The 243,793-nt window shown below is 42.6% G+C and overlaps 3 protein-coding genes, 2 long non-coding RNA genes and 1 other non-coding gene across 6 annotated transcripts; 4 read left to right on the forward strand and 2 right to left on the reverse strand.

The window, feature by feature from the left end:
* Window positions 1-24,097: 24,097 nt before the first annotated feature.
* On the reverse strand, window positions 24,098-190,302 carry UBAC2 (UBA domain containing 2). The gene is made up of 9 exons (XM_045811013.2): window positions 190,145-190,302; window positions 161,581-161,708; window positions 159,010-159,129; window positions 158,377-158,486; window positions 87,853-87,976; window positions 83,550-83,597; window positions 64,972-65,214; window positions 38,071-38,193; window positions 24,098-25,297 (listed from the first exon to the last, which is right to left on the reverse strand). The coding sequence occupies exons 1-9, from the start codon at window positions 190,173-190,175 to the stop codon at window positions 25,190-25,192; spliced, it is 1,035 nt and encodes a 344-aa protein (XP_045666969.1). The 5' UTR covers window positions 190,176-190,302; the 3' UTR covers window positions 24,098-25,189.
* On the forward strand, window positions 96,806-111,606 carry GPR183 (G protein-coupled receptor 183). Its single transcript, XM_045811009.2, has 2 exons — window positions 96,806-96,890; window positions 109,238-111,606. The coding sequence occupies exon 2, from the start codon at window positions 109,268-109,270 to the stop codon at window positions 110,339-110,341; it is 1,074 nt and encodes a 357-aa protein (XP_045666965.1). The 5' UTR covers window positions 96,806-96,890; window positions 109,238-109,267; the 3' UTR covers window positions 110,342-111,606.
* On the reverse strand, window positions 136,454-136,560 carry LOC123801185 (U6 spliceosomal RNA). Its single transcript, XR_006782143.1, has one exon. It is a non-coding gene; the product is annotated as a U6 spliceosomal RNA (small nuclear RNA).
* On the forward strand, window positions 148,462-152,862 carry GPR18 (G protein-coupled receptor 18). The gene is made up of 2 exons (XM_045811011.2): window positions 148,462-148,694; window positions 151,462-152,862. The coding sequence occupies exon 2, from the start codon at window positions 151,496-151,498 to the stop codon at window positions 152,489-152,491; it is 996 nt and encodes a 331-aa protein (XP_045666967.2). The 5' UTR covers window positions 148,462-148,694; window positions 151,462-151,495; the 3' UTR covers window positions 152,492-152,862.
* Window positions 190,303-190,358: 56 nt separating the features above from the next.
* On the forward strand, window positions 190,359-208,861 carry LOC123801076 (uncharacterized). Its single transcript, XR_015725902.1, has 5 exons — window positions 190,359-191,359; window positions 191,464-191,568; window positions 193,008-193,102; window positions 203,307-203,442; window positions 204,025-208,861. It is a non-coding gene; the product is annotated as an uncharacterized LOC123801076 (long non-coding RNA).
* A 46-nt stretch (window positions 208,862-208,907) lies between these two features.
* On the forward strand, window positions 208,908-234,438 carry LOC123801126 (uncharacterized). The gene is made up of 7 exons (XR_015725903.1): window positions 208,908-211,674; window positions 215,413-215,585; window positions 219,218-219,338; window positions 222,846-223,044; window positions 225,387-225,436; window positions 231,847-232,125; window positions 233,293-234,438. It is a non-coding gene; the product is annotated as an uncharacterized LOC123801126 (long non-coding RNA).
* The last annotated feature ends 9,355 nt before the right edge of the window (window positions 234,439-243,793 follow it).

The raw sequence follows: 243,793 nt of genomic DNA on the forward strand, positions 1-243,793 counted from the left end.
AGCCAGGGACCCCACAGATAAGTCTTTATTAACTGATATAGACTATAATTTTGAAGTAATGATGAGCATAAAACATATTTTGAGGTACCTGATTGATCGGTAATGGGCTGTGGAAAGATCCATGATTTCGATCAGTGACGTGGTCGTGGGTGCGCTCCACACCCCTGTGGCCTGCTGCCCATGGATGTAATGGCTGTGCCGTGTTACAGTCAGAACTGGTGAAAATAGAGCTGTCGCTGTTTTCCCATCCGGTCTCACAGACCCCCTGAGCTCCGGCCCCCATGGACAGGATAATGTCTCCGGAACCTTCCACTCTAGCAGCCCATTTGGTTGACAGAGCCGGTGCAGGACGACTTGGAACACGCCTCCACCAGAAAGCCCTGGAGAACAGCCCAAAGACCACGGGAAAGCCAGCGTACCGTGCTGGCGATAAGCACAGGATGGGGTGCAGAAAGGGGGGGGCCTGGGGGCTGCTGCTCACCCCCCGCAGACAAGCAGGAGAGGGGCTCACTTCGTCAGAGATCAGCCAGATTCCAGGCCAAGGGCAGGCGGGGCGGTTGGCCCACGCATTTGTAGCGGCCCAGTGGGGGCCCACCGCACACTTGCCTGCTTCCCGTGCCCACACCGAGACCCAGAATGCGCCCCCCAGGTATGCCTCCGTGGCAGAAGGATTCCTTAGGGTCGAAGGCAGTTAAGAAATAGAAGAAACAGAAGAAAAATGCTCCCTGCCCTCCCCTCCTCTGTCTGCAATGGACATAAATTTCCATTTATAAAGGGGTTTCTCTCTCATACCAGGGAGAGATCTGCTCCTTGACTGCAGCCCACAGAGAGGGCTCCGAACTCCCTGAACAGGCCTTATCTTCCATTGTTTCTCTATGCATTTCCCCCCACCCCCCTTCCTCTGTCTTGTCAGTCTCCACAATGCATCGCTGTTTGTGAAAATGCTATGTAAACTCAGGCCTAACCCCTTCTTTGGGTCCTGGTTAGTGTCTGATGAAGGCTCCCATGCCGGGTACACTTATGACATCAGATAAAATGTGTAGGCCTCCTCTGTGAGTCTGTCTTTTGTGAGGTTAATCGGCAGGGCCCAGCCGCTCAGCCCGGGAGGGTGGAGGACGTGGTTTTGGTCCCCTGCTCCTGCCGGAGCTCAGCGCCCCATGCCTGCTCCAAGCTGGCCCTCAGCACAGGCTTACTGAATGAATCCTGCCTGGGCAGAGCGTGGGGGTGTTCTGTACTGTCTTTCCCTTCTTGGGTTTTCTAGGTCCTTCTAATAGGAGAATCCTAAATGTCTGGAGGACACGGAGGAAGGTTCCTCTAGGGTTCGTGATCTGCGTGTAAGTCAGGAACTCTGGAAACTGCATTAGCTCTTCCTTCTGGGGGTGGTGGGAGGAAGTTTCTGGTGGAAGTTTCTGGTAAGATAGGGCTCCTTTACGTAAGTTCTCTCTGACAGATCAGAAGATGTGGGGATGTGTTTTGGGGCCCAGTCTACAAACGGGAAAAACTGGGTCTCATGGCCTTTGTCAGTAGGAGGTCAGGTTGGGAAGTGTGTTGACCCACATTTTAGACTGGGGGAAACCGAGGTATGTGGAAGGTCATGCTGGAGCCTCAGGGATCTGGGAGCGAACGCCTCAGGCTGGGCTGGAGAGCCAGCTGCTGACAGAGGGGGCTTCATGGGCTGTTCAGGGAAAGCCTAGCACAACGCACACGCTGACGTCCCTGAGGGGACCCCTTAGGAGTGAGGCATGGTTGCAATCACACCATAGGTTTGATGCCTCATTTATTAGACAGCTGTGTGGTAAGGAAAACTGTTCTCTGGAAATGGGAGGAAGGAAAGAGGGGTGCCCCTGGAGAATATCCTGGTGGCCGCTGTCCCTGGGAGTGCTGCCTCGGAGGGCTGCACATTCGGCTTTCGGGCCCCCTTGCAGCATCTTGCCAGGATCACAAGACCCAGGAAGTCCCGACAAGGCCACGGCTCCCCTCCACTTTCCCACACGGAGCCTGAGAGTGTTGGGGTCCCCAGACGGCCCTTCTTGCTTTTCCCAGCTCATCTGCTCCCAGTCAGGAGGGAGAATGGTGGCTGCTTTTGAACTTCCTGACTCTGGTGGCTTGATAGTCACATACACGGCTTAAATCCCAGCCTGTGGGGGGCACAGAAAGGAAACTGGCTTCCCAGAGCCACTCTCTGCCAGCCCCCCCCCGCCCCGCCCCCTTCTCAGTAGCTCAGCAGGGAGCCTTGTGGCTGAGCTGTGCAGGGAGATCACCTTGGCTGATAGCCTTGGGTTTTGTTTTTTCCTTTCTTACTTCTTTTTCAGCAGGGCTGGCTGACGGGAGCTAGAGCGTGGAGTCTAGTGCGGTGATCTGATTCAATTCTGCCGAGAGGAGAGCGCGCCTCTGGGCTGTTGGGAAGGCAGCGGGCCCCTGGACAAGGCCCTGCTGGGCTCCCTGTGCACTGTCCTTGGCAAGAAGGTAAGTTGATCAGAGGTGAGTCTTCCCAGGGCACGAGAAAGGTGCTGGGCTCTGAGAGAAGGGCTTGGATTGTAGCTGCTCCTTTCCAGCTCTTCCTGCTCTGTGGTCAATAGGGCCAGCATCCCTCTGGACCCCAGCTCACCAGTGGGACCCCTGTTATTTCTCATCTGAACAGAAGGGCAGCTCAGGCCAGAAGGAACGAAGGCCAGCGTCACCTTCACGCCACTGATAAGACTGAGCTGCCTCCACTGGGTCAGACATGGGAGTGACCCTTTGGAAGCCCTTGATAATGCTTCTCTACATGGTTGTGCTAATCGATAATCCCTTAACAGGGGTACATCTTGCACTTGACAATCACTGCTTGGTGAATCTCGAAAGGCAAGTACACTTGTGGGAGGGAAATACGTTAATAACTTCATATTAGGGTACAAATGACCAGAATTAGGTCATTTCCTAAGAGTGGATAGGGTGGGGCTGGGGGGAGTGGGGTGCGTGCTTTGTGCCTGTGGGGGAGAACCCATGAGTGCGGATGACGGGCACAGAGAGGGGCCAAGGAGCACACCTTTGGGCAGGTGTGGGCCAAAGTCCATGGAGCACAGAGTCTGCACCACTCTGGCGATGGTTAGCTAGTGCCCACTTGTGGGGCCAAGGAGTTCATGCTGAGGTTTGCATCAAAATCAGTAAGCAAGGGGGCAGGACCGACCAGCAGGGAGGGCAGGCAGGCAGGTCCAAGGGGTTAGGGCCTGAAAGCATGCCCCTCTTTTGATGGCTCCTATTTTGGGTCTGATCTCTTTAGACTTACAGCAGTGACAGCACCCGCCCTCCCCTCCTGGGGGCATGGATGTGACTTCCCTGGGTTGCCCCTAGGAAGGGAGACCACAGGGCCTCCAGCAGGACCCAGTGTCCAGAGCACTTGTTTTATGCCAAATACCACAGTAAGAAGAAGACTAGCAGAGGCCCACGGGGGCCTGCGGGTCCTGGAGTTGCAGAGGTCTAACTGAGGAGTGTCAGTCACTGTGAGAAGGGTACCATCGAATGCTCTGGAAGCACTGTGGGAGGAGGGGCTTGTGAATTCTGCAGAGGCTGGGAGGTTTCCGGGAGGAGGTGGCACTTACGGGGCCTCGAAGGGGAGGGAAGTGGGTACCCTCAGCTAGGAAGCCAGCAGGTGCAGGGTGAGCCCCCAGGCCTGTGTTGATGTGCCCTGGGGAAGAGGCCGGGAATATCAGGAAGCAGAGACAGTTGCCATGGGAGGGGGACTCTGCAGGAGCCAGTCCCTTCCCTGCACCCTGTAAGTCCCAAACCAACTGGGAAAGGGACACACATGTTCCAAATGCATCCAAGAGCAGCTCTTTGACTAGAAAAGGTGCTTTTCGATGGTGAGTCGACCTGTGGCTGGGACCCTCCTCAATGAAACTGGCCCCTTGAGATGGCTCCCCTTGCCCTGCTCAGACTCTTGCACCCGCTGGGGGCACACAGCGGCCCCTCCCCACAGCCCCCGCCTCGCCCAGCCTGGCCTGATGACTGAATTGTTCAGGGAGGGAATGGAAGGAAGAAAGGAAAGAGGAGCCTGCCTTGTGGAGTGGTGCCGGCAAGACTCCTGGAGAGTGCTGGGCTCCGTTTCCTCCTTGGAGGTTCTTCCTGCAAAGGGCGGCGATTCCTGGGGGCACAGCCTTTGCTTGCCCACTCCCGGGGTTGCCCGGGTCATGCCTCCCCGCGGTGTGCGTGAGTGTGAGTGACGGAGCATGTGTGTGAGAGACTGAGTGTGTGCACGAGCACGAGAGAATGGGAGTGAGAGATGTAAGCGCATTAGTTTGTGTGAGTGAACATGTGTGCGTGTTGAAGAGAGTGAGCGCGAGTGTGTGCGCCTGTGCGTGCGTGAGGGTGAGAGAGCGAGAGACAGAGAATGCAGGGCCAGGGGGCAGGAGGATAGGAGGAGCGCCCTGCCCACTCGCCTGCTGGGCTTCAGAGCGCAGGCGCAGGTTCGGAGGCTCAGAGCGCAGGTGCAGGCGCAGGTGCAGGCGCAGGTGCGCAAGCTCAGGCGCGGGCTACCTCTCGAAGGGCAGGCGGGAGGCCATCTTGGGGGCTGTTTTTTCAAAGTCGCCGGGAAGATTTAAATCTCTGGGCTCAGAGAATCCGAGTCAAGGGCTTCCGATGGACTATAGCCAGAGCCCCAGGAGGAGCGGGAGGCATGAAAGGAGCGGCTTCTTTCTCTATAGAGTCCATCCTTAACTGTTGAGCTGGGCCACGTGCTGCAGAGACCCTTCCTGCCTGTTCCTCATACTTGTTGGCCCTGCATGTTCCCCTCTCTTCCCTGCAAGCAGCTCAGGGACTAGAGGTGTGAACAGGTGAGGCTCTGCCCTCAAACCCAAACCTTGGCAAAGATGGCTTCTCCAGTGTGATCCAAGAGGCTCACCTCTTTTTATGCACCTAAGGCTTGAGTGCTGAAAAAACAGCTCTTTCCTGAGTCCAATTTGTAGAAAGAAAGAACACAGAACAAAGTAGCAGAAGGGGAATTGCGTGGGTTTTGACATTTATGATTGTACCGGTGATTTATCCAAACAGTAGAAAGAAAAGTCTAAAGAACGCTAGTAATGGCTTCTTTTTTTAGTAGTTTTTCACCTGCATGCCTTATCTTTCCAACCAGAGGATAATGTTCAAGTAATAGAAACTTGATTCTTTTGTGTCTTCTGAATATAACCAAAAGCTGGCATAGCACTTGGGAATTTCTTGATAAAATGAGAAATATGTTTTAATTCATTTTTTTAGGGAGCCTATATCATCCATCTTTCTATCTGCTATCCTCTTGCAATCCAGCCAGCCAGGCTTGTGAGGTTCAGAGGGCTTCTCCGTGCTTCTCTCTCTACCTTTCAGCCTGACTTCTCCCACTTTCCATTCGGATGGAGGCCCTTTCTCCATGTGCAGGGACTGGATGGAGCTTTCCTTGCCTGGGGTAAAATGAGGCACAATCTACAGCAGGCTCCCTGCCAGCCAGCCCCAAATTGATAAAGGAGGGGACAGCTGTGTCCTGGCTCAAGTGAGATTCGGGGGCTCATGGAGCTGGTGCCCTTCAACACTGCATCTGACCACAGATGCCCAGCATTCTCCACCCAGGTCTCTGATCCTGGTTCCACGAGCTACCGTGGTCCTTGGGCAAACTACATGCCCTCTGCAAGCTTCATGCTCACGTGTGCACCGTGGGCACGATCCCTCAGGCCCCACCTGCTGCGCGGGGGGCTTTGGGGAGACCTGCCCCAGCCCTTCTCCTTACAGTCACAGTGTGGAAATGAAAAGTTAAAGGATGATCAGAATGCAGATAGGAATGGATGTGTGCACAACAAAGGCAAGGCTCAGCAGATCGGGGAAGATGAATTGGAAATAGGAAATCATTAACACTTTTGACAGACAATCCGATAGAAAAGGGGACAAAATATTCATATAGGCACCTCATAAGGAAGATATAAAGTGGCCGGTAAACAACTGAGAAGGTGTTCCACATCAGTCGTCATTAGGGAAATACTAACTAAAACCACAAGAAGATACCCCTACGTACCCACCAAAATGGTTAGCCTGATAAAGGCTGCCCATGCCAAGTGTTGGAGGGTATGGGGGCCGCGGGAACTCCCATACACTTCTCGGAGTATGAAGAGCAGCGACTTTGACAACTATTTGCCAAGCCCTGCTAAAAGCAACCATGCGCGGAACCGTGACTCACCAGCTCTATACTCCTAAGTACATACTCTGCAGAATGTAGGTATGTGTTTCGCCAAAGACGTTTGAAAGAACAGGCAGAGGGGAATTTTATATGATGTCCCCAGACTGAAGAGAGTGGACGGATTAAACAGGCGGTGGTGCATTCATACAAGGGACTATCTTAATAGCAATGAGAGCAGAGCGGCGGCAACCACACCCAACAATATGGGTGAATCCCACCAGCTAACGTTGACCCCAAAAGGCCATACATGTAAGAATACACATATCTGTACTGTGTGATTTCATTGGTTTAAAGTTCAGGAGCAGGGGGCACCTGGGTGGCTCCGTCGGTTGAGCGTCTGCCTTTGGCTTGGGTCATGATCCCAGAGTCGTGGAATCAAGCCCCGCGTTGGGCTCCCTGCTCAGTGGGGAGCCTGCTTCTCCCTCTATTCCTCCCCCCTGCTTGTGCTATCTCTGTCTCTCCGTCTCTCCCTCTCTGTCAAAAAAACACTTTGGAAGCAGACACAACTGAGTTGTGATTTTAGAAGTTAGGACAGTGGTTACGCTGGAGGGGAGACAGAGGTGGGAGGGCACGAAGGCGAGCTTCCGGGGGGCTGGGGAGCTGTGTTTCCCAATCTGGGTGCTGATCCCATGGATGTGTTCACTTCGTGGAAATTGTCAAGCTGTACTTTTATGATTTGTGCACACTTTTGCATGTACGTGTTGGGATTTTTAAATGGTGCACATTCTTTGACGGTCCTCCTCTCGAGAGGCGGGAGCTGTGTCCCTTTCTCTTGATTCTGGGTGGGCTTGTGACTCACTTGTAACCGATGGGAGGTGGTGGAAGGGATGAGGCCAGATCAGAAAAGGTGTTTTGGAATAGAGCGTATTGATAGAAACACTGAGGTGCAGCGAGGCCGACAGTTTGGGAGGTGATTGCCATTGATAAGTGTAGCTTGTTCCTCATAGATCCGGAGCGAAGGGGGCAGGCCACATTGCAGGGGCCACACGGGGGGCGGGGGGGCGGGGGGGAGTACCAGGGTCAGTCGGGAGACAGAGGGAGGCAGAAAGTGGGCAAGAACTGTCACTGTGGTTTCTGTAGGAAAAAAACCACGTGAGACAGGGAAGGCAGACTTACGATGGGTTACTTTGAATCTTCCAGGTGGCTCTGGGACACTGGGGCTGCCCCGTGTTGCCCGGCACCTGGCTCTGTGGGTGACTAGGGCAGGTGGGCAGGTGCAGAGCGGCCCTGAGCCTGAGAGCCCCATAAAAGAGGCAGCTGGTGTGGGACCCTGGATTGGTTGGTTTGGTTTGAATAGCACACACAAGGACTCAGCTGACCCAGGAAGAGGCAGCCCAGCAGGGTCCGCAAGCCCCACCATAGGAAAGTGTCAGAATACAGAAAATGACAGAACTTCTACCTAAGTGTCTGGTAGGTAACACTTTCCTTTCAAGCCTGGAGCTGCTGGGAAAGAAACCAAGTTACGTCCGGGCTGCTAGGCTGTGAGGAAGACTCACGAGGAGCCCAAGTGCGGGTTCTTCCGTTGACACCCCTGGATGAGGTTCCAGCCAAAAGCCAGCCCCAATTGCCACTCATCTGAGTGAGGTCCCCCCAGATGGTCCTAGCCTCTGCCAGCTGCTGACCTTTCCCAGTGGAGGCTCCCCACACCAAGGAGCAGAGAAAAGCCATTCCTACTGCGTTCCGGTCAAAACCTGCGTGTGAACATAATACAGTGTGTTTTCAGCTGCTGCATTTTGGGGGGTAATTTGTTACCCAGCAGTAGTACCTGGAATACCAAGTTACACTTCAGCGAAAAGTCTGCTCAAGAAGAGAGACCTTTTTCATGTGTATGTTGCTTCAGCACATTAGTATTAGTACAGAGGCAATATTACATTTTCTTTTGTATGTGTGTGTGTGTGTCCCCAAGGACCTCAGTGACACGGCCTCCAGCACGGCTGACCCAAGCAGACTCCTGCCTTCCTCACCCCCCCCCCCCTGGGCAGTCAGCATGACCCTCTCTGTTCTCTCCAGCCCCTTTTGGTCTTCGGCGCCCTGGGAAACGTCCTCGCCCTGTGCCTGGCCTGTCACAGGGCAAGAAGATCAACTCAAAGGGGTCCCCCTGGCCCGCCCGGCAGTGCCTGACCTCCTGCTCTCCCTGGCCCTGCCCGGAAGGGTCACCTGTCACGTGCTGGACTACAGCTGGCCTCTCGGTGAAGGACTCTGCAGGCTGACGGTGCTCCTTCTCTCACACCTACGGGGGTCTGCCTCAGGGCGTGTGTGAGCCCGGACCGCCACCTGGCTGTGGTCGGCGCCCACCAGCGCCCACGGCTCCGCAAGGCCAGCCGGGCGCGGCTCGTCTGTGTGGCTCCCCGGGCCTTGGCCCTGCCGCAGACGGCGCCCCTGCGCTTCCTCCCCATGACCAAGTGGGTGGCGGGCACGCTGACCTGCATGGAGTATGACAGCGTCGAGGGAATCCCCAGGCTGCCCCACGGGGTCCTGGCGGCCTGTGCTTCTGTGGGCCGGTGGGGATCATACTATTTTGTTACCTGAAGATCACCTTGAAGCTGTGCGGGACAGCCCGGAGAGCCTGCCTGCTCACCCTGGTGGCCCTGGTGGCCGTGGTGGCAGTGGTTGTCGGCTTCAGCCCCTACCACCTCAACATCAGCCGGTTCATGCTGAGAGAGACGCTCCGCCCGCCGTCCTGCCCGGAGCAGGGGGCTTTCAGGCTGTCCCTTCAGCTCACCGTGCCCCTCATGAACGCGAACTGGCATTGACCCCATCACTTATGTCTTCGCATCGACACGGTACAGGAGATGGCTCCTCGGCATTTTAAAACTCGGGGCGTCTGCATCCTCCTCCTGCCAGGGAAGGGCTTCCTCGGAAACGCCGAGTCATCAACCAGCCTGGAGCCTTAGTGCCCTTGGAAGGGAATGAGGTCTGATAGGTCATGGGCTTTAAGACTGTATCTCCAGTGAGGGGTCCAGGATTGGAGTCTGAGGCGTAGAGTAATTTGAGGGGTGGGTTCTTGAAGAAAAAGAGTATAAAGACAAAATTAGGTGCAGAGTCTTGGATGGTGAGGGGCCCCGAAGCTTGAGCTTGCTAGCTTCACGACGAAGCACTTCTAATGTATCACAATAAATACTACGGGAGCTCCCCGGCCTCTGAAGGGGTTTGTGCTGTTTCTTTCTGGAAAAAGAGAATTTGCCTAGTAAAGGCTGAAAAGACCAAAAGAACCAGGTTTCAAGTTTGGGGAGGCAAAAATGTTGTAAAGGGCAAAAGACCCTTCCCTCCGAGAAAAAGTCTGTAGAAGCTCGAAGTTAACATTTACAAAAATGCCAAGGTTTTCCTGCAACGGTCAGAAAACACTGGGGACGCACCCCAGTTCCAAACCTCGAGGTGGGGGCCAGAGAGGGAGTGATGGCAGGGGGTGGGGAGGCCCACTTCTGCAGAGCCCACCTCCCCCAGTCACCTGTGCACCAACCCAGCACTTATCAAAGGGCATGGCCGTGGCAGGAGGGGGCCTGGCCAGCCAGCAGGGTGGTGAGGCGCAGACCAGAGCCACCTGGTAGCCGGAAGGCCTCCTCCTTGGAGAAGCGCCAGGCACGCAGGGCTGCGCAGACCTGTCTGACTCCGGACATTACAAATCCTTCTTCCCATTCTCTCCAGCGCTTCTCATAACCTGTCCACCCTGCACGCCAGGCGTCTCAGCTCCAAAGCTGGTCGGTCGGTTTGCTAGAGCCCATGGGAGCAGGAAGGACAAGTCACAAACAGAGGGCATTTGGGAATAAAACAGGATCAGGAAAGAGGACCAGGGTTGTGAGATCGGGGCGGAAGCGACAACATGGGGGGGGGGGCGGGGGGAGACGGAACCGAGCGGAGCGGCACCTTTGGTTTGCAACACCAGCCACAGATGGACAGGGGTGGCTTGCTTTTCAGACGTGGTGCTGATGCGTGTGATTTACGAAGAGGGACATCTGGGTTCTGAGGGCTGAACTTGCCAGGGACGCTCCAAGGCTGGGCTTCGAGTGTGGAATCCTGAGCTCAGGGAGCCAGGAGGGAAAGGTGTCCCGCTGAGGACTCACGGCCACGCCTGAGCCTCATTTTCCTGTCTATAACCACTGGGACTGTGGTACATGTCACATGGGGTTACTGTTGGCATGGGGGGAGGTCCACGAATCAACACATGTGTCAGTCCTTTAAAACTAAAGGAATGATTTAAAATGAAAACGGACTGTGGTCACTGAAGTTTTCTAAGTGGGCCAGCACAACTCATCTCGTGGGGATATACATCTCATTTTTACTGGGACTAGAAGGTTCCAAAGCCCAAGCCACATCCTAGCCCCTAGGGCAGTGGTTCTCCAAGTGTGGTCTCTGGACAGGCATCACCTCGAGAATTATTAGAAATGTATGTTCTCGGGGTGCCCGGGTGACTCAGTCAGTTGTGTCTGACTCTCGATTTCGGCTCCAGTCATGATCTCAGGGTCATGAGATCAAGCCCCGAGTCAGGCGGGGCTCAGTGGGGAGCCTGCTTCTTCCTCTCCCTCTGCCTCCCCAATCCCCAACCAGTTCATGCACATACGCACTCTCTCTCTCAAACAAAGAAATAAATCTTAAAAAAAAAAAAAAAAGGAATGCATATTCTTGGGCCCCACCCCAGACCTGCTGAACCAGCCCCCTCTGCCGCAGGGGCCCAGCACTCTCTGTTTGAACAAGGCCTCTGGGCAATCCTATTGCTTGCTCAAGTGTGAGAACCTCTGTCCCCCCCAGGAGACTGTGGGCAGCTTCTCTCTTACCCACGGTTACAAAGGACCATCAACTGGGTAGATTAAAACAGAAACTTATCTTTGCACATTTCTAGAGGCTAAAAGTCCAAAATCAAGGTGTTGATAGGGCTGGTTCCTTCTGGAGCCATGAGGGAGACTCTGTTCCAGCCTCTCCCCCGCTGCTGGGGGTTTGCTGGCGATCTTTGGGGTTCCTTAGCTTATAAAGCATCACCTGATCTCTGCCTCCACGTTCACGTGGCATTTCTGGTGTGTCTCTGTCTTCACATGGCATCTTCTTCTTTTCACCAGCCATCTTGAATCAGGCCCACCTTAATGACCCCGTCTTAATTTAATCACACCTGTAAAGAACCTGCTTTCAATTACAGTCACGTTCACAGGTACTGGGATTTGGGACTTCTTCCTATCTTGTGGGGGCGGACAAAATTCAACCTATATCACCCACCCATTTTGGACACCCCTGTTTCCCGACTCTTCTGCGTCCCTCTCCATCCCTCAACTCTCCCCAGCTCTGAACCCCTACACTGCCTCAGAGCCCCACTGTGAAGGTGAGGCTTGGAGGAAGGGATAAGAGGGGGTCGGTCTGTTTTAAACCCTCGTTGGTTAAAAAGAAGTTTAACAGTGATGGTTTATTTCCTGGGCCCTATCGAAATAACCCCACGTCACAACAGAAGCCTCAGAGTGATCCTCACCCTTCCTGTGGGAGATCAGTCCAGAGGATGCTATGCGGCCCAGGGCAGCCCTGTAGGTCGGGGCTCTGTGATGAAGTCCCCGAGACCCATTCCCTGGGGGTGATCAAAGGGTCCCCAACCAGCAGAGGTGTGCAGGGCATTCTACCACTGGGTGGAGGGTTTCATGACGACTTCTAGGAATCCTAATCCCTTGACATTTTAAGGGGGAAGAGCCGAGAGTTTCAGAAATCAAGCTGGTAGACACTCAAATGTTCCTACGGGCTCTCGGCTTTCTCCAGAAAGCACATTTTCACTGAGAATCACATTTCCTTGGCATTGCTGCACACCACAAGTCAACCACTGTCCAGCTTTCACTACAGTTTTCTTTCTCACTTCACCAAGTGACTGCGTAGGGACAGGCCCAGAGACTGAGAAGCTCCTCTGGCGTGTGAGGCCTGCGGGCAGCAGGCCCAGGGCCGGGTCGTGTCACCCTCACAGACCCCAACCCTGCGGCGCACGGGTCAGATCACACCTCAGGCCACATGATCCCTCATGACATGGAGGTCCTGGTTCCTCTGTAATTGTTGAAATCTTGAAAGTCTTGGGGCGCCTGGGTGGATCCGTCGGTTAAGGCTCCAACTCTCGATTTCAGCTCCAGCGATGATCTCGGGGTTGTTTCTCTCCTTCTCCTTCTGCCCCTCCCTGCCCTTTACCCTCTCTCCCTCAAATCAATCAATCAATCAATCAATCAATCAATCCTTTGAAAAAAATCTTGAAAGTCTTGTTTTCTAATGCCAAAGGTCGACACCACATTTCTTGGCCCACATTCTTTGATTCCAAGAAGCCCAGCACGTGTTTGTAGCCCGGCAATGGGATAGGCAGTGGGAGGTGGTCTGTCCTAGGGGAAACGAGGAACCTTCTGTGTGTTTGCTAATGCCTGATATTATTCCTTTTGGGAGGTTGCACAGAAGGGGTAAAGAGCTAGAAACTTTGCCAGCAATTCAGTCCCAGTTGCAGCGGCCCCTGGCTGAGAGCTTATGCTAAGGATATAATAGAAAACATGTTTGTGAGGCCCGCGGGCTTTAGCGTGGACGGCAGAGCACCAGCAGTTGGGAACGCCCGTCTTGCTCGGGGTGGAACGCCGCCCTCCCCGAAACCGGCTCCGAGGAGCGGCCGGGAGTGCCTGGTCTGCTTAGTGCAGAAGCTGCCCCATCCGAAACCTGATTGCTCCTGACCGTAGCCCCCGGGGTCCATAGAAACATGTTTAAGAATAGGCTTCGCTTGCTTAACGTCACATCGTTGACTCCCGTGACCTTCACCGTGCTGCACTACCAGTCACTGAAGACTTCCTGAGAAATCATGAACTTCGAAGGACTGCGCTCATTCACCCACAATGTGGTACAGACCACGAGACTCCCTTTGATTACCCTTGATTGTCTTTGATTGTTTATCGCCAATAAATACGCAAGGCTGTAGCTGCTCGGGCGATTGCACTCTTTGCGGTTGTGCCCTGGTCCCCGTTTCTTTCACAGCTAACCTGTCTGTGGCTCATCCTTCTTCGAATTGCCTAGCTCCGCGGCACCCAGTAAACACCCAGCTGCTGAATCCACGAGGGATGGTTGTCCCAACCGTGGGAGGCGTCTCAGAGAGACGATGGAGAGGCTGGGGAAGGGCAGGCTGGGGACACCCCACTCCTGCAGGAATTCTCCATTTTGTCTCTGGGCCACTACTCCTCTTCATCAATTAGTACACGTGTCAAGCGTTATCTAGGCTCTGGGGACGCAGGGGGGAGAAATGGAGACACAGCCCGTAAACCTCATAGTGTGTGACACACAGGGCGTCCGACAATGACAGGAGCATGTGTTCAGTGTCACGTGGAGACTGTTATAGACTATGGGAGAAGAGCCTGGGGAGGCGGTCTGGGAGGGCTCCCAGGGTTGGGGTTGGAAGACTGGATTGACGGCAGGGTCATTCCCGATAGCAAATATGGGATAAGATGTAGTTTGGGGGTGGGAGGAGGTGGGCAGGCATGAAGGTGTCCAGTATGAAGCAGGACATATGAGGCCTGAAGCCAAGGAGAGAGATTTAGGGGGAGGGTACCGATTTGGGAGGGAGGACATTCCCAAGGACGACATTCCCAGAGAGGGTTGAGGGAGCCTGTTGTGCAGTGTCGGCTTTATTATATTATTCAGGCTGGGTGGGGCTACCAGACCAGGAGACGCTTGCCATTGAAAAGTTAGTTGCTTACAGTTCCCAAGAAGAGGGGGCACCCACACCCAGAAGCACCAGGTGGGTCAGCAGTCAGAGGGAGCGACGGGAAACGTAGCAGGAGCCTCCCTGGGGTTTCCACAGGAAAGGCAAGGCACAGTAAGCAGACTTGGGCCAGGCTAGCTTGAAGCCTCTCACTGGGCTCTGGGGTCCAGGAGCCGGCTCCCGGGGCCTGTTCCAGAGTCCTGGCGTGATCAGGGCAGGGGGATGTGCCAGCCCGATAAAGGTGGGCTCTGGACTAGTTGGTTTGCATTTGAAAAGTGCACTCCTGAGAGTTTTTATCGTCAGCAGGAACTGGTTAACCCTGGGAGGGGCGGTCCCTCCAGCTCAGCAAGGACCTGGACGCCAATGTGCGAAATGCGGGAAATACAGAGGCCTAGCAAAGCCCCATGAGGAACACCCACAGTGGGAGAGGGGGGCAGCTGAGAAATCCACAGGGGAGACTGAGAAGTGGCGGGAAAACCAGGGCGATGTTACAAAAGCCGAGGGAGGTGAGGGAACAAGGAGGAAGTGACTAGCAGCCTAAGGAGGGGCCTTGCATCTGGCAAAACACTGGCCAGGGAGGACGGAAGCCAGACGTCAGCAAGCTGAGGAGACAGGGTCAGCAGATGTCCAAACATGTCTCAAGAGATTGATCTTTAAGGATGAATCAGAAGAGGGGAAGGAAGGAGACAAATGGAGAAGACTCTCTGGTGAAGTACACTGTTTCATTTTATTTATTTATTTTTAAAGTAGGCTCCTCACCCAGCGTGGAGCCCAACGTGGGGCTTGAACTCACAACCCTGAGATCAAGACCTGAGCTGAAATCAAGCGTCATATACCTAACTGATGGAGTCACCCAGGCGCCCTGAAGTTCGCCATTTTAAAATAAAACTGTTTTTTAAGAGGAGAGAAGGACAGGAGATTCAGAGGCACGTGCACAGATGGACAGGTTCCTAGGTTCATGGGAACGTTTCTTGACTAAGGTCAGCCAGGGCAGTCACAGGAAATTATATATGTCAGAATCTTTAGTATTCATTTTCAAAATCAGATGATAGACTATTATTAGTATCATAATACATGAAGACTATTCCGCAAACACCCTATTGAATGGTTTAGGAAGCAGGCCCACATTGTCATGGCGCCCTTGGCCCCCACCCCTCAAGGCGGACGAAACGGGGCAGGAGGTGCTCTCTGGGGCAAGAAGGCTGCCCCCAGGCACACAGCTGACGGGGTCTGCAGGTCATGCCTGGAGAGCTGGTGTCTCTCACATACCTGGCTGCCTCTCCAGCGTATTCCTTGGCCCAGTTACCCCTGGGCTGGGAAGTGATGGCGGCCCTAGTTGCCCGTCTCAGAGGTCAGTCCGCAGCAGAAGCGTCCTTCATTCTGTCCTCAAGGGATTTGTTACGGGATGCTTTGTGTCCCACCAAAATTCATGTGGAGTCCTAACCCCCAGTACCTCTGAACGGCACTGCCTTTGGAGACAGGCTTTAAAATGAGGTCGTTGCATGGGTCCTCATCCAGTAGACGGGTGTCCTTCTAAGGAGAGATTGGGACCCACGAACACACAGAAGCAAGACCACGTGAAGACACAGATGGTGGCCGGCCACCTTCAAGCCAAGGCCTCAGAAGAAACCCCTCTTGTCCACCTCTTGGTCTCAGACTCCCAGCCTCCAGAATGCTGAGGAAATAAACCTCTGTTGTTGAGCCTGTGGTTGTGTCTTCTAGGGCGGGTGACAGGCGGGCGGCTGGAGCTGTGGGCGGAGCAGGTGTGCCCCGGTGTTCCGGGCCCACGGTCCCACACACGGTACAGTTTCGCTATGCTTTTTCACCCTAGGTCAAGTCGCTGACCCAAATTTATCGAGGTGCTTTCATGTAAAGCCCCCACGCATCCTACGGCCTGAAGATGATTTTTCCGTCTTGCTGACTGCCCTCCTGTGTCAAACACTTCTGCAGAATCTGCTAATCTTATCTCTTGTTTTATCCCAGGGCTCATCTTTCCTATTCACAGAGGGTTCTGGTATGTGTGTGGGGATGTGACTGAGAAGGGGAACAGTAACCACAGTCCTCCCGTAGCCTCTGATGTCACCTCCCCGGGCACAGCCGGTGGAACCAGCCAGCTCGGACGGTGGAGGAGGGGACAGGTCAAGTACCTGAACAGGTCAACACCTTCCTTGGGAAGCGCTGTCTTGAGAGCTCTGCCTGTCACCCGCAGCCCTTGGGAGCATGCCCATCACAGGCAGGTGGGGACGAAGGGGACGCTTCCGACGGGGCCCTCACAAGAGGTGGGGTCCAGGCCTGCTGGGCCCCAAGCAGCCTCAGTGAGTCACGGGCGGCAGAACCTGGTTTCTGGAACCTGGTTTCATGTGCCCACGGAGGATATTAGTCAAGGCGATCGCTGACGTGCCTCCAGCTCTGAGGGCTGTGTGATTTCTGCGTGCCAGACTTAAGGCTGGTAAGTGAAGCCCCATTTTCCGTGAGCGTGTGGGTTTTGCCATGTATCTGCCTTAGTATATCTTCAGCGGCTTTTCTCTGGGTTCCATGGGGGTGGCTTGACTTTGGTTGCCTGTTGGGGTCTGGCTGGTGTCCACTCCCTCATGGAGAAGAACAGGGGCTGGTGCGGGGCCTGGCGCCCACCACGCTGGGGACTGAGACCCGAGAAGAGAGGGGCAGAGCCGGGGAAGCAAGACAGGGATAGGGGCTCAGCGGCTAACAAGTCAGCTACTGTGTGGCCCCCAGGGGAGTTCTCCCCTCTAGCTCCCCTGTCCCGGTGTGAAGCAGGGCAGCTGGGAGACCAGGCGCCCTTGGAGTTCCTGGCGTGCTGCTCCCCATTTCTCAAACTCAGTGAGCTCAGAGGTGGGGGGTATCTAAGAAGCAGAATAAGAAATTGAGGGGCAGAGGCCCCTCAATGTCCTTAATGCTGCCCTTTGGGGGACCCCTTTGGTGAGTCTCCCAATCCGAATGACTCTCTGCACTCTTCTGGGCGCTTGTAGCTTCCCCACTTAGCTAGCTCAGGACAGTGCGGGCTGAGGGTCCCCCGCACCGCACGCGAACTGGTGCCGGTTGGCCTCTCCTCACCCCGTGTTCTTCTGTCCCCACCAGTGGCGTGCCGCGTTCCCCAGAGAGACAGCTGCCTTTGTTCCCAAAGCTTCTCATGTCAGTTGGTAGTGGAATCAAATAATTTAAGTAATTCTTGTGTAAACTGATGAAGTACAGAGGTGAAAAGAAGGAGCTGTTTTTATAAGAGCTACGTGGAGAGCTTTAGAAAGTTTGGTGGAGGCAAATTGCTGACGAAACCAAACAGGCTGTCGGAATAGGTGTGAGTGTGACAGTTATGTTAGAAAAATGTAAAAATCCGGGATGAAATGCGCTCTGATTGCGTCGCCGAGTTCGTGCTAGCTGTGGTAGAGACCCAAACTGGGACTCGTAAGCAGTGCAGTACGGGCGTGGAGGATGAGAGATACAGTTTCTAATCAGTACAACCATAGACAGGGGTTGTTTTTTTTAATTTCAATTTTTTAATTTTTTATTTTTGTGAGAGAGAGCAAGAGAGCGTGTGCATGTACTGGGGGAGGGGCAGAGAGAGAGAAGCAGGCTCCCCGCTGAGCAGGGAGCTCAATGCAGGACTCGATCCCAGGACCCCCCCCCCATCATGACCTGAGCCAACGACAGACGCTTAACCAACCGAACCACCCAGGCGCCCCGTACAACTATAATTAAAAAAAAAAAAGTCCTTAGCTACATCAATACCAGAAGATTGGTGAATTAATTACATTGACATGCTTTAACGTAAAATATTTAATCTGTGGGTGCTACAGACATATACGTGTATATTCCCATATAGGTTCCGCCGTTCACTCCACGTTCCGGTTTACAGAGTAACTACCAGTCCCCAGCTTAAGACGGGAGCGCTTCTGGCCTGTGCCATTTGTATTAAAAATGGTGGCCGTTCCCATTAGAGGGTAGAAATTTCATTTTCTTTCATTCCATTTCATTTATTTTGTGTGTGTGTAAATTAAACAATATATTCATTTTTTAAAAAGATTTTAAGTAATCTCTATATCCAGCATGGGGCTCAAACTTAACACCCCTGAGATCAAGAGCCTTGTGCTCAACCAACTGAGCCACCAGGCATCCCTAGAGACTGGGGGTTAATCCTGCGAACTCACTCTCACTCGCCGTCATTTGATGCCTGGGGCATGGGAGGGAAGCTTGGGTGGAGCTCGTAGCACAGCCCTTGCTCCGCGGGGGGGGGGGGGGGGGGGGGAGGGGGCTGAGGAGGGTTCTTTTAGCCCTTGGTGCTTGGAGGCCCCCAGCAGAAACTCACCTGCATTCGGAGAGTCTCTGGTCAGCGGTCAGGTGCACAGGAACAGGCTAGCGGTCAGGTGCTGGGCCTGTGGGAAATGCTGGCTCCCGATCTGTCAGGGGCTGGCTACCGGCCCCGGCCCCAGACGCCGGCAGGCCCCGGAACCAGCCCCTCCGGTAGGCCCGGCAGATAGATCTGTAGCCGGCACCTCCTGAGGCAGATGCTCTGGACCCCGTGCGCCTGGGCGGGGAGAGCACGTGAGGACTGGGTGGGTTAATTTCCACCCAAAGCACACGTGCAGGCCAGATATCACCATCCGGCCGGAGTCTGGGTCTGCGGCTCTTTGAGGGTATCTGCCAGCTTTGGACAGGAGGGCTAAGGTTTGGGACCACGCAGGAATCTCCAGAAAGCATCGGAATCCGAGGGTGAGTCCTGAGGAAATGCTGTGCTCTGCCCCCCGCCCCCCTCGCCCCAGCAACGGCCGGGCCAGAAGGGTCTCCACGCAGAGGAAGGGGGTGGTATGAGAAGTTCCCCTGGGTTCTCACACCTGTAGGCTGCAGTCACATTCCACCGGTGGGGCCCTGGGGTGCTCCAATGTCGGGGGTGCGCTAAGCCTCCGGGTCTGAACTTCTGGAAGAAGTCTGCAAGCCCTTAAGAGGGATGCAAGATTTCTTTGGAGGCTTTCAGCTTTTTATTGAAAACTTCCTAATACAAAGCCGTACACAGAGCATCTATGTAAGAGATTAGAAACGGCAGCAAAACAGACCCTCTGCATGCCCCAAGCCCTCTCTACATCCTTCCTCGGCCTCAGAATAATTATATCCTCAAATTGGTTTTTATCATTTTGGAGTGCTTTTGAACTATGAATGTAGAAAGTTCACCAATATTTAAGATGGTCCCTCCTGCCGACAATCAGGACTAAGAGGCTGGGCAGGCACGTGGTTTACGTGTTGCTCTGTTCACATTCAGGCCGTCTCTTCCCAGATGGACGGAGGGTCGGCCACGGCGCGCCCACTCTGCCCAGTGGGCAGGCTCTTCCAGGGATTTGCCTGACTTTACAAAGTAAGTTCATTCCCGCCTTCGAACAACAGGTCCACACGGCCACAGGAGACGCGGACATCACATTCATCTTTGTACAGATTTAAACACACCACGGCCCCCACCTGCTAAGGAGGCAACACAGCCGCCACAGGCTTTGGCGTGCAAAGACTTCGCCTATTCTGGAAAGACCTCTGGGACCCTCGCAGCTTTATGCATATGCAAGACTGAGGTTAGCGCATAGGGACAGAACTAAGGGCTTTACAAAATCTGCACAGACGGTGCTAGGCCGGGGAGTTTTAGATACAATGCAGTGCTCCTGGCGAACATCATTACATAATCTCACAGTAAAGCCTCCATACGGACAGCTGTTAAGACAGCAAAAGAGCAAAACTGATCAGGTTTCCCCTGTGAATAAATGTAAGACAGGAAAGTCAGCCAACCGGGCTTGGGGGCTGGCTTCCCCCACCGGGGGGCACAGCACATCTCTGAAGGGGCAGGGGGACCAGAAGAGGAGCAAGGAGCTGGGACTCCCCTCTCCCATCACAACACAGGCCCTCACCCTTGTGTATGTACCCTGCCCCCTCCTGATACCTCCTTCCCTTTACGGCCTCGCCTAGCGAGAGATCCCCTGACACCCGCCATCTCTGCACTTCGCCGAGGTGCTAAATGCAGAATAAGGCTCTAGGGGCCAGCACCCCCGGGAACACACAGCCTCTTGTAAAGATCCCAAAGGCATTAACCCAGTCTGCGGCTTGGGTTCCACCTGCCACCTTTGAAGACGGGGCTTGTCCTCAATGCGAGTTTAACCTCAGGGGGAGACATTGCATCGCCCCTACCAACGCTCTTGGAAGGTTGCAGGGACTGCATCCTGAACTTGTGCCATGTGAGGAGAGCACCTGTGGCTCCGCAGAAGGTCGTGGGCATGGGGGAGAGCTGAGTGGAGGAGAGCTGGGTGGGGGAGAGGTAGGTGGGGGAGAGGTAGGTGGGGAAGAGCTGGGTGGGGGAGAGGGCCACCCCCAGGCTGCCAGTCCCTGGACACCCACCCTTGTCCTCCCACAAGTACAAGAATGCCTGGGGGACCCTGGGTGGGGTAGAGCTGGGTGGGAGAGAGGTAGGTGGGGGAGAGCTGGGTGGGGGAGAGCCGGGTGGGGGAGAGGGCCACCCCCAGGCTGCCAGTCCCTGGACACCCACTCTTGTCCTCCCACAAGTACAAGAATGCCTGGGGGAACTTGGGTGGGGGAGAGCTGGGTGGGGGAGAGGTAGGTGGGGGAGAGCTGGGTGGACGCACTTTCAGCATGTGCTACAGTTTGGAAGGACAACTCCGGCACCATGGAGGAATCCTGGCCTCAGGCAATGAGAGGGCTCTTCCTCATCTGCAGACGTTTGCCCTTTCTGTGCAGACAGCAGGGCAGCAGGACCAGGAGAGGAGCTCAGGGGGGCCTGCGGCCTGGTCACTGCTGAGGGGAGCAGGGTAGGACTCAGGCAATCAGGACGGATCCGAGGGGACAGTCTGGAGGTTGAGTAGAAGGACCTTTCCTTCTCTCCTCCAGCGGCCCCAGCAGGTTGCCAGGAGGCTGAATTCCCCAGTAGGATGCCAGAGCCTGGGGCTAAAGCAGCCAAGGGAGAGATGCTGACTTTTGGGGGGGCGGGTGGCCCAATGCCAGGGGCTGCCCTGGGAAGGGGCTGAGGGCTGGAGCACAGGCTTGGCCCGCAGGACAGGAAGGCTGCTTTTAGCCTCAAGCCCGTGCTGCCCCTGTCCCTGCTCCGGGAGCTTTCTGACCCTACCTCCTCACCTGTAAAATGTGAGCTCGGAACAGATGAATGCTTCCTTCCAGTACGACCATCCTAGGAGCCCGGGAACTGCCTGAAGTTAAGATGCCACACTCTGGGCAAGGATCAGCTTTGCTTGTGGAAGCCTTGTCAGGGGGGTGCTAACACATCTGGGTGAAGTCAGACCAAGTGGGGTTAGTACACGCCTGGGCGCAGACGGTGGGGGGGTTCTCTTCACGGTGAACTACTGGAGGTTACTGGGTCACCCTGCAAACTGTTCGTTGCTTCTCTTTTTGCAGAAGCCAAGCGGAGGCCCTGAGATATCTGGGTCTGGCCACTGGGGGACACCCCCCTGCCCGGCCCTGGAGCAATCCCAGGGTCAGGCAGACATTCTTGTACTTGTGGGAGGACAAGGGTGGGTGTCCGGGGACTGGCAGCCTGGGGGTAGCCTCCACGTCAGCCCCCAGGGCTGCTCAGAACACAAAGGGCACAGGTGTGGGTCAGCCTGAAGGCACTAGGAGGGGCGGTGCACTGGAGTTCATTTCTGGGACCGCCTGAATTTCCGTCTAAATATCTCAGGGCTCTGGAATTCCCACGCATCCGTCCGGGGCTCGGCAGACCAAAATATTGCAGGGAATAAATGCGAGGGGCCGATACAGAGTCTTTGTGTTTCACAAGCCTTTATCCTCTCTCCTCGAGCTCCCAGACCCACCTTGGACCCCTCATCCTCACTTCCTTCTTTATTAAGAAGCCAGAAACTACCACTTGAACTTCAACTTCGCTCCAAGTTTACGACTCGCCTAGCTTCCTTCCTTGTCTCCTTTCTCTGGTTCTGGAGGAGAGAACGTCCTTCCTGGTTCCCAAGGCCAACCCCTCCTCACTGTCCTGATCACACCCTTTCTGGGCCTAGAGCTCAGGGTCTCTCATCACCAGCTTGGTTGCCTTGACCTACAGACTGACCCAGGAACAGTCCCCCTGTCCCCTTCCTTCCCCACATTTCCTGGACCAGGGCACACAGCCGACCCCTGCTCTCCTTCCTATCCTATGTTCCGGCTCTTGTCCTCCCAAACCTGCCATTGCTGAGCTGACACTACCTCTCCCCCTGCCCTTGTCCTGTAGCATCAGCATCCTGACCCCCTCCTAGATATTCTCACCTCCTCTTCATTCCCCTCCTCCACTAGAAATGCTGGAAATTAAGCCTCTTCTTTCCTGTCTCCATATTCTGTCACCTACGTTCCTCTGTGATCCCCACAGCAGGACTCCCAATCTAGGTGTCTAATTCCTGCCTCTTTTCAGATCCATTTCCCCCTCTGGTGATCACTCCCCCCAGCACCCCCATATCCCACCTCCCCTAGACCCAAACCAGGTGCACCCCTCCCCCAACCTCTGCCTGAAATCCCACCTCTGTCCTGTCGAGGTACCACCACTTGGCCATTGGGGCTTCTCCGTCAGATACAACCATAGCCAGCAGGTTAGCAAATTCACATGATTCCGTGTAAGACGGCATTTTCAGAGCTAAAACCGTAGCCTGAGCCAGAAAGCCAATTGACATTCTTGGCCTGTCCCTTTACAAATGTCCTACAGGGGTTAGGGGATTAGCCTTGATTCTCACAAATGAAACACCACTTCAGCTTACCTGAGTAAAATAAAACTCAAGTGCATGGTGTAGACCCCTTTCTTTCCACTTAAGAGCTACTGCTGCACGAACCTGAACTTGGGGACTCAGGAAAAATTCTAGACGGTACCGGAACATGTGCGTCACAGTTTTATGCTCAATTTTATGCTCCCTGATTTTTTTTTCCTTTCCTTTCTAATCCGAAGCTCAGTCTAGGTTTATGAATCAGGACTTCAGAGGCAGACTTTCCTTAATATGGGAAAAGGGGAAACGGGGGTGGGGGGAGGGGTTGACCATAGACTACTTTTTCCTTCTTCCTCTTCTCTTTTCACAGTCTGGAATCTGCTGGCTTGAAAATTAGGCCCGGTCTCTTACTGTTCACACCAAGTCCAAAGTCTGCAAGATCTTTTCTAGACTTTAGGAAACCAAACCTAATGGCTCGCTGATGCCCCCCTCTGGCATGCGTCACTACGCATTGAACACAGAAGGTTTCTCTTCAGGGGTCCCATCAGCCTGCAGGATTTCTGGGGGTCTTGACCACAGGGGGTTGTTTTCGGATATCCAAGCTCCTGCAGTCGCTGGCTGCAGGAAGAGCAGCGGGCCAGGGACGGGAGCTCATGAGGTCCAGAGAATGTGCCCAAGGCTGAAGAGTTAGAGGTGCGTGTGGGGTTGCACAGTGGTCTGGATTGGGATGGTCTGGAGGGTGGCAGCTGACAAAGGTGGCAAAAGGCCTGGCAGTTGTGTGCAAAGGATGGGCAGCTGGAGGCTGGAAGTCGGGAATAACAGGCTCCTTCAGCAGGATGAGGTTCCCTGGGACAGGATCCCATCTGGGAGAGAACCCTGACCCAGAAAGCAAACCGGAACTGCAGGCTGCTTAGTTCCTTCTGACTGAGGCCGCATGCTGGGATCCTTGAAGTGGGGCTGTCTGCTCCCCATCCTCTGGGAGACGAGCACCGAGAAGCCTCTGCCTCTGGTTTGGTTTGACTTTGCTCAGTGCTGTTTGAGAGAAGGAACACAGGAGATGGTGGATCTCCGGACACGGGGCTGGAGGGTCAGAGGGTGGGTCCAGACTGGCTCAGAGGTTCATACTTGGAATGCAGCTCAGTGCACTCAGCCGGTCTTGTACGAGCCACTGGCCTGTGAACGCAGCTGGGGACGCTCTGCTCATCGACCACTGTCCTAAGACCCTGATGTGGGGAGACTCAGATCAAGTCAGGGCCTGTGCCTTGGGACCAGCTGAGCTCCCAGAAAGTCATCTCAACCCCTATTCTGAGCAGCCCGAGGGCCCCAACAGGCCTAAGGATGGGGCCTCATGGGGCCAGTCTTACAGGAACAAAGGGACTTTCCTCACTTCCAAAAAAAAAGCACCTGAATCTTCTGAAGAAAGAGGAGCATTGGTTAAAAAAAAAAAAAAAAATCATTAAAAATTTTTTGTTGGTAAATTATACAGCCTAGAACAAAGTTTTATTAGTTTTATTTAGGTAAGTCTAATAAAAAAATACCACAAAGTAAAACACATTAAAAACTTTATTATAAGTATTACACTTGTCCAAATTTGCATCAATTTGATACATTTCTGCTCCTTTTGCAGAACACAAGAGTCACATAATTGCCTTTGATCTTAACAGCCCCCCTGCTGTAAATCCCTTTCCGCGGCCCACCTCGGCCTCGCTCCTTCCCGTGCCTCACTCTGATGGCCCCAAAGTCCAGAGCACTGGCCCTCACTGGGCCCACCATCGAGCATGTGGGCCGGGCCCCCACACCGCTCCAGGGAACCCCCGGGGCTCTCTGTCCTGTTTTCACCCCCAGCCTGAGAGGCGAACGGTACATATTCTGAGTAAAAGGAACCCCAGTTAAGTTTCACAGAGTATTCCAGAACCCTGCATCAGTACTTGATTATCAGTATTTTCTGTAATGGAAGTGAGGAGGGGAGTTAGGAAGATTCCCTGGACTGACATGGGCTGGAACCGTGTGGGGTGGATTTGCTTCTGTTTCTCTCTCCTCACTCAGGCCTGGCCAAGCCTGAGTGCAGCAGATCGGTACTGCTCGCCCCTAGGAGAGGTGAACACCAAGCGGCCACTGGGGTTTGAAAGCAAATTTGAGGAAAAAAACAGTGATGAGAAAAGTCCGTAAGGAGTATTTTGCCAGCTTTTTCCTGAATAACATTCCTCCTTCCCGTCATGGCATTCATGATCAGACATAACGTAGGCTGACACGGTACAGTGAGCAGAGTAATATTACAAGAGCAGTACCTTCCCATCGGGGGTGCTAGTCAGTTGCCTACAGAAATCTGCAGTTTGAATGCATTTTAAACACATCAGGAACGAGTGATGATTCTTCAAACTCAGGAAAATGCCCCATAAAAAAATAAAGATAGAAAATACATGCTGATTTAATGGCAAACTTATTTTCGAGACTTTTTTTTAACGGTAATGGCCGTGGAATTAAGGGAGGGGCGGCGGGGACCACCGTCTGCCCAGGAGAGCACGGGAGAACATCCACCCGGGAGGGCTTTGGGGCCCCGGGCTGCCCCGGCGGCGGGGCCGCGCCCACTGTGGGTGGGCAGCCGCCCGGCCCGGCTCCGGCAGCCGCCCAGGACCCTCAGTGCTGCAGCAGGAAGTTGGTTGCCACGTTCAGGTCGTTGTTGGAAGCTCTCAGGGCTTCCAGAGCATCACCCCGGGAAAACCCCATCTCCATGAGCCGGGCAACCTGAAAACAGAAACAAAACCAGGAACCTGATGAGGCTGGGGACTTGGCTACTAACCCACCGGCCCCCAAAATGGTCCTCATGAGAGTTTTGGAGGAAAGGTTTTTGAAGAAAAAAACGTAATTTTCATGTTAGCGTGAAATCTGATTTTTAAAAAATTCTGAACGGGCAAGACATTTTGAAGTGCTTAACATCTAGCTAATAAGTACAATCATCTCTTTTAATCCTCATCTTAGAGACAAGGAACGAGCACCCAAGGGTCGAGCTATCTGCAGGACGAGCAGAGGGGGGACGAGCCCACGGGGAGCCGCCCGGAAAGCCGGTCCACACAAGCAGCCCTGCGCTCACACGACCTCAGCACCAAATCCCATTCCTGCAAGCAACTTCCCAAGTCACGTTTCCTTGCGCATGCGAACGATCGCTTAATTGAGGATTATATCTGACGTGGGCAGACAGCTGTGAGAAAACCGTGTGCAGGCTCTTGGAATCGCCCAGCCAGAGAAGGTCCTCTGGATGCCCAAACCCCGTTAACCTTTCACGTGAGTTGCAGCAGTTGCGGGGGTGGGGGGTGGGGGGGGTGGGGGGGTGCTCTCTGGGCAGCAGCAGAGAATGCACGCACAAAGGGGGTGAGGCCTGGGGCAGAAGCCAGGAAGGAGGTAGCTAAAGTCACCAAGCGTAGGGAGGATGAGGCTTGCATTTTCTTGACCACAAATCCTGAATCTGTGAATACAGGTTTCCTGTACTTTCACGTACAATTTCCAATGAAGTGGGCAGTGCCACTAAAGTGTATTTGTAACCTCTTTTCCCACTTAAAAATGTATTATAAAAATATTTATGACCCCAAACTAGCCCAAAGAATCTATTCCTTGTACTTATGCTGAAACATACATTTGCAATAATATATAATGAAAAACGACACAAACTGTTGGGATTTTCACCACATGTGGGTTCAAGAGGCTTTTGTGGACTGAGGACTTAGTCACCATTTCTAATCTCTCCTGCAGAACATGATGCGCTCAGTGCGAAGTGGAAAGAAAGAGCCTGACACTGCCCTCCTTCCCCTGCTAGGGGAGTCGGGGTATGTGTGAGCAGGGCTGGGAGAGCAGGGCGTGCCCCCCCCCCCCCCCGCAGTGAGGAGGAGAGGGAGGAAGGAGGTGCAGAGCCAGGCAGCGGCAGGGGAGGAGGCCGGAGTCACTTCTCCGCACTGCCCACGCTGCCAGAGCCCTCGTCCCTCAAGGAGCCTTAGGGAGAGAGGCTAGTCCTGCGGAGAGGACGCAGACAGGCAGGGGGCACTTCTCAGAAGCTGGGTTCTAGCTGGAGTCTTTCAAACTGAGGCTGTGATCCCTCATTAGTGCGTCATGAACGCTCAGTGGGTTAAGATTAGCATTAAAAAATGCATGTAGTGAGGGTCTTTCTTCCATAAAACTTCATTTCAGTTCTCCATATTCACACACATGTATGCTGCGTGCCGTGTTTCTTACTGTGGGCTGTGGTCAGAGACACTTGACAGCTGTTTTCTAAAGGAACGGTCGGGGCCTGGGAAAAGGGCCGCCGGTGAGCGAGCGAGAGGCATGGCCCTCACAGGAGACTTGAGGTGCCGTAGGCCATGGGCAGCTCCACGCCCCGGGCTGATGGACAGTGTGGACAGAATGGCAGGAATCTTCTGCTTTCGTTTCCTGCTCGAGGGAAGAACCACCTTCCCCAGAATATCACAAACACTCCCCACTTACTGCCAAGATGGAAAGTTCTTCCTCAATCAAAGAAGAGTCTGCCTCTCACTGGTTGCATCCGTGGTACTTCAAAGGTCCTAATTTTGCCCTTTGAAATAACAGAAAACCACCCTATTCCCTTTTCTGCGTGAAGCACTTCGAATGTCTGAAGGCTGGGCCCTTCTCCCCCTCTTGATTTCTCTGGGCCAGCACCCCCACTCCCGGTCTGGCCCAGGCCCTGCGGAACCCTCCCCCGCCTTCGTTGGTGGTGCTTCCTCCGTTGGCCTGTTTAGCTCCTCTTCACCCGTTGGCGCTGGGGGCACCTGACCCTTTCCCATTCTCCCAGACTGGAAGGAACCCCAGAGAAGTTCTCTGTCCTGTGCTCGCCATAGTTGTGACTTCTCCCTGTGGTTGTAGGGAGGACTGCTCCCTGCCACTGTGTTGTAAGCCTTCTGAGACTACGGGAATAAGGGCCGTGGCTGCTCTACTCATTCCTGCGCTCAGGGCCCGACGCTTTCTAGCGCAGTGCTCCTGTCAGTGCTCGCCCGGGGCCGCCGGCCTGGGATGGCGACCTTCAGCGCAGCGGGGGAGTGCGTCTGCGGTGTGCACGCACGTGTGTCCGTGCGTGTGCCCGTGCTCCCCGTGTGCCACCACATCATACTGGTGTGGCCAGTTACGCCGGGGCCTGCTAAAAACACTCAGGTATTTTCACCTGAAATGCTCTCAAGCTGGGCTTCTCAAGTCCCACCCAGTAAGGTTGTATTTGTTCTTCTGGGGTTAGGAGCGCACACTCTGTTAAATGCCCTCTGGTCATTTCCCAGACAACCAAAACTAATTTCAGTTTAAATTCTGTTGTCTCCTACGTTACTCAGCTCCCTCAGAACTGTACCATCCCCAAAGCTGATCTGCAAACTTCCACAAGGTGACTCAAGTTATAACTGATGACAACGTCAAGCAGGCAAAATCAAAGATAGGGCCCAGAACTCACTAGAGACCTCCCTTTCTCCTTGAGTGGCTAACCAACATTTTTTAAAGAGATTTTTAACCAGTTAAAACCCATTTCGTATTATTTCTATCCTTCCACATGTCACCAATGTATCCCTTCCAGTGACAAGATGCAGTCAGATGTCTTGATGACATCCTGTGTTAGTAGGAGCAGGATGGTGCCTATAGACCACAACACTCTTCTTAACACTCAAGTCATCTGTGTGATCATCTATTTTAGGCTCTGGCAGACATGAAACATCACTTTTGCCATTTGATTATCAGAATCCACACTTTCCTCCTTCCTGGGGGGGGGGGGCTTCAGACTGAATATGACTCGCCTTGCTTTCTCTACCCCTGGGCAGCATGCTCGGGGAGATGGGCACCAGGACTTGGGCTGGACGCACGTCCAATCCAGGCAATCCTATGTTGTTCCCTGGACTGAAATAAGCTTTAATGATGTTTACTCCAGTGACATACGGTTAAGAACCACCATCTTTAGTGGAGTTAATGAAGCCTGGTGGGGAGGTGGGCAGCTCCACTGCCTTCTCTCTGTTAGCCACGAACACAGCACCACCACCCAGCACTGTGGCCATTCTTCATGACTTCAAGCAGTGGCAAACGCGACATTCGTGGTCAGCACTCCATCACTTTTAGTAGTTACTTCAAGCAGCGCTAAAGAGGCTGCTTCTTGGTACCTGGCCACCAGCAATATATCTACTTGTCTGACAAATCGTGATTCACAACCTGGAGCTGACAGCGTGTGAGCCAGAGCCACGCAGGGAGCAGCTGAGGGTGGTAGGCCACAGCTTCCAGCGGGTCCGTGAGTCTTCTGTGCACGGACTCTGTGGCTTGGAGTCCAGAAGGTGCTGATGACGGGCTGGCCACACGGGCCACCACGGCAGAGCAGCAGCGCCGACTGCACTGCAGGCAGGCTCAGAGCTTGCCCGCCCCAGAGGGGACCCCTCAGGTCTGCGATGGCCCCGCTGAGGCTCAGGGTCCGTAAGCGAAGTTGGCGTGAAGAGAAAAGCTTTCTTTGCTGTGAGGCCTCCCCTGAGCTTGTTCGCTCTTGGAAATGAATGACCGCACGTGCACCGTCGCTGGTTTTGACAGCTGGACCGGCCTCCTCACGGGTCTTTGCCAAAGAGCATGCTGGCTGTAGGCAGAAGCTGGTAGTGGCTGGCCGTGCGTCCTCTGACGGCCGGCAATCGTGCCCCTTTTGCTAAAGCTGGCTTCAGAGCTTTCTGCGTTTCTTAGGGGTCAGAAGACAAGTGTGACTGGAGAATTTTCCCGGCTGAATGACCTTGTACTTTAACCAGATGAAGAAACTTACAAAGTAGAGATCATGTTAACAGTTCTTTTTTAAAAAAACTGAACAATTACACTAAGAAAGTGTATCTGTAGGTTTCTCCTAGTGTCCCAAACAGTAAACACCCAAGGGAAAATGAAATTGTATGCTTGGGCTTAGGAATGTGGATAATAACCAGCCAGAAACGACAAGAAGCAGAGGGCCAGGGAACGAGGATCCCGGGCTCGCCGTGTTGCCACAGCGTGGGGATGAGACATGTGTGTGAAGGGCCCAGCCTGCTAAACGGTGCCTGACAGGTTCTCAGTGTGCACTGCCCCGTGATAATTCTCATCCCACCCAAGACTGACTGGCCCCAGTGCGTGGCGCCTTCCCCTTCTGACCCTCTTGGCCTCAGTTCAGAGGTTCCCACAATCTGACAAAACCACCCTCGGGTTTTGTTTTCAGCATTCACTTTAACTGCTTTCACTTTACTCGTTTTATATCTTTTGTTGGTCAAAGAACTGATGTGTCTTTTACAACAATCAAACGCACGCTTGTTTGCAGGGAGCCCCGGCTAGCAGGGGGCAGCTGGAAGGAGAGTCTCTGGGCGGGAGAGTCAGCCCCCGAACCCCTGGTCACTGCCGTCAAGGGAGAGGCCTGTGCTATTCCCCTGATGCTGGGGCCCTGGGGAAACCCTGGCTCCTGGCGAAGTTCACCCCCACGTACACCTCCCGCCATAGCTAAACACAGCCACACTTAAACACAAACGCAAGAATGATTTTTGTTACACATTTCTAGTGATTAAACGGCACACAGAAGAACTGGCCAAGAAAACTAATGTGGTGAGCCCAAGTCAAGTAAAAAAGACAGGAAAAATCTTAAAAGGTAAGCATAAAATTCTAACAAAAGCCTACATTATGTGTGACTCGTAGAAAACCTTACTTTATATTTGTATAAATCCTAGCAAATGTTCAATTCTGATGATTGTATAAATCATGGTATTTACAAATACTCAGTCTACCTCCTTCCCCATCCAAAGCATATGTATTAGCCACAAAACACACTAAATCACACTGAAAACCCAATTTGTTTCCTCTACAGACTGCTTCCTGTCTTTCTAGTTCAGCTATTAGAACATCCAAGGGAAGAGAAAATGTCAGTGTAGATATTTCTAGGTCTTGACTAGATAAAAATACAAAAATACACCCTGATCAGTTTAAATCAAGTTGTGCCCGTACAGCAGAGTCATTAATTCAACGCATATTCACAGACTCTCAGCGGCTCCTTGTGAGGGTCCGTGCAAAGTGCCCGCGGTGAACTGGGTTTGGTGACTCGAGTGTTGCCCATCTTCCCCAGCAAACGGCGAGCTCCACGGGGGCTGGGACCACGCCTGCTGTGCGTCCCCCCCTAACACAGAACCACAGAGGTGCCCAGAGGTGGTTAGAGAGGGCATTTCAGTTTAGCGATGTGAGTTCTTTAAGGAACTGACTGCCAATAAACAGCCTGGGGCTGAAGTGATAAAGCTGGTAAAACCCGGAGGCCACAGCAGAAGGGAATGTGGCCACAGACACAAGCAGGTGTGCACCTGGTGTCAAGGTCAGGCTGGGCCTGGCTAGGTTCCCAGTAGTCTGTCTGTTCGGGAAACTTAAAAAATGTCCCATAGAATTTTCTGGAAAGCATTCCATTCAACATCCCTTCTCCATTTTGGAGCATAGTAGTACCCTCCTTCTGCTTGTGCCTCACCAGGAGGCTTCTATCCAAAACTCACCACAGAACATCAGAATAGACTTCACCTAGGTTTCTAGTCTAAACACCTAAATAATCCTTTTCTCTAATTTCTTTAAAAAAATAGGTGTAGTTGGGTTAACATCCAGAGAGTGTGTTATGATTTCCTGCCTTCCACAATGCTCATTCACAGAAATGAACGGTACCCGAATGGAACACCCCCATACCTGTTTTCTGTAGCTGAAGGCCTGACTTTCTAGAGGCAAGGTTCAACGTAAGGGACAGCAAGGAGAGGCCGGCACTGGAATTCTAGCCTCAGTGCATGGAAGGTCCCCCAGCACCTTGAACTCCGCCTCCAGTGGGCCAGCGGAGTGCGGGAACTAGACCAGGAGCAGGCAGTGCAGGAGTGCTCGCCAGGCAAATGAGGCCCATTTGGGAAAAATGGGTTTTTCCCATAATATGCTTTCTAAAGAGAGACCCTGCTGAAGAAGAAAAGAAACCTACAGAGATGGAGATAAATCCATAATGGTTTTCCTTTCCTTTAAAAAAATCCTCCACGATTGGGACATGTGTGCCTACTAGCTCAAGACCATTCTTACTCAAGGGAATAAATGAAACCCTACTTTAGCCTTCTATCTGCAATTCAACTACTTTTTGACACCAGTGAAATAGGACATTCATTCCAATGAAACGTATGGCGATTCCTCTCAGTGAAATACTCGTCTGCTGTTTTGTTCAAGTAGGACTGTGGTTTTCTTTAACTTCCCTTTAGCTAAGGGTGTCAAAAACAAATGGTTTTGGGGGTTCTTACTTCCCAAATTTTGACACTTGCAGGAAGTGATGCCCACCTGAAAGATGCCCAACCCAATGCCATGCTGGCTTGTCCATTCGTGGGGGGCAACTGCCCAGGGCCATGTGCACACTCTGCTGGGAGGTGCACCCCAAGAGAACTCACGGGAGACATGGCTCGCCCTTCCCTCCCCTTCCCTGTAACGATCACGTGACCTCTTGGCCACTCTGCCGCAAGAGCACGGTCAGTTCAGCATCAGTGCACCTCTCTTCCATTGTCACCTGCCCACTCCCCTCCTCCTCAGAAGTGCTGAACCCCTTGGATCACAGCTGTTGGCTGAGTGACTGTATGCTCTTGCCCGTCTACAGACCCCTCAGAGGCCCCTTAGTTTTGCATTTCTGCTTTGTTCCGACTTTGGTACTGAGGAGGCCCTCATGACAGACTTGATGAGCTCCGCTGCTTGTATCTTTTAAAATACCCAGCAGCAGTAGGCACCCCCAAAAGTTGGTTAATTATTCGACTGCCACACAATATTTCATTCTAACGCATTTAGCTTTGGTATTCTCTTAGAAAACGTGTTTCTAATCTGGGCGTTCAGATGGAAAAGTCTGACGTACCACCACTCTCTAACACATCTGTAAGTGGAAACAAGTGTTTTCTGACCACACCTTCACATCCAGCCCTGCTCTAACCACTGCTGGGCACCCTGTGTGTGTCAGGCTCCGTGTCACGTGCAAAACAGGAAGAGCTGGTACCAGCCCTCACGAAGCTCACCATCCACCGGGGAGAACAGACAAAACTCGAGTCACTGCTGGACCAATTCCCCAATCGCTGCGATTATAAACACACGGAGCAGAAGTACAAAGTGTACCCCGAATAAATAACATGTTAGCAAGGGGATTGTTTGTGTCAGGTTGCGTATTTGGAGTTGAGGCGGGTTTTTACCGTGACAGTGGTGAAGATTCCTGAGATGGGAAGAGAGAAGAGAACCTCACTAAGATTAAGATTTATCTCAGGCTAAATGCACTTGGCTATTTATCAGCTAAGACTGAAGCATCTCCTGTGCTGAAAGCCATTCACTCTCTCCTTGGGCCGATGACTATTTCAGAGGACAGGAATGGAACCGCATGACAGGTCTCATGTATTATAAACGTACTACGTGGTTGTGTGTCTCCTCATAAGCACTTGAAAGCACATCTCCTGGGCAGGCATGGAAGAAGTCACATACGTCATTACGGTTACAGTATGCTCCTTCCTCCATGTGTAGTCCACCCTCCGGGAAACCCATGACGTAACTCCCCGTTTAGGATCCTGCCGCGGTTCCTTAATGCCTGTAACACAGAAGTGGAAGTTCACACCACTGCTGGGGAGCCTGCCTGGCCCCTCAGGTCATCCTCCGCTCCAGCCACACGCACCTGTGCTTCCCCAAACGCAGGGCGCCTCTCGCCACACGCTGATACACGCCGCTGCCCCCACACTCGGCGCTGGCAGTCCTTTCTTCGTTCCATGGCCCTGGGACACTTGTGCAGAGTTGACTAGAGCTGTCTCCAGGCCTGTCTCCCCACCCCGGGCTCTGCACCACTTGAGGGCAGGAAATGATGCCTTATTTATCTCTGTATTTCGGGAACCTAGCCCAGTGGCCGGCCTGGTGCAGAGCAGACAGGTGGTAATTCTTGGCTGATGAGGAGGAAAAGTGGTGTGACTGGAAGGGGGAACACTGAAATCCGTAACAGTTTACCTTCCCTCTGTTGAGCCCTAGCTTGGTTTAGTTCCGTTTAATTTCCTGGCCTGATTTTACTTGTGTATCCCATTAAGAAAAAACTGAAGAGTCGTTTTCTAAGATTGGGAGGGTTCGAGAAAGACAAACTTGGTGAGTTTTTTCCTACTTTGATTAAAAAAAAAAATAGGACGCTAACAGGACAAAATTTCATTGTCACTTCGAGTATAGGTGTAATATGAGAATCACTGGTTAAAAAGAAAAAAAGACACGGAATAATATATATACTTATTTTTTAAATAGTAGACATTTGAGCACATTTTATTAAAAAGAGTTCTGATAGGGTGGTGCTTGGTTTCGACAGATTCTTAAAAGGGGCTAGGACGGCATCTTCAAAGGCCAATGAACTGGCAAAGGTGTTGTGAGTCGACTCAGTGAAAAACAGTAAAAGTAGGTTGGGAAGAAATAAAAATCCAGAAACAACAATAGCAAAAAGCAGAAAAAGTGGCAAAATTCTTCCATGGCTATATGTCTATTACTAGATTTAATAAGAGATGCACAGTCTTTCTTAAAATATTCCTTGCTTTCCTATCTTAAAGGACTCACTAAAATTCCTCAAGTATTTTTTTACATCAGAAAAACCTCAATCATTTTTATTGTTCTTGGTTCAAAAAATTATTGTTTTGTAATGCAATGAATAGCATGACTCTGATACTTAAATAAAGAAGATAACAGCACATTTAACTGAAGAATTAAGCATAAAGAGGTCTTGTTCATTCAAGTTATTTGACTACTTACTAACAAATATTATTTTATTTATTTATTTATTTATTTATTTAATTTTTTTAAAAAAAGATTTTATTTATTTATTTGACAGAGACAGAGACAGCCAGCAAGAGAGGGAACACAAGCAGGGGGAGTGGGAGAGGGAGAAGCAGGCTCCCAGCGGAGGAGCCTGATGTGGGGCTCGATCCTAGAACGCTGGGATCACGCCCTGAGCCAAAGGCAGACCTTTAACGACTGCGCCACCCAGGCGCCCCTAACAATTATTATTTTAGATAGTGTCTAGCCTCAACAAACTAACCAAGAGATTATATATGTTAACTATACATTTCTAAATGTAACTGTAAACATCCTGAGGGCAAGAACACTTTTTTTCTCTTCTGCAGTTTGGCTAACTGATCACAAGAGCTGCCGAGAGCCCACGGCAAACAACGCCCAGGGAAGGCTCTATGTTTTAATGAAACCACAGTCTGTAATGGCCATGTTCAGGGTCATCAAGAAACACAAGAAACAAGGTTTAGAAAATCAGTGAATAAGGAAGCGTATGTTAAAAATAGCCTCTGATGTATTTACATCTCTTCGTACCAGAGCAAGGAAGTAAATGCTGTTGAAACGGACACTGACAACGTGTTAACCTGTTACCATTCTGGGAAGATGAAGGAAAATGATTCATTAAAGCACCCTGAAGACTTCAGTTACACACATTGTTCTTATTGCCGTGTTTTGACACTTGTGTTTCAAAGCGCCAACACTAAGAACCGCCTCACCTATCCTTAACGGCTGCTCTGTGAGGAGTGTGACTTGTGGTTCTAGCAAGTAAACAGTAATAGAACAGAACTCTACTTCTTTTTACCTGAATTGGAGAGCATTAGCTTAGTTTTTTAATCTGTTACCATAGATATCTTACAAAAGGCTGAGTTATTGGGCTTTATTTTCATATCTTTGGGGATACCATTTTTCTAGAAATTCTTTAATGGAGGTGGAAGAGAACTGACTCCTTCCTCCACCTCTCAGTCCTGAGGAGCTACTAAAACGATCAGTCTGAGTGAGAAGTTGTAAGAGGAAAAGCTGGATCAATTCATCAGGCACATTCAACTAGCTTCTTTCCAAGGTGTTTATGGTGGCCTAATGCAGGGTGGCAGTGGGAGCCCCGCCAGACTGGGTGCCCTGGGTCTGAGGGACCTTTATGTACTCTGGGGACAGGGAAGGTGACAGCCTGGCTGGTGTGACCAGCTATGAAATGCCGCCCTTGATTTGTTTGATGAGAAGAAAGCAACATATGCAGAAGGACATTTCAAAGTGTTGTTACTGCAATGCTCGGAACTTTACACAGATGTTTTTAACTTTCTGGTTTCAAATAATTTCAAACTTACAGAATAAGTTTCAAGAACAATACCAAGAACTCAGTTTCTCTTCATCCAGATCACCATTACTTTGCCCCTGCTGCTTTCTGTCTACACACACTCTCTCTCTTATTCTTTTCTGAAACAGGTGAGATGAAGTCGCATACACCATGTCCCTTTACCCCTTAGTACTTCAGTATGTGTACTTTTTAACAAGAATATTCTTTCCTAACCACAGTCCATAGAGATACCAAGTCCTTGACACTTAACATTAATATAAAACTATGATCTAATCCATAGTCCAGCTGCACCAACTGACTCTAACATGTCGGTTCACCAACGTTTTCTGGTACAGAGCAGAGTCCAGGGTCACGCCCGACAAGTCATTAATGTGCCTCCTTAGTCTCTAATCTGGAACAGCTTGTGACCTCCATATTGTTGAAGAAAATGGGTCATGTATTTTATATTATGTCCCTCCAATTGGGTTTATCTGATTTTTCTTTATGATCAAAGTTATGGATTTTTGCCCCACATGCCTCTTTGGTCCATTACTGCTATTCTGATTCTGATAGCTTGGTTAAGCTGGTGTCCAATTTCCCCATTGTACAGTTAACTGTTTTCCCTTGATAATTAATAAGCAACTTGTGGGGAGATACTTTGAGATTACAGAAACAGCCCGTTCTTCTTCATGTATTGATGATTTATATCTAAATTGATTTTTGCTCTGATAGTTGCAAAATTATGATTTTCTAATACCATCCATCATTCCTTATTTATTACTTTATATTCCTTTTCCTTTGTAGATATATACACATATATATATACACATATACGTATGTATGTATACATACATCTCCTAATATCAGTATGAACTCATGGATTACCCCCTGTCCAGTGGATTATATTAAGTACTGTCCTTATTTATTTAAAGCATTTATTTTTTTTTTAGAGAGAGAGAGAGAGAGCGTGTGCGCATGTGTGTGTGTGGGAGGGGCAGACTCTGTGCTGAGCGCAAAGCCTGACACGGGGCTCGATCTCACAACCCTAGGATCATGACCTGAACCGATATCAAAAGTTGCTTAATTGACTGTACCAGCTAGGTGCCCCGTCCTTATTTATTTTGATACCCAAATATTATGTTCCCCAATTTGGTCAGTGGGACCCCCTCAAGCTGGCTCTGGTGTCCTTGGGGCCTGCTCTCTTAGTTATGGAGCACTTCCTTAAGTCCTTGTATGGTGGTCCAGGGTCGTCTTGTTCCTTCACAACCCTGGGCCTGTGACCAAACATTTCATTTCTCTAAAGAGGCTCATTTCTGGGGCGCCTGGGTAGCGCAGTCGTTAAGCGTCTGCCTTCGGCTCAGGGAGTGATCCCGGCGTTCCGGGATGGAGCCCCACATTGGGCTCCTCCGCTGGGAGCCTGCTTCTTCCTCTCCCACTCCCCCTGCTTGTGTTCCCTCTCTCGCTGGCTGTCTCTCTGTCACATAAATAAATAAAATCTTAAAAAAAAAAAAAAAAAGAGGCTCATTTCTGTCAGTGGACCAACAGAAACTAGAAACTAGATCTGGGCAATAGGTGTGGTTAGTGCTACTGGGATGCCATTGCTTCTGACTGCTTCAGGCTGACAGAGCTAAGACACATGTATGTACACACACACACACACACACACACACACACACACACTTATTAAATCATGAGTTTAAGCTGATACCTCTAATTCCAATCCAACCCCACAGGGTTCTTCCTTGCTCTCCCCTGTTCTGAATTTGTATTTTCCTTCTTCCACAGTAAGATCAACCTATTTTCTCATTTGCTCAAATCTACAATACATACAACTTAATTTCAGAATTGCTGTGCTCATACTACTGTGAACAGAAACCTAGAAAAAGCTTAAGATTTCTCTGCAATTCTTTTTTTTCTTTAGACTGTGGGTATATTATGTTCAAAAGTTACTAAAATTAATTTTTCCCTCTCTCCTATGATTATGTTATTCATTTAAAATACAGTTGGAGCAGTTTTAGTTTATGGTTGTCCCTATTGTTGATTTGCTTTTTGAATATGTAAAACATTAACCTGATTCCTAAGTCAAAACCATACAAAAGCTATACCCAGAGAGGCTCCACTCCCTCCCCGTCCTTGTCTTGTTCTCTCCAAGCCCTTATACAGAACAAATGTCAGTAGCTCCCTGTATATATAAAGTATTATAGATTTCAAAATAAGTGACCACAATTTTTTTTTTTTTTCAAATCATGCCTTCCTCAAACTTGTGAGACCCCCAGCAGCCAATAAAGGCCCAATTGTCTATCACTGTTACCAGCAGCAGGTTAACCATCATCAAAAGCTCTGTATTTATATGCTTGATTTCTTTCAAGTGTTGTTCAGCAAAACTGCTTCCAGGCTGAAACCCAGGTTTAGGAGAAGTACCAGTGCTACTGATTACCTGCTCCTCAGAAACCTCGAGAGGGGGAGATGCTTGCTGTTCAGACCGCCGACCATCCTGATAGTTTATATTTCGTCGCTGACGTAAAGGAGGGAAAAGACGATTCCAGTTGATCATTCCTCCCTAAAAACAGACCAATACACAGTGATCAAACACAGAAGGAGAACCATCTTTATGCTTGGAAGGGCTTTCTCTTGCAATGAAGTCACATCCATAGATTGGGAAATGGTATATTGATCTGCTGAATGCAAGCATTCCAAACTCCAGAGTATCACACCCCCTCAACCAACAGGATGAACTCAACAGCCTGTGGGAGGAGCCCAGAGAGAAAGAAGGTTAATGGTTCTGCCAGAGTTATTTGTGCAACTTGGCTCTGGACAGCAACAGAGGAGGCACACAGACATTCCTAACTTCAGCCCCACTGACCCCGTCCCACCTTCTCTGGCCCCTGAGGAGCTCAGGACTCTGCCGGATGGGACAGGGAAGACGACACAGAGAGAGGGCTAATTCACTGCTGGCAACCAGGAGCCTCTACGGCCGCTCTTTACAATGCTCCTCCTCCCATGCCTCTCCTTCGCCCTTTCTTCCTTCTTCTTTTATTGAAGTAAATTCTGAGCATGCTTACTGGAGGGAGTCTGCAGGCTTGAGGGACAGGGAGAGCATACGAAGACAAACCCACACACAGGGACAAGAGGTATGGAAGTAAGGATCAGAACTGGCCTCTTGAGTGGCTCTATGGATGACTCAGATTGATGGAAAAGTCATTTCTTGCTTCTTCTATGTCATCAGTGAAGAAAAAAGCCACCATGTGAAGAAAAATGTGCATGTGCACAGCATGATGTTTCTAAAAAATTCATGTTTTTAGCTATCTGCCAATATTTTAGTTTATCAATTTAAACCTATTTCTAGATTTAGGAAAATTACAGATTAAGACAACATGAAAATTTTCCTACTATAAACATCTAAAAATGCTAAACAAAAAAATATTTCACATGCACAGCTGAACATAAAAGGGAGAAATGGAGGTCCCAAGGTGCCAGAAACAAGCGCTGGAAAACCTGAACAGTAACAAGGGTGGGGGTCAAAGGTAAGCACATCCTTCTAACCTAGAACCATTTGGTTTTATCACCTATTTGGGTTCAGGCGATGAGGCCTCGGGTATGAAAGAGGTAGTGACTCTGAGCTCATTACCTACATAAAACCACAACCCTCAAATGGCAACACCCTCAGTGAAAGAGAAGATGAGAAAAAAACAAATCCAAAAGGTGAGCTGAGGGAGAGGGCAGGAATCTTGGCCTGCCTGAGAATTAAGAAATGAGAAATCTGAGGTTGAAGTTACACAAATATGTGTTTTAAGAACCTATCAAAAATTACATAAGAACTGGTTCTGGGATAGAGTTGGGTATACCCGAGAAGCCAAGCAGAAGATGTAAAATGACTCCTGAGGACCACCCCCTACCCTGGGATTACATGGAATTTACAGATAAAACTCCAATTGGGAAGCACTTAGAATACAATATTCAAAACTTATGAGGAAAAAACCCATCATAAGAGTCAGTATGCATAATAAATAGGAGGATTAGATCCCCAAGAACTTAAATTTTTAAGATTTTATTTGAGAGAAAGAGAAAGAGAGAGAGCATGTGCAAGCCTACGAGCAGGGGAAGGGCAGAGGGAGAAGCAGGCTCCCTGCTGAGCAGAGAGCCTGACATGGGGCTCAATCCCAGGGCCCTGGGATCATGACCTCAGCCGAAGGCAGATGTTTAATTGACTGACTCACCGAGGCGGCCCCCAAACTTATATTTATAACAACCTGAAAACGACTATAATTTCAGAAGTTTTGAAATGACTAAGATACAGAAGGAAGACTTCAAAAAAAGTAAGGTATTATTTAAAAAAAGATTTGAAAAAATTAGGGAAATTAAAAAGAGAGACATTATACAAAATTGTTTTAGATACTGGTAGAAATTCAAATGTGCTAGTGATCATAATAAATATACGTGGACAACTCCACTTTGAAATGTCTCCTACCCACCTCCAACAACAAGCCTGAAACATCTATAGAAACACAGGCAACTGGATGGAAAAAGAAATATCAGAGAAGTACTAACAGAAGAAAGCTATGTCATATCACTATATTCATGTCAAATAAATTAGACCTCAAGGGCAAAACAGGCATTACTGGAGATAAAATCACTCTGATGCATCAGTATTATTATTTTTAAAATATTTTATTTATTGATTTGACAGAGAGAGAGAGAGAGAAAGAGAGAGTGAGTGGCCGGGAGGAGCAGAGGGAGAAGGACAAGCAGACTTCATGCTGAGTGCAGAGCCCAACATGGGGCTCAATACCACAACCCGAGACCATAGACCTGAGCCAAAATCAAGAGTCAGACGCCCAACTGACTGAGCCACCCAGGTGCCCCACATCAGAATTATTTAAAAGAACTAACAGAGGAGAGGAAACATCCAGACATATACTTAATAGCATCTACTGATAGATCAGGCAGACAAAAAATAATACAGAACCTAAATAGCAAGTTTGTATAAGTGGGTGTATATAGCTTGTACTCAGTATATAGAGAATATACATTTTTTATTATACATATTTATGAAAAGTGACTGTGTACTAAGTCCTGTATGAAATGTCCACAAACACCAAAACAGACTGTATTTTCTGACCACAATGCAAATAAATGTGAAATCAATTATCAAAATTACAGTTAATACAAAACAAACAAAAATTAACACTGGAAATAAAAAATGGAAAAAATCATAATGGATATTAGAATATAACTAAAAGTGGATAAAATTGAGGGGCTCCTCGGTGGTGCAGCTGGTTAAGCATCTGACTCTTGCTTTTGGCTCAGGTCATGGTTTCAGGGTCTTGAGACTGAGCCCCACATCAGGCTCCACGCTCAGCATGGAGTCTGCTTGAGATTCTCTCTCTCCCCTTCTCCCTCTGCCCTGCCCTCCACTCGTGTGTGCATGTTCGCTCTCTCTCTCTCTCTCAAATAAATAAAATCTTTTTAAAAAAGTGAATAAAATTGAGATTATTACTTATCAAAGCTGGTGGGATAGAATTAAACAGTTGATAGAATTTTAAAATATTGAGCTTAAAGAAAATGAAGACTGACAAAGAGTTAAGTATATTCAAGAAGTTAGATAAAGTAATAATAATCTAAAGAAATTAGAAAGAATGAGAGCAGATGCTAGTTGAGAAAGCTGGGAGCAGATGTTAATAAAGTGGAAAATAAAGACATAATCCAACGTTGGCTGTTTTTTTTTTTTTTTAAAGATTTTATTTATGTTAGAGAGAGGAAGAGAGAGTGCAAGAGAGAGAGAGCACGAGCGATGGGGAGGAGCTGAGCACAGAGCCCAATGTGGGGCTTGATCCCACGACCCTGAGATCGTAACCTGAGCCGAAATCAAGAGCCAGGCCCTTAACCGACTGAGCCACCCAGGCACCCTGAATGTTGGTTGTTTGAAAAGTCAAGTAAAATGGAAAAACTGGCAACCTTGATGAGAAGACAAAGAAAGGACCATAAATAGTATTAGGAATAATACAAGAGATATCATGGCAGACATTAAAAAAACATAATACTTTATTCATACCAATAGCTTTGATGAAATAGATTACTTTCTAGGAAAAATATAACTTACTAAAACTGACTCAAGAAGAAACAAAAATTGGTAATCATTTTTGAAAACCGTTCAGGAGCATCTACTAAAGCTGAACACACATGCTACCTCAGCAACTCTGCTCCTAGACAACAGAGATGCAAATGCACGTCCACCAAAAGGCATGGATTTGAACGTTCTCCGTGGCATCATTTGTAACAGGAAGAGACTGAAAACTACCCAAATGTGCACTAAGTGAAATGGATAAATTATGGTGTAATCACATAATATAAAATTGTACAGCAGTTAAAATGAACAAACTACAATTATATGTAGCAATGTAAATGAATCTCTCAAATATAATGTTAAATAAAGCACAAGAAAGTACATTTATATAAGTAATGTTTATTTCTATGTATACTTCCATATAAAGCTACAAAAAGAGAAAAGTGGACTAATTTTAGCCATTAATGTAATTGAAATAATACTAAAAAAAAATCTTCCCACCAAAAATCTATAGGTGAAGTCTACGTAACTTTTAAGGACACACTATCTTATAGACATTGTTCTTGAAAAGAGAAAAAGAGGGAAAGCTCCCCACCTAATTTTTTGAGGCTATATAACATTGTTTTCAATTTCCAAAACCAGGCAAGGCCATTACAAAAAAGAAAAATTGTAAGACAATTTGTTTTCCATTTGTGGACAGATATAATAATTCTAAATAAAATACTAGTAAACTCAAGCCAACAATGATTAAAAAATAATCATCTTGTCTGAAATAATGTACTATATTAGGATTTATCCCAGAAATCTCAGAAAATACAGTAATGTAATTCACACATTAACAGACTGAATGCCTATTACCACCTCTTGCATTCAATACAAGTCATAGGATGATGAGGCCCAAACTAACTATGAAAGAAAATGCAGAATGATGAAAAGAAAAACAAAACTGCCATAATTTACACACGATAACTGTCTACTTAGAAAATGAGAATAAGAGAGTACAAGACACAAAGGTATCAGTAACAGTCCTCTATCGTGATCATTTCGAAAATGCAAGTATAAAAAATAACTATTTACAAACAGAAATAAAAACTACTTAAGTACTTAGGAATTAAATCTAACAAAAGATGTGCAAGTACTCTATGGAGAAAATGTGGAGAGCAAAGGTAAAAGATATTTTAAGTAAACTTCCTTACAACTTATGGTCCACTGACAAAGCTTGGGGCAGGCAGAGTGACCTTCCTCCAGGAACTCAACTGCCTCAATGTCAATACTTTGCTAGAAGCAAAAGGCAACCTTAACTTGACATCAGCCCCACCTCCAGTATCCTGTAAGTCTTCCTTAGTATATAAAAATTCCTTTGAAAATTTCCTTTATCTTCCTCCCCCCCGCTGCTGCCACCGCCCCACCAAGATATATGTTAGCAATCATCCTCCAAACATATGGCCCACTGATATCCACCTGGCAGGTCTCGTGACTAAGGTTTTACTAGACAATAGTAAATGACCCTCCAGGTCCTGGAAACCTTGCTTCCCAATTCCTTAGACATTTCTGCTATCCCTAAGCCCCTCCCAATTTGAAAGTATATAACCGGTCCCTCCTCACAACCCCAGTGCAGCTCTTTCTGCCCATAGGTCCTGTCCCTGTGCTTTAAGAAAACCATCTTTTTTGCACCAAAGACATCTCATTTCTTTCTTGACCCTTTGCTCCCAGGCAGACCCCAACATTTCACATCAATAAACTCGACTGAAGGATACTGGAAGACCTAAGTGAAGAGACTCCACACAGTCCTGCCTGCAAAGACTCAACACTGTGGTCTGCTCAGGCGCTGTCGATTTCATCGGCAGCAAAGACCACTGGCTGGCTCATATCCATATTCCCTTTTCTTTAAAAATAGGGTTTTCTGTGTGTGTGTGAAACGTGGTTCCTACATTTCTCAGCTCCAGCCACATGGACTCGGTTCTGTCAACAGTACTATGTAAAGAGAGGAGCGAACGGGATTTCTGGAAGACCTGAGAGGCGGGGATGCGCTCTTCCTGAACGGTTGCTACTGCTTCCTGGAGTTCAAGCAGCCACTGGGGGCAGGGAGGTGGAAGCCCTGTGCCGAGGACAGAGTAGCAGCCAGAGGAAAGGAGCCTGGCCCCGCAACGTCATGCCCCTGCCTCACCAGGCCAGGCCTGTCAATGTCAGCACTTCTTCCACATGAGAAACAAACTTCTGCCTTTAAAAACTTTGTTATTTTGTGTTTTCTGTCATATGGAGCTAAACCTATTCCTAACTGCTATAGACTCAAAATTCAAAAGTGTGTGGGTGTGTTTTGGTGATACTAGACAACGTCAAGTTGAATTAAGGGTCAAAACTAAACACGAATATTTTGAAGAAGTATAATAAGGGAGGATTTTTCACTACCAGCACCAGTCCTAATGGACCTACTATTAGAGACAGGAGAGAGTGTCTGGGAATTAGAAGTAAACACTGGCACTTGGCCTATGATAAAGCAGACATTACAAGTCAGCAGGAACAGGACACGCCATTTAATGAACAGCAGTAGGACAACTGGCTGTATGGAAAAAGAGAAAACTAGACCTTTACTTCACTATATACAAAAATCAGTTTATTTTTAAAAAATAAAAAGATCTAGATGACACAAAGAAATGGAAAAACATTCCATGCTCATGGATTGGAAGAACAAATATTGTTAAAATGTCTATACTACCCAAAGCAGTCCACAGATTTAATGCAATCTCCAAACTACCAACAGCATTTTTCACAGAACTAGACCAACCAACCCTAAAATTTGTATGGAACCACAAAAGACCCCGAATAACCAAAGCAATCTTGAAAAATAAAACAAAAACAAAAATGGAGTTATCATAAAGTTGTAGTAAGCAAAGCAGTATGGGACTGGCACAAAAACAGACACATAGGTCAATGGAACACAATAGAAAGACCAGAAAGGAATCCAAAATTATGTGGTCAATTAATCTTTGCAAAGGAGGAAAGAATATACAATGGAAAAAAGACAATCTCTTCAACAAATGGTGTTGGGAAAACTGGACAGCTACATGCAAAAGAATGAAACTGGACCACTTTCATATGCCATACACAAAAATAAACTCAAAATGGATTAAAGACCCAAATGTGTGACCTGAAACCACAAAAATCCTAGAAGAGAGCACAGGCAATAACTTCTCTAACATTGGCTGTAGTTACATTTTCTAGATATGTCTCCTGAAGCAAGGGAAATAAAAGCAAAAATAAACTATCAGGACTACATTAAAAAAAAAAAAGCTTCAGCACAGTGAAGGAAGCAATCAACAGAACTAAAAAACAGCCTACTGAATGGAAGAAGATATTTGCAAATGATATTTCTGATATAAGGGTTAGTATCCAAAATACATAAAGAACTTATGCAACTCAATACCAAAAAACAATCCAATTAAAAAATGGGCAGAAGACATGAACAGACATTTCTCCAAAGAAGACATATAGATGACCAACAGACACATGGAAAGATGTTCAACATCACTCTTCATCAGGGAAATGCAAATCAGAACTACAATGAGGTATGACCTCTTATCTGTCAGAATGGCTAGAATCAAAAACACAAGAAACAAGTGTTGGAAAGGATGTGGAGAAAAAGGAACCTTCGTGCACTGTTGGTAGGAATGCAAACTGGTGCAGCCACTGTGGAAAATAGTATGGAGATTCCTCAAAAAGTTAAAAACAGTACTACCCTACAATTCAGTAATCACACTGCTGGGTATTTACCCAAAAAATACAAAAACACTAACTCGAAGGGATACATGAACCTCTATATTTATAGCAGCATTATTTAGAATAGCCAAATTATGGAGACAGCCCCAGTGTCCACTGATAGATGACGTGGGGTGTGTGTATAAATAAATGGAGTATCATTCAGCCATAAAAAAGAATGAAATCTTGCCATTTGCAACAACATGGATGAAGCTAGAGGGGATAGTCTTTTTTTTTTTAAGATTTGATTGATTGATTGATTTATCTGACAGGGAGAGAGATAGCGAGTGTGCCAGCACAAGCAGGGGGAGTGGCAGGTAGAGGGAGGGAGCCCGATGCAGAGCACAATCCCAGGACTCTGGGATCATGACCTGAGCCAAAGGCAGACGCTTAACCGACTGAGCCACCCAGGTGCTCCTAGACAGTATAATGTTAAGTGAAATAAGTCAGTCAGAGAAAGACAAATACCATATGATTTCACTTACCTGTGGAATTTAAGAAACAAAAGAAACTAGCAAAGGAAAAAAAAAAAGACACAGAGATAAATCAAGAAACAGACTTTTAACTATAGCGAACAAACTGATGGTTACCAGAGGGGAGGTGGGGGATGGGTGAAATAGGTGAAGGAGATTAAGAGTACACTTATCCTGATGAGCACTGAGTTATGCAGAGAATTGCTAAATCACTATATCGTGCACCTGAAACTAATATAACATTGAATGTTAACTACACTGGAATTAAAATAAAAACTTGAAGGAAGGAACTTAAAGATTTAAATGTGGAAATCTAAACTGTTAAAAACTTTAGAAGATGGGGTGCCTGGCTGCCTCAGTCAGTGGAGAATGCTATTTTTGATCTTGGGGTTGTGAGTTCGAGCCCCACACTGGGTATAGAGATTACTTAAAAAAAACTCCACTATTAAATTTTAGAAGAAATAAAGAAAACTCTTTAGAAGAAATAAAGACTATTCTTTATGTCTCTGAGATAGAAAAGAATTTCTAAAACAAAAATATAAAGAATATATAAAGAATCAATGAGAACAAAAATAAATGACCTGAGAGAAGTGAATAATGTATAATGAGCCTTCAACAACATGGGTTTGAACTGCGCAGATCCACCGATACACAATGTTTGGATAAACGCATTATAGTTTATGGTATTGGTGGGCTTCCAGGCAACAACAGGCTATTAGTGACTAAGTTTTGGGGTGTCAAAAGTTACACATGGATTTTTCACTGTGCTGGGGATCAGCGCTAATCCCCACGTGTTCAAGGGTCAACTGTATACAAGCAGACAATTTACACACGAGGGAACCTGGAGTCAATACACATAAGAAAAGATGTTTGACTCACTAGGATTAGGAAATGCCAATTAAAAGAGCAATAAGTTATTTCTTACCCCAAGACTGGCAAACATTAAATGTCTAACAATACCAAGTACGGGGAAGGTGTGAAGGGAATGGGGACTCTGTATTGTCAGTGAGAGTGTAACTCGGCACAAACGGTTTGGACAGCAGCATGTCCAGACTGAGGAAAGCGGAGGGTGTTCCATGACCCAGCAATTCCACTTCCAGGCAGCTACAGGTGCCTAACGTGGCATTTATGAGGATGTTCTATGAAGCACTGATTATAATATCAAGTAAGAAAATGTACAAAATGGAACTGTCCCGAAGTAGGGAAATAAATTAACAATGGTTCTATTCTATAAAGGACTGTTATATGAGCAGCTGGGATAAAGGAACTAGATCTACCGAATACATCTCCAAAATACAATGTTGAATGAACACAGGATGTTATATGAGAATATGAATATATAATACAATTTACACAAATTTAAAAATACTCAGAACAACAGTACACTATTTAAATGATTTTATGGCTATATACTGGTGGTGATTTTGCCCCCTAGGAGGTATCTGAAAATGTCCAGAGGCACTCTTGGTAGGGTGCGGGAGGCGGGGACAGGATGGTGGTGGTGCTGCGTGCAGGGAACAGGGACGCTGCTAAGCACCCTACAATGGATAAGACAGACCCCACCACAAAGAACGGTCTGGACCAAAATGTCCGTAGTGCCTAAGCTGAGGAACTCTAACACGAAAACACATGCTAAAGATACAAACACACGTAGGGTTAGACACCACCCACCAGCTGCAGGACAGTGGGAAGGGCAATGAGCCTTTGGCTGAAACTGTAACATTTTATTTCTTTAAGGGGAGTGAGAGTGGAAGAGCACGGAAAGCAAAACCAAACCCCAATCCCTCTGCTCCTATGATGGCAAAAAAGTGCTTAAAAAGCAGAAAGTTACAGGAGCTCTAGGCTCTAGGATGTTTTGACACTAATCTGCTCTCGATGCAAGTGAACGATGAGCCTCTACAAACAGGAAACACTTCCTTCACTTTGTCTTCTTCAAAAGCAGTAACCACATATTTAAAAGAGGAAAAAGGAAACAGCTTGCATTTTGAACCATTTTATGACATGTTATTAGTTGTAAAGAGATCTTCAAATGAAATAAAATTTCTTATGAAAATTTAAAAATGACTAATTTTCCAGTCAAGAACTGTAAACGTTCATAACATTTTATCAAGTGGACGCCCCACGGACTAGAACCCTACCTCTAAAGGACAGGAGGAAGAGGCAGTGTCGACCCTGAGAAGTTGTCTACACTGAGAAGCTAGGTCGGAGGAGCTCCCTAGTGGCTCTCTGTGGGCAGCTCCCAAGGGAGGGTACAAGCAAGGCGCACATGGAGCCCATCATCTCCTCCAGGGAAGGCAAGACATCGAGAAATGGAAGAAATCAGGAGGCAAGGTGGACTGTGATTAAGAAGGAAGCTGAGCAGCACTAGTTCAAGGGCTCGGCAGGTTCAGAGTGGGCACCACCAACCGCAGCCCACGTACGGGCGTATTCAGAGGGGATGGGGGCTTAACTGAACTTTAAAGGACGAGGATGATCTCAGTGACGGAGAGGAGAACCAGACACTTTTGTCAGCCTGTTCAAAGAATAGGCTTATACTCACTTCAAGAGGCAAGGCAGGGAGTGCTAAGGAGTCATGACAGAGGAGCCAACAGGCAGAGCAAGCTGAGCGACCGAGAGCAGTCCCTAGAGCCAAATGACCCGGCTTCACATCCCAGCTCTGCCACTTCCAGTGTGACCTCAGGCCTTAGTTTTAGAAAAATTTCTCTGAGCCTGTTCTCTCATCTACAAGAAGAGAATAATAACTACATTTACTTCATAAGGATATTATGAGAAATAAATGAGTTAATACATGGAAAGCATTTAAAAGAGCCTAAAAACTTCTAAAAGCTTATTATATATATATATTAGCTATTATTCCCACCTAATCTTTGCATTATGCCTTACAATGTTACTTCTTGTCTTCCCAGTTCGACTGTGGGACCCTGCAGGGCTGTGATGGGGTGCGAAGGGGGCTCCCCACATACTCCCTCGTCTCCCTCAGCGGCCAGCACAGCTCGAGGCTCAGTGCAGCCTGAATGCATTCCCCAGCAAGGAGGTGTTTTGTCAAAGAGCAAAATCAAGAACAATTACGGAGTGGACATCGTGAATGTGATGGTTTAGAACAACTGAAATTCTTTCCGGAAGCGTCATTTTATTTTCAAAAGGTTGGTCGCTCAAAACAACGCATGCTTTATTCTCAGTCTCTGGTGATCTGAAAGGCCTTATCCATGTGCTAGGTTCTGAAGTGTAAAACAAGTGGCAGGGCCACCTCTACTCTACTGTCTGTGGTTGCCCGGGGACCACGTCGGGAAGAGTCAGAGGGAGGGTGTCGGTTCAGCGGGACAGTGGTGAGACTGTGTAGTGATGTCTGCCTGAGGAACAGAGGAAGTGAGGCGGCACCCATACAAGGAATTACTAACCCTCTACAGACCAAGACTTTCCAATATTCTCCACGTCATGGCACATACAGAAGATATATCTGCATGACACTGAGGACAGACCGCCAAAGCTGCCTGCAAGCAGTGGCCCTGTGGGCTGAGGGGATCAATATTGCAGCCCATCTGTGACCATGACGCAGTGGTTGGGAAGTTCTACCACAGACCCTCAGGAAATACCTATACATTAATGTGAGCAATTTACAATGGGGACAACCTACCATGAAGTTCAAAGGCAGAAAAGACTAGTTTGTCTTAGTAGCACTAGTTAAGGTAAAATCAACATAATTATCTGGTGTCTACTAAGGCACCTGGTAGTACCTCAGGCAATGAAGCTAGAAAGAGAAGTAAGGTGACGGCCTGCCTTCTAGAAGCTCAGTTTTGTTTTCTAACCATTAGTTTTTTCCTTGTCCTTCTAGGGTACCAATAACATCCTTTGCTTGATCCAAAGGAACCACCTCAGCTCTCTGTGAGAAACCCCGGAGACGCCGGGCCTACGACCATTCCCTACTCCGCTCTGGTGGCATCCCACTTTCTCGGTCTTTCTAGCTCTCTGGTCATGCCCTCCCAGTGCCCCTCAGAGTTGTCTTCTACTCCTCTCTGTGAAATTTCAGGGTCCCTTAGGTTCTGTACGGGATTCTCTTCTTTTCCATGTCCTGTCCCCAGCTGCTCAGGCATTCCTACGGCTTTAGTCACCATGCATGTGGTGGAAACTCCTAAACCCCTACCTCCCAGTGCTGCACCCCAGTGCTACATATCTGCTTCCTAGACCCTTCCACTTGGATGTTCCAGAGACACCTAAAATGGAACATGTCTCAAACAAATTCATCTTCAATCCCATGTCTCTGCCTGTGTCCCCAATCCTGGGAAATGACATCAAAACCCACCCACTTGCATAAGCTAGACCACTAGGATCTGTCAACAGTAACGCCCCAATGTCTGTGAATCTCTATCCACTTCTCTCCATCCCACTCTCACTGCCCTATTTTCAGACCTGCATCAAGGGTGAGGTGGCTTCAGAGTGAGTTTCCTAAGATACAAATCTCACCATGTTGCTCTTCTACTTACAAACCCTTCAATGGCTCCCCAGTCTTTCCATTAATCTTAAAATATTTACTAACTCATTAATAACAATCACAAACTCATCATTTGCTAAGATAATATATTTTTACAAAAAAATAACAATGTTTCCAAAACATGTTTTCTATGAGGGCTGATACATTCTTTAAGGACTTGAAAAAGAGTCCCTTCAGAAGAACGTCACTGTTTTCTCTTGTTGCAAATCTTTTAGTAGTCTGACTTAACAGAAGATAGTTGGATTCTCGTATTTGCTTTTGTATTCAGTTCTGTTGTTTGTTACTTTGGCCTTTGAAGTATATAAACAAAATCTAGCCACAAACAATAGAGTTAGTAAACGAAGAGTCTTCTCAAATAATTGTAGATACTCTTCTTTGATACTACTCAGCAAGTCCCCACTGCTTTTGGGGTATAGTTGGAATTTCCTACCATGGTTTAACAGCCTTCTGTCCACCACTCCAACGGTCTTTCTCCACCTTCACATTCTAGACTCCTGCCCGGGAGCCTGCCCTAATCCCCCAAATGTTCCTCTCCTGTGCTCAGCTCTCGTACTTTCTGAGGACGGCAAATGATACGTTACACTGCGGGTGTGTGTTGATTGGTGGGAATCTCATGCAGGCCACATGCTCCACGAGGGCTGAGACTGTCTGTCTTGTCTGTGCTCGTAGATTCAGTCTCATCTGTGAGTACTTAAGGAATATTCGCTGAATGAATCAATGAATGGACACACACAAAGACAAGCATATTGCTGAGTTAGGGTCGATGGGATTTTCTTTCGCAAAGGCCTCCAGTTAGTTGTTACAGGGGACCTTAGTAGGCTAATAAGGAAGGTTTGGATGGAAGGGATGGGAGGGGCTGAAGCAAGGCACCTCAGAGAACAAAGCTCGTGGAGGATTCACTGAGGACAAGAGGCACGCTCTTCCTGGGACACGGGAACCAGCAGTTACAAAGGATCATTGCGGGGAGACTGTGGGGCCTGCCAGGGAAGCCACATGCTACCTCCTCACAGAAGAGAACACTTGCGGGTCATCACACGGCTTCCAGGTGCTTTGTGGAAGCCGCAGCTTGCACTGGAAGTAGGAGCGTGCTTCCTTTGTTTCCCTTCTATGTGCAGCGCACTACACGGGGCCAGGTAAAGTGGGGGTGACACAGGAGGGATTAACTTCCCACAGCCCCAAAAGAGCTCAGCAGGGATGACAAAACAAAGGAGCAAGTGAAACCTAACAAGAGGCGATGAAGACGCGGCCTGTGACTGAGGGTGCAGTGAGGCCACCTCAGCAGACTTACAGCTACTAACATGCGCCACTCCTGTGCGGGAAGACACAGCACCAGAGGCTGCTGCCGTCGGGAAAGCTTCTTGACAAAACTCGGAAAAAAGAAAAGCAACGCTGCCCCCCCCCGCCCCAACACAAGCAAACTAGCAATCCACTCATCCCCTGGATAAAGGAGGGGCGGGTAAATGGCGAGGCCCCGAGTAAACGAACAGCGGAAGCGCCCGGAGCCAGAGCGCAGGCCCGTCACGAAGGGCTACGCCCTTGCACCTGTCCCGTGTTAGCGTGTCTTTCTGGGCTGCCGGGCAGCAAGCAGTCCTAGCAGGTGCTGGGAGAAAATAATAAGCTAGAGGGAGACTCAATGAGCACTTGAACAAAATCCCAGGCTACTTTCACAGCTCTCGGTTTCACTTTTTCTTTGTGGTTTATGCTACCGACCAGTTTTGGGGGCTCAGATACTTCATTTCATACCATTCTTCTCAGCAAAACTGAGAGCACTTTCCACAGCAGTAAGATCAGGAGACAAAACACATTGTTTTGCTCTGTTTTGAAAGCCCCTGGCTTGGAAGGCAGAAGTTCCCGACAGTCCTGCTGCTCTCTGCCACGTCTCTTCTTCCTTTCTTGCTCCGGTCAGCAGAGCTCCGGAGGCCACGGCCTCACTCCATTCCAGCCTCGGCTTGGGAAGACCAGGTCCAGGGATGCCGGCCTAGGGCCTGAGCTGGGGTGTCAGTGAGGGGAGGGGCACAGAAGGACCCAGAGAGTCTGCCATCAGGAGGCTCTGTGACGGCCTAGGATGCAGCCCAATGGCTAGGCTACCACTGCAAGGAGCACTGTAACAGGTGCAAGCCAACGGACGTGCACCCCGAGTCTCATGTGCTCTATGTGGTGACATTTCTCTCGGGAGGCCCTAGGCTCCTACCATAGCCACTCTTACTTCTCCTTAGACATGGGTACAATTTTAATGACAGTTTCTACTTGAGCTGCAAACTCAAGAGACGGGTTCTCCCTTGGCTGCAACAAAGCACGGTCCCCAGTAAATTCCCGCTGGGGGAGCCACAGTGCGGTGGGGGAAAAGGACTCTGGAAAAAGAGCAGCAGGATTCAGATTCAGCTTCGTTATTTGCCCTGGTGACAGGCTCTGCTGCCCGCCCTTCAGGGCACGATGATGAAGCGTGGTGCTGGGAACGCATGCTGAGCCACAGAGCGCTCATGTCTGTCACTGTTTTGCAAAGTTGGCTGACCGACCCCTCTCTTTGAATGGCGACTTTTTGCTCCAGGGGAAGTCAGGATCATAGATGTCCCCAGCTTTTTGGGGTGGGGTGGTTTTGGTTCTGATGGAGCACGGGAACGCTCAAGCTTCTCTGTGAAGAGGAGATGGTGCTCAGGGGTGGTGTGAGGGAGACAACACACTCCCCCAGACCCAGCCTCAGGCTGGGGACATTGGTGGAGGAAGAGGACACCTCTTGTTCTAAAGCTTTTTTCCTTAGTTTTATTTACATGTTCGTGACCACTGAACCCAAGTTATGGTAGGGATGGCACAGGGTAAGGATTTCAGTGCAGCTTCCTTGAAAACAGGAATACAAGCATCTTTCGGTATGGAAATGATTGATTTCTGCATTCTATCTTTTGTTTTCCCCTTCTTTGCCTGCCAAAGTTCTGGTCATTTTTTTCCTCTTTAACTTCAGCTCTATACAAAAATTATTAAGCAAAAGTCAAAAAATCAGTTCTGGTGCTTGTTACCATAAGTGTTTCAATAGCACAGGTGAAACTCGTCATTAAAACTGAGATTGGGGCGCCTGGTGGTTTAGTTAAGTGTCTGACTCTTGATTTAGGTTCAGGTCATGATCTCAGGGTTGTGAGATCGAGCTCTGCGCTGGGCTCTGTGCTGGGTGTGGAGCCTGCTTAGGATTCTCTGTCTCCCACTCCCTCTGCCCTCCCCTCCTCCCTCTCTAAAAAGAAATGAGACTGGGTATTACTCAAGATTTCCCCTCTCTTTACATCTCCCCCTGCAGAGAGGCCAATCATTTTCAGGTCTTCAGTGATCACATCTCACCCCCTTACTTGTCCTCCAACCAGCAGAGTGCCTGGGTGGGCGGTGATCTTCGCTTCTGATGTTAGGTTAGCATCCAGAAAGCTTGGTGACTCTTGGCTCAACTCTCTCCTTTGTACATCAAACCCAGCCAAGTCTCAAGTACACTGAGTTTTCCTTTGAAGGGGGTGTGCCACTTTTTAAATCCAACAGCCTCTTGGATGACATCACTGCCACCAACACCATCCCTGTCCAATATGCGCAGCCCTGCAGGTGACTGACATCACTGCCACCAATGCTGCCCCTCTTCAATCCATACCAGGTGAAACTTCCTTATAAGTCCTTTCCACAGTGCCCCTGCCTCCACGGAAAATCTTACTGCGTCATACCTAGGTTACTGTCCTGTTTGAAGGTCCTCCAAAACCAGACCCATTCTAAATTATTTCTTCCTCTCCCCTGCATGTTCCTTCCACTCACTGTGTCCCTCATGACAGTGTCTGCTCAAAGTGTGCCTGTCCCTAAAATGCCGTCCCCTGTTCCCTCTCACTGTCCTCCCAGTTAGTACAGGAACTGGCTCTTGTCTTGTATCTGTAATTGGCTTCTTGACAATCCAAATCGTTACTGCTCGCTCTCTCTCTCTCTCTGCTGAACTTCTAGAGAACTCAGTCAAGTTGCTGACTTCAGAGAACATTAACACCGACTCCAGGTTTCCCTATGTGTAAAATGGGAAGCTGGTCTTGACGATCCTTAAACTAGTTATGAGTTGACCCCTGCTATTCAATATATTAAAGAATATCTTGAACCAAGCAGTTATCTCTCAAAATCAGCCCAATGGCCACCAGCCAGAGCTGCTGTGGGAGGGATTCCCAGGCAGACACTGGTCTAGGGGACCTCCATTTTATATTCTCCTGCACTATTCCTCAGTGTTACTGCACTGATCAAGGACCTCTATGAGCTCCTTGAGCAACCACACCTCCTAGAACTGCAGAGTGGACAGTCCCCCAGTGAGGAAGGTTGGTGCCGAGAAATGAAGTGCTGCGCGTGGCCACTCTCAGCCCAAAGCCCATGCTCTGAGCCACAAACCATGCCTGCTTCTCGCAGTCCGCCCCCCTGCCCGGGAATCCAGGCTCAACATGCATGCATAAATCTCTATCACTTTAAAAAGAATGATTTTTCAAAATCTCAGTATCGCTAATCTGTATTATAATCTCGGACAAGAGTCATTACTCACCGCTCTGGAAATTCCTGGGCTCCTCCTGCATTATTCACAAAACCACATCTGTTAACCACAGAATCAGGGTGCAGCCTGGAGTGGGTTCCATGAAATTCAAGCCTTCACAAGATGATCAGAAGATTTTGCCTGAGAAACTCCTGGGTACCCCAATGATCTTTCCTGTACTAGAATAATTTTCTGGTTTTGAAAACCCATAGGGATGGCTTTTTGGAGGGAGAAAAATTTGTAAAATGATTATGAGGATGATTTTTCTAAAATACCCCTGTTTAACATTATGTCTACTTTTGGGCACATCTCTAAATTCATTTGTGGTTTTAAAAAGTGATTAATAAGAGATAAGTTATGAAAAGGACTAGGATCGCTTATAACTTCTCTCTCTCCAAAATACTGAGTACGTCATCATGAGATTGTACCACACTCTTCTTTCTCATGAAGACACCAAGGCAGAATGGAAAATAGAAATGATTTTCTCGAGGTCACTTAATGAGTCAGTCTTGGAAAGGGATTAGAATTTAAATTGATCCTATCTTTCTCTTCTGAATTTCTGTCCAAAAGGTCAGTCTGATCAACTAGAAGAGTACTAGAACCGTGACGGCTTCTGCAAGGAGGTACAGATCGAGATAAACAGCTTAGCTTTAATTTCACTTGAAAATAGAGTTCTTGCACCTAATTTTCATTTAATTTGCAGATTTTTATCAACTAAGCACTAGTAACTTATTCCGCACCTGATACTATACACTTCACACTCATAAAAGAACTAGCTCTAACTGATTAGAGATTGCTTTGTTGACAAGGCAGCACAGCAACTGGGCGAGAATGATTTTTAAATCAAACTGCACCAAAAAGTGAAAGACCAAAGCTAAAAAGGAAAAGTGCTGAGAAGTGTGCTGAATGCCACGTGCCATCTTTAAGGCTGCCTGGGTTCATCCAGGCTGAGAACTTGCCCCTCTGGATTCACAGTGGACTCCTTTGCTGCATGCACGTGCACACACACACACACACACACACACACACACACACAAAGGTACAGGTATCTAGTTTGCAGGGCTCCACTCAGAATGTATTTCCTGCACAAGCTATTTCTTAGTCCCCAGTGGATAGGCTGGGTGCGTCTCCTAGAAGAGCACTCATGACATTTTACTGTAATCTTGTTCTACTCTCAGCTCAGGGAGAGGAAGGATCATGCTATGCTGTCTTGTTCATTGTGATGCTCCCCAGAGCTTGGCTGGACATTAGATATATTTTGTGGAAAGTAAGTGTTAATGGAAATTGTAGTGCTGGTGAGACCAAGAGGTGAGTTAAGAAGCTTAGCAGAGGCCTAGCCAGGTGAAGGGGCAATGACAGAAACTCATTCGATGGGATAGCACACGCTAGCACAAAGGTCTACTAGGTGGGTCCCGCTGTTTAAACACATCAAGGAATAATCATGCATACTGCAACATGGATAAGTGGGCCACAAAGGACCAGACAGTGTATGCTTCCATTATAAGAACAGTCCAGAACAGGCAAATCTAGAAAGAACACATTAGCGACTGCCTAGGGCTAGGGGTATGGGGAGATTGAGGAGTGAGCACTGCAGGGCACAGTTTCTTTTTGGGGTAATAAAAATGGTCTAAAAGTGAATGTGCTGATGGTTGTACAACTCTGTCCATATATTAGAAATCACTGAATACTTGTATACTTTAAAGAGATAAATTGTAAGGTATGTGAATTCTATCTTAATAAAGTTATTAAAAACTTAAAAAACACATGGAGAACTTGAGAGCACTTTTAATAAACTAAAAATATTTTATTAAATTCAAAATACTTGATTAATGATAGGAACACTCATGATTTGCAAGGCAGATATGACTCATAATAATGTATATGTTAGGTGTTACCTGACAACTGTCGCTGGGGTAGATAGAGAAACAATTTTCACAGCCACAAAGTGTAACTAAGAGGGTGAGAGAATACAGCTAGCTTAGCTCAACTGAACACTGCAAAAATAACTGAAATGCACCTATAAATAATGGTGAGCTGCTGTGGGCAGCAACACCTTCTTTCCTTGTGGGCCAAACAGACGGCTTATTACTGAAAACAGAGGTGATAATCACCCAGGAAGCACTGGGAAGCCCAAAGAAGTGAAGAGGCAATCAAGAAATTAGCCCCAACAGCCTCCATCGCGTTCCTGACAAAACTCCCACTTGGCTTACACCGAGCATGGTGCCTCCACAATGGGCTTCACCTAAACTCTGCTTCCAAGGGAAACGGAAATTTTTCCAGAAGTACCCTCTGGAAAGTTCGATCACCAAGTCTGCATTGTGGCATATAATGGCATTAACATCATCAGCCAACAGAGAACATGGCGGACACACAACTAACAAGATGATTGGAACCCAGAGAGAATTAAGACTTCTTGGTAAAACTTCGCTTAGAAAGCTGCTGGCTACATAATCTTCTAGAGCAGCGGGCTGGCAAAGTTCTTTTTATCAAAGGTCAGATAGTGAATGTTTGAGGCGCTGAAGACCAAGAGGCAAAACTGAAGATCCTCTGTAGGTACTTATAGAACCACCAGAAACGCAAAAACCATTCTTAGCTTTGGGTTTGGCCCATGGGCCACGGCCTACTGACCCTTGTTCTAAAGGCTACAAGTTTTTAAGAGTAGTAACTATCAGGTTAGCTCCTATATCAGAACTCCCTCTCAAACATCCTGAGAACCAGAAAACTGATGTGCAATGAGATCATAACTAATACCTGATAGGTTATTCTGGTGTATAAAGTAATTCTATATAAATTCTTTTATCCTCATGACAACACTATTAGGTAGATTGTGTACAGATCTCCTGTCAACCCAGGGTTGATCCCTTAACTGCAAATTCCTCGCTCCTTCATTTACATTCTGCTGCTTTTCTATTGCGAGCACCTGGGTTTCTTCCACCATGACTGGCAGAGAGGCCCCTACAAGCCGAGAAGCTGTGGAGACGCACGCAGCAACCCCATTCAAATGTTCATGACTGCGGGGAATTTCAGTGGCTCCCCTGGAGGTATGAACGTACAGACACTCTGCAACGCTTGACTGTGGCCATTTACTGTCATCCCGTGAAGGAGTGCTGTCTCGCCACCACGAATATCCTGAAAACACGGAGTCCCCATCACCTCCCCCACTGGTCCTCTTCCTCCAGGGTCACCTTTTCCACTCATCACTCAGATTACGGCCAAAATAATCCTTCTTAAAAACAAACCTAACCTGCTCTCCTGCTTACAAGGCTTGACTCATGACATCTTGCAGAACAAAAGGAAAAACAACTCTTCATGTGGCTGAAGACCCGCTCTGTCCGGGCCTCTGCACTCTCCCCGGCCTCTTCCTTTGGGAAACCTGAGCTCAGGCAAAGGCAATTACTTGTCGCTCCCACAGCTGTTTTGAGCCCCTCTGCGTTTTCTCCCAAGGCTCCCTAGGCCTGAAACACCTACCTGAATGCTGGCATCTTCAAGGTCCCCCTCAGCCACAGAGGGGGATTGGGACTCTGGTTTTGCTGCACACGAACTCCAGCAGAGACCCAGCACCTGCTACTGACTTGTTTCTCCTCCCCCAGTGGGCTGCAAATCTCTTGAGGGCCAGAGCAGTGTCCTTGGTCCCTCAGTAGGACCAAAAGAGACAAAAATAAGTAAAACACAGTTTGTGCTCCTGGCCTTCAAGAGCTCACATACTATTCGATGAATGAATAAAGCACAAACCTGTGAAAGTTATGTAATGGCCCCGAGTGGAAAAATGGTCTGCAGCTGCAAGTACCCAGATGACTGAGCTGGGCCCAGCCGTGCAGCCAGCGACTCCGTCGGGGGAGAGGCGCGGAGCCATCACGCAGCTAACGCCCTGCCCCACATGAATGCCCAGAGGAGTGGGAGGGCCACGGGCGTGCAGGGCGAGGAGAACCAGAAGGAAGGACTGGGGCTTTACCCTGCAGTAAACTCAGTGATTGTCACTATGAGTCCTTGAGACAATCGTCCAGGGGCTTTTCGGCAGTAAGTCCCAAGGCCATGTCCAGAAAGATCACATCACGGTGCCTGATGAACCTCAGGACGCTGCACGCTGACCCTGTCGGTGCTCTGGCCTCAAGCTCTAGAGGAAGCAAGGTCTACAGTCGTCCCACTGTTCACGGTCCTTCAGAGCCATGGAATCTGTATACACCGCGGAGCTTCTAAAAATGTCTGCGGGAGTACAGCCTCACGGTTAACTCTAAGGAACGTAGCGGGTTCTGGAATGGCGCCAGTTGCTCAGAAGTGATGCGTGTGTCCCCACTTCCAGTCCACGTGCGGCTCCTCCATGTGGCATCCCCACGGAGACCCCTTGCAAAAGTGAACTGATTCTTGCTGAGTCTAGTGGTTTTTTCCTCCTTAAGATCTCTGCTTGGCTTTTAATTTGGGGGGTGGGACCTGAATCTGAACACCCATTCTCCCTCAAGCATTCTGTTCTCCCTGGCTGCTGAACTTTACGGTTTTCTCCTTACCTCCCTGGAACTGCTTCCTTCCTCCTCTTTGTGCTTTGGAAACGTGGGTCTCAGGGCATCTTTAATGGTTTGCTTCATACTTGTCCTCCCAGAGGAGGTATTTGTAATGGTCACCCAGGCCTGACTATTCACCTGTATTCAGATGGCCTCAGTATATTAGTTCTGTAAATATTTATTGTTCATATATTTAATCAATTCCCCAAATATGTGAGTTCCTATCCTGTGTCAAGCATTACTCACATACTGGAGATACAAAGAAAAAAGTCTCCACCCACCCCGAGACACACTACTGGTGGAGACAGGGAAGTAAATCGGGGTGAGGCGCCTGATCGTGGTGAGCACCGTGAAAGAGACCCCAGGGGCTGTGGGAGTACGGAGAGGATCAAGGCTGGCCGGGAGGCTGCAACAGGCTTCCCAGAGGAGGCGATATTTGAAAGGAACACTGAAGAGTGAACAGGAATTAGGCAAGCAAACCCTGTGTGTGCTGGGGTGGGGAAGTCTGTTGCAGGCAGAGCACAGGGCAGAAGTGAGGGCAAGAGGTGAGAAACACTGGGGCGCTGATACACTCCAACTAGCTGAGCGAGCTTAGCCGAAGGCTGCACGTGGGGCCGGGCGAAGACACGTGGCTAAGACGCAGGAAGGGCTCCGGGTAATGAGTGTTAACTACCTTGAAAGCCGCGAAGGGCTTCTGAAGAAGTGTGGTGGAGTGAAACAGTCAGATTTGTGCCGTCAAAGAGATTACTCTGGGGGATGACTCGTTGGGCCGGGAGGGGAGACGGAGTTGTGGCATTACTCCAGGCGCTAAGTGATGATGAGCTAAGGCAGTGGGATGAGGACAGGGGATGGTAGCGATGGCGGCTTTCTACCCGCCAGGTAAAGCCAAGACGTTCTGGCTTGGCTCTTTGGGCAGGTGATGGTGCTCTTCATTCAGGGAGGGAGTGAGGAGGAGAAGCCAATTTAGCAAAGAAATGGAAGACTTCATGTGCCCATAGTGCGTGCAGGTGGAGATGTCTGGTAGGCAGGGGATGTTTGGGTCTGGAGCCCAGGAGAGAGGGAGTCCAGTCCGTAATCCAGATCTGGCTGCTGGAGCTGACGGCGGGGTGAACGGCAGGGACTGGGGGTCACCTGCTAGGATGACAGAGCCTTGAGAAACAACAGGGAGCGAGTGGAGACGTGCTCAATAAGGACAATGCCCTGATCCCGGCCACAGCGCTCACAGAGCTGAGAGCTGGATTTAAAGATCATCTATCTCACTCCTCCTCCCTGCTCTCTCCTTTTGCCCTTCCACTGTACACACTGCAATGAGACAGATTTTTCTAGAACACTGTCCTGCCTTTACTACCAGCTAAATCACATTTCACAGCCTCCTATATCAAAACCCAAATCTGCTGTCAGGTTTAAACACTCCTCCCTCTATTACAGGTGCAGCATGATTTCCCCAGCTCTCACTCGCACCCAGCCCTGCCTCAGCTGGGGTGGGGGTGGGGGGTGGAATCCTCCTCAAGGTCTTTCTTTCCGGGCCTCTTTATCACCTCCATGCCTGCACCACTCCTGCTGGTCCTCTGCTTGGGGATAATCTGCCTCATCTCAGCCCAGCCAATCCTGCCCGTCCTCCTAGGCCCTGAAACCACACAGTATCAGGCCACACTGACAGCACTCTTCTTGGCTATCTTATGCCCTGGGTGCTCATGCCAACGTTTCGTTGTTCCCGGATGTTATCTAATTCAAGTATATCTGCCCAAGCTCCCTGAAGTTGACTGCAGAATCATTAGGGGAAAAGACATGTTTTTCACTTCTCTTGTGCCCACAGAGTACCCACCAGCCTCGTTCAGAGAGTCTCAAATAACAACTGACTGTGACCCCAGAGCCAAGTGAGGACCACAGGTGAGTGGGTGACGGAGTGCACTAAGCAGCTGCCAGGTGGGGAGGTGAACTATGACAGCACAAGGCAAAAGAAATATAAAGGAATACAATGAAGCAAGACTTGAGCACTATATTGGAATGCTTATCTACCAGAAACATCTACTGCAGAAGAGGGAGACAGAATGACTCAGCCAACTGACATCAGCCAGCCTCTATCACCAGCCACCCCAGTGCTGGCACAGCAACAGAATGGCCATGATGGCAGGGATGGAGGCTCTGCATGGGCCCCACTCTCTGGGCTGGACTAGCTACTGACAGTAACAGGGACCAATGCTAAGCCCTCACACACCACCATCCCTCAAAGAGAAGCAACAGTCAGCACAAGACAGACTATGCTGCCCTTTTCACTCTGGAAGGGACAGTGTTAGGAACTGAAAGCTGCCCACCCCCAAATTCACAGGTTGAAGTCCCTGCCCCCAATGTGACTAGCTTTGGAGATGGGGCCTTTAAGGAGGTAATTAAGGTTAAGCGAGATCATAAGGGTGGGACCCTAATCCAAGAGGACTGGTGTCCTTATAAGAAGAGACACCAAGAGCACGCACACTCTGGGAAAGGGCCGTGTGAGGACAGAATGAGAAGGGTGTCATCTGCAAGCCAGGGAGAGTCCTCTCCAAAAACCAACCCTGCTGGCACCTTGATCTTGGACTTCTAGCCTCCAGGACAGTAAGAAAAGAATTTCCTGTTGTTCAGACCACCTAGTCTGATACTCTGCTGTGGCAGCCTGAGCTGACTACAAGGGCAGCAGTTCGCCTTCACTGGAACTGACACACCTTCTGGTTCTAGGTCTGTTCTGTCAGCCAGCACCACCATCTGTGGGTTTACAGAAGTTTGGTCTACTGACCAGGGTTCCAGCTAACGTCGCATCAGATCACGAGGTCACTTACAACAGTGCGCACGGGATGCACCGACCTTCTCACCTATCACACGACCTGGGGGCTGCCCGCTCGCCAGACCAATGAGACAGCCGGATAAACGAGCGAGAGAAATGCCAGTTTGGAGTGGATCCCCCGCAAGGATGGCACTGTGGCTCCAGCATGCAGTACAAACCCTAAATCAACAACCATTATCCGGGAGCTGTGTCCCCAGCAGGGAGAACACAAAGGTCTTGGAAATAAGAGGTAGGAGGGGAAGTGGCCTTAATGACCCTCTCACCCAGTGACCCACTTGGGAATCTGGGCTTCCTGTCCCTGAAACTAGATTCCATGGGTTTAGAGAGCTCGCCTCTGAGGAGGGTAACACTTCCCTCAGGGACAAAGTAAGGAGGCCATTACATTTTAAGTTACAGCTGTTGCCCAGTCATTTTGGGCCCTCGTGCCAAAAGAGCAGCAGGCCAGGAAAGAAATTGTTATCATGGCAGGATTAAGTAACCGTAATCCTCAGGAAAAGGTACAGCTAGGGGGACAAAAAGTAGGAGGGAAAAATCATGTGTGGCACTAGGGCGTCTCCTGGTACTCACAAGCCCCAGGTTTTACGGTAAATGGACAAGGGCAGCAGACAGCCTGAGAGAGGCACAGTGATGGGGGGGCTCAGACCTCACAGGGATGAGGCTCTGTGTCACTTCACCACGTGTGTCTTCCAGCCAACGGTGGAATGGAAAGTAGAAGAGGGAGATGACCAGTGTGGCCTGGAGACCAGCTTGAGCAGAAGGGGATCAAGTATGTCCTGCTAACCTTCCTCTTAGAGGTCTCTCCTAGGAAAAGAGTGTCACCGGAATCTAGGAGGAGCTGCTCCAAGAACTTACGTAACCAAGAAGATGCAAGCAGCATGAGGGCTGCTTTGGCCTGCTGCCCAGATCTCCAAACTCCCCAGGACTGAAGTGCTCCATCTTCCTGCTGAGGGGGGCTGCTGGCAGCTGACCGTTCTCCAAGGACAGCCCCTCTGTGGATGGGGTGCATCTAAGGACAGTCAGCCAGTCGGCCCGAGACCGGCAATCTGCACCCAGTGACTGGCTGGTGGAGTTTCAAGTTTCCGCTCCTTGGCCAAAAGTGGTGCAATCTGGAAGGGCTCTCCTCAGCTCCACAGCTGTCAGACTGGCTCAGACCCTCTTCATAACTGTTGTTCAGCCTCCCTGTGTCCTTCACCTCCACTCCCCTGCGAGATCCTGATCCCGACAGTGTTCCCTGAGAAATTTCATGCATGCGAACGTGCCTGTGGATGCCAAACTGAGTGATACAACTTCTCTGGCTTGCTCACAAGCATGCAATCCGCAGCTATCTAATGGGGAGTCCCAGGTATTCCGAAGGCACCTCAGTCGATATATTCCCCCCAGATCTGCTCTTTTGCTATTGGTGAAATGGTGCTGTCATCAATCTATCCCATTATCTAAGCCAGAAAGTTCAGCATCATACCCTATTTCTTTCTCTCCCTCACAGCTCTGCCCATTCTACCCGGAAAATATTTATACTCACCATGACTTTACTTTTTGGACACTGGTCATTCTGAGTTCTTATACTTTTCATTCTTCCTTCTCCTTCCTTGAAGAATTCAGCTCCTCCTCTTGCTACATACAAGGCTTCGCCTATAGCTTATGTTCATCTTGGATGTAATTCTCTTAAAGAACTCACTTAGCACCTAGTCAACCCTATAAAGTTGACTCCATGATCTACACCTCCAGCTCTGACCTGAGAGAGAGGTCTGTCCTCCACGTTTCACTATATTCACAGGTATCTTAGTTGTACGTTCCAGAGTCATCTCAAGTTCAAATACATCTGTAGGGAACAACCTATGCTTCTCTTTGTCACCTGTAGACTCAGCCATTAATAAGGGACCCCTTCTTCCACCACAGATATAAACTGTGGGACCCACATCTCCAGTGGGACACCTGGGATGCCACACCTGCTTTCACTTCTCCAGACCACCGGGAGGCCTACAGACCTAATCCTCACACCCAGTGAAGGCAGGAGATAGGGAGATGGCACGAGAGAACAGTTTTGTCTCACATACCCCAGAGGGTAGAGAAGATAAAGAAATGAAGAGCCCAGTGTGCTGGATCGTGGAGTGCCAGAGCAGGGTCAGGCAGAAGGTTCTGGCTGACATACAGTGACCCTGAAAGACAAGTGTGCTATTGGAGTGTTTGAATACAGCAGTTTTGATAGATAAATGTACATATTTCCTGATATTGATGACAAGGCTAAGAAAACACAGCATTTGATTCACTGGCTATTCCCCTGAAACTTTCTTACCTTCTTATTTTCTCCATTTCAACCAAGGAAAATCGAGAAGTTTTACATCTGCTCTTCACTCCAGAGCACATGATAATAAGCATTTTAACAGGAAGACACTGTGGCTTTTACAAGATTATAAGAACAGATAAATATCACATCTTGTTAACTAGGTTGGTGTTTCTCTAAGAAATAATGTTTATCTAATAGAAGTAGAACAAGAATGTCCAGTTTGACCAGTCTTTCAGCGGCAAATTTTTTTTTACTTAAAAAAAAAAACAACTAAGAAAAGCCACTATCAGAGACCTACATCCTATCTGGAAACGTCAAATTATCCACACTGCAATGCACAGGAGTAAAACATACTCTTGGCCACACGGACAGCCGTGGTGGCCAAGTGTGCTGAGGCCATGAGTGTTTCTGCATTTTGAATTACTATTCTGTTGCTTACCTGCTGTCTCTGTCGTCTCACTTGTGCAAACTGAGAGAGCATCAGCTGCCGGTCAAGCAGCTCCATCCTTTGCTGTCTCTGGATGTCGACTGTGGCCCCCATCCCAATCCTGGCTTCGGCAGTGGGTTCTGGAGACGAGAAGATGGGCTCAAGTGTCCAAGAAAAGAAATTTGCCATCCATATGGGAACGCAGAGCACCTGGTGAAGTCGGAACAATTTGCTGTTGTAGCAGATGCCTGATGCCTGCAAGAAGAAAGTCCAACGGGACTGTTTCACCGTAACCACGTTCAAGAACATGTTAACGCAGAAATCAAGAATCACAAAATACTTCAGATGGCATTTTCCTTCATTTTAGCAATGCTGGGTGATAACCCAAACTCCTACCAAGCTGCACGGTACTAAGCAGTACAAAGCAACAAAAATTTTATTTATTCAATAGTAAACAAATTTGTTTTTATAAAGCTAGAAGAGACAGCAAAATTCTAACCACTTCGCACTCAAAGTACTGGCAAAATATTTAAAAAACAATATTTTCTTTAACAAAAAAAAAAAGCCATACAAGATCTGATTATAAAAACACTTTCACGCTGTACTAACTCTGTGGTTACTTATTGGCAGATGGCCATCAGAGAGAAATACTGGCAGAAAACAACTTTAATGGCCAATAATGCAATCTAGCCATATAATAAATTTATCAGAAAATAAAGACAGTCTATAATTTAGTGTTCTAATACATTTTTCAAGTACTGATTTTTCTAGTTTTAAAATCCTTGCCAACAGTAATTTACAATTCTATTCACAAACACACCTATTTTTCATCTTTAAGGTAATTTATATGGTGACAGATATCTAAAGACTGGTTTTCTAGGTTAAAATGAGTATGGCTATTCCTTCGCAAAAAAAAAAAACACTTTAATTTTGTGAATTTGATTCTTTGGATAAATTATTCATGCCAAATTAGAACATATTTGACAATGTGCTAATAGGAGAAAAGTACACTTTAATGTTTTAATAAAATTTAAATCAATTAATTAGGTAAGAATTTGTTGAGCACGCAGTATACCCCGAGCACTGTTGCAGACAGCTAAAGGACAGTGGAAGACAAGATCAACAAGGCCCTACTCTTGTAGAGGTAACAGTGGTCAGTTTGGAGAATACGGAGTGAATGAGCAAACACATAAAACAATTCCAGGTAAGTTCTGTGAAGGAAACAAAATAAAGTGGCCTGGAGCAGGGACCATTTGTAGGTCAGGAGTCAGGGAAGCTTTGGAGGAAGTGACATTTGAGCAAAGCTCTTCAGGATCATGGGACGCCAGCGATTTGAAGACTCAGGAAGAACATTTCAGGCAGTGCAAACAACAAATGTGATGGAGCGGTGGGCTCGGGAACATCTAGTAGAGATCTTAGTGGGATACCCAGTGGGCAGATATATAGAGAACTGCAACTCAAGGGAAAACTTAGCAGAGGTAAGGATCTGGGGGCCAGGGGCACTGATGGCAGTGAAAGCAATGGGACTAGATAACAGCAAGGGCGCAGGACGAACAACAGAAGGGAGAAGAGAACTTACGATTCAACCCAGCAACATTCTGTGCGTGGACGGATTGGGAGAAGCCAGTGAAGTCATCTGGCAGCGCTGCCAGGGACAGGAGGAAAAGGCTTAGCATCAGCGAAGAGCACAGAACAGTGTCTCAGGCTGGGAACAGCCAGTGTGAACCATGCAGCTCTGTGTTCAACCAGGCCAGAGAGGAAAATGACCATCAGATCTGTCAACATGGAGGCCTTTGATGACCTTAATGAGAACAGTTTCGGTGCAGTGGTAGGAGCGAAAGACAGACTGGAACAGAGGAAAGAGTGAATGTAGAGGAGTTCTGGCTTCAAATCATTTCTATGCCACTTCTCTCAAAAATGGGACAGAAGAACAAAGAAAATGAAAAGAGAAACAAATTCCACATTCAATGACATTAGAAAGCATCTGTAATCCTGAACCACACTAACAAAATGGAAAACATGCTGAATAATTAGAAATCACTTGGCGCAGGGGAAGAAAGGTAAATCCAAGTGCTGGCAAGGTCTCCAAGAGCTCAGACGGACTCAGGGATTAGGCACCAGGGTCTGTGGAAGGCAGGAGTGATGCGGAACACTAGTTACCTCCGTAGGAAGCAACCCCAATTCCTGCCCAAGCCCAGCGTAGCCCATACCCACCGTCTCCCCTCCACAGGGAGACGGTAAAAGCTCTGCAGGGTGTGAATCAAAGACACTTCTGAAGTGTCCTCCCAGGTGAGGCCTGGGGCTCTGCTGGTGAGATTCCACGCAGAGAAGAGAGGCCGTCAGTGTAGGTCTCATAGAACTTCCAGAAGAAGACAAAGGAGGGACTATGGAGACAGTGGGACTGTATTTCAAGAGATAAGAGTTTTCCAGAATTAATACAGAAAACAAATCCCAGACTGAAAATGCAAGAGTCCCAAGAAGGATAACAAAATGAAGTTTATATCTAGATGCACTGTAGTGAAACAAAGAAAGAAGCCCTTAAAAGTTACCAGAGATAAAACAGACCTCCTAGAAAAGAAAAGCAATTAACTATCTGCAGAACAGCAAACTTTTAAAAAGAAAATTTTAAAACTATAAAAAAAAAGCACATTAAAAAAATCCTAGTAGTAAAGGCATCACATCCATGAATGGGAAGATGTGAAACTATTAATATACAAATTTTCACCAAATTAAGATACAAATTCAATATAATTCAAAATAAAATCTTAACAGCTTTTTGTTGTTGTTGTTGGAACTTAAATGGCAACTCTGAAATGCATTTGGAATATTTAAAGTTTAAGTTTTAAAAACATAATGTTGGGAGAAAGAAGCCAGACCAAAAATGCACACATTGTATGATTCCATTTTTGTAAGTGGATTGATCTGAACTATCTATCATCTATCTATCTATCTATCTATCTATCTATCTATCTATCTATCTATCTATCTATCTCAAGTGGGAAAACCACGGAACGAAGCATGAGGGTGATGACAGTCTGTCCTGGGAGAGTAGTCAGGGAAGGGAGGGGCGCGAAGAGGCTGGCAGTACTCTGCCCTGCGTGGCGTTTCATGGGTGTGTTCACTTTATAGTGACTTGTTTGGTTTCATGACATTTATAGTTTATGAACACTTGGGTGTGTTATATATATACAATAAAAAATTTTAAAATAAAAAAATAAAGGATCCAGAATAGCCAAAGTAATTTTAAAGTAACATCATAAGGCTTATCAGATTTCAGGATATGATATAAAGTTTGAGTAATTAAAATCGTGTGGTCTTTATGTAGAGCTACTCAAATCGACCTGAAGAACAAGCGCATAGGAAGAGGCTCTGGAGGACGAAGGCACATGGTGCACAGCGGAAATGGTAAATCAGAGGGAGCTCTGCGTCAGAATAAAGACAGAACACACCCCCTCTTCCCAACACCATGTGTAAACTCCCAACAGATTAAGGAAATAATTTACTGAACTTGAAATCTTCCTGCACAAAATACAGAAGGCACATCTTTTTGACACTGAGCTGGGAAGGATTTTTAAATAAGGACCAGAAAGCACAAACTTTAAAAGAAAACATACATTTACTTTACAATTTAAAAGCTACAAGTATGCCAAAAATTACTGTAAGTGAAGTCAAAGGACAAGTAAGAGCCTAGAGAAGGTCCTTAGAATTCTTGCAGTCAACAAAGGTAGTATTCAAAATACATAAGGAAACTATAAATTTATCACAGAAAGGCAATCAACCCAACTTAAAACACAGGTGAAAAGGCAATTTCAGAAGAGGAAATTCAAAAGGACAACAAACACATAAAAAGATGTTTATTTTCACTTGTTTTTAGGGAAATGCAATATTAAATATAATAATTTAAAAAATGGAAAAATGTGGGATCAAGTTTTGGTAAGGATGAGAACGGAGAACCCTCACAGTCCTGAGGGAAAGTAAAGTGGTACAAGCTCTCGGGAGAGAGCCATTCGACAATACCTAAGCAGAGCTGAAGCCATGCTTTTGGGAATATTCAACTGCAGTGCTGTATGTAACAGCTAGGAAATGGAAACAAAGTGTCCCCAGGACCGGAATGGCTAAGGGCTGGCTCACTCATCCAAGGGAACACTAAACAGCAGTTAAAATTACCTTGGTGTACATGTGTTAAGGTATTTTTAAATGTATCATACACTAGATCCATCTTTTTACAAGATTCCCAAACATAAGAGAATAGCATATACTATTTATGGGCAGAAACTTATGTAAGTACAGAACCATGGAGCATGGTTTTTTTCTACAGCAGGATAGGGGAAACAAAAAAAAAGCACTATCTTTGTGTGTGTATAATTTTTTTTTTTAACAAAGAAAGAGAAAGGAAGTAATTATGGCAAAAACATATAATGGATTGGAGGCAAGGAATTAGAAATTTCTTTTCTGAAGATCTGGGTAGGAAGGAAAACAGAAAATGGAGCTGTATTGTATTGGTTTTGCTTAAGACAGAATGTTATTATACACATAACAAAATATGAAAATAATTGATCAAAATAGAACTGTAAGATTTGAATTAAGTAAAAATATTAAAATTTTTGGTTTTTAGTTTCAAAGTCTCAACCATGATTGTGAATTTGTCCACTTCTCCCTTTAGTTCCCTTTTAACTTCTGGTATGTAGTCGGAAACTGTTATTAGGCACGCATACACTTATAATTGACCCTTTCATCATAACAGAGTATCCCTCTTTGTTTTAGAATTACTCATGCAGAAATCTATTTTGTCTGATAGTAATGTGGCCATTTCAGCTTTCTGTTTCCATGATGTTTCTTTATTTTTTGCCTTTCAACTTTTTGTGTGTGTCTGTGTTTAAAGTGTGTCTTATAGATAGCATATAGCAGTTTCTTGCTTTTAATTCCACATTGACAATCTCCACCTTTTGATTAGAGTGTTTAGCTCTTCAGACTTAATGGGCTTACTTTGTCATAGGTGGATTTTGCTATTTGGTTTCCATTTCTCTCATCTGTTTTTTTGTTCTTTGTTCCTCCTTTCCTATTTTCTTTTGTGTCAAGCCACTAGTTTTAGTATTTAATTTTGTTTACTGGGTTTTGTTTTTAGCAATACTTCACTGCATTTTTTTCATGTGTTTGCTCTAGGGATTACAATATTCATCTTTAAATTACCACATGTGTTTAGAGTTAATACTGAATTATTTCAAGTAAATTGTAGGAAACTTGCAAGAATACAGTCCCACTTAACATCACCCCGATCTAATGCTACTTTATATATTATACCGATATACTTATAAACCTAGCAATATGGTGTTATTTTTGCTTTATGTAATCATATGTCTTTTAAAGAAATTAGGAAAAAATAATGAAAATGCGTATTTGTTGCCTCCACTTAGGGAGTTCACAATTTAGCAGGGGTTCTTAATTTGGAGGGTGGGGGAGTAGGTCATAGGTTCATTCAAGGAATTGATGAAAGCTAAAGATTTTCACACTTCTGCCTATGTCTACTCCTGTCCCACTGTCATGTATACACTCACCAAAATCACGTATTCAGTTTTAGAAGGGCCAACCTGTGAACAATTAGGATAATTTATAACCCCAGTAATAAACAAATATACTACTGCAAATTCTGGAAGGGATAAAATAGGACTTTTGTGCTCATTTGCTTGAATTTCATCCTAAGGGTTTGATTCCGATTTGAGTGTATGCTTTGGAAGAGGAAAAACTGTGGTTGGTTTGATGGGTTTGACTTCTGCATCTGGAACAGTGCCTGGTACATAGTAAGGACCCATTAAGTCTTTGCTGGGAAGATGGCAATGAATAAATGTTCTAAAAAAAAAGACATTATTTTAGATTCTTTTAAGGGAAACTGGGAAGTTGCCAACAGACACATTTTTGGTGGTAGGTTTATACTTTCCTATATGACACAAAGGTAGAGTTTACCTATCTATGCCTCTGGTACACCAGCATGACCTCAAGTTGTCAACTAACTAAAGTGCTATTCATAAATGTTAGGTATTCATAAAGGATTGAAATATGAAGAGCTTAAACAGTTTAGTCCTATAAATATTTGATAATCGTCACCTTATTCTATGACAAGATGGGATAACAATGACTGCATTAAATTCTCCGAGTTATACACCTCATATACCACCAAGAGCTTTGAGAGAGTATCTCTTATTATTATGCTACCTTACATTCATACACTACTTTTAACTTTAATTTTCATTATCTCAGAAACCTTTCATGTATTGGGACTTCTGAATGAGAGTTTTCTCGAAACCCCCAGTTCATGAAAAAAGAGGCTTTAAAAATAGACCATATGCTCAGATTTGCATGTCAAGAGGCCAGGGGAAACATTAAGGGAGGGCCTCCGGTTGGCCCTCAAGCGGGAAGCCCAAGGTCAAGCTGACAGGCCCAATTACAAGGGACAAAGCAGTAGCAGCACTGGTCTTGGGAAGGCCAGGAGTGAGATCCAGGATGACCAGATACAGTGAAACGGAACAAGGGGCATGTGTCTGAGGAGGCCAGCTAGAGCCAGGATCAGAGCATTCAAGCGGCAGGAATCAGGAATTAGGAAAAGAAACCCAGAGGTTAGGAGGCCAGAGAAAAATCTAGGCCACATGCAGTTGAAAACCTACCCCAAAGAGCTATGCCACAGCCCTGGGTTAGTGCTAGGAGCTCCCCATAAGCCAACAGAAGCTGTTACCTCATAAATCTGAGAATGTAAAACAACAGGAAATTGTTTTCTTTAGGCCATTAATAAACATGGACGTCAGTTACACACTTATTCTGATTTTTCAGATTATTAGTCCTTTTCAAAAGGAAATCATGAAATCATATTCATTGGGCAAATAAAGAATTTAATTTGCTGGGCAGAAAACAGGTGAAACCCTCTTGCTTATAGAGAGTAAACCTCAAGTGTCCTCTGGTCCTGCTTAGTATTAGCATGTAACCACAGCAGACAAAGGTGAGAAACCATGACTGGGCAATGACACCCAGGTGTTTGATGATCTCTTTTAGCAGGCAAGTCTGGGTGAACAAACACCTTGCACAGTGAACTGCACTGCTGGGGTCCTGGAGACGATGGTCCCAACACTCAGAAATCTATCACCTAACAGGACAACAGGATAAACACAAGGAGCTGCTCTCCTGGGGAGAAAGAGTTGCCTCTGCAAGACAGGGACAAGCCAAGGGAACAAACATCCCTTTGCACCTAGACCTCATCATACAGACTTCATATGTACTCAAGTCCTGAGGCAACCACACTGAGGCTATTCATCCAACGTTTATTCTTTCAACATATTCTTACTTAACATTTATTATGTGCCAGGCTGTGTTCTAAATGCTGGGATACAGCAGGGAGCAAAACAAAGAAAATTCTTGCTCTTAACAGATCTTACATTTACATATTCCATTTCTTCACCAAAAATGCTAAAGAAGGAAAGAAGAAACTTTGGAATTTATTTATGTACGTATGTATGTATGTATGTATGTATGTATTTACGCAGAGAATATGTATGCAAATTAGAGATGCCTAAAGTTACTTCTGCCATTTGTGATTAATTATGAAATTAATTATGAAATTATGAAGTGATTATTCTTTTCATAACAGAATCATGTGGCTTTAGCACTTATCGAAAGAGTCTTGCCATCTTGTTCTTTGTCAAGTGCAAAAATGATTCAGATGAATTTCCTATAGCTCTCATCTTTTACTATCATCTTGAAATATCTAACTAAAGCCCTGGATATCCTGATTCTTGGGAGGTTACACTGGAATAAGGACAGAATTAATTAGGCTGATCACTACCTTAGGAGGCTGCAATAAACTTTTCCTTTTGGAAAATCATGTATCAGGATTATCAGGTTAAATGTGTAAAGCAGAAAACCACAAATAACAATGGCTTAAATACAACAGAAATTTATTCTCCCTCATGTTATAAAAGCTCTAACCATCTTTAGCTGCATTCCAGGCAGCAGAGGGGAGAAAATGAGGAAGGACAGAAGGACAGAAGGACAAAAGGCTACTTTGAGGAGCCTTCCCAGAAGTCCCACCAATATATGGATTTATAGCTCACGGGACAGGATGCCAGGATTTAGTGTGATGGCTATACCCTAGATGCAAAGGAAGTATGATATTTCAGGTGGAGGCACTCCTGCCCCAAATAAGATGAAGGTTCTGCTACTAAGGAAAAGATACATGAGGAGAAAAATAGAGTCTCTAGCACATGGAAAAAGCCTTAATCAGGTGTGTAAATGTAAATACCTTTTAGTATTCCTTTTAACAAGGAGACGAACCCCCTTTAAAATTATATGCACTTCAATAAACTGATTCAAGAAACTAAAATTAAAGAGAAAATAGGCTTATATTGAAACTTGTTTCTTACATTGGTCTAAAAATAATAAATTAAAAATGAGTGTGAAGATGTAGAACGATTTATGCACTTATAGACTCAAAGGTGAAAACCTCACTGCTTTTTTAGGTAAGGACAAGACAAGGATATCCATTCACCACCTGTATTTAACATTGTATTAGAGGTCTTAGCTATGATGTAAGGAAAAAAAAATAGGCACAGAATAGAAAGAAGTAAAACATATAAACAAAATATATTTCCTGAGGACATGATCATGCATGTAATAAACCCTAAGGAATCCACAAAAAAGCTGCCAAAAATTATAAACAAAGATAGCAAAATTGCAGGACACAATAGCAATATACATAAATCAACTGCATTTCTATATACCAGCAACAAACAATTGGGATAAAAATTATAAAAACAACTCCATTTAAAATACTATCAAAACCCACAAATACTGAGGAATATATTTAATAAAAGAAATGCAAGGCCTATACACTGAAAATTTAAAAACTGTAAAGGGGAATTAAAAGATTTGCTAAATAAATGTGGAAATATACCATGTTCATGGATTGGAAGACCTGATATTATTAAAATGCTTATATTAGTTATCTATTACTGGATAAAAAATTACTCAAAACCCAGTGGCTTAAAACAATAAGCACTGGTTATACACACAGTTTATAAGGATCAGAAATCTGAGAGCAGCTTCGTTGGGTGGCTGTGGTTCAAGGTCTCTCACCAGGCCGCAGTCAAGATGTCAGCCTACCTGTGCTCATCTGAAGTTTGACTGGACTAGATGAACTAGAGGATCAGTTTCCAAGGTAGCTCAAAAACACAACTGGCAAGTTAGTGCTGACACACTGCCATGTGACCTCTCCATATCTCTGCTTCACTATCCTTGAGACATGGCAGCTGGTTTCCCCCAGAACAAATGACCTGAGAGGGAGCAAGATGGGACCATCTGTGTCTTTTATGATCTGCTCTTTGGAGTCACACACCATTATTTCTGCCATAGTGAATTGCTAAGGATAGCCCACGCTCTAGGAGGGGAAATTAAACTCCATTTCTTGAATTATAAAAGGATTTGTGGGCACATTTTTAAATTATCACAATGGCAATTCTCCCCAATTGATCTACAGTTTCAGTGCAATCCCAAATAAAATCTTAACTGATTTTTGTTTTGAAGAAATTATAAGCTGATTTAAAAATGCATATGGAAAGTCAATGTTCCAAAAATAGCTAAGCCTGTTTTGAAAAAAAGAACAATGTTGGAAGACTTACATTACCTGATTTCAACTTAACATAAAGCAAAAGTACTCAAGACAATATGTTACTGGCGTAAGGACAGACATATAAATCACTGGGATACAACAGAAAGCCAGGAAATACACCCACACTAGTCAGCTGACTTTCAACAAAGGTGCCAAGGTAATGAAAAGAGCACTGAGTCTCTTCAACAAATGATGGAATGATGCTAGATATCTGTATGAAAGAAAATAAATCTCAACCTTTACCTCACAAGAATTATTCAGATGGGATCCTGGATGTAAATCTAATAGCAAAAACTACTACATTCTAGAAGAAAATACAGAATAAAATCTTTGTGGCATTGGATTAGCAAAGATTTCTTAAATAAGACATCAACAGCAGAACCTATTTTAAAAATTGAGAACTGAATTAATCAAGATTAAAAGCTTTTGTTCATTGAAAGACATAGTTGAGAAAACAAAGAGGCAAGCCATAGACTGGGATAAAATTTTTACAAAATATATCCAACAAAGAGCTTATGTCCAGAATATAAAAATAATTCTTTTAACTCAATTATAAGACAAATGTAACCCAATGAAAAAGTGTGTAAAATATCTGAACAAATACCTCACAAAGGAAGCTATACAAATGTCCAGTAGGCACAAGAAAAGATGTTTGAACCACTAGGTATTACAGAAATGCAAATTAAAGCCACAAGGTATTACTACATGCCAACTAGAATGACTAAAGTTAAAACAACTGACAAGGCCAAGTGTAAGGAAGGATGGAACTCATGTATTGATGGTGGAAATGGAAAATGGTACAGTCACTTGGTAGAATCATACTATATTATTTTATAATGTTAAACATACATCAATCATATAACCCAGCAATTCTCCTCCTAGGTATTCACCAGAGAGAAGTAGAAACCTATCTATGTCCACTGTGTTCATTGTTGAATTTTATTGTATATAAATAACACTTTACTAAATAAAAGGAATAAAAGAAGTTTTCCTAAGAAAGTGAATGTGAAGATCTAGAAAGATCTAGACATCTCCAGATACATAAAAATCTTTTTTTTTCTATTTTATAAGAGGAAGGACTTTAGCAGACTAAAAACAATCTTTAGTAACAAAAACTTCTAGTGTCTTGAAAATTTCTCAGCTAACATGAGAACTTTTTGATAATATGCTATGCCATTGTTTATAATTAATAAATTCAAAATCACATGCATTGATTTACCATAGTCCTTTCCCACAGATTATCATCAAGATAGAAGAGAAATATCAACACAATCAGTCCCAAAGATGAAGGAACATTGGATGCTTCTATTAAAAAAAACACACACACCAAAAAACAGTTTAAAGAGATAACCAAAACTGACTGAAGACCTTCCATCTCTTGATAGAAAAACAACATGAAGACCCTGTGGGAAAATGCTCTGTGCTGCAACCGTCATGATAATCTACCAGTGATCATCTAAAATTTAAAAGTATGGGTGTTTTCTTGGTAACCTTGTCCTTATCTTCCTCTTTGACCAGCAGCACTGTTGAACAAGGTTAATGTATTTTAAATCATCCTTTAAACTTTTTCAAAGCCATTTTTAATTTCATTTTCTTATACATGATAATGCCAGAAACAAGGCAATGAACTGTTTGTTGAAAGGTGGGGACTGAGCTGCACTTTTCATCCATTATATGGAGAACCAGTTAAATATCTTGTTCCTAGAAGAGCAAATATAGCTATATGCTGGATTCTTCACATCAGGAGGTTAGTAGAGTCTGTCAATGGGATAACGTTTTCTTGGATATTGGTCAGCCCACAAAATTCATAACAAAGGCTACAGAAAGTTGAGATGTGCCTTTTGGTACCTCTGGGTACTTTTAAAATTTCTTCATATCCAGGATCTCCCTCCAGAATCCTGTCTGCACTGATGATGAACAGGGCCTCATCTTAGTGGTGTAGTCAAGGGAAGATCTGAGAATAGCTTTGTATGTGTCTTGTGGTTGAAAGAGACATGGATGAGCACCTTGAAAGGTACAGTGAGAGGCAATGGACCCATGGACTGGGACCAGAACACCTGGCCTTTGGTCCTGTGACATCATATATCAGTTGTACAATCTGAACTTCAGCCGCCCCATCTCTGAAATCTTTAAAATGGGAAGCCCAGTTTCTCTACCACAGTAGAGATTGTGTCAAGAACCTAGTAAGGCAGTACACACTGAAAGCACCCTGACAATCACAAAGTATTACAGTGTTTTATAGCACAGAAATTATTTTGTGAATTTTGTGAATAGTGAATTTTGAAATTCTGTAATTATTTATAGGATATAGATAAAATATCAGACATTGTGCTACGCACTGGGGAAGATAAAGAATAGTGTATAATTCCTAAATTCAAAGACAGGGCTGACTCAGAAAAAGCTTCAGAGTCAGGACTTAAATAAGTAAGATTTTGCTAGGAAAAGAAGAGATCTAATGGTGAAAGAAGGGATATAGTTGGAAGAAACGGCACGTGGTTATACAAAGCTACCTCTTAAGAGCATAAACACTAAAGCTAGAAGACCTGCATTTGAATTGTCTTCATTCCTTACTAGCTTGTATTCTTAGCAAATTACTTAATCCTCTGTGCCTTGGTTTCATCTATAAAATGAGGATAATAGTCATCAGGTTTTTATAAATGCTAATTAAGATCATATTTATAAAGTGCTTAGAAAAGAGCTGTATTAGTCTGCTTTCTCTAGGCTATTCTATGGTAACAAATGATCCTGAATTTCAGCAGCTTACAGCATTCTCATTCATCTTACATGTTGGCCATAGCCATGCTCCATGTGTCTCCTTCATTCCGAGGTCTGGGCTGAAGAAGTAGCTTCTATCTGGCACATGCTTTTCTCACGGCAAAGGGAACAGAGGAACGGTGGAATCGTGCGGCGGCTCTTAAAACTTCTGCTTGAGAAGCATTCATCATTTCTGCTCATGTTTTAGTGGCTAATGTACGTCACAGAGTAAAGCGTGATGGTAACAGATCACACAGAGGCCCTATAGGGAGGCCCCAGGAGAGAGGGGCAGCAAATATTCTGAACAAACAAAAATATTTGTTTGAACAAATAATATCATCTACCACAAGTACATGGTACATAGTAACTGCCACATGTTTGTTAAAGAAAAATTAGTGACTGGACAATGGCACAGATCCTGAGACAGGACAAGGTGTTCAGAAAGAGTCAAACTTAGTGTCTCTGAAGTATATGGTACATAGGGATTAGATTGGTACATGAGGAGGCCAAATTCTGAAAGCCTTTGAAAAGAGGCTAGGGGAGCGTCTGGGTGGCTTGGTCCATTAAGCGTCTGTCTTCAGCCTCCAGGGATTGAGCCCCACATCAGGCTCCCTACTCAGCAGGGAGTCTGTTTCTCCCTCTCCCTCTGCCCTTCCCCCTGCTCATGTTCTTTCTCTCTCTCTTTCAAATAAATAAATAAAATCATTAAAAAAATGAAAAGATGCTAGGTTTTCACCTATAGGTAAAAGATGAGTTGCAGCAATAAAAATTTTATACCTGTATCTTATAGGGTACTTCTGTGACAGCTTTATCAAGATACTGTAAATAATAATTTCATTTATTCTGCACGGAACATGGAAAAATTAAAGTCTACTGGTCACTCCCTCCCTGTGGATACCTGTCTAACAGGACATTCGTACTGTCAGCCCTGGACTGAGTTACAACTGTCATGCCATGGCAGAGGACAGCAGGTTTCTTTCAGTAGGTCGTGGCTACCTGTGGTCGGGATGGAGGATGGGGGCAGAGAGAGGACAGGAAGGAGAGGGGGCTAAGAGGGAAGGAACGAATGAGAGAGAGAAAATGTGTGTGTGTGATGTGAAATGGACTAATAGGCACTCCATTTGGTGTCGGAATTATAAACGCCACATTGACTATAAGAAGGTGAAAGCACCCTCTACATCTGGATGTTTCCTGGGAAGTCACTGCTGTCTTTCCACTACTATGAGTGGCCTTCCACAAGCCCAGCCAACCTCACAGCTCCAACCAGCCTTGACTTCCTTCCATCACATCTGTCATTTCAATGAACTGATGGAACTAATCTTAATCCCTAAAGTTCAACTGAAAACCTCAGGCATCAGATGAGTTATCTGACCCACTCTACTGTACCGTTCTTTGGTCAATCCAGAGAAGAAACATAAGAGAAGAAAAAAAAGGAAAAGGAAGCATGGAGGGAAGAAAAAGACATGAAAAGCAGGGGAAGGACCAGAGGACCCAACATATCATTCTTCACCACAGAGCAGTCAGGGCTCTAAAACTTAGTCCACACAAGTTTGGATTTCCACAGATTATGCAAGCTCCATAAGCTTCCCCCGTACTGTTACACCATGACTTGGAAAGCCAACCAACACATGGTTCTGTTCGATGCTTTGTCTTTTACAGCTATCATAAGACAATATTTTATATTTTTTCCTTAAAACTACTGTGGATGGAAGAGAAAAAAGCAACCATAGCCCACACATGAGGCATCCTGACTCCTACAAGATTGCTCACTTTTCCCTTCCTCTTTTTTGATTTACAAACCCTAATAAAACTCCTGTAATTTCAGACCGTCGTGAAGTTTTTTGTTTAAAAAGCTTTAAAGATCCCCACTGCCTACAGAAAAAAATACAAACTCAAACCACATTCAGACTCCTAAATAATCTGGTGTCAATCTATGTTTCTAATCTTGTTATTGGGTAGGACAGATTTTTTTTTTTTTTACATTAAGGTTGCTTGATCACGAGATAATCAAAGTCTGATATATTCTACAGAACAGGGAATGAATGCAGGAAATGGGTAGGCTGTGAAGGGGAGTTCAAGGCAAGAAGCCTGGAGTCTGAGAAATACAGGCCTGTCTGTTAACTCACCCCCAAACAGATTGAAAGAAGACCAAAAGATGATAAATATGTGAACTGTAAAAAGAAAATTGGCAAAAGCATGCTCTTTCTGTTTTAATCATTCCAGAATCAGCTCAGGCCTGAGACTTCAACTTTTGAGAATTAGGGTACATCCCAGCGGTAATGATTCACTACTATGATTCATAAAATGGCAGAAAATGAAGAAGTGCAGGGATATGGAGAGCCCAAAGGCTCTCTGCAGAACCACAAAAAGAACTTAAATACAGTTCAGTAAGTAAGCAACACATTCTTTATGGAAAAGAAGTATTAATGTGTAAGAAGATGAGAGAACTTGTGACTATGTGAAGAGTGCCCCCGATTTTTGAAGGTCTCTTACCAAAGACACTGAGAAGAACAGTCACACACAATAATGAGAGGATAGCAGAAGCAGACAGATATGAACATCTTTGAAGTTCATGCTTAATTGAGACATTTCCCTTGGCTGCTGTCGCCAAGCGTTCCAATTACAATTTTCCAATCTTTCATGGAAACAGTTGTATTTTAAATATTAAATGGTGGTATTAAAAACCAGAATTGCCAAAGGAAGAAGGACACAACATAAAACACATATCAGTGATACATGTGAGTAATCTCAAAGGACTCTTTAAGTAAACCTGAATGCCCCTTACCTTTCTGGCAGCAGGTAGACTCACAGATCATGAAATGGAACTCAAGAGGGACAGCGGTCCCAGGCAACTAACTTAGTGTTGCCCCTGGTAAACTAAACACCTTCCCCCTCTCAATCCAGGAAAAAAATTTAGTCCTCATTCTTCTCTGACATAACTGAACAGAAAGTGGGCTCCTATCCAGTAAGTACTGTCCTGACTATAATCTATAACCTCTCTCCTTTCAATCAGTGAGGTATTTTATTATTTTTTAAAAATATTTTATTTATTTGAGAGAGAGAGTGACAGAGTACAAGCAGTGGTGGTGGGGAGCACGGGGAGCAGAGGGCGAAGCAGACTCCTTGCTGAGGAGGGAGCCAGATGTGGGACTCGATCCCAGGACCCTGGGATCATGACCTGAGCCGAAGGCAGATGCTTAACTGACTGAGCCACTCAGGTGCCCTAATCAGTGAGGTTATTTTAAAGTTATATATTCAGAAACATTTATAATCATGGAAGAATAAGTGACACAAGGAGAGATAAAAACTAGCTTAACCAAAATAAATCCACCACTAACTAAATAAAATAAATCCAAAGTTGGCAGCTTTCCAGAAAAGCATGAGTAAAGTTGGTGGTTTCTATGACAGCAGATACACATGACTTATGTTTTACACAAATGTCTTTTTTTAAAAAGCTCTTTCTCTTAAAAAACACGTAATTGCCAGATTGAAATAAAATCACTTCCTTAACACACGCAGTATGTCAGGAGAACTATTGGTTTCAGTGCTGAAACGTGAGATTTCATTAGCAGGTTTCCTAACATTCTCCCAGAACACTGAATACCATCTGTGCATTTCTTTTTGATAGTAAGAATTTTTATTTTCTTTTTAGTATTTTATTTAGCATTAAAAAAAAGGGAAGTCACTTGATATACATGGGGAGAGGAGAAGTCACGTTGAGCAACAGACATCTGGGACAAGCTGTGGCTTTGTGGATCTCAACTCTGATTCTATAATCAGTAGTGTGTAAACTGAACATTCACAAATAATTTTAATATCCTTCTTTATAATTATCCTTATCTAAAGTGTACTATATTAAATATTACATAAAAACATGGTTTTCTGGAAAAGTCAGAAATAAAATATTCATTAAGTTCAAAACAAGTACCAACATCATTGTATAACATAAAGGAAAACTGGCTGTGATTATCACTGATATTAATCATTGTAAGTAAATATAGTATCATCTAATTATGATAGAATAATAATAACCAAACTGATATGAAGATTTATTAGATTTGTGTTCATAGTAGGTCAACATTGGCTGAATTAATTACTGTAAAAAGTGAAATTTCAATTGGCTCAGAGGAATTCATTAATAAGGGGATTATTTAAATGCTAAACTCTGGGAATTATATTCCAAATACTGTGCAATTCTACTTACACTTCTTAAGGGATTTTTATGTTAAAAATTCGTTATTGGGGTGCCTGGGTGGCTCAGTCAGTTAAACATCTGACTCTTGATTTCCGCTCAGGTCATGATCTCAAGGTTGTGAGATCGGGTCCCGTGTTGGGTTCCATGCTGGGCGTGGAGCCTGCTTAAGATTCTCTCTCTCCCTCTCTCTCTGCCCTACCCCCATCCCTCTCTAAAAAACAAAACAAAACTGTTACACTTCTGATTCTTAAAAAAAAATTCAACAATTCCATATATATCACCCAGTGCTCATCATGACAAGACAACTGAAACTAATATAATACTGTATGTTACTTATACTGGAATTAAAATAAAAACTTAATTTAAAAAAAAGCAAAAAAAAATTTAAACAAGCACCTACCTGTTAAGCATGTGTACTGAAAAATACTCTGACCACAACATGCATATTTTAGATTTTAAAAAAACTACAAAGAGATGAAAAAGTACAGCCTCCAATTCTAGAGCACTGAATGTCACAAAATGAAACTTTCTAAGGTGATGGGAAGCACTTACTTTAAAACCAGGAGACTGAAAACAAGAGAAATAAAATGGAATGACTTAAAGCAAATGTCACATAATGATTATTAAAGAAGGGTTTGGATAATAAGACCCAATCAATCAATAGTAACCTAATACAGTGAAATAGAATTATAGTCTGGTACTTCTCAAATTCTTGAATCTTTAGGAAAACATCCAAAACGGGGCTCAAGACCATTCACTGCTAAGGGAAACAAAATGCATCATGAAAGAAACAGACTGTCACGCTGCTCTCATTATGAAAGCAATGAGCTATCTATTTACTGTTTGCAGCTGGTGAAATAGCTGTTAATCAAGCTGGCAGCTCAAGTGGGAAGAGATTAGGCTGGGGAGAGCCTGGCGACAGTGCCGCACAGACTCGGTCTGACCCCACACAGTCACCAAGTAACGACAAAGTCTTAGGAACACCAAGTGGCTTGGATGGTTGGAAGACCACATAATGTAGGTCAGCTCTGTGGTTCTAAAGGCCAATCAGGTATCTGATCAGAACGTGGGCCGGCAGCCTGGAGAACGAAGGACCAAGTTGTATATGAAAAGAATGAACACAGAAAAGAAATCATACAGAGCATATAAAGGAAGGAGAGAAGAGAGCAGGCCTAAACTAATGACACAAGGGCCCCAATCCCACCCACCACGAAATCGTGGTAACTCACTTACAGTGTCTGCAGGGGAGGGCACATTATTTCCAAACCCTTCCCCTGCGAGGTTATACATACCACCATGAATCCCTTCTGCAATTTTCTTAGTCTTTCCCAAGGAAAAAATTAAAACTATATTCCATACACACTGATTATATACTTATTTTTATATAAATTTGGGAGTGCAAATTTAAGTCATAAATGAAAAATAAAGCTCAACTTCATGTTCTAGATTTCTTTTTAAATATCTCATACACTCATTAGAGTTTAACACAAATGCTTAATAAAATAAAATAATTAAGTTAAATTTAAAAGAGCAGCAGGGGGATGGGTGGGCTAAAGACATTCTAGCACACGCGTGAGGATGACGCCCAGCCCTTCAGCTCACGCCTGCTGCCTTCCCTGGCCACACACCTGACTTTCCATTTCGCCTTATCTTTCCCTTGCACGACAATGTCTCTTTACAAAACAAATAGAACATCTCTTGTTATTTTTAGTAAATTCAACTTCATTTTTTGGTCATTTTTTTCCTACTATGAGTTCGACTATTAATTTTTAAAAACACAAACAAGAAACTCAGCTAAAGCTTTCATCAAAATTACCTTGAAAACAGACAAACTGGCCCCTTTGCATTAATAAGGGAGCAGCATGGAGATGGAACTGACATGGTTAAAAGAAAGTTGGAGACAACTGAATGTGACCCAAACCCAAACATGACATTTTTCTTAAAGTTCCTTCAGAAAAGAGAGAGAGTAGGGGGAGGGGAAATCACACTTACAAGTCCACTTATGGCTACAATCCAGATGTAGGAACCAGAGGTGAAAAGCTATAAAAGAAAAAAAAGGCAACTAAAAATGAAATTCAACTGCCAGTCAGAGCATACTTTTATTTTATATAACTACAGTGATAACCATTGAAGTACTAATCATGTATCTCTTAATGTAAACAAGTAGAAAATTAATAAATATCAATTCTGTCAGCCAAAAGAAAATAATATATTATTTTTTTCTTTTTTTAACCAAGCTCTCAGCCTTTCCATAGCCAAAGACAGACTGGTTGAACCTGGCCCACTCCCGTCAAAGAAAAATAAGTGAAATTCAAGCATATTCTTCTTTACAAATGGACGTTAATTGATTTAAACAAAGTAAAATATCACATACAAAGAAATTATTACAATCAACAACATACAAAATATGCAGTCACCGTCCCATGCTTGGTGTTGAGTAATGACAAGTAATAGTAGTCTACATAATTCTCTCATTTTAATTTCTCATCACTGTGACTCTAAATTTAGATGAGCAGACTTCTGCAAGCATACAGGGCCATGTCCAATGCTACTCTGCTTAACTGTTGTTACTCTCATTCCAGTTTACTCAGAGAAGTTCACTAACTCAGTTACTTAGCAAACTAAATAATGATACCAAAGTTAATTAATGCAGAAGTAATCAGAATTAGGTTTCATAAAATCTCTCCCTTTGTTTTCTAAATCATTTACATATGAGAATTGTGCTTAGGGTAAAAAAAAAAAAAGTTGTAAGACATTCAAAGTGTTGCTGAAAGAAAGAAAAGATCTAGAGCCTACTGTTTGTTCATATTTAGATCTTCAGATTGGAAGTATAAGGACTTCTGCTCCTAGAGAAAGAAGCAGAACCAGAGGTTAACTGCAGATACTATGCTAGATGAAAACCTCAAAGATCTGCACATTTATCAGGGATACATAAAAAAAGATCCATAAAAAGAAGGCAGATATAGAAGTAAGAGATGACAAAGCACAGGCAAAAAAGGAGGTTGACGAATTTTGTTCTTAGTGCTACCTCATGTAGAAAGGAGCACTGGTTGCAAATTTAAATTTAATCCCTTGATCTAAAATTTAATCCTTTTTAAAGAAGATGTGGTATATATAAATACAATGGAATATTACTCAGCTGTCAAAAAATGAAATCTTTAGGTCTGTGATTCATCAGTCTTACACAATACACAGCGCTCACCATAGCACATACCCTCCCCAGTGTCCATCCCCCAGCCACTCCATCCCTCCCACCCCCTCCACTCCAGCAACCCTCAGTTTGTTTCCTGAGATTAAGAGTCTCTTATGGTTTGTCTCCCTCTCTGGTTTCAGTCTTGTTTCATTTTTTCCTCTCTTCCCCTATGATCCTCTGCCTTGTTTCTCAAATTCCATATATCAGTGAGATCATATGATAACTGTCTTTCTCTGATTGACTTATTTCACTTAGCCTAATACCCTCTAGTTCCATCCAGGTCGTTACAAATGGCAAGATTTCATTTTTTGATGGCTGCATAATATTCCACTGTATATATATAACCACATCTTCTTCATTCATTCATCTGTCGATGGACATCTGGGCTCGTTCCATAGTTCCGCAATTGTGGACATTGCTGCTATAAACATTGGGGTGCAGGCATCCCTTCGGATCACTACATTTGTATCTTTGGGTAAATACCTAGTAGTGCAATTGCTGGGTTGTAGGGTAGCTCTATTTTCAACTTTTTTGAGGAACCTCCATACTGTCTTCCAGAGTGGCTGCACCAGCTCACATTCCTACCAACAGTGTAGGAGGGTTCCCCTTTCTCCGCATCCTCGCCAACATCTGTTGTTTCCTTACTTGTTAATTTTAGCCATTCTGACTGGTGTGAGTCAGGTGGTATCTCATTGTGGTTTTGACTTGTATTTCCCTGATGCTGAGGGATGTGGAGCATTTTTTCATGTGTCTGTTGGCCATTTGGATGTCTTCTTTGCAGAAATGTCTGCTCATGTCTTCTGCCCATTTCTTGATTGGATTATTTGTTCCTTAAGTGTTGAGTTTGATAAGTTCTTTACAGATTTTGGATACTAGCCCTTTATCTGATATGTCATTTGCAGAAAAATGAGATCTTGCCGTCTGCAAAGACATGGATGGAACTAGAGGGTATTATACTAAGCAAAATAAATCAATCACGGAAAGATAATTATATGATTTCACTCATATGTGGAATTTAAGAAACAAAACAGAGGAGCATAAAGAAGGGAGGGGAAAAATAAAACAAGACATAATCGGAGAGGGAGACAAACCATAAGAAACTATTAACCACAGGAAACAAACTGAGGGTTGCTGGAGTGTAGGGAGGTAGGGAGATGGGAATAAAGGGTGATAGGCATTAAGGAGGGCACGCAATGTAATGAGCACTGGGTGTTACATACAACTGATGAATCACTGAACTCTACCTCTGAAACTAATAAGACACTGTATGTTAATTAATTGAATTTAAATTAAAAAATCAATCCTTTTATCTAGCACGGATGCTTGTTGAGCATAAATGACTCTGAAAATAACAAGGATGAGAATTATGTGGAAAAATATTTTTCCGTAGTCTTATTCTAAAAATATAAGGAATAATAAAATAGGTAACACTTTCTTTTTTGTTGTTTTGTTTTTGTTTGTTTTCAGCTAACACTTTCATAACACTTACTATATGCCAAGCAGTGATCTTAACACTCTTCATATACTGAACTTATGGAATCCTCCTAAATCCCCTACAAAGTAAGTTCTATCATGAACTCTATTTTAACCATGAAAACTGAGAGGTTAAGCAATTTGCTCAATATCAGAGAGCTGGTGGGTGATGGAGCTGGGAGTGTACCCAAGTTGTCTGGCTCCACAGCCCAGTGCTCATGACCTCCATGCTTCCTACACAAGTATAAGAACATATAATTAATTTCATCAATAAAAAATTATTTATTATTATTATTTATTGAGTGTAGTGTCACAAATGAAGCTCTGTGCCTCACCCACTTTATAACTCCCGTGCTGTGTGGACGCGAGGGCACTCCGACCGTTTGCTAGGTGGTTTGATACCAAGACTGTTAAGAGTTCTTACTGTTTGATTTAAATTGAAAAAGGTTATGTTCACCAATATCCAGTGCCATTGACCTCTCTCTGCTGAGTTCCAGGCCAAGTGACAGAAGATACATGATTTTCATTTTCTACCTGTAATACTCATCACTTTCCTTTCACTCTCAGAGCTTTTGATGTGAACTTTTATTCTACTGTTTCCTGTGGTACCATGTGTAGCTTGGCCTTTTGATCCACTGTCAATACTCATAACATTCCTTATCCCACACATATCAAACCGGATACTAGTGTCTCTGTCAAATGCTCTCCTCCCTCCCCTTTTAACCTTTGGTATTTCCTCCAACTTGTCTAGTGTGCTGTCAGGTGTTATCAATGGCTCATCTGGGGTGGGTGTTTCCTCGCCACTTTTACAACTGTTTCTCATGAAATGTTTATTCTTCATCTCTCAACCTGCATGCCATTAACTCTCCCTTATCCTTCCTAGTGTTCATATCACCTAATAGCCCCTTTCTGCAGTGTAGTCTTATTACTAGGATTTGCTGAGGCATGTTTACTTTTTTAAAAGATGTTGCAGCAGAAGGCTGAAGCTACAGTAGAAGAGTTCTCTGGACGAGGGGCAGGACACCCAAGTTCTAGTTCTAGCATGGCGCCCATTCGTTTGGGGCTTGGGTCAAGTTATGGAAGGCCTCTGAGCCTCATGTTGACCCTATAGTTCCTTCCAGCTCTAAAGTTACCGAGCTTTAGAGGATGAAAAGTGTTGTTGTATTAATTATGACATAGGAATTCAGTGGAGTATCGTGGAAAGTCTTTGGTGCCAAGTGGATTTTGGTTTGATTACTTGCTCTGGTAGTTATTTGCTTTGTTACTTTTTTTTTTTTGACAGTGATTTTCCACTTTCTACCTTTCAACTGTTCTCATTTGTTTCCACTTCATACTGTGATTTTTAAAAAGTACTTACACGGAATTGCACAATGCAATTAAAATATTTTCCACTGATACAAATTACAGTGAAAGCTCTTATCAGATTTCTAAAGACTATGAAAGTATTCTAGTACTTTATATACCTTGATGTTCTTGTTCTGTAACACTTCCTTTCAATATTTGATATAGATCATAAAGCCAAACTTATGGGGGAAAAAACCCATTGTTTTCAAGGAGATCAAATGAGAAAAAGAGCCCCCCAAAAAAGATCTGGTTAAAGAAATGTGAACATAAAAATGCATACTGTACCTGTAGTCCCAATATATAAATCAATGTCTTGTTTGTGATGGACAACGGGCCCAGAATTTGTGCCACTTGGATTCTTGGTATGGAGCAGTAAAATGGTACAAATAGAGCAAACACAGGTGCCAGGCTATGCAAACAAATTAAAAAAAAATCATTGTACTATCATACGCAATTTAAAATACCAACAGTAAATATATATTTGAAGTAACACTGCTTACAATTATTTCTGCCTGAAAGCGTGGTCTCAGATATATAAGTTGGTTTCCAATTTGCATCACATTGGAAATAATTTGTACTTCTAGATAACATTTTTATGAAAACTCAAATTATCTAATACTATTGACTCTCCTAGAACTACAGCAAAGTGGTTCAGCATCTACTGATTGTCAGGCATTGGGAGAAAATTTAAAGTTGCTGCTACGTTTTCTTTCCATGAATGTCTTACATCTAATGAAAACGACTGTAACAAAAACAGCAAACATCATTAACCATGGTCACATCTCTAAGGCTCATCTCACACTGTCCAATTTTATCACCGTAGCATTTGACACCCTTACCACTCCTGCCTTCCCTTCCTCAAACCTCTTCCTCCCCCATTTTAAAACCTGTTCTTGCTGGTCCCTCAGATTTCTCCTGCCACTCTTCTTCTACCCTCTCCAGGGCTCCACTATAGGCTCTTCTTCTTGCTCCTTGCATCATCACAAACCCTTCTCCGGCATTGATTATGAAATTGAAGTAAGTTCCCAAACTGTCTGCCTGTCCCTCCCCTTGGTTATGAAACTCAATTTGATACCTTCAACTTGACATACCCAAAAGTCACAAGTGTCTCTCTAAAGTCTTGTTTCTTTCAAATCCATCTCTTAACACTGTTGACACACAAAACACAACTCTGATCATGTCACACGCCCATTTAAAACCCATCCTTCCACAGGCTCCCAGTATCCAGAGAGGAAATGTAAATATTAGCATGAAATAGCAAAGCTTTCCAATTCTTTCTTATTAGTGTAGTTTCCCACACCTGTCTTTCTCTCCCTTCCCCTGACCTGGCCCCTCCCCCAACCTTAACCCCCTGAGACGCTCCCTGGGCACATTAGGCTCTTTTAACTATTCACTGACACAAGTTATTCTTCCAACCTAAATGTCCTTCCCACTTTTCTGCTTAGGAAATACCTACGGTGTATGACAGCTCAGTTCTGTCCCACAGGGATTACTCCAGCTCCTCTGGGTGGCCAGAAGCTCCCTACTTTGCCCTAAAGCCACCACAGTCTCACTGATGCGGTGAACCAGTGAGTCACCTGGGCACGGTGAGCGAGGCGGTAGTCCAGATACAGGAGCTCCGTCTACATCTCTGAGTAAGGAGGGGTCTCTAATCTCAAGAGAGCAGCTCCAGGACTGCACACTCACATTCCTGCCACAACGAGGCAGGCATCAGGAACGAGGAGGATGGCCTGGACACACACTTGCACCAATTCTTCATTAGACACTTGGCTTCATGACTCAATCTATCTTTCATTTTCCTTTTTTTTTTTTTTTTGGTGAATGGCACCAGTACATCTTTACCATAAGAAAAATGCAAGATATGTTCTTACTACCATTTTTGTGGAAACACAAGATCCTCTTGTGCCAAGTTTTCCCTCCTTTGATAGAGATCGTGTTATTAAAAAATCACTCACTGTCCTCTCAATTCTGCTTCTAAAAACAAAACAAAAGCAAACACACACTGCAAGTGTGAAAAATGCCAGCAGCATCAACAGGCATCTGTAAGAATGCAGCAAATACTAGAACAGGGAAAACTCCCACTGGCGAACACCTAAGTGCCAGACACTGGGTAAGGACTGGAGACACAGCTGTGCAAGATGCAATCTTCTTCAGTCTTGCAAGAAGGATGACAGGGCCAGTGCGGCCGAGGTACGTACGCAGCACGGTGGCTCGGTCTCAACTACCTCACTCACCTGGCCCTACCACAGCACGGAAGGAAATGCATGGGCCACAGTGCTTGGCACAGCATGGGAGCTCATTTAATTGGTGGCAATAAAATAATCCTTATTCTTGAAGAGTTTATGATCAGATTTTTTTTTTTCCAAAATGGGATAGTACTTATGAGTAGAACCTAGGGGCTATAATTCTAATCTTTTTTGTTATTTATTTTTAATTGAAGTAGAATTAACAATATAGTGTTAAATTAATTTCAGGTGTATAATTTATTGATTCAACACTTTGTACATTACTCAGTGCTCATTACAATAAATGTACTCTTGTTTTTTCTGGGGTTAGGGTTAGAATTGGGGTTAAGGTATATGCTTGGTATCGTACCATTCAGAGACCTCTCCAGAGGATTAGGGTTAGTGTTAGTATTAGGGATAGGGTTAGGGACAGGGGTTAGGGGTTAGGGGTGAGGGTATGTGCCTGATATCCTGCAGTTCAGAGACCTCTCCAGAGAATAAAACCCCAGACTTCTGCTGGGGTGAGAAAAGACATGGTATCCATCCACCCAGCTGTAGCAAGGAGGGGATTTGGGGCTGTAAATACTCTTTAAATAGATATTCAATTGATCCTTCTGTTTTCATGTCTACCTTCATACCCATTTTCAGAAATACTACCAATTCAGTGCTTCTCCAGGATAACTAGGTCGCTTCTCGGTTTTTCTTATGGTTTGTTCTGGAAGTCACTTTCTCAGCTCAGTGGGGGGTGGGGGGGGTGGGGGCGGTGTTTAGGGTGTGCCTGGTATCCTGCAGTTTGGAGACCTCTCCAGAGGCTTATGGTTAGGGTTCATGTTAGGGTTAAGGTCAGGGGTTAGAGGTTAGTGGTTAGCGCTGTGCCTAGTATCCTGCACTCCAGACCACTCCAGAGAATAAAACCCCAGACTTCTGCTGGGGTGAGAAGGGACATGGCAACCATCTACTGATCTGAGGCAAGGAGGCAATTTGGTGCTCTAAATACTCTTTAAATAGATATTCGATTGGTTCTTCCATTTTTTTTTAATTTTATTTATTTATTCGACAGAGACAGAGACAGCCAGCGAGAGAGGGAACACAAGCAGGGGGAGTGGGAGAGGAAGAAGCAGGCTCACAGCGGAAAAGCCTGACGTGGGGCCCGATCCCATAATGCCGGGATCACGCCCTGAGCCGAAGGCAGACGCTCAACCGCTGTGCCACCCAGGCGCCCCTGGTTCTTCCATTTTTATCTCTACCTTCACACCCAGTAAATGTACTCTTAATCCTCTTACCTATTTCACCCATCCCTACACCCACCACCCCTGCAACAACCACGTTTATTCTCTGCATTTGAGAGTCTCTTTTTCCAACATCTGTCCATCGATCATCTGAAAGTCATTTCTTTTTTTTTCCACTTAAAATATCTTTATTTAATCTTCATTTTTGAATGATGATTTTGGTAATTTATTGTTTTTTAATTTTTAAGTTTTTTTTTATTATGTTCAGTTAGATGTTGGAAAATATCATGTACAGGTTGCAAGCATTATCTATTTCATAATAGTAGTTGATTAAATTTGCTTTTAGAAGTAAAAAAAGTCTCTTTTTTCATTGGTCTTTTGTTTTCTTTGTTCATTTTTGTTCATTGTTTCTTTAATTCTGCATATAAGTAAAATCATACGGTATTTGTCTTTCTCTGACTTATTTCACTTAGCATTTTACCCTCTAGGTCCATCCATGTCGTTGCAAATGGTAAGAGCACATTCTTTTTTCATGGCTAATATTCCTCTGTGTGTGTGTATGCAACATCTTTATCCATTCATCTATCAGTGGACTCTTGGGTTGCTTCTCTATCTTGGCTATTACAAATACTTCTGCAATAAATATAAGGGGTGCATTTATCTTTTTGAATTAGTGTTCTCCTTTTCTTTGGGTAAGTATCCAGCAGTGGAATTAACAGATCATAGTAATTCTATTTTTAATTTTTTAGGGAACCTCCATACTGCTTTCCACAGTGGCTGCACCAATTTGCATTCCCACCACAGTGCACAAAGATTCTTTTTTTTTTTTTCCACATCCTTGCCAACACTTGTTATTTCTTTTCTTTTTGATTGTAGTCATTCTGACAGACGTAAGATGATATCTCATTGTGGTTTTGATTTGTATGTCCCTGACGACGGAGTATCTTTTCATGTGTCTGTTGGCTATCTGGCAGTCTTCTTTGGAAAAATGTCTGTTCAGATCCTCTGTCCATTTTTTAATCAAATTATTTGTGGGTTTTTTGGTGTTGTGCTATAGAAGTTCTTTATATTTTTTGGATATTAACCCCTTATCAGATAAATCATTTGCAATATCTTCTCCCATTCAGTAGGCTGCCTTGTTGCTTTGTTGATGGTTTCCTTCAGTATGCAAAAGCTCTTTATTTTGGTATAGTCCCAACAGTTTATTTTTGATTTGTTTCCCTTGCCTGAAGAGACACATCCTAGAAAAATGTTTCTATAGCCGATGTCAAAGAGATTACTGCCTATGTCTTCTTCTAGGAGTTTCATAGTTTCAGGTCTACATATAGGTCTAATGGATTTTGAGCTTATTTCTATGATCACATTTTAACTAACTATAAGGTTTTAAAAAGTCTCCCATTAGAGGGGCACCTGGGTGGCTCAGTCAGTTGACCCTCCAACTTGTAATTTCAGCTCAGATTGTGGTCTCATGGGTTGTGAGATCGAGCCCTACATAGGGCTCCGTGCTCAGAGGGGAGTCTGCTTGAGATTCTTTCCCTCTGCCCCGCCTTGCACCCATCTCTCAAATAAATAAATAAATCTTTTTTAAAAAGTCTCCCAAGAGACTTTTGACATGTGTCAGAAAGCACAATATTTTACCTGACATTGCATCCCTGATACCCATGTAAATCTTTACACATAATTTGATTATGTGTAATCAATATTTGATTATAAAAACTGACAAAGCAATTTTAAGAACAGAGAGTTATTTAAACTGCCATTCTATGGATAAAGAAGATGTGGTGTGTACACACACACACACAATGGAATATTACTCAGCCATCAAAAAATGACATCTTGCCATTTGCAAGGACGTGGATGGAACTAGAGGGTATTAAGCTAAACAAAGTAAGTCAATCACAGAAAGATTCGTGTGGTTTCATTCATATGTGGGATTTTAGAAACAAAACAGAGGAGCATAGGGGAAGAGAGGGAAAAATAAAATAAGATGAAATCAGAGAGGGAGACAAATCATAAGAGATTCTTAATCTCAGGAAATAAACTGAAGGTTACTGGAAGGGAGGGAGGTGGGGAGATGGGGTAACTGGGTAATGGACATTAAGGAGGGCACGTGCTGTAATGAGCACTGGGTGTTACACACAACTGATGAATCACTGTACCTCTGAAACTAATAATACATTATACATTAATTGAATTTGGATAAAAAAATAAACTGCCATTCTAAATACTACACAAAAGAACTGTTTAGTTCCATTTCAACTTATCAAAACTCAAACAAAGTTGATTAATTAGCTGTGTATTCTTTCCATTAAAAAGTTCAAGTTGGTCACTCCTGGGCTTAAAATCCTCTGCGGAGTCCCCACCCTAGAGTAAAAGCCAAAGTCTTTACAAAGACCTATAAGGCCCTGCATCCTGGACCCTGAACTTGGTCTTCTACTACGTTGCCACTCCCTCTTGCTGCTCCCTCCACGCTGCACCAGCGTGTGTCTCACTCCAGCCCCAGCAGGAGTGCCTCAGGGCACGTGTGGTGCCCCAGGGCACGTGCATCTCCTCGCCACCTTCCCAGAGACATGTGCACCTCACACCCTTCTGGTCTTTGCTCACATAGCTCCTTCTTGGAGAAGCCCTCCTTGGCCGCCTCATTCCAAAGTGCAGCTCCTGTCCTACCTCACTGACCCATCCCCACTCTGAATTCTGTTTCCTTTCCCCACAGCACCTATAACCTCCTAATCTACTACATGACTTACTTATCCTCTATTTCTCTGACTAGAGGGAAACTCCACGGAGCCTGGGATTTCTGTGGGTTTTGTTCGCTGCTTTATCACCGCTCTCTAAAACTGTACCTGGCACAGAAGAGTTGCTTAAAAAATATTTGCTGAGGGGCGCCTGGGTGGCACAGCGGTTAAGCGTCTGCCTCCGGCTCGGGGCGTGATCCCAGCGTTACGGGATCGAGCCCCACGTCAGGCTCCTCCCCTATGAGCCTGCTTCTTCCTCTCCCACTCCCCCTGCTTGTGTTCCCTCTCTCGCTGGCTGTCTCTATCTCTGTCAAATAAATAAATAAAAATCTTTAAAAAAAAATATTTGCTGAATAAATGAATTTCTCTTTAAAATGGTAAACTACACAGAATTTGCCTTTTGTTTAAAAATGTGTCTTACTTCATTATCTTTAATGGGATTAAAACATATAGTTTCATACACATACTCAAAATATGGCCTGCTGGTCTCCTGGTAATAATAAGAAAACTCTGTTTTGGTTGCACTTGAGAGATCTCACCACAGAACATGTTCTTTGAGGTACTTAATTTATAGAAGTTCTTCTGTTTACATGTAGCAACAACACAGTGTAAAGGGTGATGTTACAATAGAGAATCTGAGGCCATGTTCCTGTTTGAGGTTACATTTCAATGTAAACCAAGAAAATACTGATAGGAATTTTAATGACCACAGTTCATGTCTTACATACCAATAAAAGAAGTTGAAAAATTCCTTAGAAGTTATTAATCACTATATAGTTTTAAGCAATGACTAAGTACTAGACCACATATACCCATAATACAAAAGCGCACATTTCAGACCATGAACATACAGGTTGTTTTGTAGAAATTTCCGTTGCTATTTCTATACACACAGACTTCACAAAATATCATGTTATTAGTCACTGACCAGTTTTTCTCTTCTCCTTATTTTATGATACAACATCTGTTCTGTATATTGTCAACAATAATTCAGTTCGACTCTTCTCACACTGTGACTACCCAACTTCTGGAAGCCCTACCTGGCTTAAGCATACGAAGCGCAAGTACAGAAAAGAGGAAAACAGGTTCTTTCCTTCCTTCCACTAATGTCACTAATATTTATTGAGTATCTACTATGTACTCACAACTTACCTGATAGGATAAAATACTAGAAAACACTCAGGTCACAAATGTCCATCTTATCTCTTCTACAGAAAGGACGTTGACTGTACTTTTACAGTACAACAAAAGAAATCCTGGTAACTTTCAAAGCCAAGAAAAATAAGGTTTGTGGGCTCATACAACGATTACACACTATACCCCACAGCATCTCACAGGACAATCACCCCATTGCCTTTTCTTCACATACTCGAACACTCTAATACCAAACAGGGCAGATCCAGTTTGCTAGAACATTCACTTTAACTAGGTAAGTTCTTCATTATATAACAATGTTTCACTTAATAAAAACTATTTCAAAAATTAAAAACCAAAACACGCCATGAGGATGTCCTTTCAACAAATTGAGAAGCTTCTCAACAGTGTCTTCTTCAAATATGCTTCAATCCAAGTTTTAAACAAACTAATTCTAGAATATTTTGTCATATTTATCCAGAAAATCATAAAATCTCTTTATTTCCCCCTCAGAATTTTTGCACTAGGAAATATCGTGGCGATCATTTACTTTAATACCTTTATTTTATAGACAGTGAGGTGGAGGCCCAAAGAATTGGGTAAGTTGTTACTCTTCTAACAGTGTTCCTTCATAGATCCTCAGTCTTTTAGAGTTTAAAAGAACTGAGTACACTTCTAGATGGAATGATACCACTGAGGTGCTGAAGCCCCTCGGCCATTTTGACAGATCCTGGACTGGAAGGTCTGAAGTCAGAGTTACAAACTCCTACCAAAATGATTCAATTCTCTCTGTATCATCCCTCAAAATAATCAACCAGTTTATGTAGGCACCTAAATAAGAAACAACCTATTCTATTTTTTTTATGATCTAACTTTTGGGAACCACCTGCATATTTTGGTTTGAAAGCTGTCTCCAGTAACTTCCTCATACTGGCCTTCCTTTCATTCTCTGGAGTCAGGAAGATCAACATATGCAACCCAAATGCTTTTCTATGAGACAGCTTTCAAATGCACGAGACATCCCTGCCAAGCCTAAACAGTCTCAGTTTATTCTATCATTTCTCCTAAAACCTGGGATCCAGACCCCTCACCAGCCCAGTCACACTGGTCATCTATGCTCTTCGTAAAATGCAGCTCCCAGAGCTGACTGGGGATGGCCAGATCAGTCCTGGGTAAGTGTAAATATCACCTCTCTCGTTCGGGCCAGTATATTTCTATTCACTTAGCTTACATATAAGTTGCATTTTGATAGCTCTGTTACAAAGTTGGTTTAAACTGAGCCAACCAGAACTATAAGGTGAACGGCACAGTTCTCCATCCTATGCACAGACACATGTAAGATGTTCCCCTCCAACTCTTCCCCTGTCATTCATGTGTCCGTGCAGTCACAGATTCTGCCAGCTGGCCTCCTGCCTGAAAACACTGACGAGTCCTTGTACAATGCAAACGAACACTGTTCTCCCACTCACCGCAGAAACCTTTGCTTCTTTCTCATAAGCTGTTAAGATACAGAATGAGTCAACTACTCTCTGCATCGAGTTTCCAGGTAGACAGAATTACCACAGTTGACTTTTTTCTCTTTAAAACATTTAAAAATTCATACTTTTACACAGAATCTGGATACAAAATCATTAGTGATTGTCATTTTTTTTTTTTTCTGGTTAAGGTTTATTGCTTTAGTCTTCCTCTCAAAGGATTTTTTTAATACTTAAATCTTTATTAAAAAACTTGTGAAGTTCCACAGACATGACCAAGGGGTTTTTGGATAATTATTCAAAAAAAAATCACTAACAGAAAAATTTCACTTCCCACTTAAAAAAAATAGTACACACGCATACATGACCGCTCTGCTCAGTCACAGGGCAAGAGGGGAAAAAAAAAAAAAAAACCACCAGCATAAAAGCGCGCTGCATAATCTCTCCTAACATGCCGAAGTAACCTACGTCAGTTGGGCAGATACTGAGTGCCACTGCACGGAGGCCCCGACCAGGCACTGAGAGGTAAGTACTGCATATTCTGTTTTTTTTAAACAAAGTCTTCTGTAAAACTTTAGAGGCCTAATTAAGGTATAAAGGAATAGAACCTACTCAACGCAACTATAAATATTTCTAACAAAAATTGTATCATTAACATAGTCTAGACTCTCTGATGACTGGCAGTTCTAATTAGCTAATATTGAGGTAGGTGAAAACAATGGATCGTGCCAGAAATCTATGCCAAAAAATAGGGTTTACTTTGTAATTCTGTGTGAACTCATTATTGCAAAAAACACTATCCAGTAAAAATCAGTAAATAATGCCAATATTTCAGGGTACTTTAGAATGAAGGGAAAAGAACAAATTTATTTTAAAATGGAGTATCCCTACACTTAAATGCATGTGTATACAAATTATTCAGCACAATTTAAAATAAAAGGGTTATTAAATTCTACTCTTTGACCACGTATCTATGTACATAAAGGTCTTTTCTATACTTCTACTACTTCTATACTTTCTAGTACTTCTCTGGATAGAATCCCAGTACTAGAATTCCTCGGGCAAAGGGTATAAATGTTTTTAAAGTTTTATATATAAATTGATGTTTTTTGGTTTACAAAAACATTTTAGCAATTAACCCTCCCACCAGTGACAATCTGGGCTTCACTCTTCTCAGCCAACCTGCGTATTTTAATTCTAAATATAAACTGTTAATTTGATAAGTGAAAAATGAATCCGTTGCTTGCTTTATATTTATTTAATGATCACTAAAGCTAAACATGTCTATTTTTCCTAGAATTTCCACGTGCCTAAAAAAATGTCAAAAACAATGAAGTACATGCAGTGATTTGCAATATTTATGTCCAGGTTGGGAATGGAAGTAATAGAAATTCTTGGCAAAAACATAAGCTGTGAGCAGACTTCCTCTAAAGGAAGGTGTGTCTGGGGGTCCTGAGGGGACTCGCTCCAAGTGCAGTACAGTGCAGTGGTTCAGAGCATGGGCTCTGCAGTCAGGCTTGAACCTGGGCTCCATTATTTCTAAGCTGTGTGGCCTTGGGCAGTCTCTGACTTCAGTTGCTTCATTTGTACAACGGGGAGTAATAATACAGCCTAGTCCTTGTCACACTGGCCGTCATATAGTAAGTGCTAGAAAACTGCTATCTGTATTCTCCTCTCCCTCTACCCATTAAACTACCAAAGGATGAATACAGTAGGCAAAGTCTCCTTGTCCTATCATTTTGCGAGAATTATTATTCTTAAACTAATTTGCAGATCTTTACAGAATATATACATAAAGACTGAGTCTGGGGAGGGTAAACATGTCGCTGTGCTCACCGTCTACACTCTGCATCTGCTAATACTTCAGTGCGTGCTTTCTCTCTGGGACTTAATAGTACTTTTGGGACATAACACCGTAAAGAGCACACTGTGGCACAAAGCCTCCTCACTCACCGGCTCGCCAGCTACCATGTGGTGGTGGGGGGGTGGTAATGCCTCTTATAAATTACTTTCAACTGGCTTCCAAGAGCTTATTAGTAACATGACCAGTCATTTACTGGAACAGATACTACCTCAGATCACTATATGACTTTCCTTCACTTAAGTAATCCACAGGCATTTACTAGGTATCTACTGTAGGATGGCTCTGAAACACTCTATGGGAAAAGAGTTATAACAGAGAAAGCCATCATCCTTAAAAAGTGTGCATTTAAAAGAAAGAGCTTCCCATCCTGCAGAGCAGTTTACAAAGGATGCTTCTCTCCCTGCCATGGGTAAGGGCTTACTGCAGTGTTCAAGGCCACAGAGTATGGAGTGTGCTGAGGGTGTGTAAGCCCCTCCAGCCCATGTAATTCCTCAGCTTTCCAAGAAGTCTGTAAAGCACAGGGCTTCAATGTCAGATGAGATAATGCATGTGAAAATCATCTGAAAACTGCAGAATTAACAAAGATCCTTGTGGTATCTTGAAAACTCAAAGAATAAAAATATTTTGTTAAATGTCTACAAATACAGGGCATCTGGGTGGCTCAGTCAGTTTAGTGTCTGTCTTAGGCTCAGGTCATGATCCTGGCATCAAGCCCCACATCCGGCTCCTTGCTCAGCAGGGAGCCTGTTCCTCCCTCTGGCTTGTGCTCTCACTCTTTCTCGCTCTCTTTCTCAAATAAATCTTTTTTAAAAAATTGTTTACAAATACCTAAAAAGTAGTATAAAGATAAAGTTAATAGCATAAAAACTATCCTAGAGAGTGCGTGGGTGGCTCAGTTGGTTAAGCATCTGCCTTAGGCTCAGGTCATGATCCCAGGGTCCTGGGATCGGGCTGCATCAGGCTCCCTGCTCAGCGTGGAATCTGCTTATCCCTCTCTCCCCACCCCCCACCCCCGCTGCTTGTGCGCTCTCGCTTTGTCTCTCCCTCTCTCAAATAAATAACTAAAATCTTAAAAAAAAAATTAAAAAAATAAAGATTAAAAAAAATAAAAGCTATTCTAGGTATTCACCATCTTCTTTTAGTCCAAATTGTTTTATGGAAATATTGTTAAAAATAGTAAAATCTAAATTCACTTGTAAAATAAAATCTTTACTTGTTTTAAAATATGTTACAAATAAATTAATGAATACTTTCATTTAAAAATCAACATATTTCCTTCCCCCCCTCCCTCCTTCCATCTCCCCAGCTCTCCTCTTCTCTCTAGTTCAGACAGGATGAGTTGGTACATGTTAAAGTTTAGAAAAGTCTTCCTATTTTTACTTGTTTTCTAGCAATAATACCAGATCATGTTGGAAACAGGAGATAGGGATAAAACACACATTGCACTGAATGTGATTTCTGGAGCCAAACCGTCAGGATTGAACCCTGACACTTAACAGCTGTGTCTTTAGGCACATGAAAGTGCTCTGGGCCTCAGTTTCACCACTGGATATGGGTTTGTGAAAGTTCTGTGATGATTCAGTGAGTGAATACACATAGAGTGCCCAGAATGGTGCCTGGAAGACCGTCTGCACTTAATGATATTGGTTACTATTACTAATCAAGAACTCTGATGAAGTACCTCTAAGGATCAAGAAAGCTGGGACTCTGCTATTCTTTAATGGGTAGTTATCGTGCCTCAGTCCTGGGTCAGCTGGAGATATACAAAATTAACACCGCTCCCACTCACGGGACTTCACCGGCTAGTGGGAAGCAGAAACAGAAACTCAACAATACTGACGCTAGTACAGAGCACAGTGCCTTCACAAGGGTACTCCACACTGTCTTTCTTGGGGATGCTGGCAAGGAAGCAGGAGAGGATAAAATCAGGGAAGCTTCCAGAACAGCTGGGTTTGAACTAGGTCTTGAAGGAAAGTAGGAGCTCAGGATATAGGACAAAGAAGGAAGAGTGCCAGAAAGGCACAGAGCTGTGAGGGAACACAGGACATCAAAAAACTGCAAATAATTCAGTAAGTCTGGAGCCAAGGCATCAGAGGGAGAAAATGGCCAGGGAGCCAGCTGAAGAGGGAAGCAGAGCCCAGTCAGAAGGAAATCATGTGTCCCGACTGAGAGCTTTCCATCTGCCCGGGGTTCAATGGGCCGCACTTGAAAGGCATTGTGAAAGCTGAAGCCGGAGCTCCAAGGAGTAGCAAGGGTGGCCTGAAGGCAGGTAGCGGGAGTGGTAAAAGGACAGGCAGATGGACAGACAGACACACGGTGCAGAGGAAAGGTCAAGTGCAGGAGAGAGTCAGGAGGTTGAAGGCACAGGAACCACTGACGGGAGGTGGCGGGTGAAGCAGGGCACGGAGTCCTGGACATCTCTGTGACGCCTAACTTAGTACCCAGACCGAGGGAGGACCCCGAGCAAATGACCCAACCTCTGGAATTCTGTTTATCCACAAAATAAGGACACTTAATGTTTCTGACTAATTTCCATGAGATAAGAGACAAACAACAAAACCTGAAACTCCCTTGAACTTTAAGGAGAAAAGGCACGTATGATTTCTAGAAACATTCTGAACTCAGAGAATAAAGATCTCAGATCTTCGCTATAAAATCTTTTTATATTACCTAGTGATCGTACTTAAAGGTCAGATCAAGCCACATGGAAACATGGTATTTGTCTTCCTCACACTGAAATGACTATTACAGTGGGATTCTTTTTTCTTACAGTTTCTACACATTACGTTGTATAACCCTAGTCCTTTGTATTACCACCTCCTTTGTCTTCACGTTTGATAACTTTCACACCATCCTAGCCAGTGCTAAAGCTGCCAAACGCCACACAAAGAAAATCAGTGAAAGGTGAAAGAAAAATAGCTAGGATATGTGAAACCCCAAATGTGCAAGTGGGCGCTTACTCCAATAATTCGAATGTCAGGCCCCTTTCCCATCAATTCCAACATACGTATTTATGGAAGGTGAAGTGTCTTCTTTAGTGCCCATTAGGTGAGGACACCCCAGACACACACAAAGGAAACTACAGACTGGAGAACACTGTTGTTGCTTTCTGTGTTCAAGAAGTTCTCTGCACCCTGTCCTGTAAATGACCCTCTGCAGACTTACTGAGAGGTGGTCAGAGCCAGCCTCGGCCGTGGGGTCAGCAGCAGCGTCACACTTCCACAAGCCAGAAAAAGCGAGCTCCCCAGGAGGCAGGGCAGGGAGGTCCCCTCATACAGACCGACCACAGACAACTCGACTCTGAACACAGACACTCTGGCATGTGTGAGGCTCTATCCTGAGAAAGTGCAGGTGGCTGCCAGCATGTCTCCTTCTGGGAAAATGTTTCCTAGATCCTTCCAAAAGTGAATCTTGACCACAGTCACAGCTATCAAAATAGGACTCAAAGCTGGCTGGAAAACAAAAAAATGACCTGCTGGTGTAGACAGATTTATTCACGGAGTTAACTGGGGCACGCACTGACTATGAAGAGCAGCGGAGCAGCAGCTTCCTGGAACCGACCATCTGACTTTGCCAACGAAGTGACAAGAGGCTGGTCGCAGCCTGTGCCCTGGGTTTCTGTCCCACAGGCAAGAATTCATGTTTCCCACCTGCCTGCTTAACAGGCAAATGGCCCACACAACTGCTCAAGTGAAGGCTTTTTAGTCAACTAAAAAGGAGGTGGAAAAAAATCACTAGGTGAGTGCGAGGCCACGACATGTGTGACACTGGACCACACTCAGACGTCCCTGTTTGCTCAGTCAAGAACAAGGAGGCTTTGGCGAGTAACTGACAAGTGTTCAGAAGACCAGGCAGCCAGAGGAAGAAGCAAGGTCTCTTTCTGCCATGAAGTCTGTTTATTCTCAAGGGCACTGCTCAGCCGCCCCGGCCTCCGATCCTGATCCATCTGTGCTTGTCCGGTTCCTCCGTAGACCGAATCCCTGTGGTTCCACAGAACCCAAGCTCTCACTGCATTCTCCTTTCTCAAAGATTTCATTTTTCCCCATTCCACAAACTTTCCCTCAACCTTACCTCTCCTCAACAAAGGACAGTGTATCAAGAGAAATCAGAGAATCAGATCAATCAACACTCATCATTTAACAATACACAAATAAAATTCCTATCTGTGGGTCCACACTCTTGTGCCTCTTCTGGTTGTTTTGAAAGCATGGTCCTGGAGCTTCCTCTTTGGTGCATGCCACTGTGGGCACTCTGAGTCACATCATCTTGATGTGTAAACACGGTCTTGAGCAGACTTGGCCTTACGGAGAAGTCACCTCCTGTTGCTTATCATTTCACATGACTTGAACCAAGCAATTCGTTGCTAAGGCCTGAATTTGAACAAAATTACTAATAATTTAGCTCTTTTTCATTTAAGGTTGTTGATTGGTTATTAAGTGAATAAATTATTAGGGGTAAAGGTGACATTTCAGGAATCTTAAAGCAAAAACTAAAAGCCAGTACTCAAGTTCATACTAAATCTTTGAATACAGTGGTTTGATTCTGTTTCTGCCCCAAATAAAAGCTAAGAAAATAATTATCCGGGCAAGTTGGTACCAGGGTATATATTTCCAGAGGACGTATTACATTAGAGCTCAGATAATTTTCTTAAATACTAATAGATGAGTTTTGGGGGGAGCCTCTTATTTTCTTCCTTTCTGTAGCTAGAAAGATCTTGTCAGCTCATGTCAACATGTCCGGTTATGCAAAAATGAGATGATAATGTCTTAAAAAACGTTAGCTACTCTAGTAGCAATGAAATCAACTCTAGACACACACAGACCCACTTCCGAAAACAAGTAAAAATACAGCGGAGGGTATTTTGCTGTGGAAGAGTTTGCTGTTTTACATATGTTAGAATAGTAGCAGAGTTAGCAATATTGCATGGCAGAGACAAAACTGGGACAGACCCCTCTGCTTCACCACACATGGCAACAGACAGCTGCCAGGGTGGCCGCAGTTACTTCACTTTCAGGAGGGAAGGGGGTTCCTCAGGCGGAACCCGGGGCAGAACCTGCCCCATACTACGCAGCCCACTCACTCACTGTGCCCTCAGGGCAAAGGTTTCAAGCCTCATTTACGTCCCTCAGAGTGTGGGGCATTAAGGACAGTTTAGCGACCACACATACCTTTCCATTAGAAAGCATTATGAGGAAATTATAATTATTATAGATACAAGTATTCTAAGGAAAAAAGATTCAAAACAAACATTCCTTTGTGCTTTTCTCTAGGCAGTAAAGTGACAAGACACAGTACTCCCAAGTACAATGCAGTATATCTATACTAATAACATGTCAGAAGCTGTTGTTTAACGAGTATAAAAATGGAAGACACTTCCAGGGAGCCTGGCTGGCTCAAGCCGTAGAGCATGTGACTCTTGATCTCGAGGTCATGAGTTCAAGCTCCATGTTGGGCGTGGAGCTTACTTAAAAAAAAAAAAAAAAAAAAAGATGAACTTATTTTTTTTTAAAAAGTAAAATAATTAAAATGTATTCAGGAATAAATAAAGGAAGAAAAGGAGGAAGGGAAGGTGGGAGGAAGTTAGTTACACCTGAAAAAAATGATTAAAAGAGCAATTTGCAATCCAAAGGTTGATAAGGAGTACTGTAATCCAAAGAGCATACCAGAAGCCTGGTATGTGTGAGAAGGAGCCCTACCAAGAACAGTGAGATAATGCCTCATTAGACAAGAGCACATTCCCAACATCATACATTCATCCTTCAGTTTCAGGCCCTCCCATACTGAAAGATATCATCTCAATATTTCCAGGACCTAGCATATGAAAACACTAAAAACAACTTTTGCTGAATAAAAGAATGGAGTAAGTCAAGGTTCAGGAAAATAATCTGGAATCCTCAAATGATTAAAGGAAGGTATAAAATAATACCTCTGAGGGAAGATGATAATAAATGGGGATCGATTCATATAAGAATCGGATAACAACGGTCAAGTACATGAAAGGATTTTTCTCTCACTTTAGAGAAGATAAAATTGACTAAAATTATGGCACTGATAGCATAGGATGGATATAATCAAGAACTAAGGTAATATGCTAGTGTCACTGACTAATAATCAACTTTCGAGAGGTCACCAAACACCCAAATGACCGGATTTCAAGACGGCCTTGATTCATCTCTACCAAAGATCATTTCTGAGCCGTCCCATTCACATGCCCACATCGTGCAGGTGTCTTCCTCTGACTGACTCAGGATGAGGGTGGGTAGTAAGAGGCCCCTCAAGAACCCCTGTGGGGTTCGACGCTGTCCTGGAAGTGGGAACTCCACTGTCGTTAGGAAGAATCATTCCCCTGCTCTGGAGTGGTTGGGCCACACTGTTCCCGGGCTGTTTATTTACAGGGAAGGATGTTTCTTAAAGCCGAGACCACTGCAAAGCCACAAACTCTCAGTTCTTCAAGGGCAGTATGAGCTGCCCCTGCCAAGGACTGGACACAGTGGGGGACGTGAAGCCCGATCACCAGGGAGAAGGATCCAGCCTGACCTTTTAACCGCTACGACACTCAGTTTCCTCACATGGCAAGTAGGTAGGTGACAGCAGTACTCAGCCCACAGGATCGCTGTGAGTGTTCTTTCAGATAGGGCTTAAAGGTAGGCACCTAATAAAAATGAACGCATCAATCTGAGTAAAGAGCACTGAAGGACTACCTTTGAAATGTATATCAGAAGACAAGGTTTTCGTAAGACGAACAGAACTAAAAAAAATTTTTTTTCTCAGATTATTTACCTATTTCCTCATTTCATAGTCAATTCATGTTCAGTATTAAAAATTTTAAAGTATATGGATAAAACTCAAAAATGACTTGTACAAAATTACATTTTGGCATATATATCTGTGCAGATGTGTGTGTACATAATTGCTTTTCCTTCCCCCCAAAGTGGTATGTCGTGTGATCTGCTTTCCTTACTTAACATTATTCCCTGTCGAGAAATAGGCATCCACACTGCCATTTCCAGTGGCTGCAGAGTATTCCACTGTATGGCTACACCATAAGATATGTAACCAATCCCCTGATGACGGACATTTGGTTTGCTTGCAAATTTCACCTTTGTAATTAACATTGTTAAATATTCTTGAACATCAAATGTTCTGCAACCCCTGACATTTCTGGCTCTCCTGGTTGCCATACTTCATTCAGGAAGAAGTTGGATGCACATTTACAACATGGCAAGCAAGCAATGGCACATTCTTCTCTGAGTCCGACATTAATGTAACTTTCCTAATCTCTACAGTAATATTTACTCATATGGAGAATTTCTACCCCAGTATGTAGTTTTAAACGCATTTCCCAAATCTGTCGGGAAATACTCAAAATAAAATAAACATGCTGAGATTTTCAGAAAAAAAATTTTCACAGAAAGTACAAAAATAAAAGAAGTTCTTGCTACCTGTTCCTAAGTTACAACCCTTGTCTGGGATTTTCACCTCTCTGTGTCTAGTCTCAGTTCTTGAAAAGTTACTTCTCACACAAAGACTTTCTCAACTAAGTGGATAAAGGTTTTTCTATTTTCATTCCACAATTGCAATTCCCATGATTTCAAGAATCACTCTGTTTTTTCCTGCACAAAAGGAAAGTCCATATTTACTGGGTTTTTGTTTTGTTTTCAATCTTATTAATTTCTGCAATTATCTTTATCATTTTCTTCTACTTTCCTTGGGTAAACAATTCTCTTCTAGCTTCCTGAACTGTATGTTTATCTATTTTCAATCTTTTTAAAAAATAAACGCTTTCACAAGCACATAGAGTTGTTGAGTCACTATGCTGTACACCTGAAACTCATGTAACATGTGTTAACTATACTCAAAAATCTGCAAATAAAATAAATGCATTCAGGGCTCTGCATCTGAGACCAACACTTCAGCTGCATCCCATAGTTTGGCATAGAGTACTTTTGTCATTTTGTTCTAAGTACTTCAAAATTCCCACTGTGATTTCTTAACCCATGAGTCTCTTAGAAGCATATTTTTTTAGATTCCAAATGTATCCTTTATCTTTCTATTGTTAATTTCTAATTTAGTTGCCCCGTAGGCACTGGCATATTAGCTGCTAGGTTAACAGTTTTCTGAATGTTCTGAGGTCCTCTGATGACCTTGTACACAGTCAAATTTGCAAAAATGCTCGTGTACCTTCAGCACAAATTCTGCAAAGTCACATTGGGTAAATCTTTCAAGTCTCTAACCTCTTTTTTATCTGGCATATTCTAATAAAGATGTGCTAAAATCTCCCATTACGGTTGTGGATTTGCCAATTTGTCCTTTAAATTTTGCTGTTACATGCATAATTCAAGATCTTTATGTCCTTTGTGAACTGCTCTTTTTAACTTCTGCTGTGACCCTCTTCATCTCTCTTGATATTGAATTTGCCTTGAAGTCTATTTTTTCTGATGTTAGTATTGCTACTTTGGCTTTCCACTGGTTGGGATTTGACTGATCTGTGTTTTCTCATGCCTTTATTTTCAACCTTTCTGAGTCACTTTTTCAGCTGTGTCTCTTCTAAGCGGCATACAGTTGGGTTGTTTTTTTTTTTTTTACACAAATCCAAACTGATAGTCTCTTTTAACAGGTGAGTTCAATCCATTTAAATTTCTTTCTCATAATCTCCTTTCCCATCTTTTCTTGTTTAACAGAAAGTACCACTTTCATTCTTGTTCGCTTTTCTTTAGGTTGTATTTCCATATTTTAACAATTAACCTATCAACCCTGTATGTAATGCACACCTATAACATTATAACCTCATCCCCTGACAACCCCCACTGTCTGTTAGTTTCACAGTTTGAGTGTTAGAACTAAGTTAGCAGTCAGAGGAGTCGTCGGTGCTTTGATATGGCTAGGGACAGAGTCTTTTTCTTTTAATGTAAACCATCATTGCTAGATATATTGAAATCTTCCCTTAATTTTGATGACTTTCAGATGAGATCTGTGCACAGAGACAGTCCTATCGGAATATCATTTTTCTTCTAAAAATAACTTCACAGAAGTTTTTGTTCTGCTCTTCCGAAGTTTTATCAAAGCTCAGCCCCATATAAGGAGTTTTATCGTGGTTTTCCACTTTTTAACGTAGGACTTGAAATTCCATCTTAACATTATTTATCACAAGAAAATAATTGGAAATAATCCAAATATTCATCAAGGGCGTAGCTAAGCAAATTATGCATTAACACACTGGAATACTGTAGAAATACCCAATGTCTATATGAGATTGACATATGACAAATACTCAGGTTACACTGATCCATGAACATCTAAGTGGATAAAGCAAACACAAGACACCACGTGTGCGATGCTTACTAGCCTGCGAAATGTAGGAATGTACGCTGCATCCGTCAGTGCAGTACTTGGGGAATGATCTACTGCAGAATTAATCTTAACCTTTCCCCCTGAAACAGCTTAAGTTTTTTTCTTTCTTTTTCGTCGTTTTTGTCGTGGTTGTCGTGGTTACCATCTTCTTCTTTTTTAAAAGAAAACCTAACTTTCAGTTCCTAACAAGGCCTTAGCTTGTTTCTCATACTTTTTAGGTTAACACAAATCAGATCACTGTGGTAAATTCATATTTCACTAAATAAATGTGTGACTGATTTCATTTCCTGGCAGTGATACGCATTTGGCCAAAAAAAAAATTCCAACTGAAATTCAATTTAAAAGCAAAGTTCTACATCCATCTGAGATGTGGGGTGCTGCACACAATTTTGTTCTTAACCAGACAATGATTCAGGAAAAAAAGGGGGGAAATTTCTGCCTAAAAAGTTAGTGCATCCCCTCTTATCACAAAAATACATTTGCTCTATTTAGATGGTTTTGTTTCCTTTGCCAGGGCTTTGCCAAAAATCACTAAATTATGAGTAAAAATGCAAATCTGATTCTTTGTTCTTGTTACTATATATGTAAACATAGTACATATCACAGATTCTTTTTCTTTTTTGGGGGGGTACTTCTTAATAATCCCCTTTATCTATTTCACTTATACTCCCCACCTACTTCTCCTTTGGTGACTACCAGTTTGTTCTCTGTATTTATGGTTCTGTTTCTGATTTTTTTGTTTGTCTTGCTTTTTTAGACTCCACATGGAGAAATCATATGGTATTTATCTTTCTCTGACTTACTTCACTTAGCATAATGCCCACTAGATCCACCCATGTTGTTGCAAATGGCAAGATCTCATTCTTTTTATGGCTAATATTCTTGTGCGAGTGTGTGTGTGTGTGTGTGTGTGTGTGTGTGTAGTATCTATTCACCTATCAGACGACACTTAGGCTGCTTCCATATCTTGGCTATTGTAAATAACACTAATATAAACACAGGGGTACATATATCTTTTTGAATTCATGTTTTCATCCTCTTTGGGTAAATTCCCATTAGTGGAATTACTGGATCATATGGTAATTCTATTTTTAACTTTTTGAGAAACCTCCATACTATTTTCCACAGCGGCTGTGCCAGTTTGCATTCCCACCAACAGTGCACAAAGGGTTCCCTTTCCTCAAGTACTGATCCTCATCAGTACTTGCCATTTCTTGTCTTTTTGATACTAGCCATTCCAACCAGTGTGAGGTGATACCTCACTGTGGTTTTGATTTGCATTTCCCTGATGATTAGTGAGACTGAGCATCTTTTCATGTGTCTGTTGGCCATTTGTAGGTCTTCTTTGGAAAAATGTTTGTTCAGGTCCTCTGCTCATTCTTAATCAGATTATTTTTGCTTTGAGTCATGTAAGTTCCTCATATATTTTGGATACTAACCCCATATTGGATATACCATTTGCAAATACCTTCTCCCATTCACTAGGGTGCCCTTCTAAGGTTTTGTTGATGGTTTCTTTTACTGTGCAACACTTCATAGATTTTTAAAAAACTATATAAATCTTAAAATTTTAGAAGTTAGGTCTATAAAGGGCAGTTTATATTGCTTTTAGTTAAATCTGCTTTTAATTAAAAGTACTCTCCTTGGTTCTTCCTAGAGACTGTGAACACCACTGTTGGATACAAAAATGGACAACAATTTTACTACAGCCTCTGCGGCTTCGCAGGGAAACGACTGTGATCTCTATGCACACCGCGGCACAGCCAGGATACTAATGCCTCTGCATTACAGCATTGTCTTCATTATTGGGCTTGTAGGAAACGTGCTAGCCTTGGTTGTCATTATTCAAAACAGGAAAAAAATCAACTCTACCACCCTCTATTCAACAAACTTGGTGATTTCTGATATACTTTTTACCACTGCTCTGCCTACACGGATAGCCTACTACGCACTGGGCTTTGACTGGAGAATCGGCGAGGCCTTGTGCAGGATAACTGCTCTGGTGTTTTACATCAATACATACGCAGGTGTGAACTTCATGACCTGCTTGAGCATTGACCGGTTCTTTGCTGTGGTGCACCCTCTGCGGTACAATAAGATGAAAAGAATTAAATATGCCAAAGGCATTTGCATAGGGGTCTGGATTCTAGTATTTGCTCAAACACTCCCACTACTCATAAAACCCATGTCAAAGCAGGAGGAAGAAAGGACTACATGCATGGAATATCCAAACTTTGAAGAAACAAAATTTCTTCCCTGGATCCTGCTTGGTGCATGTTTCATAGGATATGTGCTTCCTCTCCTGATCATTCTCATCTGCTACTCTCAAATCTGTTGCAAACTCTTTAAAACTGCCAAACAGAACCCACTAACTGAGAAATCTGGTGTAAACAAAAAGGCTCTCAACACAATTATTTTTATAATTGTTGTGTTTGTTCTCTGTTTCACACCTTACCATGTTGCAATTATTCAACACATGATTAAAAAGCTTCATTTTCCTGATCTCCTGGAATGCAGCCAAAGACATTCATTCCAGATCTCTCTGCACTTTACAGTATGCCTGATGAACTTCAATTGCTGCATGGACCCTTTTATATATTTCTTTGCATGTAAAGGGTATAAGAGAAAGGTTATGAAGATGTTGAAGCGTCAGGTCAGTGTATCAATTTCCAGTGCCGTGAGGTCAGCCCCTGAAGAAAACTCACGTGAAATGACAGAAACTCAAACAATGATACATTCCAAGTCGTTAAACGGAAAGTGAAAAGGAATTAAATCTTGGAATTATAGCAAAGTAGATTTTATGACAAACTTTGCCGGACTTTTCTTATAAAGCAAAATGATTGTTCAACTTCCAAGTAGGATTCCTGTAAATTCCTTTCATTGGGCATGAGCTCCCACCTCCAACTTGGAAGAAAACTGATATATATTATTTTTACACTCAAGAAAATAACATAAAGCAAAGTTCTAATTTGTAAATGAAATGCTACACCAAAAGGGAGGGTATTTTAATAACTCTCAGTGTAAAAAGTTTTATAAAAAAATCTTTTTAAAATTTTAATAAAAAATTAAAAATTACAACATCAGTATTTCCTGCCAATAATTTGGCAAAAGAAAAGACTGTATGATTGTATATTGCCCTTGTAAAAATGTCAATATTGTAACAAGTTTCTTTATTTTTGGTAACATATTTCTTTAATCCATACTTTTTTCAATTTCAGACTTTCATCTCCTAAATAACATCAGCATTTTGTTTTGTTCTGAGTCATAAATATTCTGTTTCAACGACTCTGTTGGAATAAAGAGCAGGATACTACAAAATTAAGAGTACTTCTTTCAATGCCTACTTAGAGGGAGAATAGAATTAGAAATAGATTTGGATGATAACGTTATAAGTAATAATGGTGACAGAGGCAATGAAAACACTGAGCTCTTTCCCAGGCAGCCAGCAGAGTATTTAAGGGCCCACCAGTTAGGCATATGACAAGGATTTTATGTGGAGGTACCCACTGGTAGGAGGGTCCACTTGCTGAATTCTGCTTGGGAATTAAAAAAAAATTGCAAATATGCTTGGCTTTTCTTGGGTGTCTGGGGATCATTTCTTTTTTATTCATAGGTTGGTAGTACCCTGATCTGTATTTCAATGGTCTGGGTTACCAGAAAGGGCAAAGAGGATGAGCAGCAGCAGGTATAGTTGCTGTTTGCCTAAATAAGATAGGTGGAAAAATGCAAAATTATAAACTGAAAGAGTTCCCGAGATTCTTTGCAACATTATACATTTGCTCACATAAATACCTTAGCATGAATAGTATGACCTTTGCAAGTAGTCACCCTGTCTGTCAGCTCAAATTTGTTTTACTAAATCCCCAAATTACCTCAATACAGTATCTATGTTAGCAATAATACCGATTTTGATAATGGAACAGAAAGAAATGAAGCACTATATCATGAGTCATACTTTAAATTTTTTTTAGGCTTTATATCCTGGAAATCTTTTCTTTCGAATTCTTAACCTACTCATTTCCAACTTGTACCCTGTAAGAAAATTAAACTTTATGGTTAAGTCAACACCATTTACTGAGTACTTTCAGATTTGTATTATGTGAATTTCACAAAGAGCTACCTGACCTTGAGGCCAATGACCAAAAAAAGGTACTGATCTTTTCAACAGATCTTTGATGGAGACAGGTGAGACTACACAGATGGAAGTCAGGATCTTAGGGCCTTTCCCTTCACTCTATATAAAACCCCCCAAGCAAAGGAGAAGAAAGGGCCGAAGACTACATGTTATGCAGGGTGGCACTTACATAGTCATTTGCGTTAGATCCCAAAAGAAACACTGTAATGAAAGCTACTAAAGGAAAATCAGAAAGAGGCCACCGTAACTTCAGGGCATCTCTGTGGTGCATGAGTTCGATGACAACACTGGAGCACAGACTAGCTTACGTATGAGCCAACATGCTGCTTCACCGCAGATGAGAAAGTCCTCTCTGTGCTCAGGATCTTAAGATCCTTCAAACACAAAAGTAAATATCTATGTCACCTGGCAAAGGAATAACACATTCTTTTATCTGTTTAACAGTTTTCTGCCTCCTACCTCCACTGTACCACAAATCCATATAAATGATTTTCTCCAATCAGTAGTCAACTAATTAAAAAAAAATGTCTGTACTCCAGTCTAACTCAGCTATTCACTCTCCTTCAAAAGGCCCCTACTACCTACTTCATTCATGAAGTCATGGTTTACACATGGACTCTGGGCACCCTTAAACTGTCGCGGATTATTAGTTGGCTTTGCATTTACTTCCCTCATGGAGTAGCTAAACTTGGAGAACAGGGACAGTGTCCTATAATCTTTGTATTCTGTTACAGAACAAAAGGGTAGACTTATATACAACACACTGTTTGAAAATCACAAACCCTGTATTTTCTATATGTATCAGGTGATACATTATTAATAATCGTGAGCCAGAAAAACTTATCTAGGAAAGCTGACAGTTATATAGCAGCTAATCATATCTACCTCTCCATAATTTTATTTTTTTTCTAAAAGGATATTTGGTTAATTAAAAAAAAAACCCTCAAAGCTATTTAGTTTGAATCAGTATAAATGCATCAACTCTTCAATGATAGTATAAAATAGTACAGAGAATACAGAATAGTAAATGTTAGATGTTAGAAATATTAGGTATATGTGACAAACTCAATAATTTACACAATAGTCCATACTTTATGTAATGTCTTCCTTTCCACATTCCTGTGAAACAGGACAAACACATAATATCACCCATGCTTTATTAAGAAACCGAAGTTCCGAAGAGGGACCTGATAAATTAGAGGCAGCATCAGGAATGTAACCCTAACTCTCTGTCCTAGCCATAGAGTAGACAGAACTGTATCCACATAGACCCTGAAAAAGTATTAGAAGGCTTAAACTGTTGCATTATATGCCAGCAGACCATCTAATCCTTAAACAGGACAAAAAGCCAGCAGTAGGTAGATTATAAACTTGACTGGCCTGTGAGTTCCATGAAGACACGGATGTCATCTGCTTCTGTGCACAGCACATGGTACAAAGCCCGGCACACAAGAAGTTCTCAAATATCCATCTAATCAAATAGCACCTGTTTTGTACCATAACCTAACAAAACTCTAAAGCCCTGCTAAAATATCTGTGAAGTTCTTAACTTCTCAATGAAAAGATGCACCGTAAATGCTTAATTACATATACTAAAGCGTATATACAAGAGCATATGTGTAATTGAAGACTGTGATCTGCTAAGACCCTGCAATTTAGGAATAGTAAAAAATAAAGCTAATTACCCAACAAGTCAATTTAAATCTAGATACAGAGTATGTTCTCCTTGGAAATAATTTTATATTTCAAGAGGCAAGGACAGTGACTTTTACCAATCAGTAAAAAATACCGGGCAATTTTAAAAGGGGAAGCACTGACCTTAAATTAGCTCTCAAAATGGTCTATTTTGGTACTCTTTAGCCCATTGTAATTTGTTATTCTTTGCAAAGCTAAAAACATGTCCTTATTGACTACTCAGGTCAGAATGAAAAATGAAAAGCTGCTCTAGCGACAACGCAGCCTATTCTGCATCCAGCATGGACTAAACGCACTCATGAGAAATGCCGCCAATGCAAGTCTGTTTTATACCAAACTCTGAAAAAATGATCACGTAAACGATAATCCCCAAATTTCTTTTAAAATAAAAGCTCAATTAGCTAAGAAGGACATTTATTGACTGCTTCCTCTGTGCCACTTTTCCAAGCACTTGACGGGCATCATTTCACTTAATCCTCCCTGCCTTAAGAGCAGGGATAATTATTATTTCAATTTGGCTGATGAGGGACCTTGAGTGCCAGGCCACATGCAGAGGTGGAACCAGGCATAAAATCCACCCCATCGGACCCCAGTGCCTGGAGGCTGACTCAGAGTGCAAGGATGTCTTTCCCCCGGCTCCTCAACTACTGTCAAGAGACCAGCCTTCCTTCCAGATATCATACTGGAAGCCAGCATGGTACTAACAAGATCAACACAAATACTTGCTAACAGTAACATGGCATAATGCTTGGAGCAATATATATACATATATACATATATATAATCCCTCTAGAGAAGCACTATACACACATGCACACACACACACACACACATATAATCTTGTTCAAGCCTCATAATACTTCTGTGAGGCTCGTCCCATTACTACCCCTGTTTTACAGACAAGGAAATGATAACCCAGAGAAACAGTAAATTGCCCAAACGGCTGTAAGTGGGGGAGCCAGTCCAATTCCAGGGTCTGCACATTAATCTTAATCACTATACTATTTGTCTTAAACAAGTAGAATTATGGTCCAGCTCCTCAGAGAGCCTTGAAAGAGACACTGTTCACCAAATATCCTCAAATTCCCTTAGGGGCATATGTGACTACATCTGACCAATGGGCTGGGGGCAAAAGTGACATATGTCACTTCCAGGCTGAAGTGTTAGAGAGCAGTGAGAGATATTCCACTCCTCTCTTGTCTCCTGTCACAGTGACCAGAGATGTTCTAGATGGTGGGAACCTTTGTGAGCCTGGATCCTTGAATGAGTAAGTGGAGAACTCCCCACCTTTTACCCCAACCACTCATGTTGGCCAAGTAGCACAAATAAGAAATACACTAATATATTTAGCCACTGAGATTTCAGGGTTAATTTGTGGCTACAACATAAGCCAGCCTTCTGACTAATGCAGCATTTAATCTACTTAGAATGAAACAGACCAATAAACAGAACGTAAGAAAAGAAAAATGCAGACACTATCCAGTTCTCCTGGCAAACAAACATAATCTTCCTTAATCCCACTTTCATTGTGTCATTTCATGCTCCAGGATTGAGAATAGTTCCCCATGATCTACCACACAAAGTCCACGTTCCTCTCCCATACTTTCAAGCCCCTGCAACCTAATTTCCCTCTATTGCCCAACATGTACCTTTTGAGTTAGTCTAGTTGGTTTTGTTTCTGTACCACGAACATAACGAATATTTGGTTCCCAATAATTGGATTATTCTGCTTCCTCTATTGATTCTTTACACTCATATCCCAATCATACCTCGTCCTTAAATTCTTCTTTGACCACTCACAGCCACCCATCATCTTCCTTTTCTCAACTTATTTGGATCTTATATAGTCAATGCTACATAGTTTTAACTTTAGATGTGTACTATCTTAGAATAAAAGAAAACACACAGTTCTGGTCTGACTGCTAATCAGCTGTACCACCTCTGTCCAGTCTTTTGCCTTTATAGATTTCAGTTTTCTTATCAATGAAACAATAGCATGAGATAATGTGTAAACTCCTGGCCAACATCACACAGCCCATGGTCGATTACTTCCCATGCATTCACTCTTACATCCCTCACCTGAAACACAAGCTCCTCTGGGGCAGAGATCCTGACTTTTACTTCTTTCTATTCTGAGTAACTCCAAGCACAGCACCTCGCACATCGGTAATGCTCAGAAGATATATGTTGACTACAGTTAACCCAATATTAGCTGACGTTACTACTATATGATTTGTAATATTAGAGTACGATGGATAAGGGGTTTTATTATTGCCGGTCATAACTTGTTTGGCAGCAATAGGTAATTAATATGTGCTTTGTACTGGAATATTAATCATGAAAAATACACTAAACTGGAACCTGGAATGACAATGAAATCAGTCAAGATTTCTTAAAAACAGAACAAAACAAAGCAAAAAACTAGCTTTCTACTGTGAGTATAAGGAGTGCCCCCAGCTTTCCCTCTTCCTTCTGCATACAAGAAGCAACATACGGTAGATACAGTTATTTAATGTCTCCCTGATAATACACACCAGACTGCTCTACCTTACAGAAATCTCTGCCACGACACAGCTGTTAGAAAGAAGGGACTGTATGGGAGGGTAGCACATGTGGGAAAACACATGATCTTATTTTTCAATAGTTTATCTTCCTCAAAAGTTTTAAAGACCTTCTTTTTCTCTTTATTGCATACCTACTACGTGGCTTCTGGCTGCTAATAATGTTTTTTTAGATATCTTGCCTAATCAACTAAATGGCAAGCCACTCATGGGCCCATTACTCTTCTGTCCTACATGGCACATCCCACAATTGATCCAAACCAAGAATTCAAATAGCGTTTGATTGGCTTTTATGAGTTTTCTCAGAGTGTGAGAACATTTATTTCTGATTTCTATACTAGTAAGAATGACTTTTCCCATGCAGGTTTTGAGAAGAAAAGAGTGTGTCAGAATGAAACTACAAGGAGGCTACCAAAGGTTTTAATGGAGCTCTAAAAATGGTAACATCGCAATGTGTTCTTACTGCTGGAGGATGGCAGCTCTATAATTTTCCCCTCATGTCCTATAGCGAAACATCGGTTTTTTGTTTTAACATATATAGTGAGAATATATGGGGCTACTGCCTGCAGTTGGGTTTAAAAAATAAATGCCAATTAGATTACGCATTGGTTTACCATATACATATTGCAGTTCAAGAGAGCAGTGAAAGTATCACAAGTGCCATCTTGTGTATTACTGACTCTTTTCCCTATTAAGGGATCAAAAGCAAGGAGAGGTCATGAATTTGAGTGTTATTAGCTTTACCTGAAGAATAGCTGTTAAGAAGAAGGCATCAACAAAACAGACCCATAGACCTAACACTCACAACAAGAAATCAAAGCATACCCATTTTTAGTCCCACAACCTGGTAAGCGCTCAACCTGGGACATGGCCTGACTGTACCTGTACCCACACACTTGGGTCTCTGGAGAGACCCAGGGAGAAACCAGTCAATCAGAGGCAGGGGCAGGGCTGAAAGATGCTGTAGGTCTTGGCCATGCAGAACTGAGGAAGCAAATGGTAAAGTGGTAGATGGAAAGAAAAAAAAAAGTATCCCATTAGGGATCCAGTTGTCAAATTATTTGAAGTTTGTGTGTTTGGCAAAAAGCTGATAAGGTGATGACTACATGGTAATCATTATAGTATTCTCTCTGCATTTGTGTTGTGTTTGAAATTTTTCTGTAATACATTTTAAAAACTGCTAAGTATAGTCTCCAACACATTCCCATACTCTTCTTACACATGAGGGGTAGAAGCAGAAATTCAGGGACAAACTCAAAAAGGATTGAGAGAGAGATGGCAGTGCATATCACGTGGCTCAAAGTCTGTCTCTCATTAGTTAGCTGCACGACCCAAATTATATGAGAGGACAGGAATGGGACACATGGCCACATTCATATTTTAAGATCACATGGGAGAAAAGTCTCAACCGACCTTCAAGAAGTCCTAGTAAAAGATGGCTTTCAGTGACAAAGTCACCAACAAAGAACAGGATACACAGAAATCCACATGAAAAGACTGTCAGGGTTTCATAAACATACACACATGCACATACATAATGCTCCACTGACCTCCCAACACAAAGGCTCCTTCCTTTTCCTTACACCATGCTCCAGTTCAAATGGAAGTCTTTCAAATTCAGGTATACTGCTTTGTATATACATACTTGAAGTCGAACGTAAAAGTCGAATTCTCTTGACAACCAGTCTTGTCAGCAAAGATTCACTTATAGATAACAGAATAGCTCTCAAGTTATCTTGGGCAGAAAAAGACTTAGTACACAGAATTAGGTACTTATAAAACTGCTGAAAAGGCTAGAAGGGCAGATTCAGGCTGTGCCTCCAGGAACAACACAGAACAACTGGTCTACCTGGAAGACTGCTTCCTCTGCCACATTCAGGATACTGGGAAATCAGGAAGTCATTACATCATTTCAATGTAATCCAGGAATCAGGAAGTTGTGTGAACTAGAACCTCTAGAGTCCTGTTGGGTCTGTAGAACTAGACCACAAAATTGGTATTTCATACGCTACCACCTTGGCTCACACTGAACTCAGCACCATATAAGTTCTTCTGACTGGTGAAGCCTAAATCATATTCCGAACACTGGATGCAAGGGGGCTTAAGAAATAAAGTATTCAGCTTTCCACCCTCTGCTTTATGTGGAGGTACATGACGAGGACTGTGGGAAAGATAATGAGCAAGCCAATCTAAATGTATCCATCATACCACAAAAAATACAAAAATACTCTACCAAAAGGGAGGAAGGAGTGTTTAATTAAAAAAAAAAAAGAAACAAAAGGGGTGCCTGAGTGGCTCAATCAATTAAGCATCCGACTCTTGATTTTCGCTAAGGTCACGATCTCTGGGTCATGATCTCAGGGCCCTGAGATGGAGCCCCGTGGCAGGTTCCGCACTCAGTGGGGAGTCTGCTTGAGATTCTCTCCCTCTTGCTCTGCCCCCCCCCCACTCACGCATGCCCACATGTGCACATGCTTTTTCTCTCTCTCTAAAATAAATAATCTTGGGGTGCCTAGGCGGCTCAGTCAGTTAAGCGTCTACCTTTGGCTCAGGTTATGATCGCAGAGTCCTGGGATTGAGCCCCGTGTCAGGCTCCCTGCTCAGTAGGGAGTCTGCTTCTCCCTCCCCCTCCCCCCACATCGTGCGTGTGTGCTCTCTTGCTCTCTCTCTCTCTCACATAAATCTTAAAAAATAAAATAATCTTTAAAAACCCTTAACTTTACCATATTATTAAAATAACGTCCATCTTCTTTAAAGTAACTGGCTTATACTCTTTAAAGTGTCAAGCGCATAAAAGACAAGGGCAGAATGAGAACTGTTCCAGATTAAAGAGTTAAGGGACATAACAACAAATGCATGATATAATAATGGATTGGACCACAGATGAGATTTTTTTTCCTTTTTGCTATAAAATAGGACATTATTGGGACAATTGCCAAATATGAATAAACTAATATATACTGATGTATTTAGGGGTAAAGGGGCATTATATCTACAGCTTGCTCTCAAATGATTCGGAAAAAGTACCATATGTACATAGAAAACAACAAGGCAAATGTGAAAGATGTTAATAATTAGGGTGCCTGGGTTTAGAGTCTGTGCAAGTTTTTTTGTCCACTTCCTGTGATTTTTCTATAAGCTGAGCTACTTCAAAAAATTCTTTAAAGTCTTAGACACAGTGGCAGCATTTGGGAGCTCTGAAAAGGAATAGCGCAGTTTCTTCCATTAAGTTAAAATGAAAATTAATAGCCAAATAACTACAGTGGCATATAGTTGGTGCTTTTTCAGATACTGTTCCATGGGGCATTTTCCTTCTTGCAACATGTGCTTATTTCGTACTTCTCATTTTAGCAGCAAAATCTGAATACAACCTAAAAGTTGTCTTTAGACACTAACATCTACTTTTATAAACATCTGCAACATGGCAGTTAAAAATGTATCTAGGAAGCCCCAGTCTGGTGAGTTTATACACTCAAATTACTTTCTAGTACAATAAACAGAGGACCATTCACTACATTTTTTACCTTAAAAAAAAAAAAAGGAGCGTTAAGGCTGTGTTACACAAAAGGAAATGTCTGAGCTAAGAGTCAGACAGGCATGAATTTCAGTCTAGGCTCTGCCTGTTAAATACGCAGGCATGACCCTAGTGACTCAATCAATTCTAAGAACCTCTGCTTTCTCACGGACAGAGTAATACTAAGACTGCTGTGGATGTTCATCTAAACCAGGAACATATGTAAAACAAGGCTCTATGGTACAAAACAGTTATCCAATACATATTTATCAAGATTCCTTAGCAGAAAGAGTAAATTCTGCTATGGAAAAGATCTCCAAATAGAATGCATAATATTAACATTTCATAATGCTACTCTGTATTTTTTCTCCAAGTTGTTGCTAATATTAACAAACATATCCTTGATGTAGTAATTTACTTACACAACAAATAGTTATTAAGGGCTTACTATGAAGGAAGCACTGTTCCAGGCATCAGGATGAGAGTTGAAAATAATACAGACTAAGTTGTCCTCATGAACCTTAGGTTCCATAAGCCAACATTAACCATTAAGTAAACAAATAATATCCGTTTAGGGGAGGGATAACTTTGAGTGTTATTCTGGTTTTGTTGCATCCTTGACTGGTTCACTGCCCTCCCAAATATTCTCTGAACTGCTTTACTAATAAACTCTTTCTCTGCTTGATAAGCTGGAGTCGGTTCTATTACTTCAACTAACAGGCATGCCTGTGTTCTCATAACCGAGAAAGCCTTTATCCCTTTGACCTCAGATAACAAAAGCACATTAGATACTTCAGAACTCAACATAGATCATACACAAAAAAATTCAACCCTAAGATAGGTATGAGATTATTTTTGTGTGCTATATATTTTGCTATGGTTACCAAGACGTGGTTAGCATTTTGAACTTTTTTTCTTAGAATAATGCAATGATCTGAATCTCAAATCTTTCATAAGGTGCAACTTTCCAATGATAAACAAGAACAGGAAGTGAATCTTGAATATACCAGACTTCTAGTTCCCTTCACTATTATCTACACTGCTGTCATCTCAGCCTGACTTAACATCATTAAACTTTCCACTGTCCTATCTTAAGTTAAAGTTATTAATAGTTTTATTTCTTCTCAAATAAAACATATATCCCATTAAACTGGAAATTTTGACATATACTCAAATGTTTTAAGTTCTAAGAGGAAATATCTAAAATAAAGGAATTGAGTAGCAAAGCAACTTACAAAAGCAGAAATGAAAACAGATGTTAAACTTCTTTGAAACAAATTTTTACTAATAGCCTCAACCAAAGCTATTTCAGTCAACTACTAGAAACATTCTACCTAGTCAAAAGATCTCAACAAGCTTCACAGGCCATCAGTAACTCAAGGGTGTGGGCTCTTTTCAAGGTTCTACTTACCACCCAGCACCATGCACATTATGGGATCTCAACACAGAGGAAATCAGTGCTGTAAAAGCTCACTTTAGGGCAGTGGCCCTCCACTGGGGGCAATTTTGTCTCCCCACCCTCCAAGTGTCATCTGGCAATGGCTGTCATGACTGGGGGTGGGGTTGCCACTGGCATCTAGTGGGTGGAGCCCAGGGATATTGCCTAACACCCCCGCAATGCTCAGCAGAGCCCCCCCTCTCCCCCCCAGCCAAGAAGTATGCAACTGAAAGTGCTGACCAAGGTTGAGAAAAGTGTGTTAGGTTAACCATACCACTGTCCTCACGTTCACATATAAAATCACTGGTCACATGGCCTTCCATAACCCTCTGATGATAGACTACAGACCCTTTCAAACAGGATACATTCAATGTGTCCCCTGGAAAGACGCTCTGATGACTGAAACTGCGAATGCAATCCCTGCAGTGTGAAAAGCCAGCGTGTCTTTTCACAACTAACCCACAATCTCCAAGGTAAGAAACTCTGCATTCCATTTTATTTGATTCTGAAGACACTGGGCTTCAAACATTACTAATATCTTGATTACAGCGAGTAGCTATTTCATTTCCTAATCGCTCCTGGGACAATGTCAAACGCATAAGTGAGGCAACAGAAGCCACTTCCTTTTCACACTTATCTTCTAACATCACGATTTTCTTTCATCACATTACAGAAAATGGTGCTCAAGGTTTCTGAGCCTGTGTCCTCCAAGGAGAGGATAGTTCCCACTGTACAGGATTATTCTGAGGACTAAAGTGACATCGAGGTGGCACACAGTGCCTGGGACAAGAATGGTGTGTGCTCACTGGGTCCTAACAGACGATGTCGCACACATAGCATTACACACCCAAATACTGAACTGATGGGATGACTGTGACATTGTTGGGAAAAGAGATATTTTGAGAAAGCAAGAATGAATAGATTATATATTTCTCTCTAGGGAAGATGCTGGAAATGATTTTATAAATCCATATTTCAATCCTTTAAAAAATACCATTGAACTCAAATTTGAAATTCAATGTTTATATTTTTCTGAGTAACAGATTTGAGGTGACTTACCGAGAGAGAGAGAGAGGTGGGGCGGGGGGGGGGGGAAGGAAAAGAAAAGAAAGGGCATTAATACAAAAGAATAATTCAAGTAACTTAGCATGTGGCAGACCAAAATTTCAATCACAGCCAGATCTCTCTGGTATTAAAGAACACTCATTTCACTACTCCACGCTGTCTCCCAGATGCTGTACACTGAGGGGGCCATGAAAGAGAAGAGCCTGCTCTTAAGTTAAGAGAGTGGTCAATTAGGTAATTAATTACAAAACCAAGTAATAAATGTTATGTGTAACCTGTAAGCATAAAATCATCCATGAACACAAAGGAAGGAGGGATCCATTCTGGCTGGGGTGGGTTTCACAGACTAGATATCTCAGGCGAGTCCTGAAGGATAAGCAGAAGTCTGCCAAGCAAGGGAGAAAGGATGCTGCAATGAGAACTGTCTGCATACGTAAATTTAGAAAGGTGTGAAATGACACAGGAGTGACAGGCAGTGGTGAATAATGCACTGTAGCTGGTGTGTAGAGTACAAGGGGGGAATTAGAGAAAAGAAGACCAGAAAGGCTGGCTGGAACTCGACTCTGAGGTGCCTCACTAACAAACAGCAGTGGGAAGTCACAGGTTTCTGAAGGTGCAAAGGAATAAGATAAGATCTCCTTTGGAGATAAACTTAGGGGGGTGGAACAGTGCAGATGATAGCTCTGAGACCGTGACAGGGAGGAGGCTTCTGCAATAGTCCAAACAAAAGCAGAAGAAATGCAATCAAAAGACTAGTACCTTTTCATTCATTCATTTACTCTGTCCACCCTTCGCCATCCATTCACCCATCCATCCAACATCGGTGCCCACTAGGTGGAGCCACTAAGCTGACCGAGGCATGACCAGTAAGTAGGTGAGACTGACCTGGTCAGCTTGCATAAAGTTTCATTTCTAGTGGAGGAGACAGATACTAAACCATTCATTATACAATGAATTATTCCATTTTTTATGGTGATGAGTGCCATGAGAAATGTTCTCCGAAAGCATCTCTCAAGAGACTGTGACCTAGTCTGAGGGCAAGGATACTCAAAGCAAGCTGCAAGAAGTCACCTTTAAGCTTTCCTGCAGCCCGTGAGCTGAGACTACTTATTATCTCATATCTCTCATTTTAAATAAGTTTGAGAAAATTCTCTTTCATTAGTCAACTTTGGTTGGTGCAATTTGGTGCATTCACATTTAAGTACCTACTTACTCTGGTAAAGTCTAGCCAAACCAGCAGGTATTGCTGGAAGGGGCAAGAAGGATGGGGTGAGCTGAGAAGGGTGGAAAGAAATTAAAGGTTGAGAAACAAACTGAGGGCTTCAGAGCGGAGGGGGGTGGGGGAATGGGATAGACTGGTGATGGGTAGTAAGGAGGGCACATATTGCATGGTGCACTGAGTGTTATACGCAACTAATGAATCATCGAACTTTACATCAAAAACCAGGGATGTACTGTATGGTGACTAACATAATATAATAATAATAATAAAAAAGAAATTAAAGGGTGAGGGAGGTGGGGGGAATAGGCGAAGGGGGAGAGACAGTGGAAGGAAACAGGACTTAATTCCAAAGGCTTTAGCTACACAACAGCAGACTTCATAAAGAGAAACTCATTAGGAGAGAACACGTAAATATTTCTTATGATCAATACTCAGAAACAATCCTCTGCAAACTGATAAACAGGATGAACCACCAGCCCGTCAACTTCTACTAATTTATCTTGACTGGGTGGCACTCTGTGTTTTAGATCTAGGAGTGATCTAGGTCAAAATTCCAACTCTTGTCAACCGAGTTACATACTCCTGGGCAGATTTCTTAGTCTCTCTGAAAATCCGTTTTCATACCAGTAAAATAGATATAATCATACCAATTTCACAAAGTATTATTTTAATAGATATCAAAGGAGAGAAGAGATTTAAAATACCTATTCATTCAATTCAGTGAATCTATCATTCTAAACACATTAATGTGATCACTTCAAATTTGGAGGCCCTGGTGGCTCTATCCTTACCTTGAGAAGTATCTCTTTTCTTCTAAAATAAAGGCATTGATCATCATTCAAGCTGTGATGATTATTTATATGTTAAATATTTAGCCTGAGTTCAAGCCAAAGGGACAAATAATTCAGAAAGCTAACTGTCACTTATTGTTCACTTTGCCCACAATACCCACTTCCCTTAAAATATCCCAACGGTTGATATTCAAGATGACCACAGATGATTCTAGGTGTGCTGCTAACTCTCCAAGTGGCTCTCAGCTACAGAGAACCCAATCCCTTAGCACTTTCAAGATTAAAAGTTAACACGACCTCTTGGCACCAACTCTTTTACCACAGTAATACCATAGCTCAACTGAAAAGTCTAACACAGGACTACAAAATTAAGAATTATATTTCAATATCTATGACTGATTCTTTTAAATAGGTCCAAGTAACCAAATTAGTCCATCAAATAACTACAGTGGCATGATAATATTTGTTTCTTAGCCTTCTGAATCATATGAGCCCATTCCTGGAAAGTTATATCATTTGAAACGCCAAGAAGCATAATTAGAAAATCTGGGTAAAACAAGATCTATGTCAAACATATAATCTGATCATCAAGAACAACAGGAAAGATCCTTCTGTGATGACATTCGTAGGAAATTTATCCTGCTAGAAATGGGGTAGTTGCAGAAATTAGCAGAACATTAAATTTCTGTAGCCAGATTCTTGAGACCAAGCATGCTTCTCCTTGCTGCCTTCACCACCACCGCCCCAGCAGATTACAGAGAACAGCACGTCAATGACTAAAACATAATTTGCAAGGAAACGAAGAATGAGCCTTTAAGAGATGCTAGTGGTTACTATGACTGGGTGAGAACCGGGACAAGACAAAACTGACCAAAATAGGGAAACAGGAAATAGGTTCATGGAATAGTATAGCACTTGGTTACAAAGTCTATTTTATTTTGAGTAAAAGAATACTGTTTGAGGATAACAGAAGGTACAATGACTTAAATAAAATTTCTGAATGCTTGTAGAGGTAACCTGATATAATCAACGGACAAAAAATCGTTTGAATCCACACCTTTAAGTCTTCTTAAAACACACACACACTTTTAAACAATATTGCCAAAGATGGTAGATTGAGCACATGTACTTACCTCCTCTGTTCTCTCCTAAAACCTTGTAAGAATGGCATTAAAAGACTTTTTTAAAGGCATAAACCCACAAAGATAAGGAAGAGATGATGACTGTAAAAATTTCTCTGAGGTGGAGAACAGGAATAGAGTGCTAACTAAACTTGGCATATCTGAGAAAACTAAATACAAAACCTGCAATGGTGAAATCTGAGAAGCAAACTGATGAACGTTCCACTTGTCAAGGGGCTGTAGGATTAGCAGTGCCAGGTTTTTCTGGCACTACTAAGAGACAGTCTGAGCACTGATCCTCTCCCAACAGTCTGCCCACCTCCCGACTGCTCCTCCCCATCCCAGTGGTTGACTGGGGTGTATTATCTAGAAATGGTAACAAGGAATGTCTTGTGACTGGGGGGCTCCCACGCAAAGATATTTGAGAGTACAAATATAATACTAAAAATCAAAGTTTGTATACTAAATGTTGAGACTCCTAGACTTCCACCTTACAGGTGGTAGACAAAAGAGTATGCTCTGGGCAATCTGATAATTCATGAGGGGGGAGAAAGATGTAAATGTACAGATGCTGAGACTGAGAGTTCATAGTGAAACATCCCAACCAGGAGGCCCTACAGTGAAGTCCATGGTCATTCAGCACCTTGCACACAATCCCATTTCTTCAATTAGCCTTTTTTTAGAAGCTGGTTCTTTAAACAGATAGCCAAAGGCTCAGAGATATCTAAGGAAAACCCCTAATATCAAAAGCAGACAACAAGGAGGAAAAGAAGGAACTCAGAAAAAACAGAAACTGTGCAGAGAAATGAAAAACCCTGGGGGTGGGGGAGGGATTACCCTTAATATCATGAGAGATGTAAAAAGAAATATTATGTCCATGGGAAACAAAAAACAAAAACAGGATGCCAGCAGAAATGAATATTCCAAAAATAAAAAGGAACTACTGGAAATTAAAACTAGGATAGCAAAAGTATTTAAAAGCTACTCGATAGATGAAAAGGTACTTCATCTCATTAGTCTTCAAGGAAATGCAAACTAAAACCACAATAATATATCACTGTATATCCACCAGAATGACTAAAATTAAAAGGACTGCTAATTCTCTTGGATCACGTACTCTGGGGGAGCCATGTCTGCCATGTCATGCAGCTATCCAGGCAGTTTCATGATGAGGAACTGAGGCTTCCTGCCAACAGCCATGTGAGTGAGTCATTTGGGAAGAGGGCCTTCAGATGACTGTGGTCCCTGCTGGCATTCTTACTACTACCCCGTGAAAGACTCTGGCCAGAATCGCTCAGCCAAGCTGCTCCCAAATTCCTGACCCGCAGGAAAACTGGCAACACATTCTAAAGGTAAACATAAGCATGTCCCGATTCAGCTTCTAACTCCCAGGTGTATACCCCACAGAGGTGTGTACATAGACACTGATGACGTGTTCGAGGATGTTCATAGCAAAAGTATTTGTAATAGTCCCAAATCAGAGACAACCCCCAAGTCCATCGACAGCAGAATGGAACACTACACGGTAATGATACAGTGTGAACAACCAGAGGTGCAGCAACGTGGATGGAGCTGAACAGGATACTAAGAGAAAGACACCAGACATGGAGTCTACATGTCATTCACACCAAGTTCAAAAGCAGACAAAATTAAACGAGGTGTTGAAAGTCAGTACAGACTGTGGGGAGGAAGTTGTGATTGGGAGGCAGCAAGGGTGCAGGTTATGCTCCACTTCTTCACCTGGATGGTGCTTAAAGGGATGTCGCCTTGTAAAAATTCAGCGTGCTCTGAACTTGGGATATGTACACTTTCCATGTACATTCTGTCCTTCAGTAAAAGTTTATTTTGAATATTAATTAGAAAAGTTAGAAGATAGAACTCAAGTAGTTTCCCAGCAAGGATAGCAAAAATACGAAAAGGAAAAGGAGGAAAAAGGATTAAAATTAGACCTGTTCAACCAGATAATAGGATCTCTGGAAAGAGAGAACCAAGAAAACGGAAGAAGAGATGATCAAAATAACTCAGGAAAAAAATTCAAGAGAAATCCATGAGTTCCCTGATTGACGGGGCCCACCAAGTACATAAGCAAAAGAGGTGAAAACCAGAACGAGTCCAAAGCACCTCATCACAAACTGTCGCCAAGTGTTCACAGTAAGAACTCCATTACGTTTGTCAATAACCACACTGCAGGGCTGGTACTGAGCACAGCATTCCCTCAACCACTTCTTCCTCTATGTCCTGCCTCCCCCCACCCCAGGCATACACCATACAAAGAAAAATGTTTCTTCTCAATATTGTTTACTTCCAAGAGTGTGAAGGTGAATCCCCAAGTAGCCTACATGCCTGATGGAACATCAGCAAACAAGAATGGGTAACAAATGGTGCTGTGGTGAGTGGGTTCTCTGTCCTGGGGGGGCTCATTCCCCCTCTCATCTCATCGCCAAAATGGCTTAATATGCTTCAAGGGAACATGAGTTGTGAGGCCCAAAGAGCCAGACATTCTTAGAAGAGAAATAACAAACTGCATGGTATTACTAACAAAACAGAATTTCTGGAAGAATCCTAAGTTATCATCTGTATTAACATCTATGCCAATATAAGAAAAGAGAGAACATATTAAAAATATGAAATCATACTATGTGGTAACATTAAGTATGAAAAACATAACAGATGGGATAAATACAGCTGAGAAATGAATTACCAAGCCAGGAAAAAAAAAAAAATTAAGGAACTCTCCCGGGAGTCAGCATAAAAGGCTGACGGGGAAGGGGAAGGTATAGAGAGAATATATTTAAAGAACATAAAAATATTTCAATTAAGGATTAGCGATAAAATTTAAAGATAATCTATATGTACACACATTACTAATTAAGTGATATTTAAGAAAGTCAAGGGTAAATTCAATAACTTCCAAAGGCAAAGATGAAACAGATGATAAAAGAACAAGATCAACCTCAGATTTCTCAAGACACAAGAGATTCAATAAGACAGTGGAGGAATACCATGAAAATAATGAAGAAAAAGAAGTTCAACTGAAAATTTTCATGCATACAAATCATTATTACTTAAAAGTGACAGCAAATGAAAAAATATCTTCATTTATACAAGGACTCATAGCTTTGTCAAGCACGAAGACTAACTCTGAATACTTGTGGAGGAAGTACTCCGTTAACAATTAAGGAGGAAACTACAGAAAGCTGAAATTAAGGGTTATCAAAAAGAAGAAATAGACAAATTCACAATTAGAATTCAAGTATTCAACATTCCTCGCTCTGTACCAAACAGAACAAGTAGACAGAAAACCAGTAGGGATGCAGAAGACATAAAAACCTCATCAACCAACCTGACCCAGTTGACATTCATGGAGCACAACACCCAGCGACGGCAGAACACATGCTTTTGTTAAGTGCACATGGAACAGTTAGCAAGACAGACGGAAAAACAAACGTCAACAAACTGAAATGAACTGGAATCATACAAAACAGGCTCCCTGAATACACAGAATTAGCAATCAGCAACAGAAATATATTTTGGAAATCCTGGAAATTAAACAGTATACTTTTGACTAATTCAGGAATCGAAGAGGACATCACAAGGGATGCCAGAAAGTATTTTTAACTGAATGAAAATAAAACATGCCATAAAACTTGTGGGATGCAGCTACAGCAGTGCTTAAAGAGAAATGTGTAGCACTGAATACTTATATTAGAAAAGAAAGGTTTCAAATTGATGGTCTAGACTTCTACCCCAGAGGTAATAAAGATGATCAAGTTAATGCCAAAGTACGCAGAAGGAAAGAAATAACGATGGCAGGGGCAAAAATCAATGACACTGAACACAGGGAATACAAAAAAATAATTTAGCCTATTTTTTCATTTAAAGACTTTACTCTTTCTAGAGCAGTTTAGGTTCATAGCAAAATGGAAAGAAAGGTGCAGAGATGTCACCCACACATGCATAGTCTCCTCCATTACCAAAGTCCTCCACCAGAGTGGTGCACTTGTTACAACTGATGGACTTCGCTGACATATTATCATTCACTCCATAGTTTGTAGTAGGGGTCACTCTTGTTGTACATTCAGTGGACTTGGACAAATGTGTGACAGATACCCACCATTACGGTATCATACAGAATAGTTTCACTGACCTAAAAATACTCTGTGCTCTGCCTATTCATCCCATCCTCCCCCTCAGCCAGCCCCTGGCAACCACTGATCGTTTCACTATTTCCAGTTTCGCCTATTCCAGAATGTTACATAGTTGGAAATCATACAGTAGGTAGCCTTTTCAAATTTCCCTCCTTCACTTAGTAATATGCTTTTAACGTTCCTCCATGTCTTTTCATGGCTTGATAATCTCATTTTTTAATTATTTTTTTTTAAATAGGCTCCACACCCAGCATGGAGCCCAATGCAGGGCTCGAACTCATGAACCTGAGATAGACCTGAGCTGAGATCAAGAGTCGGATGCTTAACCGACTGAGCTACCCAGGCACCCCTATAATCTCATTTCTTTTTAGCATTGAGTAATGTTCCATTGTCTGGATGTGCAAAGTTTATCCATTCACCTAGGGAAGGACAACTTGGATGCTTCCAAATTTTGGCAATTATAAGTAAACATCCATCTGTGTATACACATTCATGTGTGTATAAACATCTGAGTAATTTTTTATAGTTGTTAATACGTAAAAGAAACTGAAGTCATAGAGAAAAAATAAAAATACCTACCAAAAAAGAAAACTCTAGGTCCAGATAGCTTCTCTGGCCAAAACTGCCAAATATTTAAGGAAAAATAGTTACTACTAACTCTACAGAAATACTCTAAGAAAATAGAAGAGAAGGTAACGTGTCCCAGCTAATTTTATCAGGCCAGCATTATCTTAATACCAAAAGCACACAAAGATATTACAAGAATACTATGGACCAATATCACACATAAATACGGACATAAAAATTCTCAACAAAATATTAGCAAATCAAATCTAGAAATACATAATGACAAGAATGTTTGACATTCAAATATCAATGTAATACACCATATAAGCAGTCTATGTAGCCCATACCAGTAGATGCAAAAAAAATTATTTGGCAAAATTCAGTTTATTCATGATAAACATTCTAGGAAAACTATAAATTAAAAGAGACTTCCTCGACCCAATAAAGGGAACCTAATAAATATCTCTGCTAACATACTTAATGATGAAAGACTGAATGTTTCCCCCCAAAGATCTGGAACGAGACAAGGTACGTCATCTCTCCACCTATGCAACATCACACTGGGTGTCCTCGCCAGTGCAATAGGCAAGAAAATGAATAAAAGACATATTGTACTGGAAAGGCACAAAAATGTCTCTATTCTCAGACAACATGAATATCTATGTAGAAAATCTAAAAGGATCAATAACAACAACAAAAAGCTAGTCGGGCAGCTCCGTGAGAAAGTAGAATAGTAGGTACAAAGGGCTAGGAAGAATGGGAAATGGGGAGTTACTGTTGTGGTTTTTTGTTTTTTGTTTTTAAGCAGGCTCCATGCTCAATGTGGGGCTTGAACTCACGACCCTGAGATCGAGTCACATGCTCTACTGACTGAGCGAGCCAGGTGCCCCTGGGAGTTACTGTTTAATGAGTACAATGTCAGTTTTGCAAGAGGAAAAAGTTCTGGAGGGCTGCTGCACAACAATGTGAATATATTTAACATAACTGCACTCTTGAAAATAGGATGATAAATTTATATTATGTGGGATTTTTTTTTACCACACTTAAAAAAATAAAATTAAAAAGAAATAGAAGGTGGGGTGCCTCGGTGGCTCAGTCAGTTAAGGGTCTGCCTTTGGCTCAGGTCACAATCCCAGGGTCCTAGGATGAAGCCCTGCATAGGGCTCTGTGCTCAGCAGGGAGCCTGCTTGTCCCTCTCCCTCTGCACCCGCCCCTCCCCTCTCATGCTCTCTCTCTCAAAATAAATCAATAAAATCTCTTTTAAAAAAAGCAAGAGAAAGCTATGGTTCTGTTTTAAGCACCAGAATGACTTGATTATATCTGAATTGTCAAATGACCACTTTTGCTGCCTCTGACCTACTGGTGTAAAGAAATACATGATACCTGCTAATAGATCTCTTTATGCTAAACTATATCAGCATTCCTGAAATAAACCCCACTGGAAAAAAATCAATTGTATTTCTATAAACTAGCAAATCACTAAAATTTTTTCAAAATGCAAATACCTTTTGCCATAACGCCAAACACCATGGAATACTCAGATATGGATCTAGCAAAATATGTGCAAAAATTTTATACTGAAAACTGTAATTTGTGAAGAGAGAAATTTTTTTTTAAAAACAGACCTAAATATATGGAGATATACCATGTGCATGGATTAGAAGACTCGATATTGTTTAAATGCCAATTTTCCTCAAATTGATGTATAAAGTCAGTGTAATCCCAGTGAAATTCCAAAATCCATAATAAAAAGCAGAAGAATTAGACTAGCCAAAGCAATTCTGGAAAAAAAAAAAAAGTTTGAAGGCTCATAACATCTGACCTCAAGATTTAGAAAGCTATAATAATCAAGACAGCATATTACTGAGAAAAGGAGAAACATATACATCACTGAGACTGAATACAGAGTCCAGAAATAGACCCATAAATACCTTGGCAAGTAATTTTTAACAAAGGTTCCAAGGTAATTCTATTTAAAAAGCTACCCTCTTCAATAACAGAGGCTGGAACAACCGGACATTCATATATTAACACATGACCTTCAATTTATAATTTGTACCATATATAAAAATTAACTCAAAATGGGTCATACACCTAAATGAAAAACCTTAAACTATAAAATCTCTGTAACCATGAATTAGGTAAAGATTTTCTTAGACTGAATGAGTCTTTTAAAAAAAAAAAAAGCCAAAATGACAGATTAGAGTTCATCAAAGTTTATACCTATGGTCTTCAAAGACCATGATTCAGAAAATGAAAAGACAAGGCAGACTGGGAGGAAATGTTTGCAGAATACATATCTGATAAAGAACTTGTGTCCAAAATTTAAAGAATCCTCACAATTCAGTAATGAGAAAAAAACCCAATTTAAACAGGAAGGAGGAAGAGATGTGAAAGATACACCAATTGCAAAGAAGCACATGAAGAAATGCTTAACACATCATTTAGTCATTAGGGAAACGCAAAATAAAATAATAGTAAGCAGTAGAGACCACTGTATACCTGTTGGATTGGCTATTTTTTTTTAACTGATACTGCCAAATGACCTGAGGATGTAGAATAAATGGGATTCTCAGACACTGCCGATCAGAGTACCAGATGTTACTGACACTCTGGAAAACAGTTTGGCAGTTTCTTGAAAAGTAAAACATACACTACTGTGCCATGTAGAAAAATGAACAGAATCAGTAACAGGAGAACTCAATATGGCTGTCAAATGCATGATAACTTATAAAAATCGGTAACGTTTCTCCAGTAATAAAACAACTACACTTAGGAAGCATAATAAATAAATACCATTTACCATAACAAAAACTACATGGTATCTAAGACTACAAAAGATCTATATAAAAAATGTTTAAATCTAATAAACACAGATGTTATAAAGAGATATTTCATGTTCTTGAATGAGAAAACTTAACAAAGGTATCAGTTCTCTCCCAAATCAATCTACAAATCAAATGTCATCTCAAATTCCAGCAAAAAATTTTTTTCCAGCTAAAATTTTAAGATAACGGATTACTTACTCTAAAATTTACATGGAAGAATAAAAGTACATGAATAGTTAGGTTATTTTTTTAAAAGATGAACAAGAAAGTGGTTTGTTCTACTAGATATTAACATATACTACAAAACAAGATAACTTAAAGATATTAGAATATGGGGCACATGAACAGATAAACAGACCAACGGCACAGAATAGGGACCAAACAAGCAGGCCTATGCACTCACACACACCCCCTCTGACCCTTCATTTCTGCTCCTGGCTTTATATACCAGGACAGTCCATCACAGTTCCATCAGAATCACATAAGTGTAAGTGAGGATACAGATAAAACAAGACAGCTGCGAGCTGGTCACTGCTGAAGGTGGTGAAGTTGCAACTTGGGTTCATTATAGTATTCTCTCCACTTCTGTGTCTGCTACAAAATTTCTGTAATAAACCCAAATACCAGAACAAAGACAAAAATCAAAGCATATGCTGCTTCAGCGACCCCCAAGGTACTAAATACAAGGCCCTCAGGTTGGGGGCTAGATTTTTAGGCCGACTGAGAGATAGATGATGTGGCCTCGAGCTGCTTACGGAGCAACGCCTCGGACTGAGCCCAGATGCTCAAAATACTCCACTCAGCCCGCTGAAGCAGTGAAGACATTTAGCTCACATCAAGGGCCTTGAAAAGAATAAACCGCTCCAACAAATAGTTAAAATCCATGGCCTATATCATACCTAAATTTGTGATCTAGAATTTAATGGTATGCAATGGTATGGAAACTCTAAGGTAAGAAAATAATACAAAAGCCAGTCCAGGACAACAAAGATCCCTGGGGACTCGGCAGTAGTAAAAACAAAGTCCCTCTGTAGGGATACTTTCATGAGATAGCACACGAGGGCTCCAACAGCTAACAAAAGCCACTGGAAATGAGCTCACAATCAAAAATCACAAACCACAGGAGGCAGCAGCCTGCCCTGAGGGAGAATTTGACCAATGGAGAACTATGTGTAAAATGACTACATACATCCTTAAGGGAACAGGAACAATAATGGAAAAAATAGGACAGACGAGTGTGCCTTCATCTCCAGAAGAATCATAAATGGATCCCCACTGACCTCTGAGTGAATGCCCAAGTCTGTACAATCGCCTGTAAGGCCGTGTGACCTCTCTTACCTCCCTGACTTCATCTCCTACGAATCCCCCCCCAACTCCACTCCAGCTACACAGTTGCCTGAGGCAGTCCTCCACCTGAGGGCCACCATGCTGTCCTCTAGTCCTTATGCCACATGGCTCACTCCCCGACTCCTCCAGGGCTCTGTTCAAATGTCACCTGCTCACTGAGGCCATTCCTGACCATGCTGTTTAAAACTGCAACCCCGCTCACACCTGGCTTTCCCTGTCCTGACCGGTTAGTTGGTTTATTTTTGACACAGCATAGATCATCATCTGACACAGTACATATTATCTTGTTTACTGCCTTCCATCCCCAATTAAAATGTAAATTCAATGAGAAATAGTCTCTGTTTGGATCAGTTCAGGATCCTTAAAGCCCAGAACAGTGTCTACCATAAACCTGGTGCTCAATAAATTCTTGTGGAATGCGGAAATGGGGAAATTAGATGATCATTCTTGTAAACTATGTAGTAGAATTCTCTCATTCATTCATGCATGGACACATGCATGCTCAAACATTTACTAAGTAGTTACTTTATACAAGGGAGTATCAAGGTATTCCTTTCCTTACCGTGGAAATTCTTCCTTTTCCAAAAAAAAAAAAAAAGACAAAAACTGACTTTTCAAAAAAAAAAATTTACCACAAAATAGTATATATTCTAAGTTATTAAAAGTACACAGACAGTATAAAAATCACCTTTCACGGTTCAGTTTCCTGTTCCTTATTTTTATCCTTCCTTAGAACGAACTCACGTGTGTGTCCACACCAACACCAATTTCTCTGTTACTATGTGGCTAAGCACAGCTTCTTGTCTCCTACTTACTCAGTTTATGGGTTTTGAGAATATTCTACTTATTGTTGATACCTACCCTATATATGGTTTTTTATACAGAAATGCTAAAAGTAGGTATTAAAATCTACTACTCCATCTGTGCCCAAGAATTAGCTAAGGTACATTATTTAGAAGGACGAAAGCTGCTGACTGTAACATGGGATTATAATATCCACCTCTGCTAAATTCCAATTGTTTTCTTACAAGTAGTTACATGCACATGCATTCTGGTAAAAAATACAGCCTGTGTCTCATGCAAGACTTCAGAGACACCAATCATTAAACAATATTACTGTATCCCTTTGGCAAAAATCTCTGCTTCTAATTCTCTTTGGTTAGCCCAATAATTTTCAGATGACATGGAGTGTATTTTTTTTCAAGGTTACTATTGGGTCCAAGCAGGGCGTTGCCTCGCCTTGCTTAGTTATAAGTTAGGAGTTGTGCTGTATTGAGCCCACTCATAATCAGAACCTAAAATTACTAGATTTGTCACAGGAGTTTCACAGTTGTTATACCTACGGTGTTTGAAATACTTTGTCATGTAGGTTAGGAAAAGATAAGCACACATGCACAATACTGGTTTTAAATTCTATGGTATACATGCTCTAAAATATACCCACAGGGTATCCAAGCTGTTCATACAATTACAACACGTCTCTCTCACTTATTTGATGACAGAACTATTTCACCGTTTGGGCCACATTTAATGACTAACAGGCTTACAGCTTCTATTATCAAGTTCTGCCTCACGCTGCCATCTAGTGGTTCACACAGTGTGACTGCAGGCAAAGCCTATTAAACTGCTAACGCGCTTTCAGAAAAATCGCTTTAACACAGAAGCTTAAAGAATCCATATCAAAGTTCTGTAATAATTGCTAGTAATATATGAAAAATATAAATTATTTTGTACATTTTGTTTTACAAATGTTTCAAAGAGGTCATGCTACCAACTCCTTATCTAGGTCTTGTCATTTTACCCTTATTTTAATGGTGTCAAGATTTCAAGATTTCTTTCATTCTGTTCCTCTTTAACTATCTTTAAAGCATTTTCTGGAAGCATATTCTTTAAAAATTTTGAAATACTCTTTGCTCATAAGAAAGCAAAATCTATCATTTAGATTATACAGAAAAATAACAGCGCCTCTTCATTTTACAGTTTACTTCAATAGTGTAATAACTATTGCATTGAATTATTGTTATTTTATTTTCATTGAGACAGAATTGATAAAAATTATATTACTTTCAGGTACACAACATAATAATTCAAATGTATTACAAAATGATCACTGTGGTAAGTCCAGTTAATATCCATCACATATATATAGTTACAAAATTTTCTTTCCTTTTTAAAAAAGATTTATTTATTTATTTTTGGAAAGAGAGCAGAAGGAGGGGCAGATGGAGAGGGACAGAATCTCAAGCAGACTTCCTGCTGAGCATGGAATCGGATGTGGGGCTCAATCTCACGACCCTGAGATCATGACAAGAGCTGAAATCAAGAGTCAGACGCTCAACTGACTGAGCCACCTGGTCATGCCCCAAATTTTCTTTCATATGAGAATTTTATGATGAGAATTTTAAGATCTACTTTCTTAGCAACTTTCAAATATGATACAGTATTTTATTTAATGCTTCATGAATTCCTATGTTGTCCTTGCACAGGGGTCATGCTACTCTTCTCTGTATACTTCCGATTTTTATATATGTACTGCGGAAGTGAGTACTGCAATATAATATCAACTATCATTACAGTGTACACTACATTGCCAGGAGTTATTTGTACCTTATAACTGAAAGTTTGACCCCCTTCTGACTCCCTTTTGACCCCCTTCATCCATTTCTCCCACCCCCTCAACCACTGCTTCTGGCAACCACCAATCTCTTCTCTGTATCTATAAGCTCAGTTTGGTTTGGTTTAAAATTTCATATTACTGGGGCGCCTGGGTGGCTCCTCTGGTTAAGCGTCTGCCTTCGGCTCAGGTCATGATCCCAGGGTCCTGCAATCAAGCCCTGAGCTGGGCTCCCTGCTCAGTGGGGAGCCTGCTTCTCCCTCTCCCTTTGCCCCTCCCCACTGCTTGTGTTCTCTCTCACTCTCTCTCAAATAAAATCTTTAAAAAAATAAAGTAAAATATAACTTCACATTATTGAGTGAGATCATACAGTGTCTTTCTCTGACTTATCTCACTTAGCATAATGCCCTCAATGTCCATCCATATTGTCACAAATGGTAGGATTTCTTTCTTTTTAAATGAATATTCCACTGTGTGTGTGTGTGTGTGTGTGTGTGTGTGTGTGTGTGTGTAGTGAATCTCCTAGTACAGAAGAACACAGAATCAGAGATGCTCATTTCACAGGGGCTCCCTTCCTGCCCCCTGCTCAGTGTGTGGATTTCCTAGACAACACCTCTGCCCACCGCTTTCCCGGGCACTGCCTGAGTATCTTCAGTGTCTGCGATTCAGCATCTCTAAAGGGTATCACTTTGCCTTGAGACCATGAATGCCAAAGAGTTACTCCTTACCAGGTCCAATAACTTACTGTAGCATCTCCCTGTAGTCTTCATTCACCCTTGGCCACGCTCCACCCCCAATTTTTTTTTTTTAATAATGATTTTTTATTATATTATGTTAGTCACCATACAGTACATCCCCGGTTTTCGATGTAAGGCTCGATGATTCATTAGTTGTGTATAACACCCAGTGCACCATGCAATATGTGCCCTCCTTACTACCCATCACCGGTCTATCCCATTCCCCCACCCCCCTCCCCTCTGTAGCCCTCAGTTTGTTTCTCATAGTCCATAGTCTCTCATGTTTCATTCCCCCTTCTGATTACCCCCCCTTTCTTTATCCCTTTCTTCCCCTACTGATCATTCTAGTTCTTATGTTCCATAGATGAGAGAAATCATATGATAGTTGTCTTTCTCTGCTTGACTTATTTCACTAAGCATTATCTCCTCCAGTGCCGTCCATGTTGTAGCAAATGTTGAGAACTCATTCTTTCTGATTGCTGAGTAATATTCCATTGTATATATGGACCACAACTTCTTAATCCAGTCATCTGTTGCAGGGCATCTCGGCTCCTTCCATGATTTAGCTATTGTGGACATTGCTGCTATGAACATTGGTCCACCCCCAATTTTTAACTCCACATTCATAAAGCAGCCCATTCAACAACTGAAGACTGTTCTCCTGCGCTATCTCCTCCTCTCTGGGATAAACACTGCCCGCTCTCCATCCTCGCCCCGTCCCGATGCCGAGCAGTGACCACAAGAGCTGCACCTGTTGCCCTGTAATACTACGTATGGCATCTACAAACACCTTCGTGTTAACTGGCAGTCAAGTCACGATGCCGTTTCATAGGCTTCCTGTGGCTTTTCCAAACAGGCCTGCCAAAGCAACAATTATGCCATTCAGGGCCCCACAGGTGATTTTTGTAGGCTGAAGAGAAAGACCTGACGCTCTCTCTTCAGTGTTTTATATGTTGATTGTCAGCCCATGCCTCCAGTCTGCTAAACCAGCTAATGTGGCATAGCTATTGCTCTTTGAAGACACTACTAGCAGTTTCCCCCAACACTGATTTTTCCCTTATCTCTAGGGATTTGGCTGCCTTGCTAAGGATTGTTTGCCAGCCTCCCCAATGATTAGGTGAGGCCACGGAACCAAGTTCTTGCCAAAGGTGTGTGAGCAGGAGTGACATTTACAATTTCCAAAGCACCTGGTGAAAAAGCAATCCCCCCATCCTGGACCTCCCTCCTAACTCCTCCACGCAGGCTGGAAATGGAAACAGACTGGTCTCAGAGGATGATTGAGTCCTACCAGCTCAGTCCCTTCCTGACTTCCTGAACAGAGCTTGCTTACCCGGCAGGGGTGTTACAAAGAGAAACAGACCTCTGTGTTCTCGAGCCACTGCATTCAGGGCTTCTTTGTTCCAGGAGCTTAGCCCAGGGGCACCTGGTGGCTCAGACAGTTGAGACTGAAGCTTGATTTCAGCTCAGGTCATGATCTGGGGGTTGTGGGATCGAGCCACTCGTAGGGCCCCGCACTCAGTGGGGGATGTGCTTGAGATTCTCTCTCCCTCTTCCCCTCTCCCCACTCATGTGAGCATGCTCTCTCTCCCAAATAAATAAATCTAAAAAAAAAAAACCAAAACCAAAAAACAAACATAGCTTAGCTTCTACCACTACTAAAATATCTTCACCGCTTTTGTAATTTGAAAATTTGATGAGCAGACATGCTATATTTTTAAAGAAATCATTGATAAATATCAATCAGGATGAGCAGGAAACAAAAAACCCTAAGAAGGTAAACGCTATTCTTCATTTTCATATTACTGTAATAATAGAGACAAACAATTTTCAGAGCTTAAGAAAAAGCACTTGAAAGTGGAAGGCCTGAAGTAAGCCAACTCTACAACAGAGCTGGTTTCTACCTACCCTATCTTACATCCTCCTGGATGAAAGAAAGATGTTAAGCACGAGAGGTACTCTTCAGATTAAATCACTGGGAAAGGTCCTTTAAAAACACAAGGATTTTATTTAGGAAAATCTACCCTAACCTAACATTTAAAAATTTGAAGCTTTTCCTTATCATGAGAGTAAAACCAAAAAAATTTCTGTACATCACAGGGCACACTCAGAGTAAAAAGGCAACTTATGGAATAAGTAGAAATAGTTGCAAATCATACATCTGATAAGGGATTATTATTTAAAAAATATAAAGAACTCCTACAACTCAACAAAGAACCACCTGATTAAAAAATGGACAAAGGGGGCGCCTGGGTGGCACAGCGGTTAAGCGCCTGCCTTCGGCTCAGGGCGTGATCCCGGCGTTCCGGGATCGAGCCCCACATCAGGCTCCTCCACTATGAGCCTGCTTCTTCCTCTCCCACTCCCCCTGCTTGTGTTCCCTCTCTCGCTGGCTGTCTCTATCTCTGTCAAATAAATAATAAATAAAATCTTTGAAAAAAAAAATAAAAATAAAAATAAAAAATGGACAAAGGACATGAATAGACATCTCCAAAGGAGATACACAAATGGCCAATGAGCATATGAAAAGATATTCAACATTACTAATCATCAGGGAAATGGAAATCAAAAGCACAATGAGATACCACCTCACACCCGTAAGAATTGCTATTATCAAAACAAAACAAAATAACAAGCATTGGCAAGGATGTGGAGATATTTGTACCCTTGTGCATTATTGGTGGAAACGTAAAATGGTGTAGCCATTACAGAAAACAGTGTGGTGGTTCCTCAAAAACTAAAAATAGAATCACCACATGATCCAGCATTTCTACTGCTGGGTACACACCCAAAAGAATTTAAAGCAGGGTCTCGAAGACACAGTTATATACCCATGTTCATAGCAGCGTTAGTCCTAAGAGCCAAAAGGTGGAAGCAAGCTAAGTGTCCATCAACAGAAGAACGGATCAACAAAAGGCGGGACATGCACACAGCTGAAGAGTCAGCCTGAAAAAGGAAGGAAATGCAAACACGTGCTACAACATGCATGAACCCTGAGGACATTATGCTCAGTGAAGTAAGCCAGTCACAAAGGATAAATGCTGTAGGATTCCACTTCAGTGAAGTATCTAGAAGGTAAAAAGGTGAATGCCAGGGGCTGACGGGACGGACAGGAATTGGCTGTTTAATGAGTACAGAGTTTCAGTTTGGAAGGAGGAAAGAAGTTCTGGTGACTGGTAGCTCAACAATGTGAATGTACTTCACACTACTGAACTATAGACTTAAGAGTGGTTAAGACAGGGGCCCCTGGGTGGCTGTTGGTTAACTGTCTGCCTTCAGCTCAGGTCATGATCCTGGGGTCCTGGGATCGAGCCCCGCATCGAGCCTGCTTCTCCCTCTCCTCCCCGCTCATACTCTCTCTCTTGCAATCTCTGTCTCTCTTTCTCAAATAAATAAATAAGATTTTTTTAAAAAAATGGTTAAGACAGTAAATTTCATGTTGTTTTATTTTCTCACAATTAAAACATTTTAAAAACCATATCAAATTTGTTCCAAGGCCACTTTTACATTTAACTCTTACTAGAATATTGGGCACAAATAACATTTAAAATGTAATCTTCTCATGGCCCTAGCCCAGGGTTACAATGTCCTAGAGAGGAAAATGGTTTCCTAAAAAAGATAACATGCAATGAAGGCAGATATGGTCTATAAGCCAAACTATTTTATCAGAGGAATGAGGAAACATGTCTATTACTGAATACTGCAGAATACAGAAATACTTAGAAATTAACATTAAAATAGTTTTATTATCTTCTACCGATGAATAGCTTTTTAAATTTTTTATCTTGAAAATAAATAAAAAATAAAAATAAACATTTTATTTCAATCTCAACAAGACTTCAAACCAGGTAAAGGTGAAGAGCAAGAGCTCCCAAACCATCTAATCATCTGCAGGTGGCAGTAAAAGCACAGTGTTTATGTCACTGCAGCCTTGCAATGTCAATGGGGGGGCGGGTGAGAGCACTCACGAGCAATCTAAAGCTACTTCCCGCACTGTCTCCTGTGCAGGTTCTCCTACACAAATAAATGGTCTGAACTTCTCTGAGAAAACAAATGTTTCCCCTGCCCAAACACTGTGCCCCCAGGACTGGTACTCCACCAACACCAATCTTTTTTTGTCTCATTCTTTGGCTTGATATGTCTTTGTGATCCTATCTACCTAGAAACAGGAGGTATTCGATTCTTTCTTACAGAAAAAGAAACACACAAACACTAGTCAAATCCACAGCCTATTTACTAAGGGGCCTCCTAATGTGAAGCGTTCTGCGAGGTGCTCTGAAGGCCCTGAGATGGAGCTGCCAAGGGCTCGTTAACAAGACACAGACAGAACGTGAAGAGCAACACGAGAGAAGAGAGTGCCATCAAGGGAGGAAGAGCCAGAACCATGAAGGACAGACATCCCAGGCACCTCTAACTCCCAGTTCTAAGAAGCTCTGACTACTGTTAGGAGAATAAAGCCTACACTAGAGGCAGGATGAAGCAGCCCAAGGGTCTGCGTGCCTCGGTCCAAACACGCACCCCTACCTGCTCCCTTCCCCGTCTGTGAAGATTCTTTCAGACCGTGGGGCTTGCTGGTGGCAAGAGGCTGTATGAGCCAAAGGTCATATACACTTCTCATCAAGAATATCCACACAAGGGGCACTGGGCTGGCTCAGCTGGTAGAGCATGTGACTCTTGATCTCGGGGCTTGTGAGTTTGAGCCCCACATTGGGTGTGGAGCCTATTTAAAATTAAAAAAAAAAAAAGGAATATTCACAAGAAAAGTATAAGCAATAAGAAGATAGCATCGCTGCAAAAATTCAACTGACTCGTCACTGGCACCACATTAATTTTTAAGCATAAGAGGGAGAGTTCTGGCAAACAGCTCTTCTGAGTAACCGAGAAATCAGTGCAGTTTCATTACCAAGGAAACAAAAAAGCCTGCACCATCTTTGTGTCTGCCTCTGCAGGCTGATTGTAATGTCTTCACAAGGTTCTCCGCCACCAAGAATGACAGGTCTCCCGGGAGAGGGTGGGGGACCAAGTGACTGACAGGGCAGCCTAGACCTGGCGTGTTCTTGAAGCCACACCTGCTGCTTGCCATGTACAAAAGGAATGGTTACAGGAGAAAGGTCAAAGTAGATAGGCAAATTAGCTGCGACCATCTAACAAGCTACTAGAAATGGGTAACTGTATAAAGAATGAATAAAATCAAATCAGTTAAGAGGAGTAAAATTTATTTAAAGATAAACAGAAACCAAGGTAACACCACACACACTAAAGAACACCCCCACAATAGAGACATGGACGGAGGACAAAGGCCAGATGTGCAAACCTCTCAGGGCTCTGAGTGCTTTGCTTCGGAAGAGACACCTACACACACATTCGAGGCTCTCTGGGACAAGGTTTCCCCAAATGAATCCTGGACACACTGAGGTTTCTGTGCAGCGATATGAGGGCACAGAGCCCCAAGTTCTGCCTCATGTCTCTCATCTGTAGGCCCACAAAAATGCAGAGGGAGACAAAGAGAAAATACTCACTTCAGGGGGAAGAGTTCCTTAGAGTTGTGCAGTGCCAAAGGTGGGAGGCCTTTCCAGAAAGCCTTATCCGACTTCCCCTTTCTTCCAGATGAAGACAGTGATGATCAGAGAAGTGAACTTTTTTTTTTTTTTAAGGGAGGTCAGCGAATTATTTAGTGGCAGAAGCAGAGCTCCCACACTAACCATTCCCAGTCTGAAAATTCCAGGGAAAAATTTAAATGTGCCGCAAAGAAAAAAAGGGGACATTTGAGGCAGGAGAGAGACAAAGAGAATTAGTAATCTGGTGTCTAAAACATGTACTTTATGTAAGCTCTAAGGAATGAGATGATTCACAGGTAAGAACCGAGACAAGGTGTTTAAAAAAAAAAATTACTCGTAGAAACAGCTTCCAAGAGGCAGAGACACTCAAGCCAGTCTTCGCCAAGTCAAAGCGCAAGTTTAAAAAAAAAACAACAAAAAAAAACCCCTTTTGAATATGAAATGTAACACACATACAAAAAAGTGCAGCATGCTAGGAAATCCATTTGCTTCTTTTCCCTTCTCCACCCTGCTCTGTCCAAGAAGCTGAGGAAACGGATTGCATCAGAAGGCTCCAGGTCCCCAGCTTCCACTGTGTTGTGCTAATGGGAGCCTCAGAGCAGATTTCACTGGAGAGAAGCCCGAGGCTGGGGGACTTATTCCCCTGGTTTCCTCTTGCAAGTTTCCCTCAGGCTCACCGTCCCTCAACAGAAAGTCACTACTGTTCTCCACGCAGGTCCCTCCCTCCAGGTTCTAGTAACCTCTCCCACCCTGAATCTCGTCATGCTGGGGGGGGGGGGCTGCACAACATGGCAACAGTCTTGCCAGTTTCCCCTTTCCTCAGGAGGTTCCATTCTTGTGTCATGAGACCCTTATGAATAAGCCCTCCCTGACTTATCTTAAAATCTGTTTTCTACTGACACCCTTACAGATACGAGGACAAAACAAAAATAAAGAATTATCACAAAATAAACACTAGAGTTATTAGCACTTAGGTCAATAACTAGAACTTGCCAGCATACTGGAAGCTCTCTGGTATGCCCTCCTTACTATTATATGCTCCTACAACCCTCCAAAGAGTTTCGACACCTAAGCATGACTCTCTCAACATCTGATTTCAAATTGGTCTCTTTTTGCAATTCATATAAATGAAATCATACAATATCAATTCCTTCATGTCTGGCTTTTTTCACTAAACACTATATACCTGAGATTGACTCATGTTGTTTCATGTGTCTGCTATGGGATTCAGTTCGATTGTGAAAAGCATTCACCTGCATGTCTACACAACTGATTTATCCATTCTACACCTGAACATGTGGGTTGTTCCTAGAGCTACTAGAAATAATGCTACTATGAACAATCTTATCTATGTTTCCTGATACACGGGAGCATTATTTTCTACCTAAGTAGAATTTGAGTCATAGGGTAGATGCATTTTCATTTTACTACTTAATAACCAACTATTTTCCAAGTTGAAACTCCCACCAGCAATGCACAAGAATTTCCAGTTGCTGGAATATACTATTTCCTTTAGCTGTAAGACAAGAGTCTATAGAAGGCCACCATGTACCTCACAGGAATCACAGAGTTCTATCAATCAGCTGTCCTCGGGACTCTGACTGGATCTCTGGTCAGTTAGTGCAATGTCACACTGCTAGCTCTTGGCCTGGGGTCCTGCAGGATTTCAGCGGGTCCAGGACTAATTTCATTGTCCCATAAGCAGCCTTCTCCTAAAATCCTCTAAGTGAGAGAATTTTTAATATCTTTAAGGAACTCAACCTTCATTGCTGATTTAGATCTATTTTAACTAGAATTATAGTTCACTTTGGTTCTCTAGGCTCAATTTGTTTGCTGTAAGTTAAGTAACTGCCCGATTATCTATATGCTTGTAAAATTTTTCAACTGTACAAAAATTGCCAGGGAAAAAGAATTTGAGAATTGCTAAATTTATAATACAATTTAGGAAATCAAGTGAAAGGGAGGTTCATATCAACTTGGCCATAGGATTATAGCTATAAGGTGTTGACATTTTTCTTCAAAACAGATTTAGACAAATAGAACCTCAATCTTCTTTATCCAGAAAACACTATTCAGTATAGCTTCCTCATTAAAAACAAACAGACAAACACACACACACAACAGAGCAGTCGGTTTAGATACAAGTTTGACAGAGAGAGGGGTAGGGGAACAAAAATTCCGTAACCTCAAAGTGGAAGACCATTAGGGCCACCAAACAGTAAGATTCCACCTCTACCCTCACCCCCCTAACCCCCCACCCCGGTTCATAGCACTCCTCACTTGCCTCACATCCTTCTTTTTGGGGACAGGCAGGCTCTCTACCAAGCACTCCAGCCTTCTGTGTTGATGGCCACCCACAATGGGAAAAGCAAACATTAAGGACAATGATTCCCTCCCCAAAACGCTGGGGTAAGGAATTAGAACAAGATCTCCTCCCCTTGCACATGCAATGGTAAAGAGAAATATGTTAAGAACAGGAAATATAATTCTATCTGTGGTGTAGACAGATATAACTAGGACTTACTGTGTAAATCTATTAACTACATTCTTCCTAAGAATTATGAAATCGGCCTAACTAAGCTACATTCACTCAAAAACTGGGCTCAAGTGCTAAAATAAAAATTGAGGGCTTTTAACATCTAAACCAGAATTCAAAAATGGAGTGAAGACAGATCATTTCACAAAGCGAAGGGAAGTGAAGCCCCTGGGATGTGTGAAATCCCTCTTCTGCAAGATGAAAAATTTCTTCTACTCATATTCCAAAATAAGCGAGTAAAGTACAGTGGCATGAACAGTCCCAGAATGAGGGAAGTTCTTCCACTCAAATAAAAAAGCAAACCGGACACTCTAAGAGTTTACTTCTTGGTCCACTGTTTATTTGCTCCCAAATGGTTCAGGGGAATTTTTTCACTGTCATTCTTTTTACAACCAACATAAAGGTATTGTGTTCCCAGGAACACAGGGAACGGTGTGAAGTGCCACAGGGGTCATGGGGAGGAGAGGAGGGTCACCGCCCAGAGCCTGAGTCTCCATGTCAGCCTGGTGATTGGCAGGTCCCCTCCCCTAAGTGGGTCAAAGCGTCCCTGATGCTGTCACCCAGCTCAGCAACACACCTACGATTCCCTCAACCCTCCACTTCTTCACCTACGTTTTCAGTCACACATTCCACCAATATTTATTAAATGCTTGCTACACACACACATATACTACACATGCCAACCCCGAGAAACTTCGATTTAGTGGAGGATAAAAGGGAAGGAACTATTCAATGATAATACAAACACAGGCTGCTACAGGGGCAAGTACCAAGTGCCAAGGAACCTTACAGGGGTGAATAACCAACCCAGCTTCAGAAGCCAGAGAACATTTGGTGGAAAGGGCAGCACTGGAACTAAGACTTAAAGACACACAGCTGCTGGCCAAGCCAAGAGATGTGACAGCTGGTGGAACAGCTCTCGAAAGGCAGGGAAGAGCGAATGCAGAAGGTGTCACATGAGTCACATGGAGAGGAAGTGGGCAGTGAGAGATGATCTGCCCTTGAGCTGCGCCTCTACCCCTCTCTCTGAAAGACAGGCAAATCGGAAAAAAACAATCTCCCTAGGTACAATAAAGGACTCAAACCTTAATGAGCTACGTGCCATCGCTGTACCGGTTGATTTTAGCAGCACAGGGAGCATTCATCAATATTTAAGGAAAAAAATTTGTCACAGGTATATGAAATTAACTCAATGAAAAGACTGGATCTGCAGATAGGGGGCTCCTACTCCAGTTGAAATATCAAACTCTCGAACTGCCCATGAAACATAAATACATGCATAAAATCTGATGAACGTAACCGAGCAATGAATAAATCCTGTCTGGTGAATACGCCAATGCAATCGCCTTGTAACAAGTTTATTCCAGCAGCCAGGGTGGAAAAGGGAGGACCGGGGGTACGGATGGGGGATGGGTTCTGAATTCCTCAGCAAGTGACTGGTCCTCTCTGAGCCTTGCATCCCCATCCACACAAGAAGGAGTTGCTTTAGGTTGCTGTCAATGCTTCTAAAATCCATTACTATGATGATGGCAGTGTATCACAATCAAAAGCACTTAATCACCGAAGGCAAGAATTTAAATAACTTTTATAAGTCACAGACTTACTACGGTGTTTATCTGAGGACAAAAAGAGCACAGGCCCTCAAACTGTCTTAAATTTGAAAAGCAAATAGTTAAGTTCATGTACCTTTTCAAAGTTGACAAATCATGCATCACCAAAAATAAAGATAAGTAAAATTTTAAGACAAGCAAATGAGATAATTTTTTTTAAGAAAAGCGAAAGTAAAATATTTAATGTAATGAGGCAGGCGATGACTGGGGTCGCTCACTTCCCTTTCCATTGGTTTCACTTCCCTTCCGAGGTTAAAATACTCCCAGCATGCAAATTATTCCACTGAAGAATTCCAGTCCTTTCTTAGCAATTTGCAGAGATGTTTATACAACAGCGATTATTTCTAGACTTCCATGTGACAGAAAAGGGACAGAATGCATTGGGGATTAAAAAATAAAGTAAGGGGCGCCTGGGTGGCGCAGTCGTTGAGCGTCTGCCTTCGGCTCAGGGCGTGATCCCAGCGTTCTGGGATGGAGCCTCACATCAGGCTCCTCTGCTAGGAGCCTGCTTCTTCCTCTCCCACCAGCCCCCCCCCCCCCCCGCTTGTGTTCCCTCTCTTGCTGGCTGTCTCTGTCAAATAAATAAATAAAATCTTAAAAAAATAATAAAATAAATAAAAATTAAATAAATAAATAAATAGAGTAGAGGCGCCTGGGTGGCTCAGTCAGTTAAGCATCTGACTCTTGATTTCAGCTCGGGTCATGATCTCAGGGTCATGAAATCGAGCCTTGTGTTCAGGGCGGGGAGTCTGCTTGAGATGGTCTCTCCTTCTCCCTCTGCCCCTTCCCCCCCCACCTCGCACTCACTCCTCTCTCTTGGGGGGGGGGGTGGAGGCAAACCATAAATGCATATGCAAGGCAGAAGCAAATAACCGAGGATCCCAATTTTAACCACTTAGAAATATCTGAACAATAGAAGTGGGTATTTTATGATTTCAGGAAATTTGTAGTAAAGGGTTAACTCTGTTTAGGAGTACCTAAATTAGTACAAAGTGCAAGGCACTATGTTAAGCACCTGGGATTTTTCTGGTTTAGAGTCCTCAACAATACTATCAGATAAGTATTCTCTCTCTCTTAACTGTATAGAGGCTAAGTAGGAACTGAGACTCAGTGGGTTAAGTAACTAGACAGTCACACAGCTTAAAAAGTGAAAAAGCTATACTATGAATCCCATCCTAGTCAACACCAAATCTCAATCTCTTTCAATAGATGATGCAAAAGATTTTAAGCATCAAAGTAAATGAACTGAATACATCTTCCTCTTTTGTTTCTCTTAACCATATGCCCTCATTTCAAGAGGAGTTTATGCTAATCATGACTTCATAAACAAATCATTTGTGAGAGAAACCACATCCAGGGTAAAGTCATAAGTTGAAAAAGCCTCATTTCAGAGAGTACTTCCTGAAAGAAACAAAGCAGCAATTACAGCCGAACGAGTACCAACTCCTATGCCAACTATTATATTTGAAACAACTTTGTAAAGGAAAAGAAGAGCCTAAAACAAAAGAAATACTGCATTTCTTAAATATACCATTTCTAGAAAGAGCTACTTTAACCAAGATAGCTCTTTTATATAATTGGATATAATGAAAAATGCTCCTCTCTAACACCGCCTTTTGATGGACAGGAGGTAAGTAGCATTTAGTTAATTTCATCACAGATTATCACCAAGGAATGCTATACTTAAGAGGTACAAACTTCCAGTTGTAAGTAAGGCATGGGGATGAACAGTACAGCATGGGAAAAATGGCCAATAATATTGTAATAACTTTGTATGTGACAGAAAAAAAAAGTAGTGCTATACTTACTAAGTTTCAAAATAATTTGTCTTAATAATACATTATTGACACTATGCTGGCAAAGGACCTTGAAATGGGTTATACAGTCATGTTCCTGCACTATTGTGACTTTTTATTTACTTTCAACATTGTTTTACATTAATAGTAAATGTAATTTTTTTTCAGCTTAAGGAAAATGCTGTTATAATAAATCCTAAGTATATTTAGGAGTCTTTGTCACTTGGTTTCAATTACACTGTTTCACAAAATGTACTTAAATGCTTAAAAAAAAAAAAGACTATGGGGCACCTGGGTAGCTCACTCAGTTAAGCATCTGACTCTTGATTTCAGCTCTGGTCATGATCTCAGGGTCTTGAGATCAAGCCCCACATGGGGCTCTGTGCTCAGCACATAGTCTGCGGGGGATTCTCTCTCTCCCTCTCTCTGCCCCTCCCCCGCTCACGCTCGCTCGCTCTCTCTCTCTCAAATAAATAAATCTTTAAAAAAAAAACTATAGTTACTGACTCTAAAGTTTTTAAAACGCTGATTTGAAAGCCAATCACTTTTTAATATTTGTCCAAAATGTGTTTGTGTGTACACGGCACAACCTATCTGGTAATGACTTTAAAACATGCATCACACATATTGTTTTCAACCTTAAGCAAATGAATACAAATGTTGGCAACATAAAAGCAGCTTGAGCCCAATGGGGGTTAAAAGATTTACTCAAGTTTTCTAACTATGAAATTTACAACAAAATTCAGGGATGAGGATGGTGGAAGGGAGTCCAGAAACAATATCAAAAGAGAAAAAAGATACAAAATTTCATTTACATTACAATTGCTACTATTTAAAAATTCAATGAAAATTTAAAAAGCCTCCAAAATTACCCTCCTTTGTATAATACTGGAGATTTTTCTATGTAGTACTTTTCTCATTTGATAGAAATTAAAATTCTAGGCCCACCAATATTTGGAAATTTTAATTAATACAGGCTATTAATACATAGAATTCTAATCCAAAATCATATCTAACCTAATTACTTGGCAAACTAGCTGTAGTCAAGAAGGAAGGAAAAAAGGAAGAGAGGGAGGAAATGGAAAAATAAACTCATATCTTGTGTTTGTTCACAGCAGTTGCTCACATTCATTTTATATTTTTTTGCTCAAATTCATTTTAAATTATCAACAGCCCATGATGCCACTAACCAGACTACTAATCACCCCCACAGTTCTCACTAAAGAGAGACTCAGGGCTGAATTAGAGACAGCCCACTCTGCCAAGTGACATTTCTGAAGGAAACTTTTCTTACACCTCCATGTTTCAAGGGGATACCACAAGATTCCATCTTTCTGTAAGCAAGTTTATTTTTAAAATCACTGCTGTTGATGTTGCATCATGGGTGATGGAAGTTTCACTCTGAGAAGGGTTGATGATATTCACAATCGCAACTAAACTCCTTTCCATTAGAAATAGACATTGTTTTTTTGGTGATGGGAATTAGTTTCTGCATACACCTGAAGTTATTGAGTGGCTTCTAATTAATAACTACTTGTCTTTGATATTTCTTTTTTAAATTTAATTTGACCAATAATACTTAAGCTTCTCCATCTAGGTAGAGTGAGGGCATGACAGTTACTACACTAGCAGTGTTCTCTTCTCAAGGTGCTACTTTCTGTGCACACCAGTGACATCCATTCCTAGGACACTGGAAAACACCATCTGGAACACAGTGTTAGGCACTTGCAACTGTGTATTAAAAACTAGCTCATCTATTGTTCTAAGAGTCAAGTTCTTAATCTGTAGACCATGGCACAACACACTGCTGTTTTTAGACCTCTGAAAATTGAGAAAGAACATACTACTATGAGAAAGTGTTTCCACTTAAAAAAAAATAGGTTTAATAACTAACCAAGCAAATATTTATTGACAAACCAGAGTAGTTGCTGTAGGTCTCTCCTTCACTCATCCATCAATTTGGCAAACATTTACTTAATGAGCACTCCTATGGACTCAAGAAGCAGTGGGAATATAATAGGCAAAAGGAAAAGTTCCTGCTCTCAAATGAGAATTACTGTGAATTAACCAGTTATGTGGTTCCTTCATTAGTTTTCTAATACACATTTTACATATTAAAACTATATTTAGTGAGTAAAAATTCATTTTTTGGACATTACTAACCTGGGTTAAAAACCATTTAAGCAGAATAAAGATGATAAAAAAGTAGCAAGCTATTTTGTAAGATTCGAAATTCTGAATGGCCTACTTAGTCCCAATCAAAGAATGTTTTTTATAAGAATAGTTGCTACCCAATTTCACAGTACAGGAAAAATCATTTTTTAAAAAGGTTATTCTTTAAGGGAAAAGGGAAGTGAGCAGAGAGAAACTGAATAAATTTGCCAGTGCTTTATAACACACCAGATCATTTTAATAGGTTAGTGCATATTAGTCATAATACCGAGGAAATGTATTTCTTAATAAATACTAAGACACATATATTGACTCTACAACATAAAATACTCTTACAATTAAAATCCACTGACATCCCAAGTATGAGAGTGTTAAGTATTTATTTTTCAACAAAGGGTTTTATTCCTCCTATTCTTAACTATTTTACAGTTTCTAAGTGGTCATTTCTCCAACAAGCCATAAGATGACCACTCCTCACAATCAAGCTCAACCTGGCCCTTCGAACCATTCACACCCAGAAGAATACAAGATCGCAGCCCTTGTCTTCTACAGCTGTATCTTCATAATTGGATTATTTGTTAATGCCACTGCCTTATGGGTTTTTAGCTGTACCACCAAGAAGAGAACCACTGTAACCATCTATATGATGAATGTAGCATTATTGGACTTAGTATTTATAATGAGCTTACCCTTTCGGATGTTTTATTATGCAAAAGGTGAATGGCCATTTGGAGAGTACTTCTGCCAGATTCTTGGGGCCCTCACGGTGTTTTATCCAAGTATTGCTCTATGGCTTCTCGCCTTTATTAGCGCCGACAGATACATGGCCATTGTGCAGCCAAAATATGCCAAAGAACTTAAAAACACAGGCAAAGCCGTGCTAGCATGCGTGGGGGTCTGGATAATGACCCTGACCACCACCATCCCACTTCTGCTGCTCTATGAAGACCCAGATAAAGCCTCCACACCCCCCACCTGCCTGAAGATTTCTGACATCATCCACTTAAAAGCTATTAACATGTTAAATTTCACTCGACTGATATTTTTTTTCTTGATTCCCCTGTTCATCATGATTGGGTGCTACTTAGTCATTATTCATAGTCTCCTTCACGGGAAGACATCTAAGCTGAAACCCAAAGTCAAGGAGAAGTCTATAAGAATCATCATCACACTCATGGTGCAGGTGATCGTCTGCTTTATGCCTTTCCACATCTGTTTTGCTTTCCTGATGCTGGAAGGGGATGAGAACAGTTACAGTCCCTGGGGGGCCTTTACCACCTTCCTCATGAACCTCAGCACCTGTCTGGATGTGATTCTCTACTACATTGTTTCAAAACAATTTCAGGCTCGCGTCATCAGTGTCATGCTCTATCGCAATTACCTTCGGAGCGTGCGCAGAAAAAGCTTCCGGTCTGGTAGTTTACGGTCACTAAGCAACGTAAACAGTGAAATGCTTTGAACGATAAGCCGGTTTTTGTCTTTAGTTTCTTTATATTCATTTTACTAACTACCCTAAGGTCAGTGGATATTCTGTATGATATTACCAAGTCTCTTCTCTCCTGAAAAAAACCAAACTTAAAAACACTTTTGTGGGACCTTATTATGTGACAACGTAATTAAATATTCTTAAGTATTCTAATGAACTCATTATTTTTATTTTCAAAGCTTGTATGAAACACATTTGTGAGTTACTGGGAGAAAAATATCCGATTTGTATTTCACAATCAAGCCTAACCTAAACAGTTGACAATTTTTTGGATTTAATTCTATGTGCAAGTGAGTCAACGTCAATCAAGTCAGTAGGCCCAAAAAAAAAAAAAAAAAAAAAAATCCACTTAGTGTTCTAAATAGTTTAAATTATTAAATTATAATTTGATTAAACCAAAACCAAAGTCCTTTTGGTTTTAATTTACACTCAGAATTGGTGGTCTAAATCTTAAAATATTTTGTGTTCTAAACACCAAACTTCCAAGATTCCTACACAAACAACTATGTTCAACCCATCACTGTTACTTGCCACCGACGAAAATTAGCAGGAGCAATCACCTGAAGGGGCCTGCAAAGGCAATCTCCATCAGCCCTCCCCTATTCTGAATTCATTTGGGGGGGGGGGGACAGACAACAGTCATTCAATAAACACTTACTGAGAGCCTACTGTGCACCAGACTACGACCAATGCAGGAAACCTAATCTGAGACCCTATTTCTGCCCAATAACCCAAGTTCATTCCTATGACACGAAGTTTCTGCTGTAGGGTAAAATATATTTCTCCAATATAAAGTTTACTCTTCTTACTGATTAAACATGATAAGAGAATAATTTTTTCCCAGGCCATTTATCATGGTATAACAGCACTAGTCAGGGACCTTGGATTCTTACTCCAGCCTTGCCATTTAATTTCCCCTAATAGAGTGGCAAACCAAAGTAACTTCCCCATTTAAAAAGAAAAGGAAGTGAACTGTAATGTGTCAAGTACATATTATTCTAAATATTATGGAGATATGCAAATGAGTCTACCATAACTTCCTCTCTGATAAATCACCTTCATTACTCTTAACCTGATCACCTCCTAATGGGACTAAGAATCAAATAAATGCATTAGTTAGAAACAGATTTCTATAATTAACATGGGTAAATTCATATTCTTAAAAAAAAAGAAAGAAAGAAAAGATAAACATGAAGGAGCCTAATCATAAAATAGCATTTTATTTTATTTTATTTTTTTAAAGATTTTATTTATTTATTTGACAGAGAGAGAGACAGCCAGTGAGAGAGGGAACACAAGCAGGGGGAGTGGGAGAGGAAGAAGCAGGCTCATAGCGGAGGAGCCTGAAGTGGGGCTCGATCCCATAACACCGGGATCACGCCCTGAGCCGAAGGCAGACGCTTAACCGCTGTGCCACCCAGGCGCCCCATAAAATAGCATTTTAATACTAGAAGATCCCTTAGATGATCTTCTAGTCTAACTTTTCTCTTTTATATATAAAGGAACTAAAGTCCAAAGAGGTTATGTGACTTGTTCAGTTGAAGAACCAGGACTAGAAACCAAGTTCCTGTTATGTCAACCACCAATCTTCAGTAATAAAAAGCAAACAAGTTCACAGAACGTAAACATTCTCAGAGCTACATAAGATAAATGAGTCAAGATGGTACTGAGAGGTAGTTTCTCCACAAAGAGAAAACTACTCGAAGTTTTTAGTTTAAATAGTCAAGTGAGCAAGATACTTTAGCAAATATCTTTTAAACAAATAATTTCTGAAACACGGGAAATAACTCCTATATTTGATATACAGGTTTATGGTACGTATTTACAGTCATAGCCTAACTCAACTATACAGTCTAATCCACACTTATGTAATTTATTATTTCATTATTTTTACTTTTAAAAGATTTTATTTTTAAATACACCCAGCATGCGGCTCGAACTCACAACCCTGAGATCAAGAGTTGCATGCCCACTGACTGAGCCAGCCAGGCGCCCCTTGCATAATTTATTAAAGGGCAAGTTCTCTACAATGGCTTTTTTTGATGTGAAGAACTTAATTTGGGAGCACAGAATACAACAAAAAACTTTATTGACACAAAGTGAAAATATGTATTATGGTTCTGACAGTAAAACAATACATAATCTAAAGCGCAATTAAAAATAATTTTATTAAGCTGTAATCAGATACATTTTAACATGATGTGTGAGAACTCAAAATTCCACATATTCTGGAGAGTTTCAATTCTGAGAAACAATATAACATCCATATGTAAATACTAACAACTAAAAAATAATAGGTATTTAAGGACAGTTGTGTGATAGGCATTGGTTTCTAAAAGCACCTAATATACATAGCTTTTAATGGAGTTATCTTTACTTTCAAAATATAACGGTTACATTTTCTGAATTTCAAATAACAGTCTTGAGAATCTATCAGATGCTAGGTATAATTTCTATACAGGACACCAGTAAAGAAATGAACAGGTCTGTGGTTCAAAGACCTCACCTTATAGTCTTATGGGGCTACACTGCAATCAAGGCTATCCCTTCAACGCTACAGAAAGTAAGGCAATGAGTACCTAAAGTAAAATTAGTTCTCCCTCAAACAGCCAGAAGGATGGCACGGAAGGCTGAGGTAATAATGACAATGACAATGTAATAAGTGCTAGGGATCTTAATAAATTGTCTGGAATACACATAAAGGGCAATTACTCCTGCCAAAGGGCAAAAGGGTGAAAGAAAGAAAACTAAGCAGACATGAGAATATAAATACATGTTAAGAAAGCTGAATGACTGATGGGGTGGCTTGAAACACTGGACTGGGGCCAGATTAAGAGGGCTCTGAAGGGAAAGAAGAAAACCAGGGTGAGGGGTCGGGGGTTGTCACTGCTAGGATGTTTGCATGAAAGAGATCACTTAATTCTTTCCACTGCCTGGGAAGTATAGAGTACTGACCCTTAATTTACATATGGGGGTCAACTATAAACTGAGCTCAGGAAGGGAACTTGAGAGAAGTAACGTGCTCAAGATTATACACAAGTAATAACATGGGAGAGCTGGAATCGCAAATCTGGTATATTTGATCGCAAAGCCTCTGCATTCCCACTATTCCAGACTGCTTTGCTGCCATCTTGGAGGAGTCTGATTTTTACTTTGAAGGAAATGAGGATTTAAAATATTTTAAAAGGAATACTGGCATGTTTGAACTTGCATTTTGAAAGAATAACTTCTAACCACATTGCATGGGATGCTTTGAAGTGGATAGGAAGACTAGTTAGAGAATTAATGGAAAAGATCAAAGTTTAGGGGAGCCTGGGTGGCTCAGTCGGGTAAGTGTCTGCCTTCAGCCCACGTCACGATCTGGGGTCCTGGGAATGAGTCTGGTGTCAGGCTCCCTGCTCAGCAGGCAGTCTGCTTCTCCCTTCCCTCTGCCCCTCCCCATTTCTGCGCTCGCTCTCGCGTGCTCTCTCTCTCTCAAATAAATAAATAACATCTCAGAGTTTAGACTGACCAACAGCAGTAGAGAAGATTTGGTTAATGAATGATTTACACAGGACTTCAAATTAACAGGACCTGGTGCCCTAGTCCAAGGATGAGAAAGAGAAAGACCAGATGACCAGGTAGACGGAAATGCCATTAATGGAGATTGGAGCCCAGCAAAAGAGGAGACCAGAAGAGATGAGAGCTCCAAACACGACAAATTTTCTCTGAGTCTTGGAAGTCACTAGGAAATATGATTCTAGCAAGATCAGGAGAGTAATACGGGCTGGAGATAGAGAACTCGGAAACAAACAACAGATGTCAACTGTAGTTGAAGTCATGGGAGTGGACAAGGAAGGCCAGAGAAAGCCCAGAGTGAGCTTGAGGAAGGAGCTGCACACAGTAATTACGATCAAAAGCACCAGGAGAGAGCAGTGTGCTGGGGCTCAAGGGAGCAGATTAGTTCGTGAAATAATGGGAGCTCAACAGTATTTATGAGCTACTGAAAGGTCAAATAAAACAACTGAAAATAATCCATTGGCTTTAAAAATTAGTTGGTTGCTGGTGACATTTATAAGACAAATTTTAACAACAGTGAGGTAAAAAAGAAAAGAGAATTAAACAGAAATGAAGAATTGTAGAGAGTGCAAAAAACTTGGCATTGGTGGCAAAAGAAAGGGTAACAAGATGTTATGTGAAGAATACTGCAAATTATGAAGCACACTCACTAAAAAAAGAGTAGTTTCTTCTCTTGAGTTTCTGAAGCTTTGTTACCATCTAATGAAAGATGTGTTTACAAAATGCAGAGTTTACTGAAATAAAGATTAATGTTTCAAGAAGTCTATGTTTGAGAAAGCTTCAGGACTCTAAAAGCCATAGGTAATGTTTCATGATTTGAAAAGGAAAGAGAAATACGTTCTCATTCAGGTGATGGCTGAATTAACATTCATATTATCTTTCAATATACTTTCATATCTCAGGAGGCCACATAAAGAACCAAAAAGAATTTGCCTGGATGAGAAATGTTTGGGGAAAACTAATGACTTAGTAACATTGCTTCTCTTCTAAATCAACATGAATCATTCCTGACGACTACACTATTTTCCACAACAGCAGAAGAGTCGACTTAAACATCTCCGTCTAATTATAATTACAACTCATGGAACTCAACAAAAAATGCATAACTGTTGACACAGAACTTAATCTGTCTCCATTCAGATATCATTCAGAATCACACAATTTTAAACAGCTAATGGTCAACATTCATTTAATGAGTGCAACTATAATTAAGTAAATCCCATAAAGGCTATAGTGTAAATATTAACAACAAAAGTGTGAAGGCTATTAGATCACTAACTATATTTTTAATGTAGAGATCCAAAGTGAATCTGAATTAAGATACATTCTCTACCCAAACAGTTCTCTAAAAACACATATCTAAGTTAAAATAAGGTAAGGGGCGCCTGGGTGGCGCAGCGGTTAAGCGTCTGCCTTCGGCTCAGGGCATGATCCCGGTGTTGTGGGATCGAGCCCCACATCAGGCTCCTCCGCTGGGAGCCTGCTTCTTCCTCTCCCACTCCCCCTGCTTGTGTTCCCTCTCTCGCTGGCTGTCTCTCTCTCTGTCAAATAAATAAATACAATCTTAAAAAAAAAAAAAAAAGAACTTCTTTTAAAAAAATAAATAAGATAAAATAAAATAAGGCAGAAGTTAGTATACACAGAATTTTAAAACCTATATCTTTATTTCATAGTATTTTATCTCTCAGATACTTAATTCCAAGATGCTTTAAGGTCATTTATATGTGCTAACTACTCTACTTTTAGATACTGGTTATTTCATAAACTAATACATGTTTTGTTTTGTTTTTAAAGAGGATCAACACAATGTGAAAGCATATACACACACACACACAGACTGAGTTAGGCTGGCCATGGCAGGCTGGCTATGAAGTTATAAACTTTGTTTTATCTTTAGCATAAGTATCTAAAAAATATCAATTTTAAAAACATCACTTTTCAGAAGCTTAACTTCAGACAAATTGTTTCCGAATCTAACTAAATTTTGTTTAATCGGTTCATAAAACTACAGATAAAATTTCACTATAAAAATACAAAATTAATTCTACTCCTGGACCAGAACAGTACATTCATTAAAAATTCTCTGAAATATGGGATTTCAAAGCTGAAAAAAAGGGTGTAATACCAATTCTGTTTCAAGAATGTAATGAAAATGTGATTAAGTATACATTGGATTTTTTTACCCATAAAATCAATTTTACAATATTCATGAGTTTAAAATATTCTTTTACTGACTTTCATGTACAATAACTTAAATCAGATTTAAGTAATTATTAAGCTAATCTTTGAGAGCTACTTACAATCCAGAGGGCAAATTCCCGGCTGCAGCGATACCAAAGAAATACCACACGGCCTCAACGAGGATGAAGTCAACCAAGGCTGACAAAACCCAGGAACCCAGCAAAAAGGACTAAAAATGCAACAGGAAGAACATTACTGAAAGGAGTCTTTGAAAAATAAACTAACATTTATTTAATTAGAACCAGCTCAGGCACATTTAATTTGTTTTTATTAGCACAGAGTTTTCAAAATGGGGGGTTAAAGCCATATTGGTCAAATGCATTAACACCTTCATAATTTCTAAGTATGGTGAAAAAAAAAGATATTTATAGCATGATTTATTTTTAACAAGTAACACACAAACCATTAAGCAAAATAAGTGATTAAAATTTTACTGAAGTCCAAATCCTAATAATTTTTATTAGCCACTCACACCTGATATTATCTATTATCATTATTATTTTCTTACGCAAGTGGCTTAAATTTCAAATTTTTCTTTGGCTAATATCCATGCTCCAAATCAGATAGAGGATCCTGTAATTAAAAGATAAGTATTATCAAAGCTTAACAAAATAAAACTATTTAAAAATAAGAAAACAAAAATACTTTTTTCCATAACCTAAGTAGCAAAGGGAAAATACATAAAAACTTACTGCAAATTTTCTGCTTCCATATCTTCTTTCAAATATCCTAAAATTATAAATAAGCAGACTACTGCAGAAAGTATCTTTCAAATCAAGGCAAATTATTCTTCCACATAACAACCTCCAAATCTAAATGGGGATTTAAAAAAGAATAATAAGATTTGTTCAGATTTCTGCCTTAGCAAATTTATTACATTTACTTTATACTGCTTATTTTTAACTCTAATTTAATAAAAATAGTGATGTACACACAAAAGGAAAATTCCTCCATGTAGGCAGGTACTCACCTTTACAGCACAGGTGCCTATAAAGCAGGGCATTAGAAGGGGACTCTTGCCTATCTGGCCAGATAAACCTAATTAATCCCCCAAATCAGAAAGGTACCAACTTGGGGCCAAAGGGCCCTTATGTTCCCTTATGGCAGTGGTTCTCAGGGCTGGCCACATACTAGAATCCCCTGGGGATTTTTTTAAAAGTACACTAATGTTTAGGCCTACCACTAGATTTTTCAACTCAGCTGGTCTAGGGTGAGGTCTTGGCATCAACGTGTGTGTGTGTGTGTGTGTGTGTGTGTGTGTTTAGTTTATTCAGGTGATTCTAATGCACAGCCAAGGTTCCAGAAGAAGTGCATTATAGCAACTGAAATAATACAGAAGTAATATTATATTCTGACAGCAGTAATTTGGATAAATAACTGAAAGACATTCAGAGGAACTTGATAAAGCCAACATGAGCAATGGTATTAATTACATCACTATGAAGAAAAGATGTTAGTGTTCCAGAAGTAGAGTATTATGTTTAAAATGGCTGACCAAGTATTTAGCAAAGAAAAGGTAGTACGTTACATACCATAATTTGCACTAACACTCTGTGATATTGTGACTTATAATAAGAAATATAGATTTGGGGGTGCCTGGGTGGCTCAGATGGTTAAGCATCTGCCTTCGGCTCGGGTTCTGGTCCCAGGGTCCTGGGATTGAGTCCTGCATGGGACTCCCCACTCAGCAGGGAGCCTGCTTCTCCCTCTGCCTCTGCCTCTTCCCCTGCTTGTGCTCTGTCTTTCTCTCTCAAATAAATAAATAAAATCTTAAAAAAAAAAAAAAAGAAAAGAAAAGAAATATAGATTTGGTTTTCACTCTCATTTCTGGTACAGAGCTCTTAAAATCCTTTGAATTTCCTAACGGATGAAAGGCAGAAAGGTGTCTTTTTTTGGGTCAATGTGTGACTTTTAGATGTACCTAAGAATGGGGGCTGGTTGCCAAGGGAACCAACCTTGGGATTAGAGGGTTGGAACTTTCAGTCCCACCCTCTGACTGACCTACGAGGGAACAGGGAGGGGCTGGAGGTTGGACCAACTGCCAATGGCCAGTGATTTCATGAAGCCTCCATCAACACCCAAAAGGACAGAATTCAGAGCTTCCAGATTGGTGAGTACAAGGTGCCCCAGAGAGACCATGGAAGCTCTGTGTTCTCCCCACCATTCCTTGCCCAATTCATCTCTTCCATCTGGATGTTCATCTGTGTCCTTTATCCTAACCTTTTTTGATAAACATGTAATCCAGTAGGTAAAATGTTTCTCTGAGTTCCGTAAGCCACTCTAGCAAACTAATCAAACCTAAGGAGAGGGTCATGGGAACCTCTGATTTAAAGTCAGTACTAGTACTAAGTACTAGTAACAACTTGGACTTGCAACTGGCATCTCATGTCCTGGGGGAGAGGGTGGTAATCTCTCATCTGTTGCCAGCTGGTCAGAAGCACAGGTAATAACCTGGGCTTTGCAACTAGTGTGGGGTCAGGCAGCCTGTGGGAGAAGCCTTCACCTGTGGGATCTGATATTATCTCCAGGTAGACGCTGTCGGGATTTAGTTGAATTGTAGGACACCTGGCTGGTATCCAAGAATTGCCTGGTGGTGTGAGGAAAGCCCCACGCTGGAATTGGTGTCTGAACATGCCATTTATGCTCCAACTCACAGGCAAGACCCAGCACCAGCATCTTCAAAGAGATCAGCCCATAAATCTCAAAAGCCATAGAGTTCTGCTCTTCCCGGAAATAAAAACCCAAGCAAATCTCCTACTTGATATAACCACCACTATAAAAGTAATTCATACATTCGCAATCTGTTAGAGCTGGAAGAGCTTAGATCATCTAATCAATACTCAGACTTGGAATATAAAGTTTTGAAATGTTAAGTACAAAAATGCTTTTAAAAACGTTAAGAATGCATACTAATCATAATTAAAACAGATTTAACATTGCTTTTCTTTTGAAGTTGTAAATTGCATTTCCATGAGTAAGAAGTGATTGTGAGATGTGCCTACTAGTAAAAGGAAATACTGCAACTGCTTTATTATAACCAGCTTTCCTGCAAATATTAATAAATACAACTAGAAAATTCACTTGCTGATAGAGTATTAAAAATAAATAATATTTCTTAAAAATTTAGAGGCTTTGAGGGACAAAGAAGAACAGAAAAGAAAAAATAGCAGAAAAGAAAGCAGAAAGAATAGCAGAAAAGAAAGAGCCCATCAAGAAAAGATTTTGCCTTCTCTCCTCACAAAGGCCCATGAAGCAGAGCTCACCTGGAAGTCGTCCTTGACTGCTTGGAGGTCATACACGAAGAACCTCTGACAGTGCGGCAGGAGGAGGGCTAGCAAAAGGGACAGGGCACTGGGGACCAGCAGAAGACCCTTGGACAGAGGTGCCTTATCTAGAGGGAAAAGAAAACTTCTTTCAGAATTACTAATTCTAAGATTTAAAAAACCACGTGGGTGAAGAGCATGAGAATTCACTTTCTTTGTATTAGAATGAAGACAACGTTCACAAGCTCTGGAATTTAATCTGTATTAACGTATATCTTCACAACCTCTATCTGCAGAGGTAAGTGATCAAAGGGCACCGGAAAACAAGGAGAATTTGCTGGCAGGGGTTCACTGTCATTTGGCTCTCACATGAGACCAAACCATGGTTATAACTAGTAACTTCCACAGGACACTTTTCAGAAACGGTCACCAAAGTGTGAAGAAATAGAGGAGTATGTTTTCCACAAAATTGACCAGTTAGCTCCTGAGAATGTATGAGATTCACACACATAACACTTTTTCAAAAAAATAAAAAAGCAGTTAAAAGTGCTACCTTTGCTGACTGCAATGGCATGCTGAGATTTTCAGCCAGCACTACCACTGGGGCCCAAGTCAGTTTTCCATTGGAGAGCCTTGTCTAAGTCTCATGCAGCCATCAAGTTACAGCTCAATTTCCACTTCCCTCCGTCAGTCTCAGTGAAGCGTTTAGCTTTGCCCCCACTCTGCACCCTTGTTTCCAGGTACTATTTGAATAGTCAGGGTTTCATACTTCTTTTGCCTTCCTGACCACATTGAACACACCTGAGGGGAGGCCACCTGCCTTCTCTTCTCTACAGTGGCCACAGAGCCTAGCGCAGTTCCTTGCACATACAAAATGTTCAGATCATCGACAGGTAAGACCACAGGAAAGTATCACCGATGGCAACATGCTCAGATCGTGTGAAGTGCACTTTAACTGTATTCATAAGAAATTCCCTGGGAGTGAATTTACTAGTTACAGTTGGTAATGTGGTTATTGCACCCGTTTAAGTATACAAAAATAGACCAACTGTTTCCTTTCTGGTAAGGTCTTGCAAACATCTAAACTGGAACCATTAGTAAGGTAGCTGCAAACTGTCTTCATGACCCAGATTCAACCAAGACTCCAGGGAATCTAAAAACTAAGAGAGCTCCTCATGTCCTAGCACCTCAAAAGTACAGGAAAGCACTGTGGCTGTGAGCTTGACCAACTTAAATTCTATCTTGCAGTTGCTGTTCTGCTCACCTGTAAAATGAAAAGAAAAGAAGCTACCTCAAAAGTGTATGAGAAGCAAACAAAAGAAAGAATGCCTCTAGGGGAGACGGCTCCCACCACCACACGCACACCACCCAGGAGAAAGGGTTTCCTTCGGGGCAGGTGAGCTCCTGCATCTGTGTGACAGGCTGGAAGACGGAGCCGGGGTGATGCAGCTGCACCCTGAAGGGGCAGCAAGGCTCCTGTCTCCTTCTTCAACTTGGGCTTCCGCCTATCCTTGTGAAATGGGTCCCAACACTCATTCCTGCCTCTGCCTTGCCAGCTCTGAGCAACTCAGCGTTACTGGAAGAAATTGGAGCTGAGCTGCAAGATCTCCCTGCAGGTTCATGATCTCAAATCTCAACGGACACTCTTCACCGACCAGCAATTCTACTGCTTTTCTCCAACTTCTTATTTCATATTATCTCCTCCTCTCTCCTCAAACCTCCCTGCTCCACACTCCCAGCTTGGCTTACATGTCGCCAAGTGAAGAAATGAATGCTTTTCTTGGGTTACTCTCCATCGTTTCCTAAAATTAGTAAGTACTTCTGATAGATCACACATTACCCTATGCCCCTGGGGTACAGAAATTAATGATGGACAAAGTCCCACTCCTTTGTGGTCTAGACAGGAGAGAAGAGAGAACACACAAAACTAGGTAAATATGTATGGTGTCAGAGGGAAATAAATGCTATAGAAAAATCAAGCAGGATAAAAAGTGTGGTTGTGCTATCCACCATGCATTTCCTGGTCTCTTTCCAGACACGTGATACGACTGCTGAGCCACTCATACCCGCCCCCAGCTGAAGTTAGGTATGACAACATGATTTGCTTTCGCCAAGTCAGTGTGACACACGTCACTTTTGTGGCGATACCTGAAGAGCAGTGGATGGTGTTTCCCTCTGCCAGTGCTCAAGGTGGTAGCTAGGCTATCAGATCCCAGAGGTGAAGATGACAAGGAGTAGACCTCCCAGGTGACAGGCAACAGAGGCGTACCTTCAGTGAGAAACGAATCTTGTCGTTTTAGGCCCCCGATATTTTGCAGCTGTTTGCTACTGCAGCATAACTTAACCTATCCTGATTCAGGGGAAAACACAGTACTGGTGGGAAAGAGGGGTACTATTTTACATAGGGTGATTAGAAGGCCCTTCTGATACAGTAAGATTTGAGAAGGGACCTGAGAAAATGGGCCCTGCAGATAGCTGGGGAACTGTACTTCTGGCAGAGGAAACAGCAAGTACAAATACTTTCAGACAGGAACATGCTCAATGTGATTAAGAAGCAGCCAGGCTGCCAGAGGCAGCTAAGACCAAAGAAGCACAAGGCAGACAGGGAGGATATAAGGTCAAAGAAGTGGCATAGCGAATGGAGTAGAGCCCCGTAGGCAAGCATAAGGATTTTAACCTTTCCTATAAAAGTGACGGGATGCTTTTGGGGGACCTAAGGAGAGGAATAACATGATCAGACACATTTTCAAAGGATCGCTTCACTTGCTATATTGAGAAGAGATTACAGGAAGGCACATATGGAAGAAAGGAGACCAGTTAGGAGTCTGATGTGATAATCCAGGCAAGAGAGGAAGATGGTCTGGACCACGGTGGTTTAGGTGGGGGTGGTAAGAGTGGTCTGAATTGGGATGCTCTTTGAAGGCACAGCAGGCAGGATTTGCTAGCTGACTGGGTGTAAAGTATGGGTAAATGGAAAAATCAAAGATGATTCCAAAGTTTTTGTTCTGAGCAACTGGAAACACTGCTGCCAGTTACTAAGATGGAAAATGCATCACCCTTGCTCTTCCCATGCATACAAGATCCGGGCCCATCTTGCAAAATACTCCCAACCCCCATCCCTAACCCCACTTGTCAGGGCTCTATCCTCTACCCTGCTACTCAATGTAACCAGTCCACAAACTGCTAGCAGTCCACAGTGAGGTACAGAGTTTGCACCAGAACGTGAACCAGCACATTGCATCCTTCAGGGAGGAAGTCCTGCTCTGAAAAAAAAAAAAAAAAAATCAACCAAACTGAACATGTGCTTTGCTCAAATGTCACCTTATTTGTAACTACCCCATGTAACTAACTTTGGATTACTTTTTTCATAGCACTTACCAACAACTGGCTTATTAAATAATGACTCATCAAATCTATGATTCAAAATGACTGTAAGAGACACCATTATTTTAGGTGTCACTAAAAAAGAAACACTGCCTTATAAAATTCTAAAATGTTATCAATTATAAAGGACACCCAATTTTAGAAATGCTAAAATGTGAAAAATGCAATTTAGAATCAAGAAATATGTTTCTTTGTGTATGGCTTCTTGAAGGCAGCAACTTTGTCTGGGATAGTATGCTGCAGATCTCCCATGCCGAGAACAGAATCTGGCCCATTAAGGCACTCAGTGAATGTTTGTTTAATGAAAGGTGACTGACGTCTAAGAGGTGGAAGCCACCGCAGGGTCCATCCGTGTATAGGTGGATAAACAAAATGTGGCATACACATACAATGGAATAGTATTCCATCTTAAAAAGGAAGGAAATTCGGGCACATGCTACAGTATGGACACACCTTTCAGACATCATACTGAGTGAAATAAGCCAGACACAAAAAGATAAATACCATATGACTCCACTTACATGAAGTACCTAAGCGGTCACACTCATGGAGACAGGAAGTAGAACAGCAGTGGCCAGGGGATGGGGGAGGGAGGAATAGGGAGTTGTTCAATGGGTATAGAGTTTCAGTTTTGCAAGATGAAAAGAGTTCTAGAGGATGTACTTAATGCCACAGACCTGTATAGTTAAAAGTGGTTGAGATGTCGATTTTAGGTTATGTATATTTTACCACAACTAAAAATCAGAACTAAAAAGAAATAAAATAATTGCTGAATGAATAACTGATCCTAATTTATACAATCATTTTAATTCTGTCCAGGTCTAAACAAACCCCAAAAAATACAGATCTGATAACTTAAATCAGGTAACTCCACCACTAAGCCCTCCTCTTTTTTTTTTTAAGTCCTCCTCTTAAGATGAGCAAAAATCAGATCTCCAAAGTCTACGCAGAAAGCAACAATAGGAGCGCCTGGGTGGCACAGCGGTTGAGCGTCTGCCTTCAGCTCAGGGCGTGATCCCGGCGTTATGGGATCGCGAGTCCCACATCAGGCTCCTCCGCTATGAGCCTGCTTCTTCCTCTCCCACTCCCCCTGCTTGTGTTCCCTCTCGCTGGCTGTCTCTATCTCTGTCAAATAAATAAATAAAATCTTTAAAAAAAAAAAAAAAAAAAAAGAAAGCAACAATATACAAATGCCCAAGAAGTTCCACACCACAGGGTAAGTACACAGTATTACTATGGACAGCAAGATTTACTGATCAATTCATGATCTGTACATGTCACTATATGAAAATTTTACCTCAAAAAAAGGAATTTTAAACAATTACAGTGATTAAATTCTCATTAATAACATGCATACTTGAGTGTTTAGAGATAAAGTGGCTACACAGTTTTTGAAATGCATCAAAAAATAAGATATATTGGGACGCCTGGGTGGCTCAGTCGGTTGAGCGTCCAATTCTTGATCTCAGCTCAGGTCTTGATCTCAGGGTCACAAGTTAAGCCCTGTATTGGGCTCCACGATGGTCAAGGAGCCTACTTTAAAAAAAAAATAAAGGAAAGAAAAGAGGATTGATGAAATAAATAAAGGGATGGATAAGATATAGCATATATAAGAAAATGTTAATTGTAGAATTAGGTGGTAGGTATATGATGTTCACTGTACCATTCTTTCAACTTCAAGCATGTTTGAAAATATTCATAATAAAATATGCGGGGGGGGAACACAGTGAATCACAGAATTTGAAAGCTGAGGGACATCTGGGTGGCTCAGTTGGTTAAGCATCTGGCCTCGGCTAAGGTCATGATCCCAAGGTCCTGGGATCGAATCCCACATCAGGCTCCCTGCTCAGCCGGAAGCCTGCTTCTCTCTCTGACCGCCCCCCCCCACTCATGCTCATGCTTGCTCTTGCTCTCTCTGTCTAAAATAAATAAATAAAATCTTAAAAAAGAAAAAAAAAGAAAGCTGAGAAAGAACTTCGAAATACATGAAGCAAAAACTGACAGAACTAAAAAGAGAAACAGATAAATCCCCAAATACAGTTGGCTACTTCAGCACTCCTGTCAGTAATCAATAATATAAGTAGACAGAAAATCAGTGTTATGGACTAATTGTGTCTCCTCAAAATCCATGTGCCCCAACTCTCAATGTGACTATATGTGGAAATGGAGCCTTTAAACAGATGAAGTGAAGTCATAAAGGTAGGAACCTAACCCAATCTGTCCATGTAAGAGGAAGAGACCTCAGCAATGCACACATACAGAGAATAGACCATATGAACACCCAGGGAGACAGCCGCCTACAAGCCAAGGAAGGAGGCTTCAGGAAAAATTTGCCAACACCTTGATCTTGGACTTCCAGCCTCCTAAGCTGTGAGAATATAAATCTCTGATGTTTCAGGCAATCTGTGATACACTGTTATGGCAATCAGTAAAACTATATAAGACTTGAAAAACAACATCCATCACTTTGACCTGATGGACTTTTATAGAACACTCTACCCAACAATAGCAAATTACATTTTTTTCAAGTGTATATAGAACATTCCCCAAGAAAGATCATATCCTGGGTCATAAACACACCTCAAAAAATACAAAGAAATTAAAATCATACAAAGTGTGTTCCCTGACTATAAGAGAATTAAATTAGAAAACAGAAAGATGGATGGAAAATTCCCCCAAAATTTGAAAGTTAAACAACATACTTTTTTTTAAAAAAGATTTTATTTATTTATTTGAGAGACAGAGAGAGAGAGAAAGAAAACGAATAGAGGGAGGGGCAGAGGGAGAAGCAGACTCCCTGCTGAGCACAGAGGTGGACGCAGGGCTAGATCCAGGACCCCGAAATCACGAGACCTGACCCACCCAAGTGCCCCTAAACAACATACGTCTAAATAATATCTAGGTCAAACAGGGAATGACAGGGAAATTAGGATATGTGTTAAAGATAATGAAAAGTGAAACTACAACCAAGTAAAATTTGCAGCCTAAAAATAAAGCAGTGCTTAGAGGAAAATGTATAGCATTAAATGTTTATATAAGAAGGGAAAGGTCTCAAATGATGATGTAGGCTACAAGCTTTAAAAAAAAAAAAAAAGAGGGGCGCCTGGGTGGCACAGCGGTGAAGCGTCTGCCTTCGGCTCGGGGCATGATCCCAGTGTTGTGGGATTGAGCCCCACATCAGGCTCCTCCGCTGTGAGCCTGCTTCTTCTTCTCCCGCTCCCCCTGCCTGTGTTCCCTCTCTCCCTGGCTGTCTCTATCTCTGTCGAATAAATAAAATCTTAAAAAAAGAAAGAAAGAAAGAAAGAAAGAAAGAAAGAAAGAAAGAAAGAAAGAAAGAAAGAAAGAAAGAAAGAAGAGCAAATTAAACCCTAAGCAAGCAGATCAAAAGAAGTAACATATGGGGGTACCTGGGTGGCTCAGTCGTTAAGCGTCTGCCCTCGGCTCAGAGCATGTTCCCAGGGTCCTGGGATCGAGCCCTGCATCAGGCTCCCTCCTCTGCTGGGAGCCTGCTTCTTCCTCTCCCACTCCCCCTGCTTGTGTTCCCTCTCTCACTGGCTGTCTCTCTCTCTCTCCAGTAAATAAATAAAATCTTAAAAAAAAAAAAAAAGTAACATATGGGCAGAAATCAATGAAATAGAAAACCAAAATACAATAGAGAAAAATCAATAAAACTAAAAGCTGATTCTTTGAGAAGATCAATGAAATTGATACACCTCTAGAAGGACTGATCGGAGAAAAAAGAAGACACAAGTACCAGTATCGGGAATGAAGGAAGAGGCGTCAATACAGATCCCATAGACATCAATAGGATAAGGGGTTGCACAACATTGTAAAATGTACTTAATGCCAGGGGACTGTACACTTAAAAATTGTAAATTTTATGTATGCACTTTTTATCACAAATAATTTAAAATTTTTAATTTTAATTAATTTAATTAAAATTAAAAATTAAAAATTTTTAAATATTAAAAATAACATTTTATCCCTTAATTTGACAATTTAGACAAAACAGACAAATTCCTTGAAAGATAAAACCTACCAAACCTCACTCAAGAAAGCAATGGATAACTTGAATAGTCCTACAGAAATGAAGAAATTGAATTTCTTAGTTAAAAGTCTTCCAACAAAGAAAACTCTAGGCCTGATGGCTTCACTGAAGAATTCTTCCAATTACTTAAGGGGAAAAGAGTACCAATTCTACACAAACTCTTCACCATAAAGAAGAGGAGAGAACACTTCCTAATTTCGTTTTACGAAGCCAACATTACACTGATACCAAAACTGGACAAAGGCATTAAAACAACAGACCAGTATTTCTTAGGAACAGAGATGCAAAATTCTTAACAAAATGTGAGCAAACTGAATCCAGCTACACAGAAAAAGGATAAAACATGACAACCAAGTGACGTTTATACCAGGAATGTAAAGTAAATCAATGTACTTCATCATATCAGTAAAGAAAACCATACCACATAACTCTACTCACACTGTGTACAATTCTCTGCTTATTCCACAAAGTCAATTTTTGTCAATTCATGAGGCAAAACTGGCCACTTACTGCTGTATTTAATGACAGGCTACCTCCTTGATCAACTCTCACCACTAATCCTATCCAACATGGACTGAGCACTCACCAAGTGCACAGTACTATACACAGCACGTACTACCGTGCTCCTGACACTTGCACCTCAGGACCTAACACCTGCTACCCTCTACCCAAAATGTTCTTCCCATGTCCAGCTTATCCTCATCATTCAGTCCCCATTTCAAACAGCATCTCCTCAGACTGACTTTCTCTCACGACTTCATTGCTCTAGAGCACATCATGCTGTTTTTACTTTATAGCATTTCTTCACTATTTGAAATTCTTGTTTGCTAATTTCTTTGTCTGTCTCCTTTACCAGAATGTGAACTCTGTGAAGGTAGGGTCCTTGTTTGTCTCGCTCTACTATATTCCCATGCCCAAAACAGCACCTGGCACACAGTACTGTTTCAGTGTATTTGGTGAATGAATGATGTGAGGTAGAAACTACTCTCTCCAAACTTACACACGAGAAAACCGTGACTCGAAGAGAAGCTACCCATCCATATTCATGAAATGTCTTAGCCTGGGTTCCAGTGAACGTAAAGGGAGAGACAAAGGTTTATAGGCAGGTAGTTTATTTTGGAATGTGATCCCAGGGAGCAGGAATGAAGGACACGGGGAATCAAACAGGGAGGGAGAGTAAATATAAGGGCTGACCATCGAGTTGGCCACCACTATGAGTGACAGATGTTTCTGACAAGTGCTCGATACCGTAGGATTTTCTAAGAATCCTTGTGAATGTATCTCAGAACTATCACCCAGCAAAGAAACAGAAAAGCATTTTTATCCATCATCCCTCAATAGTCTAGAGTGGCCATAGAAAAGAAGCCCCATGGGAGGACCAGACAAATAAGCTTTACCAAACCAGTCTGGCTAATGCAAACAAAACTGTAGGAACATAAGGAATCAGAGGCGAGGCTGAATGCCCTGAAATGCTGTACAAGGTAGGATGTCTGCAGCACTGGCTAGGGAGAGGCAGAGCCAGGTCCAAACCCTGACAATCCGGCTGAAAATAAAACTGCTTCCTATGTTGCGCTGCCATAGAACTCCAGGGCTAAAAGGGATTTTCACCTGGATGGTAGGTTTCAAGGGAAAGATACATACAGTCACAAACACGAGTAATAGAAATTAAAGTGGTGCCCTGTATAACTAAAGTAAATGCAATTGTGAATAGAGATAAAAAGACTGCAGTTGGGGGAGGGTGCAGGACAGAGCAGTGGGTACTTACCTAATGCTGAACTGAACAAAAGTTTTAAAATATATATAAACCTTTTGATCCAAAAAAAGTCTACATTTACCTAGGGATTTAGCCCAAACTAATTATCATGGATATACACAAAGATTTTGCTACAAAGATGCTTATCACAACAATGTTTATAATAGTGAAAAGACTAGAAATAACATGAATGTCCACCAGGAAAATGGGTAAATTATGTTCTAGCCACAAAATGGAATAATATTCAATTTTAAGTAGCAGAAAACTATTTCATGCTTTGGAAAACTGTTCCTAAATGGTAAGTGCAAAATATTTCTAGCAGTATTATTATATAATACTTCTAATAATAGTACATAAATAGCACATGGATTTCTAAAGCATCTATCAAAATATTACCAGTGGTAATCTCTGAATGATCTGTTCACAGGAGATTCAAGTTTTTTTTAATAAAAATCTACTTTAAGAATTAGAAAAAATAATTTTTGGTTAGCTACTAATTCAGCAAAAAGGTTCATTAAATCCCTACACACTGAGAATAGGCAAGTCACTAGCAATCTTCTGGCCTGTGAGTAGAGCCAGGAAGTGGTTCATATATGAAGCACCCAAACAGTGATCAAATGGAAGTTCAAAAAAAAAAAAAAAAAGTCACTTCTCTGCAACAGGTCCTACCACCTCTGAAAATAGAGATGCTACAAATTTTGAGAATAACAGACAATATATTAACCTAAAAGTAGAGATGAAAAACATCTATGGCCAAGATAAAACCACAAAGTTCAAGATATCTTTTTGGGTCATTCATCTCTTTGGTATGACCAAAGTACACAGCCATCTCTTTGTGGCAATGAATAGCAATCAGGCTTTGGTGACTACGTATTATCCTAAAATAATTATTACAGTATATGTGGATTACTTTAGGCCAGGCACTGTGTTTTAAAAAGCACTATCTCAGTGAATGCCTACTGCAACCGTGAGGCAGCAATTAGTTATCCTCATACTCCAGGTGAAAAATAGGCTAAGAACTAGTTACGACTAGTTACTTGAGTGGCTGAGATTTAAACCTATTTTGCCTGACTCTAAAGAAAAGAAAGATTTTCTAATATAGAATAAGGAAATATGGTATCTTGACATCATGGTCCATGGTCCAAAGCGATTTTCATTATTATTATTTTTAGTACTTTACATGTTCTCTTTTTGGTTCCTCAAAAAGTTAAACACAGAATTACCATACAACCCAGCAAATCTACTCCTTGTTATATACCCAAGAGAACTGAAAACAGATGTTCAAATAAAAATATAAATATGCACAGTAGCATTATCATAATGGCCAAGAAGTAGAAACAACCTCCAAATGTTCATCAACAGATGAATGGATAAACAAAACGTTGGTCTATCCTTACAACAGAATAACAGTCAGCAGAGTGAACTACTGGTACATGCTACAGTATGGATGGGCCTTGAAAACATCATGTTAAGTGAAAGAAGGCAGCCATGAAAGCAATATGTTGCATGATTCCATTTACAAGTAAAGCTCAGAATTTAAACATCCATAGAGACCTAAAGCAGATTAGCAGTTATCAGAGGAAGGGAGAAGAAGGGAATGGCGAGTAACTGCTTAACATGGGTACAGAGTTTCTTTTTGGGGTGATAAAAATGTTCTGTTATTAGACAGTGAATGGTAATGACTGCACAACAATGTGAATGTACTGGAAGTCAATAACTGAACACTATAAAATGGTGAATTTTGTGTCATGTGAATTTTACCTGAATGAAAATATGCATTTTTTCCACACCGAAGACACTAACCACAGGTCTTGCAAAGCTTGGCCATGTGGGCTGTTACAGAAGCATCGCAGCTAAAGAGAGAAGGGGTGGGACTGAGGGGAAGAAAAAGGCAGCTACCCAGCAACTGCGCCCATCCCCACAAGTCAGCCATGTAAAAATACACTCGTCAAAAACCCCAGTGTGGTTCACACCCCAGAGAAGAGAGGCCACCATATCCTATCATATTGGTTTTCCTATTTCTGACCACTTGACTATTTCTCAAGTTTCTCAGGGTTCCACAAGAATGGTGTCTCATGAAGTAACTTAAGGTTTTTCATTAGAAAGGGGCTAGAACAAAAATAAGCATGGAAGTCAAAAAAAGTACAATAACCTGGCCACCTGCCTTCCATCATGGTTTATGCTCCGGACCTATGAGCCTCCTGGAGGAAAACTCAATGAAACTTATCCTCAGTGTCCAAATTAGGGAGGACCAAGTGCCTTCTGATGACATCTCAACAAAGACTGCCATGAAATTGCCTGAGAATCGAAAGATCTCAACTCTATTTTTGTCACATTCATTTCCTTATAATGTTCAAAAGTAAAATGCTGTAAGCCATCCACATTCATCCTCATGTACGGAGAAGTCAAGGACACTGGGCACCTGCCACACTGACCGCTCCTCACATAGGTCACCAAACACCAGGCGGAGTGCCTGACTCATGAGGGCAGCCAATAAACACCGGTTACTGGACCAATGCTTGTAAATTCATCAGGGAAATGAATAGGAGAAAAGACGAAGAGTTTCCAGAAAACCACAACAACAAAAAGGCAAGGAGGAGAGCTTACCCTCTAGATACGAAAAATGTGTCCTATATCTAAAATATTTAGACTGAGTTAGGGGGGAAAAAAAAGGAGCAATAAAATTGAAAAAGAAGTTCTAAAACAGAGCCTAACACAAAGGCTTGCATGCCAGAGAACAGCATGCCAAATCTGCAGGTCATCAACAATGGCATTAGTCACTATGCTTTTATTTCGGTCCAGCCACTACGTGGACACTACCCAGATTTATTCTTCTTAGTAAGATTTTAGACAAACATTAAGCCTTTCAAAAACAACAACAACATTAAGTCTTCCATTAAGCATAAAACGCAGTAATAGTAAAGGTGCTATTATAATGAAATAATACAATTATAATGAAATAATAATTTTAAAAGCCAAAAGAAGAATGCTATGATTGTTATGCAGAGGGGATAATTATTCAACAGTAGGAACGACTCTGAAAAAGTAAATCTGTGGATAGTTCTGAACCCTGCAATAGACTGTAAGAGAAAAAGAGGAATTTTAAAAAAGAGAAAATGTGTGGTTATTGGCAAGAAATCTGTTCAAGTGCCTAAAGAGGCCAGGCAGGGATCAACAAAACGGAGGAAATAGACGGCACGAAGTACGTGATCAGTAGATTTCTGTCACATAACAATTCAGTTCCAATGTTGCCAGATATAAGCAAAATCTGGATTTGTGTCTTTAATACTCCAACTTTAAAATGTTGGGAAAGTAACTCTCTTCCCCACCCCTGTACCCTCACCACCAACACATGAATCCAACAAAACCTATCTGTGTGGCCTGCCAGCTTTCAAAGCCAGGTGCAGAGAATCACCAGAGAAGTGGACGCCTGTCTGAGAAATGCTAATTTAAGAGAGGGCTGAGCTGAAAAGGCCAAGTACGAGGAAAGTGTGGCCAGTAACAGCTTCATGACAAGCCATAGATGGCTCTACACGTTCAGAGACCCAATGAATCTTTGAATGAACCAAAGCAGGGTGACAAGGAAGGATACCACAGCTACAAAGACACACACTAGAATATCTGAGGAGACAAATGGGAAAGGGGGTGATGTATTCCCCAGATGTTTAACACAGGCTAAATGGGTCTATTTTGAGAAAAGATGCAAACAGAACATACAACCACAAGGTGGAGAAACCCAAGTCCGACTTTAAATCCCTGATTTTAAATCTCCAATGAACGTCTTCCACTCATGTCTGGTGGAAAAGCGTAAGAAAATCAAATTTAAAATCCATTTGTTTGGACTTGTATGTGGCCTTTGGCCACCGAATCTGTGTATGAGCGGGCATGCAACTGACATCTCTAATCCCTGGTGCTGAGATTGGCTAGCTGATGGGGACCAAAAGCCTCACTTAAACTCTAAGCACCAAAACTCGTTCTAAAGGGAGTAAAGAATCAAATAAAAGCAATGAAACCAAAGAGATAGCTAGATAAAATTTCAGTTCAAGATGACAGACTTGTACACCTGTCCACTTTTCCTCCCTTCTAAAGTTATACTGAAATAAAACCACCCTCAAAACACCAGAAAAATGTCTCCTTCCAAATGAGTCCAGGGAACTAATCAATAAGTACCAAGACCTGGGGAGAAGCATGAGCAACAAGAATTACGTATCAGAATAATAAAAATTATTCATTAGAATAGAGTATTTCTCAAACTTCAGTCATTCCCATTGTAGCACCATAATTTTTGCTATATCCCAGTATCACCTATGCTATTATTTAATATTTTCTTTAAATCACCTTACTATGATTTAGATAAACGTATTTTAACTGAAACTTAGTATTACCAAAGTAAATGGAAAATGAGTGTCACTTTGTCATCAGTAGGTGGTAACTACAAAAATAAACACACTTTATTAAATTCTAACTATTTTTTTTGCTGATAGAAAAACCTGGGCCTGCCTCCTGTTCTCTGCTGCGATAGGAAACTAGCTGCTATCACAGAGGTATTTCAGACTAGTACCTAACTGAGACTTGCTCTTTGATACAATCAAGACGAAAAAGAACTTTCTGAAAGGGAGTCATTATCTTACCTTTGTTTCAACGACACCTAATGTTGGACCCACATCCTGTTTAAACCATCTCCAGTAGTGTAAACACCACATGTGCACCGGTGACAGCTGGGCCAGCAGGCCCTTCCACCAAACCCCACCCCCAGACACTCACATTTCTTCCCACACATGGCCATTCACTCGACCACCCCAGCTGAAAAAAAAGGCTTTAACCCCAAAATAAAATCTAAGAAACGCTCTCCAAAGAAAGGGAGCAAACCACTTCAGGAGGACCCTGAGAGGGTTGGAGATCTGAGAAAAAGTGGAGAAGAACTTGGGGCAACGTCAAGCTCCCAAAGCAGATGGCAGCCCGGGTGACAGGCAATGGGGACAGCGGGTGGCAAGAGGATTTACTCAGGAGTAAAATTCACAGAAAGTGTCAAGCCTGCCTAGTTCTGCTGACTGCACCAGCTTCTCACCATCCCTTGCCCCAGTGCCGGCTTCCCACCTCTGCACCCTGTATGGAAACTAACTGATCCACAGGCCTCACATACTTGAACAGAGCCTACAATCAGCCCTGACATTTAAGGTATGGGCCTCATGCGGACAAAGACCTATCCACAAATAAAGATGAAACCCACAGCAGCTACTGTCTTTCACTACGTACAAGAATGGCCAAACACGTATCCAGAAAGTTCACTACCTGTGTCCTCTATGTGAAAGTTAACTCCAGGAGAGTGTCCCTGGCATCAGGGAAAAAAACAAAGAGGAAGCCAAGAAGAAAATGATGCAAGATTCAAGAAACTGCAGTAGTCGAGCTGAACTTAAAGTAGCGAAGAGCTAACAGAAGGAACTAAGAGACTCCTTGAAACAGCACAGGTGTTCTGACCTGGGCTCTCTTTCCTTCTGAATCCAATCACACATCTTGGTTCTACCACAAATATACAATCATAATAACATAAATAGGGCTACCAGTTTTGATTTTCTACATAAAAATCAACTTACTGACAATGCACGGAAGGCTGCATAAACATCACAGAAGAGACTGTAAACACACACAGCATATCCAGAACACAAACCAGGAGTTAGAGGAGAGAAGAGGTACGCACGCTCCTGGTCTAGTTTCTCATTACCACAGTAGAGTCTACCGATTGTGCCAAAAACTGATAAATCACAAAAAGGAGGTTTCCTCCATTATTTAAAATCATAAAGGTAACCACCTTAAGGAGTAACCAAAAGATGAAGGAGATGGAGATATGGAAATTCCTCATCTTTCATTATGGGGAACGTAGAGGCATAAATATGTCATTTAAAGCTATAATAGTAGCTATAATGGAAGCAGCAAAGAAAAAGGAACTTAAAAGTGGTTACTCCTGGTAAGGAGAATTCATATTACATCTTTAATTTTTTTTTTTACCATATGCTTATATTACTCATATGAAGGACACACACACATAATTCATAGGGAAAAACAATCTACAAGAATATACTCCATACATTGCTGGCATTGAGAGAGAATTTCACACTTCACTTTTTCCTCTCCTGGGCTGTTCAAATTTGTACCGGCAGTATATAGCATCTTCATAATTAGGTAAAAAGATTTAAAAAACGTTAGATGAATAGACAACAGATCTCAGAGGCCTAGGACCTGATAAAGAATAGATTTGGCCTAATAAAATTTATGAGCTAAATCCCTTTATTTTAATGACTTATTTATGAATGAAAAACTTTATACAAAAAAAACTTCATGAATAAAATTAAAAAGCAATTGACAAATGGTTAAAATGTTTGTAACATACACCAAGACAAATAATAATGCCCTTAAAGGATTTTATAAATCAACTTAATAAAATACTACTATTCCAGTAGGAAAAAAAGTAGGCAAAGTACATAAACAGTCAAATCTGTTAAAAAAATATTTTGAAATGGCCAGGAAAAATGAAAGAGGAAAAAAGTTCACTTTTCCAGACACTCAAAGAAATGCAGATTAAGGCAACAATAAAATGCCATTTTTTCATCTCTCAAGTGGCAAAAATTATTTTAATTTACCATGTTCCACTGTTACTAGTTTGGTGAGAAAGATATGCTCCTGAAAAGTGTTAAGTGATACATCCTTTCTGGAAGGATCAGCAATATAGACCAAGAGCTTTAAAATGTTCCTTTCCCTTAATCCTGTAATTCCACCTTTGTGATCATTTTTTAAAAAGTTTTATTTATTTATTTTAGAGAGAGAGAGAGAGTGCATAGGGGTGGAGGGAGAGGGTGAGGGAGAGAATCTCAAGCAGACTCCCTTCTGAGCATGGAGTCTGATGTGGGGGCTTGATCCCAGGACCTTAAGATCATGACCTGAGCTGAAATCAAGAGTCAGACCCTCAACTGTCTGAGCCACCCAGGTGCCCCTGTGATCATTTCTTCAGGATGAAGTCAAAGATATGATCAAAAACTTAACTATAAAGATGTTCACAACATTGTTTAAATGGGAAAACGCTGGAGAAAAACATTTAATATAACATGTTATAATCTTTCAAAGTCATGATTTTGTAGCTAACGTAATTTTGGGGAAGCCAACAAAATGCATATTTGAATGCCATGTCTGTGTAAAACCACACACACGTACACATGTATACATGTGTGAGAGAGAAAAGAATGCACAGGGAAGCGCTTGCATGGAAAAAGTCTAAAAGACTGAGCACTAAACCATAGTGATGGTTATTTCCATGGGGGAGTAATTATACAAAACTATTCCTTTCTACATTATGATTTATATAATTTTTTAATTTTTTGGCAGAAAGCATGTTTCAGTTTCATAATAAGACAAAACAATGTTAGAAGTCAGCTTTGAACATTATTAACGACATGAGGCAAATTCATTTAAAAAGATTAAATGAAGAAAGCAGAATACAGAACTGTATACAGGCCCAATTTTGCTTTTAAAAATGTTTACACATATACATACAGGTGAAAAAAATTACGCAACACCAATATGTAAACAGGGATGAAGTCTGGGCATACGATTACATGGAATTTTACGTTTCTTCCTTACAGTTCCCAAATATTATACAAACAAAACCATTTCCAGTAAGTCTTAGAATCAAAGAGTTAGTAAAGTTAAATCTCTTTGTTGCAGACCTACTAAGGGTCTCGGAAGTACTCATTGGCCTCTTCAGTCCTTAAGAAACAGTATGGCTGACAACATTAGGACCACACTTGGCTTCAGAACACGTTCCGAAGAGTACTGTGCTTTTTCCACTCTATGTTACGTTCAAGGGACTAAGATGACATAACACTGGGAAATGTCTGAGAACAATGGCACTATAACTTACAAAATCTTAAGAAAAATATCTGGGAAAGAGAATAATGATCTAAATGAAAGTTCAATTACAATTCTCACTTATAATCATAATTTAAATGAGAGGTAAATCTTAAGCAATGTACAGAACGATGACTATAGGTGATAACATTGTATTCCATACATGAAATTTGTTGAGAGTAGATCTTAAATGTTTTCACCACATAAACACGTACACATAAAGATAACTATGTGAGGTGATGGGTAGGTTAATTCCCTTGATTTCATTAATCATTTCACAACATGTATATGTAACAAAACATCACATACAACATAAATACATAAAGCTTTTGTCAATTATATCTCAATAAAGCTAGTAAAAATAAATAAGGGGTGCCTGGCTGGCTCAGTCAGAAGAGCATGCAACTCTTGATCTCAGGGTTGTGAGTTTAAGAACCACATCAGATGTAGAGATTACAAAAAATATATAAATAAAAAATAAACACTATAATATTCAACTTAAAAATAAACTTAAAGCAATTTTAATTAAAAAAACCCCAACTCAAGTAGCCCCTCACTTTACCAGAGTTCCAAAAGCCACACTTCAGAAATGCTGGAGTAAATTATTTACAAGATATTCTTTTTCTTTTTCTTCTTTTTAAGATTTTATTTACTTGTCAAAGAGAGAGAGAGCGTGCCTGAGTGCACAAGAAGGGGGAGTGGCAGGCAGAGGAGGCAGAGGGAGAAGCAGACTCCCCACGGAGCAAGGAGCCCAATGTGGGACTCAGTCCCAGGACCCTGGGATCATGACCTGAGCCGAAGGTAGATGCTTATCCAACTGAGCCACCCAGGTGTTCTTTTTTTTTTTTTTTTTTAAGAGACTGAGAGCAAGAGAGAGCAAGGGGAGGGGCAGAGAGAATCTTAAATAGGTTCCATGCCCAGCACAAACACCAACATGGGGCTTGATCTTACAACCCTGAGATCATGACCTGAGCCAAAATCAAGAGTCTGACACTTAACCAACTGTGCTGCCCAGGCACCTTGCCAACAAGATATTCTTTATCAGGTTGTACTTATTAAAATTCCATAGAAATGCATTTAACAGAGCTTGATTTAAGGTAGGTTCTTAAGGAAGAAGGAAGATAATAACTAAGGGAAGAAAAGGGATAAAGAAGAAAATGCAAATAACTATAGTGCGTTAGCTATGACAAAAAGATCCTAATTAGGACATAAAATATCCCTCCTGAGAGCAAAACTGGATCTTGGTCCCGACTTAGAACACAGAGGGAGACTCGGGGGTTGGAAAGAACATGGCAGAACATGGGAGTAAGCACCTGTAGCAGTTGCAAGGGGAGGAAGGGAAAGCAACAGGAATGCAGTTTCCAAGGACTGGGAAACCAGCTCCACTGCTAAGCTGAGCTATTATATTCTCCACTAGACTGCGACTATCTCAGTGGTCCGGAGAGATAAATGGAAATAAACTTCCTTAAGTCTGAGAAGCAGTAGTGTGCATTCATTCAGAACATAGACAATGGACCCAGATTGTCTAAGTTCTAATTCTAATTGTGCTTCTTACCAGCTTTGTGATCTTGGTGAAGCTACTTAAATGTCTGTGCCTAAGCTTTCTCACCTGCAACCTGGGGAGAATGATCCTAATACCTCCTTGTTCTGAGAACTGAATGAGTTAATATATACAAACTGCTTAGAACAGAGCCTAGTACTAACCCATAAGCTATGTGTTACATAAGTAAAACTCACAGTGTGACAGAAGTAAAACTAACAATAACTCACACTTACTATTGATTGAAAATTTTAAAGATATCATATAGACATGCAGAATCCTCATTTAGATTATGATTCTTTCTCCCAGATATTTTTCCTAAGGCTTAGAAGTTATATTGCCATTGCTCCTAGCCATTGTCCTTAAAGGGAGAGGAGATTAAATTTACATCAACTTTGGAAGTAGGCAAACCTGGGTTCAAATCCTAGCTCTTCCACATACTAGTTACGTGATTCTGGACAAATCATAGTCTGAGCTTCAAAATGTTCATTTGTGGCAAAAACAGAATAACAATACCTATCATTACTTTGAAAATTAAACATAATAACTTAAGTAAAACAATCTTTTCTCCCTTAAATTGCTGGTGAAGTTATACGTACCATCCTTCAGGGTTGGAATTTGGCAGTATGTATCAAAAGTTATATTAATACTCTTTATTTACGCTTCTTTCACTTCTAGAAACATCTGAAAATTAAGATGCTCTAAGCATCACTATAATGGAAAGGAGAAAAGCATCAACCTAATTCTGTAAGAATAGCATACTTGGGAAATGCTTATGACGAAGGAGAGAAAAGCAGGATACACACATAGTCATTGTGACTGCTTTTTAAAAGTCTTTTTTGTGAAATACAGGTAAGTTACAAAACAGTATTTGAGTGTGATAAATTTATTTTTAATTATTTATATTTTCATTTTTGCACTAGAAAAAATATGAATATAAACACCAAGAGGTCAATAAATGCTATTTTTATTTCTTTCTACTACTTTTCCATATTTTAGAATTTTCTTTAATGAATTCTATTCATTTTATCATAACAAAATCAGTTTATTTAAAACAAGAACATAAATGTGTTGTGGAAAAAAAGATGAAGAAAATTAACTGAAATACTAACAGTGGCTTTTTTTCTAGCTTTCAAACTTTCTATAACATGATTAATTATGTTTAGACTAAAAAAGAAACACTATTTTTAAAAGCTTTCTCCCTGGAAAACAGTATGGAGTTTCCTTAAGAAGTTAAAAATAGAACTACCCTATAACCTAGCGATTGCACTACTAGCTGTTTATCAAAAGGATACAAAATGCTGATTCGAAGGGGCACATGCACCCCAATGTTTATAGCAGCGCTATCAACAATGGCCAAATTATGGAAAGAGCCCAAATGTCCATCAACTGATGAACAGATAAAGAGGATGTGGTATATACCTACAATGGAATATTACTCAGCCATCAAAAAGAATGGCAAATGAAATCTTGCCGTTTGCAATGACGTGGATGGAACTAGAGGGTATTATGCTAAATGAAATAAGTCAGAGAAAGACAAATATGATTTCACTCATATGTGGAATTTAAGAAACAAAACATGAACACAGGGGAAGGGAAGGAAAAATAAAATAAGATAAAAACAGAAAGGGACGCAAACCATAAGAGACTCAAATATAGAGGACAAAGTGAGGGTTGTGGAGGGGTGGTGGGTGGGAGATGGGCTAAATGGGTGATAGGCATTAATGAGGGCACTTATTGGGATGAGCACTTGTTACATGTAAGTGATGAATGACTCAATTCTATTCTGAAACTAATACTATCCTGTATGTTAACTAACTTGAATTTAAATAAATAAATAAATAAATAAAAATTAAAGCATTCTCCCTTGGGATGCCTGGCTGGCTCAGTCAGTGGGGCATGCAACTCTTGATCTCAGGGTCCTGAGTTCGAGCCCCATGTCAGGTACAGAAATTACTTAAGTAAATAAATAATTTTAAAAAATAAAAAATAATAGCATCCTCCCTCAAGCTTGTTCTTCTCTAATTAATACCTGTCTTTCCTCCTCAGCTAAAATTCTTTTTTTAAGTTTTTTTTTTTTTTTTTGAGAGAGAGAGAGAGCATGAGCATGGGGGGGGGAGGGCTGAGGGGGAGGGACAAGCAGACTCCCTGCTCAGCAGGGAGCCCAACGTGAGGCTCGATCCCAGAACCCTGAGATCATGACCTGAGCTACCCAGGCACCCCTCAGCTAAAACTGTTAAATAAATAGTATGTTCCTGGAGAATTTCAAGGATATGCTCCTCTAAAACTTAAGAAATGTAGGAAACAGCTTATCCCCAAGAGTCAGGCATTAAAGGCAACTGTGCAGGGTTTGGGCAACCCAGGCCTGATGAGTTAATCCTTTACTGCAACAAAGAATTAAATTAGAGCAGAAATATAGAAATTCTTAAAGTCTCCTTTAATGAGGCCAGTCAACAAAATAGAAATCCAACTAAAACAAGATAAAATTGGAGTTCCCACTAAGGTACCACACACAGGGCTGCCACATACCGAAGAGAGGTTCTAGACCAAAATGCAGAATTGACAAAGACAATTAATCTAGTTGCAGTCCCATAACTCTTAACCTCCTCTCAGTCCGATTACGAACATAAGAAGAGTGAGTGGAACAGCAAGAGTTCTCTACTGAACAGAGAAAATTAGGAAAAAGTTTTGTGGAGTGGGCATCCAAGTGCTGTGAGTACAACCACACCCTCACATCGAGCTGAGTTGGGGGCTCAATAGGCCTAATTCGGTGAGCCAAATATGTGATTGCTGTGGTGGGGGCACAGTGGATTTCTACCTTGGGAAACCTAAAGAACGGAAGAAGGAGAAGCCACGTTGAGCCAGGGCTCAAAACGTACAACCAAGGCAAAGAATCAGCAACCCCAGCAGAGCAGAGGTGGGCCGCAGGTAAGAGCCAGCAGTGGGGTCATCTTTGTTCAGTCCGACAGGGCCTTAAGCAAGCCAAAAGGACTACAGAAAGAGGAAATCATAGGTGGACCTAAGCTCCTAGGAACTAAGGAAAAGTCACCAAATAAAGCCCACCAACGTAAAGATGCATCCGCCCAAGTTAGGGAGTAGCAGGCATGGGAGTCTCACACGAATCTGAAGAACCCAGAGGAGAGGCAGCTTTAATCATGCACCAGGCTGAGAGCCACGTAAGAACTATCCTAGTTCCTCACCATTCCTTCCTCTTCCCACTCCACCTAACCCAGAACCTAATAAGGTCAGAAAGAGAAAACGTGAGAGAGGGGGGAATGAAAAAAGAGCAGAAGCCAACCACAGCCCTTTTTCGCACAGCAAGTGGTTGTCAAGTACAAGTTTAACTGGGAGGAAAAGGAAGAAAAAGTCTTACCTTTAAATGAACACTGAAGTGTTGATTCAAATACTCAACTGCATATTTTTATTTTTTTAAGTAGGCTCCATGTCCAACATGGGACTTGAACTCACGACCCTGAGATCAGGAGTCGCATGCTCTACCAACTGAACCAGCCAGGAGCCCGTAAATCCATATTTTGAATTTTAAATGGAGCCTATATTTTGTGACTTCTATTTCCTAAGATTATTGCCACTTGAATGTACCTTTCATCTTTTATTTACTACTGAATTCCAAGCACTTAGAAGAGTGGCTGGCTCACCGGAGTGCTCATTAAACAGCTGTTGAATCAATAACTTGAAGACTGAATAAAAAGTCCTAAGTCTGATTCCTTTCCACAAAGGCAAAAAGCTTTCCAAGCTCAGTACATTTTAAAGAGATGGTGAGATACAAAAATATTTGATACAAAAAGTCCTAAGTCTGATTCCTTTCCACAAAGGCAAAAAGCTTTCCAAGCTCAGTACATTTTAAAGAGATGGTGAGATACAAAAATATTGTAGATGTCCTACAAATTTTGTATTTAACACACTGAATACATAACTAAAGAAGGAATGCGTCCATAACAACACCGCTTGGTACTTCTTAAGAGCACCAAAACAGCTGTAGTGGTAAATTTTCGAGGTGCCCATTTCAGCATCACGCGGGGGAGAGAGTATGCAGACCGAGAATCACCCCACCAGCCCTTACGGCTCTGCCCACCTCTAGAGTGGGATGAATGTCCTTACCGTAGGCTGACACCACTCACTGGACCTTCGATGCATCTACCTTCCCTAACTACATCTGACTCCAGGCTCCCTAACTGGTTTTGAGTCAAAACCAGTTTCACTGGTTCCAGTTCAGCTCAAAACTGTATTTCTCACGCTAATAAATTTGCACTGGTGTCCCTCTCCATGCTGTGTGAATTTTAGTTAGCAAAACACCGGAGCACCTGAGTCTTCAAAGGGCCTACCTCAGCTATGTCTTCCCCAGACCCCCTCCCCACTGCGTGCCTCTATGGCCCACACTCATTATTTGTACTGTCTCCCTCTGGTTCACTCCTTACCTCAACAAAGCAGGTTTTGGCCTTAATGCGCCACTGAAACTGCTCTCCTTACCGTAACCATAACCCACTAAGGCCAAATCCAGTAAACTCTGAAGATATGAGAGAAACTAAGTAGATGTGGTCAGGAGGTATGAAGAGAACCAAGTAAGCATGGAAGTGAAAAATAAAAGTGAAGCAGTAAAGAATTTTAGAAGGAAGTGTTCATCAAGGCCAATGCAAAATGAACATTCCACTAAGACAAGGACTGAGAAGCATCCTGTAGATTTGCTGGTGTGGAAGTCGCTGGTCACCTGGTCCAGAGTAGTTTTTGTCATTTCATGGCATGGTGGGACAGATTCAGGCTGCGGTGGGTGGAGTACAGAGCCCGACCAGGGGGCAAGCATCAAAGAAGAGCTGATGAACTACAGAAGGCTAAAGCGTGCAGGGAGGTGGGAGAGGAAATTAAGTGAAGATCGTCTTTCAAGGACCGAGGCTAAGGAAGAAGAAAGTCAGCAGCTGGGAAGGTACAGGATAGGGTCAACAGATGGGCTATGCTTTTGTATTTTTGAGAACACACTCAGAAGAAGAATCCAGTTAAAAATACCTAACCCTAGTCTAGGAGCTTTACACACACTAACTCTTAATCTTCACAAATTCAACAGAATAGATAATATTCTCTCCTTTCCACAGATGAGGGATCTGAAGTACTCTGGGAGTCTCTGAAAAGCCCACTACAGCATCAACCAGAGAAAGCACCAGATTTAACCATGTGCCAGGCTCATCCTCAGAGGAGAGGATGAAGAAGTGAGTGGTGTAGGAAAGGCAGTAGAGAAGGAGTTAAGAAGAGATGGAGGATGGGCTTCAGCTAGAAGAGTGCTTCATTCTTTAGCTTGGAGAAAAGAGAAAGGAACAGAGTTTGTACGCCTGACCAAAATTCAGCTCAAGTATCACCTACAATGGGGAGTCACTGGCAACTGTTAAAGTATGGACAGAAACAAGTAACAGCCCTTACTGTGAGGGTGCATTAAGAGTGAGACGGGTAGAGACTGGCAATAGTCTTGAGGATAGGAATGAAAGGGGAAGAGCATGGGGGAATGACTGAATCCAAGGACTCAGCTCAGATTAGGGGTCACACATGAACACAAGGTTGGGTTCTGTCAGATGACTGTAGTGGAACAGGTGTACCAGGTTCTCAGAGTCTCAATGAGAATGCAACTCCAGTAATTAACTATGGGTTCCAGACTTAATATGGAAGATGCCAGAAATGGGCTGTAAACTGGAGACAACAAGGGGAATGGAGAGTCTGGAGATCAGTCACTGTGGTGAGAGAGAGTGAAGAAACTCAAGAGTTTATTTACAACAAAAGAGGGCAAATCAAATTGAACTGGGGGAATAAGGCAGGTTTCTCCCAAGGAAACACCCATCTCTGCCTACTCTGCTGTCTCCTCCTTCCCTACCATCCCCCAGCTACTAGAATTACCTGAGGTTCTGTCCTCAGTCTCCTAACTGCACTCACTGCTTCAGGTGTCCTCACTCAGATCCATGGCGGAGCTCCCACCTAACTAGCCACATCCAGTCCAGCTCCCTCCCTCCAAACATGTCCCCAGGTATCTCCGACAGGACACTACAGACCCCTCCACATTAAACATGGCCACTGCTGAACTCATCTTTCCCCAAAACAAGCTCCCCCTTTTCCTCATCCACTACGTTAATGAATGGTAACACCATCTGTCTACCCAGAGCCACCTTCAACTCCTCTCTATCCCCCAAATCCAACAAGTTTTATTGACACAACCTACCTACTCACACATCTTCAGAATCTTTCTTCTCTACCCTGTTTATTATCACTGCTACTACCTTAAATGGAACCTTCAGCATCTCCCGCTGGACTCTATTCACTCTGCCCCTTCTGCCGACCATCCTCTTGTTTCGACCTAAATCTTTTTGCCCCTTAGAATCTCCTGGGGATGCTCTGAAAATTCAGATTTCTGATGCCCACATGAGCCCTTCGCAATCTGTCTCTGGGGATGAGATCCAGGAATGTGGACATTCAGAAAGCTCACAGTTGATTTGTTTTGCAGCCAGGATTCAGGCAGCATTTGCACAACACTGTTCCCATCGCCAACAATAAGCTACCATCTTCCTTCCCATGGCAACGTGACACATTCCCAAGTAGTGTTCTAGATCATCACCTCCTCCTGCTTCTCCGGACTTTGGTCTATCATTCATTCCTATCTGTGTTTCTGAAGAGGAGGAACTTCAGCCATTCCTCCACCTTCCTCCCTGGCTCCTCCTCTTCTCCCTCTTCAGGTGGATGACTTCACCACACACCTCTTCCACCGCTCAGTCCGGCCATAATCTCCAACAATCCTCGAATTCACTACCTCCTGCCTCTTTGCCAGGCCTGCCCACGCTCTGTCCCTCTTTGAGGCCCTCTCCCTACTTGCATGCCTGACAAACTCTTACTTATCCCTCAAAAATCAGCTCAAATATCACCTACACTAACAACTGTGCCTCTCCCTTCACCAGCCCATCCCAGGCAATAAACCCACAGCACCAAGTAGACAAGTTGTTTCATTTCTTTTTAAAATATTTCCGCACTAGGGGCGCCTGGGTGGCTCAGTCGTTAAGCGTCTGCCTTTGGCTCAGGGCGTGATCCAGGCGTTCTGGGATCGAGCCCCACATCAGGCTCCTCTGCTATGAGCCTGCTTCTTCCTCTCCCACTCCCCCTGCTTGTGTTCCCTCTCTCGCTGGCTGTCTCTATCTCTGTCAAATAAATAAATAAAGTCTTAAAAAATATATATATATATTTCCGCACTAGACAATGAACTCCTTAAGGGTGGGAACCAAGCCTGGAATACATGAGACATACAATTAACATTGGTTAAGTCTATTGTTACACAGTGAATATACTGTGAAGTGACTAAGTAATGGGACAACTTATTGGTAAGTATAAGAAATGATACATCTATTACTTAACACATAATTAAGTGATGCACTGGTCTATAAGCAAGCAATCTAAAATAACTCTTGAACATGTTTCCTATGCACTTTTATCTAGTCATAATTACATGACTACATAGACAGTAATACAGTTTCAAAGACAAAGTCACAAATGCCTTACCCTTGATTTAACACCCTGGCAGCCCCAACTTTCTTTATTACCTTGAAAATGCCCTGCTGTGCCTGTTTCAGTCTTTGTGCTTGCTGTTCCTTTTCTGCAAAATGCACATTTTCAACAAATTCTGATGTGGCTGGCTCCTTCACACCATCTGGGTCTCAGTTCAAATGTCACGTTCCCAGATATCTTTCCTGACCACACTTGCTGAAGCAGGCATTCACCATAACCACAATCTCCATGTTATTACGCTCGTATTATCTTCATGACACTTATCACTATGGGAAATCACATTGTTAACTTATTGGATGTTGGTCCCCCTTATCCAGTTTACCTCTTCATCCTCTGCACACAAAAAGTATGCAGCTCACATGGGTACCCAACAGACACTTGTTGAATAAATAAATGAGAGGAAGGCAAATGTAACACTAAAACACCATCATCTACCAGTCACATAATGGGGGACATGTGCAGGTGGTGGGAAATGGCAGGGACTTTTTCCCTTGAAAAGAGAATGTTACTCATCATCCATGGGATCCTGGGTAGGCAGATTATCCTTCCTCAGGATACTTATTCAAGATCAGAACTTTGACTTACCAAAGAGCCACACAACTTACTTAATGAAATCACTTCCTTCTCAGTGGGTAGCCTTGCAAAGACAAATTTTTGCCAAAGCCCTGTCCGGGAAAAACTGCCCAATGTCCATTAAAGTACTGCAAACACAAGGGACCGAGACTTGTTCAACACTGCAATCCCAGCAACTAGCACAGTTTCTAGCCCACGATAGATGCTCAAAATGTTTGTTAAATGAGCACATAAGACATGGCCTTCTGAGGAATGGCCATCCCATCAGGTCTTACCTTGAGGATACACTTATTTTAGAAAAAGGGTGAGACAGCTGAGGAGAAGCCTTAGCCTGTGCCTCTCCCTGGGCAGGAGTTTGGTTCCTAGAATTCAGTACTCATCAATCCTATGCCATAAGTAATCAAGTATTTCACCATGTATGAAATCTGAATAAACTTTGCCAATGACTACTACAGTACAGTAACCAGTAACCCAGTGATGCAGTATAGTAACCTTTTTAATTTTTTCATGTATTTTGGTCAGCAAGATAGCTCAAAAGGTTGAAATAACCAAAATTGAAGATTCTACCATTAATTTTATATCCACCACTGTAGGGCTCACTGTGTGATCCCAAGAAAAACACACCACCTTCTTGACCAGCAGTGTCAACAGTTCTATGTTCTTTATCCAAAGGGTGGTTTGGGGAAGATTAACTGGCCAGTAGCTGTAACCTACTCTGAGACCAATGAGTACTGTAAGTCGAGTTAATTATGAAACAAGGGAAATCATAAATATTCAACCCACTCCAAAACCTCAGAGTGAGGAAGATTTAAAATTATGCCTGTGCCTCTGATACTCTCAGCCTAAGACCTGTATTATCAGAAAAAATTTCTAACAATCACAATAGATCTTTAATATCTGGAAATGTCAACTGCTTCCATACCCGGGTATGATTAAGTTCACATGTAGAGACATACGAAGTACTAACAGTGACAAGCAATTGCAAATTACGCCTGTTTAAACGGTTCACTGTTGCTGTACCAGTGCCTAATTTCGGTGCTGTTTACTTAACACATAGGCCACCTTACCAATAGTCAACTAAACAAATTCAGGGAAAAAAATAAAAGTGTTTAAAACGCTAGATACACTTCTTTGCCCTCTATCTGCTGACCACCACTGACGTTCAAGTGAAAGATCGCAGAAATATCCAGCAGCAATGTCCGCACTTTCCTGCCAAATGACTTAACTTCCTTCCACTTTAATGTACTTTAACCAGTTTTTATTTGTCTAAAAACTCTAAGAGAGACCGAGGAAGAAAGGAATCTAAGTAAACCTGAGGGGTCAGCTCCTGAGACAGGGGTTGGAAATTTGCAACTGGGGGAGAGCCAGTTCGGTCCTTCTGTAGCCTAAATGGAGCAAGGTGACTGGGAAGGGGGCAGGCTTCCAGCATCTGCTCCACCAGGACAGCCTCTTCTTCCAGCCTGGCACACGCGCCGCTAAGCCCAAGGGGTCGAGCCCGGAGAACACCAGGACACCCAGCCCGACCCTAACTGTCCAGCCCACCTGCAGCAGCCCCTGAACACCTGAGCATCGCACCTGGGGTTCATAGGTGGGGGCCGGGGCTGACGGCGGGACTCAGTACGCACTTGCCCCTCCAGGCTGAGGTGGGGGCGGTTCCCGCTGCCCCTCACGGGAAGGAACCCCTAAGGTTCGGGCGCGGGGATGGAGGGTCGGCCCCCAAACCTCCTGCAACCCCGTGGGTCCCCGCTGCCCCCAGGCTTCTCAAGGAGGTGCCCACGGTGGCGCGTAGGGAACAGCCAGGATGGCGGCAGCCGGTACTCACAAAGCCCACTGGAGCCGGTGCTGGTGAACATGGTCCCGCCGGACCCGGAGCCCCCGCGGGGGGACAGGGGGAGGGGAAGTGGAGGTGGAGGGAACCCAGCGACCGCGCAGGCGCACTCCCGGCGTGGCGGCGAATCCGGCAACTGGATTCCACTCCAAGGGCTGCCCGCGAGCGGCGCATGCGCGGCCCGTGGGACACACCGCTCCGCCCGCCCCCTCCCTTCCTGCCTGGGAAGGGAAGTCGGTCCGCAGTCGGAGGGATCTGTCTGTCCAGGTTTTCCCGACTGCTGCGGGTCTGCTTTTGAAAAGGAATGGGAATTCGTAAGGGGGGCGTGAGTGTAACTCCTGGAAGCAGCGCTTAAGTGCTCAGCGCCGCCCCACGTCCCGCGGACCCGCGTGGCAAAGGAGTCCTCCAGAGTGCCAGCGTGGGGGGGTATTCCTCGCGACCTCTAACCTCTCCCCGGACGGGACGCCCGGCGCGTTCCACGCATGCTCAGTCTTTCTGGGCAGCCCCCCCAAGCTCGCTCCCCCGAAGACTGGTGATGTCCAGCAAGTGCGAGAGGCCGCTCAGTCGCGGAGAGCTGCGCTGTCCACCTGCCCCCCCCCCTTTCTACGTCGATCCCGCGCGGATTTCCCTCAGGCGCTGTGTGTGGTGGTCACGCGACCCCACCCTTCCACACCGCGCTGGCAGGTGGTCAGATCCCAGGCGTGGCGAGTCTATGGCTGAGCGACATTGCTCCCCAAACTTCTGCCTTAGCGGCCTTCCAGACCTAGCCATTTCATTTTTTTCCTCTTGCAAAATGAAATTAATCTTTACTAAGGCAAAGTCATGTTTTTTAAAATGAGCGTGAGCCTGAAAACTTTAATTTTATATTATGTAGTTATTAAAGAATACGTATTATGGGGAAATTGACCAACTGCAAGGCTAAATGAAAAGGACAGGCTACACAACTGTATGGCAAACTTTAAAAAGAAAATACTTTTTTGAGTTCTTGTAAGGGCCAACCACTGAGCTAAATCTGGAATTTGTGGATCAATAAAACACAGTTTCTGCCTTTAAGGAGAGGTGCCAGTGACCCAAAATTTTATCACTGATTTATTGCTAGAAGGCAAAAGCATAAGTGACTTATTTTCCTTAGACTTTTCTTTCTTTGTTTTGCAGAAGCTGTTGGTTGGCAAGACAACCTGTGGCCAGCATAGGTCACTGGTTCTCAAAGTAGGTGTGGCTACTCCATCCCACCCCAATTTAGGGAATCTGGAAGGCCAGAACTATTTTCGTAATTGTACTAAGACATTTTTTTTTTACTCCTATTCAATCAGGAATATATAACGGAGTTTCCCAGTGTGCATTTGGAAGGTCTGAATAACTTCGTGAACCGACATTCTCCAGTCGATCAATGCATTGTGTTACAAAATCATGCATAGGTAAGATCAATTCAAACAGCAAGATAAACCAATACATTTTAGTATAACAGTATAAGAAGCCCAATAATAAGGTTCCAGATTTTTCATTGCAACCAATCTTTAAGAAACTACCACTTGTTAAGTTATGCTGTAGTATCAAAAAAAGTCCATATTATCTGAAATGACTATTAAAGTGCTTCCTTTTCCAACTACAAAGCTGTGTGAGGCCAGATTTTCTTCATATATTTCAACTGAAACAATGTATCACAACAAACTGAAAGCCAAAGTAGATGGGAGGATCCAGCTGACTTCTTATAAAGCCAGATCTGAGACATTTGCAAAAATGTGCAATAACGCTATTTTTCCCCATAATTTTTTGCTTGGGAATGTATGGTAATTTTTCACAAAAATATATTATGTTAATGTGCAATGGGTATGTTATTGTTATTTTTAAATGAATTTCAGTTTTTAAATTTTTCTTTTTAAATTTTTGTCTCAATTTCTAATATTTATCTAATAAATTTTTCTGTCTCAATTAATTTCTAATATGCTGATAGAAACCCATGTTAGCAAAAGCTCTTGTAGTTCTCAATTATCTTTGAGAGTTCTGAAGAGATCCCAAGATAAAAGGTTTGAGAACTGAAATAGGAGATAAAGCATTCTGAAGTTTGGAAAAACAAGGACAAAAAAACCTTCACTTATTTATGTTCAATTCTGCAACATTCTTAACTAAATGCACAGTAACTTAATATGGTATGCAGACCTTGCTTGAGAGTATTTTCAGGGATGCAGACCTTGAGTGTACATCTACTTGGTACTCAGAACCTGGACATATTAACTGGTAAAAAGCTGTAGGTTTGTCTTCTAAGAAGCAAGTATTGTCCTTGGATGGACAGCATTGGCTTCCGCTGGGATCTTGTTTGGACTAGAGAGTGCCAGGCCCTACTCGCTCCCAGACCTATTCAAACTGTTTTAACAGGACCCTCAGGTGATTTGTATGCAAAAGTGTGAGAAGCATTAGTGCAGTGATTCTCAACAGGGGCAGTTTGGGGCCTCCAGAGGACACTTGCCAGTATTTAAAGACACTTTTGGTGTTACAGTTGTGAGAGGGCTCCACCACAGGCATCCAACGGGCAGATGGGATGCTGCTAAACATCCTACAATGCACAGGGCCGCCTCCCACAAGGAAAACTTCTCCTGTGCACCTGGGTGGCTCAGTGGGTGAAGGGTCTGGCTCTTGATCTCAGGGTTGTGAGTTCAAGCCTTGCGTTGGTCTCCATGCTGGGCGTGAAACTTGCTTAAAAAAAAAAAAAATTCTCATGCCCAAAAGGTCAATAGTGTGAGGTTGAGAACTCCTACATTGGTGTGATTTAGCCAGCAATTATCACACAGTCCCAGAGTGCTCAGTGTATATCATTTCTAAAGTCCTTGCCTGTATTTGCACCTCGTCTCTTCTCTAGATTGTATTCGGAGAACTAATTCTATCAGTTACTGGGAATCATCATTTGCCTTGCCACGTCTTGCTGAATCTGCTTTCTACATTGGGGTAGTAGTGGTAAGTTTGAAAGAGTAAGCCCCTAGAGGGCAGGGAATGTGTCTTACAAAATTTTCTATCCCACCCATTTTGAATCTCTTGGTGTGAAGGCATTGTCTTCCTTTCATAAAATAAAATACAGCATCTCTAAGGTTTTAGCATTAGAAAGCAATCTCCAGGGGAGTCCTAGCTGAAGGTTGCTGACCGAGCATCCCTGACATGTGCCCTTCCTGTAGCTCTCAACTTGCCTTTAGCACAACGTTGCTTTGATAGAGCAGAGCTAGAAAGAATTTTTCCTAAAGATTACTAACAGTAGAGGGGGCCAACAACAACCAAATTAAGAACCACAGACTTCCAAAGTACCAAGTTCTGATCTTATGATAGCTGCTATGCTTTAAGCTGGTAAACCACATCCTATTTCCATATTCTGGCTGAGAACCCCCTTTCCAAATCCCCAGGGATTGTAGTCAGCACCCTTTTGGAGGAATCAGTAGATAATGACTAGGGTCGATGGTCAATCCTTGGATAAAGTAGTCTTTATACTGCATCAAATGCATTTTCAGCATATAATATCTATGAAACTAATATTTATGAGAAAATAAGTCTGGAGGCATTTTAAAGAGTAGTTACATCTTTTGACTGATTCAATAATATTCATAATAGATGTCTACTAAGCAGAGAGCATTTTGGAATCTGTTAAGTGTATTTTTGGTTGTCACAATGAATTGGAGAGTCCTGCGTGGGGTCCAGTAAATGCCAGACACAATCCTTTCACCAAAAAAGTGAATCATTCTCTTTCCTAACCTATGTTTTACTCTCCAGTCTCATGCTTCATATGTAGGTAAAAGTCTGTTTATATTTATCTGAATCTAGAACCAAGTCCATTTTACATGTAAACATGTGCTTGGCAGGGTTTTAATTCATGCTGAATTTTCCAGGAATGCAACTAGTTACTGTTTTCGGTTGTTATTTGGAACTTAATCAAGAGTTGTTCACCAGTTCAAAGCACCATACCACCTGCAAAAACTCTGCTTGTCCCATTGAAGTCACCAGTACCAATTTACATGGGTGGCTGATGCACTCTCAGTGATTCTGTATCTTTCAAAAAGATGTACAAACCTAGCCCTTATCATAAAAATACTACATATAATGTGAAATATTAAGAAAAGGTGTTGAGAATACTCCGTTGAATATTTGAAAGTGACCATATGCACAACATAGTTTTTTTCTAATTCATTTAGATGACTCCACCAAGATTAAGTGAATATTTTATGAAGACACAGAGTTGGCAAGGGTAGAAACTTCAGAGATTTAAGGAAAATTTGAAATTCATAGGATTGTCCCTGCAATGTTTCTTTTAAACCTAATCTGAAAGATATAGGTACTGTTTCTTACAGAATGGCATAAATTATAGCAATCCATGGTAATCCGAACAATATGAGAGAAAAATTAATTTTACCAGCCATATAAAAGGTTACTAATTATGAGAGTAAGAAATTTTAAATATTTCTTCTATTCCGTTGAGCAATAACAATATTGTATGTAGAAGGATCTATGAGGAATCCAAAGAGGTGAAAAATAGGCTATGAGGTGATCTACAAACAGAAGAATGTCTGTTGAAAGTGAATGCAAGTAACCTACATGGTAGTGAAACTTTGCTGACCACAAATGTAAGATTCATGGGAGTAAAAACATTGAGCAGAAAATGTACATCCATATGTATAGACAGTGGATACTTGGAGTTGTGAAAATTTGAAATTCTTAAAAATTATTTCACAGGAAATTTTTTCCTTTTCCAATGTCCTTTTGCAACAGATGGTCAGTGAATAACCTGGGTTGATAAACAACTGGAAAGTAGCAACAGCCGTGTTAGTGAGTCATTGAATTATTCATTGACAACGTCAGTCACCAAAAATCTTAGTGAAAGACCCACAAATCAACTAATCCTATCAGCGCTATTGATAGAATTCAAATTAATGCCTTGAATAAAAGGTTATTTTGTAATCTTTGCAGTGACTGAAAAGGAGTTTGACTGCTTTATGCTACATATGAAATAAGATGGTATTCCAAAGAAAGTTGTTTTAAAATACTTTATTTGTTCTTTGATACTAACATGCTATTTTTGTTAATCAATGAAAAATTAAAAAGTGATACCAAAATATTACCAAGTGATTTGCCATATTTATCATATGTACCAGAAATGTTAAATGAACTCTTTCAACTACAAGTAAATTAGATTAAGATCACTAAAGAGGAAGGAATTATCATGAAATTTTTCAACAAACTTACATGTCATTTTAAGAGATGATTTCTTGCCCGGAGTTTTCACAGTTCCCATGTCTATAGCAGATAAGACTAGGTAGGTGTAAAATACTGGTTTGTGATTGTATTGCTAATTTTCATGCTACTTAAAAACATGTAATGGTTAGATCTAGAGATCAGTGTGGATTTATAATATCAAATTAGATGATTAATCCACTTGAAAATGATGCCACATATTAGCCAATTTGTAGGAAATGTTAATTGAACTAAAATGTGATTTAGGGGGGACATCCTTTTTCAACATCATTAGTTAGATTATTCCCAACTGCATATTTATGTGGAAGGGGTTTCAGTGCAGTGGAACAATCCCTACAGAAGCAACAAAATGTAACAGAACGTTTGAGATTTCTTTTAATAGAATTAGAACCTCATTAAGTTTCATCAATTAATCAAAAAAATATTTCAGATGATCACCCATCTGTTTTAGCTTGGGTCTCACCAAAGGCAGACTTTGAGACAAAGTTTCAGGTTGTCTGGAAGCTGTCCTAGGAGAGACCAGTGAGAGAATGGCAAGTGAGACAGTGAAAGGAAGGGTGGAAGCCAGTAGAGACGAATTATCAAACAACTTAGCACTGTGGGCAGCTGGAGCCAGTTCCCTTAAGTCATCGCCCCAGAGCGGGAGGCAGCAGGGGTACTTCTCCACTGACTCCCATCAGGCCCAGAGGGCTACCCGAGAGCAGTGCAGTTTCCCAGCACTTGCAGCCCACCCTGTGAGTGAGCAGAGGCTGTGGTGGCAGGGCAAGCCTGCAAGCTAAGAGCTGCAATTAGGGGGGCGCCTGGGTGGCTCAGTCAGTTAAGCATCCGCCTTTGGCTCAGGTCATGATCTCCTGGTCCTGGGATTGAGTCCCACATCAGGCTTCCTACTCAGCGGGGAGTTTGCTTCTGCCCTCTGAACCTCCCCTCTGCTCGTGCTCCCTCTCTCAAATAAACAATTAAAATCTTTTTAAAAAGAGAGAGAGAGAAAGCTACAGTTAGGAAGTAAGCCTCCAAGAGGTTAAGGCGTTGGGGCATAGGGCTGAGACCATTCTGCCTATGGGTTTCATGTTTTCAGGGCACACTCCTAAGAAAGCTCCACTGAGAAATTTGCATATGGGAATGATGGGGCGGGGATTGAGAAGTGCTAGGGTTGGTTGCCTTTTTCTTCTGGTCTTCCTCCAGTACCCACCCTAGTCTACCACCTTGTTTCCCTAGAGCTTTTTCTTTTTCTGATTCATCTGTTTCCCATCACATATCAAAGGATGTGGTCTCGTGGATCTAAGTTCTAGAGACGGCGTGCAGGACCTAATGTGTGATGGGATTTCAGAATAGGAGATCAGTTTTCTGTTTCTTCATCACTACCCATAGGGAAGTATTTTTAAATCATTCATATAGAACCTGTCACATTTGTGAGACAATCACACTTCCTCATCTTCTCCACCCAGACCATCTGCTCTTTCTCAGAGGCTGAGTTAAGGTTACTTCTCTTATGTCCATACAAACATGTCCCATCTGTTCATACCAGACAGGCACTTACTTGTCCTGCACTAGTTTTTATTCTGTTGTGCATTGTTCTGTCCCCTCATTTTTCTGTGCATCCTGCACAGCATCCCTTCTGACGTCCTTACTTCCATATACCGTACAAACTAACGTATTTATAGTGGATGCAAGCATTGTGCCCCCTGGGGAGTCACACCCAAACACTAACGGATCAAAATAAAAATAAAAACAAAATAAAAAAATAAAAATGAAAATAAAAACATCATAAAAAATTCACTAACACGGCTGTTGCTACTTTCCGTATTTTTATTTTTTCCTTTGTTTCTTTCCATCAACATTAGGATGTTATATTGATTATTAAAATGAGGTATAGAGGGGTGCCTGGGTGGCACAGTAGGGGCGCCTGGGTGGCACAGCAGTTAAGCGTCTGCCTTCGGCTCAGGGCGTGATCCCGGCGTTATGGGATCGAGCCCCACGTCAGGCTCCTCTGCTTCTTCCTCTCCCACTCCCCCTGCTTGTGTTCCCTCTCTCACTGGCTGTCTCTCTCTGTCAAATAAATAAGTAAAATCTTTAAAAAAAAATGAGGTATAGCATATTTTCCTTGAGTTTCACTAAGGATATTAAAGACAGAACTGCAGAATATTTGTTATAAAAGTAAGAGTTGGGTCACTTGGATCGAGAGCCATTATGCTAGATGTATGCCATTTATGCCGTGCATACATCCGACAAAAGGTAATTGGGTTTTGAATAGCCTGATGTGAATAAAGATAATGCAGTCTTAGGTAATCTTCAAAATTACGTATCAGATTACATTACATAAAAGACATTTTCTTATACCTTGCTTTTAGGTATGTTACATACACAGGAGGCACAGAAGCTTTTATTATCCTAATATGGCCATACATATTCCATAACTCTAACCATTGGTGAGAATATTTTTAATTGTACACAAATAGGATTATTCTGCTCCTTATCCATTTTTCTTTCCCGAGAGTGGTTTTGATCAAGTGAACAGGATCTTGTTGATAGTCACACTGCAGAGAGAAAAGTAAAACGGATTCCTAGCCTTCCACTGCAATGCTGTTAATATCACACCACTCGTTACCTGGCCCATCCATATTGTTCAAACAAATTGAATATTCTCCATGAAAGAGGATATTGGATATAATGCTATTAGCTTCTGTTCCCCCAAAAGCCAACCTCGAGACAACAATTTGCATGCAAATCCCACCCCAGTATTTGAGAGGCAATCCCAGGAAGTACGGTGAGGAGCTAGGGAAGAGGGGGGTCAATAATGAGCAGATCACAGCTATGGGTGCCGGGAATTAAATCCTACTAAAGATCCCCTAAGAGACTGAGCAGAACAAACCTCCAAATTGTCTCACCAACAGGCAAGAAAACTGGGCTATTTGCCCAGCAGCCCTCCCTCATTGGATGAGTGTTGCTCCTGGGGATTATAAACCACCTGGCACTTTTATCCTGCTTCATGTGTAGACCGAACACACTCCTGCATCGAGAGAGAGCCCTTAGACAGAGAGACGCGGGTGCTTGTTAGAGAGGTGTCCACCGAAGCTCTTGTGACCTCCAGGATGGACAGGGAGGATGTGCTTGGGACACCAGCAGCATCTGCTAAAAGTGGGGAAAAGGAAGTGAAACCAAATTGCCAATTCCCTTTATCCTGTTACCTCTGATACCAGGATAAGACATTTTTGTAGGGCCAACGTTTTCTTCCTTTTAATGGATATGGCTACTGATTGGTACTACATAAGTGACTCCTCTTGGTGCAGCTGCCCTAGATCCTTGCCAAAGTGCAAGCCGGATTTCAGGACATCATCAGAACAGGAAGGATAGGCCAAACATCAAAATCCCATTCCCTGACCAGGCTGTGTCCTCTTTCCGAACTGCCCAGACATCTCCTGTCCATCAGAACAAGGCCAACACCCGCAGATCTACTTCCCTCAAGGTTGTGTCAACCTAAGTGTAAGCCTCTCTGTCACTTGCTCACTTTAAAGACCTGCTCAGAGATGTGAGGGTCATTATCGGCTTAAATGTTTCCTCTTGCTTGCTTGTGCACCCTTATGGCCAGTTCATGCTGACCGGGTAGCAGCACATTGATTCAAACGGATTCAGACTCACTTATTCAGCATAACGTTCTAAAACAAAATGCATCCATTTGGTCTTCTATTTCTCCATTTTCCAAGGTGAGATAATCACAAAAATACTGTGTTGGACATTTTTTATCATTCTTATTTCCATTGTTGGCAGTATTTATTATTGTGAATCCATAGAAATTCAATTGAAGTGTGCATACGACGAATGTCACTACCATGGCAGCTAGTGAAAAACGAACACATGAAAATATTTTGAAATTTCTGGAAATAAACTGAAAACTGTTCAAGTATTCTTTTTTTTAATAATATTTTTTTAATTATGTTAGTCACCATACAGTACATCCCTAGTTTTTTATGTAAAGTTCCATGATTCATTACTTGTGTATAACTGTGCCACTTAATTTTGCTTATTGATTTTAGCTTTTTTTTAAAAGATATTATTTATTCATTTGAGAGAGACAGACAGAGAGAGAGAGCATGAGAAGAGAGAGGGAGAAGCAGACTCCCCGGTGAGCAGGAAGCCTGACATGGGGCTTGATCCCAGGACCTCGGGATCATGACCCAAGCTGAAGGCAGACACTCAACTGACTGAGCCACCCAGGCGCCCCTGATTTTAGCTTTTCTATTTTTTTATGGAAAACGAAGCCCAGGGCTCTTTTATTTTTCTCAGTGTTATTAGCGGAGTTGTGTAACCAAAAAAAAAAAAAAAAAAAAAAAGGCAGGTACACGCTACTTGGAGGCCATTGTCTAATTGCTTGTCTCCTCCACGCAACTGCAAGTGGAGTCTGTCTTTCATCTTTGTTTCCCCAAGGCTTAGCACAGTGATTGGCACACAGTAGGGCTTCAATATATATATTCAGTTGAATGAGATGAATGAGGGAAAGGCAGCATCAAGCCATACTTGCTGCTTCTCTCCGTTCTGACAGTTTGATGGGCTTCAGATTGTCCAGATATCCAGCGTCCCTACCTCATGCCCCAGGGAGTGGGTAGTGCATGCAAGTACGGACAAAGGATTTCCAAAACCATTACAAGATAAATTATGTTCTAGGGCACCTGGATGGCTCAGTCGGAAGAGCATGCAACTCTTGATCTTGGGCTCGTGAATTCAAGCCCCACACTGGGTGTAGAGATGACTAAAAATAAATCAATAAACCTAAAAAAAAAAAAAGATAAATTATGGTCTAGGAAAGTCTCAGAAAGTCTACTGGTAGAACTGCGTAAACAATGGGATTTAAAATCCCCCCCCCTTTTTAAAGATTTTATTTATTTATTTGACACACAGAGAAAGCACAAGCAGGGGGAGCATCAGAGGGAGAGGGAGAAACAGGCTCTCCACTGAGCAGGGGGCCTGATGCGGGACTCAATCCCAGGACCCTGGGATCATGACCTGAGCTGAAGGCAAACGCCCAATCAGCTGAGCCACCCAGGCGTCCCTAAGGTTGCCCTTTATGTTGTTTCAGTGATACTATGTATGTATAGAAACTGGGGTTAGTTCAAAGGTTAAAGCGAGGTGATTGTTCTGATTTGGCAATTATTTACATCCTTATGGACATAACTATGGGATTAGAATATTTATTTAGAAGGGATTATTCAGCAACGAGTGCCCCACCAGTGGCCTAAAAGGTATGAAAGAATAACCACCTGACTTTTCTGAACCAGCAGATAGTAGTCTGTCTTCACGTGCCAGCCAAGGAGGTTCTTCTGCCCTATGCAAATGTGCCAGACCGGCTGGGGCTCAGATGGACCCTGTGTGAGCAAGCCTGACTCTGAGGAGGAAGGAACGCTCATAGAAGTGGTGGGATCTTGACACTTACCTTGGATAGTCCCTAGGACCATATGTCCGTCTGGCTGAGTGTCCGTTAATAGACCCTGACTTGGTGCTCCTATGTTCTTCCAATGAAAACATGCCCATTGTTGGTTATAATCCTGATCTCTGGTGCTGATAGCTCTATTTTATTCCCTTACTGTTGCTCTGTGTAATATCCTCAACCCAAACCTTGCTCCACCAGCCACCAGATGACTAGAACATCTGTTCAATAGCTTCCTGATTTGTTATTCATCTCAGAAGTGAGTTTTTCAAACACCTTTAGACTTCTTTTCTCCAGACTAAATATTTCTGTAACTTTTCAACCCTTTGATTATTTTTATTTTTTTTTGAATTCTTTCCAATTTTCCATATATTCTTACACCATAGGGTTTAAATAGTGTATGAGACTCTACATACAAAATAGAGGCATAAAATATCAATGATGATGACATATTTGTGATGATAACTGACAAGGTCTAATCTCTTATTCCAGACTTCCTAAAGGAAAGGAAAAGAGCTTCTAACACAATCTGCTGATAAACCATAGAGTTGGATCAATAAGGAAGACAATGCACCTGAATTCTTAAGATAAAATGTTATCATTTAAAAAATTATTCCATGCTCATTAAGAACAGAAAAGCTTTTTATTCTTGGTAATTTATATAAATTCCAGCTAACAGTCCATCATACCAAATATGAAAAGATCAGAACCTTTTAGCAACAATTCTACTTAAAAGAAATAATCTGTATACCATTACCAGACATTGTATGTTATCATCGTGAAATGCGAACACAAATATATACGTAAAATAGAAAGAGGTAATTATGTCTTCTATGTTTATATATGGGACCTTGACATATGCAGGAGCTGAAGACTCTTCGGGAGAGCCCGAGTGGCTTGTGTGGTGATTAAGTGCCCAGAGCCTGGAGCCTGGCTTCAAATCCCAGCTCTACTCTCAGCTAACTGTAGACCCCCAGACAGGTCTCCTTAACTCCCTTTCCTCATCCAAGAAGAGGGAATGATAGTAATAATAACACCTGCCTCTAGGGGGCTTCTGAACATTAAGTAACTTAAACATTAAAAAGAAAAATGACTTAGAACAGGTCCTGCCCATAGTAAGTTCCTGCGATTATTATCATTATCATTTCCATAATTATACTCTGAGCATTGGCAAGGGGGCTAAAACAGTTCTCAAAATTGAGCCTGTCTATTTGTGCCAGAACTCTTATGAGATAGTTCGTTCTTCAAGTAGTAATTAGAAATGAAGAATCGGAACAGTGTGATCATGCCATTTGACGAAGGCCCGAGGAATGCCGGTTCTGGCTTAGCTTAGCTGCTCTCCCCGTGGTGTTCCCAGGGCGAGCTAACAGCAAACAGAGAGAGAGAGGAAGCCATTCTCTTCCTCCTCCTTCTTCCGGGACCCATCTTTGGTCTGCTTTCCGCCATAGCATCTCTCGCTGGCCTGAGATCCAAATGGGGCCTCAGATGACCACAGGGGCCCTCATGGAGGGAAGCAGGCTGGGCACCAGCAACCAACAGACACACTTAGCTTGCACATTAATCACACGTGGAATATTCTCCCACTGACACAAACAAGTGTCCGTTTTCTCCCAGTTCTTAAAGACATAGGCTCACTCAATTTATCTTTCTTGTTTCCTCTTTTGGTAGGGACCCAGATACAGAGAACTGTTTTTTGGGTTTTGTTTTGTTTTGTTTTTATAGAGAAGTCGACAATACAGGCATGCTAATAACAGCCACTGAAGAGTTTGGAACAACAGGGAGTGATAGGAATCGTGTCGAACTGACCAGCGCATGTCCCATCTAAGGAGTTGAGCCACTCCTAAGCTCTGCTTGGGAGGCCATGGGGGAATGGGGTGAGCAGAAATGCAGCCCAGAGCCTTGGACTTCAATAAAGAACTTCCCAACTGTTAAACATTGGCTCACAGTAACATATGGAGACTGATCAAGATAATGGTGCGGAAAGGCAGCAGGTGCAGGGTGTCCGCTCCACAGTGCCATGGGGTGCCACTAACATTATAAATTGGACATGATATCAAGGGCGACCCTGGAGTTGCGCAACAAGGTGGCGTGGATCCAAACCACATTAAGCAAAAGATCTCTCTGTCTCCGAGCAGAGTCTCTAAGACACTGGTTTTCAGACTTCAGTGTGCATGAAACCACTGAGATGCTTGTTTACAATGCAGAACCCTGAGGCTCATTACCTGAGATTCTGAGGGGAGGCCCAGGAATTTGAATTTAAAAAAAAAAAAAAACATTTTTAGTCATCTTCATTTTTTAGAAAAGCTTTGGCTTTACAGGAAAATTGGGAAGATAGCACAAAGGATTCCCATAAATCCTACATCCAGCTTCCCCTGTTATTAACATCCTATAGTACTATGGTCTATTTATCACAATTAGGAAACCAATATTGATACATCATGATGAACTGAAGTCCCTACTTTATTTATATAACCTTAGTTTTTACCTACTGTCCTTTTTCTATTCCAGGATCCCATCCAGGACGCCCCATTACATTGAGCGGCCATGTCTCCCTGGGCTCTTCTTGGCTGTGACGGTTTTATAATTTTCCTTGTTTTCCATGACCTTGACAGTTTTGAGGAGTACTGGCCAGGAAGTTTGCAAGGTATCCCTTTATTGGAACTTGCCTGATATTCTTCTCATGATAAGATTAAGGTTATAGATTATTGGGGAAAATATCCACAAAGGTAAAAATGCCATTTTCATCACACAGTATCAAGTATACATACTATCAACCTTTCTCATCTGTGCTTATGTTGACCCTGATCACCTGGTTGAGGTCATGTTAGTCAGGTTTCTCCCCTGGAAAATTACCCTCTACCCCTTTCATACTATCCTCTCTGGAAGAAGTCACTATGGGCAGCCCACACTTAGGGAGTTCTGTTTCACCTCTTTGAGGATGTGGTATGTATATAATTTATTTGGAATTCTTCTGCACAGATTTGTCTCTCCTCCCCCATTATGTATTCAACAATTTATTTATATCAGCATAGACTCATGGACATTTATTTTATACTTCGGGTTATAACCCAGTATCACTTCATTTGTTTTGTTGCTCAAGTTATTTCACCTTTGGCCTCTGGGAGCTCTTTCATTTGGCTCCTGTGTCACACTGACATACCCCAATCAGTGTGGGTTTTGAATCAGCATTTTCTTTTCTTTTTCTTTTCTTTTTTTTTTTTCTTAGATTTTACTTATTTGTTTGAGAGAGAGCATGAGAGTGAGATCACGAGCAGTGGGGAGAGTAGAGGGAGAAGCAAACTCTCCACTGAGCAGGAAGCCCGATGCAGAATTCATTCCCAGGACCTTGGGATCATGACCTGAGCTGAAGGCAGATGCTTAACCGACTGGGCCACCCACTCGCCCTTGAGTCAGCATTTTCAGAAAGCTCCCAAGTGATTCTGGTGCTGGAGGTCCAAGGACTGCAAGGTGAGAAATGTGGCTTGAGGTTGTGCCATGAGCTCTGCTAACTACAGAATGCCACCCATTGGTTGATTCCTTCGGCAGGCAGCCTCTATCTACCATACCTGTTCAGCAGACACAGACTGTCCTCTCTCTGCCTCCTCCCTGCCAGGCGCTGTCCGGGAATTCAGACCTAGGTGGGCATGCTATGGGGGAAATATGGATGTGGTTAACAAGAGGAAAAGAGTACCTGCCAACCCTTTACCCACCCTTAGTCAGCTTCCCAGAGAGCTTTTCTAGAAAAAAGAGCATATTAAGAATTGAGAGAAGATACAAGGGACAGAGCAGAAAAGGGGACATTGAGGGGTCGGGCTCAAAAGCACCTGTGGAAGATTTGGAATTAAACAGAAAGAAATGCTTTATCCTCTGAGACTGAGAAAAGGAAATTGGCTACGGAAATTTTTATAGATTGGCTGGTATTGGGGGAGGCATGTTTGAGGTCACCTAAACAGCTTTAATTTTCTTTCTTTTTAAAGATTTATTTATTTGTTTGTTTTAGAGAGACAGAGAGAACACGCCTGCACAAGCAGAGGGAGAGGGAGAAGCAGACTCCCTGCTGAGCAAGGAACCCGATGTGGGGCTCGATCCCAGGACCCCAAGATCATGACCTGAGCCAAAGGCAGACACTTAACTGAATGAGCCACCTAGGTGCCCCTAAACAGCTTTCATTTTCTGAATGAAACAGGAGGCTAGGTCATCCTTACTAGAGGGTGGGGTCTGGAAACACAGAGGCTGAAGGCATTCAGATTTTGAAATAGCAGTTGGGGGTGCATCGGTTAGAAACAAGTCAGGAGACAAAACCACAGCAATAACTTGAAAAGACAGAATTAAATATAAAGGATTGTTAACCTACTCCAGGACAACCCCAGGATACCACAGAGGAGGCAGCTACCACCTCTCGGGCTAGACAAACAAGGGAAATGCCTGGAATAATTAAAACATTATAACTTAGAGGAGTGGTCCCCTGGGACCGGGACCTGGTCCTCAGAGGAGGGATGCTGGCCTGTTGGTGATGGTCAGAGCAATGGGTTACAGGTTCTGACACGTGCTACAACATGGATGAACCATGAGGACATTATAGAAGCCAGTCATAAAGAGAGAAATACTGTATGATTCTGCTCATTTGGGGCACCTAGAGTAGTCAAATTTATAAAGACAGAAAATAGAATGTGGTTAGCAGGGCACGGTGGGGAGGGGAAATGGGAAGCTCGTGTTGAATGGGTACGGAGTTTCAGTTTTGCGAGATGAAGAACGCTCCTAGATGGAGGGTTGCTCAACGATAGGAATGTACTTGATGCGACTGAGCGTACACTGAAAAATGAGTAAGATGGGGGAATTTTATATTACGTGTATTTTACCACGATGAAAAAAAATTTTTTAAAGGACCAAAAACAAGGTTACAGCTGGAGGGCGTGGGTGGGTGGCCCCTGGCCTGGTGGGTCACATGTCTCTATTTGGTGATTCATTCCTCAACTCAACTTTGTGAGCGGCCTTTTCCAGGCCCTGGTTCATACGTTCCAGTGAGCTCGTGTCCTCATTTGCTCGGCTGCACACATACCCCCAGATGCATAAGCACAGAAGCAGCCCTCTGTCCTTGTAGTGGATGATACTACTAGCAAATATATCTTTTTAACCCACATTGTCTTTTTTTTCTTAGAATGTTTTTCTAAGATTTTATTTTTCAGTAATCTCTACACCCAACATGGGGCTCAAACTCACAACCCCATGATCAGGAGCTGCACACTTCACCAGCCAGGCGCCCCACTAATAGCTAATATTAACTGAGTATTTACAATATGCAGTCACGGGTACCAACCAGCACAAACTTCCGTTGTAGATCCTGTCCTCATCTCCGTATTACAGATGAGGAAACCAAAGCTTAGAGAGGTTGTGACTAGCCTCAGGTCACCTAACTGCGAAGTGGAGAAGCCGGGACTGATCCAGGTTCCCAGACAGAGCCTGCACCCCGACCACTGTACTCTACCGCCCCCTGGTGGACCCTGGGCTCGCGGTGTTTCCCCACCATTGCACTCAGGTAGGAGCACCCCCACCCCGATGTCCTTCCCACTGGGCAAGAAGTCATTTAGCAGTTGTTACATTGTGCTTCCAGTGCAGTCTCGAGCTCCGCAGCACGACCCTCCTTTCAGCACTGGCACCACACTGGCTGCGTATGGCAAGTGGCCGCAGTGGCCGAGTTTGGCTGCATGCCTAGTGAAGCTCCTCTCCCCCAGGAGCAGCCCTGGTGGTACTGAGGCTTGTGAGAGGATTGTCATGTGTTGGTTACAATGTTCCGTCACTCCCTGCAGGAGCCTCTGTGATAGATGTTTCAGTTTCCCCAAGACTCTCTGGTTGTACTGATCCTTGGAACCATAAAGAAACTCCTGGATGTCTATATCCCAGCTATACAGTGTTTTCTAAAGGCAACAACTCTCCAACTGTCTCTCCTGATCTGATGGTCTGCGTGGGGTTGTGAGTGGGGGATCTGCTCCTCGAGAAGTGCCTTTTCCACAATACACGGGCTACTGGGGGTGCCTTCGGGATTTCTGGCCAGTAAGTCCTGGTCTGTCCGGTGATGCAGATACGTTTGTTGTTTGAGCCAGGATTCCTACATTGCATTTGGTGGTTATGTGTGTTTAGTCTCTTTTAATCTAGAATAATCCTCCTTCCCACCTGATAGTTTATTGTTTTGTCTCGTGGAACTTTTTGGAAGAGTCCGGGTAAGTTGTTTTAGATTGTCTCTGATGCAGAATTTGTCTAATAGTTTCTTCATGATTAGATTCAGGTTAAATATTTTTGGCAAGAATACTTTGTAGAAGACGTTTTATACTTATTGTCTCATATTATGAGGCACAAGAAACCTCTTTGGGAATTACACGCTCAACAAATATATATTGATAGTGTGTCTTGTGGTGAGCCAAGAACTCTGCTGTGCAGTGAGGATGCCTGGGTGCCGTTGATATGATTGTGAGGTGAGAGATTTAAAAAAAAAAAACCACAACGGCAGGCTTATCAATTGGGAATCGCTTTGGCTACACATAACAGAAAATTCAACTCACAGTAGCTAAACCAAGTAGAGGTTCAGATTTTGGTTTTGGTTTTAATTTTGTATTTTGCACAGCTGCAAGTCCGGCGCTGATATGATAGCTTCACCATATTCTCGTTCTCTCTTTTATTTGCCATCATCAGGGGATTGCTTTAGTTCCCACGGGTCCCTGGCTTCTGTCCTTCAGACGTTTGACTGCTTTCCAGGCAGGAAGGAGAAAAGGGGCATGCCTACTGACTGCTCCGCTTTGAAGGAGTTTTCCCCAGAGCAGCACCTGAGTGACTCTGCTCACTGGTTAGGACTGTGTCATGTGGTCAACCGCCCATGCAAGGTTGTCTGGGAACACTGCTGTCCTTAACAAAAACAGGGCTCCCAAAACTAGGTGGCTCAGTCGGGTAAGCATCTGCCTTTGGCTCGGTCATGATCCCAGGGTCCTGGGATCCAGTTCCATGGGCTTTCTGCTCAGCAGGGAACTTGTTTCTCCCTCTGCCTCTGCCTGCCCCTCCCCCCTGCTTGTGTGCTCTTGCTCTCTCTCTCTCACTCTCTCTCAAATAAATAAATAAAATCTTTTTAAAAAACCCAAAAAACAAAAACAGGTCTCTGTTAGTAAGGCAGAAGGGGAGAATAGGTATTAGGCAATTGGCAGTCTTTGCCATGGAACATAACAAAGATTTTTAATGGCTGGAGAGACAGCTACACAGATTAAACATGAAAATTGAAAAGTTCCCACCGATTTAGGGAAAACCTCATTGTTCTGTAGCCATGGTAACAAGTAGTCACTGGAATCGGTTTTGTATCCATTCAATCGATCAATGACAACCTGCCCCAGTGAACATGCTTTTACAAGCTAACCAATTAGTTCAACCCCTCTTATGAAAATAAGCCAATGAGAGATTGGTTCACTTTAATAAACACACCTGAGTGCCAACCAATCAACAATAGCTCAGCCAGCAACCACACTTCCACAGATGATGTTAACCCACTTATGCCTTCGAAAGTCTCCCAATCCCTGAGCTCGTGTTCCCAAAACCCTATGTGAGTCAACACTGTAGTCTGCGCGGAGAGACTGAGTCCAGCCAGCACAGCTCTCCCTTATTATATAAGCAATGCAGTCAGCCTTGTTTTCTTATTTCAGGCATCAAGTGTGGTCCTGTTATAGTAAAACCAGAATCGTGTTTTTTAATTTGATTGTATCCTCCACGGAGGACTCATTCCCCAAGCAAAGCCTTCAGACAGCTCCATCCGTAGCCTTAGCGGACAGGGCTCCAAACATGCAGAGACGTCTGTAAGCCTCCAGCAGCACAGGATGATGGAGAAAGGCAAAACAAGGACCCAGAGCACCTGGCATAGGGGAACCATCCGGATGTTGACAGAGTGATCTGTCTGTCTAGAGCCGACCTCTTGCTTACTGTTAAAAAAACAGAAGATAGAGGCAGGACACTAACTCAACCGTTTAGGGCAGGAGTAGGAACACTAGGATCTGTGGGCCAGTCTGCCTCCCCTCCTACCCACCTCCACCCCACCCCCAGCCTTGCATTTAATATTTTGAAATGGTTACATTTGGGGAAAGGGAATAGCCTTTTTGTCGTGGTGGTGGTGGTAGCAAACTACACCTAACAAAAAATTTACCATTTTAACTCCGTTTATGTGTACAATTCAGCAGCATTAAGTACGTTCACAATGCTGTGTAACAATCACCACTATCCATTTCCAGGACTTTTCCATCATCCTCAACAGAATTCTGTCCCCATTAAACAATAACTCTCCAGTCCTCCCTCCCTCCAGCTCCCGGTAACCACTGTTCTACTTTCTGTCTCTACAAATTTGCCTATTTTAAGTATCTCATATAAGTGGAATAACACGATACTTGTCTTTTTGTGTCTGGCTTGTGACACTTGGTGTAAAATCTTATTTCAAGATTTATCTATATTGTAGCATGTGTCAGCATTTCCTTCCTCTTCAGGCTGCATAATATTCCATTGTATTGCCAAACCACACTTTGTTTATCCATTGTCTTATTGGGTTGTTTTCACCTTTTGGCTACTGTGTATAATGCTGTTAGGAACACTGGTGCACAAGCAGAAGTGTTATGATTTAAATTTATATTAGCAACTACATAATATTCTCTCCCTCTTGCCTCTTGGCATTCCAAGTCTAAAATAGTTATTATCCGGCGCTCTGCAGGAAAAGTTTGCCAACCCCTAGTTTAAGGGATGGGTTCAGGACAGAGAGTGATCCTGGCAGAAGTCCATCCATATTGGCTTGTTGAATGAGGAGGAGAGAAGAGTTGGTATTTGTTGGGGATGAATGTGTGGGCTCGCATTTGTTTCTTAGGACCACCGCAACCAAGTACCACAGACTGGGTGGTGTGAAACAGCAAACGTTTATTTCCTCACAGTTCTGGAGGCTGGAAGTCCAAGGTCAAGGGGTCAGTGGGGTTAGTTTCTTCTCAGGCCTCTCCCTCCTTGGTGTGTAGATGGCTGTTTTCTCCCTGTGTCTTCACATGATCTTGCCTGTGTACACCTGTATCCTAATCTCCTGTTCTTACAAGGACACAAATCATCCCATTAAGGTGGGATTAGGGCCCACATGAATGACCTTATTCAGCCTTAATTACATCTCTGAAAGCCCTATCTCCAAATACGGTCGCATTCTGAGCTGTTGGAAGTTAGAGCTTCAACCCCAAAATTTTAAGGGAACACAATTCAGCCTCTAGCAGAGCCCACACTCCACCCAGGAGATACCAGGCATTTAAAAGACCAACAAATTCTTAACCCAACCTGGTAGTGATGGTGTTGGAAGTGAGGAAATACACTGATGTACTCTCACTCTCATAAATATTGGCTCAGAAACTGGGTAGGTCTGACTCGACTGGTGGAGAAAGCTCACTGCCATAGGGTTTGCTGAGGACAAGTGCAAAGGACTTCCTTTTTGACAGAATGTATTTTTGTAGCATTTCCTAGATTTTTTTTTCTTGTGACAATAAAGAGTACCAAAAGAGAGAGAGAGAGAGAGAAAGAAAGAAAGAAAGAAAATCCATTATAATTTTAGCAGCAATTAACCTGAATTCATGTAGGAGTACTTCTGCTCTGCTGTGAGCCAGCTACAGCAAAGGTGTCCAGCCCAGGTTTTCCGTTGGGAATCCTGCTCCCACACCCCTCTCTGCCCTGAGAACATCATTACCACCCTCACCCCTGTCCACAGTTATTCTCTATTTCAAAAAAAGTTATGCCTAGAGGACACTTTAAAGGATCATGACCAGATAGACTTTGGGGTCCAGAAGTGACCCTGCCACTCAGTGGAGGCAGCTGGGGCCAAGCTCATGTCACATTTTTCTTTCTTCTCTTTGGCTCAGAGGCAGGAAATACTACAGTTTCTGACCTATGACATGAAAAAAAAAAAAAAAGAAAGAAAGAAAGAAAGAAAGAAAGAAAGAGAAAGAAAGAAAAGAAAAGAAAAGAAAAAAGAAGCAAAACCCAGCCCACAGGTCCCCACACTTCAACCCCCCACTGACAGAACAAGAATAGAAACTTTGAAATGTTTGGAACAAAAATTTTCACACAGACTGACCCTGTTTCATTTGAGGACAGTGACCAAATTCCAGTCAGATGAATTCGAAGCAGCAGCGATAAAAGATCCAAGGGCAAGGACTATCATAAGACAATCCTTTTGAAATACTGTGAAGCCAGTAAATATTTCTAGTGCCCTCAAAATTGGTTTGGAAAATGTAGAGCGGTTTGTATAAGGTAGTGGTTCATATAAAATAGTGGTTCTTGACGTAAGGGAAGAAGCTACTTACTTCCAAACTAGATTGAAGTACAGTGGATTAGATACTAAAAATAAAAGGTTCAGGGATACCTTGCCTGGCTCATTCAGAACAGCACGTGACTCTTGATCTCTGGGTCCTGAGTTTGAGCCCCATGTTGGATGTAGAGATTGCCTAAATAAATCAATAAAAATAAACTAAAAAAAAAAAACATGAAAGATTCAGGCAACCAGTGTATAATTTCAGACACCTAATGCCGTTAGCATACCGTGTGTTTTCCTTAGATGTGCAATGCACTCCTTTCCAGAATATCCTCTATTCTTTGTTCCCTGTAACTGCTGTTTTCAGCAGCAATTCCATTGAATACATTTCCTTGGATCCTCCTTTTCCCACCAGTTTTTCCTCATTCAGACCTCATTTGCTTCTCTCAACTTCCAGATTCTATACTGTCTCCTATTTGGACCTCACATCCCCTGTGGAAGGAAGTACCAATGCCTCCAAAACTGAGTCCGAGACTTAGAAGCTGGTGCGTCGCCATGGCTGATCTAGGTCCAGCTCACGGGGAGGTCAGTGTCTGGCACAGAGATTGGATCTGTGCTCAGTGAGGTTAGATTACATTATTGCGGAGACACGCTAGACAGAGCAAGACTTCAGTGGGTGGCAGTGGAGATGAACAGGTAACTAAACACAGGGAATACCAGAAATACAAATAGAAATAAACTCTAATACCACCATTGCTTTCCCTTTGTCCTCAAAGCTCATGGTCCATTCCTTTACATATGGGATCCCAAAGAAAGAATACTTTTGGCTTGTCTTCTTAGGTCATCCCAGCCAATTTCCCACCATGAGGTTCCTCCTGGATGCCTTGGCCTCTCTGAAATTAAACTCAAAAGGCCTCTTTTTGTCACTTAGGACCTCCCTCCTGATTCTAGTTTCTGGTCTGAAAGAGTTACCTGCCTCCTAGGTATTTGACTTCATGAAAGGATTCATCTCCTTTCCCTGCCTTCTATTCTCAGGTGTGGTTCCTGAGTATAGAGGCAGTTGGCTCCAGCTCTAGCATTGGGTCAGTTGTGTGAGATCTTGCCCATGTGACATACCTGGTGTACCCATGTAGCTCCACCTGTGCAGTAAAAGAAGGTGGCTCCATTATAACCAGGATTCACACTTTGCCATTTGAAGGGTAATATTAATACCTACCTTCCTGGTTGATTTGGATTGGGTTGAGAAGATGTCTACTAACTTGTCCCAAGGACTTCAAATTCATGAAGTCACACAATGGTAGGGGGAGGAGAGACCTAGACATTCCAAATTAGAACTTCAACTATGGAAATGAATTTAAGTGTCAAAGTTCCCCCAAATGGAGTCTTATGAATTTGCCAACTTCTTGTACTTCAGTGTGATTGATTCATTGGCTGAGATTAGACTGTGAAGGTTGAATCTGGGGAGAGAATCTGAAAAGAAAGGAAAGGAGATAGGACCATAAGGACAAAGGAATAATCGGAAGGTAGCTTCTGGAAACAATGTATCTGCTTCCTCATCTGTCTTCATCCCTGTCCTAAGACGCCAGGGATGGTTTTGATATCTTCCCCATCACCAGTATCCTGACCTTAATTAAGATCATGTAAGTCTGTGTGGTCTATTTTCTTGCATAAAGACTGCTGCCCACCCAGCCTTGGTATGACTGCTATTCCATGAATAATATCAATATACAATTCTCACACTCTTACCTAAGGCTGACTCCTACACTGTTGACTGTATCTCTTCATCTGTCAACTATTCAGGAATAGATGCAATTCTTTTTTTTTTTTAAGATTTTTATTTATTTATTTATTTGACAGAGAGAGAGACAGCCAGCGAGAGAGGGAACACAAGAAGGGGAGTGGGAGAGGAAGAAGCAGGCTCCCAGTGGAGCAAGGAGCCCGATGTGGGACTTGATCCCAGGGCTGGGATCACGCCCTGAGCCAAAGGCAGACGCTTAATGACTGAGCCACCGAGGCGCCCCTAGATGCAATTCTTTTTTTTTTTTTTTAAGATTTTATTTATTTATTTGACAGAGCGAGAGAGCACAAGCAGGGGGAACAGCAGAGGGAGAGGGAGAAGCAGGCTCCCTGCTGGGCAGGGAACCCAACGCGGGGCTTGATCCCAGGACCCTGGGTTCATGACCTGAGCCGAAGGCAGATGCTTAACCATCTGAGCCACCCAGGCGCGCCCCAGATGCAATTCTTAATGGTCTCTCCTGAAACAACTATTTTCACTTCTTATTAGATGCTTTAAAAATATTTCGTTCAAAAATACATATCTTTTTTTATATAAATACACTATTTTTCTGTTCCCCATTATGAAGAATTTCAAACTGGCTGGTACTTGCTGTGCCCATTTCCTCAGCTCCCATTCTCTCTTCCACCCAATCCAGGTGGGCTTTGGACCCATGACTCACTGAAATTGTGCTCAGTAGGGTCATCAGGGCATCTACCTGGCAAGATCCAATGGTCAGTCCTTTGTCCTTAGCACAATCAACCTCTCAGCAACTTTGGACATTCATTCCCATCTTCTTTTTAAAAAAAATTATTATGACATTTTTCATGCATTCAAAAGATACAAAGATTAATATAATAAACACACTGTACCCACCAGTCAGCTTAAAAAGAGCATTTCTGCTAGAAGCTCTGGTGTGTCTGTTTCTGATTGCTTGTCACTTGCTGCCTCCTGGATGAAGGAGTTTTGTGTTTATTATTCCCTTGCTGTCCTACATTGTTTCACTACATATGTGTATATCTCTAACAAGGTATTAGTTTTAGTTTTATGAACCTTATATATGCAAACATATTTACTAAATGCACATATTTTTGTGATTAACTTTTTTTCTCTCAACATTTTTTTCAAGATTTTATTTATTTATTATTTATTTATTTGAGAGAGAGAGAGAACAAGACGGGGGAGGATCAGAGGGAGAAGCAGTCTCCCTGCTGAGCAGGGCTACCCCCCCCCCCGATGCGGGACTCAATCCTGGGACTCCAGGATCATGACCTGAGCCAAAGGCAGTCGCTTAACCAACTAAGCCACGCAGGTGCCCTCTCAGCATTATTTTTATGAGATTTATTCATGATGCTACTTGTAAGCACATCACTTATTTACACTGCTATGCGGTGGTCCAGTGCATACTGTATTAGTTACCTATTACTGTGTGACAAATTACTCCAAAATTTAGCAGCTCAAAACAGCAATAAACAGTTTCTGTATGTCAGAAATTTAGGAAAAGCTTAGCTGAGTTGTTCTAGACCAGGGTCTCCCATGAGGTTGCAGTCAAGATATTGGCTAAGTATATAGTTATCTGGAGGCTTGACGAGGGCTGGAGAAGTCATTTCCAAGATGGCACACTCACAAGACTGAGAGTTGGTGCTAGTTGTTGGAAAGAAGCCTCGGCTCCTTGTCATGTGGATATCTCCATAGGGCTGCTTGAGTATCCTTATAACGTAGCAGCTGGTTTCCTCCAGAGAGAACGAACCAAGAAAGCAAGGCAGAAGTCACAATGACTTTGATCATTTCTGAAGAATCCCACTGGTTATATAGGTCAGCTCTATTCAGTGTTGGGGGGAAGTACACTTGAATAGAAAGCACGTGAACACCAGGAAGTGATACTGGAGGCCATCCTGGAAGCTGACTACCACAATGACTGTGCCAGAATCAATCTATTCTCATGTTAATGACATTAATATTATTTCCATGTTATTTTATTTTATTTGTTTGCTATTACAAACATAATTATTATACTCATTCTTGTTCAGAATTCCTGGTGCACATGGGCAATAGTTTCTCTAGAGGGAGATTGCTGAGCCACAGGGTATGTGCATCTTCAAATCTATTAGAAAATACCAAATTGCTCCAAAATTGACCCAAAGTAGTTAACCAATTTATACTCCCATCAGCAGTAAATAATATTTCCCATGCTCCATATACTTGTCAATACTTGGTATTGTCAGATTTTTAAGTTTATGCCAGTCTGATGGGTATAAAATGGTATCTTTTGCAGATTAAAATTTGCATTTTTATAAATTACTAATGAGGTTGAACATCTTTTCATATGTTTATTGCTCATTCAGCCTTCCTCTAATGAGAAATGCATATATACGTCACCTGGTCATGTGCCTTTCTCTTACTAATTTATAGGAGTTCATATATATATATATGAACATATATATATGTATATATATATGTTTTGAATTATTAAGAAGCTTTTGGTGATTATATGTGCTGCAAATATCTCCTCCCAATTTATACTTTGATTTTTACTTTTTTTTTTGAAGATTTTATTTATTTATTTGAGAGAGAGAGAGTGAACGGAAGGGAGAGGGAGAGAGGATCTGAAGCAGACTCCGTGCTGAGTGCAGAGCCAGATTTGGGGCTCGATCCCACAACCACAAGATCATGACTTGAGCTGAAACCAAGAGTCAGACACGCAACTGATTGTGCCACCCAGGTGCCCCTGTCTTTTTACTTTTTCATACTGGTTTTCAATGAATAGAAATTTAAAATTTATTCATGTTTTCCCCTCTGTGGTATGTGCTATTTATGTTTTTTTAAAAAAGACATTCTTCCATTGACTGAGGTCATAAAATACCTGTCTATACATCCTTCGAAAAGGTTTTCAGGTTTGCTCTTCACATGGATCTCTAATCCAAGTGGAACCTGTTTTTCTAGGTTAGGTGAGGTGGTAATTTAATAATAATGTTTGTTTCTGTATAGATAAGCGCTTGCTCAGGCTTCTTTCTTAAAACACTTTCTTCACTTGGCTTCTGGGACATCACACACTCCCTGTCTTCCTTGCCCCTGACTCATTGCTTCTTCTTGGTCTTCATTGCTGCCTCTTCTTCCTCTTTGCTGCCTCTAACTGATGGAGTGACCCGGGAGTGTCCTTCTTCTCTTGTCTATCCAGATTTCTCTCAACATTCTCTCTCTAGATAATCTCATCCAAGTCCATGGCTATAAATAACATCTGGATGTTGCACACCCCCAAGTTCTTATCTTTACCCTCTTCATGTCTCCACACAGCTCATTCCTTCACATCTCTCAGGGTTCCCATCATTGTCACCTCCTCAGAGACCATACAATGCGAAATATCAGTACCTGTAACTCTCTATACACTTACCTTGCTTTATTTTATATCGAAACGTCAGTCACCTCCTGACCTTGTATTTAGAAATCTATCCTATATTGCTTGTCCAACACTCAAATATATATGGCATGGACTTTGAATTGTTTGGTGATGCATCTAAATGACTAAGCACAGTGGCTGGTCTAGTTTAGATGCACAATAAACATTTGTATTAAAAGAAGCAATGATAACTATCATTTAAGATAACAGTTGATAGCCTGTGAAGATCGTTTATATACATCATGTTTCTCCTAGCATGAATTTAATCCTCAGAGGTATGATTTTTTTGAAAGATTTTATTTATTTATTTATTCATTCATTCATTCATTCATTTGAGAGAGAGAATGAGCAAGCGTGCACGCATGCACGCACAAACGTGAGTGGAGAGGGCGGGGAAGAGGGAGAGGGAGAAGCAGGCTCCCCACTGAGCAAAGAGCCCAGACTGACGGACGTGGGTCTTGATCCCAGGACCCTAGGATCATGACCTGAGCTGCAACCAGATGCTTAACTGACTGAGCCCCCCGGGCACCCCCTCAGAGGCATGATTTTGCCTATATTTGTGAATATCAGCGATAATATCTCTTCCTTTGGAGGTCTCAAGATGTATTACTCAGAACACTTGTTACTCCCAGTTCTATGCAGTATTAGGTGTGTGACTGTCACTTGAGAAGATTGAACTGTAACATATCTTAGATGACTTCAGGCCATGAGCTCTGGAATTCAGTTTTTCACATAAAAGGGATATAGTTGTGAGAAACCAACAAGCAATTCGAATGAGTGCACCTTCAAAGGTGTTTGAATGTTAAATCTCAGAAAATCCAGGGCTATTAGATTAGTGGTTCTCAGTCCCTTCTTTTCAGCCAGAATACAAGCCCATGGGCTACTCTTTTATACAACCAGAAACATTTTTGCTTGAAGCAAAATACTACAGTATTGGAATAATACTACAATACATTTTTGTTCACCACAACTGCCAGAGTCACATCCCCCATTTACACACAGGGTTATCTAACAGACATGGTCTTTGCTTCAAAGCCCCTCCAGGAGACATACAGACATTATCCAGACCTCTATCCACCTTACATTATTGCTAAGCCAGTGAAGCTATGTAGCTGAACCACAAAAATACACATTTGGCAAGTTTGAGTAGCCAGAGAAATTTATTCACTTACTATGTCTACTGAGGGTTTTTGAACATAATACACAAGAATTTGGTCAGTTTGGTCAAATTACTAACACACTGACTCATTCCACAACACAAATAGAATGAATTTGTGCATCTCTCTCCCTGAAGACACAAAAAGGGAACTTGAGGCTGATATTAAAATAGATTTCTCATTCTCTGAGAACTCAGTAGGCTGTTTATGTTATCGAAAGTTCTGGCACTGTGGGTCAGGCTCTACTGGGTGCTGACAGCTCACAATGTCAAAGTACACATTCAAGACAACATGGGAAAGATTCCAGCACTTTGCAGAGAGGCAGTGAGGCTCTAAGGCCTGTTGACAGAGCTGTTGAAGGCGGGTGGCAAACTGTAAAGCAGGGAGCCCTGAACAGTCCAAGCTTCTTATCAGCGGCACAGCTAACTGTCCTCACAGAGATCTCCTGCAGAGGTGATTGGACTTAATGACGATGACTGATAGTGAAACAGAAACTGAATCAAGAGGAGTGCTTTGCCCCAGGGGGCTACAAAAGCACAACACTAGTGTTAAATAAATCCAAAACCAGCAGCTGTGTCCAGTGCTCTAGATTGTCAGGGTTTAGACACAAGATACATGTCACCTAGTAAGTTTCAGCAACTTCATCAGATTCTAAGAGGTGTGATGTACATTAGTCAGGAGAGGCTCACTGCCATAATATGCAATAGCAAAATCTAACTGGCTTAGCCAAAAAAGAGTCACAATCCAAGACGTCAGATGTGGGGCAAGGCGCTCTGCTCCACGTGGTCACTCAGGGACTCAGGTTTCACTTATCTGGTGGCCCTTCCATCTTCTGGAGCCCTAGGCTCCTCAGAAGATTCTCTGCATCCAACCAACAGACGAGGGGAAAGGGACTCTTGGAGAATCCAAGGAGAGATTAGAGACCACATTCTACTGGCCAAGACTAGTTACATGATCACCTCTACACAGCAGGGACTTGGGAGGTGCAGTCTAGCTATGTGACCAGGAAGGAAAGGATAGCTTGATATTGGTGAGCACTAGCAGCCTCTGTTGCAAGCATTCGATGAATGAAAAGAATGAAACTCAGTTTTGAAAACAGACTTGTTAGGGGCGCCTGGGTGGCTCAGCCGGTTAAGTGTCTGACTCTTGATTTCAGCTTAGGTGGTGATTTCAGAGTTGTGAGATGGAGCCCTGCGTCAGGCTCTGCACTCAGAACAGAGTCTGCTTGTCCCTCTCCCTTTGCTCCTCCCCCCACTCTCTCTCAAATAAATAAATAAGTAAATGAAATTTAAGAGAGAGAGAGAAAGAAAGAAAGAAAGAAAGAAAGAAAGAAAGAAAGAAAGAAAGAAAGAAAAGCAAGCAAGCTTGTTAAATTTTAGAAAAGCCAGAAAAGGACTGAACTTCAAAGCAGATTCTTTACAAGGTCATATATTTAATTCAAGTAGTGCTGTTTTAAAAAAATGTTCTTTGGGCCCCCACTTTTGGAATTTCCTTCAGAAACAGCACAGAAGTTCAGTTCTGCATCGGCATTCTGGTTTAAGCCAATCCTCAAAAGACTGAATTTATCTATCATATGAATGATATCCCTCTTTGATGTCCATCAATTTGATATCTGATTCTAAAGAAAATGCCTTCAATTGTTTAGATTTTACATAGTCAGAAAGTATAAATAAAATAATTCTCTGCAAGGTGTGAGTGAATAAAGATTGATTAATCTTCCCAGAATTCATTTCATTCTTTGGATGGTAACCTGCAGAGTGATGTCAGCAACATGGTGGAATAGTTTTCTGTCTTCCCCAGGAGGAACACAATTTTGACAGTTGCCCACGGGTGAGAGTGCTTTTTGGGAAGTCCAGGAGTTTAACAGAGAAGCTCCAGTGCATCATTGAAGGAAAATATCAGGAGTGGACACATGAAGATGGTAAGAGGAACAGTATTATTTTACCCACATTGCTCCTCTTCCAAAGTGGCACAGCTCAGTGCCAAGAAAGACCTTGTCAGCTGGCTGGCAACTTCTCCCCTGGGGGAAAGTGAAAGTGTGTGAGTGAACACCTGGCTTCCCCAGCTGTGCGGAGAGACCCACTTCTTTCTCACTCCATCCAGAATACTGAGGTGAGCAGCATGACTGGGGGAGGGGCTGGGAGAACAGCAGCCTGGGCTCTCGGAGGGCAGCAGAAAGACATGGATCCTACTAAGCTACTAACTGCTTCTAGAAGTCCATCAGGAAGCCCATCCAGGAGCCGCTGGGGACACCTGGCCTGCAGATCCATACAGATAGAGCAGTAAAGGCAAGATCTCTATGCTCTGGCCCCAATCAGCCTTTCCAGGCTGACCTCCAAGAACTCTCCTGCCATGTCTTGTGTTCCAAATACACCTGATACTCTGTTCCTGCACTCACTCCTCATCCTCTGCCTCTGTGCTCTCCCTCCTCCCTCCTCTGAGAATGAACCTCACTACCCTCTCTCATATTCTCCAGTGGAAAGCCTGTCTATCCTTCAAGGTCCAGGAAAAAGGCCTCTTCCTCTGTGAAATTTCCCCTCATCTATCTGAATCTCCATAACACTTGGGGACCCCTCTTCTGTCAAGTACTTCATTACTTATGTTCATTGTTTTTCCCTATCCCTAGAAGAAGTGATGTTTCTCTCAATGGTGTATGTATCTCCTTCAACTTTCTTTTCCCCCATACAGCCTAGTAAGATGACTTTTACCTAGCATTTATTACATATTTCATGGACTTCAAATGAAGCAAATTAATGATATCAATATTTGTCAACAAAAAACAACTTTCACTTACAACACTTAACTGTGTGTTAGACTCTGTCTTAAGAACTTCTCATGTGTTATAGCATATAATTGTCATGTAGATATTTCTATATAAATAATACTTATATGTATTTTCAGCTTGCTTGGCTATTTTACAACTATTTTATATTTGGCTACTTTTTGTATAACTTAATAACTCACTAACTTGTAATGTATAAGTTCCAAAATTAAAATTACATTAAGTGTCAGAGGAAATACAATTAAACTTTCCCATTTAGGTAGACTCATGTTTAGGAATTTCATTTTTTTTGTTAAAAAGGGCTTTTTTGAAAAAGACTTTATTTATTTTGAGAGAGAGAGCATGCAAGCATGGGGAGGGAGAAAGAGAATCCCAAGCAGACTCCACACTGAGTGCAGGGCCAATGTGGGGCTGATCCCACAACCCTGAAATCATGACGTGAGCTGAAATCAAGAGTCAGATGCTTAACCAACTGAGCCACCCCGGCGCCCCTGATTTAAAAAGCTTTGATTTAAAGTACATTGGTAGTGGGGCGCCTGTCTGGTTCAGTGGGTAGAGCACGCGACTCTTGATCTCAGGGTCAGAGTACGAGCCCCATGTTGGGTGTAGAGTTTACTTGAAAAAAAAAACACAATACATTGGTAGTTAAAAGAATCAGTGTATATTAATCAAATGATAATACATAGGGGAGGGTGATGATTAATAAAATCAAAGAATGGATTGTTTGTAGATTGTGCCCATAACAACAAAAGAAACCCCGTATTTTTTCTCTTTAGATCATGATTATCCACTATTTTTTAAAAGTGGCTTTTAAGGAGAAATTGTAGTGAATTCCTGCTCTGTGAGAAGAATTCTTTTCCTGCCCTGTGCTTCCCATTGCTAACATAGGGCACAGGCCAAATTTTTGACCTCTTGCCCTTGAAAGCATTCTCTTAATCACATTCTTAGTTATTCTGTCAGCAAATCAGAAAATGGATTTATATTTTATCATGCAAGCCACAGCAATACTCCTTGAAACTGTTGATTTTTGTAGCCAATCAGGCCTAATCACCAAGTTCACTGTCTGGTCATTGCCGAGGAGGTGGTGTAACCCCCTTGCTCACTCATTATACCTAAGTTTCTGCAGTAAATATTTCTTTTATTGTGGTAAAATATATATAACATAAAACTTACCATTTTAACCATTTGTAGGTATATAATTCAGTGGCAGTAAGTACATTGGTGGATGGTTCTGCAGCCATCACCACCATCCATCACCACGACATTTTCATCAGCCCAAACTCTGTACCATTAAACAATAACTCTGAATTTCTCCCTCCCACTAGGGAGCAACCTGGAAAAGCCTGGTAACCACCATTCAACTTTCTGTCTCTGTGAATTTGACTATTCTAGGTACCTCACATAAGTAGAATCAAGCACTAAATACTTTTAAATCATGTCCTTCTTAAAAAAAAAAAAACAAAAAACCTCCCAAAAAACCAAAAACCTCATGTGTTATGTAAATCTTAAGTATCTTTGATTAAACAAAGGGGCTGAGTTTGTAGAAAAGCCTAAATAAATCCCCTCCATCCTGGGGCGGCTGGGTGGTGCCTGAGTGTCCAACTCTTGGTTTCGGCTCAGGTCCTGATCTCGTGGGTCTTGGGATCAAGCCCCACATTAGGTTCCACACTCAGCAGGAGTCTGCTTGGATATTCTCTCCCTCTGCCCCTTCTCCAGCACACGCTCTCTCTCTCTCTCAAATAAATAAATAAAATCTAAAAAGAAAAAAAATCCCTTCATCTCTCAAAAAAAGATTGCAGAGGAAGGATTATTCAACCCGTATGTGTACCAAAGAGCTTCATCAACATAGGCTAGAGCCACTTGGAGGGTTTTTTTTTTAATGTTTCATATTAACTAGACTGTTTTATTTGAGAGAGAAAGAGAGCATAGACGGAGAACGAGAGGGAGAAGCAGACTCCCTGCTGAGCAGGGAGCCGGATACAGGGCTCTATCCCAGGATCCTGAGATCAGGACTTGAGCTGAAGGCAGACGCTTAACCAACTGAGCCACTTGGAGTTTCTACAGAGGTTTCACTTCCCATTCATAGGGGAGCTATCCCAAGAATTCTGGGATTTCCCCAGCCTCTAGGAAAGAAGATTATGTTTTTTAATTGTGAAAGTAAGAGGTTTAGGTTTTGGTTTTTCCCCACCTGTATCAATTTGGGAGAATATTTGCTAAGGGGAACACATTTTTTTTTTCCACATCAAATCAAATAACTAAAGTAACTGGTTAAAAATTTCAGTGTTTTCTTAGCAGTAGTCCAGTTTTACTAAAAATGAATGATTGCCTCAAAAATGTCATTAGAGGGGCGCCTGGGTGGCACAGCGGTTGGGCGTCTGCCTTCGGCTCAGGGCGTGATCCCGGCATTATGGGATCGAGCCCCACATCGGGCTCCTCTGCTATGAGCCTGCTTCTTCCTCTCCCACTCCCCCTGCTTGTGTTCCCTCTCTCGCTGGCTATCTCTATCTCTGTCGAATAAATAAATAAAATCTTTAAAAAAAAAAAAGTCATTAGAAAATGTAGTTATTTCCCTTATTTTGGTTTCTAAATGTAAATTGAGACAAAGGGAGCTATTTATTTTGATTCAAACACCTTTTTTTTCTTCAGTGTTGAAAAAGAAAGTATGCTATGTGCTTATCTCAGAGACCTCAAGAGCTTGGCCTGACATCTCAGCTGCCCTTTGACCCCTGCAGCTACTGCCACAGAAACCCGCTGGCTTCCGGCAGGTGTGAACTGGCAGCCCCCTGCCTCAGCTCCTCCCAGTGCTTCTTGTTTTCTGTCCTGAAAATGTCTCCATGGCGCTCAGGTACGTGCAACCTGGAAGTGGGGGGTTTCCAGGGGTAATTTTCTATGTCAGTTTGGTGGGACACACTGGTCCGTAATACTTGATCAAACATTATTCCAAATGTTTTCTTGAGGGTGTTGTTTGATGCGATGAATGTTTACATCAGTGGACTTTGAGTAAAGCACACCGTTCTCCCTAACGTGGGTGACTCTCCTCCAATCAGCTGAGGGCTTTAAGGGAAGAAGACGGACTCTCCTCGGTGTAAGAAGATATTCTGCCAGCTGGTGGTCCTATAGATTTAAAACACGATTCTTCCCGAGTCTCCAGCCTGCCAGCCTACTGCAGGGGCTTTCAGATTCGCTAAGTCTCCACAATCACGTGAGCCATCTCCTGAAAACAAATCCATCTGTTGTCCAGCTAGCTAGCTAGCTCCTGTTGTTTCTGCTTCTCTGGAAAAACCCAAGAAAGGTGGAGAAGAGAAGTTAACATCTCATGGGGCATCTCTTGATCCAACGGGTAACTGGAGCCTTGGATAAATGCTTCCCCCTTACAAATGACTCTGAGGTGCTCAGTATGGCTCCTTAGAAGGTCTCAGTGGGATCCAGCCTCAGTTGGTCACTAATGTGACCAATAAAACATCTTCCACTTGGTTCTACCTTCTCCCACTCTTCTCAGTTGCTTGCTCTTGCCTGGGGATCACTTCCCAAGACAACCTACCCTCACACAAACCCTTGGAGAGATAATGTCATCCGTGTCTCTTTGTGTGTCTCTCTGTACTTCTTTGTGTCTCTGTCTCACTCCCTCTCTCTGTCTCACACACACACAAACACACCTCTCCACTCCACTTTCCTTTCTGTTGGTTTTGCTCTTCAGTAGTTCAAGCTTACCTCAACTGGAGTCAAGACACCCCCAGTTTGAGGCTTGAATCTTACTAACTTAGCAAGCCCAGAGTGAAGAGCATTTTTCCCCAGGAGTGCTAGCAAAATTCCTGGCTTGATGCTTCCTCATTCCGATTCACCGGGCATAGGTAGTGGCCCACTCTGAACCAATCATCGGCTTCAGTCAGAGGCCTAGTGGTGAGGTCTTCCCTACCCCGCCCATGTTCACTGAGAGCAGGAAAGGCATTCCAACCCAAAGGGGGTCCATATAGGAAAGCAGATCCACACACTGTGGGGATTTAATTCCTCTTCAACCTCATCTCTGCCTAAATTCATTCCCTCTTCCCCTCAAGACACCCGGGAAGCAGTTCCTATCCCTTTCCTGTTTCCTCCTGACTTAGCACCAGGTGCCAGAGGACACCGGATGTGTGGGCAGATCTCTCACCTAAGCAGTAAGTGTAGGATTTCATCAAAATGACTCCTTTCCCCTCATTGCCTTACAAGCATGGGACTTCAGAACGATGGTGCCCTCAGTTCTCCCTCCCTCGTGATCTACATCACCTCTCTCTTCCTCTGACCCTTTGTGTTTCCCAATACCAGCTGAGTGTCCTGCAATTCAATTCATTTCTGACACGAACTACCCAGCGTTACCACAGACCCCATACATTAAGAAGGGCTCAGTCCTACAAGACTGCTCCCACTTCAGACACCAGCTTGAGGTCTTGGGGGGACCACTTGAACTTCTGTCCAACTCAGCTGCAAATTCAGGGGTTCTCACAATACCCTCCTCATGTTTGATAATTCACTGGAACAACTCACAGAACCCAGGAAAGTACTGTACTTATAATTATCAGTTTAGTATAAAGGATTCAAACAGCCAGATGAATGGGGTATATAGGGTGAAGTCTGGAGGGGTCCAGAGTGCAGGGGCTTCTGTCCCTGTATAGTTGGGGTATGCCACCCAACTGGTACGTGAATTCACCATCCAGGAACCTCCTCTAAACCTTCGTGTTCAGAGTTTTTTAAAATCAAGGTTTCATTATACAAGCACGATTGATTACATCATTGGCTATTGGTAGTTAAACTCAATCTCCAGCCCCTCTCTCCTCCCAACCGTTAAGGGTAGGGCTGAAAATTCTAACCCTCTAATTCTATAATTGGGTTTTCCAGCAGCTGCCCCCATCCTGAAGCTGTCTAACTCCCACGCCCACCCCAGTCACATCATTAGCATAGCAAAGGCACGCCTAGCTCTGAGGAAATTCCAAAGGTTTTTGAAGCTCTGTGTCAGAAACCAGGGACAAAGACCAAATCTTATTATTACACCACACTCTTCTTTCAGTACTGCCTGCCTTGTGACCCACCACTTGCCATCTGGAGGAAGATTCTGGCTGTGGAGGGGTGGGGATGGGGATGGTGGGCTCCAGACTCTTGTATGGGGAACTCCATCTTTGACCAATGCTGAATGTGACTGATTTCTTTTTTTAGTAGATAAGGAGACACACTTATCAAGTGAATAAGCAGACACACTTATCAAGGTAAGCATTAGTCTTAGAAGCAGAAAAACGTTCACCTTTAGCGCAAAAGGCTGACCTATAACCTGCATAGTTTTCGATAAGGATGAAGTAAGTGCTGGTTGCTACCTTCTTAAAGGATCTCATGACGTCCTGTACGTCTCATCGACAGTTAATATCAAACTGAATGTTCCACTGAGTATTACTCAGCCATCAGAAAGGACGAATACCCAACATTTGCATCAACATGGATGGGACTGGAGGAGATTATGCTAAGTGAAGTAAGTCAAGCAGAGAAAGACAATTATCATATGGCTTCACTTACATGTGGAACGCAAGGAATAGCATGGAGGACAGTAGGAGAAAGCAGGGAAAAATGAAGCGGGGAAATCAGAGTGGGAGGCGAACCATGACAGACTATGGACTCCCAGAAACAAACTGAGGGTTTCAGAGGGGAGAGGGATGGAAGGGTGGGCTAGCCCCGTGAAGGGTATTAAGGAGGGCAGGTACTGCATGGAGCACTGGGTGTTACACACAAACAATGAATCAAAAACTAATGATGTACTGTAGGGTGACTAATATAATAATAATAATAAAAATAATCTGAATGATAAGCCCCAGAGAAATCTTGCGGCAGTGGTTTTATGAGCAGAAATTTGAAGAAACATTTACGATCTAATACTCTATGCATGTCCCCTCGCCCTTGAGCACTAAGCAGATGACCACCAGCTTCATACAGCGGAAGTGCAGCTCTTGCCGCCCCTGGGTCCTGTCCTTGTGCTATTTACACTTCCTAAGTTGCACCATGGAATGTCTCAAGAATTCTTTCTTGACCATCGCACTCAACAATCCCACAACATTGCTAACTTTATTAGGTTCATAAAAGAGAAGTATATTCTCATTTACGTGACTTTGAGCTTGGTTACCCCTTTGTGCTAGACGTGGAGAGTCGGATCCTCCTTCTACCACTTCAAGGAAGGACTTGATGCCCAGATGTGGGAAGCAGGGTCAGCAAGCAGCTTCCAGCTGGCAGTTCTATTGGAGTCTGTCTCCAATGCAGAGGGTCACCTCACCTCACTTGGGGTCATGCCCTTCCTGGGCAGCTCACAGCCAGTGATGAGTAATGTGAGAATAAAGGCCCAGTCATTTCAACTCAGTGCAAGACAACTCTAATGGGCAGCATTCACTCTAGGCCACCTGTCAGGTTGGCCAACACCAAGGTTTTGATGGGTCTACACTGCATTTCAGCTTCTTCCTTCCTTTCTGCCTGACCCAATTCTTTTCTCCTCAGAACACGTGTCATAAATATCTTATTCCCCAAACTCCAGCTCAGTATCTTCTTCCAGAGCACCGACCCTGTGACACCTTTGCAAAACCGTAAACTCGGTGTATTTGTGCATCCTTCCCAACACTGGTTTCAACAGTAAATGAAATAACTAGAATAGCCCTATCCTTACCATCTTGTATTGGTGTTCTCAGCTCCAATTAGATTACCTTTGACCCCCAATTTTCTCCTTGGTTAGGATGAAACCACTCGAGATTATTGCCATTCTCTTGAACAAGGATAATCTTAAATGGTTTTTCTTCCTTTGAATGGCTCTCCTTTCTTTTCCTACTTGATGTGGTGTTGCTTTTGAGGAAATTGGATTCTTTTTTTGTTTTGTTTTTAAATAATTGATCAGTTTAAAGGATTATAGTCTCCCCACAAACAAAAGTTTTTGGGGGGCTGTTTTCCTCAGAGACCTTCACTTCCTTGGTTTCCCCTCTCACCTAAACACGGAAGTTCTTCAATCTAAAACTCTTACCCTGGGTTCCCTGGGAGGCTTAGTCGGTAAGCATCTGACTCTTGATTTTGGCTCAGGTCATGATCTCAGGGTTGTGAGATCGAGCCCTGTGTCAGGCTCCAATCTCAGCAGGGAGTCCACTTGAAATTCTCTCTCTCCTTCTGCCCTTCCCCCAATCTAAATTAATTAATTAGTTAATAATAAATAAATAGATAGATTTCTTGCCCTAACCTTTGAAGCTCTTCAATCTAAAACTCTTGCCTTAATCTTTCTCTTGATAGGCAGTTAGCCTATTAATCAAGGTCTATCTCCAACATCGTCACCAGTTGCACATGCACATAAATTCTGTGTTCCAGCCAAGTCCATCTATTTGATCTTTGAGCGTTAGGCACATTTCTAAAACCTTACCTATATCCATGCTCTCCTCCTCAAGCTGCTTCTCTGCCTGGGTGTACTCCCCTGTCTTTTCATTCCCACTTCTAGTCTCCCCTCCTCCATGAAGACTCCCAGCTTTCTCTTCTTTCTTTGGGCCCTGAACACCTATATTTAGGAATCACCTGCTACCTTGGACTCTCTGTTACTTTTTTATGTAAATGTCCTTCCTCCCCATCTCTACTGCATACATACTCCTGTCTTCCGGAGAGTCTTATGCTTACTGTGAGTTTGTCACTTTCCCTGACCCCCTATATCACCTGCATGGCAGAATTGCAACCTTCAGGGGATCCCTTGCTTGGTCTGCCTGCAGTAGGGCTTGCTGGTTCTGTTTATCACTGTGTAGTCACATGGCTACTTTTACACTTAATCTCACTTCAAATACCAGCATATTTGATCAGCATATCAGGAAGCAAAATAGGCTTCATGAGAACAAGCAGGAACCAGGCGGAGCTGGTAATTTACCTTTGTCATTGAATCCAGTTCTTAGTTGGCAGCTGCTCTTCCTCATGTCCAGTAATGCTGTGCACTAATCTTACTGTCAAAGGGATACATGAAAAAGACAGATTAAAAGACTCTCAGAGATTTCCTTGAGATTGGCTTGAATTCTGAGAGGAGATTGTTCTATAGAACATTGTTTTCTTCCTTTCAATAACGTTTTCTTCCCATTGTATGCCAACAACCATCATGTGGCATAGAAGTGTTAATCATCTGTGTGGAATTTTATGTTTTCAAAGTCTCTGAAAAAAATCAACCCTCTCCCCTGCCCCCACCAACTGAGCTCACAGACCATGGCCTTCTGGACATGCACAAACCAGTCTGATTTTTTTTTTTTCTTTGCTATTGGGTTACCAGCCAAGTTGCTAAACTGACTCAACTTATTGGTTAAATACTGTGAATTCAGGGAAAACTAATCAAACTCATTTAAATCAATCCTAGACACAGAGATGTTTTCCCATGTATTGCATAGTGTGTGCTGAAGTCCCCAGCAGAGAGGACGAGCAGACACTGGGTGAGGTGATGACATTGCAGGTATTATGTTAGTGCTCTTGGTCTCTAAGTCACTACCTGTGAAAATATACAACGTAGTCGTGACCGTTTCAGACATGCCAAGTATATAGTTTGACACAGCATTTCACTTTGATGGGAAGAACCTCAGAAGACGATGAATGGACAAGACCTGAATGTGTGTCATGTTCTGAAACGAGGCATGTGGAAGCATGTTTCCAAGACAGGTTAGAAACTTGCTCTCCCTAAAATCTTGTCCGTCTCAGTATGCGGCATCACTGTATATCTAGTTACCCAGGCCAAAGCCTCAGAGTCAACATCTCTTTTCCTCACCATACCCACCCCACCCCCGCCACCATGTTTGCTATATCAGCCAAGCTCTAGCCTCACAGCGCCTGCATTCTCAAACCTACCACTCATCACCACATCCACCAACATCACTCCAGCCCAAGCCAGTCGGCCCTCCTACTTGGACAACTGCAATAGTCTCCTACCTTATTCATAGAGTCAACCAAAAAATAGTTTTTAAATTTCTGCAAGACAAAAAAATACCATAAGAAAATCAATGACAAATGACTAAACAGGAAAAATCCCTCTCCCCCCCCAACAAAACCAAGTTTAGTTTCCTTAATATATAAAGAGTTAATACAGTTTATTATTATTATTTTAAAATACAGTTTATTATTTAAAAGTAAATATTTAAATAGAAAATGGGCAAATTATTTGAGCACTTTGTAATAAAGGAAATATAAATAAATGATAAGACGGTCAGTCACACCCTAACAAGAAAAATGAAATTTGAAGTTTAATGAGATCCTGTTGACACTTATAAGATTGGAAAAATTTTAAAAATTTAATAATGCCCTGATGCTGATGGAGGAACTGCAGGGAGGGTAAATTGGTCCATTCTCTTTGGAGGACAATTTAAAAAGTGATAGCAAATTTTCACATGCATTTACTTTTTTTTGACCTGGCAATGCTGCATTTAGAAATTTATTTTACAGATATATATGTACATGAGCTTAAAACTGCAGCTACACACTGAAGGAACAAAAAAACCCAGCCAAATGCCCACCGGTAGGGAGCTGGTTAAATAAGTTGTGGTATATCCATGGAGTGGAATACTATGCAACTGTGAAAAGAACAAAACAAAAGGACTTGGTACTGATAAGAGAAAATTTCCTAGAAATATTATTAAATTGTGAAATGCAAGAGGCAGAAGAACATACATAATATGCTATCATGTCTTAAAATATGGGTGGGGAAATACACATATTTCTTGCATATGCATAGACTGTTTCTGGAAGGATATGCAAGACAGTGGTAATAGTGGTTGCCTCTGGAAATATGATCAGAGAATTAGGGGTAAGGAAGAGGAGACTTGCTTTTTACTATATTTCCTTTATAACATTTGAATTTGTACAACATTAGAGGATTACCTATTTTTCAAAAAACCATAATATATCATTTGAAATTTTTTCCCATAAAAGTGTAAATGATAATTTTGGTAATGTAAAGTTAAATTCTGAAAGATAAAGTGAAAAGAATAAGTTTTATCCTGCCCTTTTAAAAGAAAGGATTAGCCATGTTTTCTGGAAAAGTGTGAGATTTTACCTAAAGAAATAATATGAAATTTCACTTCTATGATGTCTTTCTGTTTTCAGAATTGCTATGTATAAACTAATACTTCAGACAATAGCTAATATTAATAGTGTTTGCTGTGAGCAAATACTGTGTGAAGTGCTTCAAAATTATAGTGCTGTTTTCATCTCCCTGCTATAGATGAAGAAATGAAAGCTCAGAGGAATGAATTAACTTGCTTAAGGTCCCAGAGCTAGGAAGTTAGGGAGCTGATGCAAACCTACGCAGTCTGACACCAGAGCCCACATTCTTAACCACTGCAGTTTATTTTTATTTATTGTGTTGTTAATGACTCATTTGTTTCACACAAAACAATACTTAAGGGTACATAATTTCCAATTCAAAACAAATACTTATCAGAAAAAAGAATCTAAACTTGACCATAGGAAATAAAAACACAAGTGTTGTAAATTCATTAAGTCCCATAAATAAAGGCCATAATATTGTTTCTGATTTTATGGTCAATGATTCAGAAAAATAAAAATATCGTATCTTAAGACACTTGAATAACAATTGGGAAATATGACATCTGTGTTATACATATAGTTCACATGACTTTTTGAGTTTATAATCTTTTTTGGTTTTTTTAAGATTTTATTTATTTGAGACAGAGAAAGCAAGAGACAGAGCACGAGCAGAAGGGGGAGGGGCAGAGGGAGAGGGAGAGGGAGAAGCAGACTCCCTGCTGAGCAGGGATCCCAGGACCCTGGGATCATGACCTGAGTGGAAGGCAGATGCATAACCGACTGAGCCACCCAGGTGCCTCCATGTTTATATTCTTGACCTTCATGAAATCTTTTGTTTTTATTTTATTTTGAGTTAATATTAGTTTATATCAATGTAATATTAGTTTTAGGTACATATACGTGTACACTATAGTGATTTAGCAATTCCATGCATCACCCGGTGCTCATCACAAGTTCACTCCTTCATCACCATCACCTGTTTCACCCATCCCCCAAACCCCTGCCCTCTGGTAACCATCAGTTTGTTCTCTACAGTTAAAAGTCTGTTTCTTGGTTTATCTCTCTTTCTCTCTTCTTACCCCTTTGCTCATTTGTTTTGTTTCTCATGAAATCTTAAAGTAACGAAGAAAACGTTTTACGTCAGGGTTAAGGATTGGATTGTGCTTCCCCTACCCCCCACGCAAGATATGTTGAAGTCCTAACTTCTTATTATAGGTTAATTGTGTTCCCTTAAAATTCTTATATCGAAGTCCTTATTCCTATCACCTCAGAATGTGACAGTATATGGAGAAAGGGTCTTTACAGAGGTAATCAAATTAGGGTGGGCCCTAATCCAATATGACTAATATCCTTATAAAAAGGGGAAATAGGACACAGAGACAGACATGCACAGGGGGAAGATGGTATGAAAAGACACAGGAAGAAGACAGCTATCTACAAGCCCAGGAGAGAGGCCTGAAACTAATTCTTCTTTCAGGGCCCTAAGCAAATACCAGCCTCCCTGACCCATGAATGTGACCAAATTTGGAAAACAGGGCCTTTGCCGATACAGTCAAGTTAAAATGAGTATGGTCCCAATCCAATATGACTATTGCCCTTTCAGGAACAAGGGATGACACAGACAGAGGAGAACCCCTTGTGAAGACAGAGGTGGAGACTGGAGTGATGTGTTTACGAACCAAAGACTGCCAAGGATTACTGGCAACCCCAGAAGCGAAGAGAAAGGTGTGGAGCAGATTCTCTCCTAGATCTTTCCAAGGGAGCATCACCCAAGCCAGCTCCTTGATTGCAGACTTGCAGAACTGTGAAAGAATTCACTTCTGTTGTAGGAAGCTCCCCATTGCTTGTTGCATGTTGTAGCAGCCCTAGGAAACAAATACAGGTGGGTTTCCTCAAATCAGGTTGATACGGGAGTGACTCATTAAGGAAGTGCTCCTGTGACACCATTAATAGAGGGGTGAGGGCGCAGAGTGCTTGGCCCAGTTCCACAGGCAGTGATGTCACCTGGCCCCTGGGGCACTCTGGATTGTGAAGGATGCCTAGGGGTGAGCTCACCCTAGACAGGAGGCTAGAGCTCCTGTGCCAGCACCCTACCAGTCACGGGTTTCAGAGCACCCCCAAGGGACTTTGCCTGCAGGCAAGGGGGATCCAGGAACTAGAAGGGAGCTCTCCATAGAAGTACGGCACATGTTGCTTGTCGAAAGCAAAAGCACCCCCAAGAAGGGGAAGAAAAAAAAATGGTAAACAGGAATTCCAGGGGATCCAGGAAGAGCAACAGTATCATCCAACCTGTTGAATTATCAGCCTGTTATATCTAGAGTCCAGAAAGCCAGATGCTGATGTCCAGTCCAGCTATTAACTTGGGTAACTTTGGGGCATATATTTGCATCTTGGATCTTAGTTGACTCTTCTGTTAAAAGGAGATAATGTTAATGCTTTTACAGTTTTTTTTCATAAAATGTTTGCTCTTTGGGGGTGATATTCAGATGGCGTAGTTACATATTGGTTGCTTAAACTTAAATGGTTCTGTATGCGGGGATAAATAACCACTGCCCTTACTGCTTTGGTCCCCTCCCTGGAACCCCTTGGATTTCCATGAAACCAGAAAATGAAAATGCTGGGCACAGCTGTGCATCTCCCCAACACTCTGGCCAGTGTTCTTTCTACTTAGCTGGCTGTTCAGGATTTTGACTGTCATCCCCAGATCAAGCACTTGCTGTGTATCTAATCCAGTGGTCACAACTGCGAGGGACAGAAAAGAATTTGACCATCTCCGCCTTCAAAAAGTTTAAACTTGGGGGGCCTGACTGGCTCAGTTGGTAGAGCGTGTGACTGTTGATCTTGGGGCTGTGAACTCAAGCCCCACTTTGGGCATAGAGATTACTTAAAATCTTAAAAAAAAAAAAGGTTACACTTACTTGAGGTGGGGACACACACAGTTTAAATAGGAATAATTATGTGCTGAGCTCTGTGTCTTAGTCCATGTGGGCTGCTATAACAAAAATACAGTTGACTGGGTGGCTTAAACAATTATTTCTCGTAATTCTAGAGACTGGAATGTCCAAGGTCAAGACCTCAGCAGATCCAGAGACTGGTGAGAACCCGCTTCCAGGTTCATAGAAGGCTGTCTTCTCCCTGTGTTTCTGCACGGCAGAATGGGTGGGGTTGCTCTGGGTGGCAGGGGCGGGGGGTGGTCCCTTTTATAGGGGCACTAATCCCAGTCATGAGGGCAGAGCCTTTACCTCCCAAGGGCCCCACGTCTTAATGCCATCACATTGGGCATCTGAATGTCAACATGTAAATTTTGGAGAGACACATTCAGTCCATAGTACTCTGCAATTCTGACACGAAAATGTGAACATTTTCTGGAAGAAAAAATTGTCAAAACATAATATGAGGGCACAGTATTAATCTCCAACTTTCCTGACTGGCTGAGTCCAGCCATGACCCTCAGGTTTCAGTAAGACTCCAGGATATTCAAATTAAAAATTCATCAGTCAATGGTTTTGTTAATGCAGTTTCCATCACTTTCTTACATTTTTCACAAATTAATGAACTCTTTTCATATTGGGAATATTGACGCAACTAAATTGAACACACAAGGAACCTGTAAAATGCCATAACCAATATTTTCTGTAACAGGATCTGTGGCATGTTACTTTCCAGCAAAAAGAAGCTTTCTCAGAGGAAAAATAAAATAGCCAGTGCAAAGACCCCTATAATTTCTTTCAGTGTATTCCAAGCCACATGGGTGCAAAAGGGAAAAGATGACAGAAGATCACCATCTTCCCAATGCAAGGCTTTGACATGCAAATTCATTTCCACTTGACCACAGACCAAGAAGATGAGTGTTTGATGACACCACATTGATCGACCATCTGGGTTGTGTTTGGTCCAAGTCCTCGCCTCAGTTTCAGTTTCCTGAGATACAAAATATGACCCAAACCTACCCATGAATATTGCCTACCAGGTAGTGTTCTCAAGGTCTAGTGAAAACCAAAGATGGCAATTAGAGCCAGAGAGTGAGGAGTTAGAATCCAGGACCCTTCGGGAGAAGCAGCAGGCATTGGGGAAAACTTCTGTTCTTTTTCCTGGTATTTTGAATAGGGTGTGGAAGATAATTTGAGAAAACTATGAGCTTCTTTACATAATTTCATGTTGACATCTAATTGTTTTCATCATAAATTTGACATTTCTGGAATATTATAAATACTGAATATTAAAATCTTAAATATTGAAATATTCTTAAACCGTCACATCACTCATTTGAATAAACCCAATAGAATCTAAATGCCATAGTAATCTAATAATCACATCATTCATTTAAAAACACAGATCATCTTTACAGTTGGGCAGTTCTCATTGTTTCTTGTTTCCCTTCAAACTTCTATTTCTTTTCTACCTCTTCCTTAGTAGTTTATCTTAATGTAATTTTTTAAAAAATATTTTATTTATTTATTTTAGAGAGAGAGCGTGAGCACAAATGGGGAGTAGGGGGGGAAAGCAGAGGGGGAGGGAGAAGGAGAGGGAGAAAGAATCTGAAGCAGACTCTGCACTGAGTGTGGAGCCTGATGAGAGGCTCGATCCCGGGACCTGGGGAGAGCACGACCTGAGTGGAAACCAGGAGTCAGATGCTTAACTGACTGAGCCACCCAGATGCCCCTTAATGTAATTTTTTACACTTGGTAGTTTTTCTATTGCTCACCCTTTCATGATGCTTTGTGATAAAAAAAAAAAAAGTATATAAATTAATTTATTCATGTATTTATTTATTTTTGAGAGAGAGAGATTGAACTGCACAGGGTTGGGGAGGGGAGGGGAAGGCAGGGGCAGGGGGAGAGGGAGAAACAGAGAGAATCTTAAGTAGGCTCCACACTCAGTGCAGAGCCCACCATGGGGCTCAGTCTCACGACCCTGAGATCCTGACCTGAGCTGAAATCAAGAGTCAGATGCTTAACCAACTGAGCCACCCAGGTGCCCCTGTATATAAATTTAACTTTCTGTGAACATAAAATTGAAAGTGATAAAAATTTCTTTTGTATTGAGTTGGTATTATAATTATTCATAGTCCACAATTGATCAATAGAACAAAAATATATTACAAACTTTGATAAATGATAATTAAAGTACAGTTTTATTGAAAATGAAACAACACAGATGAATTTGATAGCCTTATTCGGACTAAGAGAACCTAGACACACAGGAGCTCAGGTTATATGATTCCCATTTATATGAAGTGCTGAAACAGGCAAAACTATTCTACGATTGAAGAGCATCAGAACAGTGGTTGCCTCTGGGGCAGATTTGGGGCAGGAACAGACAAGGAAATGATGCCAGAGAACTTTCTGGGTGATTGTAATGCTCTGTATCTTGACAGGTTTGAGTGACACATGTGTATGCATTTGTTGAAACCCACAGAGTGGTTCCCTGAAGATCTGAGCATCTCAGTGTATGTTTATTTTGCCTCAAAAGAAAAGGAAACAACTACCAACAAATATTGAATTCTAACCAATGACATGTATGACGAAGTATTTCGGGTGAGAGTTTACTGATGCCTGCAATTTACTTTGAAACATATCTGGATTGATAAATGGATGGAGGGAAGGACAGATGCATAGATATGTGATAAAGCAAGCTGAGCAAAATAATTCTAGAATCTAAGCAATGGGTATATGTATGTTTACTGCAAAATTCTTTCAACTTCCTTAGAAGTTCGAAAATTTTTGTAACAAAATATTGGAAAAAATTAATAGAAAATGCACCTCTTACTGAGATGGGTGAAATATCTTCAACCATCTTTTTCCCTTCATGTTTCCAGGGAATATTGATTCTTGCTAGAATTAACGCTAGGTTTAGCATCTGCTTCATGCATATTTTCCTCTTTTTTTTTAAGATTTTGTTTTTTTATTTTGAGAGAGAGAGTGAGCAAGCAAGAGAGAGAGAACACATGAGCAGGGGCAGAGGGAGAGGGACAAACAGATGCCCTTGCTGAGCATGGAGCTGATGCAGGGCTCGATCCCAGGGCTCTGGGATCATGACCTGAGCCAAAGGCAGATGCTTAACCGACTGAGCCACCCAGGTGTCCCTCATATTTTCATTTTTTAAAAATGTAAGCGCTAAGAGCCCAGATGTCCATCAACAGATGAATAGATAAAGAAGATGTGGGGTGTGTGTGTGTGTCTGTGTCTGTGTCTGTGTGTGTGTGTGTATAAAACAGAATATTATGCAGCCATCAGAAAATGAAATCTTGCCGTTTGCAACAATGTGGATGGAACTAGAGGGTATTGTGCTAAGTGAAATAAGTCAATCAGAGAAAGACAATTATCGTATGATCTCACTGATATGTAGAATTTAAGAAACAAGACAGAGGATCATAGGGGAAGAGAGGAAAAAATGAAACAAGACGAAACCAGAGAGGGAGACAAACCATAAAGACTCCTAATCTCAGGAAACAAACTGAGGGTTGCTGGAGTGGAGGGGGTGGGAGGGATGGGGTGGCTGGGTGATGGACATTGGGGAGGGTATGTGTTGTGGTGAGTGCTGTGTGTTGTGTAAGACTGATGAATCACAGAGCTGTACCCTGAAACAAATAATACATTATATGTTAATAATAAAAAATAAATAAATAAAATGTAAGCACTGTGGAAACATGTAAGTAGATGGGAAAATGGAGGCAGGTGGAGAGAAAGCATCGAGTTGAGAGAGAAGAGGGTCTGACCAGTGTCGGGGGTGTGGAAGGGGGGCCCTAATATTAGAGACACTGCAGAGGCAGAATCAAATAGACTTATGGTAGAATGATGCAGAATCAACAACCAAGTGTCTGTTTAGGGAGAGAAGGCAAAGCTGTTTCAGAGCTTTCCTTTTTTTTTTTTTTTTAATAATTTGTTATTATGTTATGTTTGTCACCATACAGTATATCCTTAGTTTTTGATGTAGTGTTCCATGATTCATTATTTGCATATAACACCCAGTGCACCATGCAATACGTGCCCTCCTTAACACCCATCACCAGCCTATCCCAATCCCCCACCCCCTGTCTTCTGAAGCCCTCAGTTTGTTTCCCAGAGTCCATAGTTTCTCATGGTTCATTCTCCCTTCTGTTTACCCCCCTTCATTCTTCCCTTCCTTCTACCGATCTTCCTATTTCTTATGTTCCATAAATGAGTGAAACCATATGATAATTGTCTTTCTCTGCTTGACTTATTTCACTTAGGATAATCTCCTCCAGTCCTGTCCATGTTGCTGCAAATGTTGTGTAATCATTCTTTGTGATGGCTGAGTAATATTCCATTGTATATATGGACCACATCTTCTTTATCCATTCGTCTGTTGAAGGGCATCTCGGCTCCTTCCACAATTTAGCTACTGTGGACAATGCTGCTATGAACATTGGGGTGCATGTGGCCCTTCTCTTCACGATGTCTGTATCTTTGGGGTAAATACCCAGTAGTGCAATTGCTGGATCATAGGGTAGCTCAATTTTTAACTTTTTAAGTTACCTCCACACTGTTTTCCAAAGTGGCTGTACCAACTTGCATTCCCAACAACAGTGTAAGAGGGATCCGCTTTCTCCACATCCTCTCCCACATTTGTTGTTTCTTGCCTTGTCAATTTTTGCCATTCTAACTGGCGTAAGGTGGTACCTCAATGTGGTTTTGATTTGAATTTCCCTGATGGCTAATGATTTTGAACATTTTTTCATGTGTCTGTTAGCCATTTGTATGCCTTCATTGGAAAAGTGTCTGTTCATATCTTCTGCCCATTTTTTGATTTGATTATTTATTTCTCATGTTTTGAGTTTGAGAAGTTCTTTGTAGATCTTGGATACCAATCTTTTATCTGTAGCGTCATTTGCAATTATCTTCTCCCATTCTGTGGGCTGCTTCTTAGTTTTTTTGACTGTTTCCTTGGCTGTGCAGAAGCTTTTTATCTTGATGAAGTCCCCCAGGGACAGTCAAGTTGAAGATCCCAGCAATGAAAAGAGGAAACACATTCTGGGAGCAGAGAGAAGTCATCCCTGAACATTTTTATCTTCAGGTACCAGAGGGATACCCAGAGGGAGAGTCGGGGCAGGAATTCAGAAGTGTGTGTATGAAGTTGAGAAGCAAGTTCAGGGACAAAGAAGTCGATTTGCACGATGGCTATGTAGCTGATGTCATTGCTCCAGGGACCCAGCCAGCACCCACGCCACACCGGGAGCCATAGCTTCACAACATTCCCTGTGGGCCCAGGAGTGAGGTGCTGTGGGGAGCTGGCACAGAGTCAGAGGAAACCAGCCAAAAAATGGGGAGTCTAGGACTCCACCTACCCGAGGGATGATTGACAAAGAGTAGACAGTGAAGAGGGAGGAGCATCAGGGGAATAAAGCCTCGGTGATGCTGAGAGAAGGGAGGGTTTACAAAAGGAAGGGGTGGTCAGATGATGATGTTAAATGCTGTACAGGTTAAGTAGGATGAGGCCTGAAATGGGGCCGCCGCACGGCCGCACGTGACCGAGACAGCAGCCATTCTCAACCTGGGCAGTTTGTCCCTCACACCTGGGAAGATGGTGCTCCCGGCGTCTCGTGGGTGGGAGCCTGGAATGCTTCTGAACATCCTGCCATGCGCGGGACAGCCCTTCCCACGACAAAGACTTGTTCTATCCCAAATGTCGACAGTGCAGAGGTGGGAAACCCTGCCGATACAGCAGCCCTGGTTCCTGGATTTTCTGGGATAAATCCATTTTCAAACATTCATATCAGAGCCCATGTCTCAAATATGGGCTTAGAAGATGTGTTCCCCAGTGTTGGGAACCTTGAGGTGAACCATCCCTTGAATTTTAGCCGGAGGGACGAAATCTGCATTCTGCTTTATTTTGGAGCCTGTATCCTATTGGCTGGCCTCTTCTCCACTCTCGTATTTTAAACTCTTAGACTGATGCTCCCGAATGATTGTTATCTTCCGTGATCTCCAGGGAACCATGCCTCATCCTACGTCCTACCTTTGCGCAAAAACTCTCACATACATACCTACACACACACACACACACACACACACAGAGGTGTGTGCCATTTTGTACACATCCTTATCCTCCCCAACATATCTTTTTTTTTTAAGATTTTATTTATTCATTTAAGAGAGAGAGACAGAGAGAGCACAAGCAGGGGGAGAGGCAGAGGGAGAAGCAGACTTTCTGCTGAGCCAGGAGTCCGACGCAGGACTCGATTCCAGGACCTGGAGAGCATGACCTGAGCTGTAAGGCAGATGCTCAACCATCTGAGCCTGCCAGGCGCCCCCCTCCCCAACATATCTAATTTCTCCTGCTCATTTGCCTGGTGTAGTTGTTGCCACTTCCCTGCTCCTTCCCACCCCACCCTCTACACTCAGGAGCCATTGGTGTCCCACATACTCTAAGGTTTGAAATTATGTGCCAGCCCTGACTCGTTGATGAGAATTGGAGTTGACAGTTTACTGGAAAACAAACAAAATGCGTTCCTTCTCACCTGGTCCCTTATATCTCCTCCCCATAGAACTTTTCCAGTGAATTTCTAAATTAGTTTAAATCTACTTGACTCAATTCCATATTCTTCACAGTGATGGTTTTTCTTTTTCCTTTCACAGAATTCTACTTTCCTGCTTTGGCTATGAGACCAGAGGGTCACATAGCAATTTAAATAATGAAAGAATTACATTAAATAGCTCCTCCCTCTTATTATACTCTGTGGCACTTCTTCATTTCCCCTCCTCCTCTGGTCACCTGTTTGTATTGGCCAGAAGAGCTCCCCTGCTTTTTGGCTCCAAAGCTTTGACTCTGGGACTTTATTTGGAGTTACTTTCTTTCTGAGTTTTCCAGGGAATTAGGGGAAATAAGGTGCTGGTGAGCACAGGGCTATTCTCCCCTGGTCAAGGTATCACCCGTATACACTCTGAGCCTCCTCTGGCTTGAGAGCCAGGGGAACTGAAAATCATAACTGAACTTTTTACATTCAGTCTGAGCATTGGCAAAAAGTACAGGTACAGTTTCTTGGGGATTTTGTATACATTACAGTTTACCAAATCTATTCTCTTCCTTTGAGAACACTGTAGAAAATGCAACAACAATGAACATCGATTTTGTTTTCCAAACTGCTTTTTGAGACATCAATCTGTTACTTTTAAGTTCGCTTCCTACACCTCTTGTTAATACTTTAATGAGTTTGTGTTAATCAGATCAGTAAGGGCTACATTTTTAATGATGGATATTTTATCGCTGGTCTCCTAGTGTGGTCGGCTTTAATTTTTAATCTACTGGTTTATTTATTTAGACATTGGCTGTTTGATCATTTGTGTATTTGGTCTGTGACTCATTTCTCTAAGGCTGGTTTCTTGTAAAATGCTGAAGCACAAATAAGGACAGTTATGTAATCAAGTGATGCTTTGATAACAGGCACAATGGGCATCAGCAGTGAAAAATGCATTCAGAGATCAGATAGCAAGAAAGGGAGAAAGTAGACTGAAAAAAAAGCATGCAGAACTTCAGGGACCTGTGTGACGATAACTAACCATCTAACTAACATTCGTGTCACTGGAGTCCCCAACCTTTGACCAGGGAGAGACAGAACACCAAGGGGAACTGGAGAGGAAATTCTACTCCTTCCAGAAGCCTTTCTGAGATGCGTTGTTTATACCCCCTGTCTGAACACATTCTGCAAGGTCAGTCTTTCCACCCAGGCTTTTCATGAAGCTATAGCCAGCTCTGCATGGGTCCCTTTGTGATGACTACCCCCCACACACCTTGTTCCTGCTTCCCTTCCCTCCCTGAGGCTGCCTGGAGTTCGCACTCTCATCAACACGTTAGCACAGAAGGTTTGATTCTATTTTCTAGCAAACCCCTATCATTTAATCCTTCTGCAATCCTGTTATTTATATGTTATTTCACCTAGTTATGTCTTTCAAGTTTTTAATCTTTTTCTCTTTCATGATTTCTATTTCTTTGTAGATTTGCTCTTTTAATCTTTCTTTCTTTCTTTCTTTCTTTCTTTCTTTCTTTCTTTCTTTCTTTTCTTTCTTAGAGAGAGAGTGCGCATGTCGGGGGGAGGGGAAGGAGGTGGGGCAGAGAATCTTAAGTAGGCTCCATGCCCAGCCCAGAACCCGACCTGGGGGCTCAATCTCAGGACCCTCAGATTGTGACCTGAGCCTAAATCAAGAGTCGGACACTTAGTCGACTGAGCCACTCAGGTGCCCCTAAGCTTTTTTTCTATTTGCCTTCCTTACCACCAAGTTGGGTCTTAACAGTGACTATTTATTTATTTATTTATTTATTTATTTATTTATTTATTTATTTATGATTTATTTATTTATTTGAGAGAGAGAGAACATGAGTGGGAGGTGCAGGGTGGGGGGAGAGAGAGAGAGAGAATCTCAGGCAGACTCAGACCTATTGCAGAGCCTGATGCGGGGCTCGATTCCATGACCCTGAGATCACAACCCGGGCTGAAACAGAGTCAGCACTCAACTGACCGTGCCACCTAGGTGTCCAACAGCAACTATTTTATCTTTTAATATTTTAGTTGAAAATTTTTTATTTCCAAAAAATTTGTGTCTGTGTGTGCATGTAATGTGATGCACGGAATCTTCTTATGTGTTCTTTCTGTATTTTAAATCAGCTTTTGCCTGACTCCTCCAATAATTTCATTTCTCTAAAACCTATTAGTAGTAGTCTTTTTTTTTTTTTTAAGATTTGCTTATTTATTTGAGAGAGAGAAAGAGACAGAGAGAGAGCATGTGAGCAGGGGGAGGGGCAGAGGAGAGGGAGAGAGAGAATCTTAAGCAGACTCCCCGCTGAGTGTGGAGCCTGACACAGGGCTTGAATTCGCAACCCTGTGGATCATGACCTGAGCTGAAATCAAGAGTTAGACACTTACCCAACTGAGCCACCCAGGTGCCCTCGTATTACAAGTGTTCTGAGAGTTGATTCTCTGTGGCCACCGGCCCCTTTAACGTACTGTATTAGCTTCTTACCGCTGCTACAGCAAATTGCCACATTACCATGTGGCTTGACATGACACAAATGTGTTCTCTTACAGTTCTGGAGCTCAGAAGTCCTAAATCAAGATGTCAGCAGAACTTCATTCCTTCTGGAGGCTGTAGGAAGAATTCATTTTCATGTTTTCTCCAGCTTCTAGAGCTGCCTGCATTCCTTGACTTGTGGCCCTGTCTTCCATCTTCTGTGATCATGTTACTTTCTCTGGCTCTGGCCCCCTGCCTCCCTCATATAAGGGTTTTTCAGATTATATTGGCCCACTTGGATAATCCAAGATCACCCCCCCCCGCCAAGATCCTTAATCTCATCTGCAAAGTCCCATTTGCCATGTACGGTAATACATATCCCCAGGTTCCAGGGATTAGGATGTGCACGTCTTTGGAGGGATAATATTCTGTCTACCACCTTACTTAAATGGAAGCCACTCTGTGAATGAGGAAAACGAGGTGGTGCCTGCCCCCGTGGGCCTGCAGGGTGGCAGTTGACGTGTCATCAGTTCTCTATTATAACACTGGGCAGAAGGCTCCCTGACCCCTCATCTTCTCACCTACTTGGGCTTATATGTTTTAGCCTTAGCATAAAAGACACATTTACCTCCCTTCCTCCTCCTCCAGCTTGGAATTCAGGAAGACCAGTAAGTTCCTACCAAAGTACCATAAGGGACCAAAATTACCCTTCTTCTTGGCGTTCTATGATAGTTAATTTTATGTGCCAACCTGGCTCGGCTGTGGTACCCTCACGTTTGATTAAACTCCAGTCTAGAAGTTGATTTGAAGGTATTTTTCCAGTGAAATTACATTTAAAACAGTAGACTTTGAGTGAAGCCAAGTACCTTCCATAGTGTGGGTGGGCCTCATCTAATCTGTTGAAGGCCTTAAGGGCAAAAGACTGAGTCCCTCAAGAAAGAGGAAATTCTGCCTCCAGACTGTCTTCAGACTCAAGCTGCAGCATCCGCTCTTCCCGCGGTCTTCAGCTTGCTGGCCTGCCCTGCAGATTTTGGATTTGCTAGACCCCACAATCGTGTGAGTCAATTCCTTAAAATCAATCAATCAATCAATTAATCAGTCTCTTTCTGTATATGCATACACACACGCGCGCACATACACACACACACACACATGCACCTTATTGGTTTCATTTCTCTGAAGAACTCTGACGAATGCAGGCCCAAAGATCTCCATAGGCCAAGCCCTCTCCAAGAAGGCTTTTCCAATCTTATTCTAGGACTTGGCTGTGGGTCCCACAGCACCTCTCCAATCCAGTGTGGGAGATTCCTGGGCTGACTCTAAAAGAATGGTGGCAGAGCCCAGAGCCCTCCTTCCACCTTCCAGGCTCCCCTGGAATTGTTTGGAGTTGGGAGAGGAGCAGACCATGGGGATATTTAAGACAACATTTCCCCAAAATTTTGTCAGCATTCTTTTTTAGCCTCATTTTATATCCAGACTTCTATTAGCTTCCCAGAATTTTATCATTCTCTTATTTGATAACTATGCATCTTATGTCTTGATCCAAGACATTAATAAAAACATAAAACAGTTGAGAGCCAAAGG

The sequence above is a fragment of the Ursus americanus genome, chromosome 10 (assembly GCF_024610735.1).
Source record: "Ursus americanus isolate L20-20 chromosome 10, mUrsAme1.1.p, whole genome shotgun sequence".
NCBI classification, from domain to species: Eukaryota; Metazoa; Chordata; class Mammalia; order Carnivora; family Ursidae; genus Ursus; species Ursus americanus.

What these genes read in the sequence shown, in the direction of transcription:
- UBAC2 (XM_045811013.2), bottom strand. Translation starts at nt 190,175, where the DNA reads ATGTTCACCAGCACCGGCTCCAGTGGGCTTT. An exon ending in TTTATATATTGGGACTACAG is followed by an intron (nt 83,598 to 87,852) that starts GTACAGTATGCA and finishes TTTCTTTTATAG; the next exon opens with CTTTTCACCTCTGGTTCCTA. An exon ending in TGAGACGACAGAGACAGCAG is followed by an intron (nt 38,194 to 64,971) that starts GTAAGCAACAGA and finishes GTCTGTTTTTAG; the next exon opens with GGAGGAATGATCAACTGGAA.
- GPR18 (XM_045811011.2), top strand. Translation starts at nt 151,496, where the DNA reads ATGACCACTCCTCACAATCAAGCTCAACCTGGCCCTTCGAACCATTCA.
- GPR183 (XM_045811009.2), top strand. Translation starts at nt 109,268, where the DNA reads ATGGACAACAATTTTACTACAGCCTCTGCGGCTTCGCAGGGAAACGAC.